This window comes from Vanellus vanellus (genome assembly GCF_965231255.1).
Source record: "Vanellus vanellus genome assembly, chromosome: 8".
NCBI lineage: Eukaryota > Metazoa > Chordata > Aves > Charadriiformes > Charadriidae > Vanellus > Vanellus vanellus.
Genome location: NC_138913.1, coordinates 10,649,090 through 10,901,037, shown reverse-complemented (window position 1 = coordinate 10,901,037; position 251,948 = coordinate 10,649,090). Strand labels below are relative to the sequence as shown.

Genomic DNA, 251,948 nt, shown 5'->3' with positions numbered 1-251,948 from the left:
TTTACTGTTTATTAAAATTGCTTACAATGCTTTGGCCTCAGCTGTTTAATTCAGGATCTAATAAATGGCTGGTGATTTGTCAGGCTGTCACTCTATGGAGAAATCAAATTCTTTTGCCTGTTGGCCATCATTTTAATAGTGGAATCGTGGTGTTCATGCAGCCCCTGGCCCTGCTTTCTGGTGAGGTGCTGGCTCATGCCTGAAATGTAAATCATCCTCTGTACCGCTTAACACATGTATCAGCAAGGGCTTTGATCCTCCAGAGGAGAAGTCTGTATTTGTATTAGCGAAAGTGCTGGATCAATTTCACAACTATATGCAGCACTAAAAATTGTTACCATGACAGTGATGGACTAAGGTACTTCAGCATCTTTGAGCTATTCCTTGAGTGACGAGCATAGGGCTTTCATTTCTCTCTATCTCCAAGAGATCCCTACAGGCCAGGCTCCTGTTTTCCCCCTCTCAACTTGGGTCTCAGTCACCAGTGCTTTTGCAGTATTTCTGACTTGGTTGAGTCCCTGTGGCTCTTCCATTTGCAAATTTGTTATGGCAATACACACTATGAACAGCAGCTTTTTTAAATGAACCTTGGCAGTGTAAATAAATCATCCTGTGACTGGTTAAAACTAGTGGAGTTTGGTATCCCATGGCTTCATCCTGCAAACCTTCTCACCAAAATAACCCAGATTTCCTCCTTTTGTTCATTATAACTCACATGATAGGACAGCACCCTCAACTCCAACTGAATCCTATGTAACCCACCCCACAGTATAAGGTGGGCATGGAGCCACCACAAAACATAATTATTCAGTCCGTATTGCATCCTTTCCCCTTTCAGGCTTTGTATGCCTTGCTAATTTTCAGTGTACCTGTAAGAACTAATTTCTGCCTCCTGGACTGGATTGCAATTGACTGACAAGTTCAAAAGTTATTGAGGGTATAGTAGAAAACTGGAAAGCAGACTAACATAGCAAGAACAAATAATAAGATAAAAAGGATCTTAAAATAGCAAATGTACGTGTGTCTGCAGTTACTGGTGCTGAATAACAATGTTGTATAGGAGCATATGGTCTTAAAATAACTGAGAATAAATGTAGCTAGAAATAAGACAAAGGCTCTTAGCTATCCTTGATGTTCTTGAACAGCCTTGCTGTAGGAGTAGTGAGAGCAAACCATCTACACTGCTTTTCAGTGGAGTTTAATTCATTTATGAATGGGATTATACATTATCTCTCCCTGCAGAGAAAAAAAAAAAAAAAGTATCTGGAAACGTAATGACTTTTCTAGTTCCATGTTCCTACCTACAATCTATGACCCTCCAGGAGCAAAATAAAGCATTCCAGATCTTTCAGACCTCTCCAAAGATTATGTCTGGAAGTCAGTCTGCTTCCCATATGCTTTTTTTCCCTGATGATAGCATCTCTTCCCCAGGTGAGGGAATCCTTTTAACATTAGTCCACATCTTTACTGGCCAGATGGGCAGTAAAAAGAGGATCTTAGAAAAAAAATGCTTTTTGCTTTAATCCCAAAATGTTGGCACGTGGGTGGCTCTCAACTCATGCTACTCACTTGTTTTCAGGCAGACTTGCTGTTAAACAAACTCAACAGAAGTATGCAAGAAACCTCTCAGCACAGTTGGTCAATCAACCAAAAATGTGGACAACAGCACAGATACTCAGACTGGCTTGTAGGTCAGCCAGCTGATTATAGGATTTTCCTATCACAGAGGTAGATAAAACTTTTTGCAACACCAGGACTGAAGCACTAATTGTGCTGCAAGATCCGATGAGCCCACAGGGGTATTTTACAGCTCCAGCTTTGTGTATACATGATGTCATGTTCTTTGGCATGTCTGGAAAGGTGGATCCAAGCAAAATCCTATGGATGGGTAGGGAAATCTGGAATTAGAGCTGAATCCATTCTGCGGGAATAGAGCAGATCTTGCAGGCATCTGTACTTTCTATTTTATTTCTTCATTTTCAGATGTGTAATACATTTTCCCTGTTTCTAGAAGTACCTTGTGTGGAGCTTCAGGTGGCTTCAAAGGAGGAGGTGCAAAGAGCAAAGGGAGAGATACAAGTCTCTGGCATTCCCTGCCCTTTCACGCTTTCTTGCCTGCCTCACTTCTCCTCTTCTCAGATCCCAGCTGGGGTCTGTAGCCGGGAGGGCTGATGAAGCTTTCCTGTAGCTCGGCAGCCAGCTGCCCTATGGCGGCCATGTGTCCATGCAAGGCTCAGCTGTGTCCCTAGCACCCAGGGGCAGCTGCTCCCTGCTGACCTGCTCTGGCCTGCTGATGTTCAGCAGTGCCTGCCTGCCCGCTGGCACTGCTGAGCTCTGGGGCCATGATCGCAGGTGAGATGTGCCTAGCACCCAGGGCTAATTAATTCATCATTCTGGTACACGTGCAGCTGGAGAGGGTCCTGTGGGGTCAGTCACATTGGGATCCCAGGGATGCTGTCCGTGCAGGAGGGCAACAAAGCCTCTGGCCACAACACCCTTAAAAAGCCTGCTGACCCCCCTTCCCCCTCCATATATGCATCAGCCCCATTTGTCAGGCAAGGGATTTTAGAGGGGGTGGGAGGAGGGTCTCTGGGGACATTGAGGGGCTCCATTTGGGGACAACCTAAAAGGCATCTGGGCCCCAGGGGCCAAGGGGGAGTACCGGCGGCTGCGGGTGGCTTGTTCTCGACTCCCAGGCACACTGGTGAAGAGAGCGTCGCAGAGCAGCTGCTGCTGTTACAGCTCTCCTGCCAGCTCCACTCCTCCCGATGCCATTCCTACCTCCAGGATTTTTCCCTGACTCACAGCATCACCATCCAAAAGTCTCCCTGGAGGAAGGTATCTGCCTGCTGGTTTGTCTCTTTATCCTTTGCCTCATCCGCGGGAGAAGGAAGAAAAAAAGCCACAAGCAATCAACTCGCCTGCTTCTTTTTCCTTTTTTATTTCCCCCGCTCCTGCTCCCTTCCTGTTATCAGGGCGGGTAAAATCCCCTTTTGTTAAGGGGCTTTTCTAGGTCCACGTATGGATGGCAGAAAATTAGAAGAGGTGAGCAGCCGGCAGAAGATGTGAGAGCTGGAAGGGCCGTGCCGTGGGAGTGGTCCTCGCTTTGTGTGCGAGCGAGGCAGTGAGTGTGCAGCCTCCCACTCGGGGTGCATCTTTTTTTGGATGCTGTGCAGTTCCCTGTGTGAAATGCTTTTTTGGTTAAAAGAAGAAGAGATGTCACATCAGGAGCTCACCCAGCGACTGACTACGGTTATCACCCATGTGGGTAAGACATCTTTATTTTTCTTCTCACTACGTTTGTGTAGATTTTGGGGGCTCTATTCCCTGAGGAGGTGCTGATACTCTGTACGGGCAGGAAGCCTTTGTGTGACAATATCACACCTGTTTGTGAAATAAGAGCGTCAGCAGACTACAAACCCATGGCTTTGGGCAGCCTTTTATTGATGGTTTGGCTTGCTTTTCAAGCATGCAGTTCTCTGAAAAGCAGAAGCAGTAAAAGCAGCGTGTCCTACCTGTGAACTGATCTGTGTAAAATACCCAAGCACAGTCCTTCTTGCAGAGAGGTGGTAGAGAAAAGGGCATGGTGGAAGGATGCTAGAGCAACAGCAGTGCTAATGTGCTTTGCATTTGCTTGTGATACTGGAATAGCAGCCTATTCTCAGAGAGTCTTTTTTATTGCCATTGCTGTTTCAAAGGTTCTGGAAGGTGCTAGGACAGGATCCCAAAAGCTCTTCTCTATGTCAGGCTTGATTTTACTGTTTGCTAGCCTTCAAACGTTAGTGAATAAAGGTAAGGCCCTATACTATGCACTGGCATCCTTATAAGTCTAAACTGGCTACCCACTTGCTGGCATTGGTGACCAAACTACAAGGAACCAAATAATCTGAAACCAGCAAGACAGTAGGAGATGCTGGTGATTAAAATATCAATTGAGAAAAGCTTTTGGGATGCTTTTTTGTTACATACAATTGAGTTAAAGCAGATTGTGGCTGTGTTGCATCATGTAAAGAGAACATTAATTGCATGGGAGCAAATTTTATAGCTGTTGGTGTTTATAATGGTTTATGTGTTGTGAATGCCAGAGATATTGTACAGGTTCCTGAAATGCCTTTGCCATTGTCTTTTCTCAGTCTGTATATGAAACAGAGTGTGACCAAAATCTGGCTTTTGGAGAATATACAATTAAGATTTTAGACCCAAATTCTTCTTGGGTTTGATATTAGCTGTAGCAGCTGAACCAAGTTTAAGAAAGCAAATGCAATCAGTAGCTTGCCTGAAGAAATAGCACAAAAGCAGATTTAAACTGAATAAAATACTTAAGAGCAGATCCCGTCTCTCCAAGCTCTTCTTCAGGGGTCAGTCTTGGTGCTCCTGGTAACCTCAGCAGGGGCTTGGTATGGGAGAGAGAATATGATTGCCAGGAGAGCTTGCAGCATCAGCCTCTTGACCCAGTCATGCCAACACGGGTTGCTTTGCAATTGTACAAATTCACATTGACACAAAGTCACATGACATTTTTATTATGAAGATTTGGCATTCGATATGAGGCACATTTAATTTTTTTTGGAAGAGTATTTCTGTGGAGCCAAAGAGATTCGTACATCTGATTTTCCTGTTAGACTCAATACAGGCCCTACCATACATATTGAGGACCCTCCTTGATGTCAGGAGGGATTTGTTAGAGGTAACATAGCATTATGTTAGCATTTAGCAATACAGGAGATCATTCTGGACACTAGAAAGATGTTAATGAACCTTTCCCCTGCTCCCTGACAAAGAGGTTTCTGGGTCATGTGGCTGAGGCTAGAGAGTCTCACTGGTTTCCTGGAGGTCAACCAGCAGGTCAGTTGTAGGGAGAGGAATGAAGCTCACAGATCTTGGGGATTTTTCCATTTCACGCTGAGGCAAGAGCCTAGTTCACCAGCTGCCAACAGGGAAAGATAATCCCACCATTTTCCCAGCCATTCAAGACCTAGAAATCAGACCCTACTTGTGGAGTCTGCCTGCCTTTTAGTAGACAGTGCTCATTTTTTGTCATATCATGTAACTGGAAAAAGCAGCTGTACAAAAGTGGAAACAAGTAATGTTAGAAAAATTTGTTATTGGCTGAAGGAAGAACATTTCTTCCAAACCCATTGATGATGCACCATGTTCATGAATCACACCTTGTAACATGAGTAGCTTTAACTGAATGAGCAGTAGCTATTGAAACTAATTCCTGGGCAGCTGCAGGGGTCTTTTCAAAGTTCAGTGGGAATCTTTACAGCTTAAACAAGTGAAAGGGCTCTCATCCTTAGCAAACTGAGGAGATCCCTTGCCATGAACATACTTTATAGTATTTACTATTTTTACAGCGTCTCTCACTCTCATATTACTACTTGGACTGATGGCATTCAACCTGTCTAGAATGTAGCCAACTCTTGATTGGGAGCACAGCCCTCAACTCACCCAGTAGTAAGAAGTAAAAAAATTACAAAATTTGCAAAAAGCCAAACAAGAACTTTATGGGACCATTAAAAAGACAGACCTTTATATTTGCAATAAAACCTTTATGGGGTCAATTTGTTCTGTGTGAAGTAGGTGACACACCATTTTATTTTTAATGTGTCAATAAGACTGTCACAATTATAGTTAATTGCCTGGAGCTCAACTTATCTGTCCTGGTCAGAAGCTTTGATCCCTCATTAGCTGACTCATGTTGTGTTAGACAGCTCACGTGCTTGCAAAAAAAGCCTCTTATCCTGCTACAGACTTCATACATATAGCTACCTGCTTCACCCTGGTTAAAATCAAAGCATTGAAGTTATTAACCTACTCCACAGTAGCTATCTTAGCTTGGTACTTTTCTAGTATCATGCACCCTGCCCTGTAGCACATCTTTACACAGTGTCAAACAATAGAGGACCAAATCAGACCTCTTAAATAGCCCTGTGCCCCCTCAGCCTCCCCGGGATAATTCCTGATTGCCCTTGTGTGGGTGAGGTAATGGGGCCACCACAGGTGTCTAGGGCACGAGTAGTTTGTGAGTGCTAGCAGGCATTCCTGCTTGCTCTTCCAAGATTTAGCACAAAATGTTACCCAATCTTGTTACCAAAACTGCGTCAAGATTCTTTTTTTAATTTAACCTACTTTCATTATACTTGATTGTTGGGAGGTGTTGGGGAAACACTCATCTGTTTTGAAAAAAGCTTGTCCTTTGGGTAGGTGGGCAAGTGTCAGCTCTTGTGTGATGGGGAGAGAAGAAGGTTTGCTGGGTGATATGGCTGGTGCTGACAGCAGGATTGTTTGCCTGTGGGAATGGTACAGCTCTACCAGTTTGCGAAGCCCACCAGAATATACTTTTGTGCACTCACTACCCACCCACACTTGGCAGTTGGTTCACAGAAGTCTGATACCAGCTTTGCTATGTGTGGGCAATGTTCTGGGCACAGTTACGCACACAAGCACCTCCACCCAGTGCCCCATTTTCCACAGATTTTTATTCTTAAAATGATTTTATAATAAGATGGAGCTGCCAGAACTGACATCAGCCGTCTCAAAAGGAGACAGCAGAGCTTGGCACCTCTTTGTTACCAGTAAAAAATTCCGCAGCACATTAGAGGCAGGGTTTTCTTAGAGGCTCCCGTTAACTTCTGATGAAGTTGTAAGAGCTCCTCACATCTTCAAATGACAACTGGATCCAGATGAGCTGTCTGTCAGCATTCCTGGTAGGGGAGGCACTGATGTGTAATTGCAGAAAGCACCACATTGCACAAATGATATACACAAGAAAAAACCCATACATTCATGTCAGCATTCATCTGGTTTTACACATTCTTATTTGCCCAGTCTCCCATTTTATGAATAGAAAAAAGAATTTAAGCAACTTGATGGTAATCAAAAGGAAAGTCAGTGGCAGAAATTGGTTTAGGATGGACATCTCAGGACTTACACAATGACTTAAAATTCCTATCTGTTAACCATGGTGGGCCAATTCCTACCACTCTTGGCTTAACCACCAGCTCTGAGGAGTGGTGTAAAATATCTCTGTGTGTCAAGAGAAGCTGTGCTACAATTTGGGACAGGAAGTGAAGGATGATACTGCATCCACTTGACTGTTTGAGAGGAATTTAGGTCAGCAGAATGGAATAACCCAAGCTGGCTCTTGTCCAAGGTCAATGGCTTAACATCACAAGTCACAGAATCTGTTTTATGCTGCAAAGCCACAAATAATCTAATATGTCACAGCTGGATAGACAATTGCAATGTTTCTGATCTGTGTCTGTGTACAGCAAGGACACTCAAAAGAGATTTTTTAAGAAATTAACTTTCAAGGTACCATATCGAATAGGCCTTCCGCTACTTCTATGCAAAGACTTCTATCAAGGCAATGGAAATTCCCCTGCCTGCAATAGAAAAATCTTCCCTTTGTTTTAGAGCATTCATGCATTTCAGGAACTCTTTTCAAACCACTGATTCTATGGCTCTGTCCTACTTTCAAATTTCTGGTGAACAGCTAGGGGCAACTGGTCTTTTCCAACAACCACAGCACACCAGGTTTCCTTACCCCAAAGTAAGATACAGTCATAGGATATGCATCTATCACTGCATTCCCAATGAAACAGAACAATAGAAAACTGCAGAAATGTGTTTGCTAAATTTGCTTGGGATCTCAAACTAATGAGAAGTGGTAGTCTGGAGTCCCTTTCCCCATTAACCTACTTCTATTAAAAAATTGACACTCTGTGATCATGTTATCTAGATCTTTCTCTCTGTACCCCAGTAAAGCTGTTGAACTGTTGGCCAATTTGTACCAAATTTGGAGAAGTGACAAAGGTCATAAAACATTAAGTTAATGCAAAATATGAAAATAGTGACTGAATAGAAAAGACAGATGCAATTAATGAAGAAAAGGCTAATAAGCTCATTCTATTAGATCTCAGAGAATTCACATGGGAAAGTGGAACAGAGGAAAGGAGAGGTAATAACAACTTATCTTGTTTAGTTTCACATCTTAAAAAAGCTACTTGTTTACATTTTTGTTCCTAGATTGTGGTTATTAATTTTACCCCATTCTATATGGCTTATTCTGTGCAGCTGTTTCACCGGGAACTGTTTAATAAGAACTGTTTAAAAGTGTTTTGCTAATACTACAAAGCTTGTGCCTATAAAAAGTGGAAATCATGTTTCACAGAAATCCATGAAAAATGTGCAGATGTGCCTAGTGCACTCTCCAAAATGTAGAATATTACATTAAAGCCCACAGTCTAATCTGGTTTGTTGACGCACCATCAGAAATAAAGACCATAATAAATTGTTCTGAGTTGGGGATCTGGAACGCTAGTTTGTCTTTGTCTGAAGGCAAAACATTTTATGTGATAGGCTGGCCTCGTGTTAAGGGAAACAAAGGTGACTAAACAGCTTCCCACAACCACTTGAAAGACTAGTCTGCAGTAAGGCTGCTTCTGTTTCAGGAAAGAACAGCTTGGAGGTGTTCTACATTCTGTCTTTTACTTTTTGCTGAATGCTTTTTCATATGGGATGTGACTCTGACTTTACCATCCATAACAGAATTCAAGAGAAAGTTAGAAAAATCCTGCAATATCCAGGTGTGTTACCATTAATCATTTCTCTTACAGCAGCATGCAGTAAGCACAGCCATGCAGAACCCCACAGAACGAAAAGGCTGCTTACAGCCCTAGCTGTTTTCTCATTTGTTGATATCCTCCCCAAAACCCTGAGCTTTCATTCTCAAGCCTGTAAGAGACCAGGATGTTGGGGAGAAAAGGGAATAGGAGTAGCTACCATCCACCATCTGCTTGCTGCAGGGTTTTCTCACTTTTCTACTTCTGTATTTTGTGATGGCAACTATTGGAAATGGGGTACTAGTCTGGATGGAACTGATGTGTGGTTCAATCTGTCAATCTGTAGGTCACTGTTTCAAAAGCCTCCACATTGCTGCTGTTAAATCCAATGCTACAGCTATCTCCTCCCTCTGTCCTTTATTTTCCAGCCTACCTCCGTAATGGCTTGTAGGCGTTTGCTTCTTGGAATGAATGCATGGAGGAGTGTTTAACACATGAGGAAATTATTGAAGGGAAGTCAGGTGACAGAATCTGAGTTTTGCTGTTAGTGCTGGTCCCTTCCACAGCTATGCATGCCAGGCACCAGGTCCTGTGCACCCTTAGAAAGCTCTACTGAGCTCTGTAGTTTGTTTGTGCCTGGAAAGTAGTTGGGACTCAAACAAATTATTCTAAGACGCATGCTTCAGTTGCAAGCAAATCTATATGTCTGCTGTTTGGGTCAGCTCTTCTCACGGCTTTCCTGAACCCACCTCTGTCTCAGGACTGTATTTCACAGTGTTAGCCCTCTATGGCAGTTTTAATACAGCAGAAAGAAGGAACTTCTGACTTCCAGAGCAGGCATTTGCAAATGCTATGTGGTGGGTTTCTGTTGGGTTTTGTTTGGTTTGGGTTTGTTGGTTGTTTGTTGGTTGGTTAGGGTTTTTTTTGTTTTTGTTTTTTTTTGGGGGGGGGGGAGGTTGGTTCTTAAATAATAATTTAAAAAAAGAAGAATGAGGTAGCTTAGGTCACAAGCAGGGCAAAAATTACTTCTTGCAGCATCATTCAATGAACTACTCAGACTGTAGCACTTCCGTCTCTCGTCTTAAACACCCCAGAGCAAGCCCAGGGCTACTGGAAGGAGGAGGTGGGGGGACTCTCCAGGGGAAAGCAAGTGTAGGAGGTTTCCTCCTGTGTGAGGTCTCTGGGTCGGGCACAATGAAAGCTGCTCGTGCTGACAGAAGTCATTGCATGCTAACAGACTAGGCAGTTGTGACCATTCTGCACTACTAAGTCCCAAGATTAAAAAGCAAATAGGGCCAAAAGGAGGTAGAGAGGAACCCCTGTCTGTTCCCGTCTCTGTGGCAGAGGGAAGCTCAGATGGTCCCGCTGGAAATTAAACTGAGCTGACATCTATCACAATTCCTGGCAGCTCATTAAATACAGGGGCCTTTTTCCACCTCTTGCCTCATCTTTTATTTAATTCTTTTTCTTGCCTTCCATATGGTGCCTGAATCCAAGAAATATCCTGAGAGGCCATCTCCCTGGGGGAAACAGTTTCAGCACTTGGGAAGGTACTTGCAGCACCAGACTGTCTCAATGAGTAGAGAATAAGCTAAGCAATTTCATTGCTGTTACTCCTTTCTCCCTTCTTTTGTGCCATGTTTGAGGCCTCTCAGCCCCCATTTGCATTCAATTTAGTATTTTTTTATTCAGTGCTGGTCTTGTGTTCAAGCATTTGGGAGAACATAAACCATAAATGTTTTGTGTTAATGCTGATATGTTGTAGCCTACTGACTGAGCCTCTTGTACCTCACTTTAGAGTTCAGCACAGTAACATCTGGATTTCCCCAGGTGGTCAGTGGGTCAGTCACTGGGAGAAGTCTTAGTTATCGACAAAGCTGCCTGCTCCTACTCACATGAGAAAATGCTGGAGAATATGTGAAAAGGATAACATGGCACATGGATCATTATTAGTCAGTCAGCTTTGGTGACTCACACTAACCAGTGCAGCAGACATGGCCAGAATTAAAACCGAGGAACAGGAGACAGGGTGAAGAAACAGCCAACTCTTACATACGTAGATGGAAAAACATCACTTGCAAATACCTTAAGTGATCTGTAAATCATGGCACAGAGGGAGGTACTGCTCTGAGAGCAGAAACACTGTAAAGAAAAGCTTGTGAGTTTAGTGGAGCACAGCAGGCTCCAATTTGGCTGGCATAGGGTCAGATATGTAGGGGACGATTGGGTTGCGATCACAGTATCTTCAAGCTCCACTGTCATGTAAGCACAACATAGATAACATCTGTGAGTCCAAAGACATAACTGCCTCTGAGGAATGATTGAGCTCACATACTGGAAGAGCGCCATGTCCAGCATGTGAACTCAGGCTGGTATAAGTCTGAAGCAACAGCATTTATTCAAGGGTGAAATACATTACATTTGTATGCACCCACTTCTTATCGTTTGCAGTGCAGCATTACAGAAGGCTGATGCCTTTTCAGCAGAGGTCTGCAAATAATTCAGCATTAATAAATAGTCCTTTATCTTGTTTTCTATTAGAAAATTCCTTGCAGTGTAGTAGGGAAAGAAGCACTGAACTGAGACAGACAATCCCAAACTGCAGTGGACCCTAGGATTTAGTTTACAAAGCTGCTGTGTTCTGTATCCATCTTTTCCAGCCATTCCTGACAGTACTGAACAATATCCCAGACAATATGGCCAAAGGAAAGACAGCCTATCAGGATCAAAAATCCATGTTGTCATGAAATGATTGCCTATTTTGTTTACCAGAACAACACACAATAGCTCAAAAACAGCTTTGCACCTGCTGTGCATTGTATTTGGAGTGTTCTTGAAAATGCATTGTTCCAAAATCACTGCTGTCATGAAATTTGAGTCTGGACTCCTTTAGGCAGTCAAGAGTGAAGCAACCACAGCCAAAGCACTGATTCTCCATGCCTTCATAGAGACGCACTGCCACTCATTTCAATATCATTACCCTGCTTGCCGCAAAGATGTATTGCGCCCATGGTTTGGCTCTGGTGTAAGGTACTACCATCTAGTGCCCCTGTAATTTGAGGATACAGGGGCTCGTTTGGCACCTCAAGGCAGCCAGCCCAGCCCTCCCTTGCATTGGCAGAGCTTCCCTGTTTCCAGAGCTACATGAATACAACAGAGATGATGTTCTCTGAGGACTCCATTGCAGTAAGTGCAAGACTATTACAGGGAATGCAGAGCTGACTCCCTGGAAGCTTAAATGGAGATACAAAGTCCTTTTTGGGATGTTAGTCCAGCTTTTGATTTTAAAAGTCACTGATTCCTGACCTGGATTACTCAAGCATGGGAGTAAATGTTAAATTGCTGCAGAAGCCAAAATCATTGGAAAGATTGCAAAGAGGTGATGGGAAATGATCTCTCATCAATATTACAACACAGTGGCTCTGATCCAGAAAGGTGCAGAGAGCTCTTTATTTCTGTGTGAATAAATGGGGAACTGCTGGTGTTCAGCAGTCTGCAGGACCAGATATTTTGTCTGAGTGTACTCAGCTGTAGCTGACCCAGCTGTAGCCCCTGCTGCAAACAGGTTTAAGAGGCAGCACAGTGCAGGCACTGCCTTGGGACCTACTGTCAGAATCGCCCTGAGTTCACTTGGGGATCTTGGGTCAGTTCCTGTAAGAGCTCACGGAAAGTCAAGCTGAGAGGATCTTGAGTCAGATGCCCCACATCTGTGAGTGTGGGCTATAATCTCTGTGCTCCCAGTTACCTCCATCTGTGTCTCAAAGATCTGGGATGGAAACCAGCAGCTTTTATCCTGAGACTGTTCATGCACTCACCCATAGCACCTAATATGTGAGCACTCCAATGGTACCACAGTAGGGCTTTCATAGTATCAATCCATATATTAACACCATATGTTACAAACTTCATATGAGAAAGGCTGGATCCGCCACTTCCGCAGTGCAGGCTGTTGCCTAGGGCAACGAGATATGAGGGGCTGCAAACCATTTAGCTATTGCTTTCTCTGCATGACTGTGAGCTGTATGATTTCCAGTTTCCCTTGAGCAATGAATTCTCTACAGCTGGCCCTGGATACAAGAGCAGTTATCTGCAGTTCCAAGACATAAATACAAGCCAAATAATGCTAATGTACAGCATTTTGGTCTGCCTGGCAACAGCTGCTGACAGGATCTGACTCTCCTCATTCAATACATGCCTTTAGCTCCAGAGATTTTATAGGAGTTACTCCCAGTTGATGTTGGAGAAACACTTCAAGATACCTGGAACAGGGAGAGGTGAAGAAAATCTAAAACCGAAGATGGTATCTTTCAGTATTTCAGGAGAGCGACTGTTGCCTTTAAATTCCGAGACTTGTAAGGTAGCAAACATATTTTAATTATATATAGGTAGAGAATTAGCCCAGTTACTGGCACCTCCAATTATTATTATTGCAATATCTGTGGTTTAGTTAGGACTTTCTGAGGATGTGCAAGTGCTGACAGACAAATAGTGGGGGAAAGAACTGCAGCAAACACGTGCAGCTCTAATAACAATGATAAGTACAAATGAGATAATTTGGATGTGCAAAGTTTGGATATGTTGTCTATTAATTATATATGTTACAACCTTAACATTTCAAATGCATTTTTTTTCTGGTATGGAGCTCATATTCTAATAGAATTGCTGTGGTTAGAATTACTATCAGGAAAGTTTGCCTCTTGTTATCAATCAACAATCCTTCACATAACAAAGGTTGACTATAAATATTTCCCCTTTTGAGCCTGAAGTTCACTGTTACCCATTACACTTTGGTTCAAAGGTCTCTGAAGCCAAGGCTTACTTTCTGACGTGATCGATACTAGTGTTTGCAGCATAAAAGCCAAACTGATGACATACATAGGAGCCATAGTATTGATCTTGCAATATTCAGAGGAAAGGTTATTTCAGAAATAGCTATGGCCTTAGGATGACCCTGAGCTGTAATCGGGTGCATAACTAATCAGAAAGCTCCCAGCAATTACACGCCAATAGTTGGTACAGGAAGGTTGCTGGGAAAATCTGATTAATCCTTGTTATGGTGATCAGCTTATTTTGTGAAAACAAAATTCCTAATTTTTTAAAAAGAGAGATTCAAAGCTATTCTCACCATTTCCTCTGTCTCAAATATTTGCACTGTTATCAATGTCTAGTATGTTTTCCCTTTCCACATTCTGGAAGCCAGTAGAGCAGCAGACTTTGAAGTTACATTCAGTTTGAGGTAAACTTTTTTGTACCTCATGAAAATCCTACTTTCTGGCTTTGTTTCCAGCTAGGGCAGAATGCAGTTTCAGCAATGTGCAATTGTCATTTTGAATCATGTTGAATTACAGTCTGGCTATACAGCAGAGCCTTGTGCATAATTGCATCCTGCACGGGAAAAGAAAGTTAGCAGCCAAATGCACTTTGAGGAGCAGTATGGTTTGTACAGAAGCAAAGAGGAGTTTGGCAGTGATAATCTGTGCCCATTCTATCCCAGTATCTGCAATAGCAGCTCTGTACAGGCCACACTCTGCCTGTCCCGCTCCCCCTTTCAGAGCTGGGGTGCCACCACCATGCAAGGTTTCCCCAGACCAGCCATGGTAAGGCAGCTAGAGGAAACACAAGCAGTCATCATCCTCTGCATCCTGCTCTGTCCAGCAGGATACCAGAGCAGGGCTGCTGCCTGAGGAAGAAGATGTGTGTCTGTTGGTCTCAGGAAGGCAGCAGTGCTGGAGCAGCCTTGTCCGCTGCAGGGAAGCAGAAGGTCTGTCAGTGCCATTTCGCACTACAATTTCTACCGTCCACGTCCCTCAAGGATAGGGTCAAACCATTTTATCTTCCTTTCTCAGATCAGCTGAAAGGCAGGGTGTTACAGAATTGGGCAGAGAAGCCTCACTCCCTCAAGCCCCTTCTCCAAGACATTTTATGGCATTGCAGAGTTTGGGACCCTGGAGTTGCTTTCTGTTGATACAGAGCCCCAGCCAGCGAGATGCAGATGGTCCCCATCGCCGCCTCTTTTGCTGAGGAGCCGCTAGAGGGCACAGGAGGGTATAACCATTTTTCTGCACGAACCCTGTAGGAACAAGGCCATCTCCCTGTTCATGCTACAATAGCACTAAAGTGCAAAGCAGCCGGACAGCACGATTTCAAAGACGTGGTCTCCAGAAATAAATAGCCTGCAAGATGGGTGCTGAACCTTTGAAAATTTGGGTACACGAGTTCTCCACTTAAGGTTTTCATCCAAACTAGGATATACTATAGAAGGAAAACACCTGACTACATGCACGTAATTCTTCATCTCTTTCAGAACCATAGTTCACATGCTACATAAAAAACATTTTCTTATTTAGGATTAAACACATCCCTTCATTTTAATCTCTAGAAAAATATCAGAGAGAGCCTAACCTTAAGAAAGCTTGTCTTTTAGCAAATGTGAGAATCTGTTGTGATTTTGCTAACTTAATTGAACACTACAAAGGTTATTAAAAGTGTTAAACACCTGCCAGGAAATACAAAGACTAGGAATACATCTAAAAGGAAAATAAGGCTAGCATCAGTATGACCATCCTCACCCCCTAGAGAGCAGTCCCACAATACCTGAGTGGAGATGGTGACAGATTCAAACAACATAGAATCATAGAATCAGTGAGGTTGGAAGGGACCTTTAAGATCATCAAGTCCAACCATTAACCTACCCTGATAAAAACACCACCACTTCTAAACCATGTCCCTAAGCACCTCATCTACCCTTTTCTTAAACACCTCCAGGGATGGTGAATCCACCACCTCTCTGGGCAGCTTATTCCAATGTTTAATAACCCTTTCAGTGAAAAAATGCTTCCTAATATCCAATCTAAACCTGCCCTGACATAACTTGAACCCGTTTCCTCTTGTCCTATCACTTGTCGCCAGGGAGAAGAGGTCAGCTCCCATCTCTCTAAAACCTCCTTTCAGGTAGTTGTAGAGGGTGATAAGGTCTCCCCTCAGCCTCCTCTTCTCCAGGCTAAACAACCCCAGATCCCTCAGTCGTTCCTCATAAGGTTTGTCCTCCAGACCCTTCACCAGCTTTGTAGCCCTTCTCTGGACACGCTCCAACACCTCAATGCCCTTCTTGTAGTGAGGGGCCAACATATCAGGTCTAAGATAATCTAGCAAGTCTAAACTGCAGGCCAGGAACAGCAGAGAAAGCAGCTGAAACAGCATTACCTACAGCATAAGGGAAAGAGGGACTGGGGGGCCTCTTAAATGGAGTAGCTGGAGCATTGGATGTAGGGTGTGTTGGTGGGCACCTCAGCTGAGAATGTTCTGACAGTTAAGTCTGATTAGTGCACTGAGGACTCTGACTACATGCTGCTGCCAAATGCAAAATATTTTCTCAGTAAAGCCCACATGGTCTAAAATACCTGCCATGTCCACTACCAGTGATATTTGGGATCAGTCACTGAGCCTGATTTTAAATCTCCTTATTAGTGTTTTGTTTTTAATTCAACCAATTAATTCATTCTTAGCAGTTTCAGTTCAGCAGCCTTCACTATCAGACCTGCTGCCTCTGAAAGTGTGTGTAGTAGTAATTAGCCTGACACAAACAACACTGCAAAACCTTAATGAGCAAGACACTACTTTAAAATACAGAGTTGAAAAGGTGGGGATATCTACAAATGATATAAAATAAAATTGAGAAGCACTCTGTGTGCCATGTTCAAGGCTGCAATGAAGAAAAGGGTATTTCTTGGTACGTTCTCATTTATCTTCCATCTTTACTGAAGTAATTGCAATTCATCTTAGGCAAATTGTATGAATACCTTGGGATTCAGTTCCTAGCTGAAGATTGTTTTCCTTATGCTGCATTATTTGTATTGAGATTTTAAAGTTACTTGGTATGTTCTTATAATGCTTCTATCACAATTAAATATATTGCTTTGTTTGTTGTACAGTTGATTGCTATTCTTGAAGCAAGTATATTTAAAACAAGAGATAGGAAAATATTGCGTAGAATTATGTGAATTTATGCTACAAAGGAGCAGCAAAGAAAGGGTAAAGAGGAGGTGAAACTATTATTTCCCCACCTGAAAAGCAGGTAGCAATTAGGATCAGGTGTTATCACTAATAGTGGCATGGAGAATGGCTACAGGGCCTGTTCCAAAGGAGCTGTGAAAGAGATACTAGCTGAAAGAAACAAAACAAGAAGATAGATTTTTAGGTGCAGAGGGAAATTATATTAATATTATTATATTAAGCCTGACATGGTTTCATTCTTGACAACAGAATAGTCCTAATTGTGAACCTACTGCTTTTAGCTGCTTTTGAACTATTTTGCTGTTGCTTTTTTAAGCAGAACATCTTTGCATTTAAAGATTCCCCTCAGAATAAACCAATTTGAAGGGATTTCAAGCCAGTGGGAGATGTATGGATTTCTGCTTTTAACACATTCCTCCCCAAATTTGGGGGTTTGTGGGGCAAAGCTTTAGGTGAAGTTATTCCTGCTCACCCCCCTCAAGCCTTCTTCAAATGGTTCTCAGATGTATACTAAAATAAAACAAACCCCCAAAATATTCTTAAACTGTATCCTTTTATTGGCAATTAAATGGGAAATTGTCTATTTCATGGGAGTAACAATCTCTCTGTGGTGCCAAAGTGCTCAGCTGAGAATCACTGAAGAAGTACAAAGCATTATTTAATGCTATATTCCATGAAGTGGACTTATGCCTATTGGGGCTAAGGTCCATAAACAGATGTGGGATTTAGATAAAATTCATTGAGTTAATCTGTGCTGGTCAGCAGAAATCATTTGCAGTGGGGTTTCCTGGCAGACTAAAAAGGAATTTCTTATCTTATCAGAACACTGCACCACTCAGCTTTAGCCAATTGAAGGGTACAGTGCTGTTGAAGTCAAAGCACTGTCCTTATTTTATGTTGGCTTGTGCAAACAGTGTTTAGCACATCCCAACATAAGAACACCGCATGTTCTGATAGCAGGACACTTGAGTTGACAGGGAAGGTCTTTGTGCATTAGTGTAATGTTGCAGAGAAACCCTTGCGCTGCCTCTTGTAGGACAAGTTATCTCAGATGCAGTGCTGTACTGTTTCTGCACCTGAAGCTGACTTACAGACATCTATTTTACTGTGTGGAGCTACTTGCCCGTTAGTATATATTGTCCCTGGATAATTTTAAACTTGCTACAAAAGCAAATGTGGCTTTTATGCTCATGCTTTGTCTGTTTATCCCAGCTGGCCCTTTTCCATGCAATTTTAGCAGTTCTTGCCTGGTTTTGACAAAGGTTTAAAACTCTGTTTCCTGTAAATCTTGTGAAAATAGGTTGTGAGAGAGTCAATCATTAATTTACCCTACTATTAGACATTACAGAATCAAGACAGCATAGGGTGATGAAAACCAGTAATTGTGCTGGCTGGGGAGAAGAGGAAGATGGCGGGAGTGTGGTTGTGTGTGGTGAGGCAACATCTTGGCCTTGCTGTGCCCTGGTGCTTGATGCAGTGCTCTGGGTGGGGAGAGGTAAATGAAGTGTAGTCATGACGTACACTGATGCACATGCTAGCAAGTTATCCATCCCTTTATTTTTCTGCTACACACCAGGCATTGGTGTAACTTGGGAAATCACCCTGTAGATTGTTTCTTTCTAGAACCTTAAATCCATTACAGCTGATGGCTTAGAGACAAAGGTGGGGAGAATAAACTGGGAACAGCTTAGGGGTTCAGGCAGTGGGTGGATGTGAAGAAGGAACAGCTCTGCAGCATCAGGCATTGAGTAGGACAAATTCCTACTGCCCACGTGTAGGTGTGTGCAAGTGTCCAGCTGCCCTGTGTGATTGCACATGGGGGTGCACACAGAGGAGAGCGCTGCAGCCTCTTGTTCACAGGTGCCCAGCATTGAGAAACTACCTTGTGGGCAGGTCCTTCCAGACAGACCTCTGCTTTCTGACGCCAGCACTGTCCTGGGGAAAAAAATAAGAATGTATACTTCACAGTTGCCAGGCCAGAAGGAGTAACTCCTCTTTGAGTGATTTTTATCCTCAGTTCCTTAGAAAGACACAAGCCTTGCCCTAGGGGACATGAAAGGAGTGTGTTTGATGCATATCTGCCAGCTGAGATAGCCCAGTCAAAGCCTTGGTGTTCAGAAAAGTGTAGATAGGAGCTCCTTTTCCTTGTGGACTGCTCAGAGTAACTGAGCGAACCTCAGTGCACAGACATGCAAATAGGAAAAAATCAATAATCCCTAAAGCCTAGTATCCCACTCTACATAGTAACAGATGTTGAGTGAGAGATGGCAATAAAACATCAGAAATGCCTTTACTCTACTTTGTAATGTGAGAAGCTGTTTCTTCCTGTTCGGCTAACATTTGGCATGTGTCCAAAAGCCCTGAATATCAACAGCCCTTGTGATTCTTACAGATCCTATTTTTATCCCCGCGTCTTTCTGGTTCTGCTTTATCTGCTTTAAGATATGAATTGCACCAACAAAAAAAATGCTGCTTCCATCAGGGATTGTGCACAGCTGCTCTTCAGGGAAAGATGCTGTCCTGGTGGTCTTGGCTGCATGGATCCACCAGCTGTTTTGCACTGCCAGTGCTCCAGTGGTTGGTTGCAGGGAGGAAAAGGTGAAAAGGGAGAGAAAGAAGAACAGTGCAGTGTTCTGGACGCTAGCAAGAATCAGGGTTATGGTCCCCCCTGGAGGTAACTCAGTGTGTCAGTGGCAGAGTACAGAGAAGAGAAAACCATGTTTCCTTCTTAATGTCCAGAGACTTTGTGTTCCAGCACTCACGCTGCTGCTGGAGGGCAATGGCACAAAGACTGTGCCCGTGCATCCACCTCTTGCGGTGCGTGCATGCACCATGGTGATCATGGTGTTTAGGAATGTGGGAGAATGGTGGCCTAACATGCCCAGTTATGGATCACAACCTTCTCTGGGTTACCCAGTATCTTTCATCTCTTCCTTTTGTGTTTACTTGTCTTTCATTTTATTCCCCTGACTCTTGAAGCCAAGAGCTATGTTTTGGGTATGTATTGCACAGAAAGGCTCTTAGCCTCACTTGGGTCCTTAGGCATTTTCATGATCAAGACTGGAATAACTTTGCATCCAAGCCTAAGCCCTGGATCTAGCTGCTCTGCCCTGTGCCAGTTATAAATTGGTAACTTTGGGAATCTGTTTGTTGATCTTGCCAAGCAGATGCCTAGCAGGACAGAAATGCCTTCTGTTCTTGCTGATGTGCACTTAGCTCCAGAGGTCAAGAGACCAGATAAAATAAACCCTGCAGGTGCAGCACCAAATCCTGACCACTGCTTGGCTCATGAAGATTCTCTAATCCAGCAGTGATGGCATTGGCTTTTTTTTTTTTTTTTAATAATGATAGTAACAGTTCTTGATTAGCCCTGGATGCCTATACCGCTTTGAGATGGCAACAAAAGTTCTTTGGCTAAGTTGTCTTCTGATCTTCGCTATACTCATTCCTGCTTTTGGCAGCTCATGTGGGAGTAAATGTGCACCAACAGTGGCAGAGTTCTTGTTTCCCACTGCTGAAGGTGACCAAAAATGTTCTGCTCGTCAGTTAGGAAATCACTTTAAGCAGATCAGTGTAATGAGATTCTGAAGCCATATGGCACTGGAATTAGTGCCTCCTAGTGCTGTAACTGCATGCTGTAATTGCAACAGTGCCGTATGCTAAAAGTAATTTCAAGAGCAGAGATATTTTTTTCCTCTGCTCATTCCTTCAACTCCTTGGGGCTTAAAACAATGCTTGGGATGTAGCCCTTTATTAAAAAAGGAGGAGGAGGGAATCCTGGTCTGTTTTTTATTAGTTGGAAGAAAATAAATGGAAGTTAATAGAAAGACTAGTTTTCATTTCCTAGCTGAACAGTGGAATGGGTGTTACCTGTAACAGCACTAAGTGTGCTCTGAAAATAAACCTTCATGTCAAGCTGCCTTGTGGCTTATCAGATTCATGGTCTGGATGGTGGGGAAGGCAGAAAGAAGGTCATGGAGGTATATGCAAAAGGAATAGTAAGTTTCACCATAGCTATCGAAGAACAATTCAAACTTCAGATAAAACGCCACATAAAAAATAGGAAAATGTGAAGCTGGAGGTTCAGGAATGAAATACGGATATTTTTCCTTAGCTTCTATGTATAGCAATCTTAATAGCAGCACTGGATTTAGATCACTTATTTCTCATCTGTGTAGAATACTACATACAGGTGCAGGGAGCTGCTGGTCTTCATTAGTAAGTAAGGTATCTCTTGCTGATCTCACTGGGGTTTTTTCTTGTTTTTTAAATCATTTGTGGATAGCAGAGGCAATTTTTGAGTCTCATCTAGTAAACTTTCTTGATGGTTCTTATAAGGCTTAGTTGGAAAAGGGATGTCTGTTTCCCCTCAATTGTTTTAATGACTGTGTGGGGTAAGTTGCAAACAGGGAGTGTTCTACAGTATTTTCTAGCTGCCTCATTTACACCTGCAGCAGAAGCAAACATCTCTCCCCCTTCCTCTGGCACATACATGCTGTTCCCAAACTCAATTCTCAACTCTTCAAAAGAAATTACATCCATTGTGCTCGGCATCATTGAGATCCAATGTGTTTGTTGCCTGTTTCATGCTTAACAGTGATACCAACCATTGGAGCACTGCTTTTTGGGGCAGAAGCATATTATTTCATGAGAAGATATATGGGGCTTAAACTGATTTAACAGAGTTGGCTTTTTGTGGCAATCCTCTGGCCATGCAGTAATGACAGCAAGCACCTTCCAGCAAGCTCCAATTCCAAGGTGAACTGGTATTTCTAATGAAAGTAGGAGCTAGTGCAGTTCCCCAGGCTGTTTTGGTTAATGGGATCTGAGGATATCTGGGTGGTTGGCTGTTGTTTTTTTATTCATTTCTGATGACACTTTCTTACATTTATTTACTTGCTTATTCATTGACAGACCAACCCAGATGAAGTTGCTAGGCAATGCTGGCAATTCACGAGCCAAAAATATCCTCTTCCATAGCTTTTCCAAACATTTTGCTCTTGTTGTCTGGAGCAGCAAGAAAGTAACTCACTTCCATGTTATTTATGGAGAAGACCCAAGAAAGCATGCTTGCCATTTTCTGTACTTGTTCCTTCCGCTATACTCTTCTTCACGCAAAAACAGTAATACTTTTGGTCAGACTAATACCCTTTAGCTAATGGAGGAAAATTGTGAAGAATCAATTATCCATTCTGAGTGCATGTTTGTTTACATGTTACAAAAAAGCATTCCTGCATGCCAGCCCTTGCAGCAGCTCCTGTGCAGATACATCCAGTGCAGTACAGAAGTAATTTGTGTGGTAGGAAACAGTCCAGGTCTCTTAGTACTCCCATATCAGAGGTTTCCAATATGTATCAGGAGAAGCTAGCCCAGCTGCTTCTGAAATGGGAATTAAATGACACTTCCAGGAGAATAACCAGATTCTTCTGTCCATCCATCTTAGTCCTTGCAGCACAGCACTCAGTCCCGGAGGTAAACTGTATGTGCCCTCTTGCTAAATGTGTAGCAGCTACAGTCAGCTTATTTTTTTGTCTGGAGCTGGGTCATGGCAGTGGTACCCCAGGCATACGTGTTTAGCATTCTAATGGATCAGTATTTTCTAGGGAAAGACTGAGACTTAGATGTTTTTAGATAGTTTCCCTGGTGTGTGCTGTGGCTACCTGTGCTTCAGAAGCTCACACCTAGGGCAGATTTCTTTTTGCATTCCACTTCCAGGATCAAGTCTCCCCCTTGGACTGGAGTGTCTCACACATCCTCTTTGTTGCTAAGCCACGTGGATACTGGTGAGGACAGCGTATCCAAGGGAGGATGGGAGACAGAAGTATATTCTCACAAATGCTGTATTCTCCCCCATTGTATATCTATATATGTGCAAGGTGGAAGTGTTATTATTCTGTTTATGTCAGACGTACACATGAACATGTTATCAGAAAAGCTTATTTTTGAAGGTACATCATGTTTGCCTGTGTATGGAAGGACACCTTGAGTCCCTGTAATGACAGAAAAGAGGATGGAAGAAAGGCTTTAAGATAAAACTGTTGGGTTATGTTTCTAGTTTTCTTATCTCATGATGACAGTTTTCTAAAAATTAATTCTGCCTTCTGTGCCACTGCTCTCCCTATCTACAAAATATTGCAGCCCCATGGGGATGTCTCTATGGAAGCTCTAATAAATATTTTACAAATGCTAATTAACCAGGTCACCCAACAGCTTAGTACATCATTGTCCTCACTTTTCAGGCAGGGTTATGGCAAAGGCAAAGAGCAGGAAGGTGACCAGCTTCATGCCATGGACCAAATTTAGAGGCCAAGGGAGCACAAATCTTTTACTTTAAGAGCAGAGATCCCCTTTATAGCCTCCTTTCATCAAAAGGAGAGGTCCTGAGACTCACTGCTTCCTTGGTCTGGTAGCTATTTTACTGCATGGTTCAGTTTCTGTGTGCTCAGTTAGGGAGCTGAAACAGCTCACTGCGTGGTTGGGGAGTGGTGGAGCTGGCTGGGGAGAAGCTGCAAGAAGTTTGCGGAATGGGGAAGAAGTAGGGCTCAGTTAACTTCTGTATGCTTTAGCTTACAGGCATTCATGCCTGTCCATCTTGTTATTCACCATTTTAGTAATGGCATCATGTGAGGCTTTTTCTCCAGAGCATCTTTGTCCCCTCTAGTTCATCCTCTGATTTGTATTAATTGGGCTTCTCCTTTCCCACTCTAGTCTAGGGATCAGCTGTGATCTGAGAGGGCCACGAGCTGAACAGCACTGGATGCAACTATGTAAAGTGCCAACAGGTGCTAGTGCTTGAGACAAGGAAGGCAAAGACTCTCCTGGCCTGTGTATAAGATCCTTGCAGGAAGCTTGTTCTGTGCTCAAGTGCCTGCACTTGAGCTCTAGGTTGCAGTTCAGCCCTGATTCATTAGGTTCTCGTATTCTTTGCACTGTCACTAGTGCTGGCCTTGTGCCTGTTCACGTCTCCTGTGCAGTCCCTCCTGACCCCAGGGAAGGCTCCTTCACTGCATCAGGATTGAGTCCTCTCTGCACTCAGCTCCCCAAGTACTAATTTCTTCACAAGGCTGTCTGATCAGTGATTTGTATTACACTAATTGTTAAAAGGGAAAAAAGTCAACTTAAATATCCAGCACCTTCAAAGAGAGATTTCTAAATGTATGTTTGAGATCTCTCATTTTGGTGTCGGACTGATGGATCCAGCTTCTTTTTTAAAACAATTTGGGTTGGGGGTTGCACATCTAGCAGAGCATATCTGCCAGCAATATTTCCCTTTTGTCCTACATTTGCTACTCTGTTCATTTAGATTATCAGATCTTATGAGCAGGGACTGTGCACAGCAGCAGAGGGCTTTTCTGTACAGTTGCAGCTTCCCGGTACCACTGCCAGACATATGAGTAATTGGTTGAGCAGCTCTGCAAAGCAGTCTCCTTGCACCGTCCAAGCTGAAACGCAGAAGTAAAAAAATCCGTTCTCAGTGATGAAGAATCATAAAATCATAAGCCTGAAAGGGACCAAAAATAATGAAGAAAAACCTTTTCTTAAAGAAAAATTATTTGTGAACATATCTGGCGTGCTCTTTAAGGGATGTTCTGTGATCTTGCAAGGTGCTTCTGGGATCTTCTCTCTTCATTGTTGCTTATAAAATAGCTTTAAATTAATGATAAGGAAGCCATTCAGGGCATGGGCTGTGCTGAGGTTCACAGCTTTCATTCTGAATGAGAGAATAAAGTAAACTGATATTGAAAGCAAGGAGGGAGAAACAAACACAGTCAGTAAGCCTATAAAAGTCTTAGCCAATTGCAATGGCGAACATCCTGCTGGAGAGGGTGACCTTGAATGAACTAAGTGGGATAAAGTCACCAGCCTGGACTGACGGCTGAAGAATCAGGCTGGATTCCAGCAAACTGAGAGAGCAGATTCCTGACAAGAGTCTCCTGAGCTGTGGCAATGGCTTCTCGGTGTCGGAAATGTGGACAACAGGTGCCCAGGAATCCACCTTTCACTGCTGTCCGGATAACAGAAGGAGAAATGAAATCTTATCATGATTTTATAGGAGGATGCATTAGGCTGGAGCGCATGGCAAAGAAAGGTATGTGGAGCATCTTTAAAAGAAATAGCATCGTTTAGTGGTAGCTGCATTGCGTTCCTAGGAGATTTGCAAAACCAGATTATTTTTCTAATGCTTTCTCTGAGTATTCAGTGGTAAATAAAGACAACTGGCTGGATTTGGATATTAATTCAGGTATGATTGCATCATTTGATTTGGCTGTGTATTTCTGGTATATTTCCAGTGATTTGACTCAGAGGAGGTTAAAATGAATGCTAGACTTTTTCTGAATAAATGTTTATTTCACTCGGGTGTTAGACACTGAGGTTTCTGTATATGTCTGAAGCAGGTATTTGCTGCACGTGTAAAATACCTTTTTGAAATGAATGTAAGGAGATGGGGCAGTGGGTATCATGACCCAGCTGACCCTGTCACCCTGTGCTGCTAAATTACTATGTAGAAGGTCGGCATCTTTCTCACTGTAAAGATTCTGGTTTCACTGTGCTCTTAACAGAAACTCGGACTATCAAGATTTTTGTGCTCTGTGTGAGTCAGTCTGGTGGCAGGGCAGTATTCCACTCTGAGTGGGTTGCTAGTATAAGACATTGATATCCTGGCAATTTGTGCTAATTGCATGTTAACTCTGAAGTGGAGTGATGGTAGTTGAAAACTAGGCTGTTGACTGTTTAGTCACTCATCAAGATTGCTGAATCATAGAATGCGTTTTCTCTGTGTGTCATTTGAGAGAAAGATTAACTAAGGAGCGCTTTGGTTTCATTTGCTCTGTTGACTTGAATAAATACTCAAACCTCAAATCCAGAAATGTATAACATGTTCAATAATACATAACAAAAAGATCCCCAAAAGTATGCAACGTGATTGTACTTTCAAGTTGAATTGTTTATTATGATTTAATTAGCTCTTCAGCAAAGAGAGTTGCATTCACTCTGGTAAATCGAGAATATTCTGCAGAAAAAGAGGTGGACCAGAAGCAGGTCATCTGCTTACAAATTGGGGTTTGCAGATGCTCTTTAATAGAGCTCTAATGCACAATGCTAGGGTTTGAAAACTGCAAAGCCAGTCCATTGTACCTCTGCTTCTGTTGGCCATCTATCCACGCTGATTTTTGGGCTCAGTGCCTACCTATGCATTGTATTTGGCTGACCTTTCGGTAACACTGATGTTTCCAGTTGCACTCTTTGTAATGAGGCATTCCGAGTTCAGCGTAGCATGGCAGAAATGTCTGGTATCTGAGTAAAAGACAGAACAAAATTAATTGAAGTTCCTTCCTGAATCTTTGATCAGGTGCTTCCAGGTTGCCTATGGCTCTGGGGGCCCGTGGGCCTGCTGGAGGTAGAGCTCAGGCATCTGCTGTTCGTTTTCTTCCTGTAGGTAGAGAGGGGAAGACACTGGTAAGAGGTTTGCCATGGTTACCGTTCCCAGGGAAACACCTTCCCTGCCTCTCATGTTGAGAGATGACCTGGCATAGTATTATGGGCGGAAATCCCTTGGAAAATAATTTTCTGCTAGAGAACAGATAGTGTGTCAATTAGTCTGAGCTTGTTGCCATTTTGTGAGGCAGAATGCATCTTTGCTGCTTTTGTTTTAAATTCTACCAAAGAGGCCACAGTAGGGGCAGAAGTTAGGATATTGCTAGGGACAAGGTGCCTTCAGGTGCATGCATTAGAGCTGCGTGAGCTGTGAGAATACACCAGTGACAACTCAGCATGGGGTGACCGTGTTAGAAGGGGGCTAAAAAGCTGACAAGGTGGCACAGGAATTCATAATAACAATGCTGCCCGGGTTCTTTCCTCCTGCTCTGAACTGACTCCGACCCTGTACTCGTCTCTTGTCTCTGTCTGAACATAGTATCAATGCAGGATCATGGATCTCTGTGGTGTGTTCTGACTTAACTCTTACTTAGGGGTACCCCTTCTGCAATGTAAAGATGCAGCTGGATTGCTGTTGAGGACTAATCAGTCCTGAGTGCTTACTCAGTACTTCAGGCAGTCCAAAGTATGAAGCATTTTTCACATACAGACTGCATATGTGGAGCCCTGTGAATATTCTGTGGCAATTTTATTTCTTGTACTAAATATCATAACTAGAAGAGATGGAAGGCAGAAATAGAGGCCACGTGGTTGCAGTCAGGCCTGCGGTGGCCTGCAGGTAACCTACCTTTGATCAACAGTACCCATAGTATGCAGTGCTGTGCTAAGCTAATCCAGTTCATGGATCATGCAAGTTCAAGGCTTCCTTTGAATCAATGTGATTTGTTTTGGTAGGGGTTAAAAGTGTGGTGGTTGTCTCCTGTTTGCATAAAGAGATGAAAATAGTGAATGCTTACAAAAAGAAAGTAAAGCTGTGAGGGGGCAGTTGAAGGGCAGTCTCCCTGTGGCCACATGATGACTGCTCAGAGCTCCACAGCCCTGGCTCCCTGCAGTGGGACCCTGCTATATGAGCCGGCCTAGGGGTGCTGAAGTCCCCTCTGGGGTCTGATGTACAAATGGTGCTGTTTTGAGTACCAGTATGTGACCTTGAGACTCTCTGGGAGCTGCAGCTCCAAGGTGCTATAACTGACAAGCAAGGGAAAGGAGACCCTGAAAGACAGGTAAGAAATGTGGCAGCGAGTCCAGTCCAGAGCTGATCCTCCTTGTAGCGCTCTCAGCTCCTCACAAAAGAGATACTGAAGCTGAAAGCAAAGCATGGCCTCTTGTTGTGAAATACATCATTCTTGGACAGTGGCTCCTGTGCCTTTTCAGCACTGACATGACTATTCATGTCACCCAGCTGCTGGTTCACATCTTTTATGCTTGAGGACACCTCCTGCCAAAATGGCCCCCTCTGTCCCCAGATGCTCTTACATAGCCTGCCTTGTGATGCTCGAGTCCTCCAATGGGGCTTAACATGGATGGATGGGCATTTGCTGATTAGACTGTGTTTCTGCATGCTTTGGAGCTTGAGGCTGCATGCAAATTATATATTTTTAAGTAAATAAATACGTGGGGTTTTTATCTGTGCTCAAGGCTAGTGGCTGTGTAAAACAGGGCAATGAATCTGCAGCTGCTAAGGAATATGAACTTCATTACTGAGGCTATTCAGGATTTTGCTATTTCTGCAAAACCAGGCAAGATCCTCCTTGCCAGTAGGATGGGGACCTGTCTTTTGGGCTAACAGAGTATTTCTGATTTTGTCCTTCTGCAAGGCAGAGGAATGCTGCAGTTCTGTCTGTCCAGCAATCACGGGCACTTGTTCTCGGTTCTACCACTGTTCTTACTGCTGGAAATTAAAACCAATACAGGGAGGAAAAGGGACTGAAGTATTGGAAATGGTTTTAGATCAGTTAAGGATTAAAAGACAGAAAACAGCTTCTATGGCACTATCTGCAGAAGGAAATCCCATCTGAATGAGATCAGGCTGAAATTTCCTGGATTTTTTTGGAGCTTCTTCACCTTCAACAGTGAAATAAATGAGAAATGCTTTCCTTTCCCACACAGCTGACCTTTCTACAAAGGTGCTGGTTACTGGGGAAAGTGACTCTTTCATGTGAAGACTAAAGTCTGCAGTTTAAGTGGAAGGTATTTCTAAACCCCTTGCAACTCAGTCACAGTGCCTCCTCGTGCATTGCTCAAAATTTTTCTTGGTTTATTTGCATCCAATATCTATTTTCCTCTTTAATGTAAAATGCTACCTAGGGAACCTGAGATAAATTTTTTCAGCTGGCTCTCACTGCAAAGAAAATAGCTAAAATAAAATATTCTGTTTTCCGCAGAGGTTTTTCTAAGAAAAAAAATCCTTATCTTAGATGCTGGTGTCTCTTTTCATGGGTTCCATTGATATGCAGCCTGCTCTGCTGCTATTGAACAATGCTGAACCCTGTTTACCTAATCAGAAAAGTCCAGAGAATGGTGCTAAAATTAGGGAAGGCATAGCTTGATTTCCATTAAAAAGAGTTGTGAGAGATAAGTAGTACTGAGAAAATCAAGAGAACAAATTCTCAGTGGGCAAGTTATAGCAGAGGCCTTCTGGGTATTTATGTTTTTCCCTTCCTCCCACAATACCAGAACAAGAAACAACTCAGTGAAGTGGAAAAGCATTAAACACGAATAGACAGATTGCTGTAATTGGTAATGTTTTGTTAACTTGTGGGACTTATTACCACAAGGTAATAGCTCAGTTTGCTTTTTTTGTATTGCCTAAATCATAGTGTAAACTGTCTGGGGAGAAGATTTTTGGGGAAAATGGTGCAGAATGTACTGGGAGGTTGGAGAGAACCTGTGCAGGGCTCTAACCCTGGTTATGCCCACGGAGCTTATTCTCCAAATTCAGCCATTTCTGCTGCTTCAAGCCCCACTTAAAGACCACCCATAAGTGCTAATATGTTGATCTTGTGTACAAATCATGCTGCTTCTTTATTATCTGAATCTTGCTGTGGATGAGTCTGCACAGTGAGGTTTCTAAGCCACAGACTCTCCTCCTTCAGCACCTGGTTATTATCTAGTAGAATTACTGGTGCTGAGGTATAAAAGAATGATAAATAAAGCTTGTTTGTAGCAGCCCAGCTCCTATATATGAATGTTTGGACTGTGCCAGGTGTCTTGTTGCACAAGTTTCTGATCCTATTAGTTCATTACATTTCTCAAGGGCAAAAAGAACCCCATCCTTCAGGCTTTTACAACAGACAAGAATTATTGATGAAACATTTATTTTTTTCACCTTTTTCTAAGCCAGGATATCTTAGCAACTTTGTTCTGCACAGAGACAGCACTTTATTCATATTCAGAACCTGTTCCTTTGAGTCATTAAATTGGGGGTTGCTGAGTTCAGGCTATTTGTCTAAACTCTGGAGTCACCACCTTGATACAGTATGCTGCTGTGAGGGCCCTCTAAGGAGCAAGGGTATACATGACTGAAGATCTGATTATGAAATTGGGATACTGTTAATTAGTAAGGGCATCCTCTGCTAGCACTGGGAAAAGCTGAGGTGAGATGGGAAGAGGTAAAGGAGTGCGATACTGTTCCATTTTCCCTTGACTTTACCACTAGACTCTATAAGGGAGATCTGCCACAGCAAGGGTAAAATTGGGGGCAACTATCAAATTTTTTAATCAAAACCACAATAAGAATCAGTGGGCTGGAAATTAAAGTGAGAGCTTTGAAACACAAGCCGATTTCTTTGTGTTAGGCCAGCTCCAGGGGAAGCAGTGGATTTGCAGTTGCCCGAAGTCTTTAACATAAGATTAAAGAGCTTTCTAACATGCTGGTTTAATCCAATTTCTGTGAACTTCTTGTGTGTTCAACAAGTCAAACACAATGAACCTAGTGGTCCCCCCTGGTCCTGCAGTGAAAGAATCTGGGAAAATGATCTCTGAGTTAGAAGCACTTGGGTACAAGCCATTCCTTGTCATGCTTCTGGAGAGCATGGTCACAGGTGTGACCATGTGAACATGTGGGGTCAGACGCTGGGACGGTGCAAGTTACTTAAGTGAAACAGGGGTGTATTATAGGATCAGGTCCCTGAATTATTATTTTTTTTTTTAATAAACTTCCATATGTATTGTAGTTGCTTACCAGTAACAAAAACTGAAACAGTAATTTTGACTCTACTCCATATGTTGAATGCTGGTGGGCCAATATTTGCATAGAAATATTGTACCACTGAGAGAGGCGCAACTAAGCTTTTGGAGTTTGGCAAAGTCATTTTACAGATGCACACTGAAATTATCATTACTAATTATGCAAATAAAAAAATGCCTTGACACTTGCAAATCTAGTGTATGAAACTGAAAGTGCTGCCTGATGAGCTCTCCTTTGAGCATGCAGTGGACTGAGAGGAATTTCTTGGTGCCCCTTTTATGATGAGTTCATTCCGCTCCTTGTCTCAGGAGTCAGCACAGGTTCGCCATTTACATTCACTTGCAGAGTAGCATTTAGTCTTCTAACTCCACAGCTGGATCTGCCACTTCTGCAGCACCTCTACACACAGGGTTAAAATGATTTTTAGATTGTAATCATCTGGCACGTTTGTCAGCTACTTACACGTGACACTTGTCCATAACGCTTTGGAGCTTTTCCCACCGCTGGTCCTAGAGAGGAGGAGTCTCTGCCTGAAGGTTAGGGATGCTGCCCGGGAGAGGGCAGTGCACCACACCGGACCTCGCTGAGGAGCTCTGCTCTGCGCTGACTGCCGCTTGCTGTGGGGCTCCCGCAGGAGATGATGGGGGTCTCGGAGCTGAACGGGGCTGTTGTCCCTTCACTGTGCACAAACAGAGCTGGAGCTGCAGCTCCCACGCACCGCCTCCCCTCCGGAGAGCAAAACGTGTCTGGAATGGGAGACAGATTTTGATTGTAAATTGGTTACTTGTGGACATTTATATCAGTACAGCAGCAGAGAGTAACTTTACACACGCATTACAGCTGTTAAATTAATTTGTTTTGCATGCAGTTTAGGTGAGGCTGGGGAAAGAAAGTGCAATGTAAAAACATACTATGCATCTTGCTGCTCTCCTACTCTACCTTAATCCACTTAATGTCTGTCTGTAACGCTACAGGTGTCTTGAGCTTTCGTACCTAGCATGGTGATGCTCTACTTTGATTTGGCATTTATCTGTAACTGCATATAAAATCCTGTTAGTTTTCTCATGCTATACTATAAATAATAATTTATAATTGTGATAATTTGTGTTGGTTGGCTGATGGGGGAAGGATGAAACACGGGGTGTGTTAGCCTTAAGACAGATCCACTCCAGTAGCCTATCTGTACAGAAAACTTCAGTCTGCTCCTCATTTACAAGTGGTGAGAACTGAGGTTGGCTGGTGATCTGGATTCCTCTCCCTGTGCCTCAATTTCCCTATCTATAAAATGAATGACACTTGTCTCTTTCTAGCCTGTCTGATGGTGGGACATGTAGAAGAAATAAGATGATACTACTGCATCATGGATCCTAGGGGACAGCTGCTCTGCTGTATGCTAGGTAGAGTGACTTGTATCTAAAGTTACTGAGTTGTTGGGATCTGTGGTAGGAAAGGGACAATTTAATCAATAAATCTAATGCTAAAGTGATGAGCCAATATTGCTTCAGACAGCTATAGATGCCATGTTACCATTGTCACACTAACACAAAAACGTGTATTTTCTTCATACACCACCATGCAAATTTGTGTCCTGGAGTCTTTGTTGAACGAGATATGTAAAACTGATTACTCCCCTGTTCAAGAGCTGTCATCATGTTTCCAACCAAATTCATAGGTCTTGTGCAGTCTTCTCCTTTGTCTTTAAATAACTACTATGCTTTGGTGTGTGGGTGTGCCCTCAGGATAGTACTCCAAGACAGCTATTCACAGCAGTGCTGTTGGTTTCCCTTGGCCCTAAATACTCTACTATTTAAAGTTATTTTAATGAGAGCCCTTTCCGTGCCTTAGTCTGAGCAAGTGAATCTGTTTTCTCTCTTGTCGGCATGTACCTTTATTTGTACTAAGCTGCGAATGCCTCCAAAGTGTCTAAGGGTCTGAGTGGGGAGCTGCCTGGGAGGGAAGAAGCCAGCTGTACCTTGGGGAGGATTTTAAAGCCTGGGTATGGTGCGTGTCAGAGGTCTCTGCTGTGGTTTGCGTTGAAGCAGTTACTAAGCAATTTGTGCAGTCTCCTCCAGGAGAGCGTCAGCTCTTTGGTGCGTTGGTTAGATCCAGGACTGCTTCCACAGAAGGCTGCCTCTTTCCATCCCTCCCCTCTGCCTCATGTGAACTCATTACCACAGCGGGACTGCAGAGAAGCCAGCCTGTGACACAAGGGAGGGCACATGCTTGTGAGTGCGTGGGTCTAAAGGGGAAGCATCACGCTTTGCATGCTATTGCCTTTTCTAATGGGCATCTGAACTGAGATGGTGGTGGCAGCTCGGAGAAGGCTGCTGGAGGGGTGGCTGGTTCTCCTTGGGCAAAGAGGTTGGCTGTGAGCATTATTTGTCTTGTTACTGAGATATATATTCAGCGTACTGCTGGCAGCAGTGATGGCTGCTGTGGCTCACTGTTTGTCTTCAATGGCAGTAACCAGGGAAATATTTTTGAGCTAACTGGCCTCTGTTCAGGAGTGAGCAAGAAAACAGTCCTTCAGCTCCTGAACTGAGTGGTCCCTCAAAAATGATGTGAATAGGCTCTAAAATGATTTTACTGGATGCAATAATTCAGAGCAGAGCCAGTGGCTGGAATTTTTCTAAGATACTGTTTCAGCTGTGAAACTCCGCTGGCAAGGTCTGGGGAGGAAGGAATGAAGTCTGCTATACAGTCTGCCATATCTCTTGATTAGATTAGTGTCCAAGTATTGTAGTGAATGTATTTTAGCTTTGCAGTTTGCCACATGCGGTTTTTGTTATTCGTGATGGATTTTAACATGACAGTGTAGAAATATGAAACCTTCTTTTGTTGTGTTCTGTTTTCTGAGCAGGAATTTGTGCTCTAGCAATCCAGCATTGTTGTGAAGCACAGATTTTGGGAAGAATACTTAACTTTTCTCTGGCAAAAATTAAAAAACATCAAGAAGTGTTTACTACTGAGGAACTAGACATGGGGCTGTACCATGCTGCTGTAAATCTGGATTAATTTCTTGAAGCTGTTGCTGAGATTAGACCTTGGCCTTTAATGCCATTTATTAGGGAAGTTTCTGTTTCGTGGAGAGCAGGATCTAACATCCCTCCATAATATCCCAGTGTGTGCACTGTAAAATCAAAAACTACATCTCAAAAAAAAAGTATAAAAGTATTTTGCTGAGCAAATGATGTGGATATTTCATAATGCATAGAGAAGATTTGTTAATAATTTCTTATTTATCTCTTATGATTTTACAGAAACATTATAAGAAGTGTCTTCATATGAGTATGCAATATGAAATCACCTAAACTGAACAGTGAGAGTATATGCTGTGGTGCATTCTGACAATAAGTAGTTGCCGAAATCCTTGAAGTGTGACTATAGATATTAATTTGTACACACCAATGTATTTTTGTAGAATGTACCAAAAGTAAATCAAAATACTGGCTTATTTTGACTCTCTTTCCAATTTACTTATGTAGGAGAAAGATTTTGATTTTTTGATTCACCAATCAATTGTAAGACATTTACTTTAAAAACAAACAAAAAAATCCCAGCCAAACAACGACATCAAATGACTGTTTTTCAAGAAGTGGTTAAATGGAAAAAGTGGCAAAATCTGTTTCTTCACCCAAGGGAGTCTATACCAAAATCTTTTGAAGTTGCTTTAGAAAGCTGAAATAGCCCCTAGAGGGTGCACGTTAGCGGTACCAGCACTGCATATAATAGTAGCAGAGACCCATTCTGCCTGGGTTGGTAACAGCCTGCTCACCAGTTTGACGCAGACATGAATAACTGGTTTTTAAACTACAGATAGGCCTGGTTGAGAACTGTCAACTTCACTACTTCTATGTAGAACTGTCAACTTCACTACTTCTACTTCTTCTGGGCAGAGAAGAACCTAATGAGGTTCAACAAAAGCAAGCGCAAGGTCCTGCACCTGGGGAGGAAGAATGCTAGGCACCAGTACAGGTTAGGGGCGGACCTGCTGGGAAGTAGCTCAGAGGAGAAGGATTTGGGGGTTGTGGTAGACAGTAAATTATCCATGGTCCAGCAATGTGCCCTTGTTGCCAAAAAGGCCAATGGAATCCTGGGCTGCATAGGGAAGAGTGTGACCAGTAGGTTGAGGGAGGTCATTCTCCCCTTCTACTCTGCACTGGTGAGGCCACAACTGGAATACTGTGTCCAGTTTTGGGCTCCCCAGTTCAAGAGGGACAGGGAACTGCTGGAGCGAGTCCAGCGAAGGGCAACTAAGATGATGAAGGGCTTGGAGCATCTGCCTTATGAGGAAAGGCTGAGAGAGCTGGGACTCTTTAGCCTGGAGAAGAGAAGGCTGAGGGGAGACCTTATTATGGTGTACAAGTATCTAAAGGGTGGGTTGAAGGAGGATGGAGCCAGGCTCTTTTCAATGGTTCCAAGTGGCAGGACGAGGGGAAATGGGCACAAGTTAGAACACAGGAAGTTCGGTTCAAATACACGGAAAAACGTTTTTACAGTTCAGGTGACAGAGCACTGGCACAGGCTGCCCAGGGAGGTTGTGGAGTCCCCTTCCCTGGAGATTTTCAAGACCCGCCTGGATGCAGTCCTGAGTAATGTGCTCTGGGCAATCCTGCTTTGGCAGGGGAGTTGGACTAGATGATCTCTAGAGGTCCCTTCCAACTCTGAAAATTCTGTGATTCTGTGAAAGGTGAGCATTTCTAACCTTTCCCTCTTTCATGGACATTGTTTGGGAAAGCTTGCAAGGCAAATCCATCCACACTATAGCTTAGATGTGTCCCCTTCTCAAGGGATCAGAGCATACAGGCAGTGCATCACTCAAGACAGTTGCTCCTAACCTTGCTTGTCCAGATTTCTCCTACATCAGTGTACAGAAAGTTGGGTTTGCTGTTACAGTTAAAAAACCAAAAACAAACCAGCAAACTTGAAGGGATACCTCCAAACATGAACCAGATTTACTTAAATATTCTAGATGAATCTTCTGTCTTTGGAAGCAAACTTTGCTATGAAACTTGGTTTTAATGAGAATAGAAATTCCATTTAAACAAATACACTTTGTAGGTTTTACAGATATGTTTGGTTAACAAATTATGTAAGAGAAGAGATGACACCAGTCACCTAACTGTGCTGCATTTTGGCTTTTGCTCTAAGTTGGTCTAAGTGAGAGTCTCTGCTGGAAGAGGTAGTCCTGGCCTTGCCATTTCCCACCACACGCCTTACTAGCGCTTGTACCCTTCAAGCTCCTTTGCAGAGAACTAACCCAGATAAGAAGCAATCCACTAAGAAAAAGATTGCCTCACTTTATTTACCATAACTTTTTTCCTGGCTTAGTTTTCAGTTGACTCAACTTGAGTTAGCAAAAAAACAGGTGGTGGGAATGTGCAGAAGAATAAGAGAAAGGATGGGATTTCCTTTCTGTTTATAGCTGGATTTTTAGTTCCTCTTTAAAGCAAACAATCTGTAGCACAGCCAGCTTGTATCTGTAACTGACCTTGCAGTTTCCCTGTCTGGGCTGAAAGAGTAAACAAACCTTTTCAAAAAGTAAACAAAGGGCACAAATGGTGAGAAAGAGAAATAAACAGAATTAAAAAAAAAAAAAGAAAGAAACCCGAAGGAAGAGCTTTTTTCTCTGATGTAATAACTAAAGTTCTTTTTGGCCTTCAGGAAGGGAAATGTTTTGCTTAAGGGTTTGCATTGGGAATTCTGGTGGGACAGAATATTTTCAAATCCTTTAGCCTGCGTAAACCTTATCAGTGAAGACATGCAAATTTGTCCCTTTAGTGTGTTTAATTCTTGAAACCTGATTTAGCTCAGCTAGACTAACTGTTGTTATTCATGGCAAGCAGACACAGGACTTGGGAGAACATGTGAACTGTAGGTACTTTGCAAGTTTCGTGCTCTGGATTTGTGTGTTGTCTTTTGGTACTTTTTAAGAAGAGTAATACAGAACATTAGGTGTCCTTTCATGCTCTTAAGATGAAATCTCTGTCCTTATGCTTAACCCTATCTGACTCTTTTTCATCACTTCAGCAATCTGATTTTTCCCCAAAACCACAATTTTGATTTTAATGCTGTGAGGGTCATTTTTGACTGAGCTTGCACAGAGTAGAAGTAGGCTGACATACTCTACAATTTTAGCAAAGATTTTATTTCACTCCCACCTGTCTTCCTTCCCTGTGAATTACATATTAGGCTGTTGTGAAGCAGAGATGAACTTTGCTCTGGAAATTTGTAACCCTTTATTCCAAGATTAGTGTCTTCAGATGGGGGATTGAAGCAACCCTCTGCTCTAGTCAACAGAAGGCCAGGCAGTTGTAGTATTCAGTCACTCAAAAACAAAGAAAACACAGTGTCCTGTTATGGCCGGTTGCCTTTGGTTGTCTTTCATGGAGCAATAGGCACTGCTGTGTCAATCTGCTCTGTGCAGTCCAGTCTTTCACTCCAGCAGGTCATCCTTCCAACACTGTTGGAAACCATTAGTTGCCGGTAGCATGTAAACTAGTTTCTCTCTGCTCAGAGAAGAGAGGAGGGAACAACATCATATTCATTGTAGCTCTTAATCAGCTGCTGTTGCTGTAGCCCTGAAGGCAGCATTCGTTGGACTGTGCTCCAGACCTGCTGCAGGAATACATACAGCTGTGGTGAGCAAGAAAATAGGCAAGTGTGTGTAGGGAAGCACAAACATGTTTCATTTTTAAGAGAGGAATTAGGAAGCGTAACTCGAGCGTTTTTTCCCTTAAAGATTAGATAGCACAGTTGCAGCTAGCCTCCCTAGGGATCTGGGAGGGGGGAGAAGCTGTGTCAGACAGATGGCTATAGTAATTGCTTTTCTTTTTCCTCCCCTTGGTAGAAAAGCTTGGGAAGCAAAGTTGTAAGGCCTAATTCTTCTGCAGTGAAACTGACCTTGCATGTAAAAACTTGAACAGTCTCTGCTCGGAATTGAATTTATAGCTGTTTAAGAGGAGAACCAAGAATAGATAAACTGACTTGTTTCTTTCCCCCTCCTCAGTATCACATACTTACTCACATTTTAATTGTCCTGGCAAATTCAATTTGCTCAAGTAATGAAGAACTGCATGGTATGTGCAAAGATTCAACTTTGGTGACCTACGTAGGGGATTGCCATTGTTTCATATAATACTATTTGATCAATTAAGCTTTTTTCTTTTTTAAATTTGAGAAGCTATGTGTAACTGCCTCTTCAATTAAAAAAAAAAAAAGTTAAGACCACAAGAATAATCACACAGAAGCTAGGAAATGCCTGAATCAAGGTTGCCAAGATAACCATGATCCAGCCACTTGGCTGGTGTATATTGGCTGGTGTATATTTTGATATGGTCTTTAGTTGCATGGTTGTTACAGACCTTTTATCAGAGGACAGGACTGCTCTGAAGTGACCAGGGGTTGTCCAATCTCTTCTGCAGATATTTGCAAGGTGCAATGAAGCAAGTTGTTGTCAAGCTCCTGGGGCTTATCAGCTTCCTAAATCCTTCCCATTGACTTTTGGGTCCCTGTGTAGTGAATTAAAACATAGAATCACAGAATCACAGAATTATCAGAGTTGGAAGGGACCTCTAGAGATCATCTAGTCCAACTCCCCTGCTAAAGCAGGATTGCCCAGAGCACATTACTCAGGACTGCATCCAGGCGGGTCTTGAAAATCTCCAGGGAAGGGGACTCCACAACCTCCCTGGGCAGCCTGTGCCAGTGCTCTGTCACCTGAACCGTAAAGAACTGTTTCCGTGTATTTGAACGGAACTTCCTGTGTTCTAACTTGTGCCCATTGCCCCTCGTCCTGTCACTTGGAACCAATGAAAAGAGCCTGGCTCCATCCTCCTTCAACCCACCCTTTAGATACTTGTATGCCATAATAAGGTCTCCCCTCAGCCTTCTCTTCTCCAGGCTAAAGAGTCCCAGCTCTCTCAGCCTTTCCTCATAAGGCAGATGCTCCAAGCCCTTCATCATCTTAGTTGCCCTTCGCTGGACTCGCTCCAGCAGTTCCCTGTCCCTCTTGAACTGGGGAGCCCAAAACTGGACACAGTATTCCAGTTGTGGCCTCACCAGTGTCGAGTAGAGGGGGAGAATGACCTCCCTCGACCTACTGGCCACACTCTTCCCTATGCAGCCCAGGATTCCATTGGCCTTTTTGGCGACAAGGGCACATTGCTGGGCCATGGATAATTTACTGTCTACCACAACCCCCAGATCCTTCTCCTCCAAGCTACTTCCCAGCAGGTCAGCCCCTAACCTGTACTGGTGCCTAGCATTCTTCCTCCCCAGGTGCAGGACCTTGCACTTGCTTTTGTTGAACCTCATTAGGTTCTTCTCTGCCCAGCTCTCCAGCCTGTCCAGGTCACGCTGGATGGCAGCACAGCCCTCTGGGGTGTCAGCCACCCCACCCAGTTTGGTATCATCAGCAAACTTGCTGAGGATACACTCTGTCCCCTCATCCAGGTCATTAATGAATATATTAAACAAAATAGGACCAAGTATTGACCCCTGGGGGACACCACTGGTTACAGGCCTGATGTCTATCATCAATAAGTTTTTCTGAAGTAGTCTATGAACCTGCAGCTGTTAGCTCAATATCAGCTCATGTCAGCCTAAAGCAGGGTTTCCTCAGCTGTGGCTGTTTATTGTCCCACGGGAAAATGGTATGTTGCTTCTGCCCAAGAGGCTGAACACCGCTTCCTGCAGGCTTGTGGCTTGCATTACCCAGAGCAGGAAAGCTACAGAGCCTCCTGGGATAAAGTTAGTGGAAGATATGAAGAGATTAATGCTCATTAATGCTAGGCAAAATGTCATGGCTTTAAAACAAACCCAGACCTGTGTCTTTCAATTTGCTTTTAAGAATTTTTTCAAGCTTTTCTTTTAGTCAAAGATTAAAATCTTCCTTCAGCAGCACCAGGTAATCATATGTTTCCAAGGACTGGGACTTCTATTGCAAGCTCTGTGCTGTGATGGTGTGAAAAATTCATCAGTATCGGAGAGTAACTACCTTTAAGCGCTGTCCTAGAGGAAAATGCAAGAGGGCAAATGTGACCTTGTGTGCTGTTGGCTACAGCTGCTGACAGTTTGTAGCCATGTGATCTGATTTGCCATTTGGGTTCACAAGGCACCTTCCCTTCTTTCCTCAGATTTTCTCAGTGTCCTGCTAGTTTCTTCTGCTACAATTTCTTTTCCCAGCATGTCAGTGTGTGAGCTATGCTCACTTACTTGAACGTGTGATTCCTAGTCACCAAAAGTATTTTATACCACCTTTCTCATCATCTGAATGTCTCTTGCAGAGTGTGGGTTTTGCAGCAAATCCCATGTGGCTTGTCTTGCCCAGGCAGGGGATTTGATGAGAACTAACTGGCACTCTGCAGTTCTTGTTTCTATTACTTCATCTTATCCTTACACCACAAAATTCTTTTGGCACAAAAAGGGGGCGGGAGAGATTTCGCTTTTGCTTAAGACTGGTTGATATTAATGATGCCTTCATATTGGCAAACATCAAAAGAAAGTTATTGTACTGGCAGGTTTGTCACCCTGGAGGGATGAGCAAGCCTCTGATAGGCTAGAGACGGCACGTTTTCTAGTTAATTTTCCATTTCTTTTGAGCTTTCTTGTGATTGTCTCATCCATTGTAGAAACCTTTGCTCCATTTTTGCAATTGTTTGGCGTAAGCTCAGTCCGATCACCTAAATCTGATTGCACCTGTCTACCTGTGGAACTGCACAGTTGTCACTGAAATCAGCAGCATTTACTTCAGTGGATGCTCCAAGGTTTCTCAGTTCTGACAGTCCAAACTGAATTTTAATTATTATTTTGATTTTTTTTCCCTACTTCTTGGTTGTTTTTTTTTCTTTGCTATTTTTGATTCAGCTATAGCCATCTCTAAACACCTATTTTTCTCTTTTCTGCCTTCATCTTGCTGCCAACCTGTGGTTTGAAAAGGGCATATCTATAACTATTATGGTGATTCAGAAACACTTCAAATAGGCTGTCTGCAGGATGCTAGAACTCTTTGACCAACGGTCTGGACACACTTGTTAGTACCTGTTGAGAATTGTATTCATAAATTACAGGACCTTTTTGTTGCTGGTTCCTTGGGTGTAGTATCTGACTGACTCTAAACAGGGCTATCAACATGCTGTCCTTAAGCAGCTAGCAGAGAAATCAGGCTTATGGTGTTCTCTGCTTTCTAATAAATATCCATGTATATTCAAAATTATTTTGTTCAGCATTTCCTTTTTTACTTTGCAGTTTCCCCCACAGATCCCATTCTGGACATGCATGGGGGAAACTGCAGAGAAAAAAAGGAAAAAACCTAATGGGTTACTGTTGTTGCTTTGGGAATGTAAACCTGCCTCTTTCAGTTTCCTCAAAATCTGGAGTAGCACATGGCTGTTGCCTGGGATCTCTGTGCTGCCACCATACAGATAATGAATTGGCATAAGACTCACTTTAGGTGGGCTGGGGGAAGAGGTAAACACAGCAACTCAAAGTGGCAGGGTATAAACTACTTTGTGAGTCCTCTGACTTCCCTGCTTTGTCTGTGATGAATGTGCAAGATAAGTGATGCTGTGCCAATTGACATGTCCTTCCTATGCACAAAGGTATTATCGGAAGTGGATAAAACAGTCTCTGGGAATCCTGATGTCTAAGGATTAAGGATTTATGGATGTTTGATATAGAGACAAGAAAAAGCTGTGGGAGGAGGGGAGAGATTACTGCTGCAGCATCCTACTCTGCTGCCTTGAATAATGTCAGCTGGGGTCAGTAAGATACCTGCAGGGAGACCAGGAGGCTGTTCCATCCTTCAGTCTCTAAGTGGCCATGTGTGGTATCTAAACCAAAGCCCAGCAAATAGAATTGCTAGTTATATTTGTAAAAGCACAGAATGGAAATCAGTTCTCTGTCCCTAGCTGTTTAGTGGGCTTTCCTTTGAGAAACTGAACATGACTTGCTGAATATGATGTACCGAGTTTAGCTTTGCTATCTATTTCAATGGATTCTCACGGACCATAACACTGTGTTATCCCAGGTCCAGGGTGTCTACAGACAGAGAGACTCGGAACAATATTACTGTTTTAGCCTTTCTGTTGCTCTGTCTAGAAATTTGCAGGTTTTTGTCCTACTTTAAAACCAATTGCAAGTGGGTGTGTTGCTGATGAAAAGGTCCTACTGGCTGTTCCAGTCCTGGAGAATGACTCTCTTAGCACCTGCAGAACACGTATAGCACAGAGGAGACCATAATCCTCTTCAGTGGAAGAGACCAGCCCTGTTCTGGGCTTGTGCAGTCTTTGGTCCCTTTGGCCTGTTTGTTATAGAAGCCTTGTGAAATATAGTCATGAGGGTCATGTTGAGAGAAAGGACGAGTCTGTTTTCCCCAAGCAGATTTCAGAGCAATGTCAGCAATATGCTGGAAGATCGTTCACCAGCAGCACCCTCTGTAGCACAAGACACTTCTACAGGTAGATGTGCATTGCTTTTAGCAGTTCTGCTGTAGCAATCAAGGCTGGAGGAAAGAGGGTGTGATGGGGTGGTCCAGACAACCGCTGCACTGTGGCTGCTACGAAGTAGTGTAATGCATCAGAGCACAATAAGTTCCCCTGATATCAAGGCAGACATGAGGAAGATCCCGCTCTTAATTCCTGCTCTGTGACGTCTGGAGAGAAAAGCAAACACTGAGCTGTTATCAGAATGTATTTGTACCTGTCCGAATGACCAGAATCCCTTATCTTACAAGCTATGTCAATCAGCCAAGAGCAACACGGCTTTGTAAGGTTTCTTGCCACTCCAAGCAAAGGTAAACTCTCTTGGTTTTCACAGGGTCATCTCTGGAAATTAAGTCATGAGTCTGTGTGTAAGATGCTGTTGCAAAGCTGTGTTGGGATGTAGTTTTCATTGTTGAGTTCTGGTGTGTTGGGGTGGGGAGAAGATATGTTGGTTTTCCTATAAAGACTGATTCTATCTTCTGATGTGTTGTGATCTCTACTGCATATTCAGGTTTTGACTGAGAGAATAAGCCACAAATCTGAATTGTTCCACTATGTTTTTTGAAACAAATTGTTCTCTTCCCTACCTGCAGCCACCACCAATTTAGGAGATCTTGAGTCTCACTGGTTTCATACACACTCATACCTGACACAGTCACAGTCAGATCTTGAACAACTCTTGGGCTCCATTCAGGTGATTAGAAAAGTAGTATAAAATACATTTGGTGACTAGGAGTCACACATTCAAATAAGTGAGCATAGCTCCCACACTGACATGCAGTGTTCTTGGGCTATAACTACGTGGCTTGGTGCTCTGCAGACACCCAGCTTGGTAACTTGGAGCAGTATATCTCTGCTCAGAGTGAAAACAAACTAGGCTGTGTCTCAAGCCAAGCCTTAGTTCTGCTAACTCAGGTCAACAGTGTAAATACATGACCACAGCAGTAGACTGATATTACAGTAAGTTCTATGAACACCACTGAAACCAAGCTCTCTAGCTGTCATTCATTAGTCTGCTCTTCTGGCTCTTAGTCACCTGCGATGTCAAGAATCAGAGCAGTTGATAGTGGGCTGCATAAGCAGGATGGAAATGAAGGTCCCACATCAAAAACATCACTCATTCTAGTTTGACTTTTCCCCTTTTCAGTTCAAAGGGAGGATTTGCAGATCAGCTCCCTTGAGATTTTTTTTTCAATTGCTTGGAATTATTGCCTTGTTTTGTGCATCAGCCAAAATCTATGCAACTTCTTTCCATATTGTGTGTCACCGTCTGTCTAGGAGAGGGCAATGAAAGAAGCTCTTCTGTTACTTTGTCTCATGGCATTAGTGAAGTGTTTGAAAATGAATAGAAAATTTTCCAAGTGACACTGTGCAATTTAAAACCTTAAATCCCTAGTTCTGGAAAGGATCAGAGTAGGTGTCTGAAAGCAAGACAGAGATGGTATTTTGGGCAGCAGACTAGGACACAGAAGAGAGAAGCTAGTTTCTAACCTCCCTGACCTCCCTCTCTATTTCTGGACAGTTTGTTTAAAACCAGGTGCACCAAAGTATTTCAGTGACTGCATTGTATTGATATCAATGAAGACCATGATGCTTAAATAGGGCAACTACCTGCCTTTAGTCTGATCTGTGGTCAATCTGGACCCAGCTTCCTTCATTCCGCCTGTTGTCTGGGCAGATAGAGGTGAGCTGTACAAAGCCAGGACTGGCAGTTGTTCTGTAGCTGTACAGTGGCTACAGGCCTAATTATAATAGGTGCTATTGTAACGTAAGCCTGGATCCTGCCAGTTGAGCTGGCAGATACTCCCCAGTAAGTGTTGCTGGTCTGGACTGGGGTGAAGAGTGAGGAGAACAATTGGGTGCACCTGTTACAGAAAGAGATCAAATTAGCTCATTGTGAGATTATAGTTGCTGGTCACTGAATAGATCACACACAAAAATTGTGGTGATTTTTCCCCAGCTGCTTGCCAAGTTATTTTTTTAACTTTTCAGTGTTTACTTCAAAAGAACAGGCTTTGTTTTCATGATAAGAAAGCTTCACAGCCCCTTATTTCCTCCTTTTACTATGTATTTGCTTGTAGCGGAAAAAGCATCAGCAAAGGAAACTGTTCGGGATTGGCTGCTTACACAAAGTCCTCAAGCAGAGACCAGGGAGTTCAGGGTGGAACATGGCACTATATCTGAAATAGACTTTACTGTTTCAAAGAGTGAAAAGCTGCTTTATGTGGGAGGCCAAGTGCAGTGGCTTAATATGGAACATGAAGTAGTAAGGAGCAGGCTGTCAGCTTGGGCAAACCTGTGACAAGCTCTGGCAAATCTACTGGAGCTGCTTTATGAAAAACTCTCTGAAATCACAAGGCGATAAAGTAAGTAGGCTGAAGATGAGACTCTGTAAGTATCATAAACTTCTCCATGATAGTCATATAACATCTGAACCAATAGTCAACCCAGGCTCTTTTCCTTTGAGTGCCATCTTTGTTTTGCTGGGTTCTTAAAGGATGGAAAAATTGTCATTAAGGTTTTATTAACTCATTGAAGATTTCTGTTTTCGCTTACACAGATGAAATCATGCAGCAGGAGATACGGCCGCTGGTTGCAGTGGATATAATAGAGCAGCTCCACAGGCAATTTGCTATCTTGTCAGGTAAGAAGTTGCTGGTAATCACACTCCGGGATTCTCTTGGAAACGTATGGGAATGTGACATGCTGACTGTCACCCTTCAGGCAGTTAATGGTATTTTTATATTGCTAATGAAAAGTGCTGTTACAATCAAACATTATCAGTGTATGGAACTGGTAAATGCCAACGTGCTGTGCTTGGTTTTGTTAAGGCAAGTTAATTTTCCATGCTCTTCACAATGAGGTGGGGGAACAGATTTAGAAGGTAAGAAATTAAACAAATATTTCTGTGCGTATCTCTGCACAATGTCTAAGCATCTTGTTTGTGGGAAAAGATTTTGGTCTATCAGGGAGCTATTCATTACCTTCCCCCTCTTCCTTATTTGCCTTTGTTTTAGAAATAATTCATTTCTAAAGTGTAAGGTTCTAATCTTTTAAAGATTTGATTATTACGTATTCCTTTTGTTTGCCTGAAGTTTGCAATCACACAAAGTGACGCAGTTCCTTCCCTGAATAAATAGCTGATATTGAAATATTTGCCAAATCATTTAAGAAACTTATTTTGGATACTGTAGAAGAGAAATCCTTATCTGGGTCCTAAAATGGCCTCTGCTGTTGACTGTATGGCCTCTGGCAACTCCTTTTGTCTCTGTTTCCGCCTGTTCTGCAAATAAGGGAATTAAGAATTTGCTTTCTTTCTTCCCCATAGACACACAGTGAAGTATCATGAATTTGCACAAAATACTGAGATGGTCATAATAAGGTACTCTTGAACAGCCTGTCCCCCTCTGCTTGGTGGAGAGGAACACTGGATACACAGTGCGGAGAGTACACAGACCCAGCTCAGCAAACAATCGACTCAGCAGGCCCAATCCTTTCTGCATCTTCCCATTTTCAAATACACTCCAAGCTGCCAAATGAAATCCAAATCTTAAGTTACTCAGAATTCTTTATGGTGCTCTGAATATTAAAACTTGGTTTTGGAGGTTTCTAGGTAGCATCTTGTGGCAGTTTCAAGGTCAATAACTGTTTTGCATTTGGCAGAGGGTATTGACTGAGCAGAGGTGAACCAGCTGCCTTCTCATCTGCAGTAAAGCATCTCAGGGTCACATCTTCCTAGAATTCCTAATAGACACAAACCTTCATGCAGAACAGTGTCAGCAACTGCATAAGACTGCTCAAACCTTTTGCACCCCACCGTCGTGCACAGTGCAGGGTAACTAGGAAATGCTAAGGCAATTTTTGTGGAGTAATGTTGCAGTATTCTCCTTTGGCTGTCCAGGCATTCACCTGCATACCATGTGCTTACTATAGATCTGTCATGCGAAACTGGAGACGATAGTGAGTAACTTGGTATTATTGTTAAGTGCAACTTAACATCTGACTGCCAGGGATTTCAATGCACAGATGCCACAACAAGGTCTCAGGAGCATTAGGCGGTCAGGGAAAGATGGGCACCCCTTTCCCTTAAAGTGCTAGCTGCTTAACAGAAAAAATAATGAATGATGGGTGGCACTTGACAGTCTCTTAATCTGGGGGCTGTTGTCAAGTTTGAAAACAATCCTCACTTAAAGAACTGCTTCAGGAATGCTACTCAGGTGACTTTTATTAGTGCTAAACTGACTTTAAAATATTCTAAATACAATGAAGGGAACAGAGTCTCTGATCATTGTTTGACTCCTTTTGGGTCTTGATATGAACTTCAGTCAGATCACAACTGGGATGCTTTGTAAGAAAGAAAACACATACCAGCTGGTCTTTCTAGAATGCTCTGCTGGGTTTTTCTGCTCACCAGCCATGCAGAGCTGCAGAAACCAGTATTGTTTTCAAGGCCTTTGATTTAACTGATACACGAATGCCTGAAACACTTATATCAGTGTAAAGAACATCATGCATGTTGCGAATTCAGTACCTCGTGTGCAATGCCTGTCTGGTAAAATGTGGAGGACTGCTTTTCTTAAACCCCATTACGATGCAACATTTAAGACCGTTAATAAAAGCTATAGGTGGCAAGTAACGAGCAACTTGTGGAAAGTGGTTTACTAAGCAGGAGGAAAAACCCACTTCCAGTTCCAGCTAGAACATTAAACATGGCACAGAAATGCCAAGGGTAAATATAAAAAAGCATTTTCATATTTCTTTATGGACTCATCATTTCAGCAGTGCCTATATTATCATCTGCTATTTTAGCAAATTCAACTCTTCACATTTGATCTAATTCTTTTATTCTTGGAAGCCGTGAGAAAGATGTTTAAATAGTCTTATTTAATCTTAAGGTGCTTAAAGACTTTGGAAATATCTCTTCATAGAAGGCAGGGCTGAGGGTCTTGTTTGTCAGGGATTGGCAAATAACCGGTTCATCAGCGTACAAGTACTAATAACAAATACCAAAAGTGAACGAAAAGGTGTCTTTCATGCCCCCATCTACATAAATAACAAATACCATTTGAAGACTTTTCAGGCTTATCTAAAATCTCCTTGGTACAGTCCAGAAATTATATCCTAATCAGGAACAGGGCAGTATAGTTCATAGTTTCTAAGCTGATCTCAGTCTGAAGTTCACAGCTAAATTTGAAAATGTGGGTGCTTCCACTCCAAAATCCCCATGGCAGCCTGTGAAGGAAATCATGAACATAAAATCATCTACTCGGAGGTCCCTTTATCCCAGTATCTTATTCTGGTGATGACCACTGGTGGGTCATAGGTAAAATATAACAACAGGAATCTTCCTTACTGTCCCTTTATTGCCTCCTGCAAACTGAGGTTTAGGTACAAGCCAGAAATGACTATATTTTTCAAAAATGTGTTTATCTGAATAAGGGTAACATTCTTTTTCCTCTAGTAAAAGATTGGATTTTTTCATCCAATGAAAACAGATCTGGGCACTCTCCTGCCTCATTTCACTTATCAAAGTAATTCACACAAAAATGACCTCATTTGATTTTGATTATTTTTTATATTTCGCCAGGCAGCTCTGCAGCTTTTACTTAAAGCATGCTGATTTTCATTAGGCACATGCAACCACAAATATTTTGGTGCTTTGGTGCTTGCCTACCTGGGGACTGAAAATCTCCTGATACTTAGCCTATTTCCTGCTTTTCCATGCTGATATGTTTCAGCTCAGTAGCCACTGTCTGAAAAAAAACTCTCTGCTCTTTGGCGTCATCACCATGGGCAGTAAAACATACTCCCAACTTACTTGTAGAGTGTTTTGGGCAGTAATATGTTTGTCTGAACAACTTCATAGAAATGGTATATGCTAATTTATACTAGTTGGGTTTATTTCTTTCACTCTGTAGGCTGCAGGCTCCGAAGGGCAGCTAGCCATCTCTTCCATGCATGCACGTGGAGAGCTCAGAGGATGTTAGCAGTGAGTCTGGTTTGTGCTACTCCACAGCCTCTAGCTTTGTCAAGCTCTCCTGTTCAGCCCTGTGGACCCCAAATCCATTTGTCCAGTGGTAATGAAAGTAACTGGTTGACTGTTGCAGAGTTTATTACAAGGGAATATTTATTTGGTTAATATCAACTTTTTATTAGCAGCTGGTGGCTGAGGCAGGTGTAGTAAAACCATAATATTCCCTTGCAGTAAAGCAGAAAAGAAAGAGTGAAACGATTGAAGTCAAAGGCTCTTTGTTTTCTCTGGACATAACTCATTAGAAACACTTTACTATTGCTGGGTACAAACTTCTTAGAAGAGGATCTGACTGTCTGGCAGTCTCTAAGCAGATGGTAGGAATTATGTAACAAACCTAATGAGTTTGGTGTTTGATTGTGTCAGGGTCTAGTTATAATGAATGTATTAGATACTGACAGCCTCCTCTTTGTCCTGGCCCTCTAGCTACCAGACCAACCAAGACTGTACTGTCTGTGCCAAGAACAGGGAAACTCTACACAACCCTCCCAGGTCCGCTGTGGTGATGGAAATGGCTGCAGTGTAATGTGACAATGTCCTTAATCATGTAGTTCTACTTTGGTCATCTCTTTTTCCATATGCTGATCTAGCCCTGCTTAGCTAGTGGGGGTACTGGTTCTTGTGGTTAAATTCTAGGTTTGGAACCACTACTGCCTCTTTCCTTTCCCTGAAAACTGAACTCCCAATTATGGGAGTACAGCTGTCACAACACAGGAGTGCACAGCTATGTTTGTGTGTTTCCTGTAGCTGTTAAGGGAACTAGATCACAAAGTTGGGTAGTACTGAAAACCTGGCTATTTTAACACACACCAGTTTTTACTGAAGAATGGAGAACCACTGGTAAAATACCGTTCCTGTTCTGCTGACAGACTAATAACCCATTGTACCAATCTGCTCGTGGAACTATTACTACCCCCTCCCTTTCTATCTGCAGCTTCACAACCTGTTCTTATCTGTAATTACACTGTCAAAGAGCCAAATCTGCCATTTGCAGCAATAGTGGATCCTGTTACTAAATCATTAATTTATTAGACAAATTGTCACGAAGTGTTAGCAGAGATTAATTTTCTTTGTATTCTGCTCCTGTTAAAGTCAATGGACTTCAGTGGATGGGATCTGAAAATGGTAACTGACTCCGAAGCCAGCTTATTTATTTCCAAAGTCTGGAGGGTATTTGGCCATCTGCTTCCTTTTTAAACTGAGCCTTTTGGAAAACCTGGCCTGACCTTACCAAAAGGACAGTTTGGAGTTTGTGTAAAAATCTAGACCCAGGAAGTATGATTTAACTTTAATGAGAAATTTCAGCATTCACAATCCTTAATCAACATAGACAAAAAAACCCAAGAGAGCATGGAAAAAGCAAAATGTGACGAAGGCAGTGAAACTTCAACCAAGATATCACTGAGCCCTTCAACTGTCTGACCCAGGAGATGAATTGTAGTCAAGTCTGGCATGACTAAGGGAGCTCTCTACGTGTGGGCAGACCTAAGCAGCTAGCCCGCACATGTCAGCAAAATTTGCAAGAAAACTTTCCAATACTAACTGATGAGTTGGTGTCTGTGACAGGCTGGGGAGGTGTGCACTGTAAACTTGCAGACAAACTTTTGGAACTTCTCCTGACCATATCCTGCTTGTGGTGTTCTGGGTTATTTTTTCCAAGGGATTCAGCATATTTGGTAAGCTCTGGTTAGATGATATTTTATGACAAGAAGAGCTGCTGGCTATGGAATAGGACTTAAATGTAGCCCCTGAGTGTCTAAACCATGGATATTTTTGGTCCCTAGACAGGAGGCATAAGTGGGCTAGAACTGGGGAGTGGGAGATTTCCTAGGCCTGCAGTTGTGACTGCTTGCTGCTTTTACATCAGTCATACCAACATACAACTCCAGCTGTGAGAGCTCCCAGAATGGAGCACTCACACCTCATTTGTCAATCACACCCTGTACACTGCAAAGCAAAATTAAACGTTCTTTGCTGCCACATCCCATTCTCCCCCAAGCATGTTCCTCCCCCAAATACTTCAGCTGTTTTGTTGCCACAGCTGAATTCCAGTCCCATCTTCACTGCAACAGCTAGCCAGGCTGCACTGGCAGCTGGGAGGTCTATCTAATGGGAGCAACTATGAATGCTGCTTTGTGTTGTGGGACCTGGGAAATTGGCACACATAAGAGTGAGCAATGGTCCCATTACTGTGCCTTGTACTACCCTGATGCAGCTTGTGCATGGCCATCTCTCCTACTTTTCTTGCCCTTCCACATTCACTCTGTACTTCTGTCCTGTCACTCAGGTTCTTCCTGTCCCTTTGCCCTTGGGCCACAAAAGAAGAGGAAAAGTTCAGCAAGAAACTGGGGTGGAAAATAAGGACAGTGCCCAGGAAGAGGAGGAAAGTGATGCTGTCATTCTGAGTGGCAAACCAGGCAGAAGGTCAAGCTGACTGTAATCTTTTCCTCTTAAGTCTTGCCTTTTTCCAGGCAGTCCAGCCTTCTGCTCTTCCAACTCCTGCTGATGCTGTCTGCCTTGTTTGTGCTTCAAGTTGCTGAGTTTGATGCCCTTCTATGTGTCACCCTGAATGCAAATGATTTAACCGCTTGCTGATAATTTACCTCTGATTGTACATTAAGATCTTTAATCAGAATGCCCTTCCCCAAACAGCAGTGGGTCCTTTGACACAACGAGTTTGGGTTGGATGCAAGGCAGGTTGCTATCTGCAGAGGTAGAGAGCAGAAAGTTGATGGACCTTCAGAAGGAAATTGATGGAGCTGAGTCGGGGTGGCAGCATGTGTTATGTTTGTGGGTGCTATCTGGGAGGGGACCTCACGTCTGCATCAGGGATGGCAGACAAAATCTGGTTGAGTTTTCTGTGCAGGCAAAACTCTGTGGCTAGCTGTGACAGAGCAGCCTGGGGTCTGACTGAGGAGCAGTGACCCATGGGAGACTGCCAGAGGTGGTCTGTCTCCCCTACGGCAGGGTCAGGAGCAAGCCTCCTGTTAGTTCAGCCAGAGCATATCCCTGAGCTTCCCCTCCTGCCAGCCGAACTGCCAACTCTTGTGGCTGCTGCTTGCAACGCCCACTGCCACCAGCTGCTCTGTCCCTGGCCTGGCACCAGCATTTGGAGCTGCCAGAAGGTGTCGGAGGTGGCTGGGTTGGTTGAAGAGTGCTGCAGAGTGGCATCTAATGGCGCCTGGAGGAGCTGCAAGTCAGCAAGACAGGCAGGAAGACAGCTGCCAGGCATGGCCATTCTCCTGGTATCTGTACACTGAAACCAGTGTATCTTTGTTTCTCCTTCTGACTGCACTAAACTCAAGTTATTGCTCGCTTCTGCCTTGGGGCTCTTTAGCTCAGGTCGTGCCTCATACTGCTGTGGGTTTTCATCAAAGTCCTTTGCTCCTGGCAGTCCTTGGTCCCCCTTATCTTCCTGCACAGATACTGCTGAATAGAGCGGACGTGCCTCAGTTAGCTGTAATGTAGCCTTCTCAGCTTTGTGCTGTGTTCATGGGGCTCGCTCTGTTCAGCTCTTCTTTTTCGTCTCCCTCCTCCTGCCCTCACTTTCTACTTAAAAAGTCATCTCTTTTTTTCTTTTCTCGAGGAGCATTTTTTTTTTCGCCTTCCATGGAGCTGCTGGATTTTGTTCTGTCCCTGTGTGCCTTACTTAGGATGGAATGTAAAATTTTCTATTCAGCAATTAGATTCTTTTCGCAAGTGGTGCCCAGGAACATAGGGGTTATGCACAGTCCCAGCAAGTGCAAGGATTCTATACAGAATCCTTGGGGCCAAATTCCATGCACTTAGTCCTTATGGCTGCGGAACTGACTGAAGACTGTCCCTGTTGGGTTTTAGTTTGTGCTCTCTGCCCTTCTAAGACGCAGAGCGGCCAGTTAAAGTATTTCAAGGACTGAAAAAAAGGGCTGCAGCTTGTCAATTCACATTCTGCAGAAATTTGCATACTGCAGCAAATCGTGGTTTAGTGTCAGGAAAAAAAAAAGGCATTAACATTTAGATATATGGAACCGCTCTCTCATCCAGAGGGGAGAGCTTTCCAGACACTCCTGGTATATAAGGAGATTCCTTTATGTCCCTTAACATCCACACTTGTTACCTTGCTAGATATGTGGATAAATGGATATGGGTTGTTTTCCCTTGTAACTCAACTGCTGCTCAAGGTTCAGATATGGGCAGGAACAACCCATTCCTAACGTATTTGTGTTATTACCTATCACCTAACACTGCAGACATTCCTGTTTTCTCCTTGTCGTAGTGCTTACCAATTTCTGATCACAAAACTCCCTCAAACTTCACCCTAGTTTCATGGTATGGCAGGAACTGTGGGTTTCCTTGTTTATTTACCTGTCTGAAATATAGCTGTATTCAAGACCCTTCTGAACATTCTTCTGTTTCAGTTGCAGCAGTGCATGCTACCTTCAGCTTGGAGAATGAGATGGAGCCCAAGAGCTGTTAAGGATGTGTGGCCTAGTCAGAGGCATGGAGGTCCTGGCTCTTAGTTGAATGCTCAGTCTGAGGCTGCTCCTAAGTGTCCTTGTTGCCAGTGGTGAAGGGAAGAAGGCAGTGTTCAGTCTGTTTGCATTCATTCCTTGGATGCCTTTTTGCAGGACAAGATCCTGTGACAAAAATACACACCCACATACATACAGTGCGTCATCAGTTTGCCTCATCTAGCTTGGGGAAAAGAGGCCAGCGGAAGAAGAGCACATGTATGAATGTGGATGTAAGAGAAAGAAGACAAAAGCGACACAAAGAGACCCTGGGCAGCAGGAGCATTAGAAGTGCCATTTAAAACCCATAGTTTAAACAAATATTAAGTATAATTTTAAACAAATCGTGAGTATATCTGCAGGTAAACTGTCAGGTGTTGAAGGAGGGAATCCAGGGGAATCTTTATCTTCTCCTCAAGGGGCAAATATTGCTGCTTTAAACCAAAGTATTCCAGGTTACTACATCTCCCCCATTTAAAGTATCTTCACATATCTGAAATACGTGAATGGGAAAGGTGCCCAGGAACCATGTGAACGCGTACAAGATACCATCTATGAAATACCTTGGCGTGCATTGAACTCTGCAAGCAGAGACGGAGCAGACAGCCTTCTGTCTTTAATTTTCCTGGCCGTTATTGTTTGTGTCCAGAAGATGTCACTAAGAATCTGTAACAAACCATCCTAACTGAGAACCTGCTGGTTGGAGTTCCTGGTTTCGAGAGGGAAGTAAACAGTCCGGGGAAAGTCTCACTAAATTTGCATGACAGTGTATTCTCTGTCACTGATGTCTGCAGATAGTGCAGCTAGAGTGCCCTGAGATCAAGGTGACATGCATCAGCATTTGGCCTTATCCCAAGGTTAATGTGGAGGCCGTGGCTCTGGGTGAGTTTAGTGGGTGAGTTTAGTGGATGATCTGACACAACAGTCATTTTCAGCTGTAATTAAAACAATGATTAACCTTCAGAAAGGAAAATAGGGGCTAAAGGTAGTGTCTTGGCAAAGCCACCACGTCACCAGATGCCAAGAAGGAAAAGTTTTCATTGTTCTAAATTCCTGTTTTCTAGAGCTCTCGCTTTTACTTTATGCAAAGATTGGGTTCCTTAGCGTTCCAGCTCTCCATGGCTGGAAAGCACAGAAGGGGCCTTAAATAATTCAACTGAGCTTGGGAGGGTTGGGCAGAGGCTGGATCAGGACTAGCAAGGGACTGACTCTACACAGAAATAGCTAGTAATTACCGGAGCACCTCTTTGCAGTGACTGCCAAACCAGGAGCAGGAGCAACAGGTTGTGGCATCAGCTGTGGTTATCAGCAGAGAAGGGCAAAGGTCTATGGGAGCAGCCTGGAAACAGGGTTCATTTATGGGAATTTAAAGGATACTTTCAAGAAATGAGAACTCTTTTTTTTTTCCTGCTGAGTCTCTGTTTCCTCCCATACTCCTAATGAGATAACTTACCGGATATTTTCCTTCAGGAAAGTAATTTTCTGTCTCCTTGTCACAGCTTTCCCTTCCCTAAGGGGAAACCCAGAGTATTCCTTGGACAAGAATCTCCTGCAGGTGATAAATGACTAGGAAAACGGTGTGTGCTGCAGGACTACACTTGGTATTGGGTTTCTAGAGAATTCCTCAGCCTAGTGCGAAAAACAGGCTTACACAGAGATTGCAGAGGAAGGGGCAAGTCTCAGGGAAAAGCATGTCCTTAATGCCCTAAGCCGCAATAAGCACTAAGGTACCTGTAACAAAAGGTTTTTTTCATAGAATTCCTTTAAGTGCCTCATTGGTCTGCTTAGCTCTGAGCCCAAGTAGGGTGAGAAAAAATCTGTTAATTTCTGCGTGGTTTGAGTGATACTCAGATTTATTAGCAGAACCAAGTTAGGATTGGTCCTGCAAGTAAACAGGGTTTATGCTGTGTACTACAGCATCTCCTAGAGCTGAGCATTGGGTCAGAAGAACTGTAAAGGCTTCTGGATTATAAGGGACACAGCTCCATGCTTCCCATAGCACTGCCAGAGTTTGAATACTGCTGTTTGGATCAGGGAGTCCCTCAGATAGGGACTCTTCTTGACCTTGCTGCTTATGACCTTCCTGTCCTATTTAATGGAGGTTTGATGCAAATAAACAAGACAAGAGCAAAACTCTTTGATTAAATACTCCATGCACTTTAAGCAGTTTTTTTTGTTAAGGAAAGACCTAAGACTGGATTGGTCCTAGGCCTGTGTCACAGGTTTATATGTTGTATTCAAAGCTTGTATGCTCTATTACTTCATTTCCTTTAAGGTCTAGAAGGAATCAGAGAGTGCTGTACCTATATGTAGGGAAATGTTGTAATATCATCACAAGAAATTACCTGGAAATGGAAAACAAAGAACCAAAGAAAGCACTTAGTCAGAATTATGCAGAAGGTTCATGAAAAAGCCGAGAACAAAGAAAGGCTAGAATCTCAGCTGGAGTAAACTGAAGTAATGAAACTGCAGTGAGTTTCACTGGGAAACTCACTCAAATGGGAAGCTGATCACATGTGTACTGGACCTGGATGCTTTTCAGTGAGTGATATGCCAGTGTGTCCCATTTGAGTACTGACCAGTCTGTCCAAAGGCATAAAATCATCCTCTAATCTTTACGACCTCTCTTTTGCAGGAGGAAGAGGGAAGGATGGGGCACCCATTATAACCTTTCCAGAATTTGCAGGATTCAGTGACATACCTGATGAAGATTTCCTGAATGTGGTCACATATCTAACCAGTATTCCCAGGTGAGGCTAAGCACAAATGTCTGTTGATTTCCTAGAGAGCTTTGCTTCCTCAGTGGCTCATTGCTTTTAGCAGTGCTGCCAGGATGTACCAGTGACTGCATCCATCCAGTCAATATGAAATTTTCTTATATACAGGAGGCCCTAAGAAGCACTTACATCTTTTGCATGGGAAAAAAAGCTTCACACAGGACAGGTTTTCCATTGAGAGCTTAAAGTGGATGGGAGGGCGTGTAGATCAGAAGAGTGGGAGTAAAGATAGCAGATCAGAACGGAGCTAAGAAGGGCTGTTTGTGAAAACTCTCAGGGGCACTGGATGTAACAAGGGAAGGGTTGCATCTGGAAGGATCCAGACTTACATAGGTCCTGCTATTGCTTATTCTCTGAGTGCATCTTTTTCTGCAAGCTTTGTCTTTTCTGAGAAAGCAAGCTAGGTACCCTGTTGACAGGATTCTGGCAAGCACCATGTGCTTTCTGATGCTTCGTTTATTGGGAGATTGCTCCACAGCTAGGATGTTTTCCTTGCTGTTTGCCTGCAGCTGTGCAAGGATAGTGAAACAAACTCACTTCCACTGCTCTGAGGAAATGTGCTAAGGCATGGCTGCTGAATTACTTTTTGTTTATTCAAAATAAGAGCTTATATTTTTTCAGTCCCCTGATCCTGTCTGTGGACCATGGCTGTTTGTGCTAGCTAGAAGCACAGCAGGGATTTATTATTTCCTGTGGTCTTGTATATAAAGGTGCTTAGAGGATGATGAGGGGAAAACGTGCCTCCTTCAAGTTTGAGTAAGAAGTTTTCCAGCTCCACCTACATGTATTCCCCATACTGAGTTGCCAAAGCAAGCTGAGAGAAACCACACACTGTGAATTTAACAGCTTCATTGTTTCACTCTGCTCTGTAGGGCTTTTGTTCTACCAGGAGAAACTGTCTTATGTATTTCTTCACTAGCTTCAGGACTGGGAGGATGACTGGCTTCAGGGTTAATAAAACAGCAATAGTAGCTGAGAAAAACACAAAAGTAGTTTTCCAGTTCTTTGTATTTGGTATGCTCATGGGTGATTCCCAGTAACGTTGTCAATTGTTATGGAACTAGCACATTACATTGTTAATATGATGGACAAAACTGCTTTATGCTTCTTCAGCCTGTGTGAAGGCCAAAAGTACAGATGGGTTCAAAAGTAATTAGCCAAATTAACGAAGGATAGCTCCATCAATGGCAGCTGAACACAATGGCTCAGATGAAAACTCTGGCTGAAGAAATCCAAATATTCTTTATAGAATCACAGAATTTTCAGAGTTGGAAGGGACCTCTAGAGATCATCTAGTCCAACTCCCCTGCTAAAGCAGGATTGCCCAGAGCACATTACTCAGGACTGCATCCAGGCGGGTCTTGAAAATCTCCAGAGAAGGGGACTCCACAACCTCCCTGGGCAGCCTGTGCCAGTGCTCTGTCACCCTCACCGTAAAGAAGTTTTTCCGTGTATTTGAACGGAACTTCCTGTGTTCTAACTTGTGCCCATTACCCCTCGTCCTGTCACTTGGAACCATTGAAAAGAGCCTGGCTCCATCCTCCTTCAACCCACCCTTTAGATACTTGTACACCATAATAAGGTCTCCTCTCAGCCTTCTCTTCTCCAGGCTAAAGAGTCCCAGCTCTCTCAGCCTTTCCTCATAAGGCAGATGCTCCAAGCCCTTCATCATCTTAGTTGCCCTTCGCTGGACTCGCTCCAGCAGTTCCCTGTCCCTCTTGAACTGGGGAGCCCAAAACTGGACACAGTATTCCAGTTGTGGCCTCACCAGTGCAGAGTAGAAGGGGAGAATAACCTCCCTCAACCTACTGGTCACACTCTTCCCTATGCAGCCCAGGATTCCATTGGCCTTTTTGGCAACAAGGGCACATTGCTGGACCATGGATAATTTACTGTCTACCACAACCCCCAGATCCTTCTTCTCTGAGCTACTTCCCAGCAGGTCCGCCCCTAACCTATACTGGTGCCTAGCATTCTTCCTCCCCAGGTGCAGGACCTTGCACTTGCTTTTGTTGAACCTCATTAGGTTCTTCTCTGCCCAGCTCTCCAGCCTGGGACTTGAGAGAATACACCAAGAGAATGCTGGAACTTGAGAGAATACACCAAGAGAAAGATTGTCCTCACTTTCCTTCTACTTTTTCCTCAGTATCCACTGCCTACCAACACTGGAGACAGGGTATTGGGCTTGATGGACCTTTGATTTGATTCAGTTCGTCAGTTTTGTGTTTTCTTTTCCCATGAGGAATTCCAGAGCAATGTGCAAAGAATGATGAATTAAGTTTCAAAACTTTGTAAGTCAGGACAGCCGCAATATGCCTATTTTACAGATGATGAGTTATGTGTAAGTAATATCTTACTTTACAGACAGGCTCACCAAAACTTGTGTTGAGTAAGTGACTATTCAGTTTCATTTAAATGACCTGTTCAAGGTCAGTGAGAGGCTGGGGTTTGAACCTACATTTTCTGCCTACTGGCACATTGGTTTAACTCTTAGGTTCAATCAGGGATCACACTGTAGCGAAGTGAGTTTTCCAGGGAGTTTGCTAGTCTTTGTTGCAATGCTTTTGGGAAGATTGACTGCATTTCTTGAGTCACTATTTTGAAACTTCCCACCCTTTATGTAGATGGTGAGGGACAAAGCAAGCTAGTTGTGGAGAGAAGATCTGTGATTGCAGAAGACGTCACTCAGTGAGTTAGTAATTTTCCAAGTCCCTCTGGAGTGATCGATATTCTGTGCTTATATGATGAAACATTGAAAAGATAAAGATAGACAGCAAATGTTGTTATTCAGATGCACTTGTCTTTGACATTGCTGAGCAAATTTTTTTTGCCAGATGTGGCATACTACAGTATTTTGGGGTGGGCTGTAAGTAAACCTTGCACTTCTGGGCTTTAAAACACAAACTACGCTCCAGGATGGAAGATTAGCCCAGTGAGACTTTTGTAATCTGGTTAATTTTTGCTCTCTTTCAACACTTGCTCATGAGAGTGCTCCACCAAAGAGGTCTACATACATAGAAGTCCACAAACATTGAGTAACATGATGTCTGCACATGCATACCTCTATGCATGCACACTTACAATAGACAGGGCCAGAAAACCATTTTTTACTTGCTTTATTCCATGGATGGAATTCCCTTCTCTTCTAATTGGCATGTATCAACTACTTTGATAAACAGGTGCCCTTCTCTCCTTCCAAAAGAGGTCGAGAAATTTGACATCTCCTGGCCTCCTCAAATCAGTGTTCAAGGACTAACCTTGAATTCAGAGCTGAGGATGGAACAGCTCCGCTGATTGCACACATTTCATTCAGGGAAAGGGAACCTCTCTGCCGGACATCTGTAGATCTAGGCAAATATGCCAGAATTGGATTTGGAGGTAAACTTGATGTTTATCTGCAGTGCAGGATTGTCTTCAAATCCCTCTTTTCAGAGAACTGGAGAAACCCCAATGCATTTCTGTAATGAGGGTAGAGATATTGCAGTACTGACACTGAGAAAACATTTATAGAGAGAGAGAGAATGTGTGTGTGTGTTTGATTTTAAACAAGCTCTTTTCCTCTGGATACACACGAGAGGGGTTTCTCAGCTGTAAATCCACTTGCGCTGATGCTGCCATCCTGGATAGGCTTCTTCCCACAGCTGTTTGCCTGCATGTATCCCTTAGTGCCAAATGATATTCAGACCTTGGTATGGTCTTTCGGCTTGCTGATTGAAATAGGATCACTTGCTGACACTCTCTCTGTTTCCCTAGCTAAATTTAGGTCTTAAATCAGCACTATCTAGTAAAAAAAAAAAAAATTAAAAAAAACCCATGCAAATTCTATTGTCCTATCTCAGTGAAGACAATTGATACCATCCTGAACATCAAGGTGAAAAGCAGGGAATAACACTGCAGAAGGCTGAGGTCTATCTGTGTCAGGGGTTACAGGCCCATTTTGAGTTTGCTGTTGTCCAAAGGTACCTATCTTGTCTAGACACTTGTCATGTTGCTTCTGTCAACCTGTAGCAGCCAAGATTTACAGAGGTGGATCTCTGAATGGTTTCTTTGCTGCTTACCTTTACATAGTGTGCCAGACTGATTTTGAGCAATGTATATATTCTCCCATATTTTCTTCTGTGGTCTGGTCAGCTGCTTTGCTTTTTAGCAGCATGTGGTTTTCTCATCTTCTCTTCCTGCTCTTTTCCTCCGTCTTCAGATCATGTAATTTTTAAGTCTATTCTCTATTTTTTTACCCATTTTATCTCAGATAATGTAATAAGTTCAATGTTGTAAATTACATATACCGCAATAGGTAACTGAATTGTTTGCTTACTGGCCTGATTCTCATTTTACCCTGACAAATCTCTCTTAAATTTCATGCCTTGGCTTGTTCTTCATACTCTTCCACAGCTAGGGTTGTACCTGCACTGTTTGTGTAATAAAGTGTTCTGGCTGTGCTATCCCCCTCAGCCCTGTGTGCTAGGCATGGCTGGTTGGCAGGTTTTGTCTTTGCCAGCCAGCTGCAGTTACTACACTTGATCTTGGAGGGAGAGAGCTGCAAGTAGTGCCCAATCATAGCTAGACTGCACGTTCAGTGGTGTTTTGCTCTCCTTTGCTCTTTTCTCATACTTAAATCCAAGTCATTCTATAAGTATCTATTTAATCTTTCGTTTCCTGTCTGTCTTTTTAACTGGCCTGCAACACTGTGATTTGCAGTGCCAACTGAAAAGCAGTGTTCATATTCCCCTATGTTTGCTATTCCCAGCTCTCCCCACCCCCATGACCATTCTTGCCAAGCCTAATTTAATGAGAAAATTCCTTTGCTGCTTCTGTCTTGCATTTTCTTGACTCTATCTGTATTTCATAAGCTCTTGTTCCTATTATCTATGAATTTAATTTTTTTTTTGTTGCATCTGATGCCTGGATGCTTTTGTGCTATTACAAATCCCCATGCAGAAGAAAATGTGAAAAAATGAGCTGCTTCATCATGGACATATACTTGAAAAAACAGCAAAGGTCTCTTTTTAAGTGACTGCTGATCTACAGGTTTGAGGAACTTCTAAAAATTGGACGTAAAAGTTAGTCTGAGGCACAGAGGCAAATTTTACTTGGCACAAATACTTTTGTGTTTGTTTAAATCACAGTTGTACTTGTTGCTTTTGGCAGATGCTGTCTTGTCAGTGACTCCCGTTGCAGTTTGCTCATCAAGGTGTGATTATAAGGATCTGATTCTGAATTCTTTTAGGCCTCCAGTCCTCCATCTACACTCCTTTTAGAAAGCCTTTAGTCAGTCTCTCAAGCCAAGCAGATGGGCAGAGCAAGGCAATTTCTGTGTGCCGTCAGCTTGTGTGAATATGGTGCTTATGGATATAATTACTTGTGGTTTAGCTGCATCATAAATTTTGTGAAGAACAGATTTTTCTCATTTTTATTAACCTGATATTAGTTGAATGATATATTTCTTTAAAACAACATCAGCGTTTTGTTAACTTCAACTAACACACCTACTTTGTTCATCATTTTGTTATAAATCACTGGTTTCAATGAAACTGCATCAGATTTGAACCTGATCCTATGTGTCCAATTATTGTCTGAGGGATATTCAGCAGCTACAAATTGATTGTGTGAGTCTGAGCTGAAAACATAATTAGATACTGATTACAACATATATTCTCTGTTTCCTTGGAGTAGAGGCCATATTTTGGTGATTCGTTTCATTCAAATTACATTCTCTTATATTCCCATCTTCCTGTTGCTTTAATATCGTTCTTAAAAATGAACATGGCTGTCAAAAATATATAAAGCATATTAAAGAGACAGCCTTTTCCAAGGTGTTGTAGTTTGGGCGGGACTGGCCACTGAAATGAACAACAGAGGTTCTCTGACCTCTCTCCCTTCAGAGAAGGGAGAGCATCTCTCTTCCAGGAGAGGAGGGAGAGAGGGAAAGAGACTTATGAGTTTAGAAGAAAATAAACTACTGTAATGAAATATTAATAAAATAATAAAGAGAAAATAATGAAAATATATACAATATATACAAAACTGTATCAGGCTCCCAGGATGATGGTCAGGTCACTGGCAGACACTGGGAAAGTCCCAGACTGGACTTAGTGATGGATGGGAACTGGATTTTGGATATGGATTCAGGAATGCACGGATCAGGATCAAAAGCAGACGAACAGACAGAGTCCTCCTCAGACACCGGCGATTGAAGAAAGAGGGCTGACCCTTTGACCCTCAGCTTTTATACTGAGCATGAGGCAGATGGAACGGAATACCCTGTTAGTCAGTTTTGGGTCATCTGTCCTGTCTGCTTCTCCCCGCAGGTGGGACCCCTCTATGCTTTTCCGCTTCCGACCCTCCAGCTGCGCAAATAACAAAGTCAGCTGGCCTTGGGTGTTATAGCAATAAGTATAAGCAAGAGCCTCTCTGCATACCAGTCCTTGGCATAAATGACAAATAATCAGGTCTTATCACTTTGGGAGCAAACAGTGCCTGGACAATATGCTGTTAATTTCAGAGAGTTCTGTTAGTTAGAAGAGGTTTAGCTGCAAAGTAAAATTACTGAACAAAAAATTGGTTCTGTTTTACCTCAAACCAGGACACAAGGTCATCTAAACATGTAACTGTTGAAAGGAGAATTGCATTAACTTAATTCCCCCTTCATATCTCACTATATTACTAATAACTTTGTTATAAACAATAGACCAGTTTCAATAACACACTGTAAGCAACATGGATGTTGAATTGTAGCATTGCTCTCTTGGAATAATTAATCACAAAAAGCATTTTTTGTATGTGTTCTGGTTAACCAGATATTTGGATCAAATCCTGCTCCCTGCAAGAGCAAAGAAATATAAGTTGGACGTGCATCTTGTGATAACCCATTTCACTGGTCGTTTCAAGAACCATGAACAGAAGAGCTAACCCCCACCTGTATGGGGCCAGAGCATGCTTGAGTCTGTGCTTTAATGAGCGGCCAGTGAGGATGCTGGGATTGTTTTTAGGAGCACTGGATTGTGACAACTGTTAGTATTATCAGTATCAAATATTTAAAAACTTTATTCTGGATTAGTCTGAACTGGCAGATAGTCGTAGAGGAGTTTTCAAGTATTTGTTAGTGAGTATGATCCTGTCTTTAACAAGCCAATTTTCTGTGGGCTGGCTGGTCAGACAGCAGTCAGTGTTGCCTGGATGGTCTCCTGTTCCGTAGGCCAGGGAATGCTGTGCAACCCACATCAGCCTGGGTTTTAGAGTGTGTTTCTATTTCACAGCTTCCCAATGGCTTTTTTGCCTTTTGGGATGGTGGTTGTATTAACTGGAGGATTGCGGGCTTGTAATTTCCAGGTTCATCTGCAGTAAACGGAGTAACTGGGGCTGCTGTTGGCACAGGGTTTGGTGGACCACTGTGCCCAGGGTGAATGCAGCTCTGATGCTGAGGAGTGGGGTTTCACACCACCCCAGCCTTTTGCCTTGAATGAGATGCTGTGCCAGAGGTATTGAATGGGAATGGAGAAGCAAAAATTACCCTTCCTTTCCTTTCCCTTGTGACTCATGAATGTGTATGCACAATTTCTAGCAGTTGTTTTCTTTCTGTAGTGACCTAAATGTTTCTTGGCAAATTACTAAACAAAAAAGAATTTTTTGGACATGTATCACAAAAGCAAAGAGGGAAATGACATATGGCTTTGTGCTCATTTTGATTTCCCAAACTATCAGCAAATTTACCCCAACCTTCTCTGTTTAAAATGTAACCAGAATTCCTGGCACCTCACCAATAACACAGCATCAGTTGTCAAGGCAAAGAGGAAAAGCCTGACCTCATCCTATGTGTCTCCATTAGGCAGGGCAGGCACCCTGTCCACAGAGATGCTACCTGGTGCTCTGGAGGCTAAGGCTGATTTGCCCAGGCCTTCCATGCCTAACAGACTTCCAAAGCAATTTTTGGTCCCAATCAGCAGAAGGAGTTTGGTAAAACCAATGAAGATTTTTGGGTAGGTTAGGAAGCCCCCAGGTTGAGACTTTTGTGTATAGTTTCTCACACCCTTTCTGTAACAATCTGCAATACACACAATTTCCTTGTTGCCTTCCTCTGAAACTTTTTTCCTAACACCTAGAGCAAACACATAGATACCATGCTGGGCATTTTTATCCGTGAAACACTTGTCGGGCTATTGAAGGATATGCATATGTTTGTATATATATGTAAAAGAAACTGGCAAATTATCTTCCCTGTGCTTGAGAGGCACGGCTGCAAACTCATAGAATCATAGAATCATAGAATCAGTGAGGTTGGAAGGGACCTTTAAGATCATCAAGTCCAACCATTAACCTACCCTGATAAAAACACCACCACTTCTAAACCATGTCCCTAAGCACCTCATCTACCCTTTTCTTAAACACCTCCAGGGATGGTGAATCCACCACCTCTCTGGGCAGCTTATTCCAATGTTTAATAACCCTTTCGGTGAAAAAATGCTTCCTAATATCCAATCTAAACCTCCCCTGACATAACTTGAACCCGTTTCCTCTTGTCCATTTTCTGTCCTCTGCATAAAGAGCTGCATGTTGCAGTACTTAGGAGGAAAGGTTGTCTGTTGTCATTGAATTTTGTATTTCTCAGAAGAATACATATAAAATATTGAAGTGGGAAATTCAGTGAGTTTTCCTAGTACCCCCATGAACTATTAGGAGCATTTGCATGGCATCCCAGATTTGCACAACACTGTGGCTTCCAGGGTGCTTTCTGGATCCTGCAGAGCTGCAGCAGAAGCTCTGAGTTGGTATTGTTGGTGCTCTTCAGTGGATTATTGACATGAGTTTGCACAAAATGACTCATGAAAATGGTGTTCCTGGGATGCTTCTTGCATGAACGATGGAAAAGGCATTAAGGAAATGTTTTATACAATTTCTCTTGATCTTAATCTGTAATTAGATGTTTGATTGCAGTATGTCCTTTGATTATGACAACATCTATCCTCTTTCTGCCTGCCTCTGGTTTGTCCAGAGATGACTGAGCCATCCTGCTATAATGAATTTTCTGAAGATTTTTCTAGTGTGTGCTTATTGACTTCCAAGAACTTCTCTCCAACTCTGAGCACTAATGAAAGACAGAGAGTAGAGCAGTCCCAATGAAGCCCTGCACACCAAAGTGGGATTTTTTGGTTTTTTTTGAGAGAGAGAGGATGGGATATTTATGAGGTCTACATAGATGGGATGGAACATCAAATCTGTGCCTCATAGATCCTCCTTGAAAAGTACTGAGAAGGAACAGTAGCTGCTATCCTAGCCAATATGTTAAAAGGATACTTCTGAATGACTTGCAACCCTAGAACCAGTTTGTGGTTGGCAAGATATAACACTTCAATTCCTGCTTTGTCTACCAGAATTCCTGGGGCATTGTGTACACAAGCAAGGTGGGGACAGTGGGGAGGTACTGACTCCCTGGAGCTAAGTGCCCTTGTGAGATGTCAGCATACTTGGAGAATGAAGACTGAAGAGGGGTGTCTAATAACTTGAATTATTTTGCAGAGAAAACAAGAACTGAGGGATTTGCCTTCAATACAGCACAGTGTAATTTTTGATCTTGAATAATTTGTATCACATAGATTTGACAGCAGAATAGCATAGCAGCTGAGAGATTTAGAAGATAAAATATGCATGTTTTGTGTAAGGTGCTAGCCTTACACTGGAAAGAGAAAAATCGCCAGCTTTCTTTTTCTTGTGAATTTCTGTCAAATAGTCATTCTTTCCACTGTACGTTGGATTTTCATAATGGGCTTACAGGGTAATCTGATGGAGGCTGTGTTTTGCTGCAGTACATGTCCTTCAAAAGAGAGTATCTCCATGTAACCCAGCATACTTATTTCATCTGTTTTGCAGTCTGGAGGCTGCCAGCATTGGATTCATCATCATCATAGACAGACGACGGGACAAATGGAGCGCAGTCAAGGCATCCCTGACACGGATAGCAGTAAGTGCTTTCTTTTGTTCCTTGTTTATCTTCTAGAAATTAAAATTATCTGCTGAACTTTCAGTGCAGGATATAGTCTTGTGTACTCATTTTAACTCCCATTTTCTGGCTGTGGATGCAGATTCTCCCCTGCCCTGAAGCTTGTGAGTGTTAAATAAGAGAGGGAGGAAGCCACAGTAACAAATTACACAGCCTTGTTTACTGCTGAATTAGGGCAAATTCCTTATTTGCTGGGTTGACTGCATTATACATTTTAGTAATTTGAAGTTGGTTCCTAGAAGAGTATAACAGAGGTACCCTTCTGTGCACTGAGGAGTGATGATGTGGCCTGCTTAAGAAAGAAACAGATCCCAAGGGACTTGTGTTTGCATGCTAATAAGTGATCTCTGTCAGAAACTCTTAATAGATTATTATATCTCATTTGCAAAAGTCAGAGCTAAGCACTGATTTTCAGTGCTAGTAAAAGCAGCTGGTTTTATACGTTGCCAGGAACACGTGCTGTGTGAGGGGCAAGCGCTTATACACAGAGGTGTAGGATGGAGGGATGACCAAGACAACTTTAAGTTCTTTCAAGAAATTTAGAGATAATTGCTTTTCATTCTCAGTGCTTTTTAGCTGCACTCTTCTAGAAATTGTTCTTTTTTATGCTCGATGAGCTCAGAGGAGTGCATGAGAGATGTAGGCTGGGTGTTGCAGACAGGGCCATGTCTGATGAATATGTTGAGTGCCTGTGTGTGTGGAAAAATATGTGAGGTTAAAAAGATTAAAAAGTCTTTCCAGAGTGAAAAGGTAGGTCGGCCTGGGGAAATCATCTGTGCCACCGGCTTCTTTCACCAAGTCCAAGGTGGGCAGCCACTTTTTGTAGGCAGGCGGTTTTGCCCTCTAGTGGCTGCAGCCTAAAAAAATGGGAAAACCTTTGGCGTGGTAGTGCAAAGGGGGCTTGGTGTGGTTCAAATCTGGGGGAAGAAGGCTCTAGCGCAGAAACTTTAGAGCTCTGTGCTAAATCCATATCAGAAAGCAATGTATGGCTGGACAGTAAAATTCATGGGCCAGTCTTTCTGTTGGCTTTGGAGATTGTGACAATGGGCACGTGCTGAATGGACAGCTGATATTATTAGCAGCTGGACTGAGCAAGGTTCAAGAAGTCCTACCTGCTTTGCCCCCTTTAGGAAACTCTTGGTTGAAAGTTCCCTTGGCCTTCTTGTAAGGCAGGGTTGTGCCTTCTAATGGTTTTATATTTCTTGCAGGGAGCATTTCCAGGAAACCTGCAGCTGGTGTTTGTCCTGCGACCCTCCCGCTTTATCCAAAGGACAATCGCTGACATTGGCATTAAACTCTATCGAGATGACTTTAAAATGAAGGTACCGGTAAGCATGTGGGGTTTTTTTTGTCCATGTGTTTTCTTTATCTCCATGCCTGCAGTTCTTAGGTGTCATCAATTTCTTATAACCTAGTAACTGAAATTTGATTGCAACTGGAGACTTTGTTCTGGGTTTTGTATGGTGTATGTAACAGTAATCCCAAACAGTTAATTACCAGTGGATGCTTCACAGTATTTAATGGACATATTCCCATGTGGAAGGTCGGCATAGCTATAAAACGTGACTTGGTTTTTAAGTATTGACATCTTAACACAGTGGAGCTGTTCCCCTGATGTAGGCAGAGGTAGATCTTCTCACTCCAGTGACAAACATAATTATTTAGGACTACAGAGCAGTGAAAGACTAGGGCTGAATTCTGCACTATTTTTTGTATTATCCATGGGACTGCTCACAGTCTGACAGAGCCCCTTTTAAGTGCTTGCATAGCACTGCTTATTCTTAATGCCTTTTATGATCCCCATGCCCTTGAGATTCAAAGTTTGCTTTTTACTTCTTTTATATGCACTTGTCATATTCTGTGGGTTGATGAGAATGTGATTTGAAGCAGGTTATCAATCCTGAAACAGTTTAAGTTTTAGATTATTCTATGAGAGCTCTTTTGGGAGTTGTTCCTAGCTGCATGTTTGCATGTGGTTTCAAAGTATTTTATAAATAAACTTGAATCATGATTATTAATGGTATTTCATCCTGGAACAGACTCATACTGTGTTCCACAATGACTTTACAGGGGTGATTTCATATGATTGTTTTGCAAAAGACCTGTGGCTCTCCTCCAACGAATTCTAGCTCTGTCAATACCTAAGTTTGAAGTTCAGGTGTTTAAGACACTGAAGTAAGTGACAGCAGCCCATTTATTACAATGCATACAGAAAAGGAACTGTGAATATTCTTTTGTTTTTTGTGGATTAAATCATAACGTTGACTGTAGTTTGGCAAGGGTGGCTTTTAAAATGCAAAATTGATGTAAAAATGTATGTTTGATTACAAAACAAAATCTTTTCATTTTATTGCACCTTGAAAAGTGGATGTTCCTGTATTTAATAAGCCACAATTTGTTACCATAGCAACTGTTGTACCAGCAACTGCAGACCAGGAAGAGACAACTTCATCAAGGGCTAGCATTTTCTAGCAATTCAGCATCTTCTATACTTTTAGCAATTTATTTGATGCCAGTGTTGCATTTCAAATTCAACTCGAAACTATCATCAAAGTCGGAAGAGAGGTTAATTCTAGGAGGGGTCAAGCATTGCATTAAGTATTAAATAGTAACTTACCTTTCTTACAGGCAGGAAAATCAAGATATGAGTCTAGTTTGGGGTCTTCTTGGACATTAAAATTTTGAGCCATCTTGGGTATGTCCACAGAGCTCTTAGAGAGCAATCTTCAAAAACTAAGAGCATGATACACTTCCTGCTAGATCTGCCTGCCTCCTGCCCAGATATCTGCAGACAGCCTGTCAGATTTATATACAGGCTGTCCACATATGCTTGATGATACTGTAAGTTGCTTAGGGTTGTGCTAAAGGTATCCTAAGTTCCTGGGGTCTGCTGTGCTCTCTGGAGGGACCTCTCAGCTGTGTTTGCAGCCCATCCTAGAAAGATGAATCTGGGCATGCCCATGTGTAGCCCAATTTCAGAACAGACAGGTTGCAGAGAGCAGTATCTATTTGTCCTTGTTGAAAATAGCATCCTACACGCCAGGCATAAGAACAGGGCCAGAGAGTTCTTGTCCCATGGGAGATATCCTTACTCAATGAATTAGAAATCAGTACCTATCTTTAATACCAACACCATCCTTTAAATTCTTTGCAGGTTGTTTGTTCATGTCGTGTGTTTGGCACTATGACAACATTAATATAATTGGGCCATGGATGGGTTGCATTACCTATCACAATTATAAGTGAGTCAGGGCCAGGACATGGGCATTCAAAGGGAGCTTCAGGAATATGGTGTGCATTTGTTACAGGAATGTTTGTTAAACAGTTTATCTGAGTTATCAGACTGCAAATATGTTCAGTAAAATAGATTTGCTGAGTTAAATCAACACCGGATTGAGTAGAAGCCAGAAGATCAAACAGGAGCAGGAAATAGTGGCTGAAACAATAAACAAGATACAGTAAGGAAATGCAGGATTTATATGACTTATTGACATACAAATGTGGTTAATAAAACCTCCTGAGGTAAATCTCTATTGGGATAGTTGTTTGATTAAATTTCATTACCCATGAGCTAGATACAGAAATATTGGAGATACCCCAGGGTTCATCTGAGAGAAAATCTAGGAATTCAAGCATCTTCACAGCATACGCAAAAGGCTGAATAATCTGTCCACAGCAAGCACTTTGACCTTTGTAGACTGTGACTTCTTTCAAATGGCCTAACCTGTCATGAAGGAATCCCACCGCAGCTCTGTGTTCCTTGCTGAGCTGCTTATGCAGGCCCTCCTCTTCTCAACTGCTACTCTCTTGTATTCTCCACTTTACTGAATGTGACTGTCTTCAGTCTGGCAAGAAGTATGGGAGATGCTAATGTTCTGTAAGGTTGGTTTCTTAAATGGACTTTGGATTGCTCCTATGCTTTCTCCTGCAGAGTTGCCTGCAGGACGAAGACTCATTAGCTGGCAATATTAATAGGTTTGCTTTGTGGTTCAGGCTGAGGGTATCAGTTTAAAACAAACATCTTCCTAAAAAATGGGCATGACAGTGTTGCTCTGTAGTTTCAGTGAAGTTTGGAGTATCAAAAATGTCCAACTTGTCAGCGACCTCTCTGATGGGTAAGATCTACAAAGTGGATAAGGCTTACTTTCTCAAAGGTGATTTGCAATTCAGAAGAAATACATAGACTTCATGTTCCAGTCTGAGGCTCCTCCAAGATGATATAGTTTTTAAATTTTCTGGCTTTGATCATAACAAAACAGCATTTGGTAACACATTCAGGGAATAACTTTCCCTTTAGCTTTGTCTGAGGTACTCTGTGCTTTCTTTGCCTCAGTTTCTTCACCAACAAGGTCTCTTGGCCTCTGTGTTTAGAAGCAGGATTCAAGGAGAAGATGAACTGCTGGAAGTGAAAAAGAATTGAGTCAAGGACTGCTTGAGAATATTCAACCCCTACAGGTCCATGGGACCAGATGCGTCTCCCACAATATTATTGTATCCAAGCTAGGATGTTAAAGTCTGGATGGGTGCACAACTAGATGGATTTACAAACTAGTTGCATAATTGGGCTCAGAGAGTAATGGTTAATGGGTCACACTCTACCTGGAGGTGGGCATCAAGCAGAGTGGTGTAGTGATATCTGCTGGGACCTGCCCTGTTTAACAACTTCATCAATGACCTGGAAGAGGCAACAGGGTGCGCTGTCATCAAGTTTGAAGATGACCCTAAATTGGGAGGAGCAGCTGGTACACTCAAAGACAGGGCCACTGGAACATAAGCTCAGGAAATGGGCTGACCAGCATATTATGACATACAAAACGGACAAATGTAAAGTCCTGCAACTGGGAAGGACTTCCTTCCTCAAGCAGGAAGAACCTGTGTTCTTCCCTCCCAACAGCACAACGGTGTTGTATTGTTGACAACAATACAGGCTGCAGCCTGACTGTCTGGGGAGCAGCTCTGCTGAAAAGAACCTGGGAACTTGGTAGACAGCAAGCTGTACATACACCATCAGTATGCACTGGCAGCAAAGGTAGCCATCAGCATCCCTCATTAACAGCAACAGTATTAACAGGAGCATAGCCAGCAGATTGGGACAAGTGATAATCCCCCTTTACTTGGCTTTCATTGAGAATATCCTGTCCAGTTTTAGTTCCCCCAGTACAAGAAAAATATTTATCCGGAGTGAGCTCAACAGAGAGCCATTAAGAGGGTCAGGGCTTGGAGCATGTGTTCTGCAAGGAGATGCTGAGGGAACTGTAGAAGCCTGAAGAAGGAAGGCTTGGAAGGGTTAATATGATATAACAGCGGCTTTTCAGTCCCTCCAAGCAGGTTACTGAGAGCATGCAGCCAGGTTGTACATGCTCTATAGGACAAGAGATACCTGACATAAAGTGAAACAAGGGCAGTTCTGACTTGATATAAGGAAAAACTTTTTCATCACAGAGATAATCAGGCAGTGAACCAGACTGCCTGAAGAGGTTGTACAGTCTCAGTCCGTGGAGGTTTTTAAGACCGTGGTAGATATAGCCCTGAGCAACCTGGTTTGATCTCACAGCTGACCCAGCTTTCAGAAAGAAGTTGGACTAGAGACCTGAGGTTCCTGCCAACCTGAATTATTCTAGACCAATTCTGTAACAAAGATAGCAAAAAACCTGTTCAGGTTTGTTCTCAAGGCTTTTCTTAGAGCACTATCAGCCTAGAATATACATCCTATTGCCTCCATACATCTGTGCTCATCTCATCATCCACAATGCTTGCAAGTGTACTTACCATGGGCCCTTGGAGCTGCTAACCGGCATAGCCAGTTATCCTTTCTTTAAACAGCAGAGTGAAGTAATACACTTGACATATATTAAAGTCTAAGGCTTAAAATTTCTAGTCATTTGTGCTCAACGTGTTGTTTTTCTGTTGCTGAAATTGTGGTGTATTTTCTAGCTGTTAGAACAACAAGGCATAATTGAATACATGTATGTTATTTGTGTAACCACTTGTGTTGCCAGATTTACGTTGGTAGCCAAAGGGTAATACTGCTTACATGGAGCCGAATGCAAATCTTTTGCTTTCATTAAGCAGGTCTAGTGGTAAGGAGACTCTTTAAAGTAAGAAAAAGTTTCTCTCTTCTTTCTCTTTCATCATGGTTTAAAATGGAATAATGCCAGTGAACTCAGTGGACATTCGGTGCCATAAAAATGATGCAACTGAAAGGAAAATCTTATTCTCAGTGGTCTCATTTCAGCACTTCACTGGATCAAGTGGTTGGTTTTGAGGAAGCTGTTTAACCTGCCTACTCCTTGATTTCTCTGTAAATAACAGTTATGTAGAAAATACAGAAATTATTTTATGGAAGTTTGTGTGAACATTGTAAATACCATGCTTTTGCTCTCAATGCATAAGCAAAATGACTGCATCCTCAGCCTAGCAAAGAGCAAGATGATGTCAAATTATGGTCAGTTCAAGAGTGGCCATGTACATATTGAGAAAGCAAAATCTAGTGGAAACAAACTGTGGCCATTGCATGAACAAATATATAAAGAGAACTCACTGCCTATGGTGGAACTGTAGTTTGGTCATATATGTTTAAGGCAAACCCAGATCCTTGGAACAATGATTGAAAGGGCTTGTTATTTCTCTCAGTCCATTGTGCTTGGATTCATTTCAGATCATCATGTTAAATTCTATCTCTGACCTGCATGGCTATATTGACAAAAGTCAGCTGACCCGGGAGCTGGGAGGAACCCTGGAGTATGGCCACAGTCAGTGGATACATCACCGAACTGTGAGTGTTGGTGTTGTTCTTGCACATGTCTACACCCATAATTGACCAGATGACGAATGTACAGCAACCTTTAAGTAATAATTCTTCAGCTGCATTTCAGCCTACAGATTCTGCTAGGAATTCATGGGAAGAGGAAATCCATGACTCAAATAGAGAAAGTCAAATTCCCCAAAAGTTTGTAACAGAAGTAGTAATCTGTTGATCTGGACTAGGGCCTAACAGTGTCATAGTATTTTTACTCAGCAAAGCCCTTTGGCACATTCTTAGCTTTTGAATAATTGATTATATTCATAGGCCTTCAGCTCATGGTTGAAGTTGAACATATGATTAACACTTTACTGAATCAAAGGTCAAGATTCTCACTTTAATAATTAATTAATGTCCATGCTTTTAAGAGAAAAAAAAATACTAATTTCTGTGCTATGTAAACATGCACTCTAGTGGGGTCTTATTTTGAGTAACCAAAGAACAGTTAATAATTGTAGGAAGGGAGAAAGATTTTTTATTCTGTTGCTTTTGAGGAAACTTGTTACAGGTTTGTTTATTCCCTTTTTGGGTTGGTTAATGCATCTCAGTGGATGCTTCAAAATAATGTAAACAATTTATTATGGTCCCTAGAAAAGGTGACCATTTACAAAAAGCAGACCCAAAACTCTGGCACAGCAGCAGCCAAAATATTGTCTCATCCTTTCTAAGCAAAAATGGGCAAAGCTGGGCCCTGATCCTGGAAAATGAACTAATTTCCTGCAGACTGTATGCAATGTTTGCATCTGTCTTTGTGGGTCTACTTGCAAGAGTGGTATGTTGGAGCTTGATAAGATAGGGATAGGAGTGTCTTCACAAATGAAGGAGGTAGCTGGAACTGCAGAAGTTAGATAACTGAAAAACCCACAAAAATTTAACTTTTCACCTTTTGAGTTTAGTGTGCATGCTTAATAAGCGTTTGAATATTACCCTCTCCACCTCTGGGTGGCATAAAGTTAGAGCTAACGATACATGCGACATATGGTATCCATGATGTGAGGATAGGTACACGTTAGAGGAAAATGTGTAGTAGGCGGACTGGGAAAGTCTGTACCTTCCAAGTACCTGAGCCAATAGGGAAAGGAAGAAGGTCATATGTGAATGGGGAATTAGGATAAAAGGAGGCTGCGTCCTCTGCCACTTTTGAGAGACCCCACAGGGGTATTCCCCAGTGGACTCTCCCTTTATTCGAATAAAGTCAACTATAGCTCCAAGACTCCTCTGTCTCTGTTGTGAACACTGACCTCTGGCAACGAGATTTTCTGCACAAGCTCATATCTACGTAGCCCCAGTGTTTTGCAGTGTTGTGAGCAGTCTTGGGTTTGAGTTTGTCGTTGACCTGCAGGTTAGGTTTGACACTCGGAAAAAGAGCTTTTCTTAGGTAGCTTTGTGAAATCAAATCACTTTTGTCACTTTCCTGCTTTGGTTTTCTGTGCTTTACTGTCTGTATAAAATAAAATTTTACTCTCCTTGAGAACCACCAAATATTTCAGGCTCCTAAATATCCAAACACAGAATCTGAATTTCCTGATGCTGATTTGCTACATTTATAGCTGTGTTGACTACAGTGAGATTAGAATCAAGATAGGTGAACAGGCTTATATGTTAAAATTATCAAAAATATGAAAGTGTCCTTGAAGGAGGGGTGAGTCTGAAGGAATCATCTATACGAGCTTTCAAACAGCTAAGGCTTGAAAAAATGAAGAAATCACAGAATGGTCAGGGTTGGAAGGGACCTCTGGAGATCATCTAGTCCAACCCCCAATGAAGTAAAAAGAGGCACAAGAAAGGCTGTATTGTTTATTAATGACAGGAGTTTACAGAAAGCATGAATATATAGTTTGGTAAAATATGCAAATAAAAGTGAGCCAAGATTTTAGGTGAGTGTGGCTCTGTAATCCCCAGATCTTTTGGTTAATTTTGTTTGAAAAACTTTTACCGAGCACAGACACTTGAAAAAAAAACCCACAGATGTAACTTAGTTTTATGAAACGATTTATTGCTCACACACACAGGAGAGGGTGGGGGAAGCATGCTATTAGGTGAAACACGGATAAGCTCATGGTGCATGGTGCAGTCAGCCAAGGAATCTGCTGGATAAGGGGTTGTCATCAGGGAAGTGTCAGCCTCCACGGCACCTTGAAACAGCCTGACTTTCAGTCTTGCTGAGCTAGTGTCTTCATCCCCTTTTCTGCTTCTCCTAGTGTTCCCATATCTTGTCCTGACAGTGCTTTTTTTCTGAAACAGCTTTAAACTGTTGCTAACTGGTAGTGACACAGCAATCTCACTGCATTGTTCTCTGTTTCTGCTTTCTTACCTTGAATGTCTAGGTGCCTATGAGCTTTCTTGCCCATGGTACATTTTTGGCTTTTACTAAATGGCCTTTGGTTGTGGATGGCTCTATCTGTGTTGCAGTCAGAAGTGTGACATTTCAGCCAACTTTAATCCAGTAGTTTCAGTGCTAAGAACAGCAGGCTACAGCTGCTAAGTGCTAAGCCAGAGCATATGTGGATCTGTACTGCTTATGTTGAAAGCAGGCATGAATTTATGGGAAAAAAGGGAAGAAGGCTATGAACCCTGCTAGCATTGCCTCATCTGGGGCTTGTTTCAGATCACATATGTGGAAGGTAATTTCTGTCTGCACATTTTGAATGATGATCTACTTCCAGTTCATTTTTCACTGAGCACAGAGCATAATTTTAACTGTCATGGTTGCAAATGAGGAATTCCTGTCATTGCTGGAGAAGGGAATGCAGCTTGCAACAACTATGTAGTGTTTGACTGGATGTAAGAGCATCCCTGGTGCTGTGCTAGGCTGACTCAAACCATTGGGTGGTTTAGGGAAAAGGAAAGTGTAAAGAATAAAGAGCTATAGAGGACAATACAGCCCCTAAAGAAATTGGAGCATGATCATGAAAAAACATCGCACACAGTTACTTGCTACTAGATACAAGGGTTTTAATCACATCTCACAAGTCCGAACAATATAATCTACTCTGAAAAGGCAGCATTCTTTTTACACCTTCCTCACTTCCCCTTTCTTCAGTAAAACCACAGATTTCTGACTAGTTTTGTGTTGGTGCACACAAGTGATAAAGAAACAGCACTGCTCCAATGAATTTATGCAATTTAACTGTATTTGCAGTAAGTCATTCATGTATTTGTGTACTAATATGAACAGATGGGAGGGAGTGACCGGAATGCATCTAGTACAGATAGGCAGGATGTAGATGCGCATTTTCAGAAGTCAGGGGGAAAACAGGTTGCTGCTGAATGAACAATGGCTGTATAAATATAAATGTAAAAAGGCTTTGCCCTATATACTTTCAGAGTCTCCTCAACTTAAATAAAGCCTTAATTAAAATTTTAAACACAGCAGAACTTGCCAGCAAGCATGGGCAGAGGATCTGAAGTTCCAGCCCTGGCTTAGAAGCTGATGTCCTTTGTGGTTTCATTATGTCTGTTAAGCTCTGGGAGTTCCCCAGCTGATTCATGGAGATGATAATACTTGTAGGCCTGTGAAAAGATCATTTGTGAAACAGCATTTAATTTGTAACTTGTATCATATCCGCTCAAAAAAGGCAACATGGCCAGCTTTACAGGCATGTAATACCTGCAGCACGGTGTGCCTGAAGGACTAAGCATTGTTAAAGGGCTAAGGGTAAATAACCAGTCTGTGACTTTATGGTCTTGCTTTTCCAGGCTATTGAAAACTTTGCAATGACAGTAAAAACAACAGCACAGATGCTACAGACCTTTGGAACAGACCTAGCAGAGACTGAACTTCCCAACGATGTGCAGTGCACAGAGGAGCTCCTCTCTGCACACACTGACCACCATAGCAAGCTGAAGGTGAATGTTGTCTCATGACAGCTCCATCAGTGTAATATATGATTTTTGATTTAACAAAATTTTCTGCCATCACTTGGGAGTCCACTGTCTGGAAACTACTGAAGAGGAGAGAAACCCGGGTTCAGGAGGTCGATTTGATTCAACTATGGAAAAGGACTTTTTACATCCTCAGGAATGATAGAACAGGGAAAGGTCACTTCTGTATGAAAGCCTATGTTGGGATCACATCTGGAATGTCATGGGCTCCTGATGAACAGTTCATCAGAAAAGATGAACTCACACTGGAGCAGATGTAGAGAACATCTCTGAGGATAATCCAGGAATATACAGAGTGATCTAACTAGATGATGACTGTCGTTTTGTTTTTTAAAAAAAAGCTGGGGCAAGTTTAGCTTTGCAGAGTAAGGCTCAGAAGAAAGCATTACTGCTGTTAAGAAGTACCTTAGGTTAAACACAAGAGAAAATTACTACTTAAACTATATTAGCGCAAGAACAAGTTTTATGCAAGAAGTGTGCAGTGATGTGGGGACTCCTCAGCTGACATGTTAATATTTGAGCCTCCTTGTCCTTTTCATTGCTCATCTTTCATGCTGGGAAAACACCTTCTTCTGTGGATAACTCCTTGATAGCTGACGTACTGTGGCTTAGCATGTCACGGTGTTGTTTAAGGAAATTCCATTAAGAAGTGCAAGTTCTCAGCACAGTCTCTCAGCTGACTGGATGATCTGCATCACACACTGAATTTGCGGTAGAATACCTTATTCTGCAAATTGCCTGGTCAGAAATGCAGTTCTCTCAGGAGTTATATACTATTCTCAGAAATATATCTATATTCAAAGTGAATAGATGTAGTCTCTGCATTTCTAGAAAGACATATCATCTTTGGTAAGCATTTATATTTTGTTCCGAGTATTTAATACCTATGAAAGGATCCTCCTTTGGCATTACTATGTTGTCCATCTAAGAGATGTGAGCGTTATTAGAATAAGTACATATGATTTGTTTGGCTTGCTTTTTTCCCTCAGGATGAGCTGAAACTAGCTGTGAAGCAGGGGGCCACCCTACTGACATGCATTAGGGAGCCAGTCACCCGAAGCGCCAACAGCAAACTCAGTCCAGATGAACTGGAAAATGTGGCAACAGTAGAAAGGTCAGTGAAGCTGGATTACCTTGTGCAAATTGCTAATTTATTCCTAAGAAATGCAAGTGTAATTTAAATTATGTAAATATGCAGGTTATAAATTCCCACTGGTTCAGCTCTTCAGGATTTATTGGACAGGTAACTCAGAGAAGGGAATAGCTTTGAGGAAGTCACTTGATTAAACTGTTAAGGCAAGTTCAAACAAGTCCTGAATTTCTTGGTAATTTTTGCTTGGGCCACTAACTACCTGGCTGAAGATTTAATGTGGGACTTGGTTCCCCATAACACATGCATCCTCCAAGCTTTTGTGTCTGGTTAGATAGTGGCATCCGAATCCGTGTGAGATGAGAGGGTATGTGCTTGTGCATGTCTGTGGAAACACTGGGGAAGGAACAACTGAAGGTGATCCTCTGAAACATACCCCTTCACAGCTGCAAAGAGAGAGAGGGAGAAACCCCTGTTACTTCCTACAATGCTAGTTATTACCATAAAGCTTTTAGTCACCGTGTAGAAGTTTCTGCTGTGCCATGTGATGCAGTGGAAAGAGAAATGTCATGCTAGTGTTTCAGCGTGCCTGCATTCACTGGGAACAAAGCTGCCAAAAGTAAAGCTGAGCTGATATTTTTCACTGAATACTTTAAAATCCTTTAAACAGTCATCCCAAAGGAATTTGCAAATTCATCTTGAATTCAACAACTAGCTTTGATTAAAAACATGTTTTTCAGGGATAGATTGAAAACAGAACTTTTTTTTTTGAGAGGAATAGAAGGGAGCTATTGGTGTTTGCCCCAATAAGTTGATTCCAGCACTTGCTGGACTTGTAGGAGATCAGGCCTGGTCCCCTGCCTGCCCAAAGAGTGCCAATCTGTTGAAATATAGGATATTCAGGGAAGGCTTTCTTTTAGTGTTTGGGTTTTTTTTTTTTTCTGTTTAAACTGTTCTACTTTGTAATATAATTAATAGATCATTGAGAGACTGTGAGGATGACTCACTAGTCTGGTGTCAGACATTTTGCTCAAGGTGTACGACACAGTTCTAATGTCTTTGTGAATGAATGTTTCATCATTTACACAAAGTGAAACAATGTCCATGGGAGGCTTCTAATCTATTGTTTTTAATGGACTGGGAAAAATGATTCCATCCTTGTCTATTTCTGATGGGTGACGAAAATGAACAAGTTCTAGAGTTATGCTTTAAACATTCCTTAAGATAATAATTGCATCATATTCAATCTGCATTAGCCTGGGGTGAATTATCTGTGAAGAATTGGGTGGAAGCTAGGGAGACACAGCTGCCTTTGGCTGCCAGCGCATGGAACAGCTATGTGTTCCTGCTGCGGGTCAGGAGGCAGGACTGCAACTGCCTGACACAATGGATCCGTGTAGTTGTCACTCATCAGTCACAGTCCGCAAATTTGATCCTCTTTTGCTTAAGGGAAAGTTGACAGAGAGCCTTCATACCTACCTGGGTCCCTACAATCTCCCTGCTCTGCTTTCTGCCATCAGTTGGTGTAACTTAAAAGAAATGAACTATAGGAAATAAGTAAGTTCTTTTCATTGTAATTTCTTAACAGGTTGTTGGCTCAGTTGGATGAAACAGAAAAGGCTTTTGATCAATTTTGGACCAAGCATCACCTAAAACTAGAACAATGCCTGCAACTTCGACACTTTGAACATGATTTTAGAGAGGTATTTCATTTGTTCATTCTGTCTAGCCTTCTCTGGTAAATAAGGTCAAATCTTACTCATACATAGAGTATACTGACAATCCAAAAAGGAGGTTGGGAGAAAAGCTCTTCATTATGAAATAGGAAAGGGATATTCAAAAATTGAATTCTTGACAGCTATCAGATATCTTACAACATTTGCATATGGCACAGTGAGGAAAGTGCCAGCCTGTTAGGCTGTTGTGAAACACCAACTTCTGGATAAATCATTTTGCATTTATGTGTGATGTTACCAAATATCACTTCTTCTGTGATAGTAAGTTGCCATTCCCACCAGAGTCAATGGAATACAATTCAGAAAGCCCAACTGTCAGCCCAAAGGCTGGAGTAATACAGATTCTGGAGTAATATATACTCTGGAGTTACAAATCTTCGAAACTGTGTGTGCCTAAATATATAGGGAGAAGCAGGGCAACTCTTTGAAGAATAGTTTGTTGCTTTATTCCTTGGCTTTTCCATTTTGGAACGAGCTGAAAGACTAAACTTGAGATGCAGCCTCTTTTAAAAGATGTAGGTGAATGTTTAGAAGCCATAGGTTTGTTATAGTTTTATGAGTATCTTGTGAAGGGATTTAGGGTGGGGTTTTTTGTTGGTTTTTTGTTTGTTTGTTTTGAGGGGGGTTGTGTTATGTTTTTGTTGTTTTTTAGGTAAAACTGGCATTGGATAATCTCATGGAAGGACAAGCAGGTTTCACTGACATTGGAGACAGTGTGACTCGAGTGGAGCACCTCCTAAGGGAACAGAAACAACTGGAAGAGAAAGGACAGGTTTGTGCTCAATATAGTGTTCTAGCTGCTATAGACATGATCTTCTAGACACTTCTCTGTCAGTGTCTTTACATTACGCTTACTCTCTTCTCATGAGTCATTATTTTAAATTGCAAAACTCGGATCCTAGTTTCCAGAAGTCAGGGTTGTTCAGACACGGTAGTTCAAGTTTATTACTTGGATTGCTTGAATACAGGTCAGTGCAATCTGAAAAGCTCAGAATACTTAACAGCTTACCTTGCCCAGATAACTTTGAAGGCCATTCTATTCGGACTCATAGCAGCTTGGGGAACACCCATACCTTCCAATAAACACCTTTCTTTTCCAGCCATTTGGACTCTGTAATTCCATCAGCTGGTCAGCTGTGATAAACATCACATTGAGTATTTTTAGAAAGCATTGAACAAACGAGTAAGTTGAATCAGAGGAGGATGCGCGTGAACAAATGAAAAGCTGATAATCATCTTTTTTAAGAACAGGATTAAGATTAGAAATAGTGTGATCTTTGCATAGCTCTTCTGCAGAAGCCTGAAGGAAAAAACGTTATAGTAATACACATTTTCCTTCCATTGTCCACATCACATAATGCATTGATGTGTGTTTTATTCCCATTAGCCACCTCTAACTTCATCCTATCATGACTAAGTGTTATGGTTTCACAGAATCACAGAATTTTCAGAGTTGGAAGGGACCTCTAGAGATCATCTAGTCCAACTCCCCTGCTAAAGCAGGATTGCCCAGAGCACATTACTCAGGACTGCATCCAGGCGGGTCTTGAAAATCTCCAGAGAAGGGGACTCCACAACCTCCCTGGGCAGCCTGTGCCAGTGCTCTGTCACCTGAACCGTAAAGAAGTTTTTCCGTGTATTTGAACCGAACTTCCTGTGTTCTAACTTGTGCCCATTACCCCTCGTCCTGTCACTGGGAACCATTGAAAAGAGCCTGGCTCCATCCTCCTTCAACCCACCCTTTAGATACTTGTACGCCATAATAAGGTCTCCCCTCAGCCTTCTCTTCTCCAGGCTAAAGAGTCCCAGCTCTCTCAGCCTTTCCTCATAAGGGAGATGCTCCAAGCCCTTCATCATCTTAGTTGCCCTTCGCTGGACTCGCTCCAGCAGTTCCCTGTCCCTCTTGAACTGGGGAGCCCAAAACTGGACACAGTATTCCAGCTGTGGCCTCACCAGTGCAGAGTAGAAGGGGAGAATGACCTCCCTCGACCTACTGGCCACACTCTTCCCTATGCAGCCCAGGATTCCATTGGCCTTTTTGGCAACAAGGGCACATTGCTGGACCATGGATAATTTACTGTCTTACTGTTCTTTGAGGAACCCACAACAATTTATTGTTGTTTAGACAATTATTCTCTCACCCGATGACCCCTCCCCAGCTGGGAAGAGGAATCAGGGGAAAAAAAAGGAAACCTGAGGGTTGAAATATAAACAGATTTAACAGAATACTACTAAATAATTAGCATTAATAATACTAAAGAACCAATACTGATCCTGACACCAATATAAAACATAGAAGGATTATACTCAGCCACTGCGCTCCCAGCAGTGGACAGTAAATGTGGGACACTGCGAGCGCTACGGCTTTGGGAGGAAGGGAAGGCCTCAGGGGTCCAGCACCGGGGCAATCTCTGGATCGCAGCCATCGTGGAAGAGAGGGAACTTCTCAGCAAACTTACTAATTTATATTGAATGTGACATTCACGGTACAAAATAATCCTGTTGGCCAGCTTGGGTCAAGTGCCTGGGTCTCACTTCTCCTCATCCCAGCACCTGGCTAACTTGAAAACACTGAGACCTTGAAACCCATGCACCATAGCTGACTATAAAGAAAATATTTTCATACATTCAGACACTAGAGTCTTCTGAAGTGCAGTTTTCCCAGGCATTAGAAAAGAAATTAGTCCTGTGTCACTCAAACCAGGACACTAAGCTTATGAATGGTACTCAGTCAGTAGGATCTGAAGAGTTTTGCAAAATATATCTTGGAATCAAAAATAAAGCATTATAAACCTGGCAATTAGTGAGTGAAAAAAAATATATTATTGGGAACTTTGCAGGGAAAAAAACTTATATATGAATGTCCCTCGTATGTGAGAAAGAAGGCGGCATACACTCACACAATCACAGTTATCACAGATTGACTAAGAATGGATGGGACCTCTGGAGGTCATCCTGTTCAACACCCCTACTCAAGCAGAGCCACCTACAGCAGGTTGTCCAGGAGGGCAGGTTGCCCAGATGGCTGTCTAATATCTTCAAGGGTGGAGACTCCACAACCTGTCTGGGCAACCTGTTCCAGTGCTTGGTCACCCTCACAGTAAAAAAAGTGTTTCCAGATGTTTAGATGGAACCTCTTGCGTTTCAATATACTTACTGACAACGAAGTTGGTCTTCAATGTAAATATAAAGTAGGACAAACCAGCTAGATTAATATCCCAAACCTTTACCTCCAGGATACAGCAGGGATTACAGAGATGGATTGTCTTTATTATGCATGTCATTTTAAGATCTAACTTTGGATTTTTTCTCATTAAATTCCCAGGAACCTTTGGAGAAGGCTCAGTCTCTAGCTCTCCATGGAGAACAGCTCATCCAAAACAACCATTATGCAGTTGACTCCATTAGACCAAAGTGTGTTGAACTCAGGCGTATTTGTGATGACTTCACCAATGAGACCAAGAAAAAGTATGATATTTTGGGAAAGTCTCTTGAGCTGCATAAGCAGTTAGATAAGGTGAGTGAATCTTCTCAGATGACAACCCTGGTAAGTTTCTACTGAAAATGAATGTTTTTATAAGCTCAGGTAATTTGGGTGAAGAGAAAAAGTATTATTCCTTTTGCCTCCATTTCATTCAGAAACTGTTACTATAAAAATTGGAGCAGTAGCTTCCCATAATTATGGTCTTAAATGATGAAAAGTAGGAAATGAAACTAAGAAAAAATTGAGCTGGGCTGAAGTTTGAAATGAGAACTAAACGTATTCCAGTGCTTAAAAATAAACAGTTTACTGCTTGTTCAGTTGTTTTCACTTTCTCTGATCTAGCTAGAATTGCAAGCTAAACGCTTTGGGAATGTCTGCATGCTATTCCAGCCTCATCTGAAACAGGAATTACCAAAAATTTACAGTAAAAGCCTGCTTTGGAATATTTTTAACTGAGTTTTATAGGCCTCAGGAGTTTTGGGGAGTTTTGATATGGTTCAAATATTCATTTCAGTTTTTGGAAAATTGTGTGACTGAAGACCAAAATCAGGTAGTACAGCTGACAAATTCGATTCGCAGCAATCACAGTAACACTTCTCCTCTTTGCTCATAATATTATTATTTTATGTGTTATTGGACCATCTAGCCCATGAGAGCTGAATTGAACTTGCTATTGCTCTATGTCTCTAGGTGGGGTGACTTGTGGCCAGGAACTGTTGGGTGCTATGAAGTAACTTTCATTCCTTTTAGTGACATGTTAGGGCAAATCGGTATTTCATAGAGTAGAAGCAACACTTCTCAACGTGGACTGTCAGTGATGATGGAGTCCTTCTTGCCCCATTTTTTCTTTAAAGGCAAGCCAATGGTGTGAAGCTGGAATCTACCTCTTAGCTTCTCAAGCTGTAGACAAGTGCCAGTCACAAGAGGGAGCTGAAACTGCACTCGTTGAAATTGAGAAGTTCCTGGTAACAGCTAAGGAACATCAGCTCTCTAACCCGAAGGAGTTCTACAATCAGTTTGACATGATCCTCACCCCTGAAATAAAGGTAAAACCCCTCAGATGTGTATGCACTTGCTTAGAATTTCAAAATTACCAATTGCCAAGTTGCCACAAGTGAGTGTACTGCGCTATATATTTGCGTCTGCTCAAATATGCCTCTTTCTGTACACCAAAATGGCACAGAGGAGAGCACCTGGGGCAATATGTTTGACTCAGATGAGTAGTCATGGAACACATATGTGATTTTCTTCAGAGTAGTGCTGAAAAGGCTGCATGAGTCACCATGTGCTACTCAGTGAAACGAAGGTCTCTGTGGAGTGTGTGGGCTCAGTTGCATTAAACTGCAGCACAGTATGATATTCAGCTCTAGTCTGAGTGGGTAACAGAAGTACTTTCTTAAGTTGTCCAGTCCAGCACTGACAACCATCTGTTGTCTACCTTTTCTTTGCATAGGCCAGTGCCCAAAGAATTCTACAAAAACTAGAAGATGTACAAGAAATGTTTGACAAGAGGCAAGTAAGTCTGAAGAAGCTGGCAGCCAAACAGACCCGGCCAGTACAACCTGTCGCCCCACATCCTGAATCTTCCCCAAAGCGGGCATCACCAAAGATCACCAGGCCAGCAGGAGTAGGTAGGCCATGAACAGCTGCTTTCAGATACGCACCAATGTTTTGCCCAGACGATTTTGTTTAATTTTTGTTATCAGAATGAAAACTTGCATTTGATGTTCAGTGTCAGCCTTCTAAGCCCAGATGTTAAAAATGAATGTGAAGTATCTGTCACTGCAAACAAACAAGGGTGAATCAAAAAAAAATCAGGCTTCTTTTCCTAGGTCTAACCTACAGAGTAAGTTTCTATGCTGTTCCTTAGTACGTCTTATATTGCTAATTCTTGAAAACCCAAACCAGACCAGTCACTACAAGTATGCAAAGTAAGCATGAGAGACTCTTTTACATTGCATATACTGTAATGCCAATATTTGGCTTTAAAGGGTCACAATCCCTCGATTTTCAATCAGATAATTGCAAAGGTTAAGGGTTTGTTAGCGACACTGACTTATTTGTGCAATTTTTGCTTTTTCCCTCTACATAACTGTTTATTCACTTTATAGTGTTGTCTTCTACTAATTATAAAAGTTGAATGTTGCTTCTGTTTGGAATTTACTGAAAGTTCCTCATTTGAGGTTAGCATGTGCCTTTAACCAAGATAGCTATGTTCTGCAAAAAAGAACATGGGTGAGGCTAATTTGAAACAGTGCATCTTGGAGACCAGCCACCCTGTACTTGGTGGCAGGAAGAAGTCATCCCTTTTCAGCAGAGATGGTTATAAGAAACTAAAAAATGGAACCTTAGGGCTTTTTAAAGGGGGAACCTTTAGCAAAAAGCCATGACAAAAAAAATAATTTGCATGAAGAGCATGCAATAAACTTTGCTTTCTCAATGGGAAGATTAGGACAGCCGGTAGCCTGACCATTTTGCTTTCTAGGCATACGACTGCAAGGTCACACAAATGGCCCTGTTCTCCTCTGCTCCCCAACACTCATCCTTTCTCACCAAGGAAGATCATCTTCTCCTTCCAGTTACCGTGCCAGTTTGACATCTGTACTTTTTTCCCCAAAACCATGCTAGCTGCGTTCTTAATGTATAGTTGCTGCCTTAAGTTTCAGCTTCACTATTGGGTCAAGGCAAGCTGAGACCACAGTGCCTTTGAAGAGCTACCTCTACCCCCCAGTAATGTGTTTCCCTCTTGCACTGTTGTTGGCAGTCAATTAGCTGTATGAGTTGTGATTTACCTAAAAAACTCAATGAACTGGCTGCAAAAATGTAGTAGTTTTCCACTGCATGAGTTAGAAAAATGTGGGGAGGTCTCTGGAGATCATCTAGCCCAATCACCTTCTCAAAGCAGCACTATCTTTTAAAGTTGGTCAGATTGTTCACTGTGTGGCTACTAGTGCTGAAGCAAAGGAATTTGCAGAAAAATGGGGTTATGGGGCCAGTAGGTCAGAGCTAGTTAGTCCCTGTTAGTGGTAGTACAGTTTTAGAGTAGCTTTCACCTATTGTGAAACTGCATCTTCAGGCTAAAAGCTAGTTTTGCATTCCTGTTTATGCATGCAGTCTCTGTGTTTGTGTTTCTTGAACTTCTTTCTTCCCATTTTAAACCACTTGCAGATTTTTTTTATTTAAACTTTTGGTATAGGCAGAACCTTAAGAAAGAGTCACTAGTATGTAAATGACAATGCTTTAAATTTTGATTCTTGTTCAATCTAATACTATCAATCCAATACTATCAGCTCTTTCACAGAAAATCACGAGGTGCTCCCTTGCTCTGACCCTTGCATTGCAGTTCAGTGTTATACAACACAATATAGGATAACTGTGTGACAAAGATTAGCCTCTGATGTCCTGTTGCAAATTAATAGGTAGATGAAATTTATTTTAAAATGTTGCTGCAGTTGTTCTCTGAGGAGATGCAAAGTGCAATGCAGTCCTCTTCAGATATTGATAAGAAGACTATAGGATCTGATTCAGTTTCTTTGTCCCCAAAGATGATTGACCTAGAGTACCTCTGTACAAAGAAACAGAAGTCCCGGACTATCTACAGTTTATCCTGGGGCTCAAAACCAGTTACTTTAACTGCTGTTCACTGTCCATGTATATTTACATATACTGTGTAATAGCATCCTTTGGGTATTACCCAATTGTCCACTATAAAGAGTTATATTTTGAATTTCCTGAGTGCCCTTTCCCTCAGAATGCCAAAGCACTTGGAAAGTACTGGTAAGTATTTTGACCTCTTTGTTTTTTCAGAAAGAAAACTGAAGCACAGATAAACTGAGTGATTCATCAAGGAGTTTCACAGTCTGAATCTGAAATGTGGCTGAGAATAGAAACAGGGACACTAAGTCCTATTCCACACCTTGAAAATGAGGCTGTGAAATTCTGTTCTCGAAGCTACCCTCTTTTGGACTTTCCTCTGTCCCCTTTCTTCACATTCATACGTTCAATGCAGAATCAGCATTTATTTATGGGGAACAGCATTTATTTATTGAGCACCATCTTGGAAAAATGAGAGAGGCTAAGAGCACCTTCTTGAAACAGATATGGTATAACTCACTGTTATTTGTTACCCATACGTGAATATTTCTAAAAGCTTGCAAAATAGAATATGACAACAGGAAAATACCATGTTCCTAGGCTGTGTAAATACAAAGGCAGGCAAGGGCAATAAAATGTGGTAAACAGAAGTAGAAGACAAGAAAGAAAGGCTTTTGTCCCCAGGCAGCAGATGTAATAATATCACAGCAGCACTGCAATGGTTGTCTGCGAAAGGAAAAAAAAGTTGCATTCGTTCCAGAATAGATTTTGTTTTGTTTTGTTTTTACTTGCTGACTCTCCATTTCCCTAACAAGGAGTGATAGGGAAAATTCAATCAAATTCAGGGTGCTAATGGAAAAATCTTAACAGATGTGAAGGCTCAGGCATGCAATACTCTAATATTGTAACTGTGAGAATCTTCATTTTACATGGACATACACATAGGTAAATACAGGCAGAGCTGAGACCAGAGCTGAGAGAAAGGGCAGATTTCTATCAGGGAAATGACTGTGACAGTTTCTTATGTCTGTGTCCTTAGGGTCTCTGGTGACTCTTGGCAAAGTCTTAGCTTAGTGAAGATCCAGAAAGGCAGCTCAGAGCTGCACTGTAAACTCTCCCTCACCCAATGCTTTTTGGTGGGTTTGGAAATTCTGAAGCAAAACTTTAAATTCATCCCATTTTTGCTTGAAACTTTTGGTTTCACAAATTAACTTGTAAATTTTGCAGGGACAGGCCTGTTCAACATTGAAAAACTAGTACTGGAATTATCATGATGCTCAAAATTTTATGCCAGCTGGACTTTATGCACATTTTAGCTGTGGGAATCTGCTTAAATATTATTCACAGATCAACCCATAAAAAGCAGAAAACCCTCTGCTGACCCCTTGAAAATATTTAAGTAGCATATATGACACCTCATTTCAAGAACTCTGTTTACTCCCAATGGAAGCTGCTTGAATACTGCTAATGGCTAAGCTTGTCCCTGTATGTGTTGGGAGGAAAGAAGGGGAAATTCCTTTGCTCTAGTTCACTTCTGAGGGCATCATTTTTGATTATTTGATTTCATGTTTGTGCACTGCATTTCTGTGCAAAGCTCCTTAGCTGGAATGAATTGGGATAAGTCCACAAAATTAAACCATGCAGGCTGATATTGCCCATAGGCTGTCAGGCACAGTGGGATAAATCACAGAGCTGCAAAAGATAATATAAGCTATTAGGGGTGACTGTAGTTAGCATTTCTCTATTTTCACTTGCTTCTAATTCTCCCAAACTCAAACTCTTTGAAACGAAACTTTCCCAAAGGTTATCTTCTTTAGCCTGATGCTTTCTTGGAAAACTTCAGTAAAAAAGGGTTTGGCCATTTCAGTGGACAAGGCTAGGAAAATTGTCTTAGTTACCTTTGTGGTGAGAACTGGAACACAGCAGTACAAAATAGTTTTGTCCCTTCCTAAAGTGTCGAGATTTGGCAGTATTATAAGCACTTGGAAAAAAATAATCTCCGTTCATATGCATTCATTATGTATGAACTTGCTACAGTTTGGCTCCTATAGTCTCATTTCCTTTGTTGTCAGCAAAAATCTTTGGGACTCAGAGACAAAATGTGTTTCTTAACCGTTGCACTGCTTGTTTCCTTGCAGTACGATCTTGCAGCAGCTTAAGCCCTTCTTAATGCAGGGCTGTTACTATTTCCCTTTCTCCTCTCCTCTTTGCCCAACACAGCAGTGTGTTTGTGACTCTGCTGTCCTTCAGTACATGACTAGTAGGAACAAAACAGGGAACTGAAAACTGTCACCATGGGGGGTGTTTTGGATTGGTTTTTTTTTGGCTAGTTCAGCTCCTCATCATCCAGTTCCATGAACAGCAGTGCTGACAAGAAAGGAGACAGAAGTGCGTGGCCAGAGGTTGGGAGGAAAGGGAGAACTGTACCAGACCCAGTTCAGATGGGTTTCAACTGTTCTGGTGTCAGCTCTGAAGCTGTGGCTACTTACTTCTGCTTTTACTCCTGCTGACATGGGAAAGAGAAGCTGGTGCAGTAGGTGTAAAGGTTTCAACCTGTTAAAAACCCAGTTAATGTAATTCAACTTAGTGCAGTTGGGGGAGAGTGGGTAATAACTTGTGCAACTACATAAAGAAATCTAGATTGAAAGAACAGTGAAAGACTGAAATCAGAATTGCTGGGCTGGGTATGTGCTCTTGAACATTTGAAGTGGCATACAATACTCAGTAACCTAAAAATTCAGTTCTAAAAATGTCAAGTTGGTCTCCCAAAGTGGTGTATTTTCTTTTAATCTTTATCTGTGGAACTGAGAGCTCTCACTGTGGTTGATAACAGCCTGTTACCTCTGAGAAGTGTTGTGAAAACAGCTCAGTAAATATTTATAAAGCACTTGAATTGTAAAAAGGACTATTAGAAAAAAGACAATTATTTTCAGAGCAGGGATTGAAATAGCATATGGATAGTAAGGCTCTGAGCCCCCACTGAGAAATACTGATACATCAAAACAGTGAATAGCTGCTCATGAATTAAATGGTTTTGATTTCATGCACTGAATGAGGAAAGGATTCTTAGAGGAGGGTGGACCAAGATGCCTTAGCAGGACAGGGGCAAAATGAGGGTTGCATATGTAGCTTTCCTTCTGGCATCTCTTGTCTTCTAAATGCTATAAATTGTTCATGTAGGGATTTCTTCATGTGCAACATAAATGTGAAATACAGGAGCAGAGATGTTAAAATTTCTGTGAGCTCATTAAGCAAATAACATGTTTAACAGCACATTGTACATACAAAATCCATGACTCACCCTACAAGGATCTTAGAAAGCCAACTTGGAACATGAAATTCACATGGGGAACACAGCTGGAGCCTTTTCAGTTCTTTAAATAATAAAAATTAAACTGGTTCCATCTCAGTTAAATGTGTACGACTGCTCATCGGGTCCATTCCAGCATTCCTCACAGTCATGAATGCATAATACTCACTAACTAATAACATCTGGATAGAGAGTAAAAGAAGAATGTCCTGCAAGAGTCAGAGGATGTGTGCAGAAGTGAGGCTGCAGAGAGATTAGCTGACTCAGAAAAGATGGTGCATGTGATTTTCATTAATGGTTTTGAGAAACCACCAGTTTCTATAGTTCAAGATACTTCTATAAACGAAGCAGAGAAAAAGAAAAGATGCTTTCGATTTTGCGGCTGTAGGGCTTCTAGCATGCTTGGGCAAGTCTAAGGGAACCAAGTAGTGTGTCTCCTTGCAGAATAATATTCCACATACAGGGACCTTGCTCTGTGCTTCTTATATGGACAGATTTTCAGGGGGCTTGACAGCATTTTTGCTAGAGCGAAGAGGTATAGATTATATTGCCTAAGAATGGAAAAAGTTTTCTGTATTAAGTCATTAAATGATAAACCTTAGATGCTCTGGTGTTTCTTTAGCTGCCTAAGCATGCTGTTTTGTCATTACCAGCATTCAAAACCACTATTAAATCATTAATTATCTTCAAACTCCTGTTCCTGTGGGAAAGCATGAGCTGCAAGTTCCAATAAACATTTTAGCAGACTAGTCGTTTCCATGCCTGTTCTTGCCAAAGGACTTTGATTCTGCTGTAGGTGATTAGTGAGAATGCACAAACTCTCCCACAGAAAATAGATGGGGAAGTATGTGGCTGGGAAATTCACACAGGACCTGAATGTAAAGCATGGTACTTATTTGAGGGGGGCTTTGAACATCTTGCAAGTACTGGGTCTGTGGGGTAAACCTTGACTACAGAGTCTCTGTCTCTTGCTAGCTAATGAGTTACATTTACTCTAGCAGGAGCAAACTTGAGCCCAGTTACCTAGATGGACTAATCCGGTTGTCTCTGAGCACCTGGGAGCTGCACGCGGTTCTATTTGTGCCTCATTGTGTGATGTAGCCCCTCTGTGAGAGATGAATTCCTGAGAGATGGTGCCTGTTCCCTGCCATGCAGGACCAGGGTGGGGAAATTGATGAAACCACAGCCTTTCCCCACAGGCAGCACAGAAAGTTGTCCTCACTGAATTTATTTCAGTTCTGGAGTGGTGAAGAGACTGCAGAGCAACATCAAGCACATGCCCTTTCCTGGCAACTTTAGGGACAGTACAGCCCACCTTACCACTTGCTGTAGGCTAAGTAATAAAACAGTTATTCCATATTTTTCATGCAACGTGTTCATAAAAAACTAGTAAGCAGTACTAAAGCCCCATAGAAGAAGCACAGTGGTGCTCCAAGTGAATGCAAGTGATAGACCCGAACCCTGCTTTACTGTAAATATCCTTTCAATAAAAAGTTTACCTCTGCATACAATACCCTTTAACAATATTCGCTTTAAAAGCATTAAGCAATGTAAAATATTAATAAGTTCAAAATTAAATCTTCATTACTCATTATCCAGTGGAGTACTGTGAAACAACAGGATGAAAACAACCTTGAAACCGTGCATATCTTGCATTGTTTATAGATATAGTTTTCCTTTGTTCCCGTGCCTTTGTTCTTTCAGTAAGCAGTTGAACACCGTAACTTTCAGTTTCCTCAGCAGTACAATACAGTAATGCCCTTGAAATGGCCAACTGTACTGAATTTTATAGGGGGGCTTCCTTTAGAAAATATTTCCAGTTCCAGAGTATTTAGCTGTTTCTTTCTAAATGACTCCAGAAACTACTTAAATGTAGTGACATACAGCAGTCTCTGAATATGGGCCATTCAATAACTCAAAAATACTCTGGAGCATAACCGAAAACAGATTAATTCCTGTTTTCAATTCATTTATGGGTCAAATTGGGTGGGAGAAGTTTGCTGTGTCAATCTGAATCAAATTCACCCCTGAAATATAAGCAGTTGGATTTGACTCTTTCCCTGTCTTGTATCTGCCACTTTCTTTCTGAAATACATTATATTGACGAAGCCAAGAGTAAGCCCGGAGGAACTTGCTGGATCAAGGAGCATCTGCACTTGGGCTTTTGTGAGTGTGTCATCTTTGACTTAAACTGTCCAGTGCTCTCTTTCCTGGATCACCTGGAGCTGTCTACGTTTGCAAGTTGTGATCCAGACATCAAAGTCATAATAGGTTTCTGCTGACTGCTTTCAGCCAGGATTTTCATACCAGTATCAACCATCTCTTCAAGCTAGAAAGTTTTCTGATTAATGAACAGGTCAAACAACTTGGTACTGCTGACCATGCTATTCTAAGCAAAAGTTCTCATGTTTCCTAAAGTTATTTCCTTTGCTTCCATTCTTTTTAATAACACATCCAGTATATATACAACTTGGGAATTAGCTTTGTAGAGCAATCCAATGGATTGAACTCAGACTTAGATAGGGTAACTGAACATTGGCAGCATATCTAGGGTAGGCAGGATTGCCTGGTAGGTGTGTGGGGAAATGATGTCTTGGTTTTCTTTAATTGAATCAGGATTTTTGTGATCAAGTCTTAGATTATTTTTTATGCTGATTTTTCAAGGTATGAATAGGATATAGTTGGGAGAAGCTCCAGGAGAGAATATTGGTCAGTGTGATAGGTGTGATCACAGCCTGTAGCTTGTCAAGATCATAGTAGATGAGAATTTAAGGCCTAATAGAATCTTCAGGATGCATTAATATGGAAAAGAGTGAATTTGTTGATGTTTATAACCACTTTACTCAGGGATTCATAGGGAAAAACATAAAAGGACCTGTTTGAAAATTTATCAAATAGTTGATGAAGGTTGGTATTCTGGTTTTGCCAAAGGTAGAAATCATCCTCCCTCCAGATTAGAAAGGTATGAAGGGAGCTGGACACGATGATCTCTAGAGCTCCCTTCCAGCCCTGACCATTCTGTGAAGAACTTTGACAATAAGGACAAATAGCTTCGACAATAAGGACAAACAGCTTCTATTTGCTGCATCTTGCTTTTTTCCCCCATTGGTTTCAAAACTTCAGTACAACACTTTTTGGGTGAAATAACAATACCTTTGAGAGAACAATTACTACTTCATGGAAAGCTTTCTTGGGGATGGGAAAAAGGCATCTGTTGAAAGTAGTGCTCAAAATCAAAACAAATCCCCTGCTATATATTCTGAAAGAGAGTGATGCAAGAACCAAATAGAGTCGACATTCGCATTTCAGCTCAGTCCTGGGAACCATGAGAATCTTCTACTTGTCGATTATAGCTGCTGGTGGCTGCCAGACTTTGCTGTTCCGTTGAAGAAGATATGTAATGTGGAGTCATTGTGAGGAAGTAATAAGCATGAAAGGGATATTGCCAAGTTCTCATGTCATTCAGCATGGGATAAAACCAGGAAGATTTGGGAAAAAGTTGGAGAGAAGCTGCTTTAAAATTTCTCTTCCCAGCTGATGATAAGGCAGCTGAACAGACACAGGGTAGAAATGTCAGCTTCTGTTATTATTGTCTATGAAACAGATACATTGCCTTTTTAACTGCATATAATTTGGGGTGTTTCTATGCTTTTTTTCCCCTACATTAAAATAATTTAATGACAAGGGCATTTAAAAAATCTGTTAATGTTCTTCCCATTCAAAGATGTCTGCACCTGTTTTTATTGCAGCCCTCAGCTTCTCCCAGAGAAGAAGAAAAAGGTATTAGTAACAATGAAGAGTCTCAACACCTCAAAACATTAAACTTGGTGAAACCATTTTAAACAAAGCGTCACTGTATGCATTTGAAAACACCAGCTTTTATTTTTTGAAATGTTCTTGTTCAATTAGTAAGTTTTCCCAGAGTAAAACTGAAAAGGACCTAATTTCAGAATTGCAACAATTTTGTTCTTTGTTGGCTGACCCAGATACTTTCATAATTTCATCTGGTATTCATACTTGTTTTTACCATGACACGCATGGTTGTCTGTATCAATTCAGCAACTAAGAAAGAGGAGAGCACTGTTTGCCTTGTATTTATATAATGCGCACTATGAACTCATTATCAATTTAAAACAGAGATCCAAAACGTGAGAGATGATTTTTCTACTCAAGCCAAATGCGTGACTCCCCTTTTCATAGATCATTCTAAGCCTTTGCGCTGGACAGCAGTCTCAGGATAAGTGGTTAAGTTGCTAAGGATGATTTTTCTAGTAGCATTAGACAGCTCATGGTCAACTGTGGTTTACAGAGGCTGCAAGGCCCAACAAACCTGACATGACAGAGCATATTCTGAGCTCATTTCCTCAGATTTACTGCCCTTACATACATGGTCACAGTGACTTGTTGAACACCTATATGATTACTCTTGAGACTCCTTCATGTGATGAAATCTTACAGAGAACAATCCTTTATAATCTGACATTAACAAACCGTTACCAGAACCAAAATTTCCCTTCTTTGAGAACCCACACAAGTAACAACACCTGAGCTGAAAAACTACGCAAGTGAAAATTACCCAACTGTTGATACAGCTGGCCAACATTTACCTGTGCTACCCTAAAGATGGTTGCCAGGGCAGAAGCCAAAGCAAAGAATTCACAGTGTGGAGCCATAAATGCCAATTCGAGACACAGTGGAACACTGAACAACTTAGCCCATCCCTTCTGCCAGCTGGTCCTTGACCAGCTACAATTCAGTTCTCTCAGACAGGTCTCAGTTACCACTGATGTGACAGGAACTTTGCTCATTCCTTTTATTAGGAAGTAGTATTTCAACTTTTAGCACACATTTTCTAATGTGACTTTCTTTTTGACTCCTCCAGCTACCAACAGGAGGTCCGCAGAAATATCCTGTCCTCCAAAGTCCATTTCTGAAGTAGAGTTATCAAAAAAGAAAAACATTAAGAAGACTAAAGGTGGAATTAAGGTAGGAATATCTGTGTTTTGGGGGCATCCCATATTGTGAGAGAACTCAAAACAATATAAATATAGGTTTCCATATGTATACATGGAATTAAAATATTGAACATTTACAAGTTAATTCTCTGCTAAGCATTTTTTATTTACACTTTATCTTGCAGTATGAAAGTTACTCAGATGATAGTGTTAAAAAAGATTTATGCTCATGTACATAGAAGAATAAATTACACTAAAGTAGAAATCACTTTCAAATGATGAAAGGGGAAATGTGGAGGCGATGTCCAACAATAATACATTAGTTCATCCAAAGTGCCCATCCTTCCTTACAGCACATGAACTGCTTTGTTTCTAAAACTGGAATCATATTCTAGCTCCTCTGAAGTTAAGATGTGTTATGTTCAGGGTTTTACAGAGTTATATATTTTCCCTTGTTTAAATATTTTCTAAGGGTAGCTTCTACACAAAGGAAGAAAGACTAGACATTAAATACTTAAAAATGAACCAACAAAAAAATAACCAAAAATTCCACTGTTGCCTGTTGCTGTATGGGCAAGTAAGGTTCAGGAAATGTATTTTGCTTTTGTTTCTCTATGATGAGATTTGTTGCATTGTTTCTGCAGCAAGATTCTGTTTAGGAGTCTAGACATCCTTATCCTTTCCTCCCTATTCCAAGCCTGACAGCATTTAATAACCCTGCCCTTACAGCAGAGAGTCTTTTGTTTGAGCTGTAGAGACTGACTGGAATAACAAGCTATCAAGACAGTTGCTTTGCTCTCTTAAGAGTATTTTAAGACTGGAAACAGAAGGAACCAGAAACTTCATTCATCTGCAATTCTTATAACTTAAGATGACATGCAGCTGCATCCTGATACTTTTCATTTGTCCAAGCTAGCTGAAATAGCAGTTTTCAGAGACCAGACTTCTTTTTTTCATGTCAAATTAAAGTAATGCCTTATTTGTCTTATTTAAAATGTCTGTGTTTAGACCATGTAAATGTACCTGTGAAAGAGACAGGACACTGAAGTTGTATTCCTAATCGTCTGTGCATAAATGTTTTTGAACTTTGCTGACATCCCCTTTAGCTAGAAGTTTAACAAAAATAAGGCAAAAATCAAAACCTATGTAGTGCCAGTCACTCACAACCTTTTAAATAATAACATCCCTTTATCATCATTTTCTTGCATCTTCCCTGCATTGAGATTCTTATTATTAGCTCTGTAGAGCAGCATATCATTAGAATGGTGAAAAATGCAATTTAAGGTATGTTTTGAGAAAGAAAAAAGCGGGCCTTGACTGTGTTGAGGGAAATAATACGACTAATAGTCAAAAAGAATAGCAAAAGAAGTTGGGTAGTATGGGAGAGGGGTATTCTCATCAGTAATACAGGTAATCAGTTGCATTCCTCCCACACATGTATATGGAAAACCATGGTACAGGCTTTATAAAAACATGTATTAATTCATTTTTAAGTCTACTTTCCAAGACTACAGTGCACCCTCTTCTTCCCTCCCATTGTTGCTATAAAATTTTTGTTTGTATTTTGTTCTGATAATGGCCCAGGTGTGGATAGTTTATTAATGGATTTCATCATCATCACCAACCAGCTAAATAATTTAGCTGTATAGAACATAAGATAAGGCCACTGCTTTTTTCCCCAGAATCAGCCCTTTAAAAATTAAAGTGCTCAGGAACTTAAAGACTCTACTGGAGTTTAGATGTTGGCTTGGATTAACGGCAAACTCAGCAGCTGAGTTGATTTACTGAATTTGAAGAGAGTACCTTTGAGTAAGCCTAAGTAGCACATGACTTTTAAAGCTGCAGGCAAGAGGAAAAGCCTACTTAAAACTTACCAGGAACACACTTGAAATGATCCAACTCTGCAAGACTGGACAAATAGGTTAATACTTATCGAAGTATTATGTACAAAGCTGAGTCCATTTCAACCTGTGGACAGCCCTTGCACATGTGTCCTGTGCTCAGTATTTGAGGGTATGTGCTGTCTTACTTAATACTCCTATTAGTAGAAAGGCACTTCTCAGAGGCATGGGATAGATTCCCTACACTTGTCCACATGGCACCGTACAAACGACTTTGAAAACATGAAGTCTTTGAGTTGGCTTCAGGCCAGAAACAGAAAAATAGTATTTCAGAAACTAAGGAACACACTGTTATGCCTGAATTATCTACATAAGGAGATAATCCACCTTCTATGGTGAAAGAACATAAAGACTTTGCCTGGAGTCAAGAATGCCTCCCGTGCCAATACTGACCAAGGAAGCAGAAAAATGGAGAGAAAAGGTGTTCTTGATTTACAACCTACACATCTAGAATTGCATTATTTTAACTTGTCTGGTCACTTACTAGAGTAGGTAGGATCTGGGTTTTATTCTTTAAAAGAGTTAAAGTTCTCCAAATAAAAGCATCAGCAATTAAGTATTTTCACTTCTTATGTGTCTTTTTATTCAGATTGAAGTGATGCATGAAGCTAGTCAAGGAGGATCTAGCAGAGTCCTGGTGATGAGTGAAAGTGATGAGAACTTGTCAACAAGGAGGAGGTAAGGCTGCACACATGAGCCAGTATAATTTTTCTGTCCTTAGAATGCAGATAACTGCATTTATCATACACTACCTACAACTTCTTTGAAGCTCATTAACATTAAGAAATTAGATAGAATCAAGTCAATGAAATGCTTGTAGCCACACATTTATACACAGTCTATCAGCTGGAGAAGCAAGCAATGTTTATCATTTGTTTTGGTTTGGGGGCTTGGGGGGGGGGGAAGTCCTTTGTTCTCTTCTCCACTATGATTTAGATAATTTACTTATGTTATGCCTCTCACATCAGTTATGCACTGAAGTTTCTTGATGCAAGAGAGCGTATTTCTAGAAACACTAGCTTGATATACTATGGCAGACAAATTGGAGACAGAAAAATGCAACTTAATACTACCTGAATTTAATTACACCCTATGAAACTACTATCACTGGTCTCCAAAGCATCAGCTAGTTTTCAAAAAGTACAGTGTGATCTGAAACAGAACTTTTTTAGATAGATACACATCTCTTGAGGAATGACTGCTTAAAGAGAACATACACATTTGGAAGTTAATATTAACAACAGGTGAAGCTTCTAAGATTTGCATCTTTGACACAGCTTTAGACCTAGAAGCTTGGTAAACAAGTTTCTGAACTGTCTCCTATCTTGGAAACACCAGTTTTGCCTTTTGTTCCACAAGAGGTTTGGTTCAAGGTAGAATAGAAAGGAAGCCAGGGAAGAGGGGGAAGCGGGTTGAAGTCCTCCCCTAAGAGGGGACTCAAAGTAGCATCTAAAAGCATCAGAGCTGAGCCTGTCAGCTACAAAGAAAGCAACAAGAGATATTTACCACTTTGTTGTGTTGTTTGTTTTTTTTTTAAAAAGAAATAAGTCTGTTTATTCAAAACAAATTTTACAAAACAATTGTCTTTTTGTGGTACAGAGCAAAGTTTAAGAATAAATATTGAATACTTTGTATAAAAATTAGTAATATCAAAGGGAAACTGATGCAAACCAAACAAACAGGTAAAAACAATTTTAGCATTAAATATGCTGTGCAACAATGTCAAACTCTTAATGAGGAGTGACCATTCAGGCTGATACAGTTTTATCTGTAGAAGTAAAAGCTGACAGCCCTGCATTGGAGCACTGAGACTATTGTTAAAAAAGGTTCCAGATAAAGGTGTACAAATCTTAATTCAGTGTTTAGAACCAGAAAATAAGAAGTTTTCTAGCTTCTCCATTTTTTGAAAGGAGTGCCTTCATGTTTTCCTTTTTATTCAACAAGCAACTTCTTTTCACTGCAGCAGAAGCAAATGCATACTACAAACGTTAAGGCCCTTTTAAGAAACAATCCAAACAAAACTCAAACCAGCTGTAAAACAAAGTATTTCAATGGTCAAAAGATAATGGCAAACTACATTTAAGCAGTGTTTTAGATGTTAGCTAGGTCATTACCCTACACAAGTTTAAGCTACTTAAAACTTATTTTACCTTTGCTTGTATGCATGAAAACAATAAATCCCAACACATAATTATGCTGGAAAAATTGTAGTCTTAGTAATACATTTCAGTTGCATACTGCATACAGAGACCCTCTTCCCCTACAGTGAACAGAGTGGCTTTTTCTAGTAGTGCAGTTTTGCTGTGCAGCTTGTTGATTTAAATGGCTCACAACAGGTCAGAGATCTGATGAAGCAGCTTTCCTTCAGTACAGAATACCACTTTCTCTATATAAGCATTTATTTTTCTATAAGCCAACAGGTTATATAGATCTAGGGTTGTCTTGTGTTTTGTTTTTGTTTTTTTTCTTTTAAAAAGACACACATCCTCAGAACTGTAATCAATCTGTTTAGGCAAGAATTATTCCTTCTAAAGAATAGCTGTTATATCATTCAGTCATTCTGACACCAATAAATGATTTATTTGTGGGCTCTTTATATACCCAACATTTGGGTCCAGTTGAGATTCTTATTCTTTTCCTTCTGGAAAACCAATTCTAGAAAGTTACATATTTCACTTAATCCCAGTAGCTACCTACCATCCATCTGAAATGGCAGCTTAGAGAACAGTCAGCAAGCTCACTCTTGGATTCTGTCTATGCTAACATATACCATTAGCCATTCAAACAATTAAAACCTGCAGCACAGCTCCAAGAGCAGTAGCAATTATTTAAACAAAGGTTTACTACTTGTAGCTTAAAACTGTCAAGTCCTGTATAGCTCTTCTACGGTAAAGTCAGAAGAAACAGATCAAATACCTCACTGCTTCACACAGCGAGATAAAGACTAGTCTTGCACAGAAAGCAAATAGTAGTGCTCCTGTAATTAGCATGTTTCCAACAGATGCTTGACAATTTGTGAGCTTTTGCATTGTTATTGCTCTGCTACTTGACTCTTTCAAGCTTTCAGAAGCAGTTTTCTGACGCTATCTACACTAGAACTTGTTTCAGCAACAAATCAGTTCACATGCAATATCTGACTGTACCGTCTGTGGATGGTGTTCCCACTCCAGGAAGAGCTACCACAGGTTTGGCAATTAGCAACTAAAATATCTGTCCTGAGAGTCTGTGAAAACACCATTAGTGAGCTATACAAGAAAAGACTGCAGACGTCCTAGAACTTTGGTTCTCTACAATATTTATATGGCACCACAGTACAACTCAGAATGGCTGGAGTTTGAACATCACTTAGTTCTATCCTGAGCCCTGGGTGTTTTGTACCTCCTGCTGGTGATATTAACATTGAAATATATTAAAGATACAGGGGTTTGTGGACACAAACTACCCTGAAATTTTAAAGATAATCTTGTGCTTAAGACTTCAGGAGAAATATTTTAGTGATTTTGATTTGTGTACTGAGTTTCTGTGGACCAACATCTCCCTATCCCTTCACTGTGAAGTCAAACTTTGTGCAGAAAATACCCTCCCTCTTTGTTAGTAGAAGCATGAAATTTTGCCTTTTAAAGTCTTTTACAGCTTTAAGTTAGCTATAAGTTACATTCTTGGGGACTTTTGCTTGCTTTTCACCTTTAGAACCATGAGTATTAGAAAACAGAAACATTGTTAAAAAACCCCAAACTCATTTAGCTTATTTGCTTATTAAAGACTGGACTGTCTTAAACATACTGCTTCGGTTTTCAGAAGGCAGAGAAAGATTAACAAAACTAGTTCCATGAGTAATACTTGATTTTTATCCTTTCACGTTCAGTCCCGATCTAAAGGGAGCTCCTTTGTTACTAAAACCAACCAATTCAGAGGGCACTCAAACAGTTTCCCTATTTCAAAGATTTAGGGAGCTTTGAGAAAAAGATTGTAGCCAGTCTTTACTTCTAGCACTCACTGTTTGTCAGTTCTGCAGGTCCAGACTTACTTTCAAAGCACTGAGAAATGGTGAATGTTTGTAACCAATTTACTTTACCTTAAACTACTGCAATAGTCTCATTCATGAAGTCAGAAATTCTGTTTTCCTTGTGTTTTGAAAGGTCTACTCCATTTTGATATAGCAGATTTTCTTATTTATCATCATGTGCCTTAGTTCACGTAGCTTTTAAAAAAAAAAAAAACAACCCAAAAAACAAAAAACAACTTGTGACTTACTGACAAGTTCAAAGTAACAGACATTTTCACCAAACATTTCAAAGTCTAGAAGTCAAGTCCGTTATAGTTCCTTTAATCCAGACTTGCATCCCTTGAAGAGCATAAAAAAAAAAATCCACACAAACCAAAAACCAAACCAGGCTACAATGTAAAAAGTTGCAGTACAATAGGAGAGCTATTCCAGTAAGAGTTTGTGAACAGAATTTGGGACCATCTTTCCTACCCTCCCATTCCCAACTATTCACATTTAAGTTCTACCTCACCTCTTTTCATGTTTACACATATTTTGAATAAACAGCTAAAAAGTTGTTGCTCTGTTTTGGCTCAGTGGATCTCCAACGTAGATACTAAAGTATTAAGAAAATGCAGCTGAACAAGGATATGTGTCCTCGTAGTATAGTTTACAGAGAAGCACAATATTGACTATTCTGCAGTATATTCTACCCCAAATCCCCGAAGAAAACTTTTTGACTTTGGGATCTGTTGCCTGCTTCCAGAGCTGGTGAAGATCATCTACGTGTCCATGAGATGTCATCATTTTGTTATAAATGCAGGGATGATATGGAGCCTTTCCTTCCCCAGAAAAAAATACATGATATTGTGGTACGATTCCCATTTTATTGGCACAGAGACCCATGAAAACATCATCTATATAAAGACTTGTATTAAGAGTCAATGAAGCCTCATATACTTTAGCTGCTACATCATTTGATATTACATATGCAGCTCCTGCCGTGTAGTCTGGATAAGAGGGCCACTGATACATTTCATACGGAACATAGTATTTGCTACTCTTGTCTCTTATGGGAGGGGATCCACGATGGACACGACCAATCCAGAGATCTTGAACACCCATTTGTGCTAGACTTTGGAGATAAGTAACAAGATTTGGCATATGGATAAATATATCATCATCTGCAGACATAAGGAACCTGGCATGAGGACAGTAGGTATTCACCCAGCTAAACTGCAAAATCAATTTAAGAGTAAGATTGTGAAAAGTATCCAAGAAGTCTTGCTGAATCAAATCATTGTATTTCTGGTCTTCCAGCTCAAGTTCTCTTTGCAGCTGTGCATGCTGCAGATGATCTGTTGGTCGTCCTAAAGCAAAGAGAGTTTTAATGTTGGCATTAAGCTGAGAACGAACATACTTCTCATTACCCCAAGTTTGTCTGATTGCATCCCTCCGATGACGGTTTTCAGGAGAAGTCTTCACAAACAACAGGAGAAGGACATCCTGCTGCTGACATTTCTCTCTGTGGTTGATCATGTACTGGTAGCTTGATACTCTGTCCAAGTTATCCCTGTTGACAGACAGGCTGTCATTCACAAAATGGTAGCTATTTATGAGGTATCTGTATGAATAGGACTTCATATGGCTCATAATGTGATTATCAAACGGTTCCCAAAAAATCATAAGACACAGTATAAAGCAAGTGGCAAATATCTGCAAAAAATGGCATTTTCTGACTCTTCTGTGACTAACAAACATTCTGATGAGGTTTCTATAATCCTTATTCTTGTTCAGGATCAGTGTTTTTACAGTGCCTGTGTTTTAGTTCAAGAGCACAGCGTCATCCCTTCAAGATAAGTGTCCATTGTATGGCATGTTGTCTTTCATTCAGTATCCTTTCATTCAGCTTTGTTCACAGATTTCACAAGTCATCTTTCTCAAAAAATGTTTTTCTTTGATTGAAAGAATGCAGACAGTCTTCAAAGATGAGACTTGCAGATGAGTATTTTCCCTTTGGGGCATCTTGAAGTGAACGCTACAGTTCTAAATTGGATCTTCTCATGTGCTTCTTTCCTTCGTGAAGATGAATACCTACCAATTGTAAAGCGAGGGGGAGAGGAGAAAAGTTTTAGTGAGCTGTTATTAACACATCTGGATTTAGGTTTGGTCACGGAAATGAGTTGACTACTCTGACACTCCCCATCACCCACATTCCCCCCCCCCCCCCCCCAAGAAAAGCTGGCAGCACCTACCTACACCCCCCCAAAAAAAAACTGGCACCAAGTTAGAGGTTGTCAGTGGCCCAGAGCAAGCTTGAGGGAGGCTAGTGAAAGAGAAGGGAAACCTGACACAGAGGCTTCAGTTCTGACACAAGAAACTCTTTCTTAGAAAAGCCCACTGCCGTTAACCAACATATGACAACATTTCGGTTAAACTCTTTAAGCTAAGAGGGAAGCCACACCCTTACGAGTGACCCGGTTTACAAGATGTCTTTGTACAGCCTAGTGAAGAGCGAGGCCCTCGCAGAGACCTGCCGCTGCCCCCGGATGCGGGAGTGCCAGGCCACCGCCAGGGCCCCCCAACAGGCCTCACCTCACCTCCCTCACAGCCACCGCGGGTCCCCTGTGCTGCCACCGTCCCCTCCAGCAGGCTCTCTGTGAGAAGGGCCCAGAGCCAAACGGGAGCCCTTGCTCCCACCTGGCTGAGGGCCACAGGCAAGGCAGGGCCTGTGCCTCAGGGCAGCCCCCTGGCTCCTAATGGGGCCTCCCTGAGGGAAGGTGCCAGCTCCGCGTGGTTCCCTTGCCCGTATTGCTCCTTTCTCCTCCAGCCTTGGTGGCACCACAACAGCTTCATCATCCAGCACAGTGCTGCTCACCCACCTCAGCCCCACAGGCAGGCCTGTCAAAGGCAAGCAGCCCTTTGACTTCCACAGCCAGCCTGAGGTTGGCCGAGAAGCGCCACTAGTACAACTGTGCTCCAGTGCTACCATTACCAAACATCCCACGTATCAGCTTAGGATCTCTACTTTTTATCCGATGGTGCAGACAGAGATTGTTTGTAGCCCGGGCTACAGTTAATACAACAAGCTAGACCAGGCAGGACCATGGGCAGACTCTTCAGTTAGGCACCCCCCGTGTTGCAGATACACCAATTAAGACCAGACAGCTGACATCGCAGTGCTACCATCTCTGCTACCAACTAGCTTTTTAGCTAAGAAAAGAATTCAAAGCACAAAAAGCTACCCAAGTCCAGCCCTGCGGTTTGTAAAATTCAGATCAAGGTTGTCTCTCCTATCTAATATACAAGAACAGCCTGAAGTAGCAGCTACTTATTCATCCCATAAAAACCCAGGAATAGAGCTAGTTTATGTCAAGCAAGAAATGCAGGATTAGCACCATAAGGAAGGGCACCCCACAAGCTAAACGCTTCTTGCATGGAAACACAACCCCTGGAGCAAGAGAACACAAACTATCACTATTACATTAGAAGTTACATGCAACACCAGTGTTTTGAAATTGCAAGACCTCAAATGGGTAAAACAACTAGATAGTGTGATGAGAACGCAACAGACAATGCAGAGATAAGTATCTTGGAGCAATTCTGCGGTGTAGTTATCTGCTGCAGGGAGGGGACTGGCTGCTCAAAATGGAAACTGTGCATTGGTGCAGTTGAAGCTTGCAGATTGTAGTGCATAACAGAAAAGCTGCATGGGCAGTTTGGTGCCTAAAAGTCAGTCAGCACTTTTTATAGTATCAGTTTAAACCCCTTTTATTTTGGAAACATGAAGTTAAGCAATGCACCTCAGAGTTATAAACTCAGCAACTTTACAATAGTACACTATTGCAAAGCTTACTCTTGTTTCAGTTGATGAAAACAGATGCAGACAAGCTGGAGTGTTACAGAAATCCAGACATTTGATAGCTCCTTTTGGAGGAATGGGTCTGAAGATACCCACTACTTCCTGAGAGTGAGTTTAAGTCTGGTTTTCCCTTCTGTCATAGATACTTATTTGTGCTCTTTTCCAAAAATCTGTACTCCGCATGAAGTTGGCCAGTTAGCACAAATGCTGCAGCATCATCTTCCCCAATTAAGTTTACAAAGTAAAAAAAAAAAAAAAAAAAAAAAAAAAAAGGAAGCTCAGCCTAGGTGGTCAGATTGCCCACTGCCACAGTTTGAAAGCAGCTGACTGACCTCTAATAAGTAAAGGGAGTAGGAGGCAATTTATTTAACCATTTGAGGCAAAGTTTACCTTTGTGAACACAGGAGTCCTACTCATCAAATACAACTTTTTAGATTACACTTGGATAACATGTTTTGGCCAACAGTCTGCAATTGCCCATGTCATCTGGTAAAAGGAGGCAACAGTCAACACTACAAAGTGACAGAGGTCATTGAGGACTAGCAGTGAAACTAACCTCCATGACAGCTATTGCCACTGGGGGAGAATAAAAGCCCCTAGAAAAAAAAAAAAAAAGAAAAACAAACAAAACCACACCAACACCACAAAACACAGAAATCACCATGGAAACACCTTTAATTACAGAGCAGATAGCAGAGGAGAAGAGATGCGCATAGACTAGATTTTCTGTTCTCTAGCACCCCCATCCTGGAAGTCAGAGATGCTGGAAAGCAAACTTAAGCTTCTCCTTGAAGAAAACACAAGCCATAAAATCAACTGAGTAAAGGCTGGATCAGTCTGGTCTGTTATTTCCTTGATCTAGTTCAGGGGAATTAGATCAGCCTTTAGTAGACAGAGGTTGTTCAGAATCCTCCTCAGAAACATACCTCTCAGGTAAAACTAAAATGCAATTATAGATGAGCAGTACTGATTAAATTTAAGGAGGCCTATACCTACCCCTCCCCCCGCATCTCCCTCCAAAAAAGCCTGGAGACTTGCATTGAAGGTGCCAATGCAGAACTAGTTTCTTTCATTGTCAGAACTTTTTATAGCCGATTTGCAACACCCATCCTTTGGGCTTAGTCATGCTGTCCTTCCCTTAACAGAACAGGTTGAGTCACCACAGGAGCTATTCACTGCTAACTGATTCTCATAACTTTGAGAAGGGGAAAAAAAAAACCACACCAAACCACAACACACCAATGTTCTCCCTGGCAAGAGGAAACATCTTGGAATAGAGATAAAACCATGCTTGACAGTCATTTTTCTTACCATAATTAAGGGGGTTTGCCTCTTGGTGTGCATTTTCTTACTTGTGGCTTGGAATATCTTACATCCACTCAGACAAGAGAGAGACTGGGAGGATCAAGCACCCGTAACACAGTTCCTGTTGCTGCCTTGCTTTCCTGTAGATTAAAGATTCACAACTGCATGGGGTTTTCCCCCAGTTGCAAGTACTGCAATCTTTTTTCATCCTGCAGCAATCCTCCCTTTCCTAAAGGGGGTTGTTATTTAACCTTTCAGTATTACCACAAGCATGACTCATTTGAATGTAGCAATTGTTTACAATTCTGTAGTTTGCATTCAGTATATATTCTGGGATGAAAGTGGAGCTAGCATTGTTTGTTGTGCAAACTTGATAGTTTGTAAAGTGACCACTGTGGAAAAGCAGATCCTTAAGGAGCTACTTTAAATGTCCACAGGAGTTGGTATTTGGAAAAAATCGGTATGAAGTTAATTTTAGGATAGAAGTAGAACAGTTTTAGAAAGTCCACTGAGGAGAGACAGACAAGAGAGACCCTACAGAAACATGGAGGCACCTCAGACATGAAGCACAAGAGAGACAGACCCTCACAGGAAGAACCATGGAGAGACAAGATTCACACAAGACACTCCAACACGGAGATTTTTTTCCAACTACTATCACTCCGATAAAAATGTAAACCGAAGAGGCCAACTAAGACTGCCCAGAGAGAACACCCCACAACTCCCAGCTACAAAATTTTGTCATGTGGTACAATACACAGGCTGGACTTCAGTTAATATGTAGCAGATTTGATATACCACATCCCTGCATAACATATATTTTAGAACAAAGACAAAAATCATAATATGTAGTTATTTTTCACTCCTTTTGCCTAGGAGAGAAGATAAGTTTAGATCACAAGTGGCTTTTCCAGGCAATGCAAGATATTTCAAGGAACCACTATTTTAAACAGAACAATTTTTTACTATCAGCTTGTAGCAACTGTCCCTTTCAAGTCAAAACTCTTAGATAAAGAAAGTTTAGAAGATCTACAAGAAAGAACACCTCAAACATTACCTAGTTTCAAACAGAAGTCTTCTGAAGAGCTGCTCATCTCTACATCCATGTCTTGTGCTTGGCTATGCCAAAGAGCAACTTAGTTTAAGGGTGCAATTCCATGTGATGGTTGAGCTCAGTCAAGAGCTTACTGCTGTCAGTTGGGGACAGCCTTACACTCAACTCTTCTCCCAACCCTGTCCTCTCATCCTTACCACATGGACCTTCCACAGCTTACAACAGCTCTTGAGCTTAGCTCAACAAGCCAAATTTATCTCCTTGCAAGCTATTCCCCTCAAAAAGCAACCTGCTGAAACCCTGAAAGAAGTACCAGAAAGTGGTTAATTCAGGTTACGCTGTAGATACAGCTTGACCTAAGTTCACAACAGGACTTAAGGGTTGCTTTTGTAGAACCAGATGTGGCACACATTGTTTCTAAAGCTTTCAGCCTTTTCAATTCTAAGGCTACCACCAGGCTCTGTGATACTACAGAAAACTTGAAGCCCTAGGACAGGCTTTTGTCTAAAGTCAGGATAGTCCTCTCACATGAGCTACTCCAGATCAGCTTGTTTGCTAGTGGAGTGAAATGTCCAGGTTAGAAGGCACATTGCAGAGATGCTCCATCCTGCTGTAAGACTTCAGATGACACATGGACCTAAGTTGCAACAGCACTTCTACAGCACTAAAGGAATGTGCCCAACCACAGAGATTACAGAAGCAGACATGCTCCAGTTAAAACTGCAGGGACTAAGATTAGCATTGCCTGGATTTAAATTCAGACAGATTTGTCAAGACCAGTGTATGGACAATCCTGAATGGAGTGGGTTGGATTTTCTTGAAGCTTTCAAAATGTGTTTACAAAGGAACTACAGGGTTCAAAGAACACATGTTTTAGCATGTTTGAAAGTTTTGTTTATGTAGAATTTAAAACTTTTTTTGCAACATTTGGTTTCCGGGCAATTTAAAGTTATAATTCTGTCCTGGTTTGAGGTAAAACTAAGATTGAACTCATCCATCTCCAGCAGTACTGATTTATGTACTGCTTACACCAAAAGACCAAAGGAAATCTAGTCAAGTTTGCACATGAAATAAGTCATCAAAACACTAAATCACATGTTTACCAAGATTTTCCCTTCCGATTGACTAATTAAAGGGTAAGAAAGTATGTGCCTAAGTTAATGGGAGCAAAGCCTGGATGGACATTGCTGCTTACAGCTTTAGCTACAGGATTATGTAACCCAGGTTCCTCTTACCATTTTTCTGTTGTTGACATGTTTTCACAAGTCATGCTATCTCTCATCTCTACCCTGGCCTATGTCCTCCTTCTTCACTCCCCAATATCTGAAGAACTTCTTATACATTAAGAAGTTTTTTTGAAACTAAACTTCATGTTCATCTTACATATGAGCTGTATCACAAAAGAAAACTTGCTCGGTGCTTCTGTTCAGTTACACTCCTGATGCTTCTAGGAATTCCTGCTATAGTGACAGAAGGTCACTGTAAGGAAAAAAAGATTCAGTAAGGTACTTAGCTAAGCCTGCCTTCCTTCCTACAGAGATCACAAGCACCAAGATGGAAAGAAAGGACAAGCACACAGCCTGCAAAGAAAATAATTCCAAGTAATGTCAAAACTTCCACTATTACACCCTGTTCTGTACAAAACTTGTGAGAAGTAGAAGTCAATTCAGACAGGTATCCTGTAGGAAAATATGGTCACAATGACAGCAAGTTTAACCAAAAGAATCAGGCTAGTGCTACAAAGATCTATGAAGAGTTTAGAGTCAGGTCATGGATGTTCCATCAATAAGGAATATTAATGCAGGGATGACTGACAGTAGCTTTGAAATTTTTTTCAAGAACATTTTAACCCATCTTCTGTAATCTCATATGCAGGCTTTGTCTGCGAGTTCTTTAGTTTGCCTGCAACTCACAATCAGAGTAGTTTCCTGGGATGGTAGAATCAGCATACTTAGATGCTTTTTGTGCATGTGTCGAGGACTTCTCAGATTGAACAGAACCCTGATTTTCAGAAGGTGAACATCCAACAGCTTCCAAAACATGAACTCCTTAAATGATTCTGAAGTTGCCCAGTCAAGAGCAATCATCTTTTTTTAAAAAAAGGGCATTGAAGTACAGCACTTACTCCAGGGGGGTCTTTGTATCAAATAACTACAGCAGCACGTAGAAAAATGAAACATTGAAAGCTGTGACCACTTGCTGCTTCTCATTGATATGTAACACTTAAGTACTGGGGCAATCTCTGAAGTGTTCGTTGGCAGAGAAATTCAAAGGATGGCAAAGTATTAGATGGCAATTGAGTAAAGCATTTCAACTCCTTCAGGGCTGGAAGGAGAAACAGGTTTTAAATGCTTAACACTGCCAGGAAACAGCTAACTGCCAGTAGAGATTTAGTTTCTACAGAGGTTTTATATTTGCTGTAACTGTTGGGTGAAAAGGAAGAGACTGATTTCTTCAGTTTCCCCTAATATGAGCAGCGAGCTTCCCAGCTGCTACGAGCAAATCTCAATGGAGACATCTGCCAGAATGGACAGACTTGCCTTCTTAAGTTGCTTTCATCAGGATCAGTTCCTTGAAACAGGTATCGTAGAGATAGCAGGAGAGGAACAGGACCGCATCTTTCAAGCGCCAGTCTATATTTCTACTGCAATTTTCAGTTGCTTTAATGTGCTCTATCCACTGCAGACACTTCCCCATTCACGCAAGAAGGGAGGGCTGTGTTTTGCAGAATGAAAGCCTCCAAAGTACAAGTCGTTTAGTTCAAGGGATTTTGCACAAAATGCACAAGCACCAACATGAAATTCTTTGCTTTGTGTGCAGCAGACTGGGTGAAAAGAGCCAGTTCTTTGTACTGACAGGAAGGATAATATTCTGAAGTTTTGGAGTCTGGCAGTACATAATTGAGGCCACATGCCCTCATTTTCTGAGAGGAGTGACTAAGTCAAGTACTTAACCTACGTGCAGGCAAGTCAGAGCTCTAAGACACAGCTACCAAGGCCATAATGGTACCTCTTGTACAACCCATCACATCTGTTTTGGCAGATGACAGTGAAGAGCTCTAATGCTATACCGAACAGCAGTCTGCATTTATGTAAGTTCATTTTTACAGTGCCAGTATTTAAAAGACATGCCAGATTGGTACGCATTCCTTTCAACTCCCATGTACTACGGCGAAAATATGCAGCAAAGGGGCAGAACACATCAACTGCAGCTGTTAATGTTACCCCCTCAGGTGTGGATGGCAGAGCTTAAGTATCAAAACTATTCACACAGCACTAGTCTTTCTGCTTCAGAGTGATACTTCAGTCAGCACTTTTTATAGTCTCTAGAACATGCCCCCCCATTTTATGGATATAATTTCTGTTGGTATTTGGAACCTTATCTGGAAGCTTCAGTACAATTGGCATAAAGAATTTTCTAGTTACTATATATCGGTCAATCTCATTATTATAAATACACCTTACCTGTAAAAGTGGGTGAGGACCACAAAAGGCATTTAAAAAAGTGGCTAGCTTGCCACTGCTTTCTACCCCACATTACTGTATTCACTTCTCTACAAAAATGTATTTCAGACAACCTTGTAAGAAGGATATCACATTACACACAGCAAACTTTGAGCTTGAAGGCTTACCGAAACTGAAGGCACAAGATTCCCTATACTACAGAAAGCAATTGTGAAATACCAAACAGTTAAGAATCTAGTCCAAAGCTCAACAATGGGAGACAACACAATGCAAATTATCTAGTTAAACATTAATGCTGAATGCCTGTTTTATAGCATGTTGAAGTTAAGAGCTACAATGTCACAGCCCCACCTAATCACCAATTCTTTCTGCTGCCTGTTTTCAGTAAGCCCATCCAAATATCTATTTGCAGCTGGATTGAGATCTTATTTCCTGCCTAATTTCCCCACAAACCTGAAGTGATTTCTGTTCCAGTCTACACACCATACCTGAAGATCAAGCTGAACAGCTATCTGAAGCAGGCTTTTTCCATGCTAGCTGCCCAACTAAGAGGAAGTCAAGTTTAAGACGGACAGAACTAATTGCAGGAAGACTAGTTTAAGCTGCCTTTCTATCAGTCCTCACTTTGCAACTTTTTTTTTGCCTAGTAAGAATGCTTTCAAAAAAATACAGTGAGTTAGAAAGTGTATGAAGGACTTATTTAAACAGAAGGCTAACGCTGTTGTACCATGGCCATTTCCAAACAATGCTAGACATTAGTATCCTAGTTCCATGTTTTAAGTTTTTCACCCCAGATTAAATATTCTCTCATCTGCTCTCCAGTCTATCCCTCTTCCTCGGACAATACGCTAGCCTATGATCCCGGGTGGGCATCCCTTATTGCAGCAAGACTTTATGGTCAAAATCTGGATATTACATGTGTCACTAACATGTGGGCACTAAGGCAGGAAGACAGACAAATGAGAAGTTCAGTTTGTAGATTAGAATGCACGAGATGTTGTGCCAGACAGAAAATTGGGGATTTTTTGTTGTTTTGGGTTTGTTGGTGTTTTTTTTCCTTTCAGTTAGACCAATAATGATAAAACAAGTTGGAATTTTAAAAGTCAAGCCAAATACTGGTTAACTTCCAGGATACAGGAACCGGTGGGGGTTTTTTAGCGTTCTATTAGACTAGTTCTCTCCTTTCCAGATTTAAGTTCGCACAGATCAGAGATATATGAACTCATGAGCCCACATAGAGGCAAATCATCCCATCTAGACTTCCCAGATCAGCTCAGCTGCATGAACTTGCCTCTCTCCTAAGCATGGCTCATTAACTTGAGCCAAGTATAATGCTGACCTACCATCCAGACACCATTTACACTCTATACACAGCTGAGCATGACAGCAGCCCTGGATCACCCCTTCATCAAATCTTTTCCTCTAGTGGTTGTTCCCAAACCTACACACAGAGCCCTAGGAGACAAGTCCGCAGGTTTACTTGTGTACCTGCAAACTGTATACACAAGAGTTCAAGGAAGCTGGGCTGCACAACACCAGTGCTGGTTCTCATCCTAATAGTACCTGGTCAGCAAGAACCAACATCACTTTTGTTAAACTCTTCCAATTAGATGATCCAAGTCATGCAGTCAGGAACACAGCCCATTTTTCAGTTCTCCCAGACACATTATAGAAATCAAGGAGCAAATCACGTCCCAATCCTATGCACAGGGATACTAGGTAGTACAGACTAATTTTCCCTGTTGCCAGGGGAAGTGCCGAGCTCTTCAGTTTCAAGGCCATGCTTTCCCCACCACATGTAACACAACCAGCAAGCACAAAGTTTAACACTAGGCTGAATCCTCTGTGCAGAGACGTACCTCAAGCAAAGCACACACCTATAAACAAAGGCCTCCTAGCAACTAAAGACAGTCCTCTTAAAGCAACGTAGGATCAGCCTAGAACCAAAGCAGATCTGTGACAAAAAACAATACTTCTACCTCTAAGAAAGCAGCTGCATATATAATAAAGTTTAAAAGGTGAGCTTTCTGCCAAGTAAAAAGTCATAAGGAAGAAAACCTCTTTAAGATGTCCCCACAATGGCTCATCACCCCTACAAACATAGCAGAGCTGCCATTGCCACAACACTTCAAAGCCCTCCTCTTGAGATCACCAAGAGCGAGTATTGCTTCAGCCACTTTAGCTTTCCTTACACCCACAGAGCTACAAGCACTTAAGAACAGATAGTCATTGCACACTCTGTTCCCTTGGCCCTTAACAGAATCATACCTTGTTCATTCTCACCCCCTCCTGTTCACTGCCGTACATAGCCACCAGCAACTCTTAAGCTGAGAGAGAAAGGTTGTATTCTACTCGAGGCTGAGGGAAGAGGAGAGTTATTAATGACCCTGTCTGCTTCTTGGATAATCGCATCTAGTGCATTGTCTTCTTTTATTAGTAAGAAATTAATCTATTTGAATCGAGCAAGCAATCTATCTGACCACATAGTCTCTTCTTGTTTAGTGTTTATATTTCAGTTATTTTCTTAAGAGAGTGGTTCCCATTTAGGGTAGTTCAGCACCAATTTGCTAAAACTGTTTCAACACATGCAAACACAGTGTAAAAGTAAAGTGTATATATATATATATATATACACACACACGCTATATATATATTTTCTATCAAATCATGAAGTACCAGTCATTCAAGATACACCAACAGACATTAAAGAATTAACACTTCTAATGAGTTTAAAGTTACATAAACAGGACCTTGAATTCAATTAAAGAGTCAGCCTAACTTTACATGAATCATGACTTAGAAATAGCAAACGGACCAGAGTGTCCATTTTGCCTAAGCCCGAACTTCCAGACTGCAATTCTGAAAGCATTCACATAGTCTTCACTGGCATCATGAGAAAACCCCAAATAAGTTTTAAAGTTGAAACTGGATAAACATTTTAGAAGCATTAAGAGGTGCGTGTAGTTTGAGTAAAGTCAAACTCCTATCAAACAGATACCATCCAAACCTGTTAGGTTCATGATCTCCAGTCTCCATCTGTATCAAAACAGTCACTCCTCAAGAGCAGTATGTCAGTTTGGGGAGAGAGTTAAAGAAAACAGCAAGGTAAACTTTGCTAAAGCTAAGTGTACTGGAAGAGCTGGCCACCAAAAAGGACTAAAGAGGAAAACATTTTCAGCATTTGCAGCTACAGCTGCTAACAGAAGTCACCACTGTTTTAGCACTTCCACGAGATCTGGATTCATATGGCCAGCTAACCTTTTCCTTTAGTTCAGTAGAGAAATGTTAAGGTCTATTTCAATTATTTTATATAACTACATAAGTTTCAAGGCTTTAATGTAGTTTTCACATTTTAAATAGCTTCCAGACAGCCAAATATTTCACATCAAAAGCTGTTGGTTCTTTGTAAATTTAAAGACAAATTCAATACAGATTACTCCTATGCACATGTTGGGGGTCTCCATGTTTGTTTCAAGTGAGCCAGAAAGGCACAAACATCTCATATTTTACAAGAAAGTGGATGGAAAACCACCTCAGCATATACAAAGGAGCAGCAGATTGGCTGGAATAACAGTGGTTCAAGGCTTTGTTTAAGCCTGCCTGCAAACTGGGTGGGATGAATTCCATTAATCCTCTCCTACTTCTGTGGGAACCACAGAGATTTTTGGCCTTTCATATAGCCTTTTCTGCAACCCAACAAGGCGGGAATTGAACAGGAGACACTCATCTGCTTTTTGTTGTTATGAAATATGGGGAGCAGGAACAGCACAGGCTGGCAGAAGAGCACAGCATGGTAGAAAAGCAAAAAGAACCAACATCCCGAACGTGCACTTAAGTGAAACATAACAATACGGTAAGCTGTAGTAACTTAAGAACAGCATCCTACAGTTTCTAGCTTACCACAGTTGAAGTACCCTGACTGAGAGCTGCCAACAAGTCACTGGCCATAACAAGCTACAGAACAGAAGCCTAAGCAAAGAATTCCTTCAAGATGCAAATCAGATAAGAAAAGTCAAACAAAGGAGCTGCAAAACACTCCCAACATGTTTAATAAGCAGTGAGATTTCTCTAAAACTACAGTCTTTGTAAAGTAAATGAAGGAACTTATACATTTGCATTTAACTAGAAGAACTTGTCTCTGCTTAGGAGAAATGGATAGGTCACACTGTTTAATAACATCAAGAGCCAGTAAAAATAATATTTTGCTATATGTAAAATACCTGTCTGTTGTATATATGTGTGTATATACACACACTTCTATGCAAGCCTTATCTAAGGCCAAAACCATAACTGAACTATATACAGCACTAGCATATGCACAGCACCGGATTTAGAACCGCTGTGAGGACAGTTTAGCGAAACAGAGTTAAGTAGAAACTACAAATGGAATTCATTGGTGAGACAGACAACAAAACACCAGTCTGTGGACTCCAGAAGGAAGCTACAAAGATGGGAACAGAAGCTTACAAGACAGGGATGACTTAAGGCAGAAGGAAAAACAAAGACATCCGTTAAAAAAGCCTGATCATTCTAGAAAGTTGGGCTTTGAGAACAATGCAGTAGAAAAATCAGTACTTTTAATTACCACAGGGTCTTGGCGACAAAGCAGCCAGAACCTCAGAAAATAATTAGTCATAAGTATGGTACCTTTGCCACCCCTATTATGCACTATAAGGTTTTCCTACTAAAAATATAGCGAATAAATATTTTATTGGGAAGTCAGGAAAGTTACAAGGAAGAGTCGCAAAAGCACTTCATCTAGTCTTAACAGTAAAACACGTGGATTACGCACCCCAGTATATAGTGCAAAGTGAAAGACTAACCTTCTTTTAGTTAACCAAGTCAAGTAGAAGAAAATCCATCCATCCCCAGTCTGTTTCATATTCCGTTGAAGAACACAACTAATAGGGGAGAGGGGGGGCTGTGGTGGGGCGCAATGAGTAGCATTTTAAAGAACAAGAAAAGCTGTACACTTCCTGCCTTAAGACAAAAGGCCAGTTTAAGTCACTCAGCACAAGCCTCTTAAGGTCACAGCAGAAATGAAACTAGAAGAAATAAAAGTTTCAGAATGCAGCAGCAGAAGAAACGTTAACAGAAAGTGACTTACTGGCCCAACAGTAGGTTCAGTTTGAAGCAAGTTGCCTCAGCTCTAAACGAAGACTAGCTAAAATCCCGTCCTTTGCTGCTATGTCCCAAAGCACCTCCAACAATATAGTGAACAAAGGATTTCTTTATTTCAAAGTTGCTGCACCCAAGTTGGTCAGGTTGAGTTGCTGCACCTGAAAGGTGACAGCATACCTTCAGAGCATGGCAGCACTCCCAGGAGTTCTGAGTGACCAAATACTTTTTATTCAAGTTTAAGACTGCATCCAGGAGCCTGGAGATGGTACCAGACAGCTTTACCTCCCGAAACCGGTTTGCAGCAAGCAAACTTCCTCTGCGTTGCAAGGCAGGAACTCCTACAGCCTGTGGTCTTCGCAGTATGTAGACGTATGTCCCTCTTCAACAGTCCTTCAAACGAAGTTGCTTTTGCTTACAACAGCATTCCCCCTTTCAAGGTCATCTGTGCACAGAGTGGTTGCTTAAGCAGTCTTGGGTTACATTAGGTTTTCTGAGTTATTTGGGCATGTAGCAGCAGCATCTCCAAGCCACAATTCCATCTAAATTGAAGTTTACCTGTTGCTTGATCTTCAGGACTGGTACAGGTTCATTCTAAAAAGTTGCAAGTCCAAAACGAAGGGGTTGTCTCATCATCCTACCTCCATAAATTGTAGTGGTTTCCCCATTGACGATAGAATTTAAGCTGAGAGTCATCTTTCAGAGATCCTTTCATAGCATTTTCCCCTTTGCTGCCAAGGGCAAATGTTCTATTTGCAAAACTTATAAAAGAGAGGAAACCACTTCTCAATTGTCCGTGACTATTATTTCAGTCTTTGAAGACTCAGCAATGCACATACCTCAATACAGGATCTGGACCACAGTTTCCCAAATGTTGTGAAGATTCCAAATATGCAATGTCTGCTGTATCAGTGGAAAATCCTGCTGTCACTTCTGGCCAACCCGACAGAGGTGGACCATTTATTTGCTGTTTTCCACTGGAATTTTAAGATTAGTTATTACTGAGGTCTGATGAATATTCAAATAGCCTCACTCGAGATGTGCATATCCTGGGAAGTTGAGGAAGGTACTCCGCAAGCCATATGGAGGGCAGAGCTAGTAGTACAGTGCTAATCCATCACTTTCTGGTTCCTTCCACCACTTTCTACCAGTTCCAAGGGCCAGCAGACCTACTGCAGTAACAGCAAAGCCACAGGAGGTTTCCCAGACAACAAAAACCCCTTAGTACTTGTGTACTTTTAGTAAGCAACATCTTCAAATTAAAGGATTAGCTTGATTAGCTTCAGGCATAAACTGACAGCCACGGGAGACGAGGCAATGTTTGGTACATCCTAGATGCCGTAACACTGTAGGTGCAGAATAACACTGAACACATAAGCCACTGGCATTTCAGACGATAAGCGATGACTTGCAGGGGTTTCCACATACTTCTCCCTAATCTGTAGGTGAATTACCATTCTTAGCTTCAGTACTCACAACTCCAGTTTGGCCAGATGTCAGAGAGATTGTCCCAACTACTGCTTTGGGCAGCATGAGCAACCAGTTTGCTTCTCAGTAATTTAGGATCTTAGAGAAAGCAGGAAGTTTTGATTCACTCAGTGGAAGAGAACTAGTAAGAAGATATTGCTATTACATTTCTAAGCAGAAAAAGAAACCCCAAAACCTTACCACTGCAAAAGCTCACATTTTCAACACGATACTACATTTCTGCATATAACAGATAGTGGGCTTCTATGAAACTAGTTCTGTGCAGAAAAACCGGTAACTCCCATAATACCACAGCTAAACCCAGCTCAATGTGATGGTCCAGCCTTCTGGAATACTGCTAGAATATTCCATGGCTGTTGTTATCAACAGTGATTTAATGTCTCTTGCCTGGCTCAACAAGGGGAAAAAAAAACCCAAACCAAAAAACAAGCTGGCATCTATCTTCTCTTAGAATACAACCATTTTTCCTTTTAAAACAATCTATCCCTTTGCTAACCCCATCCTTTTCCCTTTCCAACTGCTAGGGGAAATGCAAAAGTGAGAACAAGACAGCATCATACAAAATAGTTTTCAACAGTTGCACTAGTAGTTTCCACACTACTTCCAAGAGGTTCTCCGGCATACGCCTTGGTAATCTCTAGATGAGGATGCTGCAGCACAAGAAGGCAGCACGTACCAAGTTCTCCACTGCTTTGCATAGCCAGAATAGAATTATGGGCTTTTTTTTTTAATCATAGCCTTGCACTTATTTTAGTTGCTTGCATTGGAGTCTCCCGCGAGTCCACGCCAGTCTCCCACCTCCAAGATCTTGCTCAGAAGCAGTTAACAAAGCTACTTCTCCTAAAAATCTCAGCTGTTCCCTATGCTCCCTGCAGCGAGGGTGACCCAATGCGACTCACCCTTTTTCCCGCCACCCCGTTCTCCCGCCGGAGCCCCGGGCAGCCGCCCACCGCCGCCCGCCCAAGCCCGGGGCTCTGCCCTGCGCCCGCCTCCCGGAGCATCCCACCCTCTCCCAAAATCCCTTTGAAACCCAAGAGGCTCGGAGGTCCCCGTCCCCCTCCTGCCCCCGCGGTGTTTCCGCCGATTATTGCTGCCGCCGCGCCTCACCCAGCGGCTGCGGAGCGGCCTCCCGGCACCCCCGCGGATCTCGAAATTAGCGGTAATCGGTCGTTAGCTTTCACGCCAGCCCGCCGTCCCCCCTCCCCATCCCCCGGGGCATCCGCGGAGCCCCGGGAGCGGCCGGGGAAGGGGGAAGGGACGGAGGGGGAGAGAGAGCAGCCTTCAGCCATGCGGCTGCGGGCGCCCCTTCGGCGGAACAAAGGCGGGAACCGGCCCGGCCCCCGCACACCAGGCACGCCCGGCCACCGCCTCCCGCCGGCACGGTCCTAAAGTCCGCAGCCCGGCCCAGATCGCATACCCAAAAAAAAAAAAAAAAAAATTTTTTTTTTCTTTCCTTAGCGCAAACGCGCTTTTTGAAGGCGCTCAGTATCTTCGCCCCTTTGCCCGTTTTCTCAAGCCGACTTTTTCCCTACGGATCACACTCCCTCCCTTCCCCCCCAAATAGTTTGAGAGGGGGCTGCTCCCGCCGAGCGGCAGCGCGGCCGGCAGCCTTCGTGCCTGCTTCCACCGGGGAGAGCGGCTCCCGCCGGTAATTAGGGCACTAACCGAGGCCAAGGCGGGAGGATTGCCCCAGCGCTTTCGGAGGCGCGTCCCCGTGTTGCAACCCAGGGCTGAGCGGAGACACTCCGAGCCGGATTTGCGAGTTTCTTGGGTGGGAACAGTTGAGGGAAAAGAAAAAAGAAAAAAAAAAAAAAACAACAAAAAACCCAAACAAACAAAAAAACCCAACACAAAACACAAACCCCAAACCACTTTTCCTGTAGAAGAAAAAAAAAAAAACAAAAAAAAACACACAAAAAAAAAAAAAGAAACCCCACAAAATTTTGGAGAAATCGGAACCCGGGAGGGGATGCTGGAATAAGGGGTGGGAGGAACCAGCTCTGCTTTGAATGGGTTGTTTCACCGCAATGCTGGAGCGGTTGCGAATTTTCCCTCCACGGCTCAGGAGATGAGAAAGCCCCTGAAAGGGCCACAAATAGTTTCTGAGGTTTTTCTGCTTCTTTTTTTTTTTTTTTTTAAAGAATATAGTTGACTGCCAGACAATGATCAAAGACGGGTGGGGATATCTGCCTGAAGGCTACACAAAACACACATTAAACTTGCACTGCAGTTTGGGTCCCATTTATCACAGAAATTTGAAATCCCGAACTCCGACAAAGCCCTTCTTTGAGGCACAAGCACGGCAGCCGCGGACGGAGTTAATGGATGCCGTCTGTAGCAGAAACCTTTTAAACAAAGCAGTTGGAAAACTTGTTTGTCCAAAGCATGGAACCGCAATTCCAGAAACGCGGAAAAGTCAATACACCCCCCTCCCCTGAGCAGGCAGCTCTTACAACCCCTGAAGCCGGACAGAGGGGGGAAAAAAAAAGCCTTTATGAAAACAGAATACTTTCGCTAATTTTAATTACCTAGCGACTCGCTTTACACATAAGCGAGAAACGAACAACCCGGCTGCTCGTAGCAAGCGAAGAAACTTAGAAAGCGGGGGGGGGGGGGGGGGGGGGGGGGGGGCACGGGATAGGACAGGACGGCACCCAGCAGGGATTCGCGTATCTCACCGACAAGACTGACCACCCAGCTGCCTTCTCCTCCGCTTCCTTCCTTGGGGAAGAGGACTCGCCCCACCGGCACCCGGCCGCCCAGCCCGCACTCGGGCCGCCCCGTTCGCTCCCAGCATATCGCATCCCTCGGCCCGGGGAGCCAATGGGCTCCGCCTCCCCGCCCCTGCGCTCCCCGGCTCTCCTCAGGTGTCCCACTGTTTGTCAACACCGCCTGCGGGACGCTGTGCCTTTGGGATAATCCATACTCCCGCTGTGCCATACTAATGTAATTTTTTTTTTTTTTCCTCTCCCGGGGAGGTGGTGAGGGTTAGGCTGCAGCAGGCTACGTGGGCACACGGTGTCTTGTGGTGACACTCGAACTGTTAAAACTAATGTTTCTTAGAAGTTCAAAGTTATATCTTAAAAAATATCTTAGGGGACTTTTAAATACCTCCAGGGATGGTGACTCCACCACTTCCCTGGGCTGCCTGTTCCAATGCTTGACAACCTTTTCGGTGAAGATATTTTTCCTAATATCCAACCTAAACCTCCCCTGGTGCAACTTGATGCAATTTCCTCTCATCTTGTTATTGGGAGAAGAGACCGACCTCCACCTCACTACAGAGCGATAAGGTCTCCCCTCAGCCTCCTTCCTCCAGGCTAAACAACCCCAGTTCCCTGAGCTGCTCCTCATAAGACTGGTGCTCCAGACCCCTCACCAGCTTCGTTTCCTTTCTCTGGACACGCTCCAGCACCTCAACGTCCCTCCCGTAGTGAGGGGCCCAAAACTGAACACAGTACTCAAGGTGTGGCAGATGTGGTGCTCAGGGACATGGTTTAGTGGTGGGCTTGGCAGTACTAGGTTAACAGTTGGACTTGATGATTTTAATGGTCTTTTCCAACCTAAATTTTTTGATGATTCTATGATAAAAGTTTAGCTAATTGCTGCTATAAGTCTCTGAGGTGCTAAATAACATTGTATTGTTAAGTTAGTACTTAGTTTTTAGGTCATGGTGAAATTTGTTTATTTCACTTTCTTGTTGGAAATCTTCAGAGGAAGGAAGAGTGGGGTTTAGGATTTTTTCTCTTCTACCTTCCCCACAAATCTTGGTGAGTTATTTGCATCATCTTGAGGGGAATGCCTGATTGTAGTACATCAATCATAAGTCAGTCTCTGTGGTCGGTAGATCAAGATGGACATATTTAGAAAGCAAACCAAGGTAAGGCTATGAACGTGCCTTCTTTAAAGACACTTTTGCAAAACGTTTGTAGAGAGAAAAACTAGGTTAAGAAAAAGCTCATTCAAATTAAGTTGAAAAGCCACTATAACGCCATGCCTTGGATGGTTTATTGGAAATCTGAGATTTCTCATTGAACGTAAATATGAAACACAAGCCCATTGTGTAGCTTCCATTCTTTCATGTGAGTATGATTGATCTGAATCATTCATGACCTCATCATTGCCTTCATAGAAATTTAACTATTGCATATCACGACAATTAGTGTCTGTTTAACAGTCACTTTACAACCCTTTACAACTTTGTGAAGTGAGGAATTGTTTTCTTTTTACACACAAGAGAGAAAATCTGAGATAGGAATACTGTTGTCAAGGGCACCCAGCAGAAGTAGAGCAAGGGTAAAATCTGAGGAGTTAACAATCCCGCTGAAGGATGTGTTGCTTTGTAATACAGGTTTTGTTTGGGGAAACTTCAAGGCCTAAGGAGTTTTTCACTTGATCTCTCCTTTCTCCCGTTGTATGTCTTAATATGACTGAGCACTTTAGCAGCCTTCCCAGATTTCTCTTTGTCTGTTGGATTCTGCAGTAAGACAAAATAGAATTCCTTACAATTGGCAGTTCACCCTAGCAGGAAATATTTGTAGATCATTGTGTAAATTTGGCATGTTATCTAAGCAGTGTTTAAATAACAGTAGAAATAACCTTATAAGCAAAGCACCATTAATTTTTCTTACCAAAATGATAATTGCCCATTTCATCCCTAGTTTACAAGTGTGGTTTATTCTTCATTCTTCTTTTTAGGTGTCATCACATTCGAGCATTTAATCAGTGTTAAAACGGTCCCTTTCAGAATGAGAAATTCTCAATGATAGATATTTAAAAAAATCCAGAGCACCAATTTCTTGGCTGGTAATACCAGTTTTTCCTGGTTTCATTTTCAGTCGAAATTGGTAAACCAGAGCAGCTGGATTCTTCCTTCCACAAGTAACTGTAAAAAAAAAAAAGCAAACAACCCAAACAAACATGATTCACTTATGCTTCAACCAAATATGACTATAAGCACGCAATTTTAGCTTAATATTTTTAATGTGTAGGAGGTAAGCTTGCTAAATACAATGATGAAAAAGTCTCAACTTGCAGACAAGGTCAAATGCTCTGAAGACATTTAAAAATTAAAACCATTTTTGTTTTCTGTGTAATCTGTGTCTTGATAATGTGGTTTCCAGAAAATACAGCTTCAAAGAGTCACATTTCCAAAATCAGAAGATACCTTTAAAATTTAAGGTGTGTGTATGGGGAAACATGGTTCAGACATAGTTACAAGATTCTAAGAACTAATTCTAAGAACTAGGTCCATAGAAATCAAAGTCAGAAGTATTTAAACTACTGAACAAAAGTGAATGCTTCTAATCAGCTCTACAAATGGACTTAGTTTGCTGTGACTGAGTTTGTCTTACACTTGGGCCCACTTCTCTCCTGTAAATGACATCTGCTCAAAGGATCAACATCCTTTCATTTGTGCTCACTAATTTCCCATCTTGGTTGATCTGAATTTTCCACAATTTAAGAGAGGCATCTCTGTCAGTGAAGTAAGCAGACTTCATACTGACTTCTGACCTGAAATTACAGCAGGAGAGATTCTATCTGCGTCACTTCAGGGATTTTATTTTCCAGTAATAAAAAACGGACTTACTGTCTTCTCTCTCTTTCCTTTTTTTTTTTTTAAACCCAAATCCTGTTAGAGTCAGATCCTCTGTTGACATACAAACTTACTCTAAATAAAGCTCCACCTCTTCATTTTACCCAGTAATGTTGTTGGGGAGTTTTCTTACAACACCACCCATCTCCAAGCTGGAGACTTCAGGCCCTATTTCAGCATAAATAATGAGTTGATAAGATTCAACAGAACATGGAGAAATACCTAGATGTTTCAGTTTTGTAGGATGAATTGCAACTCCTACAGACTTGTGTTAAGCTGCTCTGCTGTATTGTTTCCAACTGTTGGTACAAGCAACGTACTTTTAGCTATTCTTGCCCAGTGGGAGAGGAAGGCAGGAGGGAATTTCCCTAAAGCCTTTTGTTTCTAGAAAAGACAAAGTAACATAGAAGCCTGCTTATCAATGAAGTATTTTTACAAGGAGGTTGGGATCAGAGATCTGTCATTTAATGCTTCTGAGCCTTTGAGTCTATGTGGAGCCACAACGAAATCGCACAGTGCTCTCAGAGGGGTCGTGATAGGTGCCTCTGGCCCAACTGCTGCCTTCTGCATCTCGTAGACCCATTCCAACAGGATGCACTAGCACACTCAAATGGCATCTGTGTGTCCTAACTGTTGTGCTGTCCAGAGCAGCCCAGTATACAGACTCTGGGCACAAGATTCATGAGAGGACGTATTTAATCAATAGAAAGACGATTTTTAAATCCGGAAGTGCAGTTCTGTTTGACAAGCCAAACAAGCACCCTCCATTCAAAAACTGTAATTTTGGGCTCTCATTGCCTTTACGTTCAGGTGGCCTTTGTAGATCTCTTGTTATATCATATTCTAACTGACAATCTTTTAGTTTGCATTTTCAAATCTTTCTGTGTATCCAGGAGATGTTTCTTTTATGAGAAATCTGATGGCCTTTCATAATCATATGACTGAGCTTAGACTGCAAGTACAAAATAGTTGGGCATTTCTGATAAAATCACAAGGAGGGGAGGGCAACCCTTTCTAGTTCATTTACACAAAAGGCTGCAGGCAGCCTGTATAGATGTTATTGTAGCAAACGGACTACAGTTCATGGAGTCCTAACTGCTGCACTCCTCAGTATCTTATGTACATTAACTACATTAATTTTGCAATTTATGTTCAAATGTTATTATGGGGAGATGATTTGGTCAGATGTTCTGTGGTATCATTTTATGAAAGCAAGTCTGATTCATGCGTCTATTCTGATGACAGTTTCACAATCAGTCTAAGCTCATTTAAGGCTGCTGCAGCTGTCCTTTCTTCCTCTTTCTCTCCACACACCCACCCCATGCAGTCCCTTTGTATCCCTTGTATAGGGCTAGCAACTGCGCAGCTATTATGACTTTTTGTCTCTTTGTGAGGTTAGTTTTGAGTTGGGTCAACTCATCTTGAACACCAGTTTGTCTAAGTGTCCCTGCTGGTGCACAATCACTGTCAAATGCAATGGAGGGGAGAAGGCAGGATGGAGTGACTGGGAGCATGCAAAGGCACACATTTTTTCCTTCATAGTTATGGAGTGGGTAAATTGATGAAGAAACTTCATCCAAAGAGTTGATATTGATCCTCATCAGATATGAAACTGAATTTCCTGTACATTTGGAATATTTTCTGGTTGATTGGTTTTAGATCTGATTCACCCATAATTTTTCTAGTCCACCTTGCAACAAGGGCTGGGAGACCTCGTTAGTCAATGTTAGTGCTTCCTTTTGAAAACACAAAAGTATGACATCTGTTCCCGAACTTTTTGACCACAGCTTAACTCCTTTCATGAGGTGATGCCCCAGATCTTGCACATAGTATTGTTATCAATGGGTTGTCAATGTGGCCTTGACAGTGATCACTTACAAGCACAGCATCATGTATATCGAAGCGATAGATGTGCAGTGGCAGTGGCAGGAGTTACAGTAGTGTTACTTGTGCCTAATTTTCATTCATGTCTGTTACTACTGAATAATAAGCTGGAAAATTGCAAGGCATCAATGGTTTTGTACTCAAGTATGGCATGTCAGATAAGCAGAGTAGTCCCGGCTTTCTGAATTAAATTCTCATGAGACTGTAAGCTCTCCTAGAGCTTATACTCAGAATTAACTTCATGAATGACCAGCTCTAGAGTTTGGAGTCTGAGGTACCATTTATTGGACTTGAATGAAAGAGAGTCAAGTTTAAGAATATGGGATGGCCCAAACTATCATGTATGCATGGAGCACTTCTGTATACATGCAAAATAGTCTCCAAGCATGTACACAGTCCAAACTCATTGCTTATCCTCTGAATATGCACATAAAGTTTGCTTTACATGCTGAGGAATTCTGTGGAGCATCTGGCATCACTTCTGTACACCAGCAGCCAGTTGTCACTTTGCAAACTCACATTCTGGAGTGTGCAACCTGCAGGTCTGTGCCTGAAGGTGTTTGGTGTTTATACCCTTAAATGACAGGTTCCGACTGCAGATTTGGATATGATTTAAATTTAAGAGTCCTTTAATTTCAATGTATCTTAATATCTGGGTCAGGCTTACCCTCAGTGTTATTGATCTAACAAGGGCTGGGGAGCTTCATAAATCAGTCTGTGCATCACTCCGAACATGAGAATAACTAAGTATATCACTGAATCATCAGGCTGCGTGGGTAGAACAGGATAGCACTTCTGCCCTGGGTAAAGAATTAGAAGCTATTTTCAGAATGAGAATATTGTGCCAGAGCTCTATTCTAAATCAGCAATAGCAAAGTTGCACTGACATTAGGTCTGGGAATTGCTAAATTTAGGTGTGGATTGGTGTCAAAAATACTACTAGCTGAGGGGGTGCTGCTAAAAGCTTTGGTGTCCAAGTGCTTGTTGTAATCATCAGAGCTGCATATGGCAGGAGAGAGAGGAACTAAGATCCCTGATTTTATTAGCTGTTGGCCAAAGACACAGAGCTTCCACAGGAGGCAGAGATAAATCATAGAATCATAGAATGGTTTGGCTTGGAATAGACCTGAAGAACATCTAGTCCAACCCCTTACCCCCACCATGGGCAGGGACATCTTTCACTAGATCAGGTTGCTCAAAAGCCCTGCCTAACCTGGCTTTGAAAACTTCTAATGATGGGGCAGCCACAACTCCTCTGGGCAACCTGTTCCAGTGTCTCACGACCCTCATCATAAAAAATGTATTCCTTTCGTCCATTTTATATTGGACCCTCTTTCAATTTAAAACTGTTGCCCCTTACCCTGTCACTACAGGCCTTGGTAAATGTCTCATTCTTGTAAGCCCCCTTTATATTTTGAAAGGTCATAATAAGGTCTCCCCAGAGCCTACTCTTGTCAAGACTGAATAACCCCAAAGGGGGAATTAGTTTCCTCTTTTATATGGCGTAAGTAAGATCCATTGCAAAGGCTTCCAAACAGTGTGTAAATGCAGGATGTAACACATTTTATAACATAATATAATATAATATAATATAATATAATATAATATAATATAATAAATATAATATAATATATATATACTTCTATTACAATTGAGATAAGGGGATTTTGGTGGAAGGTGTTACAGTAGAACTCCCAACAGCGTGTCTTTCCAGTCCAATTTCCAGACTCATGAAAACTTGCAGCTGGTAGAGGGGAAGAACTTGGAGGCCATAGTTTAAAAGAGAAACTGCTTCCTTCTTGACTTTATTGTTAGGCATAGAGAACTGGTTGCTTTCACCAGACTTAATGAAAGAGCAGTCAGCAGGAGAAATTTCAAGCAACCACTAGCCATTTCTTGTTTGACATCATCTCTTTCAACCTTTACAATATCTTTGTTTTCAGAGAAGTTTCCCTGTTGGGCAGATTGGCTCCAGCACTTACAAGTCTAATTACAGCCTAAAGGGTTGGGAAGATCTTTGAAGTGAAATGTATGCTGCCATGTAGGGAGATCTTGCTGCTGATAGAAATGTGTGAAGAATAGCAAGAGGAGATGTATTTCTACTATAGATCCAAATAGTTCTGGGAACTGGGAAAATTATTATGAACAGGAGAAAAAAAAAATCTTATTGTTACAATACAGTGGTTTACTGAGCATTCTGGAGGCTTCCTGAAGTCCTTGTGTCCTTGCTCCCAATGAGTTGGAGAGGCAGAGAAAAGCTGAAATAAACACTCTCAATATTCACATGCTTTATTACAAAATTTGCACTTAATCAAGTATCAAAGAGGAATAAGCAGCCACTTCTGCTATTATCTCTCATACCTGCTTGCTATTGGATACTAAGGTTATTTTAATACTCTTCAGAAATTCCAGGAATTCCTCAACTTGTTTTCTGTGCTGTTGTTCTGCTGCCTGCTGGCTCTGGGCAGGCTCCTGGAATGCAGCTGGCCACATGCACATACTGGATGGTTGGTTTGTTTTAGGCACACGGGGAGATTAGGATCAGCAGTATCTTCCTTCTTGCCCTGGTCACAGGAATGTGTGTGCTCCACTTGAAAAGCATTGGAAACTTCAGCAAGCACAGAGTCAATGGGTAGCAATCTGCATCATCTCTTGGATGGCTACTTGCTGTGCCTATCCAGGACTTTAGTAAAGTTCTGCTCCCTCCAATCCCCTGACCCATCTCAGGGTTTATAGAGCATATGCAAATAAAGGCTGCTTTGTGTTTGTCTAGGACTGGATGCATCTTTTCAGAAGAAGCGCCTGTGGGCCTGAAGGCTTCTGTGTTTGTTTCTCCCCTAACTGTAGCTATATCACCTCTCCATAAAAACCTTGCTTTGCTCTGACAGAGGGCTGATAGTCCTTGGCCTTTCTGTATTTGGCTGAGGGACACCCAGAGATCCCAGGTAGCATAGGCACAAGCCAAGGAGCAGAGCATGTTGTTCAGCCCTGTTATCACTGCCGAGCTGATGGATGGGGAAAGACGAGAGGCACCGGTATGATTTTATACCACCTCAGTTCAGATGGCGCTGCTTCCTGGTTAAAGGGCAGGACGGTGACAGGCTCCAGGCTAAGAAACCACTGAAACAAACTAGGAGCAATCACACCTCTCGGGGTGTAAAATTCTTCAGAGAGAGCTACCAACGCATACCTGTCTTCCCCATACTTGTTCGCACCAGTTCTAGTGAAATATGTTTTTAAACTGGTCTGAAGTTAAAAACATGCAGCTCCTGTATGTCAATTAGCTCATGAAGGAGTGCTGAGCACTTCACATTGTCATTTACAGCAGCACAAAGAGCACAAAGAGTCATGTTGCCCAATCAGGATGTCAGTGACTTGCACCCACACTGGGGTGATCTAAATAATTGCATGGTTTGCAGGACAGTAGCAGACAGGACATAGCAGATAGGAGATCACTCAGTCCTGTGTCGCTGGTGATGCAATGGAGCAGTGATTTATCAATTGCACTGTTCAGTAAATCACCGCTGACTTCACTTCCTGCATTTAACACTGCGCTCGTTAACTGGATATATAATAACTGGGTTTGGAAGATTTGTGACATATTTATGTTTAGAATGCTGTATTTACTTCTGAAAATTCACTTACATTTTTTCATCCAGCAGGAACCTTCTTTCCTCACATGGGCCTAAACAGGAATTCTGTTCTATGTAGTATCACTTGTCTGTCAAGCAGAGCCTCTGCAGACTCTGCAAAGGTCCTGTGCATATCCAGATTATTCTATACATCTTTTTTGTAGCCTCTAGTTTGAAGACACTGATGCTTTATTTGCATTTCTAGTTATTGCAAACCTGTCTTCAAATGTTCTCTGATTGATAGCCGTGTTGGACAAACTAGTATGGGCAATCTTGCCTTTATGGTGTCTGACCTGAATTGGAGCTAAGTAACGTGGCAGTGAGCATGCTATTCTCATTAAAAATGCATAGGTTCTGCTTGTCTGTGCTGGCTCCCGCGCTAGGGCTCTCAGGCCAGACCCAGACTTACTGCGTGGGTAGAGGACGCCAAGAACTCTGTAATAGCTGGGACTGGTGCGGCGTGCTCTTACCTCTTCCAGTCACCATTGCAACTGCACCCAGCCCCAATTCTAACCACAAACACTGAAGTGGCAAAATAGACATTTCCCACTTAGGCAAGGCTCGTGTAAGACCTGTGACAGCCACTGAGACTGGTAAACCAAGCTTCCTATTCTTCTAGGGGAAAAACGTGGAGGAATGGCAGCCCTGGTTGAGCCCAGAAATCTGGCTCTCCCATTGTATTATCTCAGACATTGGCCATTAGCAGCTGCTTAGAGAAAAAAGCAAGAAACAGGGGTAATACTGTTACCCAAATACTGGGTAATATCTTCCCATTTTTTTTTCAATCTGCAATTGTGAGAGTTTTCTGTGAAGTGGCCCTATGAACACATTCTCCAGCTGATATCTGTCCTACAATTCTCTAAAGCTTCTTTTGAAGTTTGGAATATCTTCCAACAGACAGCGTCTCTCCCCCTTTCTCTAAGTTTATCATTAAGTTCTGCAAGTTGCGTTCCAGAGACGTAATAGAGAGGGTTGTCCAAAGTATGGCTTAGTAAATGGGTGTGGATGTTGCTGAGAGCTGTGATTCCCAGTCATTGCTGGGTGGAGTGTGGTAGCTGCAGATGATCCTTACCTAAGTATGATTCTTACCTGCTCCTCTGCCCCAGGTTATCGCTGCGGAGTACGCGTGACACACACACACACAAAAAGGATGTGTTTGCTCCTCAGCCATGGCAGTTCACAACTTACTGATGTAAACGTGCCAAGAAGAGATTAAGTAAAGCAGAATATGTGTTCCAGGTGCTCCCATGAACTCCATTTTAGCTTGTCAGGATTTTCTTTCCCTGTTCCATTCCTATTGTATGTAATCAACACCTGGTTTATTTCCCCCAGGCCCCACAGAATACTGATTCTTGAAGACATTTAAAAGTAGGGTATGTCCAAGAGATCTACCAAAGCTTGGGCAGGAGGACCATGGATTTTAAGTCTCACACAATGCTGCATCCTATTACAGGGAGAAGCAGATTTTGCAGAAGGGAGTTTCCTTAGGGTCACATCTCAGACTGAAATACAAACTTATGCAAGAACTAGCCATCTTCATCAAATCCATCCCCTCCCTTTCAGGTGCAACATGCACTTCTCTGGTCTGCCCTCTCTGACATAAATTCAGGGCTGTCTGTAAAATCAACTATTATTCATTTTAATAATAAAACTACTTTCTCATTCTACCCAAATGGCCTTCCAAAGTCTTGCAGGACAAAGCTGTCAAGAGCAGATCTGCTACAAGAATCAAAACCACCGGAGCTCTTCTCTTCCTCCAGCAGCGGACACTTCAGGATAGTATTTGTGTTGCCATTGGCATGAAGTGAACAATAGTTTTGTGGTCATCTTCTCTATCCCAATCCAAAATGGCTCTGCATGGCACGAAAGGTCCTTGCAGGGACAGGATAGGGACAAGTGAGTACCACGGGTGTGAGAGATGTTAGTTGCACCACCTAACGGAGGTGCTCTGGAGTAAAATAAGAGATTAGGATGGTGTGAGAATCTGTGCAGAGCAGAGTCACATGGGCCTAAATCCTTCCCTGTCACACCAGCTCAGCAAGGATACCCACTTGAGATTACACAGAATTTTGGAGGGAGGCTGTGGGCATTTTTTAGGTTTACTTAGAGCCTGGCCTCTAGTAGTCAACATGAATTCGCAGTATAAATAGTTCCCATTAAGCTTCCTGTAACCTACTTTTGGATTTGGGGTTTTTTTGGTCTTTTTTGTTTGACAGTTTTGGGGGTTTACCACTAGAACTTTTGCTTGTATTAAAGAAGCCCTTTATCAAATATCATGCTTTGCCACTCTGTGTGGGAAAGTCCACAGCACTGTCAGCCTTTATCAGATTTCTTGATCAATGAGGTCAACTGGTATTTGGATATCATTATACTGAGTTTGCAAAGGAATGGAAAAAATATACTGCATGTAAACAGAAAGTAGTCTGTGTCTTGAAAGTCAGGTTGAGCATAGGAGAAAGCTATTAAATAGTTTTTGCAAAAGTCAGAAACTGTTAAATATCTAGACATCTTTTACCTGCTCTATTTCCAAATTTTAAGAAAAAAGCATCCAGGAAGGAAATAGCTTCCAGGCCACCAGGACCCTGTGAATTTCCCACAATGGCAGGACATGCAAAATCTAGATAGTTTTATTTTAGAGGTCTTATCTTTTGAATATAATCTGTGACCGTATGTTCTAGTCCTTATTTAACATGAGCACACTAATATTCTTAATTTAATTTTTATACATACAGGTATATATTTTGTATTTTCATATTTTAAAAAGCAGTGAGCTTCCTTTGTTGGCTGGTCAACTTGAGTGCCCGTAATGACTTCAGTTTAGCAGATCAAATCCATTCTCAGGCAAGTGTAGTGAAGAATTCTTTCTTTCTCTCCTGTCCTCACTTTAATTTCTTTATACAATATACTTTGCTATAGTAAATGAAAGATCCAGCTGTACTAGATCTGCCTTGCCCTAAGAAATCAGAAGGCTTGCTTTTGATTGGATAATATTTCTAAGGAAGAATACTGGAATGTGGGTCGTTAAGTTAATTCTGTGGACTATAGGTAAACACTCATAATCTCAAGCAAGAAAACAATGCTAAGAAATTACACGGAAGTCTCCGTGGCATGTGAGCAGCGTGTTAACCTGAAATGTCTCAGTTTGTCATGGTTTAGGCACACAGATATTTTACAAGCATGTGTGCATCAAGTAGCTTGTACAGATAACAATCTGCTAGCAACCTAATACAATCTACTAAAATATGGCCTAATACTAATGCCACTTAGCAGTTACATTAGTAGCAAATTTGATCTATAGATTATTCATCTGTTTTTAGCTAATTGATTACTCAATGCTGAGATATCATGGAGCTAAATATATCTTTAGCATCAAATAGAAATGGTGCAGCTGCAAGGTTAAAAGACCAAAATCACATGGTGGGCCCGATGAGTAGTTCACAAATATGGGTAGTTGACAAATATTAGCTCTGCTACTTGGCGTGTTATTTTGGCCTACAGTAAGGACCAGTCGGCAGCATCCACATTGTCTGAAGCTGGCTCAGATTTGTGTACAGAGCTGCATCATTTCAGTGTAGATGCACAGCTGAGTTGAGATGAGAAACAACACTTGCTTGACTTTTAGTCCTCTATTCATATTATTCCTCTCTGTAGGTGATTTAATTAATTTGCCTCTCCATTAACAACTATGTTCTGGTTCCTATAATGTAGGTCAACTAATTAAGATATATAAAAATATTTCCCCAAGGTAACTTGTTTTGAGAACAATGAATGTGGGACAATTCCTTATATGTGAAGAGATCAGATCATTTCAGAAGCAGAAAAATATTGTAAATGGTGACTTTGGTGGTGAAGTGTATTTCTAACAAAGATACAGTCCTTCTGCTTAGAAGAACTTTTGTAATAACACGAGCAAATCCATTTGACATTGCAGCAGAATAGGATCATCTAGGCAGGCAATTACAATATCTTCACTAAGGGGCACTAATTTTCAGGTAAGATGGGGAGTACTATCTAAATCCCTTATGCTTCTCAAAGTTAGTTTTTGGGGATTCATTTGCAGCTGTGAAATGTACTTTAAGAACAATCGTTGTTCGTTCAAGGCATTGCTCTCTTTCTTTTGGGGGAAAAAAAAGGAATATGTGTCAAAGAAATCAGAAATGTTTTCTGTATCAACTAACAAATATAAAGTTCAATTCAAATAAATGTTCTTCTGTACAGAATGATCTTTTATTCCACTGTAGGAGGTAAAGTACAGCAACTGACTCATTACTTAAATTTCACTTGAGCTGTTGCACAATCTCAGCTGAGAATACTTTTCAACTGGGAAAGGCACTTTTAGTGCTGTGAGAAATTAAACAAAATTCCTCTTAAAAAAATTATGTAGGTGGAATGGAAGTTTCCTCTATGCAGCAGCTGACGTGCTGTCATTTCTTTTAATTCCATAGCACAGAGATCATTTTGAGATTTTAAGAATAGACCAATCAGAATTTCTTGTAGCCATTTCTAATTCAGAATCAGATGCCCTATTTATTGCTGATTCTATTTCCACCAGCCCAGTGAGATTTTCACCATTTACTACCTATAAAGGAGATACCATTGCAAAAAAATATAATTTTGTTATTTTTTTTTTACATTCAGAAACAGAAATCTGACAAGACTTAAAACTAGCCAGAGTGCTGGGCCAAGAAGGTCTTTACCACTGTGCTCATTTTTGCCAGCCAGTAAATTTTTCACTCTTACTTTTCTTAAGTCCAACTCCGTCCAATATTGATGTTTATTCTAAGTGTATGTATCCGTTGCACTGCACATAGTTCTCTTCAGTCCTTTCTCTTGTTTTTGAAGTCTCAGGTATTTAAAAAGCCAGTATTTTCAATTTAAGTAAACCTCTATCTAAATTAGATGTATTTATAAAAGTGATGTTTATTTTATTTTTATTAATTTAATAAATTCCACTGAGTATTTTGCTTTTGCACACTGGTTGTTCTGCTGTTTCAGCTGCTACAAATGTTAAATTTTCATCTTCTGGGCTCCATGCATTTTTGCAAGACAGATATGGAATACTCTTTCATGAGTGCTGCTTTTGCTGGCTCTGCATCAGCCATGCAGACAGGTTTTCTGCAGCACAATAATTTTGGAGGACCAGTTATGATTTATGGGTTGGGTTTTTTTTCAGAAGACCTCACTGGTTTAATTCTATTGTATGGCTCCAATTCCAACGGATAAAGTAGAAATAGCTTTCCTGTTACTTCTCCTTTCTTATCATCCTTATTGTGCTGGCACTGCAGTGCCTCTCAAAGCTTGGAGTGGTGGAAACTGGCTCAATGTGTGAGATCTTAGCAGTGCTGCAGGGCCACAGGGTGTCACGGTTGCCAAAGCAAGAATTATCTGCCCAAAAGAAACTGATGGGAAATCACACCTGTGGGAAGTGTGGTCTTAGTGTGACAAAGGCGATAATGTTTTGTTAGAAATCCAGATCAATAATTTAAATAAACGTGAGCTAGTTCATGCCTTTTAACTGTTTCCTGTAACAAGAAGTTTCTTTTGCTGGAGGAACATCTCACAACATCACATCAGTGGACCTGTGTGTGATCTTTCCCTGCCGCAGCCACCTCCTAATTCTGCCAAGTTATGGTAGCAGCAAAGGCCGTGCCACACAGAGAGCTTCGCCAGGTCAGTGCTGGCTGAGCCCTCTCTGCCAGGACACATAGTAAACGCCCTCCACAGAGGGAAAGCTGGCTGTGCTCTCCCGAGCAGTGTTTCATGTCACTATTTTGACACCAGGAAAGCTAGTGGATCAGGTATTATTGGGACCAGAATATTCTGCCTTTGGAACTCTTCTAATTTGGTGAGTTTGTTTCATTGGGGAAGAAGCAAGTATACTCCAGTGTAATAAAGGTTTACTGGCAAGAAGGATGGCTACAGATAGGGTCTTAGGGATTTCTCAGACTCCATGGCAATCTTAGACCTTCAGGTCAGATGCCGAATCCTTCACCATCCGTGCTGAGATGGCCTGCTTACTTGGGAATGACACTGGTGAGGAACTATCCTGTGTGAGCTATCCATAAACTCCCACCAACTCAGAGTTTTGTTGTCTTTGGACTGCTGCCATCCAAACCACGCATTCTTGTAAAACGTCTCTGAAATGAAGGAACAATGGAGTATGGAAGATCTCCTCCCGCCCTTTACCTCACACATCCCAGTTACAACTGTTTTTTTCTCCACTTTCCAGTCATGAAGGGGAGTGTTTGGGTCTTTCCTGTCATCACAAGTCCAAAGTTGAGGCTGCAAGCTGCTTCTATTCTGAAATTACTTCTGAATCCTCTCAGACACAGCAAGCTGCAACAAGCCCATTCAGAGGACGCAGGTTCTTATGCTTACTGGCCAAACAGTCCCTTAGCACCAAGGGCAAGATTTCAAGTGGTCCCTCCTGGCTCCATCTCCTGTTTTCATGTTTCTCTGCAAAGGGGAAAGAAAATACAAAAGCAGGTGGGGTGGCAGATGTATCAGTGCTGCGTCTTCTGCTGCCTCCAAAGGAGCAGTCTGCCGATTGAGGCCAGCAAGCAGTGTGGGTGGCAGCACTGGAGGCTGGAGAAAGCCCTTGGAAGCTGGTAGAAACCTGCATGAAACTTTGCTATGTAGTTTGGATGTGGACACATTAAAAAAGAGAGAGACTGAAGCAGCTGTGAGTTAAGTTTAAAACGCTAGACAAAGTAAGGGCCCGTATCTCTGGTCTGCCATTGATTAACTTATATTCTTCATTTTTCTGATACGCTTTTTCATTCCTTCATTGCTTCACCTTTTGTTTAATTTCTGATATTATTGGTAGAAGCATTGGGGTGAACCCTGGTACTTTCTTCTTAGCAGTTAGAAAGACAATGGATTAGCTGTATTTGTCTTAATTTCTTATCTACAGTCCAATGCCCTTTCTCTTCAGAAACAATGTATGTTTGCATCTGCAATATTAGCTTTTTTCAAGTGTTGGACAACGTAAAGAGGACTTACAATGTAGCTGGTCACCAGAAATGACTTATAAACTCGTCATGCTTGTTGAGACCATACAAGGTAAAAAGGGAGTCTGAAGAACTGCCTGTGACAATAGTCCTGTCCATTGCTGCATCATTTTTTCCTTAAACATGATACTCGCAGGAGGTACGTGCCCCATGATGTCCTGGAAGAGACGAACATTTCACATTTCACCCCTTGTGGCTTGATGTAAATCAGATGATGTCACTACCAGTTTTCTAGGCCGTTAGACTATCTCAAATGCCATTAAATCCCTTGTGCCATATAGTGAGCTCTCTACTTCACCATTTACCAACCTTGCGTGCTCACACAGTGAGTGTAAAAGTGTCTCCTTTATACCCTCTCAATGCTTTTCCCTGCAGCAGCAAGAGACACTTATGTAGCTCTTTAATTTACTGTTCTTAAATTGCATTTTTGTCAGAGCAATTCTAAGGTCTGCGGAAGGCCCTTGACCTTTATATAGTTAACAGTTTGACAAGAGAGTGATTCATGTGCAACAGCCTTTAATGTTTGAGATTTTGCTGCTGTGGATATTATTTGGAGAGCAATTCGGATAAGTTAGTTTGGGAGCACTGGAGCTAAGGAACACTCTTTACTGATGGGTTTGTGCTGAGTGTTCCCAGTGGTTGCTGTAGCACCAATCCTATTAGAGAAAGAAATACAGAACAACACTTTCAGAAGAATAGTGTTGTAATCCTGTGAAATAACATCTGGACACTGCGAGATGGGCACAGATAGAGAGACGGATGGATTATATCATGCGACATTTTCAACCGGTGGCAGCCTTGGGAATAGAATTTGCACCCACCAGCTCTTTGCAGAAGCATGAGAGGCATTCTGCTTTGGGGACAGTGGGAGGCTTAAACGTACAGCTCCTGTGTTCCAAGTAGGAAATCCCAGAGATGTACTTGGCCAGGGGTACTAAGAGGCAAATGTACAAACAGCTCTAGAGCACGTGTGCTGAGTCTGCCAGAATGCTGGATGTTTGGTCAACTTTCTCTTTTTTCATGTGGACACAATTTGTGGTTGGAAGAAGACTACAGTTAAAAACAAACAATAACAACAGCAAAAAAAACACCAAAAAAAACCCCCGAGAAGTGAAAGTGTTATTTAGGCAGCAAATCCTGCTGTCTCACTGTGGAGAAGTATTGGAAAATGATTACCCTCTATGTACAGACTCATGGTTTAGAGATGTGAAGCTCTTGAACTCTAGCCTGGAGCTGAAGGAATACCATCATGATTTTGTCTCTGTTTCATTGTCATTGAAACTGAGACAATAAAATGGCTAATGCCATCTTTGCAAGGAGTCAAAGGGTGAGTTAGAGAAGTTTTTCATAACACTTGAAAAGCTAAAGCATTTACTCTTAGTATAAATATACATATAGAATGAAGCTAAATAATATCCTAAAGGCCACTGTTCTACTTATTGGATTACTTTGAGTTGTACTTTTGACAGGCACTACACTGTTGTTTGTTTATGACAGTTTCTAGGAAACCTATGGACTAATAATTTGCTTTTCAGGTGTAATTGTCAGCTAAGTGTTCAGTTTGCTTCAGAGTCAGTCCTGATGTAATCTGTTAGGTAACAGACTAAATAACATCTCAAAGATCTATGTCTTGTTTGCAGGTAAATAAGCATCTTTTAACCATAAGAACTTAAAATTAAAGATTAATTCAAAACTTAAACCCATTAAGTTTCTCTAACGATTTTGTCACACCTGCTTTGTTATGTTTTTTTAAACAGTGCAGTAACTCTTTGGCAAAGTGAATCATGAATTCACTTCATAAAGAGAAGCATTAAATAAACCTCATGAAGTTCCAACTGCTGCAACATGAAATTTTAGGTCTTCTGGATCTGGAGAACAGAAATAAAAACCAGAATTCGACATTTCCTGAAAACAAATTTAGGTTAGAGCTGAAGTTAAAGATGATATTTCAAAACTTAAGACTGATGGAACAACATTTTCAAACAGTGTCAAACCTGTTATCTTATTTATGAAGTAAGTGCGGAGCAGTAGTTCTTAGCTCTACTAAGGGAACCAAGAATATATCCATCCTTTGGCTCTGAAGAGTGCTAAAAGCTAAAATGCTTCTGTGTGTCATTGCAAAGACCATAGCTGTGTGCACAGGTACGATGTATGCACAGTTGCTATGGCCACACTGTCGTGCCAATGAAGTTTGCATAGGAAATTATACTTGTACGTGTCTGTTTTATAGTATCTACTATTAGCTGCCTATCTGGACAGCTGAATCTCCAATTTTCTCTACTAAAGCTGATAGCCAGAGTGACAAATGTAATTTGAACTACTTAGTTTGAAGTAGACAGTGACCGTCAAACACCTGTCTGATTCAACAAGTATCTGCCACTAGAGTTTGTGTTTTAGCTTGATAACCATTAGAGGCTTCAGCTTGATGAAGTATGATAGTTCAGTTTGATAGGCAACCTAAGCTTTTGACTCCAGAAGCACGTTGTGCATTGTCCTCATGATTTCTTTTCAGCACTGCAAGTGGTAGTGATGCTAGAACAGTAGCAAGCTGCTTGTCCCCCTTTGTATCTGGTCTCTGCAGTAACTTCAATAGCTGTTAAAAGGAAAGGCATATTTAACCATAAAAGTTTATTTCTTTCAATCAGCTGTAAAAGCAAATGCTAATGTTTGTAAAATAATTATTTGGACAAATGGCCCCTTAGGCCATTGACTGTGCAATTCTCATGAAAGAGCATTGAAGTGGCGCATATATATATATATATATATATATATATATATATATAATGAGGAGAAATCTAGTACTCTGAGCATACTCCAAACATATTTTCCATCTCAGAGGTGTGCAAATTCAGGGAAGTGTGGACAGAGCTCTTACATGGGTTAGAGTCCAACATGGCTTGGCTTTATGAGATCACGCACAGTACTGCAGAATCCCTTTGCACTTGTGTTTGTTCAATAGTATTGCTTAGTCACATAGTATAGGTGGTATAATTTTTTCCTTATTGCTAGATGTGGCTCTTCTGTGCATAAATATCTCAATTTGAGATTAATAAGGAGGTTAGCTAATTGGAGTCCGTACTCGTGGATCGTTCAGGGTACAGCCCTGACCCATTTCCCTGCCTTGTGGTAGACACTCTGCAATTTTGTCTTTACTTAAAGCATTAAGGCAAGATACTTATGAAATTCTAGTTATTTTATAACAAACTTTGAAACATTATGGGTCAGTTGAAGGTAAGGTCCAGTTTTCTCAGTATTTATAGTGTTTCTCAAGCAGTCATCTATAAAGCAGTTAATAGCATATGAAACCAGAGTAAGTGGTGCCCACCTAGTCTGCAAAACTGTATTGCCTTGAAAAAGACTGCATAAATCTGAAGCAAATCAATGAATTTATTTTAGTAACCTAGTAAGGTTTCAGTCAATGCTTTTGCATTTCAAGCAGCCCGAAATGTGAATATTTTACTTTCAAATTCCTGGCCATACCATTTAAAGGAGGCTTTATCAGAAGTGGGTTTGATTTATTAATTTCAAAAAAGACATCCTAAAAAATGTAGAGGATGACAAAATCCCCTTACAGTCAATGTAACAGTGTAAATGTGGTTCATGATATAAAGGGCTAATGGAGTCTGGATGATTACATGACTGTTGTGTGATATGTAAAAAACAGGTAACCAGACATAGTGAGAGCAAACTTCCCAACAGGAGTGATAGAATTCACTTTCCTGTCTTTATAGTTTCCTCTAGAAAGCAGCCTTGAGATGCTTCAAGCTTCTGGCACTAGGCAGCAGAGGAGCAGTTTTCTATATCTCCTCCAATTTCTTGGAGAGCTTTTTACCAAAATACCAGAAATCTATATTTTTGCCAAAAAACATGCTTCCTGTAGCATTTTCTCTGGGGGTTGCCCTCCAGACATACCATGATATTGAGGGATTTAATGCAATGTTATTTTAAAATCTAATTAGTTATTTGTCCGAAAGTGAATTGGTAACATTCATATTTCTGTTAAATAAATCAGGCATCTTCAAGATATGTCTCCAAGTCACCTAGAAGCATTAAACTAGAATTAGAAATGCAAAGTCCAAAATATAGTATAAATATTTTACTCTGATTTACTTTCATGTTTTCAGACTTCTGACATCATCCTGTTGCCTGTTTTTACAATGTATTAAAGAAAGGAAGCCTAATCACGGATTTTGTTTATTGTATAAAAGAAAGCCAAACAGAAATGTAACATAGCCTTGTGAAATATAATCCCCTTTTATTGAGTATTGTTAGTTATTATTAGAAGAGGAAATCTTTTTTGTTTGCCTCCTGAGACATTTTTAATCTTTTTATTCAGATTTGTAGGTATAAAAAGAACAGAGCAACCAAGATGAAGTTGAAGATGAGTTGAAAAAATAATAGTCCAAGGGATGTTTAGGACTTTTAAGCTTATCAACAAGGCACAATATTGAAGTAGGGAGAAAATACATTCGGAGATGTCACAGGAGGGTTTGGTTTTGTGTAGTCAGGGGCATAAACAGGAATGTACAAGAAAAAACATTTTTTCTTTCATGTATGCTTTGTTGAACTGTTGGTAAACACTATAACTTTCCACCTTTCTTCTTTTTTAGCCACATAATCAATGAGCTGATAGAAACAGAACGGGTTTATGTAGAAGAACTTCAAAGTATAATAGAGGTAAGAAATTCTTCTGTAATGACTTCTGGTGCTTAACCTCTAAGTCATCCCTGCGGATGCACATCCTTCATGGGCTGAGGACTCCCACCTCCCACCTAGTGTTTAGAGTACACAGGCTGTGGTAGCAAGATAGCTCAGCCTTGGATGGAAAACAAGAAGGATGTTTTGAACATCTTTCCTCAGGGCTTAAAGGAAGAGGCACCTTTTCTGACCCCAGCCCACAGAACGATAAAAGTTGCATGGTTCTCAAAGTTATGGACAGAGGAGTAGTTAATAAAGGGCCTTTTCAAAATATCATCAATAGGCTTCAGAAACAGCACCTTTGATTTCCATGGGGCCAAACACTAAATTTCTCTGAATGTAGGTTTGGAAAATGATTGAGAAAAAAGAAGTCTGTGTTCCCCCTCTTGTTTATCGTCCCATGTAGTGTCTGGATACAGAAAAGAGCAGCTTACACTGCAAGTACAACTCTTGAGTTTTTGAGACTCATAGGATGCCAGCATACTCTGTGTGTGTGGTGTCTGAGGTCTCCAGTCTGTAGGAGGATGGGGGCTGAGTAAGGCTCAATCATGCTAGTATTTGGGTGGGACTTGAAGGACTGGGTAGTTTCTTTTTACAACCATGTGGTTGCTTCTTTATTGGATTTGATCTGTGGGAGCTGACAGCTCTTATAATCTACATATTACACTTGAGTTTAAAATCTGCGCTCAGAATGTTCTTCTCTCAAAGGTTTTATTGAAGAAACACAACCCAGTATCTACAAGAAACAACCAAATAATCAAGCCAAACACCACAGTTCAAGAAACAAACCCAAACTAACCCTTTTGCAGTGAAGCAGTGTAGCAGAAAGATATGTGTCTATCAAATTTAGCAGTTTCCATCCCTACACAACCAAAATGGCTTTTGAATCCTAGGGACGTCATTTCATCTTGTTTGTTAATCCAGTAATCTGTCCATTTGTAGTTAAAAATGTGTTTGCTCAGTTATCAGGGGTAAAAGCTCTGGGGAAAATTAGAAACATCAGAAATTCATGGGAGCAACAAAGAAGCTGGCATAGGAGAATCTCTGTTGACAACAAAAAGGCTTTGGGGCTTTTCAGTGTCTCAGACACAGTACTTATTCCCTGGTAAAAACAGCCTGGTTTTATTTTCTACTCTTCTCTTCAGGGGTACGCTTCAGAAATGGACAATCCCAATTTACTACATCTGATTCCATCTGCACTCCAGAACAAGAAGGAAATTCTTTTTGGGAACCTCCCAGAAATCTACGAATTCCACAACAGGCATGTGGGAACTGGTGGTTGTCCTGTGCCCTTGGGTGCTACTGTCATTTCTACTCCCTTTATGTGGGGTGCTTTGTCATACTCACACATAGGCAGGCAGGAAAAGTCATCCTCAGTTTGCCTCTGCGTGTGTCCTGTAAAACCCATGCATGGAGAACACCTCTGAAATAATCTATTAAATCTTTTTTTTTTTTTTTTTTGGTGAAAGTTTATACCCTTTTGTGCATTTACTAGGGATTTCCCCTGGCATTATTCATTTTGAATGTCCCTTGTGGTGAGTGTTTTACCACCTCCCTTGGTACACTAGTAGATGTCACAAGACTAAGTCTTGATGTTCTTTCTCTGGCAAAACTCCTCTGTGAGGAAATTTTCTTAGTGTTCAGCTTATTTGTCCTGTATTTCTGTTATCACATCAGAAGACATGATATATTCAATAGCAATTTTCTTAAGGAATTTTATCCTTCACATGATCATAAAGCTTTCCAAAAGTCTTGTCCACACTGTGGACAAAGTGATCTAGTGCTCATAACTACAGAATACCAATTATAAACACAACTAACCTCTTTTCGATCCTCTTTCAAAACACAAAGCTTAGGGCTACTTCTGTAAATTTCCTGCTTTTCCTAGCCTTGATTAAGTAAAACTGGCTGTCATCAAAGTGAGAACTTAGGAATCCTTTTGGATAATAATTGCCTCTAAGATGTAACAAACCATTTAACAGAATAAATTTTAAAATCCCTCTTTTGTAAGTCTAAATATTATGCCAGAGTAGTTAATACATAGTAAAAAAATTCTTTTCCAGTGTATGTATTATTTTGAAAGAACGTGTCTTCTCTTTGGAGAATGACATTCTGCTCCCTTGGCAAGCCTGGTCTTTCTTTCCCTAAAGGCTTAAGGCATTGACTGTCACTGCAGAAGCCTTTGGACTACATCCCATATTTTCACTGCTTGCCGATTAAACAACTGCATCTGACAGAACTTTTCTGTCTTTCCTAGCTGTTCTGAAAAATCCATATAACCAAATGGGAAGCAGGTGTTTGGGCTACATATTGGAAACAATTCTCAACAGCCAGAGGAACCAGATGTATCAGATGCTTGTGGAAACATGATAATATCGGTGATTCGGGCAATCAGCTGTGAACCACATCCCATTTTTCTAAATACATATAGTATATTTCTTCGTGTGTCTGAATTGTTACCTTCCCCATTGAATCCTCATACTACAAAAATGTAGGCTTTAAGCTGGACTTACAGACAAGCTAGCACACAGCTAGAGTGGGATGTTACATTACTGTTTGCTTTCCTTTCAGGATTTTCCTTAAGGAGATAGAAAATTGCATTGAAAACCCTGAGCTTCTTGCCCGATGCTTTTTGAAAAGAGTAAGTACATCCTTTTGCAGGTTTGTATGAATATCTATGGTATTATCCTACAGTACGTACATATTTACACCTATCTTTTCTCTCTGATTGCTTTTGTGGATGAGGGAAACTCACGTAAGCAGATGTTCCCATATTAAACCACAGTTAACACGTGTGTATTCTGAAATGTGAACCTTTGCCTGGTTTACTGACAGGAAGAGATCCGTTACCACTGTTTTACCAACGTATTTTAAGCCCTGGTTAAAAAAAATCAGTGGTCCAAATGTTTAACATGCTTTTCATATCAGACAAATCTATAACAACAGTCTGATGTATCCCAGACACCACCCTACTGTAAATAAGAAGAGAACAGTATCACAGCAGATTGCTCCTAGTGCAGGCGGTACATCCTGTTCCTGCTTTATCTTATCTCTCTTTGCTCTGCACCGTTCAGGAGACTTACTCCCTTAGAACTGATCCAGCGGAGTCTACCACCTTCCTTGCCTGGTGAAACCCCACCAGCGCCGTAAGACTCTGCGCGGTCGGTTCCTTTACTTGTTCACATAATTCAATAACCAAGTGGGATTCTCCTCACTCGTATGAAGTGGTGACGGTTCGCTGTTTAAAAGTAGAGTGAGCTCAGCTTATGAGAAAGCCCAAAGCCAACAAGCAGTGGTGACTTTGGTCAGATGTACGTGTCGTCACGTCCTGTGGCTTTCAGTGGCTAAGTTCTGCAACTCTGTCCTCCAAGAACTCCCAGTCATGTGCTGCGCCCACCACCCCTCCCAATTACCCTGACTGTTAGTTCTGTTTCCTGTAACTTAACAAAAGGTGCTTATATAGCACTCATTCAGAGGCCCTACTAATAAGAAAAAAACCTGGTTTGGTGGGTTGCTACCATTTTCATCGTCTGACAAAACTGCTTGAATGAGACCCCGTGTTTTGCATGGGAAATGGAAGAGGCATGAGAAACGGGAAAATCTGTCCTCTTCTCTGTAGTCAAAGATACCTCCTGCTTCCACAGTATACCACATCTAGCATTTGCTGCTTTTGCAGGGTACGTGTTGAATCTTCTTTTTTTCAGCAAGGTGCTGTATGAAATACAGACAGATTTGGATGAAACGTACCTACCCCAGTTGTCAGAAGTGTTGAGCACTGCCACATCTCTAAGATTTCAATGGGAATTATGAACACATGATACTTCGGAAGGGTAGGCCCCCGATTTACAAACAAGTCAGGCTGCAGAGCATCATATGAGTGTAAATGTGATTATAAGTCCGCTGAATTATTTTCTGTTTAACAGCCAGCATTTAGAGCTTGAGTAAATGACACTACTAAGGAATACGTTGTTATCCTAAGATTCAGATGCTGAGTAGGAAAATGTTGTGGTGAAATCATTATGCAAAATAGAATAAACAGTCTTTGAAGAATGCAGACCTCTGAAATCCAAGAAGCATAAAATAGTCTGTATGTTGCAAATATCCCTGGATTTGGAGCTAAAGAAAAATTCTTGATACAGAATTGATCCTGTAATTCCGCAGAAAGTTCAAATTCCATGTTTAAATATTGTAGCTTATGTCTCTCTCTGTAAAAACAGCTGTTGAGCCCAATTCTCCTCACTATTCTACCAATATGAAATTAGCAGCACTAAAGCTCTGGTTCAGGTGTGAAGTGAAAGAAAATCAGTCTCTTTCTCACCTTTGCTTATCAGTTTCTGTGGCCTAATCAAACAACACAATCTATTCAATAAGAAGTTAAATCACACAGTTGCTTTCTTCCTATTTCAAATTTCGCGCTAAGAAAGCAAAAGCCTTTCTCCTGAGATGTCTCTGCTCACACAGTAGCACCTTTGATTCAAGAACTTGCCCTTATGTTCTGTTTTTAGAAGAAACCACATGAAGTCCAGAAATTTGTTGTTTCTGTTGGACTGCCTGTAGGAGGCACAAACAAAAGCCTGGTTGTGTGTTTGTGTTCCCCATGATTTGGCAGCTTTTTATGTCTTCCTGCTGAGCAGAGTCTTCTGGCTTGCCCTGTGAGTTATGACCCTGCTTGCTTTGGCACAGGGGAAACTGAAGCGGCTGCTGTTCAAGGTGATGCTGAGTTCTGGGAGGAAACTCATGGTGTTGCAGATTCACTTGTCCGTTTCTCCTTCTTTCTACGGGTGTAACCATCCTGCCAAAACATCATGGTGGGCCTGTGATTAGAAACAGATTGATCTTTAGATTCATACTTGAAAAATATTACCCTGTCTGATCACACTGGGACTTTTCAGCCCTGATTCCAGAGCTGCATGAAAGCGTCCTGAGAGCTGTGGTGGGACACCCGGGTACCTGAGTCCCTCCATCATCTGCCAGTCAGTCCTCTGCCATGTCCCCACATACTCTCCCACCTCCACCACTGCCACCTGGTCGGCTGTCACCATGAATGTGACCCCTTCTTCTCAGGTGATGGCAGACACAGCCTGTGGAGTCCCAGCCTATTTCTCCTCTCTGGCTTCTCTCATGGAACACGGTAGCAGAATCAGGCAGAGGATGAGCCAGAAATGCCCCTCTTGTCCTCCCTCCCAATTTGCCTGAGCTTGTTAGGGCATGACCTTCATGTGAACTAAATTACAAGTAAGCCAGCTCAACTTTGCCCACCTGGCAGCTTTTATACCATCACCAAGATGCTTGACCTTGCTTAAAGCTCTGTGTGGCAAGGACTGCACAGATGCTCAAAGAGGGGATATGTGCTGAATGCCTTGCAGGGTGGGTCTTCTAGCACTTTATCAGCAACAAGAGGGACACCCTGGGCTGATCTGCGAAACATGGGGCTGGGAAGAAGGAAAGCTTACCAAACCAAGGCAAAAATGCCCAGGAAGAAACAAAAGGTGTGTCAGACTGCTTACCAACCTGTGCCAGGTTAGGTGCCTGGCAGGAGTGACTCACTGTGGATTACCACTGTTTACTTATTCATATTGCTAACCTTGGAAAAAGAGAATAATTTAATAGGAGGTAGCAGTTAGGGCATTTCGTCATTCAGGGAGAAAAAATAATTTAGAAGAGGAAGCTATCTGTGAAAGGACTATAGCAGCCAACCAGAAACCTGTGAGTTGGATTCAAAGGCCTAAATTCTAATCTGAAGCAAATTTTATTCAGAAATCAGTGGTCAACAAAGATAATTGGAACTGTGCATATATGCCATGTGTGTGAAAGCTTATAGAGATCTCAGGATGCAAATGACCGTGGAAAGAAAAAGCATTACAGGAGACATGAGCATGGTGTAAAAGTACCAGCAAGAAGTCAGAACCCCTGGATATGAAAATAGGGATGTGTGGAACATTTAAGAGTAGAATTTGAATACTAGGCAGTTAATTATTTCTTGGCGTTTTAGAGTCTCATCCTAGTAATTTTGCTGGGAATTTCCTATTCCTTACACTGTTACAAACCTTAAAGCTGTATTTAAAGATGTAAGTATCTGCCTGAGCAGATGTCACTGATTTAGACAGCAGTAGATTGCATTGGCATGGGGTAGTTCCACTATGACAAACTACTGGTAAATTTGTTATTATTGTACCTTTTCTTTAAATTTTTATTGCTGCTTTTCTCTTGCCCTTGATAGAGCTCTCGACTGTCGCTGTCTCTGTTCTTCTTGCCCAGTCTCATTTGGTTTCTGTGGGCCAGGAACAAATTGCAGTGCTTGATTACACTTAGTTATTACTTTCAGTTTTGTGGGGTTTACCCCCTGCTAACTTCCCTCCAAGGCAACATGTACAAACAATTCTATTTGTGTGAAGAAAACACTGCGCTTATTTTGAAACAGCACCATTAATATTCTATTGAGTTGAAACGGAGCCTTTTGTATTGCATAATCTTTAATGCAGTAAGGTGTTATTTGACATAGCTCTGCTTTCACATCTGGTCTGTCAGGATGACGCCAGTATAGGTCTATAGGGGAACACGGCAGCAATACTGATTTCTTCTAGTAACACTATTCAAAAGAAAATGCTTTCCCTGCACCAAGAGTGTAGAGGCACTGTCTAGTGGGCTGAAAGCACAGAGGCAAGAGCCAGGAATTCCCGAGCTTTATTTTTGGCACTGTCTGATTCCCTGAGGACATGTCCACCAGGATAGGCGCAGACAAAGATGAGAAGCTCCCAGCCGGTCAGACTGAGCCAGCCCTGCTCGGGAGCCTGTATGGCACTGGTCCATGGGTGCATGGCTGCAGGGCTTCTGTGCCAACCGGGTGCGCAGTCAATGAGCTGAGAACCTGGCAGAGGAACGCCTGTCTGTCTATATCCACCCCTTTAGTCTAAGGAGCTTAAAATACATCTCTCTGGGCTTCTATAGCGATTGCCTTTGTTTTCACTGAGGTCAGTGAGATTTTTTTGCCATGGACTTCCTTGAGAACACCTGGAGTGGAGTCAAAGGTAAATAGAGGTCAAGTGAATCCACCCACTTCTAATTTGGATAGGACAGGGTATAAGCACTTCCTCCTGGCCTAGGACATCAACAAAATCAACTTGCTACTTTCTAATTCATCCTTATGCTATTGCAAGCCAACAGTGTTTTCAAAGTGTTTTGAACATGTAAACCTTGGCTAAGCGGTGAGTATTGTTAGCAATTACCAGTCTGTGGGAGTACTGTTAACCAAATTTACATTTCTAATGTTTGGGTTTTTTCTTTTTTGTTTTGTTTTCAAACTATCTATTTCTCTCTCCGGAAGATAACAGTTTTGCAATTAGACCATGTGTCTTCCATTCTGCAGTCTCCTTGCTTTGTGCAAAAAGTAAGAGAAAAAAAAAATCTCACTTTCAGGTGTATTTAACTTTACAGGAGTAAAAAGCGAGTTTGGTAGCTTCAGTGTTTTGTTTTGTTTTGTTTTTTTACATACAGAGTTATCACTGTGAATTAATTACTTCATATGTTAGGATGGAAGATAATAAAAAGTGTGACTCAAGGCAGATAGTCTGTGGATTCTCTTTTCTTACCTTACTTAAACTCTGTTTCTTGCAGAAAGAGGACCTCCAAATATATGAAAAATACTGTCAGAACAAGCCAAGGTCTGAAGCTCTCTGGAGACAGTGTGGAGACAGCATCTTCTTTCAGGTGAAATTTCATTGCAGACTTGGAGTGCAAGACCATCAAAGCTTGTTTAATTTCTGTATCTCTTCTTGCTTTAGAAAACTTAGAGAAATACACAGTTTTCTGCATACTGCTTATACTGATGGCAGGTGCTTGGTATGTGTCAAGGTGCTCTCTACAGGAGACTAGGCAGGTAGAGTAGGAAGCATATTTCCTGGACAGGAGCCTGACTTTCCAGGCTATACCCAAGCCAAAGAAGTGTTGGCTTCTTTGCAAACCCCAGATGGCTGAAATCTCAGGAGCAGGGCATGCCAGATTTTGACACCAAGCTGAACCTAAACATTAGCTCTTGTTTAGATATATTTTCACTGTGGCATAAGTAACGTGGGTACTCCTATGCAGATGGAACAAATTTCTCTCTCAATTAATTCACAGACATATAATCTTCAGATTACCAAATGATAATGATCTTGGTGTCTTGCCTGTGCTTCAGGAAACAATTGTATTCTTCTTCCCTGTTGCCTTATACAGGAATGTCAGCGTAAATTGGATCATAAGCTCTCCTTAGATGCTTATCTCTTAAAGCCAGTCCAGAGAATCACCAAGTACCAATTGCTGTTAAAGGTAAGTTCTTCATGACAGTGCAAAGAATTCCGGTGCATTCCTTATTTCACTTACAGAATTGTGTATCAATCATCAGCGTTATTTTCTGAAGGACTGCCTGGAAATAAATCCTCTCTCGCTTCTTCAATAAATACTTTGTAATGCTAATTTGTAAAATGGTAACAAACAGTCAAAGAAAGGACTTCTATTTCAGAATAAGTACTGCTATTACTTAGTGGTACTTATATACTTAACAATAGCAGTATATTATTATATGTATTCTGCTATATATATATAAAGTAAGAGATTTTATGGAATAAGTATTTTATTGTTTATCTTTAAAAAGAAATTAAATTTGGCTTTATTGGAGCAGTATATGGTCTTACAGTTTGAAAACAGGAACTGACGCTTTGAACCCCGTCTCTGACATCTGTCCCTGTTTAACAAAACTTCCAGCTGTCTGAACCTGATATTTTCCCACAGTTGTGACTCAAACCTTTCAGAAGGAGCCAATTCCTTTTGGTGCTTCTGTTTTAAAGACCCAGCTAGGAACAAATTGTAACTTTTCCAGAGGATCAATATGTGAATTTCCCTCTCGATTTGGTTGGAACTGTGAGTGGTCCATGCTTGAAGTTCTGGTCTGAACTGGACAACAGGAAATATATGCTCTCAAACCAATGATGTTTTTTGAAGATGGCGGCTTAAATTTCTGTCTTCATCTCCTCAGTTCCTAAAAATAATATGTACTGACCTTCCTTATGGGAAGGTCATGAAGGTGAATTACATGCTGTTCTCAAGTCCCTGGACTTAATGTAGTGTTGTGTACTGTCATGAAATTTGCAATGAAGATTTTAGGCTGCAATTTTATTTGTTAATAGCTACCGTGGCACTGGTCAAATTGTGCCAGTTTAAGCTGTGTGAGGATCTGGCTAGCCATTCACTTGGGCAGCGTTTCTGTGACCTGTTTATTGACTTTACACAAAACTATAGAATCCAAATATTGAAGGGGATTATTAACAAGGATGTAACCTCACTGATTCCAGTAGATTTACATCAATGTAATCCAGAAGTAAATTTGGTTCTATTTCTTGAAACTATTCTGTGACAAGGAAGAAAATGTCATGGTCTTCAGAAGAGCAAAAGTAAACCAGATTCTGCTTTTAATTTGAAATATGACTGTAAATAAAACCAAGATTAAATCAAGGACTAAAATCTTCAGGCGAAACAGGCTGCAGCCATTGGGGTTGAAGCTGGTCAGACCAGTTTTGTACTTAACAACAACACTTACTTTGTCAGAGATTATGGGATCTCTGAAGATGGTGCACTCTTTTCCTGGCAGCAGGAGCATTTAAAAGGGTAGGAAAATGGGAGTCAGTGAAAAATTGGTAACAAACAAGTGCCTAAGAAGCTGTGTGCCTTGAGTAATAGGCACACTAGTTTTAAATTCTGGGTCACAATTATTGCAACCCTCTGGTTTCAATCAGTTTACATAATAGTATAAAGCAGCATGACCACTGTACAGAGAGCAGGGATCCATCCTCATCCTAGAAACGGCACAACAGGTACTATAGCATCCTGCTTTTACCTTCTAAGCCCTGGTCACCCAAGTATTTGAGGAGAGATTGTTACTGTTTGGGGTTTGCAAGAACTACCTTTTTGAAGCCCTGTTTTACAGGAACACAAGTGCCTCAGCTGTTGTATTAAATTATTTTCAAACTCAAAATGTGGCTGAAAATGTTATGCCTGAATGAAAACCATGTCAACAGCCACCCCTGCTGAAGGGGTCTAATTCTTACTATAATAAAGATTACTAAAGTTAGTAGAGTCTTGATTCATTCCTAGGTGTATTTCTGGAGCATAGTTTCTATTGACATTATAGTCAGCATAAGAAAACAAAACTAAACTCACTTACTGTACAGTTCTTAGTGAGGTGCTATTATTACAAGAATTTATTTCTTAGTTTCTTCACAACTTGCATTTCTGAAGTGAAAATTTCATCCAGCCAAACACTTCTTTCATTCCACTGGTAGATACATAGGGCAGGGACAAGTCAATAATGATGAATAAAATGGTTATTTGATTATGAATTCTGTCACTGGAACTATTGTCTCATTAACAACCAATACATTTATTCTTTAAGTTGATTAATGGATGCAGATTCCAAGCATCAAAACTGCATGTCACTATACGTGACAGTAATCAGTTATCTTACTACTTTTGATTACAGTCATCTTACTTTTTCTGTTTAATGGTAGGAATCCCGATTGGCTTTGGTTTCAAATTCTATGGTGTAGTCTTGGGATTTTCCAGCTGCTTTAAGATTTGTGTCTTCTCAAGACTGTACCAGCCATATGTGGATTCGTATCTCTTAACCTTTTCTTCCTTAGATGCTTTTAGCAAAGATAGTCTGATTCTGATCTCAGATGGATAATCATTGGCAGTAACCACTTTCTATACAATACAGTGGGGAGAAAACAATCTGTGCATCTGAATCGGGTTCAGGGCTCCTCTGTAGGCAGAAGAGCAAGAGTCAAGGCAGTTAATTTCATTTAAAATGAAGATTTTAGTGTCTTTCAGGATTTGTATAGGTTATAACCATTGGTTATAAGAGAATTAAGTCCTGAGCTATGATTAGAACTTTTCAAGCAAAAGACATACAGAAATAAGAAAACTCATCCTTGTAAGGAAATGTACTGTGCTATGTAAATAGTTGGCCCTAAATATTTGGAACTCTAAATAGGATATCTGTATGTGAAGTGATTACAGAAATTGAGCCCTCAAAAGGTTTTGTTTGTTTCTTTGCTTTGGGCACATGCTTCTTAACTTGTCCAGAACTTTGTCTCTTGTTCCTTGTGCAAAGGTTGCAGGATAGAATAACTTCCCTTATTTCAAGCAGATTATAACGTTTGATGAATTTTTGCCAGAGGTCAGCATTGTTCTTCAAAATTACTATCTTTCAAAAAAAGGCTTTCCAATTTGCAAGTGTAGATCTCTAGATCTAGACAAGAGATTGCTAAGACTTGATGAGTGGAATGTCAAACCTGCCAAATTCAGACTAGAAATTAATTTATATTTTTAACAGTGGTAATAAGTACCTTGTGGAACAAATTGCAAAGGGAAATGGTGAATTCTCTAACACCTGAAATCATTATATTAAGATTGTTAGCAGATGTGGAATAAAAAAAAACAACCCTGGATGTAATTCTGTGACATGCAAAAAGTTCATTGTAAATATGTCAGAATGGCCCTGTCTCATTTTAAATGAACCCATAAAACTTGAAAATGTCCAAAAGGTGAAAATGTATGTCCTCAGTGACAATACTGGTGAATGTCCCATTTGGTTTTGATGTTTTTCTTTTCTCCCCTCCTCCCTTCCTTGTGGTTCTGCTACTCTCTCTATGCAGCGGAAATTTCAGGGAGGGTTGTCTCATGGTGGCTTCTCGCATAAGAAGTTTTCAAGTAGTTTTTATATATATATATATATATATATAATTTTTTTTTTTTAACTAGGAAATGCTGAAGTGCAGTAAGAATTCTGAGGGTACCGCTGAACTGGAAGAAGCCCTGGCCACAATGCTTGATATCATCAAATCAGTAAATGACTCCATGCACCAGATAGCAATCACAGGATATGAGGTATTATTTGCTGTTGCTCTTACTCTGCTCTTAACCCATCCAATGTTCCTTTCATCATTGATCATGCCTGTGCCCATGCCTGGTATGCTTTGCAGGAGTCTGTGCCACATTCTTGAAGGATGCCACTCAGTGGCATGTTGTGGTGACCAAAAATACATGTCAACATGCAGGTCACGTGGAGGTGGGGCTGTGAATGTAGGGTGTGACAGGCATAAGAAATTTGCTGAAACTTTGTAACAGCTATGCGACTTGAGAGTTTCCACATCCTTTGCACTTAGGGAGGAAAATTTGGCTTCCATTTAAAGTGGGTAATGGAATCCATCCCAGTGGCTGGCAAGCTCATTATTGGAAATGTGATGTAACAACCACAGTACAAATCAAAGGGCACAAATGTATATATCTCTCTGCTGAAGCTCCATTGAAGTCATATGACTTTCGAGAACTAGTGATGTCTACATAAAATGAGCCCTTAATGAGAAGTGATTGACACAGAAAGGAGAAACAAGCCTGGTGAAATGCGTCCTGAGGTTGATGTGGTTGCCCATTTTGAAATAGCTGCAGGGTGAAAATGTCAAGGAGAAAAGTTGTACTGTGAAGCTGGGTTCAAAGAATTATTAGATCAGAGTAACAGGGTTTAGTCTGGACACCAGAAAAACAGTATTTTGTGCAGGATGTGACTTTCTCAGAATTTGCCAGGGTCTATACTGACTGTGTCTGGGTGGGAAGAGTTATTCTGTGTTGTGCAGGATGAAGTGGCTTCAGGAGTTTTAATTTCTATAGTTCTCTCTTTTGTGCAAGTGCATCTGCATTTGATAGCTGAGGAAACCATTCCCTCTATCAGCATTATTTTATAAATTAATTTAACTGCTTGCTTGGCTATATCTCATAGATCCGCCGCTGTACACAGGTGGAGATGCTCCTGTGGATTGAAATGAGAATACGAGGTTTTATCTTTAAGGTCCCTTCCAAACTGGTATTCTATGATTCTGTGATTAGTAGTTGGTTTTCCTTTTAGTTTTCCTACTCTTGGGAAGCTATTCTGGTTTTATTTAAAGAAAGTGGCAAAGCTTATGTTCACTTTTCCATCACAGTAGACAAACTTTCCCTTCTAGCACTTATTCCTGGAGCAGTATAAATGAACATCGAGACACATCTGTGCTTTCAGCTTTCTCCAGGCTTTCTTTTATGTACTTCTAGGGACAGGTGTCTCTGTCCTGGTGCCACCGTTCTCAGCATTCAGGGTGGTTTTGCTTGATACAACTTTTTGAATCACTAGTTGCAGTGACAGCCTGATGGATCCTCCTGGGGTTTCCAGCAACTGCTGCTCAAACTGGTAACTTGCACATTGCTGAACATGTTACCTTGTTTAACAGTTTCTCTTTTGAAATAATCAAGTCTTCATTTGTATTTGCAGGAAAGATAGTACTCTTCCTGTGTGTTTTTTTTGGTTTTTTTTGTTTTTTTTTTTTGGTTTGAGTCCATTTGGTTTCAGTAGTGAGTCTTTTACAGCCTTCTAGGTGTCAGGAGAAGCAGCTTGTGAAAGCTTCTCTAAACCATTCTGGTTATGGCTAATTCTGAGTGCCTCAGATATTCACTTTAGAAAGATTCTTTGAAGCCTGGGTATTATTATTGCAGACTTGGACCAGTCAACAAGGCCGCGGGAAGCTCATAGATACAGCACGTCTTTCACTTCCCCAATTTCCACTGTTTCTGATTCATCCTCAAAGAGAAAGGTAGCTTTCCTCCTGTCTTTCCCAGTTTAAATGTTACAGCAATTTGACAAAAAAAATGTTTTTAAACAGTTCTGTAAGGAATGGGCAGAAGAGCTGCTCCAAGAAAGGTAACATACTATCCTGAGCAGAGGGGCTCTATCCCGATTCCTATCCATATAAATGTTGAGGTCATCCTTTTGCCTATTCCTTACTTTCAAATCTCGGAGTAGTTTTGTACTCAGGAATTCAACAGACCATTCCTGTTCCTTTTCAGCTTCTACTTTGGAATTTGCCCGCCTTCCATGAAATGCCAGATAGTAGCTCCAAGGACTAGATTTTTGCCTGTGCTTTGTTTGCTGAACTGAAAGACATGACAAAGTGGAACATGGCTGCTGTGTAGCCTGATGCTGACAGCATTCCTGAGATGGTTTGTTACATGATTATTAAATGGGGTGAAAGTGTGAAAGAGGATGAACCCAATAATTTCTTCTCCCCATTCCACCTGTCCCAGGTGCTCAGCTGTGATGCCAAATAAACAGCTCCCATAGCTCATGAAACCACACTCCATCTTGTGGAGTCTTTCCCACACAGGCATTGTAGAAATACTTGGCTAGAACACCTTTCGGGGAAGGATATTATGCCAGAAGAAAAGCAGCTTTTGTGGCAGCTGATGAACACTCCTAATTCCACAGGATATTCTCCTTCTTGGACCTGTGCACATGCAGACTTGAGGAGCTGAAATCTTGTGTAAGAAATTGCTAACATGTAAGTTTGGGGTGGTTGGATTTTTTTTTTAATTATTTTTAGGCAAGGCCACAAAAAAAAAAAAAAAGTAGAGTAAAGCTTGGAGAGGAGAAGTTTTAGAGATGCTTCCTACTATCATCCTAACATTTGTGTACAATTTGGCCTGGGTAGTTTGTCCATGAGTTAGGCAGCACTTAAGCCATTCATAGGTATCTCTCATCTTCCATAAACATGAGATACAGTGTATTGTTCTGACAGCGAATTGTTATATTTGAGATAGTGATCAAATCCTCCAGTTTTAAATAAACTTCCTTTAGGACAGAGTATTGCTGTCCACTGGCACAAGTTACCCGAAACAGCGTTATCCTCTCTATTTGCTGCTCACACTGAAGAGAGTCCAGGGCTTGTGGGCTGATATTCAAAGTCTTTTGTGGGATTGCTGCAGACTACCATCCCTCTCCATCCTTTATCTCTGCGGTGGTAGCCTCCCACTTCACTTGCTATAATCCCAGTCCTAGATCCAAGATTGAAGAGATGGGTGTATCATAAGAGTTGAACTGAGCTTCTGGACCTCAGTGCTGTATTGAACAGTGCCTGGAGTGACAGGAGCCTCTCACCATAGTCAGAACTATATAGAAAATATGTTTGTTTGGTCTTTATATTTAACTTTACATCTCATCAATATGCTTTTCACAGGCTTGCTATTTGTACCTGCATGCACATATAAATATGAACACACGGAGTCCTGTATGCACAAATAAAAAATCCAAATCTATATATTAGAGATGAGAGACTGTTATAGAAATTCCTGAGGTTTTTTGAATGCTTTGAAGAGTCTAATAATACCCTAATATAGAGTGGAAAAGTACCTAATCACCTGGTTTTGTAGCTGGATCTAGGGTAGAGGATGGGGAGTGAGAAGGAGAACAGGTTGCAGTCTGTAGTTTAAGAAATCAGACATTCCCACTTGAAGCCCACATATTCACCTTATAATCAATAGAACATACAAATGTTGAAAATAAGTACTTTAATAATGCACTGAGCTTATTTCCTCCACTTATTATACAAAGCACTTCTAGAAAAAGTTGCTGCTAGGATAACTATGTTTATAATTATTTGTTGAAGTCCATTACCATATAGGTGTTGCCACGTCCTCTATCCACATATTGCTACACTCTTTAGTACTGAACTGTGCTATAAATGTTTGTGCAGGTGGCATCTGAGCCAAATATTTGTATCAGTTGAAGTATTTACCCATAGGTGGTCCTCAGACGAGGGCTTTAACTTAGAAAGGTCTGCCTGCAGCTTAATTTCACTCTCCCTCGGGTACTTTTATGGCTCTTTGGTGCATTTGCTCCTTTGCCCAAGGCTGTGCAACATTGCATAGTTTGCAGATGGTGAGCTGAGAAACGATTGACAAAGCTTTCAAAGACTATTTTGCAATTTGAGGGAATTACACACCTACATACATCTAGACACCAGTCTGTGTCTTCAGACATCTAAGCATCTTTCGAGGTTTTGCCTGGGGATAGAAGCAGCTCATAATGGAGCAGAAACTGAGCCTAGATATTTCAGAGTCAAGGCCTTTGCTCGGGTATCTGGCCTGCACTGAGCCTTCATACTGCCTTGGAGTTAGGAGTCTTGAAACCCAGTTCTTGTCAGAAGATGTTTCCTATGAGGTCATCAGAGGGGACAGCCTGTGTGTCAGATCCAAAGAAGTCCTGAGACAGACTTTAGACCCTAATTATGAATGGGGACACAAACTGGGAATTATGGACACGGAAAACGATGGGTGAATGGTTATATGAAGAAACCACACAGGTTTAGCAAGGAGACATGAGCAGATGAGACTCCAGCTGGAACACATCCACTCTCCACCACAAGGGATGCCTAGGCACATGCCTCTGCCTGGAAGCTTGAACACCATTAAGGGAAAGAACTGTGCCTGGGATTACTCTAGTTTGAACGTGATGTAAGCTCTCTCATTTCCTTGCTTGCTAGGGGGATGTCAGTGAGCTTGGCAAGCTGTTGATGCAAGGTTCCTTCAATGTGTGGACTGACCACAAGAAGGGACACAACAAGGTGAAGGACTTGGCTAGATTCAAACCGATGCAGAGACACCTCTTCCTCTATACAAAGATGCTACTTTTCTGCAAGAAACGGGAGGAAAACACAGATGGCCATGAGAAGACAGCTTCATACAGCTTTAAAAATTCATTAAAGGTAATAAATGTGGTAATGGTAGGGGGAGAGAAATAAATCTGGTGTTCTCACAATATGGGGATGTTTCCATGTGGAGACTTGAAGTAGATATCTGGAGCTATCTTGCACCCCTGAGTAAATGAAAGCTCCCATTTAGTTTTGATCTGCAGACAGACCCAGCCATATGTCCTGCAACTCTAGATGTGAACCTTGGTTTTGTAACTCGATGCAAATGGGCACCTCGTGTGTTTTGCCCAGCATCCCATAAAGAGAAGCAAGGTGGAATGGACCTGCATCTCTCATTGTTCTGCCTATAAGTATCCTCCAAGTTCAGTTCTATTGTGAGTTTTACTATTAACATGAGTTGAGCAGATACATTCTGTGACAATAATAGCTACAGATGAATCACAGTGCAGTAGAAGTGTCTTTTTATTTGCAAGAGTGACATTTCCAGATATGAGTCAGGGCATTTTCTGTTAAGATGAGATTCACAAGTAGGCCAAATTTTCCCTTTAAGCACATTGGTGTGACACTTGTGACTTCAGACAACTGAGTCATCAAGTATAATGCTGCAAACTTATTACTGGGTAACCAGACAGGAGTTGTTATAGAACCTGGTTCAAGGAGTGAACTAATTCATATAAATGTTTGAAGTTTCTTTATGTGGAGATAGCAGGAATGATGACATAATCAAACCTGTTTAATTCTTCAAATGTAAAGCTAAGGCCAATCAGAACAAGGGAGATGAACAAATAAAAGTAGAAGATGGGAAGCTGGTAAGTATAGTAGCAGCTGGACTTCAAGATTGTGGTTAAGAATCTATCGTTTAAGAAATCTAGAATTATTTTCTTCAGTTCCTTGTTCATCTTGCCAAGTTAGGCACTTAGCTCTTTGCTCACCTCTTTTTTTAATTTTCCTGAAAGTATATTGAATTTTTTGTGTTGTCTGAATTTGCAGATGAGTCGTTAAATCTCACAAAGCCCTGTTTCATCCCTCTTCCCCTCCCACCTCAACAGGTCAATGATGGCAAGTTGAAAATACCATCTTCCTCAAACTGAAAGTTTGTATAGGTGGACAAAAGCCAAGACAGAGTTGAAAACTGACTCACAGTTCAAGCAAAAAAAGCAAAGAAGATAAATTCATTATTAGACATTAGCTTGTGTTACTGTTGAGCACTTAATTTTTTTCCTGTAACAAAAAGATGAATGATAAATTAAATGTTGAGAAAGAATATGTTCTGAATTTTACTTTTAATGACTCCTTAAGGTGCAGAAGTGAATGCAGCCTTTTAAAAGCACTTCTCAGAGAATAAAGAGTTTAAAGACTATTGACATTTTCCAGATTCCAGCTGCTTCTTTTCTATTTTGGAACAGATGAGCACTGTGGGCATTACAGAAAATGTTAAAGGGGATAACAAGAAGTTTGAGATCTGGTATAATGGCAGAGAAGAGGTCTATATCATTCAGGTAATGACCATCCCTTTTTTTTTTTTTTTTTTTTTTTCCCCAAGGACTATACTTCCTTTCAGTTGAATTGTTTTTAGTAAAGTTTTCAGTTTCCTGACTTTTGCTGTCCTGTACACTCAAGAAACAATAGCCATTGGAAGCTTCATTGTTGTGTTGGCACTCAAATTACCAATTCATCGTTGTGAAAATGGTCATGATTTGGGGTAAAAGAGAAAACAAAGTAGTGGAAAATTACTTGAAACACTGGACAGAAAACCAAGAACAGGACCTTAGATTCACAGTAACTTTTCCATCTTTAAAAGCATCCTCTGCTTTGCTCAAAGCTGGCCACAGCATTCCATTCCTTGGGAAAAACGAGAGCAAATGTAGGTCAGGGCAGCCAAGTGATTAAAGCATGCTTTAACTCGATCTGCTTTGCCTTTTCCTTTTGTGTTCTCAGGCATCTTCTGTTGAGTTGAAAAACACCTGGATTTCAGAGATTCGGAAAGTCCTGACAGGACAACTGGAAGCATGTAGAGGTGGGACACACAGAGCGAGATCTGGTAGTGTTGCCTTCCTTCAGTAACTGTGTATGACAACATGGAGCTAGGATGAATTACGGTGCCATCCAGTACCACCAGTGAAATCAGCAGGAACAGATGTTCTGTACGAGGATCAGTTGGGTGGTTGCAGCATTGCTGGGTTTTAAACTCTTGTCCTGATCAAAGAAAATTTCTTAGAACTTTAGAAATGGCATGAATAATTATTCCCTTCACAGTTAGTCTGAGGAACGTGATTTTCCTCTGTTCTCCCTCTCAAGCTGCAACTCCAGAAACATCCATTTACATCAGCATGTGAGGAGAAGGGATCCCAGTCTTCACTTTCTGCCTTCTCACAAGACCTGACACAAAAGATCTCCTTCCACACACATGACTGGACACAGCAACTATTCCTCTCCATCGTATTGTTTGTTTTGCTGTGTTGGGTTTTTGAGGGTTTTTATTTTAAATCTAGTCACCTGCCTTATGTTTTAAATGTCAGTCAGTTATCCCATCTCTTTATTGTAGTGACCTCCCTGTAAAACATAATTAATGACATTTCCCTCTCTCAGAGATGTCACTATGAAGGTAATCTGTGATGTGCTCAACACATGAATGACTGAAGCCTCAGAAGTACCTCAGATGATGACACTTTTTTTTTTAAAAATTTAAATATTGAATCCAAGACAGACAAAATTCAGTTAGGTTATTCCAGATAGTAAGAGAACATAGTGATGAAACCTATCTGAAATACGGTTCTATTTATGAAGAAGAATGTACAGGGTCCTAAAAAACATTTTTCAGGCTCTCTTAGGACAAAAAAAACATGGCTGTGTCCAATATAGACTTTTCCTGTGCCCTGGCATTGCTTCTCAGCTTGACCTGTCATTTTCTGCTTCTCTCATACACACACATCTCTTTAAAGCAATGCCAGCAAAGCCTCTCCACCCACATCTTTCAGATTACTAAGCAGACTTTGTCCTAGGTGGAAACCTGTGCCTTTGCTTTAACTTTAGAGGTCACCTTTATTTTAATTGTCTGTTTCACAAATACAATGAGTTCTTACAATCTCCTTTGGTGGAGGGAAACAGCTATGCACATTAGCCTCCACAATTTAATCCAATCCATAACAATATACTTATTTACAATGCCTGCTACTCAGGTGTTCTGTTATGATTCTTGTCTTCATCCTTTCTCTTTTTTATTTTGAATTTCACTGTGGTCAGTTCAGCAGGAACTGCTGAGGAAGTAACTCGAGATACTTATTAGTGCAATTTCAGGAGTTGATCTAGGGACTCTCTGATATAGTTTGAAATATTTGCTTCTGAAGTATAAAAGCTGGCTTTACTTAGGCTACCACAGAAGAGAAGAGTAGCTTATGGAGAAAATGTATGTGTTTAATAGGATACAGTGCTAATCCTTCACGTGTGTTTCTAGGCAAAGAAAATGAAGCTTGTATGTCACTCAGGTGAGCATTTGTGAAATGCTACGCATTTTCCAGAGAAAACTATGCAGGAATCAAGACTGAAAGTTTTTTGAAAACATTTATATTTTTATATTCTTTTTTATTTTGTCTTAAGATTGTAGAATCCTAGACTATTTTAGCTTTCAAGGGACCTCAGGACATCATAGTCCAATGTTCTGCTCAAAGCAGAGCCAGTTATTGGTCAAATAGGGTTACTCAAGACTTTATCCAGTCTGGTGTTGAGAACACAAGTCATCCAAGGAAGACTTTCATCCTACTCTATGAGCAAAGCCAAGTTTCCTTCATTGTGTATCCAGCAGAACAGCAGTCAGAGAGCAGAAATTGTACTGTATATGCTATTGCAGCTCTTCCCATTGCCTTTTCCCAAATGATCACATGAATCAAAGCCCTTATTACAATACTGACAGCAGGAAGCAGATGCTTTGTCCTGTGATTTTTAAACAGTTGTTTCTATTTCCAATGACTCATGAAAGAAGATGCCTTAATTCATGCTTAACCCAAGACTGGATATTTCTCCAACTGTGTGTTGTAATGAGAGAAGGATGAGGGATACATTTGTTTGTCTGGGCTATTTTTAATGACTGTTGTTATGAGTTGCAGAGGGGGTTGGAATGTTAGAAGGAACCAGCTGAGATGAATGAGTGAGTAAAGGGCAAAGAAGGTGGCCAAGAGTATCTGCTAAATAGTTTAACATCTTGGTCATCAGTGTCCAAACACTTAGTGTATATAGACCCCCTATCGTATACTGCAGTAAGCATGGAATGCTAACAAGGCTTTTGGTAACACCTTGATCCATGGGTCCCAAAGAGCATAATTGTCCCTTGCAGGCAAAGGAATTATGGATGCAGCTTAAGCGATTTGTGCAAGGCTGTGAATCAGTTGCCAAAACCAGGAATGGATCTACTTCCAACTCCTCACCCAGAACGCTCCTTTATCCCAGCCTTCCCCCACACAAAAGACGTTAAGTTTAATCTTTCAGTGCTGCCCCTGTCCCTTTGTCTGTTCTCCTTTTATTGAAAAGAGCTTCACCTTCTCCCAGAGTGAAATAGCCCTAAGACCTCAGCAATCTGAGAGTTTGAAAGCAGCTCCTTCCATTGCTTCTTTGCTTCTCAGTGTCTGACTCTCCTGGCTCTGAAAACAAAGTTGTCAGTCTGTCTTATCATCTTTCTCCACTCAGCAGTTACTGGACATTGGTACAAATGAATCTGTTGCTAACTTGCAGCTATGCAAAGAGAGTGAAAAAGTGGCATCTGAATAATGTTTTATTACTGCTGTTTGTCCAGGATACTGAGCAAAAACATTCTGTAGAGGGATGGGGATGTATTCTACTATGTGCATGTGCAAAGGGACTGATGTACATGTGTTGCTAAATCCAGAAAAAGCTGTGAGCCCCAAAATTTTTATTCTAGGAAAAATGCCAGTATGTCCATTCTCTAGATCCGTATTGTGCAGTGAGCTAGGAAGAGGTACAGAGGAAAGAGAAGGTGGTAGGGGAAGAAATCTCTTCTGCATTGAAAAAAATATGGGTAGAAGAGCTGTTTGGGTGAGCTAAATTTTCAGCCTTTAAGATCACCATATGCCTTTCTCTCCAAGTGTGAGTATTCCATTTTGACTGCAGTAGCAGTCAAAATCTCTCCTCTCCTATTTCTCTCTTTCTCTCCCACCTTCTATGCAAACAAAGAAGCAACATATACAATTTGGAGCAATTTCTTCTTACTTTTTCTTTGACAGAAGCAAGTCAACTGCACCAAAGAATCACTGAGAGTGTATACCATGCACCAATGGAATCCTCCAATGCAAGCAGGTAACCACAGCTATCATGGCATTTCAGGGGCATGTTTTGTCTTGCCTTTGTGCTTTTGCAGTACATAAACTCTTAGTTTTATGTGTTTAGCTTCCTGGGTACGAACTTACTTGATTGAGTAGAGGACACGTACTTCTCACCCAGGAGCCATAATTTAACTTTTGCATTTGGCAAATAACACTTGTTCCATTTACTCCTGTGACTTTAACTCTCTGCCGTCCAGGTTGTATGCCCAGCTTCTCAGCATCTTGTTGTGTTAGTATTGAAATTTGTGCTCTCATATCTATTAGGAATTCAATTGGTTATTGGTGAGGACCTACAGGACGTATAATTAAGGGCCATCATTGCTTATCCATTGATAAACATTGACTTTCTGGACAGGCAGCCCCCATAGCCATCCAGGGTCTACCCATTTTTTGGTTTCTGTTCCTGCAATTCCTTTAATTCCTTATGTGGAGGAAAAGAAGGGTTGGGAGGTCTCTTGGGGGCCGATTGAGGGGGAGCAGTACCAGGTGACTGTGCAACCATCAAGCTTAAAATAACTCCAGTCAATTGTCTATGAAGAGCAGCTCTGGGAACGCCCAGTGCCAGTTTTTGTCTCCACAATTAATTCCTTTCAACCTGGACCCTTGGTTGTTGATCAATAGGTTTCAGTTTCTGAGAGCCACTCTGGGGTGATTGCTTAACCTGTCTAATATTTCAACCTATATTTCTTGTTCTACTGGACACATCATCCCATCCCATTTCTCACCCATGATTTATGCTGTCGTGCATCAGTTCTGCCCAAGTGGGAAGATGCCTTATGGCTCCTTGTGTGGCATTGCCGTCAACCTCTACATCTAAGAGGTCATTATATTCTGTGTCCCTTTTAATTTTGTCTTGCTTTGCAATGAGGTAAGGTTTAAGCACAGCTGGGGCTCCCCTCATTAATGGTTTCGGTATGGTATAGTCTACAGTTGTTGAGATAGGAACATCATGGGGACCCCGTTCATGCATAGCCTGTATAAAAGCAGCCTTTGTCACCGCAACTGAAAGTTCATCTAGAGATTTTATAGATGGTTCTCCTGCCTCTAGTGCATCTATTCCTCCAGCCCAGTATGCCACCCTGCTTGTTATTGAAAGGGAATCGTCTGGGGGGTTAGGGCCAGCGTTTAAAAAGACACCTGGTCCCCAATATCCATTTGGTTCATCCCCATTTAATAAAATTCTGGCCCCTTTGGATAAGCACACACACCACAAATATTCTGTTTCAGTTTCGCTGGGCTTATGGCCATAACAATTCTGCAAATGGACAGTTTGAATCAAATCGAATGGGATCGATTTTTGATGCGGTTTCCAGCTCCACCCCATGGTCCAGTGTTTTTTTCTGTTTTTATAATTGGTCTAGTGGTGCATTGGGGAGGCTCAGGCAGGTGGGAAGGGAATATCTTCATCTGAGCTGTTATTTGAATCACCCCAAATATTACCATCCCAATCTTCCAGGGATACTACTAGTTTTCTAATTTGAACTATGTTGAAGGGGTTTGGAGCTTGCATTAATGTAATTTCAACACGTTCTCCTAACCTTTGTTTTTTCAAATGAGCTTCCTGAAGTTGTTTTTGCAGTTGTTCTGCTCTTAAAGATAGCAACAGTTCAGTAGCTTTATTTCTCTCTATTTCATTTTGCATATCTTTCATCTTACCATTAGTTTCTTTCCTTTCCTGGTATGCCGCTTTTAAACACATTCCCAGCATTTTACAAATTAGACCTTTATATTCTCCATCCTTGGTCGAAGCCCTCGCAGCATCTACCTGCTTCTATACCCCTTCCCATTCATACCAATTATCACGGACGCATTCTCCTGAAAGGCCAGGATTTGGATTGATACCGTGCTTTCTTGAGTAATTGGTGACACTACTTGCCAACCTGCCAACTATGCCTATTTGTTGCAAAATGAGAGGTTCTGGATCCTACAAAACTTTGAGGTAGCAGCAATTTAAGATTTATTAACTCTATTACTGTAAACCACAGGATTAGGTTGTATGATATTTTAACAATATTTAATCATCAGCCAATTATCGGAGTGATTTAATAACATTTGTTATAATCAGTACAGCGACTTAGATCTGAAAATGACAAGGTTCACACGAGACTTATGACAGTTTCCTGAATCAAATCACACATGCACAAACACACACACAGAGGTATAGTGATTAACCTATGATCAAGATTTTCTCTCTTTGCAAATTGTAGTAAATTATTGGTTCCAAATGATCTTTGAACCTCACAAAATCTAATTACAGTGAATTACTCGCTAGTCTCCTTTGTTGACATTTATCAGCAGATGATCTTTGAACCTCTCTTCTTCGTTGGCATCTGTCAGCAGACAATCTTTGAAACCTCGCGAAATCTACCCTGGGAGATGGGTCACTGGGTCACAGCCTGCTGCGATCCTGGAGAGCTCAAAGTGTCTCACTTAGGAGCACTATTTATAGGATTGTGAGATGGTTGATTTTAGTCAGTGTTTTTCCATTTTTGGCCACAATTCTTGTCAGGTAATTCTCACACCTTCCAGATCAGGCTATGATCCAGGCAGCAGGAGTTTTGGGTACGGTTAGGGAGTGCCTCATCATCCCAATTCACTGTACTTTTAACCAGGACAAGAAAGTGTCAGATTGTTCCAGCTCACTGCACTTGTAACCAAGATAAGAACACAACATTGGCTTGTCCTGAGATGGCAATGTGGCCCGGGGGACCTGCAGCATGATAATATCACTGTAAAATTTTAGCAGGATCAACCAAACCAAGACATCCCAGGTAACACAGCCAGCCTTTGAGAGTTGTACAACTCAATGCAAGAAATTATAAACAGATGCAGTGCTGTTGATCCTGCACCATATTTCTCTAGGCTTGGTTACATTTGCTTTGTTTAAGGTTTAAGCTGAAAAGGTTTAAGGGTGAAAATCTTTCAGCAAAACCACTTTCGGAATAGGAGAAAATGATTCCAGTAAAATATGAAATGCAATCACAAAAATGTTTCAAATCAATCCAGATGTATGTCCCTCTTATAAGGCTCTTGAAGTGAGAATTTTGAGAGCAGAAATTATAGACAAAATACGCCAACAGAAAATTATTTAACTCCAGGAAGAAAGGCCATGTGATTAACTACTTGTCCTAGAGTGGATTAAACCAAAGGAAAAATTAATTGCTCGTTGTCCTCACTCTGCCAACTATGCCAGAGAAGGAGAGGTTAGATGCTTCTGCTCCAAATGCTGGCTTATTATAGGGACAGGAAGAATATGGTAAGTCTTCATGAAAGAGCAACACTCTGGGATTTCATGAATGGAACGAAGTCCAGAGTGTCCACTGGCTACTGTAAGCAGAAGCAGAGGCCACCTTGATCCTCCACAATACGTGTCTCAGAGAGAAGCAAGGACAGGGGAACTGCAGAACAGGGTGGCTTTGCATGAGCTGATGTGAGATGGCAGATCCAGAATTCCTCAGACTGTGGAGCCTCTTCTGCAGCCTGTTTTGGGATGGAGGCAAGAAGCTAGACTTTGTGACAGCCACCCACATGGGCATAGTCTGTGTTTATGACTGATATGACTAAGCAGCCCTGGTTGTGAAAGGCGCTGTAAGTAAGCCAGTGGTAGACAGTATTAGCTAAAGAGCAACCATCATCATCAGTGCCCTGCCAGTGGTTGGAGGCTAATTAATTATTGAGATTTTATCTAACCAATAGACACCTTCTCCTGGGTTGCCCATGTGTTACAGTGGCTCTACTGTTTACTAGGAATTGTCAAACCTGTACTGTGACATTGGGGAAATCTGTTTGCAGGACGCTCTCCCCTCCCTGAGCCATGTCTGTTCAATGGCAAAGACTGTCCCCTTTACTTGTTTGTAGGCCACCGCAGCACTTGAGGCCGCAATTCCATGAGATCAGGCAGAGCTGGTCTGACTCAGGATTGGAGCGGAGGTGTTGGCAAAAGGGACACTTAGAGCCAGTGCCCTTAATACAGGCGGTTATTGAATGTCCCTAAGTCCTGTTCAATCTGTTTAAATTTTCTCTGTAAATTCTTCCCCAAAGTTTCACTGTTTAATCCTAAAATGAGATGCCCTCTGGTACCTATTGCTGCTGTATCTCTCTCAAGGGATGGCTGCTGCATTTTGGTGATAATGAAATGATCCCTTTGTATTGTTTCTAAGCTATTTAAACATATGAAACTTAAATAGACTATTGTTCTAACTGCTTAACTATCTGCTTTATTGGAAATGCCTGATTCAGTCATACATCCATATAAAATATCCTGTGCATACAGATATACACAAACACTAGGAGTTTTGCTGCAGATGCTGTTTCAGAGAAGCTCATGTGTTTTCTTGGTCTTTCTCACAGCTGTAAATCTTTAACTCTGTCAGCTGCATGTTTCACAGTTATCTCAGCCTAGCTGGGAAGAAACAGAGAAAAAAGAATAAGGAAATGTGAGTGTGCTTTGGATTTGTTCCCATATTTATTCTGAGTTCCATTTTGTACCTGAAATCAGGCTGTAAAATCACATTTTGATTTAGTACAGGAGGTAACAGAGACCTCTGTTTAAGGTTCCATCAGAAACAGGTCAGGGGTTCAAATACAAAGCAATGAGTCCCAGGCTGCCTTGTAGTTATAAAAGGTATTCACAGATCTCTAGTATTCCAAATGTTTTTAAGTTTTTAATGATATCTTGGACCTTCCCTTACACCAAGACAAACCCTATGAACGTTAAGTATAACGGTTCATATGTTAATTGTAAACAGCAATGTAATTGCTGATACACATTAATAACAAGCATTTTTGGAAAGAGTGTTTCAAGTGTGTAGATACAATGAAATGTGTGAAGCTGTCTGCCAAAGATAACAGTCAAACAGCCAAACTAAACCACCAGACATTTGCAAAACAATGAGGATAAGAACCATGAGAAAACCTTGCAGCTCCAATGTCCTACAAACCTGGGGCAGGGAGGTCCTTCCCATTACAGATGGACCAGGCTGGTACCTGTGCAAATCTGGGAAGATGGATCTCCTCACCTGTGGCTCAGCTGTAGACAGGGATATCCCACTTGGATTCATGTTCAAAGAGCAGAAGAAACAGAAGTAGGAGGATCCTGGAGCCAGTGGAATCCTTATGTTCCTCTAAACATGGTATGACCTCTATGTGACCATCCAGTGCCCATTTCTCTCCTGGAGTCAAATATACTTATGCTGCAAAGGATGGAAAACTGGGGTCCTCTTTTCTAACCTGGTTTCCCACTCCTTCCTTCCAAATCTCTTGGACTCGCAATAAGAACTTGTGCAGACAACCAGCTTGTTCCTCCATTTTTCCCTTCGCAACTCTTGCTAAGCACATCCCTTACAGTATAGTGTGGAAAGGAGACAGAGGCTAGAATAGCCTTTTCCACCACACATGCCCGCACAGATGCAGACTTTTATAGCGCACAGAATATTAAAACCTGCCCTTTATTCCTTAGGCTTCCATATCTGAATGTAACTATTTCTGTATTTCTTTTGTCCAAAGGTACAGCAGGAAGTCATCGAGTGTATACGAAAACAAATCTGAGACATCAAACGTGGAAGCATCTAACAACAAAAACAGGAATTCCAGTCCCAGTGCCAGACAAAAGAGAGGTAGGGGTTCTGAGACAAAGCTTTTTGCTTCCAAAGGGCAATATTTTTATTTTTGCACACTCATTTCTGGAGTTTGATGAGGATACTTTAAATGTATGTTGTTTAAACCCAACATCAAAAAAAACCCCAATGCTACAAAGCTGAGTGACTGTACCATGGAACTTCCTGAACACCAAAAACCGTTACCAGTTTAAGATTTTTTTAAGTCTGAGTTTTGATGCGTGACAGTGCTTTTTGTACAACTTGTGGCTTTTAATATTAGAATTTGGAGGGCAATAGTATGCATATTTTAACCTTCTGTATCCTGGCTAAGTTGGTTTCTAGCCATATTTATTTTTATTGTCTATGGACTTTGCTAACTAATTTCCTTGCTTCATGTCAAAAAGATTTTTTTGCCTCCTCTGTGTATAGGGTCCCCCCTAGCATATAGTAAATAAACGCACATGTGGTCACAGAAAGTCCTTCCATTATTTGAAGGCTTAAATACAATGTAGGTTAAAATGTATACTAAAAAGAAACTAGAACCCATCTGGCAGTAGCAGGAACAGAAAATCTTTCAACAGCAGTTTCTCCTCTAGGTAGTATTTTGAAATCTTAGAGCAAAGACTTTTCTAATAATATAACAAAGAAAATTGTGAGGTCTTAAGAGATTAATGTCCAGATCAGGCTTAAAGTAACAGCAGGCCCCTTTATAAATAGTAATAAATATGGTTTAAAAAAAAAGGGGGGGGGGGGAATATTTTTTCTTTGAAAAATAGGCCTAGTCAGCAAAAAAATTGTTATTGCAATAAGTTTTCGTTCTGGGGAGAAAGTAATGAATTCTTCATTAAAAAATCCAATGTTAAAAACCTGTTTCAGTAAAAATTTCTTTTTTAAAAATATGAACTTTTTTAAAATTAAAAGTTGCAAAGCAGTCTTTCACTTGAAATTCATAAATCCCCTTAAAAAAAAAAATCCGGGAAAATTATTGATGTTTTTTTTTTTAACTGGCCCAGCTTACACAAGAGTGTGGGAACTGGGATCACCCGGCATGCGGATTTTCATTCTTGTGGCCTCTGCTTTCCCGCGGCCGGTTCCCCGGGGCTCTGGCTGTGGCTCCCGCCGGCCTGGGGCCGCGCACCGAGTCACCCCTCGGGCGGATGCGGGGGGTGCCCTGCGCTGCAAAACACGCTGGGCAGAGCCAGCTGAAGGGCTACCCGGCTCTAGGTGTCCCACCGAAACTTTAATTTGTGTCCCCGTGAGGCACCTCTGGCTGGCACTCCGCGGGGGCTGAACTCACCCGCAGCGCGGGGCCGCTTGCGCGGGCGGCGGCCCCGTCCGTGGGACACGGCGGCGGTTCTCCCGCAGCAGCGGCTGGTGCTCTGCCAAAACTGTCCCTCTTGTGCCACCTACTGACTGCAATACTCCCGATATCTACGTAGCTAATGCGAACACCGGTTATTTTAAAAATATTGTTTTCGTTCTGTAGTACAGAGGGGGAGGGCGCTATTGGCAAAGTGTTTCAGTTTCATTATTCTTATGGATAAGTGCCTGTGATTGAGTTACCTACATATAAAGCACTGTTTTGTCTGGACCTGATAGGTAGATTCACTGACTTGAAGCTATATGGGAGCTGAGTCCTGTAGGAACCTCTGGAGACCACCTAGTCTAACCGCCTGGCTCAAAGCAGGGTCAGCTGGAGCTATTTGCTCAGGGCCATGTCCAGTTGGGTTCTGAGTATCTCCAAGGGTGGAGGCTCCACAATCGCCTTGGGGACGCTGCCCCAGGCTTTAACCACCTTCACAGTAAAAAAAGGTTTTTACTATTTTACAATGGAATTTCTCATATTTCCATTTGTGCCCATTGCCTCTCATCCTGTCACCGTGCTCCACGGAGGAGTGTCTGGCTCCATCTTCTTTACTCACTCCCATCAGGAGTTTATATACATTGGTAAGATCCCCCTGAGCCTTTTCTTCCCCAGGCTGAACAATCCCGGCTCTCTCACTCTCTCCTCATGTCAGCTACTGTAACCCCTTTATCGTCTTCATGGCCTTTTGTTGGATTCACTCAAGGATGTCCATGACTCTCTTGTACTGGGAAGCCCAGGACGGGACACAGCACTCCAGGTGTGTCTCACTTGTGCTGAGGAGAGGGGGAGCATCACCTCCCCAGACCTGCTGCCTAACGCAGCCCAGGATGCTGTTGGCCTTCTTTGCCACAGGTGCGCTTTGTGGGCTCATGTTCAACCTCTTGCTCATCAGGACCTTGTCCTTATGTCTGGAAATGGTTTCCAGTATTGTTGGGTATACCTGCAAAATGAAGGAAAAGGTTTGAAATAACTCAGGGGGAGCCAACGTGTCATTAGAGACCAGTCTGTAATGATTCGCTGGTGCTGGGAAGCTGTGGGGACTTGTGAAATCTTACGGGGTCCCTCAGTGAAGTGGTATGATTGCATAGCTGAAGAACTGGCATATATACCTTTCCCCTATACACATGTACTGTTGTATTTGCAGCATAATTCTGTGATAATACTATGGATCTTCTTGCACTACACAACTGAAAGTAAATATATTTTATATACCAGTTTCTGGATTCTTTATAAGCTACAGTATCTTTACAAAGATTGCCTCACAGTGGGAGCAGCCATGGCAGGGAATGGCTCTTAGGCCAAGAGAGGCCTAAGCCAAAACCGCTTCCCAGTGTACCTCTGTCAGCCCCAGAGCTGAAACCACCGCTTGGTAGCAGTTCCTCACCAGAGGCACCTGCCTGGCCCAAAGCTGGCATCAGGCCAATGGGTGGAAGGAGCTGAACCATACTGACATAATACTTCTGTATTGTTAAAATCTGTTCATCTTACACTCACTTATGCATGCAGGCACCTTGGATCCTGGATTATCTTGGCTGCAAATCAGGAAGTGATGGGATGCGCTTTCCTTTGGAAGCACAGCTTGTCTGTCTGTTGCTTGTCTGTCAAGTGTGGATTCACTGTCTCTTCATGTTCCCTTTGTAATTCTGGTCTTCATTTGTGCCTCTAATGATTTTCACTTGGCAGTGTATGAAATAAAGGGGAGGAGAAAGCTAGTGGTTAAATCCTAAAGCACAGAAGCAGGCAGCCAACACATAGCTTTTCTCCCGCTCCTTTGCCATAAACCTTCTGTGTATTACCTGCCCACACAAAGAAAGGGGCAGATGCAGAATTTGGCAGGGATGCATGGATCTGGGGGTTTGATCTAAGTCCGCCTCTTTCCTGCCATGCAAGTAACTGAGTATCTTTTAAACCCGGAGACTCAGGACCGAGATCCATCTGTGACTTATCTCTATACAGGCGACTGTCAAGCGGCATGGCTGGCTTATTCATGTAGGAGCCTGGCATGTAAGCTTTGCTGGCATGGCACTCCTTGCATCCCAGCAAACCACGAGATCAAATGCATGGCTCTACGCTAGCTTTGGAGGCTGTTAGACTTCAGCAGGTAAGGCTGAGAGCGTACCAGCCACAGGGCTGATCATGGCAGACTCTTCAGTGCTAGTACTGAATAGCAGAAGTGGGACTGCTCGCAACACACTCTGTTTGTATGTGTCCTGCACTGCAAGGCTTCTTCTCTTATTTCTCCCTACAACCTTGCTGTTCCAACCACAATGATGTGTTTTCATAGTAAAAGGCACTAGATCCTTTTTAATGAGCTTGCTGCTAAACTGTATTTTCCTTTGAGAGCTACATCCCTTCACCTGTTTTTCTTTGGTTTTGTTTTGTTGTTCTCCATTAAAACTCAGTGAGCCAAACTCAACCCAGGGGCTCTGTTTGGCTCAGCTGGTTTAATCGCTCTGACCTCATGTCACCTTTCTGATTGATTAGCTCTTGCTCAGGCTTGAACTGAATCAAAATTTATTTATTTATTTTAAGTTGTCATCCAGTGCTAACCTTTCCTTTCCCATAAGCTGAACAGCTGACCCTTCCTTCCTTATTTCTCTTCCCTCTCCCTCTCTCTCCTAGTTGATGCTTCCACCAGCCTTAACCTTGAGCGCACAGCGCTTGCTAGAAAGCGATTCACATTGCAAGGTCTTTCCAACCGCAGAGCTCCACCCAAAGGTAAAATCACCCCACGCAGTACTTGGTCTCTGGCCATCTGTCTCCTGCACTGCCACAATGTTCTCTCCATTCCATAGTGCCATCCATCACTATTTCCTAAAATGCTGCTGCATCTCACCAAAATGCTCCTGTCTGATACACACACATGGCTCCTCTTCTCAAAGATGCTGTTACCAAAAATTGCTCCCACGGCAGCGTTGGCAAGGCAACCTTTGAGCTGACTGGTTGAATCTTTTACTGGTGCACAGTGCAAATAATGTTTATTTCCAGTCACTCTCAAGGGCCAAAGTGTGAACATATTTTAATCCACCAGCCTAACTTCTTTCAGCAGTCTACTGGCTTGAAGAGAAGATTATCGTTGTGTTGTGCTACCTGAGATTTTTATGTGTTAAATTGTTCATTGGTTGGACTTTGTTTTTTCAAATGTTGCTCAGGCATGGCCTAGTTGGTTACACTGAGGAACCGGTATTCAGAAGACCTGGGGTTTGTTGCCATTTCTACTTAATTATGTTATAAGACATGGTAAGATGGTGTGTTCTGAGTCTTTGTGCATAAATGTTTAGAAGACACTTAATATCTATGAGTAGAGAGCATTGCATGTTCCTGTGACTGCTGTACAAGGAAGAGACTTTAGAGAAAAGAAAGAAGGGTGACTAGAAATGAAACTCAATGACTTTTTGCAATTATTTTCTGAAAAGACGGTGTAATTACCGTTTTTATTGCTATGACTTTTCTCCTGTTCTGATAAATTGTATTTCCTCTGTGAGACAAAGGGTTAGTGTGCAGTGATAGAGAGGGTGAGCATCAAAGGAGGAAGCAGAAAGATGAAAGAATAAAAATTACAGTTTTATAAAGTAGATGAGAATACACCAAGAGCCAGAGCAGCCAAAAGATTCTGGCTGCAAGGTTAAGGCTGCCCTTGGTAGTAAGATCTAAGATGGACAAACCAGTTCAATGTTCTGAATACAAAAAAGGTGGGTTTTAGATCCTGTGACTTGGGAAAATCAATTACAAAATACAGATTTCAGAAATGCAGTACTTTGGGCAAGTTTGGATCTACAGTTTTGGTTTGGGCCTGTTTTGCTCTTTTATCTGAATTTTTCTTGTCATGTGAAATACCTTGCATTTTATTCAGTCATTCCGTGTTCCAGACAGCAAAGCAAAGTTCAGAAGAGTTCATACCCGCTAAGCTGTAGAAACTCTCAGCAAAAAGACTTGCCTGGTCTGGTTACTTGAGGTTCCTGTGAAGCACCTCCATTACACAATGTCCCATTTCACCTTCTTGTGCTGTTCAGTTGCTAATCTGGTCCTGGCCTAGAGGACTCCAGTTGGCCAACAGGCTGGATGATTTGCAGAGTGTGGTCATTTCTGCAGGCGGTGAGAATGCAAAGCTGTGTTAGCACTATAAGGACTGGCTGTTAGGGTAGATTGGAAGCTGTGAGAAGGTAACAGGGAAGTTTCTGCAATAATAGCTTATCCTGCTCTTGACTCCTTTGCCTAAGGATTCGTTACTGGCTGTGGTAGGAGACGGCATACTGAGCTGAGCATACTTTGGTTCAGACCCACTGTGTCTGTTAGTGTCCAGAATACATAAAAGGGAAGGTTTAAACAATAAAATAACACGACTAACTAGGGAGAAAACGAGATTGCCTGATGGATATCAACTGGCAGTGGAGCATGGATGCTCAAAGCATTGCTGAACTATCTGCCCAGGCTAGATGTGATGGGGTAGAAAACATTGTATATAACCACCTTGGTGTTTTGGCCAAAGAAATACTTATGTCCCGAGGAGAAACTTTACTAGCCTGTACTCCATCAGTGCAGAGACCCCCAAGGCAGCCATACTAGAGCTGGCACCAAAGTGTGCGAAAAGCCCACACTCGTAGCACCCTGCATCTCCCCCACCCTAGGGTCAGCGTTAGCTGTGCTGGTTCGCAGAGCCAAGCTCATATTCCTTGGAGTTGGCACAGGGTCTCCAAGAGCTGCATGATGTGGTGTAAATGTAGCCCAATACTATAATTATAAAGTGAAATTTTCTTTGTATTTTAGTACGGGTAGTTACAGCAGCCTAAATGTGGAGTCGTTCCATTGTAATTATCACTGAGAGCAGAGTTTAATCTCTCATTTTTCTTCAGCCTTTTAGGAGGTGTGAATAAGGGTGTGCTTGAATATATGTGCTTTTATGAGTAAATTGATAAGGAAGTGCATTGACAGATACAGAATTTGCAGTCTTTTCACAGCAGCCAATCTACAGTTAAAATTGCACTGAGATCTTAAGGAGCTAGTAGGGTTTCCTGATGTTTTGGCAAAATAAAACATCACAGGAATTGCAGTTCAACCAGTCACACTAATTTCTGCTCCACAGGAAACATCATATAGTGAATGTGACATTTACTAGGCAGAAATATGGAAAAAACAAAGTAAAGAGAAATGTTGTGTGACTGAACATCAAAATAAGGAAATGTGAAGATGAGGAATGGGAAAGAGAATTTTAAGATCCCTGGCAAGGAAATCTTCACAGTAGTATAGTTCTGCACAGGATATTTAAACCTGAAATATAAAATCACCTGAAACTTATTTTACTCCAGTGCTGTATGGTAACCATGAAAAAAAAAAAAAAAAAGAAAAAGACAGAGAGAAGACAGACATTATAAGAGAAAGGAGACAATTAGAATAGAAAAGTTCCTCTGAATCACAGGTACCATCTAGGAACATCTGGGGTAAGATTCAGCAAAGCATATAACCACGTGCTACAAAGAGTTTTGTGTGAAATAAGTCTTCACCTATCCCAGTGTTGTGGGTTTTTTCAGTGAAAATAGAAACAAGTATTTAATTTTTACATACATATTTCTTTGCTATTTTTAAAAATCCAAATATGAAAATCACAAATAGTTTTTGACAAATCTGAAAACCCTCAACAGAATATTTAGAGCCATTTCTCATACCATTTTCAACTGAGGTTGTGTCCTGGTAAAGTGTTCAAGTATCTTAGTCAAACTGAGATATAGGCATATGAATAGCTTTACTCATGTCTCAATGGAAACACTCACTTGAGTATTGCAGCACATGTGCTTCAAGTGTTTTCAGCAGAATAGATTAAAAGGTTAATTCTGAAATATTTGTAATCAAGCAACCTTTTCTCCCAAGTGGTGTGGCTGTAGTTGGTAGGTGCAAGAAGTGTACTGATGTGCTTGTGGATGTGTAGACACAATCTCTTAAGAGCTGCCTAATGACCTCGCTGTGTTTTGAAACATCATGTGCTCTCTAAAGCTAGCTGACAGTTACCCTGCTTACACCTCTGAGCTGTTTATTAAATATTTTGAGTCAAAAATGCTACTGGCATCTCATAGTGAAATCTGGGGAAGTTGTCTTCACTCCTGAGCAGACTTTGAGAAAAGGCAGGATTCTAGTTGGAGTAAACAAACAAAAAAGCGCCCTGTTGCCTTCATTTTCTCCAAACTGATTTGTGCCGGTAAGGATGGAGGCTCAGAGAATGTTTTCAGGCATCCACACAGTTAACTTCTAGAAATGACAAATGTGAACTCCAAAGCGTTTGCGTTTGTTTTTCAGTGCAATTCAGGTCAGTCATCACAGAACAAGCAATTCAGTGTCTAAAATAATCCAAACCTCATCCGTAGACACGCACGCCATTCTAACCATCATGCTCATCTCTGTGTTTTGTAGCTGTACTTAGAACAGTTGGTTGCTAAAATATTAATTGGCATAATTCTCCCTTCTGCAGTATTAAAATTGGTGGAGTGGAATTGCTTTGAAAAAAAAAAATATGTTCATATGAAACTCTTTTCTGTGCTATTCACTTTGTTGAGGGTATTTTTCCTGGCTAATTTAGAGGAGCAACCTACCTTTTATTTACCCTTTTCCAGCTGCTGCTTTGCTTTGGACATCTTTTACCCTCAGTGCTTATTAACCTCTAATCCTGCCCTGCATTGCATCTGTCTATTCTCCCAGATCCAGAATCTAAGGAAAGAGAAGTTACCCGTCGCTTTTCCCTAGCCTCCTCCATCAGCACCACAGTTAATGCTTCTGCTGTGACCAAAGGTACTGTCATGCTGCTTGCTTAGCTACCCTTCTCCCTTCCTGCTGACTGATACATTTACTGCCAAATGCTATTCACAGAGTGAGTACAACAGGCTCAATTTTTATAAATTGAGGAGGTTCCAGTAGAAAAAGAGTCAGGACCAGTATGACATCCACAGGGAGGCAGGCCGAGACATTCTGCATGTTTAAGAAGGTGTGCTGCCAGCATATATAGTGACTCTTCTCAGTTTCTCCATAATAGGCTTCAAAAAGTGGTGCTGGTTTCCATGGAAACTGGATTAATTTTTGGCTGATGTGGGGTTAGGTTTCCAGCTTCTCCCTGGTTTGGCTTAACCAAAATTCAATGGAAATTATTTCTCCATTTCCTTAAAGCTCTTTAGGATTTTTCCTTTCAAGAAGGAGAGAATCTCCTCATTACGTAGCAGACATCAGATGGGAAGAAAGGCTAAAATCAAGCCAAAAATGGAGTAGCAATAGATGCCAGTTTTAAGTATGTTTAGCATAATCATGGTTAAGATTAGAAATTATGTTTGCAAGGACATTTTCAGACATGTGTAAGGGAGCTAGGTGCCCAGAATGCGCTGAACTCTATGCAGTTTGAGTGGGAACTTATGAAAGTTTTATTTTTGAGCCATAATTATTTTGAGAAAAGGCACTTTTAAAAAACTTACTTTAAGATACTGCACTAGTGCCTACATTTAAACTGAAAAGCAACCCATGCATTTGGGCAAGCTGGTTGTGTTGAAAATCAGTTGGATTGTAGGCACCTATGCCTACATGTCAGAGTTACTTTTGAGAACAGAACATATGGTCTTACATTGAATTCTGAATATACTGTCTTTTGGCAGTTTCTGGAAAGAAGTGGAGGAACTGATTTGCAAGTTTAAGATTTGCAGGACAATTCACAAACCAAAATAGAACAAAAAACCTCTGAGTTCGTTTATGTAAAAATCTTTGCTATATATTTGTCAGGAAGCAGGTTGTACAGTATTGAGTGCATTCTAAATAGTTGTGAAGGATGTGAACCATATCCTTGACTGTGCAATGAGGCTGCTGTGAAATGTGACCCTGGTGCGGTTTATTGGCAGAGGAAGGATGTGATATTACCGCTACCTACAAATGTTTCTTTGCCAACCTCTTTAGACCATAACACTAAAACATCACCAGATGGAAATGATGGGCATAGCATAGGAGAAGAGGCTTTTAATAGCTTTATGACCTTGGCAACAAGGTCAGAAATACATGATCAGTTACTAAGTTATGGGAAGACTGAATTATTTGCTAATATTTATTTCTGAAGCTGGGGACAGAAAGAACCACATATGTACAAAGAGAATGGGCAACCAAGGGTTGTTATTTCATGTGGTTTATTAAAGAGAGCATGTGTGAATTACAATGGAATTCAAACTTTTTGTTACAGTTTCATATCAAAAAATCCTGTACTAGGATTCTGTCTGCCACAAGACTGTTGGCATTTTCTTGTTGAGAATGTTGAGAAAACTACTCTTGTAATGATTTTAAAAGCTAGAAAACAAAATCAGTGCTTTTCAAATAACTTTTATTTACAGCATCTGCTTTAACAAAGTATTTCAGATGATAAAAGAACTCAAGCCTGAGTCTTGTCTCAGCACCAGCCAAATGCAGGTCTAGCCAGGGTGTTCGGATCATCATGTTCAAGGCTATGGCATAGTGCTGTGTGCTGATCTTCATTTGTAACAGTTCAGCTCTGTCACAGCACTGGTCTTCCACATATGGAGTCAGGACACAGGAGAAGCACTGGATGTGGACGTGGACTTACGCCCTCCACTTCTGTGGCGCATAAGTGTTGGCTTTGGCGGGCTCTTGCCTGCCAGCTTCATGAGCAGAAAGCTGAGATTGTGAGTTTGCCTGCGTTAGTGCCATCTCCTGGGCAAGAGTGAGAGAAAATATCTGTGAAAGCTGATTGGAAGCAGATACATTTACTAGGTCTTAATGACTTTGCAAAAAGGGGTCTGTTTCCTACCCGTATCACTGAAGTGTTTATCTTGACCACCTAGAATTTAGGGGTTGGTCATTTTTCTAGGTGAAACGGAAAGTATGAGGCAGGTAGTGTTTCCAGGTAATGGGAAAGCAAGTTTCTCCTTTAACAATATTTACAGCCTTGTGACTCTGTAAACTTCACACAGGTCCCCTTGTTCCAGCAGTTAAAGTCAAGAGACATGAAATAAAGAGTGACCCAACTCCTCTGGGGTTTGAAGGTATGAGTATTTCCATCCTGCATGAAAACCTGTTTGGCTATCTTTTGATATTATTCACTGAATTCACATCTCATCACTGCTGGCAGATGACACCGGAGTCCATTAAGGGTTTGGTGTCAGTTTATCTGTTCAACTGTAATAATCACAGCTTGTCACCCCCTTGCCTGTCCCCTGCACTCATTATATTTACCAACTTTCACCTAGGGATTGGCCTAAGTTAAAACCCCAATTCTCTGCCTGTTTTGGGAAGTAATGCTCTAGACTGTGATCTGGATTTGGATTTTCTGCCTGGGTTCTGCCTCACTCTGCAGAGTGCAGCAGCAGGGAGCCAAGGGGCTACTATTCACCTTCACGTGCAGTCTGGCCACTTGCATCCCTCTTCCCTTGTTAGTGTCTGTACCTAATAAGAGGAGCAGGAGCCATGTGCATGAGGACTACAGAAGAGGTTAGGCTGTGCGTTAATATCCATTTAAGGTGCACTGTTTCATTTCAGCCAAGCAGAATTTCCACCTATTTGATGCAGCAGATTCACCAACTACTGTTTATTAAAAAATACCAACAAGTTAAACTGGGAAGTTATTCCCCAGCCACTGGAAAATCACTAGCTTCCATTGCCAGCTTTCCCCTTGACATGAGTATTTGCCAGAGCATGTTGCCTTGTGGGGCCCAGGCAGTCAGGTACCCCTCCTGCAGGACACAGGGGAGAGAGGTGCAGGCTGAGGAATCCTTTCTTAGGATTGTGTTGATCTACACAAAACCTTGGTAGAAAGGGCAGGTGGCCAGGTCAGTGATGGAATCAGTGACATATCAGAGCTATCTCCTATGTCACTCCCACCAGAAGAGGAGACTGGAACAGAGAGGTGGTCCTCACTGACAGATACTTCTGATCTCAGCATACCATGTAGCTGCAGAGGTAGGGGGTGTAGGACAGAGCTGAGTTGATCCTCACTGGTTAAAAACATGGTCCTACTGCACAACATTCCTCACCAGACTGAGTTTCTTTAAATAGGAAACAATGAACATTATCATGCCTTTACCACAAGATATTGCTGCTATTGCCAGGGCTCTGTCAGAGTTAATAATGCAAAGGATTTGATGTATTTAGATAAAAACTTCCCCCAGAAAATTGTATTGTATTCATCAAGAGTGAAACTACTCATTTCTGGCTGGGAAGAAGAGCGTCAAAACCATATACCATCACCTACAGAATGATTTGAAATGCTGCAAGGAAAAGATGTTAAAAATGTGTAAAGAAGCTGTAGTGAAATAGAACACTGCACCGTTCACCCAGCAATGGTTTTCCTAAATTAACATCAATATTTCTGTTTGATTCATTTGCTATTCTCTGTACTTCTCAGACTTGCAGTTTTTCTGTGGAATGCTGCTGTCTTTTCACTCATTTGTGCTGGTCATGTGTCTCCTCTTTTATAACTGTTGGACCCCAGTCCACCTGTTTCTGAAAGAGACTACCAGTTGCAGAGGTGATACAGGAATTCACTTTGTACTAGTTGTCTGGTCACTATTTCACCTTGAAGACACAAATTGTACTTCCTGTCACAGATGCTTTTGAGAACACCATATTGGCCCAGACAAAATGTAATACCGGTTCCACCACAAGACCTGTACCTAGATCCGCTTCCCAGACAGGTAAACAAAATTAAAACATTTGTCATCTCAATTTGAGAGTGTAATATAAATTTATGATAATATTTATGCTCTTTAACTTAAAGAGATTTTCTCCTTTAATGAATGTTTTTTCCTGTGAAAGCAATGAAAGAACAAGCTTGGATCCCTAGCAGGTATAGAAATGATGTCCCAGATACTGATTTTTCTGTAGGTTGGGTACAGCTGAAAACAATTCTTTTAATTGATGTCAGAGAGCTCACAACTTGATCTGTGTTATTTTATAGCTTGAATTAAGTACATAAAACTAGGGCTATTTCTTAGTCTCTGAAATTAGAATAGCAATTTCTATGGAAGAGGAAGGCTGATGGATGTATTTGTAAGGAATCCTTACTGTTTAGGTTTCTCACTGGGATGCTTCCTACAAATGGCAGCGGCAAAAGATTTCTGAAGCTTTGCCTAAGGGGGAAGGGAGATATCTTTTTCTTTCGGTGTTTGTAGCCCAACCTGTGAATTTGAACTAAAATTGCTGTAGCAATTTGAAGCTAATTAGCATCAATGTATTCTTGTACATTTAGACAGTCGCTGCTATTTTGCTGATGTGGTTCAACTGATACAGAATATGGGGTCCAGTTCTATATGCTGCATGGTCTGTAATTGAAATTGTCTCTTGGGTCTCAGAACTCCATTGGTTACAGACCTTGGCAGGGACATTCCCAACCCAGCACGTGAATGCCACTTCAGAGGGTAGTTTACACCTTGAAAAGTACAGATGACCTAACCATATCTGTAGGGTTATAACTGGGGATGCTGCTCTGCTGGAAGAAGGTCACTGTCTCTCTTGTAACTGAATAGCAGCAGCCAGCCAGGGCAATCACAGCCCCTGTGTAACAGGAGGGAGGAGAAGGGGCTGCATGACCACATGCTGCACCAACCGGTGCCTGCGGCAGGGAGGATGCACATGGGGAGGGATTAAATAATTTGACTAATAAACCTATTTCTCCCAGATCAGATCACTTTTCTCTCTGAACTGCCTGGCTTGGGTTTTGTATTGTCTCAGGCCAGGTTTTGTTTTGCGTTGGAGCATCTGGCTCCGTGCCTTGTTGTTAGAGCACTGCTTTGCCTTGTTGAGAGCAATGGCCCACAGGCTGTGAAGAGCTTGATTCAGCATCTGCTCAGCCCGAGTCCCTGTGAATCAGCTAATGCACAGCAGGTACATTAAGTAGGTGATTTGACTGACTCCATTCAGCTTGTATCTTTCTGGGCTGCAGGATCCCTTGGTATATGCAAGGTCTATTGCCTCCTAGCTGGACTGTAGTCATCCCTGTCAAAAAAGGGACAGGCATCAAGTGTGAAGGAAAGCGTAGAGCCAGACTGCTCTCTGTACAGGAGAGGTCGAGTTACCCTTCCATCACGAGAACCTCGGGCAGGCAGGTCTTATAAGCTTCAGCCTGAATTTCACTCAGCACACATCCTCTGGACATGCCTTTGTGTGTGAAGAGACTGACTGTTGTGCTTGGGGTGGAAATCTCTCATTAGGTGTCTTCCACTGGCCTGGGGTGGTTTTGGGTGCAAATCATGCAATAAGACTGCTAACAGCAGAAATATGAATGAGATCTTCTCTACCTACCACGAAGGTCTGGTTGTCTTTGTGCCTTCTTTTTCACTCTGTCCCTTTGCTGCACTTCCAACCTGCTCCGGGGTATGGTCATATAAGTTGTTCAGGTGGTAATATCACCTTGGGGCGAGCTGGAGATAAGAAGCCAACCAAAATTCAATGGCTTCGGACTTCAATTGATAGATAAACACGTGGAGGTAAGCTGGAAACTGAATGAGCTTAATGAACTGAAAATCACGTCAGCAAAAGTTATCACTTGCTACAGAGCTCGGTCCGCAGAAATATTCCTGGTCCTTGCTTTTTGTGCTTCCTGAAATGAAGAGATTTAGCAATGCTAAACACTCAAGGTATTGATGGGCATGCACGCTGTGGCCACACAATCTTCCATCCCACAAATGACAGCAAGTGGTACAGGTTTTTAGAGACAGAACAACAGCTGAAGTGTAATTTTAATGGCAAAATCATGGAACAAGCTGTAAGAAGGTACAAGCAATTCAGTAAGTGGAATAGTGGAAGGTGAACCTGTGACATGTATTTTTAAAAGACTGAGTCTGAGAGAGGCTAATGACTAACTCTTTTTGTTTTATCTCCTTTGAAAAGGTTGGCCCAGCAGGCAAATGCCCTCTCTAGACACATTTGAAGATTTTGAAGCCATCCCCTCTAGCACAGACGAACTCTCCAACTCTTCTGACTTGGAGGAAGAAACCAACCCTAACAATGTAATTCCTTTGTCAAATTACGCTGCCCTTTCCCAGTGCAACCTCTTCTTCTCTAAAGATCATGATGTAAACTGCACAGTTTGGGTTCATACCAGCCTTAAATTCATGTGTGGGAATACAGAAGATGGGGAATTTGATCTGGGGTGTTGGGGGATTATTCCAAGGCTATTTTGTTGATCAGGATCAGGACCATAAAAAGTCACCCTTACTTGTAAGCTGTAGCTTTACCTGTTACAAAACTGAGGGAAAACTCTGAGCCCTTAAAAAAGTGACTTCAGACTTTTCCAGATAACTTAACCTAGTGATGTCACAAACCCAATTTGTATATCAGAATAATGGCTGGCTGCTTAATTCTAAAGCCTGAATGCACAGCACAGTTCTGACCTAAGTTTGAATAATATTTAATCTGGGCATGATAAAAGGAATAAAAAGTGACACAATTCCCTACAGAAGAAATCTCTGCCAGTTTGAAATGCCTAATCCAGTATTTAACTAAACCTGTTTTCTCTTGCACAATGTTCTTTCATCCATAGTGACTGTATTTCTGGTGCATTGTTTCATTCGTTTCAGGTGACCAATCTTTTTCGGGTAGAAGGCAGTTTTGACAGCTGTTTCCCAGATTCTCTTACACTCGAGGATGGAGATTTAGTGCAGTTTGTGCAGGAAGGAGAGAACGGTCAATGGTAAGTACAGCAGAGAGACAGAATTTGACAGGTAGAACAGCCATAACCTCCTGGAAAAGATGGAAAATATTCAGAAGAATGTCAAAGCCTCTTCAAAATCAATCCAAATCCACTCACCCCATTGACTACGATGTGAAAGGGGCAGTAGGAGACATGAACATACAAGCAGCTTTGGTTAATTCCACTTGGCTGGCTTTCATCCCAAATGCTTGTGACATGAGGCTTAAGAGGACAGAATTTTGCATAAAGGAAACAGAGGGGTGTATTTGGGCTTTTGACACCTTCTAGCCAAAAGGACAACTGTCAAAGGCAGCACCTTCCCATGGGGTACATCAATAAAATCCCCATGCCTTCCACCAAGCTGCAGCAGTGAACAAGAGAGCATTTTTAGCCTCAAAGGCTTAGATATAAGATGTGATTGACAAAGTGGAATGAATCTGCCCCCCTTGAGCTCACATACGTTTCGGTGTATCTGTTCTGTCTTGCTGACAAGTGAGTGTCAGGAACAGACCTGGCTGGACATCTGAATTCTCCTTCATGGGTAATTTGGAGGAAGAAGATCTGATCTTCTTGAAGGGTCTGTGCAGTCAGAGCCTTCACTCAGAACTGACATCTACCTGAGATGGCAGCAAGTCCCATAGTGTGAAGTAGGTGGGAAGTGAACTAACCCCATCCTCCCCAGGTAGTATTTACAGCAAGGGGGGTGGACAACATGAAAGATTCATTTTCTTCAGCTCTGAATTTGGCCCAGGGTCTCAAACACAGGCCAAGGCCACTGCTTCCTTGTCACACAGTCTGCTTGCAAGTGGACTTCAACTGGGATACTGGGTCACCATCTGAGACTGATGAAACTTAGTCACCGGCTACCTGTAGGACTGCCCTGGGTCCTCTGCCTTCTTCCTTAGTTTAGGAAATAGCTGCCCAACATGCACCTCTAAGAAATACAACCTAGGGAAAGGGAATGTAGGGAAATTCACTGACTCTTCTCTGAATTTCAGGTTAGTGAAGAAACTGGTGTCTGAGAAAAGCGACTGGGTTCCTTCCAGTATATTGCAGCCAGCAGAGGGGGACAGTAACAATATAATTAAGAACAGCAATGCAGGTAATAAAGAAATGTGTTACTGGCATTTAATATTTTTTTTTGTATTACAAAAGGATGCACTTTCTGTATTAAAATACTCGGCCTGAGTGTATGTCTGTGCTGCGGTCTCTGGTGATGCAGCTGGGCACCTAATGAACCGTTACTGCTTTCATCATATTTCACTGCTGGCTCCAAAGGCTGGAAGAAGGGCTGCTCTGGCGAGATTTCAGCCAAATCGGCACTAAAAGTCATCTTTTCTTCAACTTTGGTTCTGACTTAACACCGAAACAGGTTACACAGGAAAAGCTAAATCTCAGCAGCTCTGCAGATCAAAGGTTTACAATAATTTACTTAATTATAATTTACCAAAATGTGTCTTGCTTTTCTTCTAGTAACAGAAGAAAGCAAAATCTGGCACAGCCATTCCTTGGGGACCTGCGATAGAGAGCTACCAGCATTTTATTCTGAGACACTATTTTCTTTTGATTTTTTTTTTTTTAATCAAGTCACTAAAGTGGAGAAATACCTTTTTGAACATTAACCAGGATTCTTTGCTGTGGTTTAAAGGGAGCTTGGTAATTGCTGTTCCTTCACTTCCACAGCAGGTCAGTTCTGTCTTTACCCTTAGTGCCTAACTATGGCTCTCATTTCTTTAGTATGCCTAATGCTTTAAAAGAAAAATAAAGCCAGACACATTATAGTTAGTTACATGCCAAAAGAGCCTCGCTTGCTGTGAAGGAATTAGGAGAGCAGTAGAATTGTGTTTGTTTATTTTTTATTTTATTTCAGGCTTCTAATAATGACCCTTAAGACTGCAGATGGGAAATCCTTTAGATGTATTGTAGTGACAATGCCCATGTCCTCCTTTTCAGACATGTACAACGATTCCTGCAGTACGGCCTCAGTAGAGTCAGACACCAAGGAGAGTGAGGTGGCCAAAAGCTTCCCAGCAGAACAGAGGGCTGGCAGCTGAACAGCAGGACCAGCCTTCCTCAGGACCCATCCATCTCTGTTTATTTTGGGTGGACACTGGATCAAAGTTGCCTTTCTGACAAGCTCTGAGGTTGATGATTCACATTTATCAGCATAAACAGATGAGAACTGTGCTGTACACCTGGCAAGCTGGGAAAAAACAAACTTGAAAGGAGCATTAAACATCCAAAAAGCATCAAAACCCACCTGCAGTATTAGAGGAGAAAAATGCTTCTTGCATTGATTAGCAAACTGTTTCAAAAGATGTGGCCTAAATTAGGTCGACAGCAGAGCTGAAGAGTTACTATGCACGCACATTTTGGCAACTTTGCTTGAACATCAAGTTACTGCAGAGGGACATACGCATGGTTACGAGTTCTTGCTCTACCATGGGGTCACCTGGAGGTTTTTCCATTTGCTTGTGTCTGGCTGTGCCTTCCCCGTCCTCCTTAATTCCAGCTGATACATCACAAATGTGCCCTTTTTGCTGATGGTTAACACCCAAACCATCCCACTTTAGGATGGCTGCAGAAAGGAAACTTCTGACTGGGACCATCAGAGAGGCTTCACGCAGCAATGATGTGACTACTTTTGCAATGGCACAGTGAACGACCTGCTGCATACAGCATTATGTTGGAAAGATGCAGATGGCAACTCCTTGCTGTGAGGTGGAGGTGCAGGGCTTAGAAGGGAAGCAAAAATGTGTGACAGCTACTGTGACAAAGAACATTTTGAACTCCTTTTACATTCCTCTGCCCCCTCTGCAGTCTGTAGTTGCTGCATCACAATCCTTTGCGTTTGGTGGCGAGAATTGAATTGAATGCCATTTAATGTCATATGTTTGAGTAGACTGCATGCTTTTTTTGTGTGCTGGGCTATGGAGTAGATACATTTCATCCCCCATTTGGAATATACTTAAGCATTGCAAATAGGCAGTGAGCATTAGATGCTCCAATGAGTGGTTAAAGTGGTGTTGTTAAATACTTCTTTCCAGGATATTTGATTAAAGGACTGTACCAAATCTCTGTCACATAAGGATATAATGTATAATATAAAGTGATTACAGATGTTATTATTCCTATACAAGCCATTAGCTCATTTAGAGCAGCTGTTAAGGCATGAAGGCATTTTGATGGTAATTGGGTCTCAGGTCCCACAAAAGCTGCTAATACTTTAGTAAAGATAAGTATTGACTAAAGGTTGCAAACAGGCAAGGACCAGCCTGGTAGAAATGATCCTAGAAGCTCAAGAGTGAGTGATTGGCTTTCGCTATTAGGGATTTTTCGTTTAACCCTGAGACTAGTGGTGCTCTATGTAAATAACAAAAGGGACGAAAGCACTAAAAATGGAGGCGAAGCAAAACCAAAACCCACTCTTTAGTAACTGAGCCTCTGAGCAAAATAGTAGGAGTCTGTATCATTTCTGCTCTCATCTTTGCAGGGACCTGAATGTTTTTCTTTGTGTCTTGGTGGAGGCTGGCAGTGCAAATATCTTAGTGTGTGAGTCAGGATAGCTATGAAGCAGGTAGATAGTCCCATTCAAGAAAAAGCTTTAGAGTAGGTAAAGGCTTATTCAGATTTTGTTTGCCTGTGAAGGCTTATGGGTGATATATATGAGTTGGAACTGTGGTGGTTAATTCCCATGGTTCTTCTAACCATCAATACCTAAACTCTGTGATTTCTGATGTTTTTCGTTCATGACTAAAGGACCTGAGAGTTCTGTACCTTTTTGGAAGCTAATTTTGTCCTACAGAGATAAGAGCTTGTCTGTTTTGTGCTGGTCATTTACCTTAAAAATGACACGTAGGCTCTCAGGAACATGAATCCTGTTCATGTAGTCTAGTTACAAGCATCTTGAGGGAAGAATTGATTGCCTTCAGTCCCCCAAGGAAATATGCAGTGACATTTTCTTGTAGTGCAATTATTTTATCCTCTCCCTAAAATGAGTTTGTTTTGGTTTCTGTATTACTTTCAGTAATATTTGCACAGCCTGGTAACAGTGCTTCTGTCTACCCCTGCCCTAAGCGTAGGAGAGGAAAGGGGTAGGGAGCTTTGATTGCACATTAATAAATATAGTAAGCTTTTGCGTGTGTGTGTGTGAGAGAAAGAGATGAGGAAGGGTTACCCTGGGTACATGAAACTGCCAAAATTAGGATTTGTGACATTACTGACAGATGGAAAGATGGAAACCTGCACTTTGGAGTTTCTTTGGAGGAATTCTTTCTAATGGTGAAATGGCAGTGGGAAGTCTCTGTTTGAACTGAAGATGGAAAATCAGGTATTGCCAGTGCATTTCCTACCTCTGCTGTGTGCAGGGTGACAGTGTGCCAGTCCCGCATCCCCTGCTGCCTCGGTATCTTCCTGTAAAATGGGAGCTATTGGATTTCCCACACGTCCAATTCTGATGCTAAATTTTAGCATGTACGCAAAAATTGGGGACCCTCCAGGGGTGAGAAAAGCATTCAACCCCTTATGTCCCACAGTGACCTCCATGAGTGTCAGCGGTGGCATCCTGTGGGGCAGTTTAGAGCTGGAGCAGGGAAGAGGATTGCTGCAGAAGTGTGTCCTCTCTCCCAGCTCACCATCTTGTCATGACAGCTGCAAAGGTATGGGCTGGATTATAACAATTCTCCTCCCTACTTTGCTTTTGAAAACAATTTTTTTTTTCCCCCCAAATCTCATTTTATACTGTTGGACCAAAGTTTGAGTCACTCCTGCACCATGAATGTCCTGAGGATGACAAGTAACTCACTGCCCCATGGCTGCATGCAGCAGTGGCACAGCACCCTGGTCTGAGTGGTCTTTGGGAGCTGATTGTATCACAGCTATTCTCGGACACTACTGAACCTGAGCAGGGAGCCCACAACCACTAATTGTGTCTTTAAGCTTCCTGCAGTGCCGGTGAGCCAAAGGCAGCTGCCTGTTTCTGTCTCCACGTTCCGAACTCAGACCATCCTGCAACCATTGCAGCTGCTGCTGGGGAGTAACCGGAGCCCTTTGCCTGGCTGATGCCTGCGGTGCAAATGTCAGTGAGCCACTGCCACGCTGCTGAGTTTGCTTTTCTAATGGATGAAGTTCAATGACAGATGAGGCTGCTGACAAGTCTGAGTTACAGCCAACAAGAAGTAACCTTCTGGCTTTGCTGATGAGACAAAACAGGGTTTGATGACTTTTTTTTTTTTTTTTAAATAGTAGACAGGATGGTCTTGTAATTACTGTATTTCCACCAAGCAAGGTGATAATTAAGGGAATGACTCCCCATGTACAGTCTAGAATATGATTTGGTAATGTCCAGCAAGACTAATGTGTATGTTAAGGTATACTTATTCTGTATGTAGAACTTTGACACCACCATTTATCATTTTCAGGTAGTTGGACCCAAAAATCATAGTTTCCAAATATAGATTTCACTTCAGTGTTGTTTGGAGATGTTCTAGTGACCAGAAAGTAATTTAAAAGTAACGGTTGCTACTAAGTTTCAGCTGTAGAAGAGACAAGGTCTAAGGTAAATAAGGTAAATCTATGCTGTAGCAGCACTCGTGGTTGAGCATTGTGCCCTTGCTGCTTGAGGGCGAGCCCATGCCAGCTGCCTGGCTGTTCCCTCTGGGCTCGGACTAGCGAGACCTGCCCTCCAGGCTGAGGTTTTGACTGGGATCATCTCCTCCCTCTGCACTGCTGCCAGCTTCTGTGAAACTTGCGGAGACTTCACATCCTCAGAACTCTGCCCTCTGCTCAGTCAGGTGTCGTTGGGCAACGGACTCCTTCCTTACTGGTGGTAACGACAAAGAGATAGACGGGCCGTTGCCATGATATGTAAGTCTTGCTTTTAGTAAACCAGGCCAAAATGTAATCAGGCCTGATCCTCTCCTTCTCTCACGTCTGACCCCACCGGGTAGAGAATCAGACCAATGGTCATTGCCTGGATCATAAATGGCTGCGGCCAAACCATGTCTGAACACTGGCTTTTCTTGCCACTGACAACAAAGCTGTGCGTGTGTCTTATATTCTGGTTGTGTATGTGATGAAAAGCCATTTTATTATCCATAATTTTCTTAGACTCAGATTTCAAACTGGATTGAGTATGAGAAAGGCCATGCGCTTCCTTTCCAAAAATACTCAAAGCCTGACTTCAAATATATATATGATTAGAAATATATAAGAATAATAAGACTAAAAAGCCAAATTGTGTATTTCTTCTTGCAGCTGGAGCTGAAAATAGCTGCTAAGATTTCCTCCCCCCAGCTGAGAATTGGTACAGTTTGTTTTTCTTACATATTTTCCATGGTGTTGATAATGATGTATTTGTATATTGTGACTGATGAGAGATAATCAGACAGGGAAAGAGCACAGAATTACCTGTCCTTTTTTCCAGTCAAGACAGAATGTATGAATTTATTACAAGAAAAAAGTGTGCAAATGAACTTTCTGTAATTAGGCCATTCGACCTGTGTAGAACCACACTTTGTTTGAAATTTATAAAAATTATGACTAGTACAAAACATTGTGGTTGATGTCTCTATATGAAGTAACAAGTCCAACAAGCTTTCCTTCTATTGAAAATAAGTGAGTAACAGTGAAGGCACATCAGCACAGCTGAAAAAAATCCACACATCTGTCCAATATAACTTTATTTGTCCAACATGCACATGTCACAAAAGATACAAAGTGTTTCTTTTTTTCCTTTACCCGTCTCCCTTAGTCATGTTCCTGAATCCCTGGGACTCTTAGGAGAGTGAAAAGGTTCACACAGACAGTTCAACGTTGCATATGTTAATGCTGCAGCCATAAGGCAAGGAAGTTGCAGGATAACTTTATTATAGTTATCCCCAAGATATCTGCATACCTTTGGCTACCAATGGTTTATTAGGGAATGCTAATTGACCCAAATGCATGCTGTGGCTCATGTAGAAGGGCGAGGAGGTAAAAATAAGAATGTAGAAACACAATGCAAATACAGAGAGCAAAATAAATTGGAACTAATTTCAGCTGGTGTCCAGATTTCTGGGGTAAACTTCACCTCACTGCAGTTTTCAAGTCATTGGCCTCATCATGTTACTGCAGTGCAACGTTGGTGTGAGAAAATGAAGAACGAGGACCACTCCAGATCCCAGGCGTGGGGGTTGCTTTGTTCCCCCCACACCAACTGGGCCCCATGGCAAAGGCACTGGTCTGGAACTGCAGCCGCACACGTGAGCAGGCGTAACGCGTTCCTGTTGCAGGGCTCTGGCGTGCAGCTACGCATGCCAGGACCTGCCTGCGCACCTCCCGTCCCAGCTTGGCGTGGTTTGCAGGAGGCACTTCACGGAACAGAGGTGAGTTGTTGCTATTTCCTGAGGTTTGTGTTTGGACACAACACTAACGGTGAGCCACCCCGGCGCATCCACCTTCAACAAGCTCTGCCCTTGGAGCAGGACTGAGCCAGCCAGCAAAGGCTGCCGATGGTCCCCAACTGGGACCAGAGCTCTTTTGGGGCTTTGCTCAGCCCTGTCTCGCTTTTAGCAGGTGCTCTGCGGAGATGGGTCAAGATCACACCTCTCCCTTCTGTGCCTTAACATAAAAGAAAGAGTTTGGCCCTAAAGAAAGTACTTTTTTAAAGAACACAGGGGAAAGTACTGATTTACAGGTTGTAACCCTCCACAGCTGCAGTCTGCACCAGGTTATCAAAACTGGAGAGAGATGCGCGGCCTTGCAGAGCCACAGGTCTCGCATGCAGAGTGAGAGGCTGTCCTCCCCCTGAGTTAGCCCAGCAGTCCTTTCTGTTTTCACTTTCTTTCCTAACCGTAATTTATTTCCTTCTGTGGTAGTTTACAGACAAGAAGCATCGGTCTCACCCTCTCTTTCTCCACCTCCTTTCCAGCCATGTGACCGAGCACTCCCTGCATCAAGTGAAACTTTTCAGTCCCCAGGAAACCTTGATTTCCTTTCCACCCGCTCCACAGCGAGAAGCAGCATCTCTCAAACCTGCAGCTGTGCTGGTCATGGGGAGGAGCGCGCGGCAGTTCGTCTTGCTAACCTTCGCCTGGGGTGAGTAACATCCTCCATCATTTCTATCAGAAAAATGAGACACGCTATGCTAGTTTTGTTTCTTTGCAGTCAGGACAGCACCTAACAGACTGAAAACTTTAAATAGCTTTGTTGCTAGCACTAAGGCTGCTTTTAGTAAAGTCCCACGGCTAAGAAATAACTATAACTACATTTCATCGCAGCTGGTATAGACTTAGTCTGATGTTTTCCTGTGTATTTTCTCTTGCACTCTGTGGTGACATAAACTCTGACTGATGCAGTCAGCTTAAAACAGTATTAAAAGCAGACTTTTTTTGACTTGAAGAAAAACTAAGGAAGCATTGGTTCATTTGTCTGCATTGCAAGATGCAGAGCATGATCAGGAAAGCCAGAGTGAGACGGGGGCTTGGAGAAGGCAGGCGGGGGCTTATCTTAGCGACAAACCATGCCAAAATCACCCTTTAATCCTTAATGCTGGTCTGTGAGAATCTGGGGAGCCAGCCCGGTTAAGGACGTGTCCCAGCATGTTCAGTCATCCCTCAACACCCACAGCAGGACAAAATCTGCCAGGTGAAGATGGACAGAGTGGGATTTAATCTGTGTGATGGCGAAAGGTTTGAACTCGCTGGTGGGGCGCTGGATTTCTGCTGTCTCTTTTGCCATCGGCACACAGGGATCCCACAAGTAACAACCCCCATCCCCCTCCCAGGGCAGTGAGCAGGGAAACAGCCCAGGGACTCGAGCACAAGCAGCTCCCGCTGTATCTGCTCTGCTTTCCCACACCTGCTTCAGAGCCAGAATCTGCTGAAGTAGCCCCAAAATGTGTCTAGACAAAATGAGAGCAAGATCAAACTGAGAAAAGTAACGCTCAGTGGTCAGCAAGGATCTTTTGACCAGAAAGGACTTGTTTCCTCAGCTCATTATTCATTTTTGATCATTCCTTTAATAATTTCTTGTGATTTTTTATTAGTGCCACAAATTCAAATTTTTCTGTGCAGATAGGGAATTAAACATAATTAGAGTTTAAGGGATAAAGGTCTGATGGGTTGGAGGTTTAAGAAACTGCTCCTATGATGGAGGGAAACTATGACAGTACTGAAACCCCTCAGGAAATCTTGCTGCTTTTCCAGTTCCTCAAGGAGTAGAACCAAAGCAGCCAGACCCAGAGAGAGTGCTTTCAGTGATTGTAGGAGCTGGGTCAGGTTTTTGCATCGACACAAAATCAGTCAGCTAAACATGAGCATTTCTTCTGAGGAGCAGAAAGCGGAACAAACCTGTTGGGCTGCTGAGCAGCATGAGTGTGTGGTTAGACAAGAAGGTGAAAAAATCCCCTGCAAGAAGTTTCTTCCCCCACCCCATTACAGGACAGCAGGCTGAGAAATGTCTCAGCCACATCATGGCACTGAGCGCTCCGCTTCCCACCGTAATGCCTGGGAGCAGAGCAGTGACGTTCCTTTGCTGGCATTGACTGAACCTCCCTGGTCACCAAAGCATGAAAACGGGGTCTTCAGGCCCAGACTGGGGACAGCAAATTTCTGAGTTTTGTTCTGAAGCGTTGCGTGCACGGCAGCTTGCTGGGCAGAAACGCAGCCCCTGGTGTTTGTACCACACAACTTTTGAAGCCGAGGTGAGATGACGGGGTTGCAGCTGGTTGCTCCAGGACGATACGCTGCAGGGAGCACGCGTCTCTCAAGCAAAATGTTGGTCGTGTGAAGTTTTGAGATGGCCTCATAGAAAAAAAGAAACGGAGACTAATGGGGATGCAGAGCTGCGATTCGTTGTTGCTCTGTGGCCCCTTTTGCCGGCAGAGCCATGGCAAGGGCTGGGGGGTGCGTGCAGGCGGCTCCTTTGCTGAGTTGTGCCAGGCTCCCCGCGAGGCAACGCTGCAATGCTGCAGGAGATGTGGTGAAGCCTCCCAGGCCTTAATTGGAGGGTAGGTCAGCCATCCCATAAACTCACCCGCCCCTTTTGTATAGCAGAGCTGCCTCCAACAGCCACCCAGGAAGAGCCAAGACCATTAGGCGCAACCGGAGAGCAATCCTTACCCATCCCTGGGAGCTCATGTGGCCAAATGTCTTACGATGAGATAACCCAAACCAACAGGTTCAGCAGCGTGGCTGTGCCCCAACAGAGGCTCCAAAATGCTGGGGAGAGCCGTGGGAGGCTGGAGGAGCTGTCTGGCATGTCACCTGGTGAGCACAAGCCACCCTGAAGATATTTCTGACTTTACCCCTCAGTGACCCTGTCAGGCTGAATGTTTCTCCAGTGAAAAGTAGTTCACTTGAAATAGCCTTTTGGGGAAAATTAAGTTTCATTTAAAAGCTATGGGTGGCATGCAGATGCCAGTGAAATAACGTTTCTCTCCATGTCTGTAAGAGAATTGTTATCTGGTCAGTAATCGAAACCAATTTGTTAACTAAAAACTAAGAAGTACTGCATATTTAAGATGTGTAAATTTAAATGTGGGTTGTTTTGCAATCTTATGGGGAAAAAAGAGTGAAAATTGCGACTTCTTCTTTTTTGTTTTTATTATGCTGATACACTTAGATGAAACTACCTATAGCTGATGTATGGCAACTGCTCTGATTTTCCACTGGCACACAGAGAAGGAGATACGTTATCTGCTTTTCAGCTCTGCCAATAGGTGTGGTAAAGTCCAGGTGAAAGTGAGAAAATAAACTAAATTATCATATTAATTATAGCATTTTTCAGTTCCTTCTGATAGAATTCACAACCAGAGGAATCTGTTCTGTCATTTTTGTGGCTTTTCAACCGTATCAAGTTGCACTTTGATGATAACAGCTACACTGGCAGTCAAGTATACCCTGTACAGCACAGAGGTGAAGCCCAGGCAATTTTAGGAATTTGGGGTATTCATTTACACTTCTCCTCTTCTCTGGCATAGCCATTTTAAGGGAAGACTGAAGTGTGGGTTCAGATCTATACATCTGTTCTCACTTCTTTTGTTTTCATCTTGAATTTGATTCAAAACCCAGTAGGTTTTATTATTCTGATGTAGTCTATATGTATCCTAAAATGGTGAGATTTTGTGAATTCAGCTATTGTTGCAGGTCTCTCTTAATGCTGAGTGAAAATAAATAAATGAAAGGAAGATGAGCTTGTAAGATGTTGTGGTTTAGACCATTTTCAGCCATTTCCACTCTGAATGTGCCTCTGCCCTTAATCGAGCCTAAATCCAAATCTCAGCAACCTCCCAACCACAAAGCTTTGATACCGATTCATGAGAAATCTCTTTGGAAAAAACAGCGTACAATAAACTTCTCAGACAATGTGTTGCAGCATCCTTTGGGGAGCTGCACTGCTAGGAAAGTGAGCTGTCTTGGACTTTTGGGTCCCTTCTGTCTCCAAACTGGAGAATTCGTCTCTGTCCTCCACATAATTTAGGCAGTAAAGCATTTAACAACACCTGAAGATTCATGCCCATCCAAGAATTCATATCTGCCAGGGATTTATGATTTCTTTTAGCTTGACCTTGTCTTTACAGAGTTTTGTTGCATACTCACCATCAAAGACTTCTGCAGAAGAGTTGTGACCTTCATCTATTCTACAATATACTTTTCCCACTTTTTCTTCACTCAATTATTTACATTTAGGGGCCAGATATTTTCTTTTCAATTCTGGAAGGGAATGTTTCTGTAAACGTTATAAGATGGAAGCATAATTTTGGTGATGAGACTATTTTTAGATGTGGTCCAAAAAGCCCCTGTGTGCTGTACCCTGAAATTTGTTTCTCATTGCTGAAAGAGCATCACTAAGAGGGTGGGTCTTTCCTTGTTTGGAGCATCCCCTTGGGTACCTCCCAGGAGGAAGAACTTCAGGGTTCAAGCTGGTACGGCTACAACAAAACCATAAATAAATATCTGGAATTTCCCTGTCTCCCAGACCGGTTTCCCAGACTATGTGAATCACTGTAAGACCATTATGCTGCCTCACTTCCTTTACAGACACAAAATGTTCCCTTTCCCCACGCTTTGTTGGTAAGCAACCAACCACCTCGTCGCCTATTGCACCCATCTTCCTTAGACCTTGATAACTTGCTTCTAGCAAACCTTGCTGAACTACTGCCTGCAAGGGAATTCTTGTGCTGCCTGGGGATTGTGCCGCTCACACCTCCGGCATTCTCTGGCTTCTTCAGTAGTAAAAGCAGTGTGTGGGGAGCTGGGAGCCCAGGTGCTTCCACTGCAATGGGTATATTCAGAGGTGTGAAGACTGGGGGAGTGGTCAAAAGTTATAGATAGTCCTACAGCACATCTGCTTTCACTCTCCTATTGTGACTGGAGCCAAATGAAGAATAAAATCACATCAACCATTTGATAACAAAATTGGTGCAGTTAAATGTATAGATATCTAGACTACTGACTTATTTGTTTCTTTGCAGTATTTTCCTCCTGCTTTGCTGAAGTGGCCCTGGGGGTCGAACTGTCTCCAGAAACCACATCCTTCCACCATACGGCTACTTCTGCTCAGCTACTTTCCCTTTATCGTTCTTCACCCCATCAAGGCACCACAGTTCATTTTAACAGCACAAGCTCTCTTAAAACAACACCCATAAGCCATAAAACAACTGTGCAGACAACAAACCAGCTCCAGGTAACAACAGGACCAGGCCATCACATGACAACCCAGGCAGGAGCAACTACCATACCAGTGACCAGCCAGAAATCGCCCATGGTGGTATCCACAACATCAGCAGGCAACACAACTGCAGCTGGTCAGGCTACAACCCAGGCAATGGAAACGGTTACACCTGCAGCGAAGAACACAACCATTCACCCTGTGTCCTCAACCAAGGAAGTGAGAACACACGTGAGCACAGAAATGACGGCGGCAGCCACAAACACAACCATAAAACATACAACACCAAATACACAAACGACAGCTGCTGCCACAACTACTACAGCCACCACCATGCAAACTGTAAAGCCCTCCACAGGGTCAGGAAATCAAACAACAGCGCCTAAAAGTTCAACAGCCACAGCCATCACCAACACAACAACCATTCGTCCAGGGACTCAAACAACCATCCCATCTACTACGACAGTGGGACCTACTCTTGCACCACAGCCTTCCCCCATCCCCACTGGCACATACACCATTTCCAATGGGAACAAGACCTGCATCAAAGCGGTCATGGGCTTGCAGCTGATGGCTCAAAATACACAGAAGGTGAGATGGAAGCACTACAAGGCTGAGCTTTGTAATGACTGCATCTTCATTAGCTGAAATTTATTCTTATTCTTTCAAAGCAATTTTCAGAAGTTAGCTTGTATGATAAAAAATAAGTGGTTTGCTACCAGTCCAAGGCCTTTTCTGTGCCACAGCATCTCAGCTGCTGTACTTTGGCATGTATGATGATGTCAGTTGGACGCACAGGTGCTTTTGTATTTCAGCGATCTGTCTGTGGTAGCAATACTTGGGAGAGTAGGTCAGGCTTCAGTGTTAGTTGTGTTTCCCAGAATGGGAGACTAGTTTAAATCTGAATTGGCTTCAGTGAAGGGCTTGACATTGCAAGTTGCAATGGAAGGAAGAAATTGTCAACTCTCAGACTTGGATTCAGAGGTGGATTGTCTTGATCCTGACACATGGAGATTTTAGGAACACAGGAACTGCCAGGCTGGATCAGAGCAGGGGTCCTGGGGAGCTGGTGCCCTCTCCTAGTGGTAATCCACTGTGAATAATTCAGCAAAAGGTGTAAGAAAACCTGAAATGGTGATTATGTCCCTCAGAGTTTTGTAACCTCCATTAATACAATATGCATGGTTAGATCCTCAGGCTCTGGAGTTCATATGCCTTGAGCCATCCCCATCAGAAATCCAAATATTCTTGCCTGGAGTCTGAATATTTCTAACATGGGATGAGTATCTAATGTTGGTGAAAGTAATTTTCATAGAATCACAGAACCAATTAGGTTGGAAAAGACTCTTAAGGTCATTGAGTCCAACTGTAAACCTAACACTGCCAAGTCCACCACTAAACCATGTCCCTAAGCACCATATCTACGTCTTTTATCCCTTGTCCTGTCCAAAGCCACGCAGGGAGCATTGTTCCCAACCTCACCAGACCACAGTGAGATGTTTATTAGAAAAGGTGTGTATGAGATGAGACCAAAGGAGCCAAACTCTGTATTCAGGGCCCCAGAGCTCTCCTTTCAGGCTACAACATGGGTTGGCTGATGCTAGAGATGATGAGGCTGGGGTGACACGAGGAGCAGTGTGTTGAAGCCAGTCTAACCCCTGCCTGCTTCTGTCTTGATCTTTCCTTTGCCTTCAGGCACAAGTACCTACTGCTCCCTCTTTTTAAATTACCACTGGTGCTCATCCGACCCTGCTCTGAATCATATCAGTTCACTGAATGAGCAGAAAATAATTATTTTCTGCCGGCTTAGCACTGGAACAGCTCAGTTCTGTGTCACACAAGCACTAGGGCGGCTTTACAAGCGGGGAATGACCCTGGCAGCCAGCACTCAGGCTGCCACCACCACTGCCTTGTTCATTCAGCCACACAGAGCCTGCCTGGACTCCCCACCCCCCTTCAAATGCTGCTATAAATCTCTGTGTGTTTTTTATTAGGGTTTCCCCCTCCTCTTCATCAGCAGCCCTGCAATGTGTCTCTTCTCTCCACAGAAGCAGATGGAGTATATGGCTGTCAACCCCAATGCGACTCAGACCTCTGGCAGCTGTGGGACGGTGCAGTCTGAGCTGAACATAACTTTCAGTGGAGGGTTTATAAACTTCACCTTTGTAAAGGTAATTGTTGTATTTAGAGGGAAGGAGTGTTTAGGATTAGGGAGCTGGAACTTAGGCTGCCTTTGATCCAGCTTGTGCTGTGTGAAAAGGCATTTCATCCATCTCTGCTATTTTTCCACCTGTATATAAGGCACTATTACTCCTGTCTTTCCCAAGAAGCCAGAACTACAGAACCACAGATTAATTCAGTTTGGAAAGGTCCTTTGGAGGCCACCTGGTCCAACCTCCTTCTCAGAGCAGGGCTAACTTCAATGTCAAATCAGATCTTGTCTACTTGAACTTTGAATTTGGAAAGGTTCATAAGTGCAATAAAGGGTAAGCAGAGTGCCTCGCCATCCTTTCATAGAAAGTGCTAGAGAAGGGTGTTAAAGCTACCACTCTACAAACACAAAGTCTAGAAATGGCCCCAAGCAAAAATCTGCATCTCGTTTTCATGTAGGTAAAGGTCTAGTGGGAGGGAGGGCCAGGTCTGCTGTTTGCGTTGGAGAGGGACAGAGGGAATGGGTTTGGGACTGGAGTCCCTGGGCGGGAACAAGGTGCTTGTGCTGGGAGTTCTGACTCGCACTATCGAGTTTCTCGTAGGAAATGATGCCTCAGGGACCACCTGAATGCAGGTGAGGTTAGTCATTTGCTGCCCATAAAGGCCAAGTATCACAGCTGCCCAGCCAAAAGCCAGCTGTGGCTGTTAAATCCAAAGGGCAGCCTGTGCTGTTGTAAGCGCCCAGGAGCCATGATCCAGCCACAGCTGAAGAGGCCTAATTTAATCTAATTTCTGAGTGGAAAATTCCAAAGAAGTGAACTACAACAACAAAATTGTAGATAAGTGTCCTTAAAATGCACCACACCATGGAAACTTATAAGTGCACACAGAAACTTGGCCAAGAGAGAGACCCAGGTTTACATGGTGGAAAAACGAGCTTTCTTTTTGACATTGTGTCTATTGATACCATGTTCCCCGCTGGGACCTCATTGTACGTGGATGAGGCTTTAACATAAGCTACCATGAGTGCTGCTGATACTATAACTCAAGAGAAAATTGCAGAGTGCAGACATCCTCTTGCTTCCTCAGACATTTACATGGTTTACACGCTTTGGGAGGCAGCATGCAGTACCGTGTCTCTGGAAGCTAATAAGGACTGGGTGGTGATGCCAGCAGAGCTAAAGACAGAAGTTAATACTGTGTATAAAATCGTTAACGGGGAGGGAGGAGTACGACGTGGGTTGGATCCCATCGGACTCTGAGTGTACATGCATTAAGACCATGTCCTGGAGCTCCATAGCAGTTCAGAGCTGCATCTAGACATCACTGCGGATCTGTGTCCTTCAGTTAAGCCAAAATGTCAATCTTACAGCCTGGTTCCAAACTCAAATTAGTGACAATTAACAAAAGTACAAATGGTTAATCAGTCATTTCCATACAAAGTCCAAGAGGCAACAGCAAATTATACTACACCTGCGTCATTAATGCTTGAGCAGAGAAAAGATTTCAATTAATAATCATCTTTATTTCAGTTTATGGCAGAAAGTTTTCTTAAAGCTAGAGAGGAAAGTGAGGTAAAAAAATCAAGGAGCTTTTTTAAAACAAAGGATCAATTCAGAACATGAGTGTTTGCTTTAAATGTATGCTTCCTGCAACAAGGGGAGCATTCCCTGTGTTACAAGGATCCTTAGAAAAAGTCCGGTGATTCAAGTACCCATGGAAGCCCCAGGTCACAGGCAGCGCTAAGGAGAGTGATGTGAACCTTTAGGAGGTACTTGACCTGTCTTGCCCTGAAAAAGGTGGTTATTGGCACAGCATTAGACAATCCGCCCTTCACTTATGCCTCAAGAGCACAGCAGGGCTCGGCTTAGACTTCTTTGAAATTCAAGTTAATAAGAAATCATTTTGCTTTGGTTTTTATGCGTTTGGCCCCCACAGCCTCTCTAACCACTTTGAACCGGGAGCGCTCCAGTGATGGCACTTCTGATTTTCACCAGTGAAAGAGGAGCTTTCACAGTGAAAGATCAGGCCCTGGAGCTGCGGTGCTGGTGCGGGGCAGCGGGAGGTGAGCGGCAGGCTCAGTGCTCACCGCTGCCAGCTGCCTTTTGCAAAGAACTTATAAAAGGAAGTTTTGTAACCAACCCACAAGACGTGAAGAAGGAGCAGGCATTTACCCCAGGAAGTTATTAACTGTGGCCAGAACATAGCGCTGCCACCAGAAAAAAATGGTACTATTTGACCTATTTATGTCTTTAAGTAGGAATAATGCTGAGAACCTCTTCTCTGGTGTATTTCTTTCTTGAACTCTCCCAACCCATCCTACCGGCTTTTAAACCGCGTGATATTAAAACTGGGCATTGCAGGAGACCTTCCTGACTGCTGCCACTTATCCAGCAGCTGCACTCACCAATCCCTGAGTGCTCACAGCTGGAATTAAAAGGAATAGCACATAAAGACTTACATTATACTCCAACAGTGATACCAGGGAAAAGCTCCTAGGGCTGGCTCTCACTTTGTGGCAGCCCAGGGGAGGACAGCGTTCAGGTTGCACCAGGGTTTTAGGGCACATGCATGCAGGACGTTTAGCTGGAAATTTTGCTCTGTGCTGTTGTACCAGGTGCTTTCCACGTCAGCAGTCTGTAGGCATATGAAAAAAAGCCAGACAGCACCAACAGCATCAGCAGGGTGGAAAGAACAGTTATTTCTCCCCTGCACAGGCACATCCAGGTTGCTGTTTCCTCATTTGCAGTGACTGCTGTTGGCAGACAAAGTAGGAAATGAGTGGTACTGGCGTGAGATGAGCTCTCGGCTCTCAGTGTGTTGCTGACCTCTCCCAGTTCAAAACAACAATGAACATGGGAGCACGGCTGCTTTCTGCAGTTTGCTCATGCGAAGGGCATCTATGCATAAAGTGCACTGCCATGCCAAGAGTCCCAAGTACTTGCAAAGGTGCGGGCTTAGGTGCTGCGCACATGCAGCTCGGCATGCAGTAATTCAGTGCCGGATTGCTCAGGGGAGCACTGGAGGGACTCTCAATGAATGCAGAACAGGTGAATAAAAATAAAACAGCTTTATCACATGCCTGTTAATTTGTGCAACATATACTATTTGCTTAACTCCCTCCTACTTCTGGTTACCACAAGTATCACACAAGTGCCTAGCTTGAGCAGTGTGTGTAAAATGCAACCTGCGTGGCTCAGTTTCACTGAACTGAGCAGAACTGGTGATGTAGCTGAGATTGCTGCGTGACACCAACTTCTTGGCTATTAGATGGAGCGATTTGGAAAAGAAAAAGCAAAACCTCTAAGCAAGTTGGTTCTTGGGTCTTGAAGGTGGTGATGCTTTAAAAAGTGTCCTTGGAAAATTCTTTGTGTTCATTTTGCTGTGGTGAACTGTATTTTTTTTTCCACAAATATGAGGAAGTATTACAAACAAAGTTGTATCTTCTTTTGCAGCAAGCTCCAACGTACTATGTCAGTAAAATTGAGATCAGATTACAGTTATCTTCTGAAGGTCAGTGATTTTACACTGTTTTAATTTCATATCAAACTGTTCTGGGTGTGGGATAGGCTTTAAAACACTGGATTTTGCAAATCATGTGTTTTATCAAGCTTTCAGTACATCATTCATTTAAATCTTATGGTATGAAAATAGAAGAGAAGGGACCAGGCTGCAGTTTCATCAGATTTGTTAACTTTTCCTTTTGTCCTCAAAAACTTTCCCTGCCCCACCTCTTTCAGAACAGAGATTACTTGAAACTTAAAATACAAAACAGTCCTCAAAGTTTTTATCTGCAAAAACACAAAAATGCTGTGCCTCCAGTTCAGTTGTATGTGTCTTACCAATCTAATAAGCAAACTAGACGAATACAGTATCTGGACGACAGAAATGCAGAGCTGGATGCAAATTTCAAACACACCAACGCGGAGAGGAGGTGCCTGGCATTTTTTTTTTTTGGCAAAAATAAGAACTGGACCCAGGCTGAGTTTTTTTCAAACCATCTTGAAATCCTAGACCTTGTCTGTGCTCTTCTCAGGCAATTGGATTTTTTTTTTTCTTATATAGCCCTGCTTCTCGCCATTTGAACAGACAGGCGCTGCCCCAGATGCTACGTCCCTAGGGATGTTACTGAATCAACGGTATCAGTACACACTGGTGTACAGATTTTGACTGAAGAGGACCAAGAGTGTGCTGCACGCTATTGTGCTGGCTGGTTCAGATACAGTGATGCAGAGTTGGTGATGTGGATTATTTTTGTCTTAAACTGGTATATCGGCTTTCAAAGGAAGATATGCATAAAGGATATGCCCAGGTTACAAGATCTTTTCCTGCTTTGAACTTGAGCCATATGTTCCATAAAGTACTGTGACAGTCAAATATGTTTAAAAACATATTTATCACATCAAGCAATACAGACTAGATATGTCAAATTCCCATGCTAGAGTTAGTATCTCTATTTTGTCCAGAAATAGCCCTGCTGGAGACCTAAGATAGTTTTCTGCTCCTGTGAGAATCCTAACTCACTCTTGCAGACTCAGGTTGTGAAAATATGATTTGAAGAAGCATCTGAAATTTTTGCTACTTTTTCAGATCCAAGCTCAGCTGTGTTGCCCATTGATAATTAAAGCACTAGTTTAAACAAGAAGAAATGTAACTGATACATTATGGGGAAAATGTCCATGCTTTAGTCACATCTGTGACTGCTGCTCTGCCAAAGCACCCGGGATCCTCCATTTATCTCAGAAAGATGTTGGTTCCAACAGAGTTAGTGTGGATTCTCATTTGTCTCTCTCTTTATGGCCTCCAGGTACGCTTTATTATGCAGCCATACACAAGAAGCTGTTTACAACAAAGCTGGGGAATTCCTTTAAATGTGCCAGCAAGCAAACCTTTGCCTTGGAGAAGAACTTCCAGCTACTGTTTGTTAATATGCAGCTGCAGGCGTTTGATATTGTTGGAAACCAGTTCGGAAAAGGTAAGTGGACGGTTATCTTTTCCACCCTTCCGAGATCTACATCTCAGCACTCTGGTAGCCTGATAGATATAATCTGCTAGATTACAGCCACACACATGCGATGATCCTGTTACACCTACAGCACAATCACAGCTTTGTAACAGTTCCCAAATAATGTAACCTTCCCGCTGCTCTGTTCTCGCCCTTTTCTGGGTCGTTTTCAGCACAGTGCTAATACTTATCGACAGTGGAGAAGTATCTTTCCCTCCTGCATTCAGTACCTTCTCTTTCACCTTCTCATTAAAAATGTTCAACTCTACAGCCACAATTTTATTCTTCACCTGTTTTCTCCCAGAGCAAGCGGAGGTGTGTTCACCACCATTGCGTTGCCCAGCCCCCTAATATGTACAGTTCAGTTGAAGGTCACTGTTCTCAATACAGTCAGATTTTAGCTATTTTGAAGGGCTCTTGACACTCATGATGTCCCACAGCTGCAGCAGCAAAACTGCCAACTAATAAGGGATATTTGTGAATGCAGGGCGATACTTTCAGAGCAGCTGTGTCTAGACGTGATGAAATGTGCTCCTGGAGAAGAGCATGACTGGCATGGTGCCACTTTCAGAATTAAATGTGACACTCATCTCTGCAATTTGTCTTTTCTTGAGTACAGCCACAAAGAGGCAACCATGTAGCTCAGTAAAAGACAGAGACAGACCAGTACTGACTCCCCTGGTCTCTGGATGGCACACACTGGGAGAACGTATTGGGGCTTACCATAAATCCTCCCCTAAACCCACACCTGGTGTTCCTTCCACAAGGAAATGAGATGTTGGCATCCTTGTTTCTTGTCCAGCAATGCAGCCAGGATCTGACCAGGCTGTGAAGTCCAGGACTGCTGGGTGCACCAGGAAACCCCTGTGTCCCACAGTATGGACACTCCTACAGTCTACTGCCTTACCTCTTATTAGATGCATGAAAGATCCTACAAAATGCAGAGAGGTGGACTAGATAGGACCCTGTGGTCTCTTTCAAATTTTACATCTTCACATTTCTGTGACTTCCTCTCAGGGTGTTTCCATACAAGAACATAGGTGGACAGACAGGCTTATCAGCTCTCCAGCCCTTCAGATGCACTAATAAAACATTCCCTTCTTCTGACATTTGACGTTCTGCATGCTTACAAAATATTGCCCCTGTATTCTTCTTTTTACTTTAGGTCTGTCTTTTGACTCAGTTTGACTCTGTTTGACTGATTCTTCTTTTTTTAGTTCACCATTTTGGCTGCCTTTCTTGTTCTAAAAGGAATATAATGGGAAACAACATTTGGAGCTTAAAAAAGACATGGACTTTTTTTTTTTTTTGCGTACTTTTCTTTAAGTTCTTAAAAGCCACACCAAGAATCCAATCTATGCTCTCATTCTCATGAAGATTTTTTTCATGGGATAACACTGAGCTGGAAAAACTCGTGCAATCCTGTCTGGTCCCCACATTCCCATTTGAATTTCTCCGAGTGAGTTCAGTTATGGCTTTTGGTATGGCCTCACCTCTAGCAGAGACAGAGCTTAGAAAGCCTCTCTGTCTCTCTCTTTGTCTCCCTCTCTTCAAGGTCAGGCTAATCTCTGCTAATCAATACCATATACAAAATTAAATTAGTTTTGCTCTTAATCAAAGGGCTGAGAAAGCAGCTACCACCTCTGAAATAATTCCCCAGTGGCCATGAAATAGTTACGAAACTGTTACGTACCTCTGCTGTGTATGTAGATCTTGAAAGACAAAATCCCCAGTGAAGGAATGACTCTAAACACATCACCAGCCTCCTCCCCTGGGGTGTCTCGAGACTGGTAGTTTCAGTTCTGTTGCTCCTGATTTGCTTATCTTTAAAAGGGGAAGCAAAAGAAAATGATCATTGGCTTCAAGGTTCTTACAATTTTGTACAGACTGCAGCAGAGTTACATCAATAGCTTGTTTGAGTCTGGAAAGCTGTAAAAGGGTCTTCTGAACGGCAATTCAATATATCAGAAACAATTCCTAGAGTTCATAGCCCAAGGTTTCATCAAAGCAAAATGGCCATTTCAAACATCTCTGGCTTTTGTAATACTTAAATACAAATACTTTTCAGCTCATTTCCTTAAAAGCAGGTTACATTAACCAGACAAAGCTTTTAAAAGGCAGCATCTAGTAGAAAGCTGATGCCTTTGGCTTTGTGGCATTGCATCACATGAAATCACCATCTGGATCAGAGGAGAAGAGGGTGAGATTTTGGGGAGAGCCGTGTGGAGGCTCTGGAGCTGTGACATGATCTCATGTATTCCACATGCTCCCTCGGCTAACTGCCCGCTGTCGGCATAAAGATTCCCACTGGGGAAAAGCCCACGCTAAGCTACAATCTGTGCCAGTGTAGTCATCAGAATTGGACAATAAAAACAGAGGCTTTTGTCTTAGAGAGCTGTTAAAATCTGCCTTGGAATAGTCAGAGGGAGTGAAAGGGGCGGCAGGTATTGGATCTCCCTCACACCCTGGATATAAATTGCTGACCTGGGATATACTGTGGGGTTTAGCAGATCAAGTTACCCTATTTAGAGGATATTTTGCGATGCAGGTGCCACTCAAAGCATAATGCTAGAGGTCTCTCTTTCCCAGGAGCCTGAGGAGGGACCATTCCTATAGATCAGATGGAAGATGTAGGTCTGATCCAGTTCTGGGGTAACACAGTAGTGATCATTCCCAGACCTTGCCTTCACTCTCAGCGCTGCGCTTGTTGTATTGTGAATTTGAGACTGATCTGCCATTGTTACTTGGGTGAATATTCCATTTATGCCAGTGGCCCAGATGGTGCAGTCTCTCCATAGCAAAGCTGCCAATTTACCCAATCTGGAAGTTCATTTTTAAGTAATGAGTTTCCATTTAACCAGAGGATAACTTGAATGTTCATTTGGGTAGGGACTGGCTGAGGAAGTCAGGATTTGCCCTTTCTGTAGCCAAGAGTTATGTTTGTAGTGAATATATCTTTGGATGGTTCTTAAAAGATACTAGTTTTGTCAAAACCTTTTCTGATATCATCATGTACAATAAAATTACAACAGTACTGCTAAAGCAACCCTCTGGACTAAGTCCAAGGTTTCTGCCTTCCTAATCTCTTGATGTTCTGAGCTAGCCACCATTACACACAAATATTCTGAATTAAACACAGAGAACAATTAGAATTTGATTTTTCTTAGGAAACACTGACTTATCTAGGATCCTCGCTGCGCTAATGATGTGCTGGACTATGGGCTCCCTTCTCTGGCCTGATCCTTTTTACTGGCCATAAGGGATTAGATATCACATAGAAGCAGTTTTTGTCCATGTAGGATGTGTCTTGCTCTTTATTTTTAGAATTGCACTTTGTAGTGTGATGCTCCACATGTGCTGTCAGCAAGAAAGCCTCCTACTGTGTATGCACTGATCTTGATGGTAAAACAATTACTGCAGACGTGAAAGAGCAGAGTCATTCTCCAGTGAAGCATGTAGCTATTTCAAAAGGGGCAAGTGTTGTTTTCTTGAGATAAGGTTCACCACAGATAAAAATGTATTAAGTATAGCTCAGGAAAAAGAAAGAAAGAAAAAAAGAAAACAAATTTTTGAGAACTTCTGGCTTGTATTTGCTAACTTTTCTGGAATACAGATGTATAGTGTAGGAGCACAGTGTTCTGCTATAAGACATTCTCTGATCTCCTTTTTCTTACAGAAGAAGAATGTTTTCCTGATAAAAACAGCAAAGCAGCTCCCATCGCAGTGGGCCTGAGTATCCTGGGATTGTTTGTCATTGTGTTTGTCACTTTCCTGATTTCCAGAAGAAAGCCGCATAGAGGATACGAACGTATCTGAGGTGCCCTTGTATTTCCAAATGTGTGTAGCAAGTAGAGAAGTCACTCGAGTTTTAGCTTCTACCTGGCAATCTCACTGCCCTGAAGCTACATTTTTAAGTGGAATGACACCATGTGTTTAAAGCTAATGAATATTTCTGGAAGCGATTTCTTTAAGGTGGGAAGGAGGGAACTCACACTATCTACTTTAGGCTATTCTTAGCATCTAATTTAGATGTAGTCCAGAGGACCAAAATGAGGAGCCTAAATTCTTAATATTGTCAACAAAGGAGGCAATTTAGACCACCTAAGTCAGATGCCTAAAAATAGCTTAAAGCAAGCAGTATCACTATACCCCAGAAAATCTATCATGTTTGTTAAAGAAAGCATTTAGATTTATTAAAATAGATGAGTCCAGTAATACGACCTTCAAGTGAATAAACCAGAAGTCCAGAGCTACAGACAACCCCATTAAATCAGAGCTCAGTGAAAGCCTTGTGGGAACACTGTGTATGCTGAAGTCTCAGGGCAAGTGTAAGTGTGACTTCCATTCACAAGCAAGTTCTCACCAGTCCTGTAACAGGGTTACACTTTGTAAGTTCTTGTTTTTTTCTACTAAGCCCTTAGCAAGGACAGAGTAGTAATATAAGTGACTCTTACTCTGGAGGCAGTATTTTTAGAAAATTTTCTAGTTTCCAGTGACTGCGTAATTGCAACTAAGAGAAGATTACCCAACTGAGGTCACACAGGGTCTGCCTGACCACTGTGTGCCCAAATTATCCCTTGTCATTGCTTGTCTCAGCCCTGCTGCAAAGATGCCTGAACTTATTGCCAATAATTCTTGAACTGCAGCCTCATAAAGCACAGCACATTAGAGCGATCTGATGTTGGTGAGTTATCCCGAAGCGTTACGCTGCAAACTGCACAATTCAGGAGCTGAGGTGTCTGAGCAGCAGAACTGGGCAGGCGTTATCTGGGAGGCAGTAACTCCATCCATCTGCCACACCAGGCCACGCCACCCCACTTGTCAACCGATGCTCAAGGCACAGCACCCCTTTGCCACGTGTGTGCAACACAACGTGGAGAAAGCTAACAGGAGGGTCTGTCAGCACCGTGACATATGGGCTGGTGCTAAGGGTGCCACGGCAACAGGTGAGGACCGGGGTGAATTTGCTTAATAAATTCAAGGAGCGCAATATCTCGTGGTCTTGTGAGAGCTCAGGAATCACCCACTTCCTATTCAGACATGGACCAGTTACAGTGACCGCCACTGAACTCAGTAACTGTCCCTCTACTGAGACGTAGATCTCTCTAAACGGGGGAGGATACCCCGCTCACTGAAAACGCCAGGGGTTAAGCGGCCACAATTGTGGCAGACGTGCACGAGGCCCGTGAGCAAATGGAAATGCACTGACGCTGTCCGTACAAGGCTTCTGTGGGAAATAAAAGCTTGCACAGGCCTTGGACAAACTCTCTGCCCAAAAGTAAACGCTATCCAGTGTGCTTACAGCTGAGTAGCTGGATTTTCGTATGGAAATAATTTGGAGTTGCTTTAAAGCACACTAATTGGTGCACTCTATAGTCTATTTCCTGCTAAACCAATGATGAAGGCACAAAAGTAGTAATTGCTTTTGAGATGAAGTTCAGCTAATTTCCTTTGTTGCAACAAGGAAAATCTCCTTGTCACAAAAGATTTAAAAAGCTAAACGTATGCACAAATGTGTGCACACACGCACACGCAACACAATCTGTTCACTGCAGCAAATGACATCAAAATGATAAGAAATTATAAATATAAACATTTACAAAAGAGAAAATAATATTAAGTAAGAACACATTTCCCCTTAGTAGTTAGAGTAATGGCTTAAATTTTAACAATAAAAGTTTTGCCTGGAAAAGGACTGTGGAATGGCACCTATTAAACAAAAGAAGGACTGAAGTAATCTGAAAAAATTCCTTTTTGTTAGTATAAGCTGGAGCTAAACAAAATAGAAATGCTGGGAGCTAATTTAATTTCCATTAATAATGGCCCAAATCCTGAGCAATTATTAATGGCGATGGAATCTCACTGGATTTTCACTGGGTAAAACTGATGATAATATCTTGTGAGTTTAATTTCCCTTAATTTTTTTAAATAGTTTTGATATTTTACTAGTATTTAACCGTTGAGAGTTTACTTATTTAAATAAAGAAAGAAAAGGAATCCTTCCATTCCGTGACTTACTAGAAGAGGCTGGTCTTTGTCAAGCAGGAAACGGGGTCATACTGTTCCATAATCGACATAATACGTAGCTGTGGAAGTCAATAACACTCTCCAGAAGTGTTCCCTTTGACTCTGAATGAACCAATTAATAACACAAAAACAATTCTGAAGCACTTTTGCACTTGGAGAAACATAAGACAGCAGTCAGCTGTGAGCAAGGGAGGCAGTTGAATATGATTATAAGGGAAAGCAGCACAAGAAACAGAATACCAAACTTTCAAACCTTTAATACAGATGCAGTGATTTCAACTGTATTCAGTTGAATACTTGAAATTTGAGTATTTCAATGATTGTTTTGTAAGAGGCTCCAGCACTGTTAATATCGCTTAGGGAACTTTAGCTTATTTTCACCCTTCTTCCTTTCCCCCGGTTAGCAGACAAGGGGCCCTCCGAACTCAGCGGCGTTGTTCAAACCCTTGGCTTAATAAAATCCTTCTAGTTTTCAGGGTTAGTTAGTACTGTTAATCTGTTGTTCAAAAAGCAGATTTTTATACTCGATTAAAGCATTCACTTTTTTAAAAACAAGAGAATGGATGAGATGTCTAGCAGGAAGTGTAAATATATGGAAGAGCTTCCGTTCGAAAATGAGCCTATGTATGCAACAGTGATGTTACTGTTCAAACTGTTACAAGGGGACATTTTAACAACAAACACTGCCTAAAAAGCTCAGCATTGCCATGATCTGACCCTGAGCCGTTCTGACCAGTAATCAATAGTGATCAATCTTTCCCATTCAAAACTAAGTCCTATATCACATGTTCTTTGGATTGCCAGGTTGCATGATTAGTACAGTTTGTTACTTATACTGAGATGGAGATAGCATTTTCTTGTATGTTCTGTACTGAAAAATCTCTTTATGTTAATATTCAGTCTTTTAATGTTTGATATCAACATGAGGAGAGAAAACTGTTCTTAATGACTGATAATTCTTTGTTTAATCTTGTGACACCCTCTGGCAAGGGGATGATGCAAGGTTAATGTTCTTTTCCCCACACTTGTTTTCTTTCTACAGTGAATCGAACTGTTGCTATTGAAAAATGTTTGGATTCAGGTTTAACTGATTTGTTCTTATGCTTTTTATTGCTGTTATTTGTTTGCTATTTTTAGGAAGCTGCATACTGCCCTTTCTAGATGAGTAATACTCCGGGCTTACTCTAAATGGCACAGGTGAAGCACACGCGGTATAAACTGATGCAACAGTTGGATGCTCCCATGAAATGTTGCCAACATGCAGCAAAATTAATCCAATGGAGTTAGTGCCTTACATTAGTAGGGGATCCATTGGAGAATTCCTTACCACATCAGGAGACCCCAGCCCCTAAGTGCAACCTTCCTCCCATCTCCAGCCCAGCTTGCGTGCCGTCACCTCCTTCCCTGACCACAAACCGCACCAACAGCCGGCAGCGGGGCTGCATGTCCGCATGCCAGCGTGGCAGGGAGCGTTGCCTCTCTGAATTTAACGCTGAATTAGAATTAGCCAGCCCAGCTGCTCCCTGAGTTGCCATGTGCTGCTTTTAAAGCTGCTGCCTGTATCTATTTTCTGCCAGAATTTAGGTAGATATTTGGTGGGCACTTTTTTTATCTAATGGAGTTGCTTTGCGGTCCTCCTCGCGGTGGGAAGACTCTATAGGTGTAACTGGTCTTGGTTGCCAGACTTTATCTTTCAAACGTCTTGTCTGAGGAAACATTTTGTGCAAAAAGTCCCTAAAAGAGCGCCTCACAAAGAGGCTCTTATGATCAGCCAGTTGTACACCAGGTGGGCCATAATAGTTACACCACAGGCAGCAGCGCACAGTTCCTTTGCTTCCTGTCGATGTGGATGTAAATGAAACCAGTATTTTCTAAGCCTGGCAGTTTGCTTCCCTTCCAGGGCTGCCCTTCACCATAGTCAGACCTTTGTTCAGCAACCGGCTCACTGCTTGGGACAGGGGTTTACCGACCAACCTGCCCTAAAAATCTGTATGCCAAAACCCTGAGCCCAGGTACCCGGAGAGCTGAGAGAAGAGCACAGTCTGCGGTGGGCAGGGACAAGGTTGCAGCCGGGTGACCAGCAATGTTGGTCTCACCAGCCCCAGCTCACTTTTTCCCCCAGTTGTGGACTCAGATCAACCCATCCCTGAACCAGAAGATAATGATCATGGTGACATGATGCACCCCACCAGGGAAGCTATGCTTCACTTGCTTACAAGCACGTGGTGGCCGGGATACAGTGGGGCCACTTGTAGAAATTAGGAGGTGGGAACATCCCTACAGCTCCCTGATGCTCTGCTGCAGCTCGCACCCCAGACCATCCATGATGGTCTCTTGCACACCCCAGGGAGGCACAAGGGCACCCCATGAGCACGATGATGTCAGGCTTAGCCAAATCCCCAGGGAGTTTATAAAGCAAGTTTTAATTTCTTTCAGTCCTTTTTGCTCTCTGATGGACAAAGTCCAAATTAAAAACCAGCTGTTAATTCTGGTGGAAAGAGGAAGGGTGATATAGATTAGTGTCTTGAGTGTATGAGGATGGTTTGGTTGATCACTTCTAGCTTGCTATAATATGTAGTTAAATAGCTAAAAAATAATTTGCTATGAGAAGTAAGACATGCTCTTTATTTTTTATTATTGGTGTTTCTATAATAAAGGTTGTATTTAGTCATTAAAGTGTGCATTGCTGTGCAATTATTTTCTCTCTCAATTGCTATTCCACCTAAACTGTTTAAAAGACAAGTACAATCTGACAAACAGGCAGGGTCCTATGGGCTCTGGACACATATATGCTTATACTCCAACCATAATTTTGATGATTATTTCTTCTGTGGCTTGCACAGCTCATCTGACATTTCTATCTTTGTTTCATCAGCAGTACAAAAAAAAAAAAGAAAAAGGTATTGAAAATATTATATAGTTTTCTGTTAATCTCCTCACAGCTTCCAGAGATCTGAATTCACTGTTTCTTTACATGACGAGGTCTCTTTTTCTTTCCGTCGTGGTTTAGGCCAAATCCACCACTGGGGACCCGAGGGACCCCAGATGGGACCGACAGATGCTCCCCTCTACCTCTCTTCAAAGAGAGAGGCAGAGGAGGAAAAAGAGACTTATGAGTTTAGAAGGAACTAAACTACTTTAATGAAATATAATAAAATAAAAAGAAATAATGAAAAATATATACAAAACCGTATCAAGCTCCCGAGATGACAATCACGTCATGGGCTGGCACTGGGGCAGTCCCAGGCTGGACTCAGTGACGGACGGGAACTGGATTCCGGATCTGGATTCAGGATCGGGATCACAGGTAGACGAACAGAGTCCTCCTCAGACATCGGCCATTGAAGGAAGAGCCCGTGACCCTTTAATCCCTCAGCTTTTATACTGAGCATGAGGCAGATGGGATGGGATACCCTGTTGGTCAGTTTTGGGTCACCTGTCCTGTCCGCTCCTCCCTGCAGGTGGGACCCCACTATACTTTTCCGCTTCCGACCCTCCAACGTGGCAAATAACAAAGTTGGTTGGCCTTGGGGGTTATGGCAGTAAGTATAAGCAGGAGCCTCTCTGCATCCCATGCCTGGGCATCGGCTATAAACATTGGTCTGATCACTCTGAGAGAGTGAACGCTGACTGCACAATATGCAGTTAATTTCAGTTGTTAGAAGAGGCCCAGCTAAGAAGCGAAGTTACTGAACAAAATTGGTTCTGTTTTACCTCAAACCAGGACATTCCACCCCTTATTCCATACCATTTGCATCTTGCTCAGATTACTATTACTTTTATACAACAAATTTACACACACACAGATATATATGATATGGATATATGCAGGTCACTCATCTACGGTTTATGTTTATATACAAAATTTTAAGTCCATTGAGTTCATGATTGCAGGATCTCATCTCAGGGCAGGAAAGATGGTACAAAATTCATTCTGGTTCGTGCCCATGGGTAGCATGTTCATCTTGAAGAGCTTGCTGGACGCCACTTGATGAAGCTAGCTTAGGTTTCATCACCACTGTGTTATCCTGAAAAACACTTATTGAACACTGTTAGTATTATGTAGTGATCAGCATCATACAGCTCAGGATTGAGTATTCTCACCAAGGGTTAAATTCCCTTGAGGTACACATTGAACTTCTCCATCCTTCAGCATCACCCACCAAGTACATCCAGGTCCTTGGGCAAAAACAGTCCCACGAATGGGTTTGCTTTTGCCTGAAGCAGGAAAAACCCAAACAGTTTTCCCTAACAAATTCCTTTCATGCACCATAGGAACTTTATCCCCTTCTACAGTATGTAAAAGGTCTGATTGAGCAGGACCAGCTCGATTGATGGATCCCCTGGTGTTAACTAACCAGGTAACTTGTTCTAAATGCGTGTCCCAATTTTTAAAGGTTCCACCTCCTATAGCTTTTAGGGTGGTTTTTAACAGTCCATTGTATCGCTCAATCTTCCCAGAAGCTGGTGCGTGATAGGGGATATGATATATCCACTCAATACCATGTTCTTTTGCCCAATTACTTATAAGATTGTTTTTAAAATGAGTCCCATTGTCTGACTCAATTCTTTCTGGCGTGCCATGTCGCCACAAGACTTGCTTTTCAAGGCCCAGGATGGTATTCCGGGCAGTGGCATGAGGTACGGCATAGGTTTCCAACCATCAAGTGCTTGCTTCCACCATTGTAAGCACATAGCGCTTACCCTGGTGAGTTTGAGGGAGTGCGATGTAATCAATTTGCCAAGCTTCCCCATACTTGTATTTCAGCCATCATCCCCCATACCACAAAGGTTTTAACAATTTGGCTTGCTTGATTTCAGCGCATGTTTCACAGTCATGGATAACCTGCGCAATAGTGTCCATGGTTAAATCCACCGCTTGGTCACGGGCCCATTTATATGTTGCATCCCTTCCTTGATGACCTGAAGTGTCATGGGCCCACCGAGCTAAGAATAGTTCACCTTTATGTTCCCAGTCCAAGTCTGTCTGAAAAATTTTAGCAGCCTGATCTGCTTGCTGATTGTTTTGATGTTCCTCGGTGGCCCGACTCATGGGTACATGGGCATCTACATGACGTACCTTTACGACTAGGTTTGCTAGCCGGTCAGCAATATCTTGCCACAGCTCAGCAGCCCAGATGGGTTTACCTCTGCGCTGCCAGTTGCTCTGCTTCCACTGCTTTAGCCACCCCCGCAGAGCATTTGCCACCATCCATGAGTCAGTATAGAGATAGAGTATTGGCCACTTTTCTCGTTCAGCAACATCTAATGCCAGCTGGATGGCTTTTACCTCTGCAAATTGACTCGATTCACCTTGTCCTTCAGCAGCTTCCGCGACTCGTTGTGTAGGACTCCACACAGCAGCTTTCCACCTTCGATGTTTTCCTACAATACGACAAGACCCATCAGTAAATAAGGCATACTGTTTCTCATTATCTGAGAGTTCATTATATGGTGGAGCTTCCTCAGCACGTGTCACCACCTCCTCTGGTGGCATCCCAAAGTCTTTGCCTTCGGGCAAATTTGTGATTACTTCTACGATTCCTGGGCGATTTGGGTTTCCTATTCGAGCTTGCTGCGTGATTAAGGCAACCCACTTACTCCAGGTAGCATCGGTGGCATGATGAGTAGCCCAGTACTGGTAATCGGGGTGCCAGGAGGAGCTGTGCCTCAGTACCAATTACTTCTGAAGCAGCTCTAACTCCTTCGTATGCTGCCAAGAATTCTTTCTCAGTTGGAGTATAGTTGGCCTTGGAGCCTTTATATCCCCGACTCCAGAATCCCAGGGGTCGACCTCGAGTCTCCCCTGGTGCTTTCTGCCAAAGGCTCCAGGTAGGGCCATTGTCCCCGGCTGCGGTGTAGAGCACATTTCTAATGTTCCGTCCAGTTCGGACTGGTCCAAGGGCTACTGCATGCACAATCTCTTGTTTAATTTGCTCAAAGGCTTGTCGTTGCTCAGGGCCCCACATAAACTCATTTTTTTTCCGAGTCACTTCATAGAGAGGTTTCACAATCTGGCTATAACCTGGAATATGCATTCTCCAGAAACCCACAACACCTAAAAAGGCTTGTGTTTCGTTTTTGTTAGTAGGTGGGGACATAGATGTTATTTTGTTAATTATATCCATTGGGATCTGGAGCCTGCCATCTTGCCACTTAATTCCCAAAAACTGGATTTCTCGTGCAGGTCCCTTGACCTTACCTCTTTTAATGGCAAAACCTGCTTTCAGAAGAATCTTAATTATTCTCCTACCTTTGTGGAAAACTTCTTCTGCTGAGTTACCCCACACATTGTCAACAATGGTCTGGGGAGGATCTGATACTGACACACCAACTGTAAATGAAGTGGTTAATAAGGTACGACAGTATGAAGACAGTCTCTCTCGTCCCTTTTCTGTGGCAGCCATAGAAAAGCTGACTGTGACCAGGACACTTTCCTATTGGTCCAATAAACACAGACCATCACTCACAGCAGATGTGGTGGATGCTTGTTACTTCATGTTTAAACTGCTTTCAGAGATAATAATCTCAGGAATTATGATAAGAGTCTTTTAAGGAGAATGCATCTTTTCAGAGTGCAGTTATGGAAACTAGAGGAAATAAATAGCTTGGAAAATACCACACACAAGCTTAAGAATTCAACAACTTCTATGTTGGTGAAAGGAATTTCCCAAAGGATGGGGGCTGGACTAGATGATCTTTAAAGGTCCCTTCCAACCCAAACCAGTCTATGATTCTATGTGACTTTGCTGTGATTTTGCTTCGTCACATCAACAGCCATCTTAAAATATAACTGTGGGACAACTGCGTGAGGTAAACTTCTCAATAAAAGGGGGTACTCAAAAATTCTTCAGTTTCATCTTTAAAGGTTTTTCAGAGGAACTGGAAACCAAATCTGTCTACACCTACAGTTGGCTGATAACTGCATCCAGAGCCTGTTTTGGGTGCAGGCTCCTGTAAGGCCTCTAAGGCCGTTGTTGGGAGGGTGCATAGAGCTGGGCTGGCGAGGAGAGAGAGGGGTGGGCAGACAGATGGGGGAACAGGACACGACCTTCTCCGTGGTGAGCAAGGTAAGGCTCTGAAATGGCTGAATAAGTCTCACACATCATGCTCTTCTTGGCTAAAGAAGCAAAGGTTGCTACACGGATTGCGGGAAAGCAGAAGACGTGGTAAAGATGGGGGACAAAACCCCATCTCTGCCACTGGCAGCTGCTTCAGGAACTGATCCATTAGAGTAGTGCCGTGAGGGCAGCCGGGAGAAAGTAACTTCCCTCAGTGATAAAATACCAGAATTACGCTTCACTTGCTGTGACCATTTCTTGCGTTGGTCCACATCCCTACACAACGGATGATTTAACGGCTGCCCGTCACCAGGTTAAAACTTTGCAATCCCCTTGATTTGTCCATCAGTAGCAAAGCGGGGCTGCCGGGAGAGCAGGGACAGTTTGCTCTGCTCTTCTGTACGTGCTTGGCCTGGCACAGTATTAAATTTGGTGCCAGGTTCACCTGAGTGATATGCCTATTTAGTAGCCAAGGTTCCTGGCTTGTTCATGTTAGTTTTAGAAACTGGGCTGGTAAATACACACTTGGGACACGCATTTCAGCTGATGAACTAGGATTTATACGGGGTCTTCTGTGTGTTCATTGCCTGGGGGAAGGATAGGGGCAGTTTGAAGTAGACCCTCGAAGGCTGCTGGATGGCTCAAAATTCTCTCTTTCTTGACAAGGTTTAATGGCAGACAGAGGAGTCAACCATTTTTCCTTTTAAGGCAAAACCCACCCATCTGCAGGTCACACTACGGACTGTCCCAGAATCACAAAGGTTTGGAATTGACTGAAGAAATGCTTTTATATCAGAGAGTCTAGAAGAAAAGAGTATTTTTTTAAATCATCAATTTGAGGAAAATAATAAGGGTGAGGAGAGAAAGATTTCTATGAAGTTCACTAGTGAGGTGACAAGATACTTGGAGACTACACTGTCTTTCTCAAGTCCACGGCTGTGGCCATCGCATACCAATAACGCAGGGGGATGCACGTCTGAAGTCTATCGCCACAACAACACTCACATTCCCCGGCTTTCAGCAGCATCTGGGCTTTCCCAGCTAGCCACTAAATGTCACAAAACCTGCATTTCCCTTTTTCTGCAAGCCTATGATGTTGGTAGATCCCAAGTATTTTCTTAAATTATAATTTAATTGGCTCAGTTTCTTACTTAACGCTTTCTTCAAAATTTTAAAAAGGAGTAGGTTGAATTTCCCACATGTAGAAACAAAATACATGGCTGCTGGGAAAAAGGAAAGTGTTCAATCTGCACCAGAAAATCTGTGCAGATTAGAGACACAGACCTTGGGTTGGAACTTCAGTTTGCTGGGCCTTTCCTATACCCCAGAAATTTCTGAATAATATGATTAATGAGTCCAGCCAATGTTTAACCTCATTCATTTTGCCATGGAATGACATTTGCTTCACCTCCTCTAGGTAAATGAGTTAATATTTCAAACAAATTATGATGTTCACAATCTGCTCACGGAAAAACAATAATGAGAAAAGTACTCAAATTATTAATCTAAAGCATCTTACAAAATATGCCAAGCTTCCACAATAAAATTTTAAATGTTGCCAGTCCAACGTATCCAGTACATCACTCGGTTCATCACAGGGCCTCTATCTATGTACATACACATTAAGCGTATTACTGGTGTCAGTAAGAAAATTAGTATTTTCTGCATTTCAGTTTTATTACATTGCACTCTCAAACATCTGTGCGTGCAATCTGGCGATCCCGCTGGATTTTGCAAGCCCTAAAAGCCATGCTTGCAGGGGCCCTTCACCAAGACCAGATTTACAATATAAACGATTTTGCAACTTCCATTAGTTCTGCTCTTCAAAGCGTAAAACTCCTCCACTGCCTCTGATTTATATGTTGTAAAATATCTGTAGCTCTTCCCAACGTTCAACGGTGAACTACATAAAATGCTGCCACCTTGTGTTTAGAGACAAATTAAACACGCTGAACTTTTTTAAAATCTGGGTTTCAGAAGACAAAAGTCAGATCTATGCTGTCAGCGCGTTATGTTGAACAACGAAGTAAATGAATTATGGAAAAGTGAAAGCTTAATAATGTAGTTTTTAAAATCTCATCTCTAGAGCAAGTGCTGAGCCCATCATCTCCCGCAGTCAGGTTCAGGGGACCATACAGGGGAATGGCTTAAAACTGGAAGAGGGTACATTTAGATTAGATATCAGGAGGAGATTTTCCACTCTGAGGGCGGTGAGCCCCCGGCGCAGGGTGCCCCGAGAAGCTGTGGCTGCCCCATCCCTGGAGGTGTCCAAGGCCAGGCTGGACGGGGCTTGGAGCAACCTGGGCTGGGGGGAGGTGTCCCTGCCCGTGGCAGGGGGTTGGAACTAGATGATCTTCAAGGTCCCTTCCAACCTCAACCATTCTATGAATTTTATTTGACCGGCCCTTTTATTGCCCAGTTTCTGGGTGTCACCCGACCCCTGCCGCCTCCTCCCTGCTCTGCCCTCACCAGACCGCCATTTCACCCCCTCTCCCAGACGGCTGCCCAGTGAGCACACCGCCCCCCTCCCCGTTACCTCCCTCCTCCTCCTCCTCCTCTTCCATCGCCTCCTCCCCCCGCCCGGTGGCTCCTCCCGGCTGCAGCCCGCCCCCGCCGCGGCAGCCACTGCCGGCCGTCCTGCCGCGCACACCCTCCCCTCCCGCCGGGCCCCGCGCTCGGCAACATGGCGCTGGTGCTGGCGGCCGAGCGGGGCCGCTGCTGCCTCTGGGCGCTGCGGCGGCAGTGAGTGTGGGGCGGGGAGGCGGTACGCGGCGCGCCGGGCCTCACGGCCCCTCAGGGGACGGCGGGCGCTGCCCCCGCGCTTTGCCGCTCCGCCGCTGAGGCGGCGCGCGCCGTGGCGGCCCGTTAACGGGGGCTGAGGGGGGCGGCGGCAGCGACCGCGGCCGGGGGTGGAGCCGGCGGCGGCTGTCGGGCCTGGCGCGGGGGGTGAGGCTTCCCACAGCCGGGCCTGGAGCCGGGCTGCCCGAGGGAGGAGGCGGGAAGGGGCGCTGCGCCTCGGGAGGAGCGGGGCCGCTGCTCGGGGCCGGGGCTGGCGCGGCGCGGGGGTGTGTGTGAATGCCGGTACCCCGGGGTTGTCTGTGGGGAAAAAAAAAAAAAAAAAAAACAAAAAAAACCAAACCCCAAAAAACAAACACCCACCCAGAGTTTCAGGCGTAGTTTTAGCAATTGGTGCGGGTTCCGTGGAACCGCTCCGGGTGCTCGGGGCTCGGTAACCATCGCTGTCCGCCCGCCGCGGCCGCCCCTCGGCCGGCTGCCGTCCTGCGCGAGGGGAGCAGGCGGCCGCGGCGGCTGCTCGTTAGACGTCTGGGAAATGCAGTAATTGACCCTCTCTTGTGGTCGTGTGGTGCCAAGGACGTCCCGTGGCTTTCCGTCCGGTAGCCTTTAAGAATTGCTGGACTTGGTCCAAGATTCCGAAGTTGATTTATACGCTAATTAAAATGGTCCCAGGAGTTTACTTTTACAGTTTCTTCCAGCCGCGTAGCCTTCTCTGTCTCATCTCTTTAGGACTTTTCATTAGTTTGAGGTTTAACGTAATTTTCAGATTTCTATATAGCTCTCTTTTTCCTGCTGTCCTTCACATTCCTCTCTTGCACCTTCTGTCCATATAAACAGCTCTTCTTTCCTTTGTTAAGCTTTTCTGGTTTGTGGTTGTTCATGTCTTCTTGCCTAAATATTTTGAGATCCCCTCTTGTAATTAATGCCAGATGTTGGCTGTTCTGGCCACTGAAAGAGTTGTTTGGTTTTGTTGTTTGTTTTTTTTTTTTTAATATATGTTGACTACTTCAATATGAAGAAAGCAAAAAAAAAAAAAAGCAAGGGGATAATTTCTGATGTGTTTAAATGAAGACACTTAAGGAGAGATCTGGTGAAGTTTGTACAGCCTTCCTTGTGCTTGAATGTGTTCTGTGTAAATAGTTGTATCAAAAGCTTCAGAGCTGTGTCAGGGCTGTCGTCCGCTCGCCTGCAGGTAGAAGTAGCTGGCTTGCCACTTCACGTAGTTTTGTAACACTTCTGTGTGCTTATATATTGTGCAGGCAATGGAACCAAGTACAGAGACTGGTGAAATGGGCCTCAACAATAGGTATGACATTTAACTTCTTTAGCTCCTAGGTTGGTTTGCTTTTGTCATGTGGATCCCTTTACAATTAGTTTTAGACTATTAGCTGCTGGAAAAACTGTCGGGTTTTTAAAAGAAATACTGAATATTTATATAGTTTTTGAAAACAGTAGTCTGTAGCTGACCTAACAAATAATCTTTAATGTGTAAGCAACATTTTGAATAATTTTATCCATCATATTTAGGTATACTTAATGAAAACTATTTATTTTCCTCCGAGTCCTTTTCTGATACAAACATTGCAAAGTTGTGAGAATTGTTTTTTAGGCATAATGGTATTTAAACAATATATGAAGGGAAGTTAAAAATATTTTGCAAGATCATTTAAACTGAATCTGTTGTCATGTCTGAAAAGATATGTTTTAGAATTCACAGATATATTTTCATTATATTAGATAATTTTAAGCTAGTTAGTTCTACCTGTGAGGTCTCTGACTGTGCTGCCCTTATATTTCTATCATGCTTTAACTGCTGTCATGAGACTTAATAGGAGCTTGTAAGTCACTGTTTAAAAACAAAAAGCAACGAAAACCTTCATATCTTGTTATTCCTTTGTGACTGAGTATCAATGGGAAATAGCACGCTTCAAAGAAATGTGAATTACTTCTGTTGGGGGGAGGGGTGGGTCTTAATTGCTTCCTGGTTGGTCCAGAAAATACACAGTAAAAGTCTAAGCATCAGCTTTTATGTTTAAGTGTTGTGTTAGGGTTTGAATAGGTTTCTTGGATTCTAAAAAGAAAAAAAGACTACATTAAACATACTTCTGCATAAGGACTCTAAGGAAAACGATCCAAGACTAGCATGGAAATGCTTTTGGATGAAGAAATGCATGAACACTATAAATGGCGAAAAAGAAATCTGAATTGTAAAATGGCTTTATTTCCAGGAATGTTTTTTAAGGATTTATTTCTTTTTAAAATTGCTTACTGTACTTCATTCTTGTAAACAGGAGGTCACAACATAGGGAAGATTCTTATTGCCAACCGTGGAGAAATTGCATGCAGAGTGATGCGAACAGCAAAGAAAATGGGTGTGAAGTCTGTAGCAGTTTATAGTGAAGCAGACAGAAATTCCATGCATGTAGCAATGGTGAAGTATATTCATTGAGTTTGTGATTGACATTCGTTCATGACAGTATTTCTCATTAATAAGTCCAGTGTGAAAGTAGATATGTGTGCTAATGCAGTTGATTTTCACTGCTGTAGAGTTACTTCCAAGTTCTCCTTGAATGAGTGAAAAGTTTGCCTTGTCTCTGTCTCAGCACCTGACAACTTTATGGGAAGCGCATTAAAGTTTGGCGCTCTAGCTCCAGAGTAGCCACTGGGGGTTAGAGAACGGACTCTTATTTTGGGAAGAAAGTCAGAATTTGTTTCACCCAGTTGAGCCTCTCCATGAAGAGAGGCAGTGATTTATACTGTTGCTTGCTAGCAGTTTGATAAACCGTATAATTAGCTCAGAAATTCAGTTAAATATGCTTTTTATGATCTAATAAACAGTCTGTGTTATATGGGTTTTGTGGTTTTTTCTTATTTCTATAACAGGCAGATGAAGCATACTGCATCGGTCCGGCACCCTCACAGCAGAGTTACTTGGCCATGGAGAAAATAATGCAGGTGGCCAAGGTCTCGGCAGCACAGGTAAGTAGATCACAACCTTAAATCTGCTGTTAATTCCATGTTCTTTAGTTCATCATTTGTACCAGTGATGTTTCCATCTTGTGTTTTCATAGCACTCTACTGACGTTTCAGGGTTTTCTAAGCTAAACTGTTATAAAAATAGGCTGGTAACGTTATTCTATTGTAGGCCATTCATCCAGGTTATGGTTTCCTCTCAGAAAACACAGAGTTTGCAGAGTTGTGCAAGCAAGAGGGAATCATCTTCATAGGCCCGCCTTCATCTGCTATCAGAGATATGGGTATTAAGAGGTATCTGTTTCTAATTTATTACTTGGTTATGCAATTTACAGTTTGGCAAAGCTAATTTTGTTAACAAATGACCTGTTGCTCCATAATTATTTTATTCTGTCAGCTTTAATTGTCTTTTATTTTTATGGCTTCCTTCAAAGGAATAAGCTCCAGGTTTATAGATGCGGAATTCCTATAGGCGCAGAAACAATCATGATTGTTCAGTTATTAGGACATTAGTAATTAAATACTGAACTGATTCTAGTTTTCTAGAATTGGGGCGTTGCAGTGTTACATGGGTAAGGGTTCAGCAGTCAGATTGGATTTCTTGTATATTGGTCGAAAGAATGGTGGAAAAGAAACACCGTATCATCGGTGGTTATTGTGGCTCATGTAAAATGGGGTGATGTTTTGTTCATCACAGAAGATGTTATTCTTAGTTACTTAGATCAAAGGCATGTTTCCAGGGTATGAAGTATAAATCAAGAATATGGAAATAAGGTTATTACCAACACATGAACTGTAGTATTAATTTCAGATGATTTATTTTTTATCGTTTCCTGCATAAGAATAAATTACCTCTGTAATTTAACTAGTTTTGCAAGCATATTTGAAGTTATAGTTGTTATGCTTGAGCGTTTCATGAGTGGTGTGAATCCAGCCTGTACCACGAAAAGAATACACGAAAAGAGTTTGCCTTTGTACAACTTTAAATGTAGTCTTGGCAGGATATGGTGTTGTAATTTGAAAAAGTTAGGTTTTGGCTTCTGTAATGTGGGTCAAAAGATAGGAAAGAAAAGTACACCTGAAACTGACCACTGCTTTTATGTGGAGGGCTTAGAGAAAAAAATCCCTATTTGAAACATTTGATGAATTATAGTCAAATCGTATGTAGCCCACTTATGTGCGTAGTCCCATCGGGGTGAGTGGACAGACATACTTCTGTGAGGAAAATTAATGTTGGGACCATAGACAGGTTTGGAGCTTAAAGCAAGAAAAAAATATTATCATCATTCTAAACACAAAACTATTCTGTCAAAGCACTTCCAAAGCTATAATGTCTGCTGCTGGCGTTCCTGTTGTTGAAGGTTATCATGGAGAAGATCAATCAGATGAATGTCTAAAGGAACATGCCAAGAGAATAGGATATCCAGTAATGATTAAAGCTGTTCGCGGAGGTGGAGGAAAGGTAAAGGAACTAATCTGTTTATCGCATGGTATAAAGTTGTCCTGTCTTGATTTCTGTAACTGAATATTCTAAAATAAATCTTTGAATACAAATAAAATGGAAAACTACTTTTGGTTAAAATTTATTATTAAAGTCCAGTCCAGCACTATGAAATCTCAGTTCCATTTGTTGTGCAGTCAGGCGCAAGATAAGTAGCTGCTGTAAATTGGAAGAGTTTTGTTTTTCAGTGGCTCTCCAGTAATTCGCATAAGCAGAAAAGTTGTCCTATGGATTTGTTTGTGTGAAATTAGATGACTTTAAGTTGTTACTTTGTGATAGCTTCTGTGACTTTTTTTGCTAACAGTTTTAAAGGTTGCATAAGAAGTGATTAGAAACACCATTTAAGTATTTGGTGTCTAGACACTTTTTTAACGTATGGTGAATTCTCTGTATAAATCTGATTTTACTCTGAAATAAATTTGTATAAAAATGACATGATGGAGAATTCTAATTATTTCTAAAATAGCTGTATTAATTTTGTAAATAAATCAGTTTCTGTCTGCCAACTGAGGAAAGTTTCTGTGATATTTGAGAATAAAATCCATATCAATGGATTGATTATATCTATTTTTTTACAATTGTTATGGCACTTTCAGTGGGACTTAGTAGGATTATCTTACTGGAAGCTTATACACAATTTTGCTAAAGTTTAAGAAGAAAGGGAAAAGTGTTACGTTGAACTAATTTCTTGCTATTTGGTTGCAATAAGGATTTTTCTTGTGTACTGTATTTTTAGACATGTATATATGCTTTTTTCTGTATTTTTAGGGCATGAGAATTGCTCACTCAGAAAGGGAGTTTCTGGATCAACTAGAATCAGCTAGGAGAGAAGCAAAGAAGTCTTTCAATGATGATGCAATGCTGATTGAGAAATTTGTAGATAATCCAAGGTGAATTTTTTTTTTTTAATATAAACACTGTAATGTTTATTCTACTGTTAAATAAACATAACTATTTTAGTATTAGGATGAAAATGGGTCTTGTATATATCATCTGCACTGTGGCAGGTGTTAATTTAGTCAATATTGTTTATAATGTATTGAATTTCTTGTAGTGACTTTGTTTTGAATTATAAGAATTAAAGTACAACTGTTTGGGACAGTGACGTTTAATGACATTGATATTCCTCCTTGAGTGAGCTTTCTAAACTCGATTTAGATCTAGAAAAAAAAAAAAAACAACTTTAAACTACATACCTGAGTCAAGCTGTTATGGTGTTTCTGCTGCCCTCAGGTATCCTAAACTAGTTATTTAATCTTTCTCTATTCTGGTATTTAAAATAGAAGTGATAGTCTTTAGCTTGTGCCTGACCTGTGAAACAGAGCTAATTTATTTTTTATAAAGAATTCTCACAGAGGTCTATTTGGTACTCTTGTACTTTAGATCTGTTTTTCTTGAAGCATCACTATAAAGAAAGCATTTATTCTGAAGAAACTGAGGGCCTACTGATGCTCTCAGATGGGCATGAGAAAAATCTCATTAAACTCCTGAGGAATTTCTTTTGCCAGCATCGGAGGATTATCAGAACGGTGACGGATCTTTGGTAGTTCTATACATAGAACGAAGTTCTGCCACCTAATGGTTGTCCTCTGAAATGGCGTGTTGAAATAAACAGTGTTATTCCTGAGCCAGGGCTGCTGCCTCTTGTGGATTGCTACACCGTATATTATGAGGGAAATCATAATTATCAAATAATAGTGAAGTGGTTTTACTTTTATGATAATAATATAACTAATAAAGAGGTAGCAGCCTTTAGATATGCATCTTGTTTATCCTGTGGCCTATGAGGTTTCGCTGCAGGAGCTGGCATTTAGAATCCTGTTTCATTTAGGAAATTGAGGAGGTCTACAACAGCTGAAATTCTGCATTATAGAAGCCTCATTTCTACTTTTTTGGCTATTTGAGGGCAGACACTTAAACCTGTAAGAAGTCCTACTGAAGCATACAGGACTGCGTGCAAGTTCAAAGTCTGTTTGTGTGAAGTGAGTCACGGGATTGGGGCTTCATTGAAATATGTTGAAACGTTTATTATTATGAAACAGACATGTTGAAGTCCAAGTATTTGGTGACCAGCATGGAAATGCAGTCTATTTGTTTGAAAGAGACTGCAGTGTGCAAAGAAGACATCAGAAGATCATTGAAGAGGCACCAGGGGTGAGCAGAAAGTTCTTACAATATTTTTTTATGAACTTGCATATTTTTAAAGTAATTGGTAACTCCCATCAAATGTATTTAGTAGGTAGTAATTTGTAATTCTCAGTAGCTGTTTTTAATTTTGCTGCAGAAAATGTTCTAATTGAAAGAATGACTTTCTTTAGAAAATGATTCTCAGGGGAAAGTTATGTAGATTTCAAGTATAACGTTAATAAGGATTTCACTACAGTTGCTAAATATCGAAAATATTAATGCTTAGTAGTATAATATTGCCAAAATTCACAATAATTTATAATCTTTTGTATTATTATTTACAGCCAGGAATTAATCCTGAAGTTCGAAAGAGACTTGGAGAAGCTGCTGTCAAAGCAGCTAAAGCAGTGAATTATGTGGGAGCAGGTAAGTCTGCGGAGGTATGGCTGCTCCAGAGATAGGCTTAATGAGACTTTAAGCCGCAAGGCAAATGGCATCTGATTGATTTTGATTATGACACACATCCCCCAATTTTTTGAGGATTAAACAAGTAATCGTATAGTTAATTCTGATGGAATTACAAATTTAAACTAGCATACCTGGTCTGAGCTCAAGACTAGTGGCAGCTGAAGAATAGAAAGAAAAAATTTCAGAGCAAATCATTCAATCAACGAAGTGCTTGTTGGAAGGTGAGCATTATGAATGTTAGTAAGTTTGAGCGGAGCAAGGGAAAAATAATTTATCTTTCAGCATACAAAGAATAATACTTTATATTCAAACAGTAAAGCCTTAAAAAAAAAAAAAGTCTCCCTGTCTGTAACATCCATACTATTTCCCAGTTGAAAAATAACCTGCTAAAATTATTTGTGACTTTTCTTACTGCTTTCTTTGGATACCTATTTTTAAAAAATAATGACACGTCCTGTGCATATACACAATACTTTAAGGAGTCTTGATGCACTTCTTACAGCTCTAACGAAATGCAGCTCTTACTATAGAGGAGAATGGCTACTAAACAGCACAGGATACATAAGAGTTTAAAGAAATAACCTTTCCTTTTTCAGACCTACATTGTGTGACCCTTTAAGATAATTTGTATAGAATTTAATGAAATTTAGTATATCTGGTTTAGAAATAATGGTCTTGTCTTGGCATAAATCAATTAAGTGTCTTAGGTGTCCGTTTTGAAAAAGTCTTGTTTTGGTAAAGTACCCTTTTATTAAATACTTCAGGAACAGTGGAATTTATTATGGATTCCCAACATAATTTTTACTTCATGGAGATGAATACCAGACTGCAAGTAGAGCACCCAGTTACAGAGATGATCACTGGAACAGACCTGGTGGAATGGCAGCTTAGGGTAAGCGTTAATTGATTTTACATGTAGAGTTCCTCATGTCCGGTGAATAGTGGTCTTTGATATTGCCTATGAGAGACCAGATGGGTTTTCAGATCCTCATCTTATATTCAGCTAATAGGGTAGAGTTTCCTTTGCTCCGAAGGAACATCTCATATTACTGTATTTGGTTGTGGAGCGTTGTGTAGATGCTCTGAATTCCAACAAAGTCTTCTTCCAGTTATGTAGAGAAAAAACAATTTTAAAGTATATTTAGGGAGGTTATAGAGAATGTGGAAAGTGGGAGGAGTAGGGTCCTGATCTGTCTCTTGCCATGCTGAAAATTTTTTAAAACTCTCTAGTTCAAATGTACCTCTGACCTAAAAATCACTCTTGGATCAGTCCATAGGAGGAAGACTTCACAAAACCATGTATCTGGTGTTATACCAGTATAGTCACACTTTCAATTAAATGTATAGTTGCTTGGTCTGAAAACAGGCTATTTCCTCACACGCCCAATTTGCAGAGAGATGACTCGCATGTTTGAATGATAACAGGAAGTTTTGGACCTTAGGGAACTGGAAAGGAAAAACAGTTCTGGTTAGATAAATCAAAAAGTGAGGACAGCAGCACACATTGAGCGTAAGTAGATAGGATAGGGAGTGTTTAGTGTAACCAGAAAGAAAATTAAATGGCAAATGCTTATGCAAAAAGGAGGAACTTTCGGCTTCCTGATGTGGGAACGTAAATTGGGAATTGAGTGCTGAGTTGGAGCAGGGATCAAACAATACTGGAAGAAAGAAAAAGAGGTAATGTGGAAAGGTTCAGTGGTCTTTCTTGGAGAGATTGTTTTTGTGAATATATGTAGTGCTACTCTTTCTTTGAAGACTAAGTTACATCCTGTTGTTCTCTGCTGAAATCGGTGGTGGCAGAAGGCAGAGTATGGAAAACCCCTGACACTTCAAAAGAAGATGAAATGTTGCTACAAATTTTTTAATAGGAACTTTTATTTGCCCATGCAGATGGAAATTGTGTAGCTTGCTGATAAAGGGTCTTCTCTGTGTTTAACTGCAGCAGGCTTATTATGTTGTCACTAAAAGCCCTGGGTTTTAGTCTAAAACTGTTTTTTTAGGAATCACAGAATCACAGAATTTTCAGAGTTGGAAGGGACCTCTAGAGATCATCTAGTCCAACTCCCCTGCTAAAGCAGGATTGCCCAGAGCACATTACTCAGGACTGCATCCAGGCGGGTCTTGAAAATTTCCAGAGAAGGGGACTCCACAACCTCCCTGGGCAGCCTTTATGGTGAGGGTGACAGAGCACTGGAACAGAAGTTTTTCCAAGTATTTGAACAGAACTTCCTGTGTTCTAACTTGTGCCCATTACCCCTCGTCCTGTCACTGGGAACCATTGAAGAGCCTGGCTCCATCCTCCTTCAACCCACCCTTTAGATACTTGTATGCCATAATAAGGTCTCCCCTCAGCCTTCTCTTCTCCAGGCTAAAGAGTCCCAGCTCTTTCAGCCTTTCCTCATAAGGGAGATGCTCCATGCCCTTAATCATCTTAGTTGCCCTTCGTTGGACTCGCTCCAGCAGTTCCCTGTCCCTCTTGAACTGGGGAGCCCAAAACTGGACACAGTATTCCAGCTGTGGCCTCACCAGTGCAGAGTAGAGAGGGAGAATGACCTCCCTCGACCTACTGGTCACACTCTTCCCTATGCAGCCCAGGATTCCATTGGCTTTTTTGTCAACAAGGGCACATTGCTGGGCCATGGATAATTTACTGTCTACCATGACCCCCAGATCCTTCTCCTCTGAGCTACTTCCCAGCAGGTCCGCCCCTAACCTGTACTGGTGCCTAGCATTCTTCCTCCCCAGGTGCAGGACCTTGCACTTGCTTTTGTTGAACCTCATTAGGTTCTTCTGTGCCCAGCTCTCCAGCCTGTCCAGGTCACGCTGGATGGCAGCACGGCCCTCTGGGGTGTCAGCCACCCCACCCAGTTTGATATCATCAGCAAACTTGCTGAGGATACACTCTGTCCCCTCATCCAGGTCATTAATGAATATATTAAACAAAATTGGACCAAGTATTGACCCCTGGGGGACACCACTGGTTACAGGCCTCCAACTAGACTCTGTGCCGCTGATCACAACCGTCTGAGTTCTGTCCCGCAGCCAACTCTCAATCCACCTCACTGTCACCTCATCTAGCCCATACTTCCTCAGCTTCCTAATGAGGATGTCATGGGAGACAGTGTCAAAAGCCTTGCTAAAGTCAAGGTAGATGACATCCATGACTCTCCCCTCATCCAGCCAACCAGTTATAACATCATAGAAAGCTATCAGATTGGTCAAGCATGATTTACCCTTGGTAAATCCATGTTGACCACTTCCAATAACTTCCTGTTCCTCAACGTGTTTGGAGATGACATCCAGAATGAGTCACTCCATTACCTTCCCAGGGACAGAGGTGAGACTAACTGGTCTGTAGTTCCCTGGGTCCTCCTTCTTGCCTTTTTTGAAGATCGGAGTGATGTCAGCCTTCCTCCAGTCCTCAGGCACCTCTCCTGTTCTCCATGACTGTTCAAAGATGATGGAGAGTGGTCTAGCAATAACATCTGCCAGCTCTCTCAGCACTCGCGGGTGCATGCCATCAGGGCCCGTGGACTTACAAATGTCCAGCTTGGCCAAGTGGTCTCTGACACGGTCCTCCTCAACTGAGGGAAGATCTTCCTCTCTCCAGACCTTCCCCTTTGCCTTCAGAGTATGGGATTCATGAGGGACAGCTTTAGCAGTGAAGACCGAAGAAAAGAAGGCATTCAGTAACTCTGCCTTCTCTGTGTCTTCCACCACTAGGGCACCTGTCTCATTCACCAGTGGGCCTACATTTTCCCTAGTCTTCCTTTTTCTATTGATATACTCAAAGAATCTCTTCTTATTGTCTTTAACTGCAGTGGCCAAGCTGAGTTCTGATTGAGCTTTGGCCCTTCTCATTTTCCCCCTACATAGCTTTGTTATATCGTGATAGTCCTCATAAGTTGCCAACCCCCTTTTCCAGAGAATGTAAACTTTCCTTTTTTTCCTGAGGTCCAGCCAAAGTTCTCTATTTATCCAGGCTGGTTGTCTTCCCTGTCTGCTTGTTTTTCGAGACAAGGGGATGGCCTTCTCCTGCGCTTTTAAGAGCACCTGCTTGAAGTATGCCCAGCCTTCCTGGGCACCTTTGCTCTTCAAAACTGCCTCCCAAGGGGCACTCTCAACCATGCTCCTAAACAGGCTAAAGTCTGCCCATTGGAAATCCAAGGTGGCAGTTCTGCTGGCTCCCTGCCTTACTTGATCAAGAATTGAAAATTCTATCATTTCATGATCACTCTGCCCAAGGCGACCTCCAACCTTTACATCCCCCACAAGACCTTCTCTGTTAACAAACAGTAGGTCCAGTAGGGCACTTCCCCTAGTTGGTTCCTTCACCAGCTGTGTTAGGAAGTTGTCTTCCACACACTCCAGGAACCTCCATGACTGTTCCCTCTCTGCTGTGTAGTATTTCCAGCAGACGTCTGGGAAGTTGAAGTCCCCCACAAGAATAAGGGCAGATGATCGTGAGACCTCTGCCAGCTGCTTATAGAATACTTCTTCGGCTTCTACATCCTGATTGGGAGGTCTATAACAAACTCCCATCACGACGTCTGCCTTATTGGCCTTCCCCTTAATTCTTATCTATACACACTCAACACTGTCATCCACACTGTTAAGTTCCAGACATTCAAAACTGCCCCTAACATAGAGAGCCACCCCACCACCTCTCCTTCCTTGCCTATCCTTTTTGAAGAGTTGGTAGCCATCAGTTACAGCACTCCACTTGTGTGTGTCCTCCCACCACGTTTCTGTGATGGCAACTATATCATAGTTTCCTTGCTGTACAATGGCCTCCAGCTCCTCCTGTTTATTCCCCATGCTGCGTGCATTAGTATAGATGCACTTCAGCTGGGGTAATTGTCCTGCCACTTTCTTGGGGGGACAAGCCCTAATTCGCACCTGATCACGCTCAGACACTACTGTAGTTACCAAATTATCACTACCCCTCATGTCTTTGCTGCCACACAATTCACCATCCCCCACCATCACTGGGACAGGCTGCAAGACCTTGCTAACACTTTTACCCAGAAGCACTGGTACGCTTCTCCCAGGCACCACTTTTGTAATCCTGGTTTCATCCCCATCCCCCTTCAAACCTAGTTTAAAGCCCTATAGATGAGCCCTGCTAGCTCTTGTCCCAGGATCTTTCTTCCCCTTCGGGTTAGGCTTCCCCCTCCTGTTGCCAGCATGCCTGGTTTCCTGTGGATGAGCCCATGATCAAAAACGCCAAAGTTCTGCCGGATACACCAGTCTCGGAGCCAGGAGACTGTTCTGTTGTTGGTATTCCTGTATTTGTAATGTGAATTCCTTTGACTAATAAAACCATGTTTCCTTCCCCATGAAAGGTTCTTAAATTGTTAAAATCCCTTAGAGGAACATCACTTAAATGTACAGATTCCATAGTATACAGAATAATCAACACCGTATGCCAGTAGTGCAGGCTGCCAGTAATCCATTTTATCATCTGTTTTTGGAGCAATTTTTCTCTAATAAAATCTTGTCTTAGTTGACCAGGCTTTAACTTAATGGCAGGAGAAAAAAAATTAGACTGTTTTTCCATTATGTTTTAGCTGTGTGAAATAATTAGGAGGTTGGTTTACACAATAATAATTCAAAATCCTTTGACTGGTGACTCCCAGAGAAAAGGAAGGAGTAACTTCAGAATTACCCTTTTATGACCTACTGCTTTTTTTCTCCTTGTGCTTTTTTTTAATATGCTTTCTAGTTGTTCATGTTTAGAAGAAAGATATTTAGTATTTCATACATTGGCATTCCAGAATATTGATCCCGCATTAAAGAAAAAAACCCCGTTGTTTCCAGGTTGCAGCAGGAGAGAAGATTCCCCTAATGCAGGAGGAGATTCTGCTGCGAGGACATGCATTTGAAGCTAGAATATATGCTGAAGACCCTAATAACAACTTTATGCCAGGGGCTGGGCCATTGTTGCACTTATCCACCCCACCACCTGATAGTTTCACCAGGATAGAAACTGGAGTCAGACAAGGTAAAACTCAAGGCAGTGGTGTAATCAGAAATACTTAACATCAAAAGCTTTTCTTTGTACGCATTTCCCTCTTTGGCCTAAATAAGTTACAAAGACAAATCTCTACAGAATTACTCTTCCTTGTGATTGTCTATGTTCTGAATTCAATTACGGAATATTTTATTTATCTCTATCCAAGTTATTGTCCATTGGATCACACTGATTATATTCTCATCACAGTTTATTAATCCTGCATTCTGATTTCAACAATGAATATGAGTTTGCATAATGTTGCCTATACAGAAGTCTGTACTGAAGTTGTTCTTGGAATTGAAATGCCAGGTCACATCATTAATGTTCTTTAAGGACATAGAGAAATGTAGTTGTCAATTATGTCAGAGTTTAATGCCATATGGTGTGCAGTACTGGGCATTACCAGCTCTCAGAAAGTGGTTTAGTGTTACAGCATTTTTTAAATATATTTTAGGTGATGAAGTTTCTGTTCATTATGATCCAATGATCGCAAAACTAGTTGTTTGGGCTGAGGATCGTCAAGCAGCACTGAGAAAGTTGCGATACAGTTTGCATCAATATAATGTAAGTAGAAGGAACCCAATGTGATTTCAGATCTTGAGCTAACTTTGTAAACGTCTTGAGCTAACAAAATATGCATAAAATACTACAGTAAAACAAAAGTGGTTTCTAAGAGGGAGCCTGCATTGTCACTACCATTTCAGATTCATTGTTTGTTTGCAAAAGCTGTGTGTTTTCCGAATTTGCAAACTGTTTTCATTGGTGGAGTGAGTAGAGGTAAATGTGAAATTCAGTTTTACACATAGATTTTTCTTAACTTTGCAATATCTTCAGTTGGATCATGCAGCTGGGACTTTGTAGAAGAGTACGGCTAACCGACAAGATTTTCAATTGTAGTGTGAGCTTTCTCAAAATTAAAGGAATTTGTAGGTGGAATTTGTGTCAGACTGTGTTTGCTTGTAATTTCTAATTTATAAAAACAATTAAATTCTTAGACTATACATGTGGTAAAGAAATATGGAGAGTTTTTAATGCTGTCAGTTCTTTTTAAGAAGTGGTCCCTTTTTCCCCTATAAAAATGATAGGTATTGTATCGATTTTCAAAAGCAGAATTCAGAAGGTTTGACTTGAGGTGAGACAATGCTATTTGGGTAGAATTAATTTACACTTTTAAATCAACAACATAAACATGAGGTACTGAAAATGTTTGGCCCACTATTGTTTTAGCTAAAAATGGAGATTACTGCAAGTGAAAGAGATTAAAAAGTTCCCTTGTTTTTTCAGAATTTTCTTAGTAGTTCTGTCAATAAATGTTGACAGCACAGTGTAGTTACCAGTTTCACTGATTTCTCTAAAATAATGATTTATATTTTCATGTTATTTGCTTAGGTATTTTGCAGTAAAGGATATTGATAGTATATAGTAAATTTATAAAAGTCACTGTTCCCATTTGTTACTATTAAAAGATCAAATATGGAATATCTGAAACTGTTGTAACCCATTTTTAATAAGAGGCACTTTTCATATTAGGAATGTTCTTTTAAATACTTGGAGCATGATTTTCTGAAACAGTAGGGTTTTTCTACTGAATTACCTCCTATTACTATCGCTGGGAAACTTTCTTTGACTTTACAGTGGACAAAGGTCGTGTTTTGCAAACAGTGCTTTTGAGAAAGCTACTGCCAGGGGTTTTTTGTGTGTGTTTTTTTTTTTCTTTTTAAAAACAATGGTTTCATTCAGACCAGTTGAATTAATTACATTTTATTGATAAACTTTGTGTTTTGATGGTGCTGTCTGAAGAAAGATTCGTCTATTATCTATGCATAAGTTGAGCAGAAGGCTGTATATTCATTCATAACTTCATTTTTGGCAATATGCTTCTTTTTCTTCACAGATTGTAGGATTAAGCACTAATATCGACTTCTTACTGAGCCTGTCAGGACACCCACAGTTTGAGGCTGGAAATGTGCATACTAATTTCATTCCTCAACACCATGATGAACTATTTCCAACCAAAAAGGCAACCCCACATGAAGTTATGTGTCAGGGAGCTCTAGGACTAATACTGAAAGAGAAAATGCTAACAGATGCTTTTAGAGATCAGTCAGATGGTAAGGATCATTCTTCTTTTGTTTTATGTTACTTGGGACTGGATGAGACAGTGCTGTGAGCTCACGTACAGTTATTTAATGTGTGTGCTCCCTTTTTGCTTTACTTTGTGCCTGCTTAGGGTTCTCAGTTCTGGCATCTGTCAGATCATAAAATCGTTATGGCTGGAAAAAACCTTTAATATCATCAAATCCAACCAATATCTAACTCTACCAGGCATACTTCTAAAGCATGTCCCTGAGCACCATATCTAGAAGGCTTTTAAATACATCCAAGGATGGCAACTCAACCACTCCCTGGGCAGCCTGTTCCAGTCTTTGATAACCCTTTCAGTGTAGAAGTTTTTCTTAATGTCTAACCTAAACCTCCCCTGGTACAACTTCAGGCCATTTCCTCCTGTCCTATCGGTTGTAACTTGTGAGGAGAGACTGACACCCTCCCCCCCCCCCCTCTACAACCTCCTCTCCCATAGTTATAGAGAGCAATAAGGTCTCTCCTCAGCCTCTTTTTCTTCAGACTAAACAACCCCAAGTCCCTCAGCCGCTCCTTCATAAGACTTGTTCTCAAGACCCTTCACCAGCTTCATTGCCCTTCTCTGGACCCTCTGCAGCACTTATTTACACACAGAGCAGACTATAACTTTTGTTAAGGGGCAGATATTGAATATATCACCACTGTAATGTACAGACTGCTTCCCACAGAACTTCAGATAGGCGCTATCTGAAAGACCTTGAGATTCATAATCAGTGTCACTCTGTACTCTTTGCTCTTTACAAGCATAAACAGTGAGTGTCTGTCACTACTATTCCTACAGTTGGCCCAAGGTCTTTAGAGATAAAATTGTCCCTGCAAGGATTGGGAGAGGCAGTAGGGTTTAATGGAATGAACAGGACTCCAGGAGCTGAACGTTCTTCAGTTCTGACACTGCTAATGGCTATACCAGTGGGGCATGTGATTGCTGTTAACAAAAATTTCCTATAAATCTAATGTATGCTGCCAACAACCTTGGTAATTTTCTTTCCTCCTCCACTTTAACTATGCTGGAAATGTGGGAGAGTGGGATTGGAAAGATTCCCATACGCTCTTCCCTTGCTTCAAGAGATGATGAACTAATCAGGCGCTATCGGATAGCTTTATATGTGATCCATTCTCAGAAAAACTAAGTAATAGAAAACCCCTCGATCTTCCCAGGCAATATGCTGCCATGTTTGACTACTCTTATGGTTGGAACCTTCACCTAAAGGCTAAGCCAAATCTGCTGTGTTGCAGTTGAATTCCCATACTTTCTTGCCCTGTTCAAGGATGTGTTGGTGGAGAACAGTCAATATCCATCTTAGTAAGCGCTGTTAGCGCCATATTTTCTGTAGGTTACACAGCCCCAGTTTATTCAGCGTTGAAGCTTGTCGCTATCTATTACAGTGGTTCCCCAATCTTTGATGTGCAATATAAATATATAAGTATGATGGTAGTAATAGTAGGACATTGATTTCATTGTGTAAGTTCTAAGTACTGTGTTTTATCAAAGTAGAATTAAAGTAACATATCTGTATATTTTGTGTTTTAGATAAATTCTCACCATTTGCATCCAGCACTGGTAGAAGAATAAATATATGTTATACTAGAAAACTGTCTCTGCTGGATGGGGAAAACAGTAAGTTAACAAAAAACTGTGTGGAGGGAGAGGAGATACTCTGTGGATACAGTTATTTCAACTTGGTGCTTGAAAATTCAGGCTAAGAAGCAACAAATGGTAGTACTATGAGTTTAACGCATTTTAAGCTGGGAATTCACAGAATTGCATTATTAATCCACACTGTTAGAGGTATAAACCAAATTCAAGTGACACTACTAATGTTCATAATTTAAATGAGTAACATTGAGATTTTTAAGAGATGAGTGTCATTGACTTTTTTTTTTTTAACTTCCCTTTGGTGTCAAAGTGCTTAGCACTTTTTCGTATCAAAAATCTGTTTTCTGCCCAGATAACATATTTCAGAGCGTAACAGGAGGTGTTCATCTTTGAAAAACAAATTGTCTAGAATTCTGTATGAAATCTGCAACGTGTACTGAGCTAATCTGAAAATACTCTTTTCTTAGTATTGGTAGGTCACTCTTTTTATCAAGAAAGACAGACTAAATATTGTTTATATGTCATGATTCTCTAGATCCTATAATTAAATCTACTCACATATACATGTTTTGTTTTATTGAACAGTTGTGGATGTAGCTGTAAGTTACAATCAAGACGGGTCATACAACATGCAGGTACAAGTCCTATTTTTTTCAGATATTTCATTAGAGAAAAGAACAATCGGTTTCTTGTAGACTTCTCTTGGTATTAACTGTTACTAAAGTTGCTTTGTAATTACTGATACAGATTTCTATTTTTGGTTTGCTTGCAGCCGTTGTTGTAGACTATTATTTGGGCTTGAAATTATCTTCATTACCTGCTGGATTGGCGTGGAAGAGCTACTAAAATGCTTCTGAAAATAAGGCTAAGAAAAGCATTTGTTTTTCCAGTATTTAAAGATCTTACTCTGTTCTCTTCCTGAAATTTGTCTTTCTAAAACATTGGAAGTTAGATTTAAATCTGCATTTAAAAAGACTTTTTTTCCACAGGACTCCTGCTTTATTCTGTGCATGGGGTGGATCTCCTGTAGGATAAATAAAAGATTTCTAGAGCGTTATCTGTAAGATAACACTTTTTTTATTTTGAAGATGGAAATTGGAAAGTGATTACCAAATGAGATGAGGAATGATGCGAGTAGTAAATCTTCTGGTTAAATAAGTGAATGATGCCCCATAGAATTGGCTTCTTTCTCTGTTTATGCTATAGAGGTCCTATAGGATACAACTCAAGATGCTTTAAACATAGATATTTTTGTGTGAGCATGTGTGATAATCTCTAATTGTGTGGCTTATGGGGGTTGTGTTTTTCTGAGTGTTGAATATCTTTCTTGCATCACCTGGAGTCGAATGGGTTTTCTCAAACGTTTGGCACCCAGAATGATTGCCGGCTCGAGAACGCAGCCTCTCTGTAGTTCAGGTTCTTGTTTCCAACATTAAGAAAAGGGGAATTATGAGAATAAGTCAGTGTTTATGAACTGCTTAGACTGTACAGAGATGAGCGTACTAGAAAAATAGTGAGAAAATTATTGTGCTTTTATGTGTATAACCACATATTGGGTAACTCAAACCCATATTTCTACTGATACGAATATCGAGATAACACACATCCCTCGAGTAATACATAGGTTATTTTGAGAGTATTGATTACATAAGTAGTGCAGGAGAGCTTTTACACTCCAGGCTTACCTCATATAAGTAATGTCAGCAAAAAATAAAAAGAGGCTGGAAGGAACGTAGAGTGGGGCCTTTTGGGGAGGGGAAGTCCAACCAGGGAGAACGTAGACTCCCAGGGAAGAAGGAAAGATGGGGGTTGAGATGGAAATGGAGAGAAGCCGGAGAAGAGGAATGGAGAAACAGAACTGGGAGCTGATCATGAGGAAGACAGTGCGTCTGGAGTGCTACAAAACCTGTCCTGAGGCCAATCAACTAGAGCAGGTTGCTGGGCCGTGGAACTAGCAAGCACTCACAGTGCTGCCCAGGGTGTTGCCCTAATTTGCACCCCTGCTCAGGATACTGATCAAGCAAACGATTTTTTTTCTCAGGGATCAGTATTACATCAACAGTATTGTTTCTAAGCATGTTGTGAGGTATTCATTCAGTGGAAAAATAGTATGCGACTTTATAAATGAAGACTGAATTTTATCCCTACTTCTAACATCCTGAAAGACCAGCAAGTCTCTGATTGTTTGCTGAGTGATGTTAGACTTAAAACTAAAAATTTCAGGTAAATGTAATGCACTTGCGTTCATATTCTTACTGTCTTTGTATTCTAGAGTTGTGGCAGAGGTGCACGCTGATGACGTAGATGAAAGGGTTACCTACAAATACATGATCTTTCCATTTGGTCTTTCTTTTGCAGTTTCGGTGTCTAATTGACGCTGTCGCCATTACTGCTCTCCTTTGCTCCTTTGTAGGTTTACTTGAGTATATTGTAGTTTTTGTACTCTGAGCTTACAAGAGTGAGGAAGTTACCTGCCTTTCAGAAAGTATTGTGGACTCTTGGGTATCAGCTGAATAGCATGGATTTTTCAGTTTGAAGAAAGTCAAGATGCTAGGACAAACTAAAAATACTGGATTGTAGTAGTGTCACTAAACTGAATATTCTGATTTTTTTTTGTTGTTTTTTTTTTTTTCCTGAGAAATAATATTGCTTTTCATTTTGCTGAGTGCTATTGCATAGTTTATGACAAAAATTGTCCTGGAAGAGCATAATAGCTAATCTTCTGAGCTGATTGCATTGGATGCACAATACAGTCTGTGAACTGAAAAATGAAGGATACGTAAGATTTAAAAAGACTTTTTTTTTTTTAAATTCCAGAATTATCTATGAAAAATCACAGGTTATGAGTCTGCACTACAAATACTAACTTTTGGTTTATTGTTCATGAAGGGTTAGGCTTTGTTCTTATAAAAGCATTTAACTTTCAGATTCAAGATAAAACGTTCCTGGTTTCTGGAGAGATGTTCAATGAAGGTGATTCGGTTTACTTGAGGTCTTCAGTAAATGGAGCAGTGTGTAAGTCCAAATTGGTCATTTTGGACAACACCATTTATCTCTTCTTTCCGGTAAAGTTCCTTGCTTTATTATCACAAGTATAAAATTTCAGAGTTTCATCCATGTAAATGAGCAATATAAATTGCAAAAGAATGTGAAAGAGTGATAATTTACATTGGCCTATAATGTTTTGATATTTGTTGGATTTATAGCTATAATTAGAAGTTAGTTGATTATGGTCAGCGAGTAAGAAAGTAAATTACTTTTAGAAAGATACAATACAATTAGGTGAATCAGAGTTGCAAATGATGGTTTTGGAGGGGGAAACACAAAATATTAAAATATTAAAAGTTTGTCGTGGAACAGTAGCAATTACTTCAAACTGATAATTATTTGAAAGTGCTTGTAACGGATACTTTTATTTCAGAGTGTCTCATTTCTAATATTAAATGGTAAGAAAGAAATTTGTGGTATCAGAGTGGAGTCTGAGGTGGGGGACCTAGAAGAAATCACGGTAGTTTTAGGGTATGGGTAGGATGTGTGGGAGAAGGAGTCTTTGGGAAACTTTGGGTAGAGAGTCTGAGAGGAATTAGGGGATTTTGAACAACGGTGAGAAATTTTCATTAAACTTAGCACTGAATCCATTTCACTGTGACTTGAGAAACGCTGACGTTGACAATGGTTGGTAACGAAGATGACAATGTCTGTCTTGTCACAGCAACCTACCTACCCCTTGTGCAAACAGCCTTTACTCATTTTCTAAAACCTGTGCCGTTGCTGCGTGAATAGGGAAGGCATGGGTTTGGTACAAGGGTCCACGTGGACCCTCTCTTTAACTGGGGTAGTTCCTTCCTTGCTGATCCTTAGCAGCAGCAGCTGCGCCCTTTAAGGACTTAGACATTGGCAAAGTAGTAAGCATGCCCACAGTCCTTTTGGTGCCCTGGCCCTGGTAGTCTGGCACCCTAAACAGCTGAGTTGCCTAAAGCTGAATCTGTTCTTTCCCTGTATGTCCGTATGTGTACTAGCAGTATTATTTTACGTTACTAACTCGCGTGTCATTGATTTTATTTCTGTAGGAAGGTAGCGCTGAGATTGGCCTTCCTGTACCCAAGTACTTATCTGCAGTGAGTTCGGTGGGAGTGCAGAGTGGTGCTGTAGCGCCCATGACAGGCACAGTTGAAAAGGTAATTTTAATAATATGGGTAGGAAATGAATTCTCCAATATATACCCAAGTTCAGTCTTCCAGAAATGGTGCTTGCTCTGTACTGCCAGGAAAGAATCAGGGCCAGAAATGTCAGTGCTGTGTGACTCCTCCCAAATGGAAGAAGCCCTGTTTACTCCGAGTTTTCAGCAGCCACCCAGGAGTTTTTCAGGCTTCTAGTCTTCTTGTTCTAGAGCTCCGGAAGATCGGAATATTTAGCTAATCCTACTGCTTAAGAAATTTTTTACTTCATCTTAATTACTTTTTAAGTCAGAATTCCCTGAAGTGTCTGTCATAGGCTGTTTGATCCACTTCATCTGGAGTGATGGAATGCTAGATGGGAGATGCTAGATGCACTTGCAAAAAAAGAAAGATTCAGAAATGCCTTTTTTTGTTAAGCTGTGTGTTTCGCTGCTTCCATTTTTGTTTCTTTTTCTTTAGCTCAGCAAGTCTTGTGTATTTCTCTGTAGAGTGATGAAGTTTCAACAGAAAAGAGATTTCCAGCAGCGTTTAGTAGTTAAAGGATTCTGCTAGCGATAGACAGGCATGAACTCCTTCAGAAGGTGGAGTACGTTGGACGTGGATCTCTTACATACTACTAAATCAGAGTTATTGTAGAAAAACTAGGTGCCTAGCTCTTGCAATCTTCTTTCTGGATTTTGTTTTAAAAACAGCTTTAGGGACTGGCTCCGGGAAGAGGTTCTGCACTTTCTCTCTCAAAATAGAAGCTTTTAAGCCCAGAAAGGGTAGAATATACATTGTCCTTTCTAGTGTTTCTTCTTTGATACATAAATGGCTTCCTGGTCATCCTCTTGCTGTATTCTTTCTATAGCCTCTGACTTCCCTTGAGTATTATCTAGAGAACTCGGATACCCAATGCAACAATAATAAACATATTACGAGGCTGTTTTGCAAAACCACAGTCACTCAATTGATTGTACTAGCCAAGATCCAGCTGATGATTTTTAATGGTACAGACATACATGATTTTTTCCCAATTTTCTCTTGAATTGTAGGTGTTTGTGAAAGCAGGGGATAAGGTTCAGATTGGAGACCCTCTAATGGTTATGATAGCTATGAAAATGGAGGTAAGTGGCATAAAAAAGGTTTTAATTACTGAGAAATTAAGTATCTGGTCAGAATTTAATCATTTTTGGTTGCATTATTGAAGTATGGTGCAGAGTGTAGCTTGCAGATGTCAGTATCGCTTCATATGCTGTGAAACAAGTGTTGTGTCTGACTGGATTTAAGAGGATTATATTTGCTGTTATTTTATTAACAAATGATGATTTATATAATCCATGGTATTCTGCAGACGTTTTAATGTTCATTTGGTTAGCTTTGTCAATCCTCTCCCCTGCCCTGCTTTCATTTTTTTAGCAGCAAACTCCCTAAGTGTCTCTCTTGCTCACTGTGATGTGAGCATACGTAATGTCTGCAGTTACTTCATTCAGAATTTTTTTTTGTTTATAATCTTTTTATTATTATTATTTACATAAAGTTTTACCAAGAGTACACTAGAGATTCTTTGTAATTGTCCATGTGGCATTCAGTGGACTAGCATTTTGGCCATTGTATCTTGTAACATCACTTGACCATGGCTCAGATTGCTTGACCTATAGTTTTTGTAGCCTGAGCTGGTTTGGTTTGGCTACTAGTTGATTTTAAACTTCAGTTTGTGGTAGCAGAATTAACACTGTTGAGAAAATTTGCCTTTCCCTTATCATGCCCTTTTGTAAATTACACTCAAATTATATGAAATACAACTGTGCACTAAAAAAAAATTACACCCAAAATTATTTGCAATCGGATGCTAAATGTTTGTGCCTCTCCAGCTGATATCTCAGACTGACATTAGCTGAGTTGTTCTTTTTTTTTAGTGCTATTGAAATATAAACTGTGAAATTTTAAAAGCAAATTATTTTTTAAATGAATCCTTGCTTAGATGTGAGGATTTAATATCTGATATTAAATGTTTTGATATTAGACTAACACTATGTAGAAAATTACCAAGAAATAAAACTTCAATGGAAAACAAGTTCCTTTACTGTCACTAGTAGCTGTATCTGTATTTTGTTTAGATTTTGCCAAGACCCCTCCTGGCCAGCAAACAAAAATATTTTTAGTAAATCTGCAGAGTCCTCTCAAGGGAACAAATCTGCTATATGATTAACATTTCGTACTAAAACTATTATTTCTGCCTGGTTATTTATTATCATACCAAAAAGTGTTAGTGAAGTAAAATAACATTCAGCTTTTCCTAGTTCAAAATATAATACTATATAGCATTTTTGTCCCCAGTATCAAAATAAATATTTATGAGAAAATAAAACTTGAAAAAGGACTAGGAGAACATTCTAAAAGAAGGTTTTAAATAAATATACATGTGCCAGAGGAAGTAAGTAACTGTGTTCTGTTCTAATTTCACCGAAGAGTAATATTAGCATTTGCTGGAGGAGGGGAGGGAAGAGACGGAGGAGGGGAAAAAAGTACTCTGCTGGCTCACTGTTGATGTGTTTCTGCGCAGCACACCATAAGGGCTCCAAAGGCAGGAGTGATAAAAAAGGTTAATTTCCAAGAAGGTGCCCAGGCCAACAGACACGCTCCGCTAGTTGAATTCGTGGATGAAGAGGCCGAGTCAAAATAAAATCCAAGGAAGGTGCATTTTATTTTTTGTACTTTGCTGCTTTTCTCTAAGGAGAAGATTTCTTCATATTTTCAGCAAACTGTTTTGTATAAACGATCGGGGAATTGGTTTCCTCTGCACTTCCTGCATAGTTTGACAGTAAATTATGCTGACTTTACTGAAATTTGGATATCACTTTACTGTAATCGTATATATAACTCGTGGACCTACGTGATTGTTTTTCAGTGGTTATGTTTGCCTGTGAAAAGGCATTAGACTGGAAAAAATGTGGAACTCAAAGGATGGGAAAGGTTAGTAAGGACTCTAAGTTACAGACAGCTAGGGTTCTTCTGCCTATTTTTTCATTCACAGCTGCCTTATTTCCCTGAGATGCGAGAGCACTAATTTGAAGGAAATCTGAAAGGTGACAATTGATTTTTGAATACATTTCTCTGACAAAATTCCTGTTTGTGGCTTATGTTTTTGCCTGAATAGGGAATTCCAGTTTGTTACTTAGCCCAGGATCCCTCTCAGTCATTTTTGGTGCATCTTTTTTCCAGTTTACCTCAATGAGTAGTGAAAATTTGCATTTCAAAAATTATTTAATATACTGTGAAAAATCTGATACAAAGCATTTTTAAAATACATATTAGCATTTGCTACACTAATCAAAGCTGGAACATAAGTGCTTTCCAAAAATATCGTTTGATCTTTAAACATGAAGTAGAAGCACAGAAAGATGATAGGCTTATTTAATACTTAGAAAGTGTGCCAAACTAGAATACTGACTGCAAAATTCTCATTACTTTTCCCACGTTGTTCACATTCTAATGTATTACTTATTGGCTAGAACGAAGTATACCAAAGTCTTTGTAACAACATGAAACATGACTAAGAATAATAGTCAGATTTTTTTTGTATCTGCAGTGTTGCAGAAAAGAAAACGGGTGGGTTTTTCTGATATGCAAAGAAAATATTTCTCAGACACAGCATACTGATCATTTGCCATAAATTTATTTTAACTTATTTAAAAAGCACCTCAGAGAAACAGGAAAAGGGAAAGGATAATACGTTTTAATTGTTGCAAACTTGCAAATCTTTTCACCTTTTAGTACGTCAAAAAACTTCACCTTAACTAATTTAAGACTATAACATGGTTTATACTGCAGAAAGGAACAAACTGATCGCAAACTTGTAGTTACATCTGTGCAAATGGATCCTTATACTTACCTGAAATCTCATCTCTGAATCAATATACAATGTCACAGGGAATTCTCTGATCTGATTCTATAACTGCGCAGCCTTGCCTGCAATGCAGACAAAAATTGTAAAAAAGTAACGGCTCTGGAGGGTCTTGTGTATTAAAAGCATACAGTAATACTTTTCAATTTTTCTTGTAATCCACCTAAGAAAAAAATTACACTCCACTGATCATCTTGTAGAGTATTGCCACAGTGATTTTTATTTACTGCCAAATAAAAACTAAGTTTAACTAAGCTTAATGTTTGTTTTCATTTTTCTCCATTTTGTTCTTCCTTGGTTGCTGATGTTATGCATTAGTTTTAAGCATCTGTTTTTATATCATCATCTGATACCTGACAGACCACAATCTGCAGATCACATTTAGGAGGCAGTAATCCAAAGTCGTAATGGGTTTCACTGCAGGTAAGTTTAGTGACTTGATTTATCCAAAAATCGAATCTATGTATAAAATCAGGTATTCAGTCCTGAAGAGACACTGCAGCTTGGTGTTTATTATTTTTCTTTCCACTTGAAACTTCTATGTTTCCAGACCTACTTTGCTACACTGAATCTGTGTCAAAACATTAAAACTCACAGCATGAGGTTCTCTGTCCACTAAGTCTGCACTGCTCCAGCCAGTGAAACAAGAACACGTTCCTTGGAAGCTGACAAAATGTCTCCTGAAGGAATGAAGAGAGACAAATAACTTTACCAGTTCTCACTTCCCCTCACTTCTGAAAATTAGCTGTTATGTTTTTTCTCTATAGGTTTCCACTGAGATTGATTTTTCAAATAGTAATGGTTTTGTTTATTTCAGAATAAAGTCTCTTGCAGAAGTCACTGTCACGATTTGCACACTTGAAATGTTTTGCTGTAATGTGATTTAATTGAACTTAGAGATACGCAAAGAATTATTACAGGTAGGTTGTTCCTGTAACCCAGAATTTTAATTTACAAAATATTCGGGTTTTTTCTGTTTATTGCAAATAAATCCTTGTGTTATAAATGTGTATTAATAAGAGCCATATGATAACACAGCTGTAATGAAACTGTTGTCTGTAGAACACTTAGTGGTAGAGTAAGAAAGGAAAAAATTGGTAATTGTTTAAAATGCAGTATTTTAGTATTCAAGCTAAATGGATAATCTCTGCCAGTTACTCGTTATCAATATAACTTTTCACCTTATTCATGCTGAATCAGTGATTAGGACACAGGGAGTAGAAAGCAGGAGAGCAGGACTGTGTTCTTATTTTGGCCACTGACTCACTGTGACTTCAGGCAAGTCACTTAGTAGCCTGTGTTTCCACCTATTTAATGAGGTTGATGGTAATCAAAACACTGCAAAATTTGTGGATGCAGTGATTTATAAGTAATTATTTTCCATGCTTGCTGGTAAAATTGTAATTTCAGATGTAGACTATTTTTACTTGTAAGGTTTAGTTTTTTACCGCGTATAAATATCTATAGGAGTGAATTGTAAAAATAAAGTTTCCAATGTGTGTTGAATCCTTTGTTGTAATGGTTGTACTACCTAGTTACCAGAAAATCCTAGCTTCTGTCTTCATGATGATTAAAAAATGAATAATCAGGTGTTTTGACAGGACCTTTAAAACTTAGTCAATGGTAGGTGAAAACAAAAGAAGTTGATCTGAGCACGCTACTCTTATTAAAGCAACTTTTACCTATTTTAAAGGGCATATCAACCAGTGCACTTCTCACAGGTATATTAATTTCTATTGATTATTCTTCTGTTCAGTCAGATCGGGAATTATTTGGCTGTGTTCTACCTGTTCTGTTTGTAAAAAGCTCAACAGTGCTGTGTAGAATGTGTTTACTGAACAGTCAGTGACCATGGATTAAGGACTGAACTTACAGCTCTTACACATGGCGTGTTCTCAACAGATACTTTAACTGATTGTACAGTTATGTTCAAAGTGATAGATTTTTACACATGAATGCTTCACAGGTAAATATCACGTAGTATCTTTATGGTCCTGGGGCATAACCTTCTGCATAAGAATTCTATTTGGAAAGTAATACACACTACTGAACACATAAAAAAAATCAATATAGCAGAAATTCATAAGTGAAACCATGACAGTTATGTTTATGTGGACTGATTTGTATTTCTTGAAAGAAAAGAGCCTGGGTTTTAAAAGCAATGCAATATATTTTGAGATATTTGATATTAGCTTAAAACCCGGTGATTATATGATGAATCCACGTTAAAATGAACACGGATGTTTGGGTTGAATACCCTGTATTTTTTATTATAGCAGTAATAAGCAAGTAAAACGCATGTCTAGAGTCCTACTGGGTTTTGAAATTATAATGGTAGCTGGATTTTAGCTTTAATGTATTTTCCATATAAACAGTTCTGGTGCCAAGAAGTTGCTCTTGAAACGGTAATTGGTCTCTGTGAATGGCAATGAATCTACCCATTTAAGAAGCAGGGAAAGCGGGAGATGTTAATGTACTGGAGCCGGCAAAGCTCCAAAGAGTGTCTGGTGAAAAAGACTGCTGCTGAGAGCTGCATCCCTCTTTTGCCTCTGTGAAAAGGAAAGAGACATCTTATTCTGGGCTGTACTGTGTTGCTCGCTGATGAGTGTGCACTGGCACACACAGAAACAGTCAGTTTCTGTATGATAACTGTAGCCAAAGCCCCCCTACGTGTTCAGTGTCCTGTGCTAAGCATCCCAGAAACAAAAGACACAGTTCCTACTCTATAGAACTGTAAAATGAGATATAATGTGAACTAGAATAATGAATTTTAAACCAGAACTGTTATATACAGATGCAGTTAATGCATGTTTTCCTTGAAGTTTGCCCCACTGTGTTGATGCTGATAGCTAGTCACGGGCATGGAGGCTACAATTTGTCACTTAAATTTCAGAAAATTAATATTGGCTGGACTGTGTAGACATGTTCCCCCAAACCAGTTTGCTGTTACAATATTGTGAGGCGTGGAAAAGGGTAAATGTGTGACATGTATGACAGGAGGCAAGAGTCATCTTATTACCCTTGCTTTGTACGGCTGCATTACTCTTGCAGACTGCTTACCTCAAGGCAAAAGGCTCTGCCTCCCATACATGTAACTTAAATTAGTGTTTTGTATACTAATAGCGAAATACATGCTCTGAATTGGGATGACTTATTTTTATTAAGTTGAATAATTAAAGATGGCACATACAGATCACTGTGATAGGGAAATAATAGCGTGTCTCAGTCTCCTAGATTCTTGAAATCACCCATAGTTCTTTGTAGTGAGAATGGAAAGCTGCTTACAGTTTAAAGGTGTAGGTTTTAATCATGAAGTCATAGCTATGACGGTACTTTCCGGTTTATAGCTTGGGAAATTTCAAATCGTTTTGTTCACAAAGATCATACCTTGTTTACAGAAGTCCATAGCTCATAAAAACCAACTAGCTATCTCAATTCTTATTGCCCTCTCATTTCTTAATTCATGAGACTTAAAATGCCTTGATTTTAGTATATGTTTCTCAGTCCTTCTTGTGAGTTCCCAAAAAATACAGAAGTCTTACAGCCTGTTGCCCATTAGGTGACCTGGAAAGTCTCAGTTTATTCAGGCCTGCCAGGGTATAGTTAGGTACACGAGGAAATTTTCAGACTTTCTGAGGCTCGCTGACCTGACTTTTCTTCCTTTGTCACATAAACCTGTCCCGCTCCCTCCCAGAGATATTGTCATGTGGGACGCAGCTCCTAACAGTGCCTTGGACTGGGTGTAGTAACGTGTTAACCTCTTGTGTAATGCAGGAAGGATGAAAAACTTAATGGAAGGGGAACACCCTTCCCTGAAACCTATTAACAACAGGTTAATTGGCAATGTGCCAGTTTGCAGGTTAAATTGCTTAGACACCTACAGGAGGACTCAGACTGGTTACTTCTTCTGTGCTGCTTTCAATACAGAAAAGAATTATATAGGCTGATAGGGTTAGAATGTCCATATCTGTTGAAGGGCAGGATAGGAGCAGACCATTGGGTCTGTACTTGTGGATGCAAAGGAACTTCTTGCGTTTAGTGGCATTACATTTCCTTACGCAGGATAGTTCATGGGACTTTGTTCTCTAAACATATGATCAGTGTTTGCAGCCAGAGGGTCATAGTCGTAACCACTTTATGGCTATTCCACCAGCGCAAGATGAATTGGTGGTTTCAATTTCTAGAACATGAAGTGGCTGACAAAAAGATGTGGGGGTTAGAAAGACATTTCTAGGCCAAGCTGTTCCAGGTTATTGTTATCCTTCGTAAAGCTTTGGGCCTCTTCCTTAGAAAGTGCTCAAAGTGGAAGTTCTCAGCAAGGGGATTGTACTAAATGGATTCTGGACTGACTTAATGTGAGACTTGCTTCTCTATCTGCTCAAGAAGAGAGCTCAAGTCAGTGTAAAACATCAATGCTGCACTCAGAACTATGCATTTGACACTTGGATTTAAAAAAAATCACTGACTGGTTCTCCTAGGGTTCACATGAGATGATGGAACATGATTGGATGACACAACAAAACAAAGCAAGCATGTCAGCCTTACCATAAATTAAACAAGTCATCATGTTACTGTGGTCACAGTGATTATGCTCTATGCAGATTGCGCAATGAATAATATTTCCTTCTGGTCTGTATCACTGAATGCATGCGTCATGTTTACAAATAGCAGAGCTGTTTATCACTGGTCTGACTTGATGTGCCACCCTGGATGGAGCTGTACAAAAGTTAACAAGCCCCATTTAAACAACTTACTCTGAATATGTATAAGTATGCTTTTTGGCAGCCTTGTGGTGCCTCTTGCTTTACAAAGCATCTATTTTTGCTCAGAAATGTTAAGGGTGAGATTCAGACAGCACACACGTCACTAAAGCGCAGATCGACATCTGCAGATGTACAGCCAGGCAGCAAGCATATGGACATGAGCGGAACTGGGGCAATCTGACTGTGTCCTGAAGTGTGTGCTGTGCAGGATATGCCTACTGCGCTGTGCCATGTAAGGGGACGATAGCTCAGTCAGTCTAATCAGACTGGCTCAGGCTGAAGCACCAGATAGCCTGGCCGTGGTAGCCAAGAGCTATTACTTTAGATTCATCAATTCAGACACAGCCATGGAAGCACTCTGGAAGTCAGGACAGAAGAGCATACTGTAGCTCCCACTAAAATAATTAACGCCAAGGAAGTCACTTCTTTTCTCACGTACAGTTTCACCTTATAAATGAGCTTAAACTGAAAAAAAACCCAAACAACAAAACCCCAACCATAGAACAGTAGCATGTACACTGGGAATAGCATTGATCTTCATTTCACCTATTTTTTTTGTATTTCAACGAATCATCCATTTTTATCTGCCCTGCTAAGAAGCCCCTGCAAAGCAGTTAAGTATGATTTTCCATACTTTTTAAGATAGGAGTTTATAATGTAGAAGAATTTAGTAAGTTAGATCAAATCACAAGTCAGTTAAAGCTGGAAGCGGAGTCCAAATGCCTTGACTCCCAAGAAAAAAAAGGGAACAATTGCTGAACATTAAAATACTGAGAACAACTTCCACCAGACCTGCACCTAATTTAAAAATGGCTAATTCGTATCCCAGGTAGAAGATGAAAATAGTGGATTGAACTAAAAGTTGTAGCAACGGTGAATTTTTCAAGGAATGTTTTTAAAGTAATCATAATTTGAAGGCATAAAATCAGGTCGTCTAGATAATACCTGTGAGCCTACTGCTCTAAGTAGCACCTTATTAAAGCTTATGAACTCTTGCATGTGAAATTCCTTGTGCTCTTAAATATTTGTAACATCGGGCCTTAATAAATTAAGAGTTTAATCTAAAACTCATTTGAAAACAACGCAAAGGACCATGCTGATTTCAGTACCTTTTTAATTAGGACATAAATAAGAAAAAGTTAAAACTAGTTTATGTTTAGTACTTTATTCAGTGAACAAAAGAAGCAAAATGAGAAATACTTTTTCAACATTCTTTTAAGTTAAAAGAATCTTATGTGCAACTTGTTAAACAAATAAACAAACATAATGTGCCCCCAAACACACACTCAAAAAAAACCCCAATAGACCCTGCAACACAGAAAACCAGCAAGAGTCACAGACATTAGGGAAAACCAAGGCACTTAAAAATCTCCTGTCTATCCTGAGGAATCCACTGCAATCGCAGTTCATCTCTCAGATTATTGTTACATGTCACAATAATTCTCAAGGAGGTCTAATTTGTATCTTCAGAACGCAGGAGGGCTGTCACAGCACATTATAGTGATGGCAATTAGCTAACTCAATGAAATAGATTTTCAGGTTTGGCTTTGTCTCCCCGACGGTGGTTCCCTGGGATGGGGCTGGTGTGCAATGATCATGGCTGTTTACACTGGCCACTTTGCAGCCATCCTCAATTTCCGCAACACTCTTTTTCAGAAGAATTCAAGGTATCCAGGCAACTAGCATCTCTCAGGAGAGCTGAATTCACACATAGTTTCATATAATTAATATCAAGACAACTCTTAATTTTACTGTGTCAGAACACCTGCACAATCGAATGCTTCACAGAGCAGGCCTGATTCTCCTCTCCAAATACTTCTTTTAACTCCTCACACTCCATCTAACCTGATCTTCACTGAAATGAGAAGTGATTCTGACCCTTTTCTATAAAAAAACCACACATATAACCTCTGGACATCCATCATGAAGAATGGCTTTCTCAAGTCAACTTTTTTGTGCTGTGTGCAATCATACCGGTCATGTAACATAAATACAGAAGCTTACTTTAATAGCTCCCAGCTCAGCAGGGGATGAGAGAACAAGAATCAGATCAAAAAACCTTTGTCCTTCACAACTAGCAGTTTGCCACCACTGTGAGTTTTATCAGCAAATATTCTGCTTTCCCCATCCTTCTCGCTGCCAAAAGTCTGCAGCAGATAAAGCTTTCCTGGGAAAAAACAACTGTCTGGGATGCTGGTACAAACCGTGATTTAACCCTTACGACCTCTTTTGCTAAGTGCATCTGTGCTACTGCCGGAAAGGCTTAACGTCTGCCCACAGCCACTCGGAAGCAACAGCCCCCCCAGAGGGCATCACAGCCCCCAGCAGGGAAATCTCGCAAGTGCAGAGGTGGTCCCGTAACAAAACGCCTGCAAAGCCCTCAGACTGCGCCTTCCCCCGCCCTCCGTGCCTGCTCAGCCTCTGCCGCCTTCGCACTTCCCCCTCGGCGCCCCCGCGGCCTTCTCCCACCTCACCCGTTCGAGCCCCTGCGACGGGGCTGCGCCCCCGCGGGCCCTCGGCAAACGCCCTGCGAGCCCGGCCTGGCGGCGACGCCCCGCGCGCTCACACCGGGCCCTCGCAAAATGTTTTCATTTTGGGGTATTTAAGAAATAAGAAGGCAGGGAGCTTTCCCGACAGAAAAGCGGGCGCGGGGTGACCGCGGGTCCCGGGGTAAGGAGCCGGGCGGGCCGCGCCCTTCTGCGGGCGGCGGGACCCCACCGAACCGGCCGCCACCGCAGCAGCTCCCTCCCGCCCCGCGGCCCCTCCTCGCTCCAACCCCGCCGCGGCGCCGGGAGCCCACCCCCGCTCCCGACCCCGCAATAACACCGAGGAGAGCGCGGGGGGGAAGTGTCCCTTCCCCTCCCTTCTCTTCCTCGGGCAGAGGCCTCCCCGCTGCGGCGCCCCCCACCTCAGCTGCGTGCGACGACTCAACCGCCATTCGCGCCGCAGCCCCAACCGCCGCGCCGCGGGCGCCGCCCGCTCCCGGAGAAACGCGGACGGGGCCGGGAACGGGACGGGGCCGGGAACGGGACGGGGCCGCCCCCCCCCCCCCGCCGCGGGCAGGGGAGGCTGCCGGGCCGCCCACCCGCTGAAGGCTCCCGCCCGCTGCGCCGCGGCCGCGCAGCTCCCGTTGCCGGCGCGGGGGATGCGCCGCACTGCGCATGAGCGGGAGGCGGCGGAAGGGCCCGTGAGGAGCCGGGAGCTGCCGCCGCTGCCGCCGCCGCCGCCGGAGGAAGCCGTTGCCGCCGCCGCCCTCAGTCTCCGCCTGAGCCGGGAGGGAAGAGGCCTGTACAGCCCTCAACATGGTGAGCGTCCTCCCCAGTCGTCTCTCGGCCCGGCCCGGCCCGGCGCCTCGGGGCTGGCCAGCCGCGGCGGCGCCGTAGGGGCAGCTGGGGCCTAGTCGTGGCGGGCTGGGGTGTCCGGGGGCGGCGAAGGGGCCGGTCCCGGCGGCCCTGCAGCCGGGGCATGATGTCCTGGGGCCGTGGGCTCCTCGGTCCTCCCGCCAAGCGGGGCAGGGAGGGCGTGTGGGGCCCGGGAAGGGCGTCGGGGCGGGCTGGGGCCGCTGGCCGCGGGGCTGGGAGGCAGGAGGCTGCCCCTGGGCAGGGGCGAGCGCCGGGGCCTACGTGGGGGGCGCCGAGATCCCGCGGAGGCCTTCGGCTGGCGGGGCTCTGTCAGGCCTCCTCACGGTGCTCGCCGGCAGTTTGTGCGAGGGTTCAGTGTCTTGTACGGGACAGGGGCAGTGGAAGCGTTTTGTGGGCAGCTTGGTCTGTGCCCTGCGTGGGGTGGTGAGCAGCAGTGACTGGAGACAGTGCAGGGGGCTGCCAGAAACCAGGGGCTACTTGGAGTTTTTCACAGAATTTCAGGCGGCTGAGGCCCCATTAAGCGCTGTCAGTTCACTGGGAAACTTGGATATGTTGAGCCTTCTTGAACTGGGATTATGTTGGAGAGTTTCTGGATAATTGTTTTGTGGGTTTGGTGAGGCTCCTGTTCATACAACTGTTGTAAACGAGGGCCTATCTACCTTGCGTTTTCTCCTCAGTATTTGCCGTGTAGCTGAGGATTTGCTGTGAACTCTCACATCGACTGACTTTCTCCCCTCTTCTACAGATAAACTGCAGTTGTGGGAACAAAATTTGCTGGTTTTGTTTGCCTAAACAAAAGAAAAATATGTTCCTTAACTTTAAATAAGAGGGCTCCTTATTGGTCTTCTGCAGTCAAGGGAACTTGTTTATAGTCATCCGTCTAGGCCTTCTCTGTAAATAAAAGTTGTACAGCTTTAAGTACACCTGTATATTTTAAAGTAGTACTTTTCTATAGCATCCGTATTGTCTTAGGAAGGGTGCAGGAGGGAGTCTAAGATCTACTGGCATACGCTTATTTGTATAAAGATATCTTATGCCTGCAGTTAATATTATTCTGGCCAGCAGTGTTAAAAGCATATTAAAAAAAAAAAACAAAAATGTCACCTTTAGCTGATGGAGTTATGTTGGCATAAAAGTTCGGTTAGCCAGGATTTAAATTAAGTGGTGCAGTATGTAGGCCTCTAATAAACTTGTCACTGTGTTACTAGTATAATTTTTAATTGAATAGTTTGATGTAGTTCTTCACATGAGTTTTTTTTATGGGAGCTTAAAACCTGGGTTTTAAGTCTGGGTAAAGTTCAGACTGTAGAGGTGACTTATTGTAATTCTGCAGTTCTGGGACTGTCTCAAATTGCACTTACACAGTAATGTGACACAACTTTTTATGAAGGCTTTGTTCCATAAAAATCACCTAGAGCTGTCTCACAGTATATCTAGTGTACATATGTAAAATAAACCATTGGTGTCTTGTACGTACATATATTATTGGTTGGCTATGTGGTTAGAAATTTTAAATTGAACAATACTGTAGTAAGTGGTAATATAATAGAAATAGTGAGGCACGTTATTCTGAGAAAGAATTCTGCTGTTTCTCGCAAAAAGCCAATCTGCTTACTCTTCTTGGAAATACTTAACTGAAGAACTAGCAGATATATCCTGTGAAACAATACAATACTCATAGATTGGTATTTATCAGATTGGAGGGAGTATCTGAATACTCTAGTCATGGCCCCAAGCATAGTTGTTAGGTGCTATGCAAACAGCTGTTTTCCAGGTTGTGCTTGTTGACTCCAACACCCAGGTGAAAGGATGACAGACACTGAAGTGGGACTAAATGACAGGCTGCAGCTTTTATAAGTTGTAAATACAGGTATGAATTGTTTCTCGTGCCCAGGTATAAGATTCTGTACCT

The 251,948-nt window shown here is 41.8% G+C and overlaps 4 protein-coding genes and 1 long non-coding RNA gene across 5 annotated transcripts; 3 read left to right on the top strand and 2 right to left on the bottom strand.

Moving 5' to 3' along the window:
* Window positions 1-24,527: 24,527 nt before the first annotated feature.
* On the top strand, window positions 24,528-183,386 carry MCF2L2 (MCF.2 cell line derived transforming sequence-like 2; the record flags this gene model as incomplete). The annotated part of the gene is made up of 34 exons (XM_082486920.1): window positions 24,528-24,669; window positions 44,248-44,331; window positions 54,844-54,958; window positions 64,850-64,940; window positions 66,188-66,307; window positions 71,638-71,754; window positions 75,481-75,630; window positions 76,656-76,780; window positions 78,345-78,459; window positions 79,145-79,264; window positions 81,818-82,009; window positions 82,831-83,022; window positions 83,430-83,607; window positions 93,763-93,866; window positions 96,326-96,414; window positions 138,745-138,811; window positions 139,978-140,093; window positions 141,404-141,473; window positions 146,447-146,539; window positions 147,047-147,139; window positions 150,629-150,754; window positions 155,212-155,433; window positions 156,786-156,878; window positions 157,318-157,396; window positions 160,614-160,686; window positions 166,218-166,327; window positions 170,298-170,393; window positions 174,363-174,452; window positions 176,618-176,689; window positions 178,250-178,336; window positions 180,531-180,649; window positions 181,220-181,332; window positions 182,331-182,434; window positions 183,286-183,386. 34 exons carry the CDS (start codon window positions 24,528-24,530, stop codon window positions 183,384-183,386), a joined length of 3,858 nt encoding a protein of 1,285 aa, XP_082343046.1.
* B3GNT5 (UDP-GlcNAc:betaGal beta-1,3-N-acetylglucosaminyltransferase 5) lies at window positions 100,346-101,580 on the bottom strand (the record flags this gene model as incomplete). The annotated part of the gene is made up of 1 exon (XM_082486921.1): window positions 100,346-101,580. Exon 1 carries the CDS (start codon window positions 101,480-101,482, stop codon window positions 100,346-100,348), a length of 1,137 nt encoding a protein of 378 aa, XP_082343047.1. The 5' UTR covers window positions 101,483-101,580.
* A 5,976-nt stretch (window positions 183,387-189,362) lies between the features above and the next one.
* On the top strand, window positions 189,363-204,955 carry LAMP3 (lysosomal associated membrane protein 3; the record flags this gene model as incomplete). Its single annotated transcript, XM_082487395.1, has 6 exons — window positions 189,363-189,408; window positions 193,787-194,574; window positions 196,032-196,154; window positions 199,590-199,647; window positions 200,942-201,109; window positions 204,816-204,955. The coding sequence occupies 6 exons, from the start codon at window positions 189,363-189,365 to the stop codon at window positions 204,953-204,955; spliced, it is 1,323 nt and encodes a 440-aa protein (XP_082343521.1).
* On the bottom strand, window positions 195,021-202,863 carry LOC309675173. Its single transcript, XR_014269462.1, has 3 exons — window positions 202,833-202,863; window positions 202,270-202,383; window positions 195,021-195,076 (listed from the first exon to the last, which is right to left on the bottom strand). It is a non-coding gene; the product is annotated as an uncharacterized lncRNA (long non-coding RNA).
* An 11,938-nt stretch (window positions 204,956-216,893) lies between the features above and the next one.
* Window positions 216,894-242,160, top strand: MCCC1 (methylcrotonyl-CoA carboxylase subunit 1). Its single transcript, XM_082487170.1, has 19 exons — window positions 216,894-216,969; window positions 218,283-218,329; window positions 219,315-219,454; window positions 219,907-220,002; window positions 220,169-220,290; window positions 221,311-221,458; window positions 222,266-222,387; window positions 223,540-223,651; window positions 223,969-224,050; window positions 224,857-224,984; window positions 229,913-230,096; window positions 230,563-230,672; window positions 232,003-232,219; window positions 233,782-233,868; window positions 234,433-234,482; window positions 236,775-236,912; window positions 237,918-238,025; window positions 239,060-239,131; window positions 240,571-242,160. Exons 1-19 carry the CDS (start codon window positions 216,911-216,913, stop codon window positions 240,688-240,690), a joined length of 2,142 nt encoding a protein of 713 aa, XP_082343296.1. The 5' UTR covers window positions 216,894-216,910; the 3' UTR covers window positions 240,691-242,160.
* The last annotated feature ends 9,788 nt before the right edge of the window (window positions 242,161-251,948 follow it).

Bases quoted from the DNA above. Each gene is read 5' to 3' on its own strand.
- MCCC1 (XM_082487170.1), top strand. From the start codon at position 216,911: ATGGCGCTGGTGCTGGCGGCCGAGCGGGGCCGCTGCTGCCTCTGGGCG. The intron at 224,051-224,856 runs GTAAGTCTGCGG...TAAATACTTCAG, and splicing joins AGTGAATTATGTGGGAGCAG to GAACAGTGGAATTTATTATG. The intron at 232,220-233,781 runs GTAAGGATCATT...TTTGTGTTTTAG, and splicing joins TTTTAGAGATCAGTCAGATG to ATAAATTCTCACCATTTGCA.